The sequence below is a fragment of the Desmodus rotundus genome, chromosome 12, assembly GCF_022682495.2.
Source record: "Desmodus rotundus isolate HL8 chromosome 12, HLdesRot8A.1, whole genome shotgun sequence".
NCBI classification, from domain to species: domain Eukaryota; kingdom Metazoa; phylum Chordata; class Mammalia; order Chiroptera; family Phyllostomidae; genus Desmodus; species Desmodus rotundus.
The window spans coordinates 91,575,436-91,863,793 of NC_071398.1; the positions used below are offsets into that span (position 1 = coordinate 91,575,436).

Sequence of the window (288,358 nt, forward strand, 5' to 3'; positions counted from 1 at the left end):
ATCATTTGAAAAGACCTATATTTGATCATCTTTGATCAACTAACATGGCAATTTCATGATTCAATCTTAGAATCTTCTGATTCTTTCTTCTTGCTCTGATAATTATGAAATTAGGTTTCTCTCTTCCTTTCTATGAACAGACTATTAGCATCAACTCACTTATTGTACTGAAATCTACAATTTAGAATTAGGTCTTCTGTTCAGGCCAGTCAAGCTACCTCTCAAAGGGCATGTGCTGCCTGTCACAATAGCCTCTGACGGACATCGCAGGAGAGAGCCTGAGCAACACAACCACACAGCGTAGACCAGAGACAGTGGTTACTCCATGTCCTAAATTATGTTCCCTTCACCCTGTAGACGAGCTAGTTAGGACATTTTTACAAAAGGCTGTGAAAATCACTGGTTATAAAGTAATTGATAAAGTGTTTTCAGACATTCATCATGGGGCAATTTTTATTTACTGGGTATCTACCACATACAAGGAATTGTGAGGCCATGGCAGGAAGAAAAAAACGTATCAGACACCAGTTCATTCCTCCAGGAACGTACAGTGCTATAGGAAGGCTAAACCATGTCACCTAAATAAATGCAGGGCAATGGCATGTGGCAGCGAGCAGTAAGTGCTGTGAACCAGGTACCAGCTGAGTGCCCAGGGGACAGAGAGCCTGCTCTCCTGTGAGGCAAACCCGGAAATGCTCTAAGGAGGTGACACCTCTTCCACAAAGTTGGGCCCTGATGGCAGCAGCATCTGAATCACGAGAACTGCACTTATTTCCGAGCACGTGCCCTGGGTCAGGTACATGGCTAAGCCTTCGATAATCATGAGTTCCATTTACTCCTCACAGCAACTCTTTGAGGCAGGTTTTTAAATTCCCATTGTAATAGGTGCAGAGAGATGAAGAAAACTGCCCAAGACCATCCTTAGAATCCACACGTGGAGGAGCCAGGAATCACTCTCCGATCTCTCAGACAGCAAGCCCCTCTGCCTTGGACACCCACCTGTATCCTAAGGCAGGGAGGGCACTTCCCCAGCCAAGACTGTTTCAGGCTCCTCACTTCCTCACCATTGCTCTCTCCTGCCCCCTTGTGTCAAGGGTGACTCACTGTCACTGATTTCCCCAGTGTCTGGAGGCTCAGGCTCTAGGCCTTCCTCCAAGTGGCTGTGGGCCCTGACTGGATAATCAGGTCAACAAAGTCCTGATTATTTGTAGGCCCTCCCAAGTAGCCTGATGCCTTAATCCACTCAGAGTGATTATGATTTCTGGGAACTACTCCATGGAATTTCAGGCATGGAAGGAATGAAGAGGAAAAGTGGGCCACGGTATTTTTAGTTAAGAGGACCCTTGGACACTTCGCAAAGGATGCAGTGATGTGAATGGTTCTATGGGCAGCAAGAACTCTTCTAACTACAGGAACTCACTGAGGATCTGAAAGGCTGACATGACATTTTGACTTTTTAGCTACTCTTTTGAGGCCACTCTTTTGGAGGTTGCCAATGTGTCCTTTTGTACAAGTTCTATTCTATTCTATTCTTTTCAGTAGGCACAGTCCAAGCGCTAGGGATGCAGCAACAAACACATCAAAGTCCCAGCCCTCTGGGCTGATGTCTAGAAGGTAGCAATGAAAACTGTGAAGAAAAATAATACAGAGAAAGAGACAGAGTTTGAAGACAGCTAATCTTTTAGATAGAAGGACCAGGAAAGTCCTCTCTGAATTGGTGGCAACTGAGTAGAGATGTGAATGAAGTGAGGGTGTGAGCCAAGGGAGAAGAGCCTTCCAGACAGAACAGCAAGCCCAAGCCCTCGAGGAGGTTGTGCTGGAGGGTAGCAAGGACATCACTATAGGGCCATGTAGAATGTTAGAGAAGAAATAAATGAATGAGCTGTGACAGGTTTTTTTTTTTTTTTTTTTCGGTATTCTCTGTATACAATGATGATCATATATATGCCTCATATTCCCCAGAAAAATTCCAATTTTGTTAATTTTATTCTTTTTAAATGATTCATTGCAGTTGTAACAAAATGTGATTTGATACATATATTCTTGAAAGATTTTCCATAATAAATACAAATGTGCACATCAGAAAGAATGTCCTTCGTCATTTGTCTCAATTTGGGTTTCATAAAGCAAGCATCTTTAACCTAGTCCCCCTCCCTCCAGTTCTTGGCAATCCTCTGGGGTAAGAGGATGGTTGAGGTCAGAGGATTTTAGTAAAGATAGATATTCCAACTAGTCAGAAAAAAATCTACAAATTACTTGAATTTCTCGGATTTAGACAGATTCCATGTCAACCAACAAGAAGAGGGCCTTAGGGGAGTAAAACGTTGTCTTGGAGAAATTTCTACTGCGTGTACCTTGGCAACAGCTCCATGGAAACAGACTAAAGTCTAATAAAGTCTATAGCAAATGCCCATATCTTCTCACGTTAACTCTTTGAACTCAAGGTCATTTCTAAACAGATAATCAGTAAGTGTGTTTTCACACTAGCTCTGTTGTCGATTTAGGGGGCTCGCCCATCATCAGTCTTTACCTATGAAGGACTCTGTCATTTATGAAGCAAACTGATATAACAGATTGATATTGTACATCCATAGAATCAAGATTATCAAGAGACTGACCTTGGTCATTCCACGATTAAACACACAGACCTCACGTGGCCATGCAGGAGAGACCCTATGCATGCCCTAGCTAATTGCACCCACCCACACTGCCAGGCCAGTTTCACACAGGCTGAAATGAAGAACATGATGAGTTGTAAAGCATGAAACATCGTTGTTGTTGTTTTTCACACAAATTCTGCAACTACAGTAAACCACAGTCGCTGATTGGCAGTCATTATCGCTGCCCAAGTTCTCGGTGGCTCACAGTCAGATAACTTCGATTTCTTAGGGACATTACCTTTGAACATAAATTCCTTCAGGAGGCATTTATTAAATGCCTACTGGTCACAAGGTAGTGCCGGGGAAAGAAAGAACAGAAAAATGAAGAGTTCAGTCCCTGGCTTTAAGGAGGGCCTTGAAGGGAAGATTTTTCTAAATGGGAAATTAAAAAGCTGGAAACAGGAGCTAGGGGAGCACTCAGGAAGGAGCAATCCACGCAGGCTACAGAGTCGCTGAGAGCAACACCCCGGGGGTGACACTGGTGTCTTCTTGGCATTTCCTGGAGTCATGCCCCCAAACACTCCCTGCATCTCCACATCTAGAAGCTCCTAGTCCGAGCCAGCATCAGACACATGTATCAAGGAGACCAAATCTTTGTTAATGACCACGGCTCCCTTCCCTGTAGCATTGTCCCTTGGTGCTCAACAATTCTCAGCCGTGGTCCGGGCAGGAAACAGCCTTCGCTTCAGATGAGTCACATGAAGAGACCTTAAAAAGAGACTCTCTGCAGAGGTATGGGCAAGGTTAAGGAAAAAATGAGGGATAATGAGGCCCAGAAGCTGGCAACAGTGGGAAGCCATTACCACGTCTAGGGCTGCAGAGATAAGAGCAGCAAATTGTGTTTCTGAAGCCCAGTGGGAGCTGGAACCATGTGAAGAAGGGGCTATTCAGGGAAACTATTTTGCAGAGGGGCACGGTTACCACCAGAGACATTGCAGAAATAGGGAAAGGAGAAGATGAAATGCCCCAACCTCTTTCCTCCTGGCTCTCAGATCTCTCTCCTTTCAGCATCTCCCATTGGGTGGAGATCAGCCTGCAAGAGAGACTGACTGGTGCAGCCTGCAGAAGTCACCGTCCAGGGCACAAGTGGGGCAGAGAAGGAGGACATCTAGGAGTCCAAAGGAGAACAGCCAGCACAGAGTGACCTTCCCTCCCTTTACAGACGACTGGTTTTATTTCACACCCCACCCATCATCAAAGTGCCAAGCGGCCACAGCCGGAGGCGCTGTGACAGTGTCGAGAAGCCCCGACTGTGGGCCAGAAGACCTATGCAAACTTCAGACTTTTATTATTGTGTTTATCGTGTGAGCTGAGTCAGCCGCTCTGCGCTGGGTTTTCTCTGCCTGCCGTAGGGTGTGGGAGACCATCGCAGGAAGGATTATGTTTAGGGGATACTGTGGTCATATTATTGGAGAGCTCTTTACGGATGAAACGCAGGTACTATATAAGCTGTTGGCCTCCTAGAAATACCACCTTTTCTCCCTCTTTCCATCGTCTGTCTCTGACCCTCTCCCCCCATCTTTCCCATTTCTAACTTAAATGGTGGGATCTTTCTGGATTAAATTTCTGCAGAAACAGGACCTATGTCTGTCTGGTGCGCGGTATCCCTCAAAGTTCCTGGCATGTGGTAGGCCGTCAACCAGCTTCCGCGCAATCAGTACCCAGGTGACGCGAGATTCCCGCCTGCGATCCCGCGCTGGCACCCGCCCCCAGCTGCAGGATCAGCTGCTCCCGACAGCGGAGCCCAGTGCCTGTAGCCCACAGACCCTCCCGAGTGTCGCGGCAGCTGCAGGCCCCTGCGTCCCCAGTGACACGGGGCCCGGGCCAAGGAAAATTCTTCCTGCTCGGCTAACACCCCCCACACCCGGGAACCACAGCCGGAGCCCTGGCTTTATCCGCGCCGCCCCCCCCCCCCCCCCCCCCCCCCCCCCGCCTGCGATCTTCTCCCACGGCGAGAGCTCGCGGTGACGAAGAAACACACTGGAACCTGAACAGCGAACTGCTCCCCTGGGACTCAGGCTGGCAGGGGACCCGGGGCGAAAGAAAGGTTCTGCGCGGGAGCCACCGGACGGGGCTTCGCGGGAGGGAGGCTTCCACCCCAAGTGCGCGGGGGCGCCGCCGAAATCCCGCACTAACCATGCGGCGAGACCGCCACTCAGGCAGGTCCCAGGTTCAACAACCACACTTCTCCGCGGCTCCTTCAACTTTTCACCCCAAGTTTGTGGAAGACCAGCCATTCCGCACAGAAGCTCAGCTCTGGGGTTCGGGGCTGAGAGAGCGCGGGATACTCACGGGTGGCGCTGTGCTTCACTGTAAATACAACTGGGAGGGCTAACAGGAGCACCACCAGCCCTCCTCAAGTCCTTTCTTTCGGGTTCTTTTAAAGAAAACACTGACAGGTCCCTGCGGATCTTTCGAGAATCTAAACTCCGCGGGCTCTTCAGGGATTTAGCAACTGCACGTGGCTCAGGGCTCTCTCCCAGTAAAAACAGGGAACGGACACAGTATCACCAGTTGCTAGGTAGAATATAGAGAGCACTAGGAAGCGCCTTCCGGGGTCATTTTTAACCTTTTGTTGGTTTCAGAGACTGCTTGACCCTTTTGGTGTGCCTGTCTCGACCCTGTTCCCAACCTTTAACTATTATTAATAATAATTATTATTATTAAAATATTTTTCAATTACAGTTTACATACAATATTATATTCATTTCAGGTAGCTCTGTTTCCAGTTTTTAAATATTCATATGCAAGTCACAGGGAACACAAAAATTAATCACTCCGTGTCCCTCAGGGAACACGCCGAAAAAGAAGCCTTTGCTTCTTCTCTGGAGCACAGATTTCGCCGCGGGAGGATGAGAAAGATTCACACAGGTTCCCAGAACCTGGATCTTCCTGCTCTGGCTTCCTACAATGCTATAGCATTCATATGGCTGACACAGCACATATCAGGCTGTCTTATTATTTTAGCAGGTCTATCTTCCCCACTGCTCAAGCACCCAGCGCGATAAACAGCAGCAGCAGCAACAAATGCTTGTTGCATGAAGGAGAGTAAGAAAAATGCCTTTAAAAATAAAAGATTCTGAGGGGCAGCCACTTGGCTTGCTTGATTAGCAATTCCCAGGATTAAGCTGTAACTGCGTTGGCATCAGGAGAACATGACAAGCTGAGAAACAGCAGTTTGAGCTTACCCAAGGAGCTGGGGGACAGGCCCAGGCAGGAAAGAGGAAGTAGAGGTGACTGGGAGAAATAAGGGGAGGCAAGGCCAGGAGGCAGGTTCGCTTGAGCTCTGGTTCAGGGACAAGGGTTTGCATCCCAGCTACTTGACCTTGGGCAGACTCTCAAAATTGAACAGAGGCTCAGTTTCAACTTTAAAAGCAAACCCTGGCATATATTTCAAAAAGTTGTCAAAGTGTTAGAGGAGGTTCTGTTTTTGATGCACCTAGCAGGTAGTAGAACTATACAAATTGAGTTCCTTCTGTGGTAGGTGAATAATGCCCCCCACAGACACACACCTTAAAGATACCCACATCCTAATCTCCAGAACCTGTAACTGTTAGTTTAGGAGGCAAAAGGAATTTATCTTGTATAATTAAATTAAGAATCTTGAGATAGGCAGATTATCCTGGATTATCCGTAGTGATAAGAGGGAGGCAAAATGGTCAGAGAAGATGTGACATAGAAGCAAGGTTGAAGTCAGGCCATTGCTGGAAGGGAGCCATGAGCCAAGGAATGCAGACAACCTCCAGAACTGGTGGAACGGATTCTCCCCTAGAGCCTCCAGAAGGAATAGAACCCTACCCACACTGATTTTTGCCTGTGAGACCCACTTTCAGACTTCTGTAAGAGAATACATTTATTCTGTAAGAGAACACATTTGTGTTGTTTACACCACTAAATTTGTGGTCACTTGTTATAGCTATAGCATCAAGAGGAGACTTATTGGGACTTTAAAGTTACACACACACAATCACCATCAGCCCTCTTGAGCCATTCCAAATAAACCTCTAATTTAAGAAAAGTGGGTTTGCCACATAACCTCCATTGAAACCTCCCAGCCCTGCTATCCAAACTTTTAAGTTACATTCTAAAACCATGCCTTATGTAGAAATTCTGAAGCTACTTCTAGAAATTATGTACATATGTCACTTAGCACAATTTCTGCTACATACTAAGTAAATGTTAGCAATCATTATTGCTATATTATTATTCACTAGTTTAACAAGAGAGATTGTGGCTTTTCCTTTTCCCTGCACCAACAAATTCATAGAGATGGTAAAGTTCATACCTGCCCTCCTACAATGGTTCAAGTTCACTATTTTGTCAAGAAGTTCATTGAATTCTAATAATGTATTTTAACTTTTAATACTCAGTAAAATCCATTCATTCATCCATTCCTATCTCACCTTACATTAAACAACATTCAAAACTGCTGAATTTTGATGTACATTTGCATATGTGGTTACTTGGCTTTCTCACTTCCATTTTTTTTTGTATTTCTAATTATCCAAGTAAACATTTCATAGTGCCAAACTCTACAACATTTTCTTTTGACTATGTATACAATTTTTCTATATATAAAAATGTTTCTATACATAAAAATGAACAAAGTTGAAATCATGTCATATATGTAATTTTTTGTCTTGCTATTATCCATACACGTCATTACATACTTTTAAACAACATTCCAATGACCATCAAATGGATATTCCACAAATTCTTGATCACTTTCTAGTGCTGGATATGTAAGTTGACTAGAATTTCCCCTTGTTGATTTTAAACCAATGTGTAAAGAGCAAGGGTACAGGTGTTGGTAACAACCAAGGAGCAGGAGGGAAGCATAACCAGTGTGTGGTATGTGTGTGGATATTTCTGTGGTTAGGGCTGGGAAATGCAGACAGCTACAGCTGGGCCAGTGAAAGCCAACAGGAGTAAGTGTTTCTTGGAGTGTTCCAGAACTTGCATATACATATCGGGGTTTTTAAAAGATTGGGATAATGATGAAGAGTATAATACCTAACATCTATGTAACACTTTTCTCCCTCACTCAGTGTTGTTTCAAAAAGGATTTAGGATGAATTCAACAACAACCAACCAACCCAATTAAAAAATGAGCAAAAAACTTGAAGAGACATTTCTCCACATTAGATATACAAATGGTTAATAAGCACATGAAAAGATGCTTGCATTTTAATCATAGCTTCCCTTTCCCTGGGGCAGTGGAGGCCAAGGTCATGTGCTTTAAGAGACAATGAAGGAGGGTGATGATATATTAAAGAAGGAACACACCATACCTCCCACACATGCATTTCATATCTCAACCCTCCACTATCTCCATTGTTGGTACTTTTTCCAAACCCCTAATTATGGGAATTTTCCAAGCCTCTGTCCTCTATCTTCTATGTTTCTGCCCCTTCATTTATAGTTCAATTAATAAATTCATGGAATAGATACTAAGAGGCTATGCTAGGCTTTGAGGTGACAATAACATGAGTGCAGCCCCTCTCCCTCCAGGAGTTCACAGTTTAGTGGGGAAAACCAACATGCTACATCTCATCCCCCTCTGTGTTGTCTTTGCTGGTGATTAGAACAAACAAGTAACCACTTCTAACTCCACAACGCTGCAAGCCTTCCTCCTGCTGCTCCCACCAACACCCTGAACCAATCAGTCACCAAGTCCACTGATGCTGCCTCTAAAGTGTTTCTCAAATGTGTCCCTACTCTCCAACCTGTTTGCCATGAGCTTATCTCAGGACACCCTCATCCCTCCTCTGGACCACGACCTACCAACTGACCTCCCAGCCACCACAGTATCTGTCTCAAATGCCAGTCTCACCCTGTCAATTCTGTCAACTTCCATGACCTACAGGAGAGTGTCCACAGTTCTTAACATTAACCTCCAGCCCTAGCTCCTCCTACTACCATCAGCCTTCCACTCTGGCAACACACCCTGCGGAGGCTCCCCACAGGCTGCTGTGCTGTCTTCTGGCTGCCTCTAGTCACTGCTTAGAAACAACCCACCCCCCCGCCACACACACCCCAACTGGTATCTTGTCTCCATGTTTCTATGGTAACTTGTGCCCTGCTCTCATTGTGTGTAACTACCTCTCTCCCTGGTCTGAGAGTTCCTTGAATGCAAGGACCAGGCCTGTTCTTGTCTGTATTCTCAGTGCCTAGCACACAGTAAGAGCACAACACATGCCAGGCACTGTTCTAAGCACTTCTCACACAATTCATTTAACCCTCATGACGCTCTCTGAGGAAGTTGTTCTTATGGTGTCCATTTCCCAGTTGAGGACAATGAGAAATTAATCAGTTGGTCCAATACCCAACAGGAAGTAGCAGAATTGGGATTTGAACTCAGGCAATCTGTTTCCAAGTATGGCTCATAATCACTGTTCTCATCTGCCCCTTAACTTATATGTGTTTGTTGAATGAATAAAAGATGATCCCTTTCCACCTCCCCATTTCCATATGTCCATAAATAAATAGTTCTCTTCCAATAGCGTCTTTTCTGCCCATCTGATCTCCACTGCTCCTCCCAGTCTCGGGGAAGCCTTTAGTCTGTGACTTCCAATACTCTCTTCCTTAACCCCGTTCAATCAATCTGTCATCCTGTCCAGGAGTTTAGTTTCTCCTTGGAAACATCTACCAGATTCATCTCTGTCTCCTCCTCATCCCTTCAGGCCAGATGAGCACAGCAGCTTCCTGGCTGGTTCCCTGACTTCACCACCTCACTCCATTGGGACCTTGGGGTTTACATGCATTTTTATTTAACACTTTGCAACAAAACATGAGCTTTTATAGATGAGAGACTGGATAACAGAACCCAGGTTCAGAGTTTGCCTGGCGCTGGGGACTCTTTCATTTCCAAAAAGACTGGTGACTCTGGGCAAGTCACTTAACCTCCAAGACTCTCAGATTTCTCATTCATAAAATGGGGATAGTAACAGTAATTATTCATTGTAGAGCAACCGGGATAACAGCACAGCACCTGACGCACAGTAATTGCTCAGTGATTACCAGTGACTAAAGCTCACAACGTCCAGAACATATCTACCATATGAGTTGGTTAACTGTTCTGAGCAAAACGTTTTCTGCAAGAATTCTTAAACCATAGTAGAGAGGAAGTTACCATACCTGGCCCCTTCTTTGTCCCTCAAAGGTGCTTTCTCTCTCAGGACGCACCATACCACTGTATGAAAAAATTTATCTTACCAGTTCTTTGCATAATGCCTAACAGAAGGAAATACACCCCAGTCTGGTGGAAAGTGCACAGAATCTGTGACTCTGCCCTGTCCCGGCGGTGACCCCAGTAAATCTTTAAAGCACTCTGACTTTTCTCATGCACAAAATGGGAATAATAACACCCCCCCACAATACTGAGATAAATGATAAATACCTTTTAGTGTATGTCCGGATACAGAGTAAGACCTAAAGAAGTTGTGCGACATTGTATAGTCAGATCATGTATATGATGAGCACGCTTTACTGTAAGTCGAGGACGAGATTTATAAATCACGTTATCAAAGTAGAAGTACATAGAGGAAAAGTAACAGGATTGTGCACATCAGCACTATCGTGAATCCTAAACACCTACCTGTCTTCTTAAGAACAAGCGGCTCCTCCCCCTGAATCCTGAGAGGTGGGTCAAGACTCCCCCAGAGCCCCACCTCCACGGTCGAGTGTTGCGTGCCCAGGCCCCGCCCATGAAGGGCGGCGCAGGCTCTGGTCACGTGGGTGCGGAAGTGGTGGACAGGCAACGCTGGTGGTTGGCCCAGGCCTTGGGTCCCGGGGGCGGGGTCAGGCCTACCAACCCGCCTGGTGGAGCTGGGGGAGGAGGCACCAGCGGGGGCCGGACCGCAGTCAGGGATTCGGTCTGCGGTCCCACCGAGTGCTGGACCAGCGGTGGTCCGATCCCGCTCCCCGGCCCACGCCTGCGCCCGCTGCACTGGGGCTCCCAGGGCCGAAGCTCCAGTGACTGTGGGAGGTGGGTGGAGGGAAGATCGGAGGGTGTGGGCGCCCTGTGCACTGTGCAAGCGGGAGGCTGCCGGGGGCCGGGACGCCATGTCCATGGAGGACCCCTTCTTTGTGGTGAAAGGGTGAGTGTCCCCGAGGGCTCCAATGGATGAGGTGGTGACGTTGCCTGCCCCGCACTTCCCCGCTCTCCGTGCTGGAAGGGGAGGGGAGACAAGTTGAGGCTGGGGAGGGGACAGTGCGGACAGCTTAGCCTTCAGGGCTATGACCAAGTGTCCAGAGATCTGACCTACCTGGACTGTGAAATCCTTGCCCCCAATCAAGCCCTTGGGGAGGGGTCCCCTTTGGCCTGTGCTCTGCTGTGTAACTCGTGTGGGGGTTGAATTCAGCAGCTCTGCAGGTGGGGAGGGAGGACGGGTCCGACCCCAAACTCGGGCTGTAGTAGAGCACGGGCCTTGCTTCGAAGGAGGGAAAACAGCATCTGGCAGGAAAAGGGAAATGGCCCTCCTGAGCTTTGTAGTTGGCTTTGACGGGGTGAGCTCCCATTGTCCATTGAGATCGGAACGCTGGCCCGCAGAGTGGTGGGACCACAACCAGCCCAGAGGCGTCCCAGCACGTTGGCGGGCTGGGAGGCGGGGGCGGTGTGGACCTGGGAAGCTGGGGAGCAGGACTCCGGAAGATAGCTCAGTTCAGTGGGGGAGTTTTTACTGAGTAATGGGACGGGAGGAAAGTAGTCGTTCATGCTCAGTGATGATGTTGGAAGGAAAACAAAATGAAATCAGCCAAACAAAACTTTGGTCGGCTTTCTGTTAGCACCGGGATTTTCCCACAGTGCTAAAGGAAATGAGTGCTTTCTTTTCAACTCCCTGATTTCACCCCGGCTATTTGACAGGTTTGCCCACTTGTTTTTCCTTTGAGCTGACTCCATCTTTGATTGCTGGATTGTTTGGAGATAGAAACTTGAATTGCACTTTGTCACTGTATCAGCTTTGTAGCCATTAAACGAATGCAAGAAAGATGGATTCTGATGTTGGTACAGCTTGTCAGCTTTATGTTTTAAATGTCGAACAAACAAATCTAAGAACTACAAAGTTCCCAGATCAGTACTAATAACCATAGAGTCAGTGTCCCTTTTGCTTTCAACTAGTTGCTTCTAGCTTCCTGTTTCTGTAGTGGTGAAAATTGACCTGGTGACTGGGTGTTTAATTTTTTTAAAGGTTCTTAGAAAATTTAAGTGATGCTTTAGGTGGAATACTTTATTATCCATGATATAGTAAAATATATTTATACACTTCTTAACAGCTCCTTAAAAAGGTTTTTCTTCACCTTACTTTAACTTAGATCAGAAAATGTTAAGTTGTAGGGGTTTTTTGTTTTTTCTAATAAAATGTGGCTCTCTACCTAGAAAATGTGTTATTAGAAGGTTTGATTTAGGGATTAATTTTTAAAGGTTAAAGTTGTGTCTTTTCCCCCTGAATGGAAGTTCTTAGTTGCATAGGTGGCAAAGGTTATCCCTGGCTGTAGAGACCAGAGAAAATCAGACATTTTTTGATTTTTAATGGAATGTATGAAAATGTTAAATCGCTCTGCCATCTTGACATTTTGTTTTTCCCTGAGAGTATCCAATACCGTCTCCCGATGTTTGTTCACCGATTAGATATAACTGCTTTATTGGTACATTGGCCTGGAGTCTTGGGTTGGTTTTGACATCATTTTATTGTCCTTAATGTGTCTCAAGGAAATGAGACTCGCACTATCTTCTGCTGTGCAAAGGTAAAGTTAGCCACACGAGTGTCTCCAGATTGTATATATGACAGAGTATTTGGGAAGCCATGTACCTCGGCTTATTAAAAGTACTGAAAATGCATCACATAGTGTGGAAAAATTAAAGATGCCTAAATTGTGGTCCTTACCCTAGGAGCTAATAGTCTAAGCTGAGCAACACTGACCTCAAAACTTAAGTAGAAATGACAGGTCATGAATGATTATGTGCTGAAGTTAATGCTGCAGAAGGTAAGTGCCCCAGGAGTTCGGAGAAGGGTGACTCATTAGGGATGGTTTTGACTGCAAAAGCTTTCAGAGGTAGTATTAAGTCTTGGATAGGTTTTGAAGATGGGTGGAATTTAGATAATTCAGGCCTGTCTCATCTGGATTTTTATCAAAGAGTTTCTAATTGGTCTTCCTGCCCCCAGCCTCTTTCCTCTTTCATGTGCCATTGGCTGGATTGGATCAGTGCTATCCGAACTATTACACGCTGGGAGCCGCATACACCAGTTTTTATTGCCTAGCAGCCACATTAAAAAGTAAAAACGAACAGGGAAAATTAATTTTACTGTCCTCTTCAACCTAACAGGTTCAAAATATTTCAACCTGTGATTGACCAATAAAGATTATTGAGATATTTTACTTTTTGTACTAAGTCTTCAAAATCTGGTATGTATTTTACACTTATAGCACATCTCAATTTGGATGCTAAATTGTCATCAGAAATACTTCTCTCTTTTTAGAGTTTATTAAATTTAGAGTTGAGAAAGTAGATTTACATATCCAAATTGTTCCAAGCATACTTAAAAAGTTTCCAGTAACTGAATTCTGTATGAGTTTCTCCATTTAAATTAATTGAAATTAAAATTCTAGTTCCTCAGTCACAGTAGTGCATTTCAAGCTTGCGGTGGCCACATGTGGCTTCCGTATTGGGCAGCACAGAGCCCAAGCAAGGATTCCCTACCTAATGCCACTGAGTGGCTGCCTGTGGCCTACAGAATAAAGCCCAGACTTCATGATTTGGTGGTCCAACCTACCTCTTCCCTCCTCTCACTCTGCCTGCCTCCTCTCAGAGTTCCAGCCATACCTGACCCAGTACAGGGACCATGACCACAGCATCGGATGCCCCTGCTCCATGTGGCCCTGCTCTGCACCTGATTCGCCTAGTCGGCTTTCAGGATCCAGTGCCAGCATCCGCACTGTCTCCAGGAAGTGCTTCCCTTGGCACCAGCAGCACATTATTGCTCCTCTTCCTCTGTCTCTCATTATTAGACTATGAGCTCTGGGGGCTGGGACTGTTTATTCTCCCTGTATATCCAGCCCAGTACCTTGGCTGTGTAGCACACATGGTGAATGAGTGCTCTTGGGGGTGGGGGGTGGGTGGGGCTTGCTCCTGATGGGAACACCCTCAGCAGAGGCCCTGAGATGAGCACTGTTTGTTTAGAAGTCATCAAGGCAAACATCCCCGGTGGAGTTGGACATTTTTTCTAGGGGGGAGGTAATAATAGCAATGGCCAGCCTTTAAAGGATGCCACTCCTATGCCAGGTGTTGTGTGCTAAGAAAGACTTTTCACTTCATAAGAGCAGCTCCAAGATGTGAGCATTGGCCACATTTTAGGGATGAAGAGCTGAGGGAGCACAGAAGGGTTAAGCTACTTGCCCAAGGCTACACAGCTAGTAAGTGGTAGACCCAGGATTCAAATTTGAATGGCCTGATTCTCCTCATACTGTTAACACTTCACAGGACAAAGCAGAATAGTGCCAAGGAGAGTCTCATCTTGAGGCCACTGGCGGTTTTTAAAGCAGAGAAATGACATGAAATTAGGGTTTTAGGAACATTGATTTGGTAGCAGTGTTGGAGACATGGGTGTGAGGAAAGACTGAAAAGGAGACCAGTTAGAAAGTTGTCCTAAATATGCAGTGATGAATGCCTGGGTTTGAGGCTCGTTTCTGACACCATGGAAGTCTTGTCCAGAGCAGAGGAAAAAGCCCACAACCGGGGGGTCAGGGGTGCCTCTTGGGGCAGGAGTGGCCCTGGCTGGTGCAGACCTTCACCGTGGTGTACACGCTGTGGTGTAATTCACACTCCACGCCCGACCCTCCTGACTCCCCTGACCACCTGTGGCCGGCCTGTGTCCTCTCAGCCATCCTGTCAGCGCAGCCTCCCGGTTGATCCCCTGTGTGTTCTCCCTGGGTGACCTCACTGTTCCTGTTGCCGCAGCCACTCCCAGTGTGTCTGCGCACACCCCGAACCGTCACTCTGACGCAGCACAGTCCTCCATACCCCCGCTCGGGTTTTCTCCTCTTTTTCTTTTCCTTCCCCTGCCTGTAAACGCCTGACCGGCCCATCCTCCTCATGGCCCTCGGCACTCCTGACTCCGCCCTCTCCTTCAGTCCTGTGTCCACTCAGTCATCGGGTCCTACTGGTGCCACCACTAAGCTGTCTCTAGCACTCTGCTTCTGGTTCTTCTACTCTGGTTCATGTCCATGTCCTGTCCCACCAGTTTCATTTCCAGGACCTCGGCTGCGCACCAGTGCTGAAATACTGGCATGCGTGAGCAGACGAGCAGGACGGCATGTGTCATGTTGTGCTAGCCCCTCAGCAGCTATTGTCTATAAATAGAGCCTTTTCAACCGTGAGCCCCTTGAAGGCAAGCATTGCGCGTCCTGTTCACAGTGCTGAGAAATCTCTGTTTATTGGTATGGTCACTGTGAGAAAAATTAATTCTTGTTCACAGAGGAAGTTTGGTCCAGTACAGCTGAATGTAAGTCAAGTCTCATTTCCTACTTTTTAAAAATCAGAATCAGATGTTTCATTGTAAAAACAACTTTGTAAACATTGGTTATAAATGTATTGGCTCCTGAAATTGTAGTCTCGTTTGGAGAACACTATGCAGAATGCAGAGAGAGTAGGGGAAAGACAATATGCATTGTGTGCAAGATTTTGGAATATAGCTGAGGTGCTGTGGAGTTTGAAAAAAGGAAAGACCCGAGTGGAAATGCTGGTCCAGGACACTTTAGTGACGCAAGTAGGGTCCAATCTGGGCCTTAAAGGAAATGTCTGATTTTCATTTGCAGAGGGGTGAGGACTCCCCAGGGCTGGGGAAATACACACACAAGTCTAGAGCCAGGAATGAGCAAAGGGAGGGAGGGAAGACGGCCTGCCAACTGAAACCGAATTTGTTTTAGTGAAAAATCAGGTTGGATATTAAAGTCGGCCAGTTCAGGGAACAGGAGGCATGGAATACACTGCAGAGGAGTTTAAATTTAATCTCTTTCCTACCATGAATTCTTAATTGGGAGGCAGTGTTCACTAGCAGCCACTCTTCCCTTGCCTACGGTTAAACAACTTTTCAGGGTTCAAACCCAGGTCTCCTGAGTCCACAAAGAAAATCCATTTGGGGCCTAGCAATGATGGAATGGAACAGGTCTCAGTGGTGAGAGGTGCCCGGCACTCAGTCAGCAGAGCTTGAGGCAAGTAGCCAAGAGGGCTGAGCCCCAGTTCTCTTCCTTGCTCAGTGAGTGCAGACTAGTTACCTTGGAAGTTCCTTGCAGATCTAAAATCCAGTGACTGGGCTAAAGTAGAGGTTGTGCAAGGTGAGAAGAGGAAGAGTCAAAGATGACGCTTGTCTAGACAAGTTTTGAATCTTGGAAAACAGTGGCACTGTTTACTAAAATGGGGAAGTTAGAGAAGGAAGCAGATTTTTAACCCGTTTTATCTTTTTGTTTGAATACTTGCCTTTTTTGTAGGGAGGACATGGTTTGTTTGGTCTGAAGCAAATGGAATGATCCTATAGGCAGCTAAAATTTTCGGAGTTAATCCTAGGTGGGTGGTCAGGGGTGGAAACGCAGTTGGGGAGTCATTAGCTTAAAGGGATCTTCTGAACCTGTGAGTGTGGACAACACCTACCTAGAAGCTGTGAAAACACTGCTGAGGAAGAAACACGGGGACCGAGTGGAGGAAGAACAGATAGAAAATCAGTAGCAAGTGGAAGAGAGCAGTGTCACAACACCAAAGGAAGTGAGAGTTTCAAGAAAACGGGTCTGACACTACAGGTACGAAGGCTGTAGTGTCAAGTACACTGAACATGAGGATGCATTCAAGTCACTTGCAACTCTGATCTGCATTCGCCCGCGGCAGTAGTGCCGTCATCCCAGGGCAGCTGTGGCAGCAGCAGGTTGAGGTCAAAATTGTACGGAACTCTAGGTAACTCAGTAAAGACGGCTTTTTTTTGTTTGTTTGTTTTTAACAGACAAGAGTAATTGCAAAAGTACCGTTTACCCACCTAGGGGTGGGATTTGGGGGTCATTTGGTAAGTGTACGCTTAATTTGGAGAAACAGCTGAACTGTTTTCCAAAGTAACTGCACCATTTTGCATGTCCAGTGACACAGGCAAGTTCCAGATTCTCTACCGCCTGGTCAGCACCTGGCATTGTTGGTGCTGGTGTTCGTTTCCTTCTTTAAGCTCTGCTACAATAAGTATGTAGCGGTGTCTCCCGGTGGGTTTGATTTGCATTTTCCTGGTAACTAAAGATTTTGAGCATCTTCATGTGCTTAGTTGTCACCTGTGTCTTCTGTGGTGAAGTGACTGTTCAAATCTTTTGCCCTTTTTAAAATTGAGTTTGTTTTCTTGTTAAGTTTTGAGAGTTTTAAAAGTATATTCTAGGTATGTCATTAATCAGATGTGCGATTTGCAAAGGTTTTGCCCCTGCCCTCATGTACAGTTCTGTGTTCTCTGTGACAAAATGGGAGCACACATGAAGCGCTTTTGCTCTCTTGTGAAATGAGGTGGCTGTGTCCAGGAAAAGCAGAAACATCTAGTTTTTCCCCACACAGAAGCTCATTTTTACCTGAAAGAATGACTGACAAACTGATTATTCAGACTGGCCTTTGTTCTCAAATCTCAAAATTGTCTAAAAATACTTGAGATACTTTCTTTATAACGAATGGGGCAAACCTGTCACTTCAGGGAAAACACATGACAAAATTAGAGCCCCCCCCCCCCCCCCCCCCCCGAATCGAATTTTGGTAAGCTTCTATCAACTACTATCATCTTACAAATTTTCAATATTTAAGTGTTTTTGGTGAGATTGGTGGTGATATTATATGATTTTGGATGTTGTGTAATGAACTGAGCCAGCATTTGAAAGATCTGTGACGCTCAGTAAAGTAGTACTTTCCACATGAGCAGTCCACGGTGTTACACAATCCTGCGTGGGTAAAGGATCTACTCAACATACAAGACACAGCAGTAGGCTGTCATGTACGATAGTCCAAAAAGTCATTGATAAAGTTCCAGGTTCCACATGGCAAAACCTTTGAGAAACTGCCATCTGTTGTGCTTTGGTCCAGTTATCTGCAAAAACTATTAAAAGAGCCCTCCTTCTCCCAACTATGTAACTGTATTAGGCTGGATTTTCATCATATACTCAACCAAAATCTATGTCAACAGACTGAATATAAAAGCAGACATGAGAATCCAACTGTCTTTTGTTAAACCAAATATTAAAGAGATTTGAAAAAATAAAAATATTGAACAGTGCCATTTTTGTCACTAGTTTTTTTAAAAGTTAGTCTTTACAAAAATATGTTAACATGTAAGTTCATTGTAATTGTTAATAATTATTTTTAAATATGTTTGAAGTTCTATATCAATTTAAGTTCTTTGGAGTCTTCAATAATTTTGAAGAGTACAAAGCAGTCTTCAGACCACACCCCCCAAAAAAAGAAGAAAAAAAAAGTATGGATTGCTACTTAAGAAAATCCGATCCCAGCTTTACAGCTGTGTACCAGCGGTGGAGAAAGTAGTGTGCCCTAGCCCGGGCTTCTTAGGTTTGAAGTTCCTGGTTCTCAAAAGGGAATTTATATTTACTTTACAGAATTGATAAATTTTATATTCTTTAAAATGATATATTGTTATAGATCCCTCTTTAACTGCCTTCCATTATCATACATGATGTTCCACATGTACAAATAAACCAAGTGTCTTGTATAATGGGAATATGCGTACCTCTTTCTCCACCACATCAGCCAGAAACCTCGATGAAGGGTAAAGATAGTGGATTTACATCTCACCGCCTTAGACCTTCCCCTCTTTGTCTCAAATAGTTTCTCATCAGCACTGAAGTAAAGGCTGACACGAGAGGAACAAGGAGGGAACTTGCCCAGCATGTAAACTGGACATGAACGTACCTTGTAGATGCACTGTGGACCGTGGAGCTCAGTGATTTGTTCAGCCGTGGCCCCGTAGCCATGTGGAGTCTGTATTTTAAAACTCAGCCTTCTCCCTCTCATCAGTATGCCAGACGAAATATTGTCAGACACTTTGCTTCATTTTTGTTAGTGCTTTCTCTTCTGGTACTTGAAATGTCAGCGGGAAAAGGATGCATACAAATTCTGTTTTAAAGTGACAGACAACAAACACCCTGATTGAATACACAGAACGACTGGTTAAGAAATCACAGAAGAACCAAAACAGATCTCTTTCTTTGGGAGCAGTAGTCATTATCGCTGTACACAAGAGACCATGCAATTATAAAGTGACTCTGTTTTTTGGCTTTATATATGGTAGTGTTAGATGACAACATTTAAATGGTGGATATTGGCCCCATGGGGGTAAGGAGATGTTTTTAAAACCTTGTGACAGTATCTGGTCTAGAAGAATTCTAGACCATATATCTGGTCTAGAAGAATTCTAGACCATAGCACTTACGGCCTAGTCCCTCTCCAACCAAGCAACACACCAATCTGCTCAACAGCATCGCTTAGCCCAGGAGAGTGCGTGTATTTAAAGCCTATAATGTCGGGAAATCATCTCATGAGACTTGGGGTTTTAAAATGTCCCAAATAAAAATACTAACCTCTAAAAAGATTAGCTGAGTAAGAGTAACCCTTCCTCCACCCTTTTTACCTCCCCCACACTCCCCTCCAAGAAAAGAAAAGCTGTATTAGGACTTTTCCATCTAATGTGAATTACTGTCCCACCCAGTGGCAGCATGTGGGAATGTTAATGGCCCTTTAGTTAATTTGTAGGGTTGTTTCTAATACTTCTAGCACAGTCTGTTTGGAGCATAGTTAAATTTTTGTCCTTCTCAAACAAACTTGATTATTATAGCTGCTTAAATAATGGCTATTTTATTCTGGAGCTCAGCTGAGAACATAATACTTAGCCTGTTACTTTAAAGTTTTGAACTTTGATATTTGTCCATGAAGAGCCTTCTATAAAGACTTTAATACACTTTTGGGAATGGCCGTTGTTGCCAAGGGTGGTGTGTGACCATAAATGTTCACTTAAGCCATGCGCAAGCTTGTCCCTGGAGCTTGCGGTCTGTGACTCCTCCCCTTCCCCCACCTTGATTACAGAGAGGTGCAGAAGGCCGTCAACACTGCCCAGGGACTGTTTCAGAGATGGACAGAGCTCCTCCAGGACCCCTCCACGGCCACCAGGGAGGAAATCGACTGGACCACCAACGAGCTGAGAAACAACCTCCGGAGCATCGAGTGGGACCTAGAGGACCTCGACGAAACCATCAATATCCTTGTCAGTGCTGCCTAAGCCATTTGGGGCAAGAGGCAGAGGAGCAAGTTTCCATCCAGCGGTTTTAAGCACATAGCTTAGGCATTTCCTTTCATAATCTATCGATGTTGTTCTCATTTGGACCATGGTACACTTAACATAATTGCCCAGCTGCTAAGGTAGAGTGGACAAATTCTTATATGGTGCAGGGCAAATCCTGCAACACGGAGCAGCTAGCGCAGTAGTTATGCACTCGGACCCTGGAGTCAGATCATGTGTTCAGGTGCCCTGTGCCTCCGTGTCCATTCCAGTAGAAAGTCAGGATAATAACTACCTTGTTCATAGGGTTGTTGCAAGTTTAACAGGTAAATAGCTTAGAATGGTACCCGACACAGTGAGTTCTGTACAAGTGTTAGTAGTCGGCACTACATAAAGGTATACACATATGAGTGTTATATTACAGATGTTGGTGATTAGAAATCAAAAAAATCCTTTTGTAGACCGGCCTTTCCCTGTTCAAGAAGTGATGTGACAGCGCCAGTGTCCATCGGAGAGGTGCCTTTTTTCCGGAAACAGCATTTAGTAAAAGCAGGCCTACTGTATTATTACTAAGTGATGCCGTCGATGGGAAATGAGTCCGCTGACCTGACTGACAGGCCAGAGGACTGTAAAAGCTGAAATGGTGTGGCCTTTTCCACTGGAAACATCCCGTTTAATCAAAACTTTAGATTGAGGACATGCCAGTTGCATGGACTGATGTTCTATTTTATTTTCTAAGTGAGATAAAACATCAAAGAAATCAGATTGTCAGGATCACTCCCTACTCCGCAGGTTCATACACAGTTGATGTGTGAACTGCATCATTTCTATTAATCATAATGACCCCAGCACCTTCTAAATTATTAAAAGACAAGTGTGTTTTCTAAAATGAATGGAACAAAATATGAGGGGGTGGGATCAAAAGCACAGTTATAGGAAGATACGTTTTCCCTCGAGACAGGAGGGAAAAGAAAAAGATTGGGGGAGAGAGAAATTATCAGAGAAAGAGGACACAAGTTGCAATAAATATTGAGTTATTGAGTGTATCACATGCTGCACATTTTGTTAGTTGCTGAGATGGGATTGATAAGCAGAACAGTGTATCAGCCCTTGTGGAACTTAAGAGTGAGCAGTAGGGGGGGACTCGGGGACAGACATTAGTCAGACTGTAGCACAGACATACACTGCAGACTCTGAGAGAACAGTCCAGAGAGCCATGCGATAGTGTCTGCTGTAGGGTGGCAGGACCGGGCTAGGGTGAGGAGATCTGGGGTAGCTTTGCTGGAGAGGCCTCCATCTCTCTAGATTAAGAAGCAGGGTTAACTTCTCCACATTAGCGGAACGGTTTGGAATGGCAAATGCAAAAGGCTTGCAAAAGCCATCATAGGCAAGGTGATCTGGAGTCGAAAAATAGACACAAAGTACTGGCAGGCCCCTGGAAAAGCCCAGCCAGGCACCGGCTCCTAAGCCGGCAGATGTCCATGCCTTTGGGACAAGGGTCCTCCTGCAACAGTGAGCACAGGAAGTTTGAGGCTGATTAGTGTCGAGTTAACTATCTTCAGAAACGTGGGGCCAGACCTTACTGCTTACCTGTGAAAAATTCTGTGGTTTGAAATGATGGGGTTTGTTAGGCTTTTGATGACACGGCTTTACCTTAACTCTGACCCACGCATCGTGGAAGCAAATCCTAGGAAATTCAATCTCGACGCAACGGAGTTGAGCATAAGAAAATCCTTCATCACAAGTACTCGGCAAGTTGTCAGGGTAAGAAGTGTGACCCTGTCGTCCTATCTATGTGAAAGTAGCCGGACTTCGCAGAACGCTTTTCTTAATTGCAAACTAATATATCCACTCTGAAACCACTTTTCCATGTGAATTAAACACCAGTTTCCCACATAGAATTTCTCTTCAAAAAAAAGAAGTCTGTCTTTAGTCTCATGGTCGGGCCTGTTTCTCAGAGCAGAAATGAGAGCCTGCTGCTGGCTTTGGGAAGTTTTACTTCAGTTGTGTCTACTCTTCTATACCTCCCGCTCCACCAAACCCATTTAGTTATCTTTCTCCTCTTTATTTCTCATGGTGCTTTGTTTCTGGGCCAAAGGAAGAATTGCTATTGTAGAAACCATTTGGTTTCTTGATGGATTTGTAATCACTTTGCATTGTGAAGAGTGACTCTTCTGGGTTTGGATGGCAGCCTCTCACCATCTGAGTTTCAGCTTCTGGAACTCTTGCCACCCGTGTTACTGACATTCCCATGTACGAGTGCTTGACAGGCTTTGGGGAGTCATCTAGAGCAAGCGGCACTCTCAGAGTGCAAAAACCAGTGCAAGTGAGCAAATACATAGTCTCAGATTATTTAGAAAACAACCTATTGTTTAAAAGCCCAAGCAGAAGTATCACTTGAATAGAATCTTATATCATTCAGATACGTTTGTATTTTGGAAGTGTACGGCTAAGCCGTCTGATTAGCATAAGTAGATGTAAGACAACCAGCTGTCTTTAACATATGCACTAGATAGCAGCTTCCTTGAATAAAAAAACTTGGGATTGTATCAGTGCTAACATATGGCTTTGTAAGAGTCATCTTAGGCAGGAACCTTGGTATATGTTTGCCAAAGGCTTTATATCACATGATTTCCTTTTGAAATTTTTTCAAATGGTAGGTTATCACCGAACTTTATTCTCATTCCTTGTTTTGCTCATCAGCTGCCTTTCTGTATATAGATATCTAAACTGTATATAAATAAACACTTTAATGGGGCAGTAACATGTTTGGAGCCCCAGGGCCCCCATCTCTGTGATGAGCATTTGGATTAGACATTCCTCATTTCTAGCCAGTTCAGAAAGCTCTTCTGATAAGGAAGCTCCATTGTTCGGTGAGGTATTTTTGGGTAAGGTAAGCAATTCCCCCATTATTTATTTTATAAATCTAGTTTCCTTTTTTATTTTTTTGTAATATATTTCCTGAAGGACACTTCTGTAGATGTTGGTATTTAAAATGGTGCCTTGTAGTGAAGCATATTTTTTTAAGAACTTTTTTTTAAAGGTTTATTTTATTCTCATTAGAGAGAGAGGGGAAGGGAGAGGCAGAGAGAAAGAGAGACACTGATGTGAGAGAGATACATTGATTGGTTGCCTTCTGCACATACGCTGACTAGGGATCAAACCTGCAACCGAGGCACATACCTTGACTGGGAATCGAACCAGTGACCTCGGTTACGGGACAGTGCTCCAACCGAGCCACATCAGCCAGGGTGAAGCATGTATTTCTTGACCTTATTCATTAGAGTTTTTCTTTCTGCAAGGTTGTACTTGTAAATTTTGCAAATTGAAATTCAGAGGTTAATATATTGAATGTTAAGTTAGTTGGTATATTTGGAAGTAGAATCCAAAGTTTGTATTTCTAATATCAGAAACATTGTGTAAAGTGCAATTTTTGAAAGAAGGATTTTAAATCAAATCCATACATCATAATGTTGTAGCTTTTGGAGCTGAAATCTAAACCAACCTCAGCTATATATGATCCCACTGAATACTCTAGGGTTTTAATCATTCTTGTTTCAATTCAAATGAATTCTAACTGAAGTCCTATAGAAGAGGAGGAAGCCACGCGGTTGTTCCTCGGACCCCCCCCCCTCCCCCCGGGAGAAGCAAGCGCAAACACTGCGGCACTGTCCGTCTACCAGTCACTTGCCATGGGTCTTGGAAGGAGTTTCTAAAAGCCTAATACCTCACCATTTGCATCCATAAAACAGTCAACTGGCCAAAAGAAAGTTATAAAGTATTTTGCCAGCCTTTAAGAAAAATTATATTACAGTAATTTTGTATTCAGGTTGAATCATTTTAAAGTATATTGGATTGTAGTTATTATAGATGATAGCAAATTGGGTCCTATTTAACAAAGTGTTTTTTTTCTTCACTCTATGTAATGGGTCCATTTATTTTTCTTTCCATACAAAATCATTTCTGATGCCACTCTGGAAATTCACTCTGGTGTTAGAAATGGTCTATACTTCACATCAATCCAACTCAAATAAAATAAGTGACCTGCTTGTTGCATCACTATTTGAAAGCTTTTGCAGGTGCTTAGTGGTATTACCCTGAAGTGCATGGTTTTTCACATGTATTATACTTGAAGACACTAGCCCTTGAGCACATGTGCCTGAGCTCCCAGGTTGCCATTTTCTGACTATGTGGCCTTGAGAAAGTACCTTGAGCCGTTCTGGAGCTCAGTCTCTTCAACTGTAAACGAGAGATAATAGCTTCCCAGGTGCTTCATGAAAATTCAGTAATAATGTGCATAAGCGTTTAATAGTGCTTCTGGTGTATTCCTTTCCTCTTCTCTCCTAATTAAATTTAGTACCCACACCCTACCAGTGTGGGGTTGGTTGGGTGTCATCCCGCAAAGCAAAGGGTCACCAGTTTGATTCCCAGTCAGGGCACATGTCTGGGTTGAGGGTTTGGTTCTGGTTGGGGCACAAACGAGAGGCAAGCCATCGGTGTTTGTCACATCAATGTTTCTCTTTCTCCTTCCCTTCCCCTCTCTCTAAAAATAAACAAAAAAATCCTCTAGAAAATTATTAATTTAGTACCCAGTTTACCTCTTGTTAAAGGGACATTGTTCTGTTTAGTTCCTTTATTTTTGAAACTAAAATCAATCAAAGAATGCTGTCTTTTTGTTTTAAGAAATGAATAAATTATGTGTATTTTGCTAGTGCACAAAATGTTGACCATGACTTTGTCTCATCTAACGATATTCATTTGTTTTTGGTCTTCTCCTTACCTCATTAGGACATGAAGGACCAGATGTCAGCTTCATCTGTGCAGGCATTAGCTGAAAGGAAAAACAGACAGGTGAGCAAACATCTGAATATACGGTATCAGATCAAAGAAAAAACACGGTTAAATACTGGAATTTTAAAATGCTGACATCTGGGTAACTTGTGATCAAGCAGAAGCCCTGTGCATGCTGAGCCTGGAGGGGAGGCTGGCAGGTTTGGTGAAAGGCCAGTCACCAGCCTGCCCCAGCTCCACTGTCGGCTGTCCCCGACCTGCCCTCCCTCCATCCCTCCCCCCTTTGCTTCTTTCCTCTGGATTTCACATGGCCTGTGCTTACTCTTCTAGTTCTTACCACACAGCCATTTATTCTGCACCTGCTGGGCACATTCCGTGTGCCAGGTTCTGTTAAGGGCTGTAATTGCTTAGTTACTTGTCTTTTTCTCTGCTGGACTCCAGGCTCCTTGATAGTAAAGGAGGGTTTGTATCATGGTTTTTTGGTGGTATTTTTGTTGTTAATTTCTAGCTGTTATTACATGGCCTACCCCATAGAACTCACTAGTTATTTTATGGTTGAAATGTCATGAAATTTAAAATAAAATGAAAGACATTTGAGGAATCTTAAGTGTGTGTGAATTTAATGTGTTAAACGTTTCATCATTTTAAGTATCTTTTTTTGAGGTGAGGTCCAGTTTTTATTAGTTATCACAAATAAATTATGAAACCTAATAAATTTCAGAAACCAAAGCACAGATGTTGACACAGCTAAAATAAAAGCTACAAGAGGGCAGGTCTTGGATTTTAGGTATATTTTTAAAATTAGACACTTTGATAACTGATAGAAATTCCTTTCCAACAGATAAAAAATAAGTCCTTTTTAAACAACATACAACAGTCCCCTAAAATATAGACTTGATTTAAATTTTATTCAGACTACATAAATTTTCCAATAGTCCATTTAGTAGACTCTCAAGAAATCAGCTCACTGTTTTTAACTAACTAGGAATTAGGAATCAGCAGTTTATAATATAAATTCCTGCTTTATACCTGTGGGTGTTTGTTGACCCACTTAATTTTGAAAGTAAATGTAAAAGCTCAAACAATACCGGGGCTCTCCAAATATCACCTCACTCAACTTTCCTGGTTCCTGTTGCTACATTTTATTTTTCAAGTCATTGTTGGTTTTTTTCTTCCTGTCTGCCTGCCTTGTGACAGTGACGTAGCAATACCTGTCCTCTGTTCCTCTTAATCTCTAGATAGTATAATTGAATGAACAAACAAAATGTGCATTTCCAGTCCTTAGTCTCTGTAGCAGAACCAGCAGATGTTTTAAATCCTGACCCAAAATACCAGCAAAATCCCTTGCTCGGCTTGATACCCAAGTTAGTCACCATCCAGCCCAGTCCTAATTAATTAAACTTAAGGCCCCGGTCTGCTGGAAGCTCCCAGACTTCCCGATCCTCCTCCCCATAACCACCTCAGAATTACGCTCCGCATCCTGAGCTCTGGAGCCTAGCCTCTGAGGGGGGCCCTTTGACCGAATTCACCTCTGAAGTCCAATGCAGAGGTCAGTTTCATTGTTGAGGGGCTTTTCAGATAGAGAACCAAGCAATCAGGCTTTTAATAGTTCCAGAGATAAAAAGTAGCTGTAAGAAGATCTGGCAACTCTGTAAGGAAAAAGAATCTAAGTCACCAGCGGGTTCTGGTTCTTTGTGCAGGGCTGGTACGAGCGGTCGCTCTGACCAACTTAGTCAGAAAGGTTCGCAGGGATCCATCACCAGCTGCCTACACTGAGCACTCACCTTCCTGGCTGGCCTCTGCATGCACGAAAGACACTCCCAAATTCATCCTTTTCTGACTACAAACTTTCTTGAATTCCTACTGGGGAAGCTGACGCTGGCATCTTGGGGCCCTGGTGGCGATGCTGAGGTTAAGGCAGGCGCTCGCCCAGGTTACTGGGGTCAGTCAGGCACCCATCCTGGCTGTGCCTGCCTGGTGAAGCTGCCCCCAGTTCCCTGTCTATGAAGCCTATAGCCTCTCAGCTCAGCTGGCAGGCATTGGGATTTATTCATGGGTTAAACTGAACGCACATGGATGGCTCCTTGGCTCTTGTGCCTGCTGTGTGAGACTGTGACTTGCCTTCTTGTCATTCTAAGAACCACCTCACACCCTTCAAAAACCAAAAATCTCTTGGATCATAGGACTCCAGAGTTCTAGAGTCACTTAGACCAGAACCTGTGGGTCTCTGGTGAATTTCCAAGGGTGCTAGGCAGAGCTGGCCTCCTGGAGACTCAGTGCTTTTAGATCTTAAAGCTGTGTATAGATGGGCGTTTGTTGACTTCCAGTTGACATTTATTTGCATTTTAATGGGATAAAGCCCATTTGTGAGTCCCACTGGGCAAGCCTGGGGACAGAGCGCCCTTCTTGGCATTCCTTAATTGGAGGGGAGGCACCAACCTACACCACTATGTATAGGCGGCCCGGGGAAGTAGATGGTGAGCAGTGTGAGGGCTCTCTGTGTCGCTATGTTGGGGCACATGTTCAGAGACCATAACTATTCATCTCCCCTTCCCCCGTGGGCCCCTGCAGGCACTGCTGGGAGACAGTGGTGGCCAGAACTGGAGCACCGGAATGCCAGACAAATACGGGCGCCTGGACCGCGAGCTCCAATTAGCCAACTCCCATTTCATCGAGGAGCAGCAGGCTCAGCAACAGGTACTGGGAAACCACCCGCTGAGGACAGGTGTGGAGACAGGCACCTCCCCGGTTCTGCCAGCCACCTGGCTTTGTTGCTAGTGACAGGCAGTCTGGCCCAGAGCTCACCCTGCAGCCACTTCTGCCCACCTGTGTGATGATGGCACATATAAAGGGTTTCCAAAACCTCCGCTAGATGAGCAGGACTGTTTCCGGAGAGCTGGGTTTGATTAGGTCTCTTAGGAAAAGCAGGCCATGCCTCCAAACAGACAAGGCCCTGACTTAAAAACAAAAGAACCCTCTACCCCAGCCTCTACTCGTTTACTGTTTTTTTGTTCATTTTTAAAAAGGCACACCTTCAGAAAAATTGAGTCCTGGCTTTTTTCATTGAAAATTATTGTTGGTTTCATTACATAGAAAAATGATTGCTTTAGTGGAGGCGAAGGGAAGAAGGAAAGGGAGGTTAGTTATGTCTGTGTTGTTGCTTTTGATGTGTAGTCAGAGTGAAAAAAGGGAAGCTAATAATAATATATCTGAAGATTTGAAGATTATCTACCAACTGAAGCTGTTGGTTCTTAAATATTGTATTTTATGTGTTTTATATAGGTTATGTGTTCTTTTTCCATTAGCATGTTTGCTTAACCAGCTGTCTGCTTAAATTGATGTTAATAAAGTTTTTTTTTTTTTTAAACAAAAAGTGAGGAGGCTACCACACAATTAAGTATTTATCGCGAAGCAGTTGTCCTTGAGGTAACTTACTGCCACAGGGCCTCCTCTGGTTTATCCTTGAGGAGGGAAGAAAGGACTCTGTGTACGGCTCTCCCACGTCCAGAGATTTGCCGGCCTCCCTTGTGTTTTAAAGTCTGTTGTGGACTGAGACCTTGACCTTGGCGGTGGGCTTCCTCTTCCCGGCACCTCTGTGTCTCAGTGGTCACTGCACAGGTGCTTTTGGCCATTGTCTGTTCCCTTGTTGGACTCCAGCCAACCGGAGTAAATCCTTCTTGGTGGTTTCAAGACCCACTGACTGTTCACAAGTTGGAGCAGCAGGAGGTATCAGTAGCTTCACAATTCGGCCTTTTGAGCAGTGTGTTCTTGAAGGCGAAGGCCTGGGCCTTTGGTTTCTGGGCTTTGCTTCTGAATGTGACTTGTCCCAAGTTGGCAAAGCAGCTAGCAGCTGCTCGAGTGCTGGGCTTGGAACCAGGTAGGACGGATTTTAATTGCCTGTTTCCCATTTCTCTGGCACCAGCTGATCGTGGAGCAGCAGGATGAGCAGTTGGAGCTGGTCTCTGGCAGCATCGGGGTGCTGAAGAACATGTCCCAGCGCATCGGGGGGGAGCTGGAGGAGCAGGCAGTGTGAGTCTGAGACACCCCTCTTGGGCCGTGGGACTGAGGGCGAAAGCCATCTACAGGGCCCCTAGCGAGCCTGACAGTTACGAACTAGTAAACCCCGAAACTGTTTTATTTATAGTTATATTTTTATTGTTTTACAGACTAGCCTTTCCAAAAAAGGCAAATTAACAGGGTTTTAGGCAGTTATGATTATTACTATCTTTCAACACTTGCAAAAACAGACACAGACTCCTCTGAGCAGGTGCTTGAGAAGTGCTGAGATGGGTGGGAACATGAGGCAGATATGGCTGTGTGACCCCTGTGGGGACCTGTGTCCCCAGAGGGTAGGACATGAGCTAACTGTCATCCCATGACTGTCCCACTGCATCGAACAGAACTTTTTGCTTTGCATTTTAAATTTCAGCTTTATGAGAAAAACTTAAAAAGTTAACTCCAATTAATAAAAAATCTTCCCCTTCAAAAATTGAAAGTAAAAACACACAGGGAAACACAACTGGGTTTGTTTTTCCTTAAGCACAATCTTTTTAAACTCTGAAGTACGATACCAAAATCAGCATTCTTAAATGCTATACATAATACCTTTACCATTTTATAATTTTTTTTCTGAAAGAAAAAAGATAAGTCCACTAGGATATATCAGAAAGTCTCCTAACCCAATTTTGGGTTCAGTGTTATACATTCATTTACTATTACAAATTCTGACTGGGCGCCTGCTTTGGGAGGCCCTGGGTGTTGGTAGAGGAGCAAACAGAGTATCAGTGTCTCTGCCCGCAGAGTCTACCATTTACTAGGTGGACTGGACATGGTAGAAAGGAATGCAAGTCACCAAGTGGTGACAGAGAAGAGGGGGGGACTGCTGTTGATGGGCAAGTTCCTGGTGCCCGGAGAGCCCTAACTTAGCCCAAGCACACAGTTTTCTCTGCAGACACATTCAGATGTTTGATTGTGGGGGCTGCCCCAGGCCTTGCTGAGGATGTTGGCTAACACATGGCACATAAGATGCACTGCTTTTTTTTAAATTCCAAAAATTCTGAATTCGAAAACCTGTCTGTCCCAAGGACTTCAAGTAATAGGTTTGGGGTTTGAATCCCAGTGGTGCCTGTCTCACATTTGCTAAAACTAAGGCCCAGATCCTAATGTAATTCCGTGACCAGCGCGTCTCCGAGGCTTCAGGTTTACCAGCTGCCTTCTACGTCCGCTTCCCTTTCTAGCATGCTGGATGATTTCTCGCACGAGCTGGAGAGCACTCAGTCTCGGCTGGACAATGTGATGAAGAAACTTGCTAAAGTATCTCACATGACCAGTGGTATGTATGGTGTTTAACACATGAGAATTCTTACTTAACTCTGGAAACAGTCTCGGGGGTTCTGGCATGGTGTGCCCGATCACACCCCTTTCCTGTGCACATTTCTCCACAAGTGGTTGGTGGGTGGTGGCTTTTCTCCCAATGGAGCAACTTTCTTTGCAAGTACAAAATCGTTTTGTATTTTATTTTTTCTCTAATTCCTTGCCAAATTTTTAAAACAATAATTAAGGAGCCAGTTGCTATTTATCCTGCACTGACTTCACTGAAAGAAAAACCCTTACCATTTCAGAACAGGGTGCCCTTGTGGATCGAACTTAAATCCACAGTGAAATATTCCAGCAAACTTGCACAAGGATGGGGATGAAGAGTAACATTTTTCAAATTAGTTACTATATATGAAGGTGTGTCCCAGTGAGTCTGTTTTTTGATTACTATAACCTACCTCCCCTATTACATGAGAAATAACATTTTAAATCAAAGAAAATGCAGTGTTTTTTTTGTTCTTTACTTGGTTGGGGCGGCTTGGCCAAAGGAGGAACTGAGATTCACCTTGAGGTAAATGAGGTGTTTTTGACCTTAGCATCCCTCCCCCATGAGGACGCCCTATTTCTTGACACCTTGTTTTCCCCATCGGGCGCATGTTATAGGAGTCTAATAGCTTACCCGTTTGAGGCAAGATTTAAATACATGTATATTTGCTTTTCAGCAGTTGAACTCATAGTGAAATTACATGAACGGTTCTCTGGGGCTCAGTTTCTTGATTAGAAAAGAGGGTGATGCCTGCTTCTCAAGGTCATGGCAAGAATTCACTGAAATAGTAATAATTAGTGTACAAGTATTTAACAGTATCTCCCATGTACTAGCATTAAGTGTTTTAAAAAAAATTGTAAGACAGGCAGAAGATGGCCCTAAGGGGTGATGACCTGTTATATCCAAAACAAAAGGAAGCTCCTAGCTAGCCCTAGTTATTGCTTTCTTTCCAGGACTAAATATACAAATGCTTCTAGCAGGCTCCTCATTGCCTAACATGGGCACCAGCTTAGTTCACCTTTGACACTTTGAAAGGTTTGCAAAGTCATCTCTCTGACTCCCTCTGTTCTCTCCTCTTCCACCACCCTTCTGTTTAAAAAAAAAAAAAAGGGGCTTTAATGAAGTATTATATAACCATTTTTAACACCAGCTCTCTCTCTAGTGTATGTATTAGTCGCAAAGTCAAGTAGCTACTTCAACACCAGTTTTGTTTCGGGAAGAGCAATTGAACAAAGATGCACTGTGTCTCTGCTTCCCAGTATTCTGGGTAGGAATAATTTAGAAAAGTACTTGCATTGTGATAAGCTGTCCAGTGTGTATAAATAGCACTGAAACTTGTTTATGCTTTATTCTACTTTCTCCTGAAAGGAAAGTTTGGGGAGCAAAGTAAGAACTTTAGTTATATTTGTCTAGGAAAGAGAGCCAGAAAACAGAGCATTTAGCCTGAAAGGCCCTTCAGTTTGGAGAGGTTGCCTGTGGTTTCCATTTTCATCTTCGCTTGCTCCCCCAAGAAAGATTGTTCGGGGCCTCCTGCTTGGTGGTGTCTGCTTCAGTTTGAGAACAAGGCAATCTGTATTTGTCTCTGTCCTCCGTAACTTTTGGGAAAGTTTACACACAGAACACACTGAAGTTTGATTAGGCAGTAACCGAGCAACGGTCCACAGCTCCTGAGATGCGAAACATCGGCTTTCCCACGGCCACCTGCATTGTGGGAAGAAATCCGCCAAGACCCCACACTTACTTTTTTGAATTACCTGAAAGGGACACTATCTCCTCATTCTACCCAAAGCATATCTTTTTGAGTAGATAACAAGGTTTACTTCCCCTCACTTACCAAAAATTCTATTGTTCATCTTTACTTTTTAGGGGAGGAAAATATTTGGGGAGGAGAAAAAACTACCACTGGAGCTCCCTTTGTTCCCCTGCACCCTGAGGCAGGTCTTGAGCTTGCAGGAAGCTGGTTAGGACTTTTGACTGGTCACAACAGCCCTTGTGGTTAGTCCTCACCCCTTCTCCCAGAAGTCAGCTCGGGTAACTGCTCCCTGGGGTTACCTAGTTCATGCTGCATAGAAGCAACTTACCACTTCAAAGGAAAATGGCTTTAAATGAGCATTCCTGGGTTGTGCTAGCTTGCACATGGATGTTCTCCTTGATGAAAACCCTTATTTAATGCAATCACAGAAGAGAAAGTGATGGCAGGTGGGGAGGGGGTTGGTAGAGGCTAACCAAAAGCCAAAAGGTGGAGAGCTGGTTCAGTGTTGGAAATCCGGTTTTGAAAATGGCAGAGTACCTGGGCATGAGGGAGAAGTGCAGGAATTAGGTGTGAGATGGGGGTGGGGTGGCTAGGAAGCAATTATCTGGACTGTTTTGTCCTGGGAGAATATGGACTATTTTCAATGGCAATGGTTTTAGGTTAGTGTAAACATTTTTACATAGGTGAAAGAATGATACTGTAGCTTTCTTGACCACTGAAATGACAGCTAAATGGATTAAAAATAGCACCTGGAGTAGTAGGCTGACCCTGCCTACTTTGGAATAGTTCTCCTTCAGGAAAGGAACATGTAGACTTGGGGTCTTTGCCCTCATCACAGTTAGAAAGTGAGTTTCTAGCATGTCTGACACAGAGCAAGCTGGTTATCACCAAGAAGGTATTTGCTTCACCTACAACATTTAGAGGAAACTGTATTGGCTGCTTTAAGATTCTGCTCTCCAGAACATTCAATTATTTTTTAAAAGTTCACGTTTTGTGGACTTAGTGTTGCCTTGTGGAGAGTTTTATGATCTATTTTCCTAGATTCAGACTTTTTTTTTTTTAATTTATTTTTAGAGAAAGTGGTGGAGAGAGGGAAACATCAGTGTGTGGTTGCCTCTTGCACACCCCCAACTGGGGACCTGGCCTGTAACCCAGACATGTGCCCTGACTTGGAATTGAACCTGCAACCCTTTGGATTGCAGGCTGGCGCTCAATCCACCGAACCACACAAGCCAGAGCCAGACCTTTTTATGATGTGATTCTCAGCAGCCATGTTGTGCTGAAATCTGCAGGCTTTCAAATAAACTTCTGATGAATCAGAATTTGTTTATAGTTCTATTTAAATGGAGCTCTTCTCTCTAGCAGTTGACCTACATTTTCATAGGATAGTGAAAGTTTTTTCTATCAGTTTGACTTGCTGGGGAAAATAGCGGGACTCATCAATGGAAAGACTACCTGCTTTCTACACCTGCCCAAGTTCAGGATCATCCTGAGGAGGGCAGCATCCTGAGCCTAAGAGTGTGTGTGAGGGTATTCTTGTCTGGCTCTGTCTCACAGCAACCCTGGGAGGCAGCTGTTGTGGAGTTAGGGCGGCCACAGTCCAGATTGGGGCTGGCGCTGGGGATTCCCCCAGGGGCCCACTCTGTCCCTCAGGTCCTCCTTGCTGTCAACCATTTAGATGGACTCTAGCCACCTTATTTCCTGTGCCTTCTCCAAATCATTGATAGGGCAGAGTTTCAGAAAAGACAGTTCATTTCACTGATATAAAAGCTGTGGACTTATGAACATGGTCACTGGTTAGTAACCTTACTTCTTTCCTGATTAGGCGTGGTGTGATGAATGCTCAGGATCCCTGGAGCTCGCTTTTTTAGTTCTTTGTTTCCTGAAGTGACCAGCTGTAACTTTCATCCCCTTTCCATCCTCCCATAGTGCTCTGAGAACAGGATTATTGCGGAATGAAATGATTTGACCTCAGTGGGAGATTAAAGCAGATGGGCTTTGATCCATAATGCCAGGGCCAACACCTTTTCTAGGGATGCATAACCACCAGCAGAAAGCTAAGCGCCACAGGTTTTAATTAAAGACCTGTGACAGGCCACACAATCTTATCACAGTGCAGCTTGTGGGGACTGCAAATACAGGTGCAGTGCAGGCCAGGAGCAAAGCAGCCTGGGAGGACCAGGTGCCTGGGCAGGCTCAAGAGCCTCTCTACCCCCATCATTTACACATGCTGTCCTTTTTCTGCTTCAAGGAGTAGCCTTAAGTTTCATGTGACTGGCTCAGGGTAAGCGGAGTCCTGAGAGCTAACCCTTGTGTCCTGCCTCGCAGATCGGCGCCAGTGGTGCGCCATAGCCATCCTCTTTGTGGTCCTGCTGGTTGTGCTGGTCCTCTTCCTAGTGCTGTGACGGCCCAGGAACCTGGGAGGACGACACATGGTCCGCCCTGTGCTGGCTCGCACCATCCTCTCCTGAAAACACAGCCCACACTGACTTTTCTCGTTGCAACCCACCACTGAGGCAGCTCCTCCGTCCCAGCACTGCAGGGACCAGTGGGAAGGGGACATAACAACTGTACACTCCTGGCGCCGCCTCTCCTGTCCCGAGGACAACTTGCCATGGCCTTGCCTCCCTGGACCTTGCTCCCCATGGAGGGCCTCTGAGGAATCCAGAAAAATCTGCAGACTCAGCGAGTGTTTGCCATTGCTCCTTCCATCCATCCTTGGTGGCTTCCTCCTGCTCAGACAGCAGCCACTGTTCCCTCCACTGCCCCTAAGAGCTGGTCATTACGAGGCCACGAGGCCCAGAAGCAGTTTGTGTCAGAAGACACAGTGGTTCTTTCTTCAAGGATAAGTGCAGGGATCAGATTGCTTCCCCAGGCGTATCTTTTTGTGGTGAGAGTAACTGATGGGAAACAGTGAGAAGCACTGCCCTCTGGGAGTGCTAACACCAGGCGTCTTGACTTGGAGGAAGGGCAGCATGACCCTGAGTGTGCACAGCTGGGTGAAGGGTGGACCAGGTCCTGGGAGGTCACAGCCTGGCTGAATTCAGGCGGCTGTCCCAACAGCCTCTCCCCCTCCTCCCAGAGGTGTAATTTTATTTTTAGGGTGACCCTTAATCTATGGCTGCTGAGCGGCCCACTTGAGCAGATTTAGACCCTGTCACATTCTGCCTTGATGAGATGGGGTTGACCCATGTATTACACGTAGTTAGAAATTGTAATGACAGAAAAGGCTAGTTCGGGACCAGGCTGTCCTTGCCTTGTGAGTAACGGCAAAAAGGGTAGATGAACTGTTTTTCTTGCCCCCTAAGATGACAACTCGATTTTTATCTCCATTCAAATCACTGAGCCAATCCAAATTTAAGTAACAGATGCTTCAGTTGCATTTTAGTTGCTGAGACACTAAACTTCGAGCTTCTGGTGACTCTGTAAATGCTTCCACACGCACATGTACATAAGGTATTTTTATAACCCCCCCCCCCCCCACGAATAACCTAATATTGCAGCAGCAGCAGCCCAGCAGCGCCAGAGCCTGGAGGCCACGCTGCATCTTCACCATCGCCCTTTGCATGCGCAAAATGCAGCGACCTCCTGATAGGTCTAGCGTTGGCTTCTCACCTTCTCATCTTTCGGGGTCCATTCCTAGCTTTTCTTAAAACTTTGTATTTCTTGGTTTTCGTTTTGTTTTGGGATTTTTTTCCTCATATTTTTTGTGATTTGCAATGATGTACTTGCCCAGCTAACTTTTAAATTGCACTTTTTAATAAATATTTGTAACAATTTTTAAAGAAGGGTATTTTCTCATGTTTAGGATTGTGGCAAGTGAGGGATTCTACATGCCTATAAAAGCTAAAAGTAGATTTATAAAACTGAAAGGGTGGTTGGCATTGTGTTTACATTCAACACTGTTTGATATATAAATATTTCTTCTCAAATTAGAAAAAAAGGGTGATTATTACAAAGGGCTTCAGATGTAGAATACTAGACGATTTGTTTTACTAAGTTTTGAGACTCTCCTCAAATAGTCGTACGAACTGAGACTGGAGCGGTCCTTGGGTTTGCATCAGAACATACAAGTCTTTGTTACGACTTTGTTAAACGAGGGGCTTGTCTTAGGGCTCCCATCCACACTCCACGCTCCGCCGAGCGCCTGGACTCTGCCCCACACGACCGCCGCGTCTCAAAGCCGTGCCGTCGTCCTGCTCGCACCAGACCTGCCATGCCCTGCAGAACTGCCGTGTGTGTGTGTGTGTGTGTGTGTGTCAGGAGGGCCTGTTGGGAACACACCTGACCCTTAATGAGTAGGTACTCTCCTGACTGACTTCAGGGACCAGGTTTTATGACCCTGAGGCTTATTTACTCAACGTTTGGATATATTTAGAATTGACGTGCCCACTCCATTGATTTCAGGTGTTGGCTAAACAGTGACTGTTGTAGACCAGCCTCATGGGTGGAAGCTGAATAGAGAAATACTCAGAAAGAGAACATTTACTGAAAATACGAGCACTAGACGCAATCCCCCGTAGGACCACTGCGGTCCACATGCAAAGGAACCGTTCTTTGGCAGCCACCTCTTCAGGTATTCTGGCTCTGCCCCAGACAGCACTCCCAGCCCCACTGGCTTGAGCCTGAGTCTGAGCCTATTGTACCCAGACTGGGCTGTCACTACAGACGAGGTCATTTGAAAGGCCTCCACTCAGCGTCCAAATTGGTGACGGAAGAGGACAAGCCAGGGGCTTCAGCTAGGCTTAGGATGCTCAAATCACATCCTGTAGCAGAGCTGGGCTCCTTTCCTCCTTCAGTCTTCACACCTCAGCCCATATCCATCACCTAAAAAACTGCAGAATGAGATGGGTAACAGAGAAAGAACTCCATTTACGTTTACCGGAAGGACACGTCACTAACCAACTGACTTGGAGGTAGAGCGAGCACTGAACCACGGAGTCTGCCAGGGTGGGACCCAACTGCACAAGTCAAACACCCTTGGTTTCCAGTTGAACATCTGACCTGGTCTTTGTGTGAACAGTCCCACTGCCCCGTGTGCCGCTACAGTGTGGCAGTTGTGTTGCAGGATCTTCACGCCTGAGCCCAAGGGGGAGAAACTTGGTGACTTGCCCATCATTCTCTGCTTTTAGCCAGAGTTAAACAGACTGATGGGTTTGGGAGCCAACAACTTGGCAACTTCCCCTCCTTCTCACCTCGTGAGATTAGGGCTGTGAAGAGAAATCCAGTCTAACTCCAAGAGAAATCTGTCTCTTTTGAGGGCTGCACCTTCTGTACGTGAAGGCGGCAGAGCCAGGATTCTGCTCTTGGTAATTTTCCTGGCTGAAAAGTGGGACTGTGAGCTTTCCAGAGAATTCATAGCACTGGAAGATCTAAAACCTGAGTGATAGAAATGAATTGCTTTTCCACTCTGTGGACTTTGGACTGTGTGGCTTTGCCTTGTAAATGGCGGGACGGATTTGTAAACAACAAAATTCAGACTGTCTGGAAAGCTGAAGCTCTAACTATGGGACGTACTTCTTTAATCCTCCCTCCTGTCTTTCTCTTGCTGCCATTTCTTTCCCTCCCAGATATTTTAAGATTTTTTTTTCCCCTTGAAGAGTGCTCTTTGTTCATCATGAGCAGAAGAGATGGTGAAACCAAAAGATTTGCAGGCCGGGGGGGCCCCCTGGCCCCTCTGCGCCTTCCCTTACCAAGGGTGGCTCTCCAGGAGTGCTCCGTCCGAAGGCCCTGTGAGGCCGTAAGAGGCTCCTCCCAAGGCCTCCACTTCCCGGTGAAGGCAGCTGTGTCACCTGCCTGGCATGGTAACAGCAGGTGGTCTTCCGCAATGGCCAGCTGCCCTTACCCAGCCCCCAGACTTCACAAAACATGCTTATGCTCAAAAGGAGGCCCCGTTCTCCAAAGGCCTGGCCTACCTCCACTGTCACTCCCACTGTGCTTACTTGATAATGGTCCCTGGGAAACTGCTGTCTGGGGTCAAGTCCAGAAACCAAGAGAGCAGAGAACAGCCCTGCTGTGGCCCTCCTGGTGCTGGGGCTGACGCTCCAGACCAGCTGACTTCTGGGGTTCATGTCTCTGATAGTAGTAAACTCAGTGAACTTGATCACTTAGTTCAGTCTCGTTGTTTTAAAGACGAAACAGGAGCAGCTCCTCCAACTGACACAGGAGTCATTTGATGCACTGCACCCTGAACTTGGCCCAGGGGCCCTCATATTCTGGGACAAGCTGGCCTCAGCAACATGACTTAAGGGCAGCTGGTAGTAACTTGTCGTGGTCACCCCAGCTGTTTGATGCCTTTTGCTGTTGGACAAACACCAGAGCTCTGAAAGTGAGAGGCACCGTGGTTATGTTGCTGCCATCTACACATATTTGGGAGTTCTCTGCATTACAGTCTCTGTCTTTACTGATTCAGATATTTGGGGAAGTGAGGAAGAAAGAAAAATAACTTGTTTCCCTGTGACATAAGATCTGGCGTTGGTGCGGTTTTCCTTCTGGCCTAACCTTTGCCCTTCCTTGAGGCCGTGCCTGCATTTAGATTGCCAATAACCTACCCTGCTGCTCTGCTTTTGCACAGAGAACAGTTCACGGACTGGGTTTGCCAGCTGCAGCCAAGTCCTTGTGAGGAAGTGTGTTTTACCATTTCTTTTTTAAGGTTATGAGAGTTCAAACCCAGAGCCATTTGGTTATTTCTGAGTCGTCAGACATAAAACCACCCAGCTTTGTTGTTCTCCGACCACAGCTTTCCTGGCCCTGGTGGCAGCCGGTGCTCCTCTCCAGCCAGGCTATCAGCCTCGGGGTGGGACCAAGTTCAAGGTGGTTCTTTCCTGCTCTGCAGAAAGTAGGTTTAGGTGAGACCCACTACTGAATGGCAGTTTCAGCCCTGCAAATAAGGTCTCTTCTGGGAGAGGCAGACGTCCTGGTCATCAGAAAAATAGTGTGCCCTGTCGTCCGTGTGGGGTAAGGAAAGGCCAGCCAGGTGTCCCCAATAAGCCATTGGACCTGCTTGTATGGGAAATGCCATGTTACTACATTCTAACTGGCCCACGCTGGGAGAATGCCCAGTGGGAGGGGCAGCCTGGAAACCAGGGAAGGGCCAAAGAAAGCAAGCTATAAATGATTATGGATTCATTTTTCTTAAGTGGAAATATATTACTGGCTCATTTGTTATTAGAAATTAAGCATAGAATGTGTACTACATGGCAATGCTCAGCGGGACTAAACTGTCATATTTTTCTTCCAAGAATAAATAACCTTATACCATTTCTTTTTAAATAACTAGAAGGTACAAACTAAGTAAGTGAGAACAAGGATTAGAAGTGAAAATGCCTGGGTGATTGCCAGACGGTGCTTCCCTTTGTCCCCCAACCCCCAGCAGATTGCCAGAGCCCTGGTGTCAGAAGTTTACAGCCCTCGCCTGGGGTAGATAGGTCTTGCTTCTCTACACAGTGGGTCTCCAAGTGTAGGACCAGCGGCAGCAGCATCCCCATGGACCTTGTTAGAAATTCAGATTATCAGGCCCACCTGACCTGCAGGCTCCCAGAGGGGGTGGGGCCAGCAGGCTGTGTCTCACAAGCCCCCCAGGAGATTCTGAGCCCACTCCAGTTTGAGAACCACTGCTGCAGATTTGTGGGGTTCAGACTGCAGTGAGCGATCCCTGCAAAATAAAGCGTCTCCCACAGCGTTCATTGTGGTCCTGACATTAAACAAAATTTGATGACACTATAAACTGGAAAAAGGTTTTTAAATACTCATGTGAAATGAAACTTCAGCTAGCTGTCCTTTAAAGTGATATTTTTACACCCAAAGTCTATCAGCAATGTTTTTTTCTTCTGCTCTTGAAATCATGTTACAACTGTATAAAGAATACTCTTCAGTATTAAAGAGAAATGGAGAGACCATGAGCTTTGTCTTAGGTTGTTTTCTTTAAAGTTTGTTGGTTGGTTTCTGTTTTTATTCTCTTCATACCTAAACGTGGCTTCCCCCTGCCTTGCGCCCAGTACTAAGCATGGACATGAGCGTACACCTGGGGCGGGCACGTCTGTGGCTGCTAGAGAGCTGAACACTAAACTGCGCTCTCTCTGACTGAGCTGGTTACGTGGATTAAGTCCCCAAATAACCATACTGTATACTCAGGATATTACACGGCACAGAGTTTCAGCTGGGACTAAGACTCTGGGGGGACAGAGAGACTAGAACACAAAAGGAAGTGAGTCCTTTATTCCCCCCCCCCCCCCACTGAAGTGTCAACAAATGACACTGGCCACTCAAGTCTGTAGCTGGAAGTGTCTGCCCTTAGTCCTGTGCAAGACGATGTTAAGAGGCTACATACGCTCCCTAGGGGCAGGGATCTGCAATCCATTGGCCATGGTCATCCTCACTCATTAATTGGGCACCTTCATTGACATGCCAGGCACTGTTCTAAGTACTTTAGATGAACATGCATAATACTTAAAAATGGCTGTATGAAAGTGTGATGATCTTTCCTCATCAAATCTCATGAGGAGGAAACTGGGACACAAGTAACTAACTCAAGGTCACACAGCTGGTGAGAGGCAGAGCCACTTACTGTGCCGCAGTGCCTGGCACAGAAATTGGCACCTCCGTGCGTCCCAAGTCCTGGGTCTGATTTCCCCTAATGTGGTAATAACCCGCTTGGGAGGGGAAAAGGCAAATCAGCATACTGAAGAGCCTCGCTAAAGGAATGTGTGCTTATTCTGAGGGTCATAGTTCATACTTGAGGAGGAAGAGATTCAGAAGGAGGAAATGGCTATATGCATCCCCTCCTGAAAGCACATCACCGCCCTGCACCCCACAGGGAAGTGTGGACTGTGGTGTGGACATGGGGAGCAACTGAATCTGCAAACACCTTAGCTCCACTCATGGCTCTGCTGTGTGGCTGTCATTCAGAAGGTCCCCACTGGCTGCAAGTCCTACATAAATCTCACAGGAGAAAGGTGAAAAGGCAAGACTGGAGGCAAAGTGGAACACAGGAAAGGGAGACCCGTCCCCGGGGCCACAACATGTTTGCTGCCCCAGTGAAACCAGTAACCCTTGATCCTTGGTCTCCAGGGTCTCAGCTGTCTGGGAGCAGGAGGGCCCCTCCTACCATGGAGCTGACACCCAGAACCTTAGCAGCGGCTCCTGTTTGGGGCAGGCACAGGCAGAGCCTAAGTGAAAAGGGCCCACCAGTGTACCTCTCAGAGTGGGGATGACGAGCCCCGGAAGCCACCTTGGACTTGGCCGTATAGTCCCAAACCTGACCTCCATAGTGGTGTTTCCTCCCTTCCCTCCCTCCCCCCTCTCTATGCACACCATTAAATGCTTTCTGTCTCCACTCACAAAAGTTCGCATTAAGATTGGCCAGCCTTTGGGAGGGGCCTTCAACTCTTCCAGGAGCAAATTTCTCAAATTTTGTATCTCATTACAAAACACCAGTCCTTCTGGCCAACATTTGACCTGATGTGCCAGGCAGGCCTTTCACCAAGGGATTAGGGACCTGATGGGGAGCAAAACTCTGGGTGTAATTCTCACAACCCCATGAGGCCCATTTTACACCTGAAGACAGAGGCATGGAGCAATTAAGAAATATGCCCAAGGGTACAACTAGTAAGTGGTAGAACTGGAACCCAAGTCTGACTGGACCATTACACTGCATCCCTTAACAGAAAAAAAGACACCATTCAGATTTCAGTGGTGGCAAGCAGGTATCTTACTAAGCCGTCTTTCTAACCAGAGAAATGGTGAAGGAAAGCTAAGGAGAGGAAGAGGCATGAGAAGAGCTGTGATACAAGTCCACAGTGGATTAAAGCACCGAACTCCAGCAGTGTCCAAGATGAAGCACAAACACCAGTTGCCACGGACCTAATCACATCTCAAATCCTGTAAGCCCAGAGTGGAGATCAGGATATCTGGTCAAGGACCTCAGGCTGGTCAGTCTTGACAATAAAACACAGGGGTGGGCAAAAGTAGGTTTACAGTTGTTCGTAAGGGAAAAGGATGCAGGTTATGATTGTTACAATAGCTTTATTAACGCAAAAGAATATCACAGTGCAACTGTAACTCTACTTTTGTCCAGCCCTGTATGTTGGAGCTTTTGTTTATGAGGCTGGAGATGTATGCGAAAGTGAGTCAAACTCATTACACACACTCAGAAAGGCCTGGAGACTCGGTCGCAGTTGTGCAGGACGAGTGAAGGTTGCGGCGTCTGCACGCTGCTGTGAGCTCCCAGGCCTCTAACACTCCTTGCCCCTGAGAGAACACCAGAGCAGGATGGAGGCTGCTAAGCCTGTGGCTGGCTCTTCCAGGAAGATTTTCTGCTCACCAGGTGGAGTGGGACCACCTGTCTGGGGCTTCCTCTGCAGCCCTTGGCACACTGGTTTGTCTCTTTCCATAGCTGTAGCTGCCTCCACCTGGGGCTGCTGGCTGCCCAAGGGCAGGACAGGCCTCTCCCCATTGCCTGGCACTGGGCCAGATCCCTAAGGGCAGTTCCACACTGTGAGTTGGGGCCTGAGCCCAGAATGCAGAAGGGTAAGACAAAGGCAGGCCCAGCAGGCAGCCTGGCATCCATGGGAGAGCCCCAGATACCCTCCAGGCCTGGCAGGGCAGCTGTTAAGGTCTGGCTCTATGGGCAGATATCAGAGCCAATCCCAGCAACCCTCTCCTCTGGGCCCAGCACTCCGACCTGGTCAAATCCACAGCCTGAGAGAGCTGGGCACAGCTTCTTGCCAATGAAGGCTGCTGCCATTTCTAAGCAGGTGCTCTGGCTCTGTAAGAAAGACGGAAACTTCACAGAGGATCAGAAGGGGGGTGGTGAGGTGGAGGGGGTGTCTAATGACAGCAGGGCCTTTTGAATAGCTCCAGAACCAGCCTGGGGATTTGGGTGGGAAATGGATTGGGCACCAGGGAGGTCCAGTTGTTGCCAGGTAAGTTTGGTGCAGGATAAAACAACAATTCTATGTTAAAAGAACCACAATAAAGACCCCTTGATACCAGTGTCTATAGGAACTAGAAGGAGCCAAAGTCAGCACGAAGATGTCAGGGCAGGCACCTCTAATATTTTTGAAAGCAGCCAGGGGGCTCATGGGTGGACAAGGGGAAGGCATTCCAGCAAAGGCAACGAATAAGCTAAGCAGATGGATAGGTGATGCCCGGATCAGGGAACCAACAACCCAAGCTCTGGACAATAAATACCCATGTGGGAATCCTACTGCCTGGAGGCCAGTTTGGAGAATCAGGAAGTCCAGTCCTATTGCACTCCACCCTGGCATAGGGGCTTCCCCTTGCTGACAGGGATGTAAGGTCAAGGATGCCTCTTTCCCAGGGGCCAGGCACAGTGACCAGCCACCAGGCCTGGGAAGGTTTTGGTAGCTACCAGCAGGCAGCTCATGACCCACCCCAGGGATGGAGAGACCAGGCTCTCCCCAACCCCCGCTATCCCACCCCTTCCCACTCCACCCTCTTAGCACCCAGGGTGAATTCTTTACTGCCCTCCAGAGCAGGGCCATTAACATCACTAAATTACAACTCAGGACACACACCTGAAAGAAGCATTTCCCAACAAAACCTACTCTTAACTTGTGGGAGGCACTAAATTTTTTTTTTTTAAATGCTGCTCTTGACCCACAAAAGACAGCTCCTGTGACCTACAAGTGGGTTATGCCTACAGTTTAGAAACACTCTGCCCCCTGGCCCTCCCTCCCCATGTGGATCCTGGAGGGCAAAGTCAGGATGTCTTCATCCCAGCCTCTCGAGACATCCCAGCCGAAGTATAGGGTGGGGTGGGGGTGTAAACCTAACCCCCACCCCCAAGAACCCAGGCCCAGAGCGCGCGCTCCCCCTGCACCGCCGTCCTGGCGGACAGAGATCCGGGGGAGGCGAGGGAGGGAGTGGCCAAGCACCTGCATCGGAGCCAAGTCGCCCCTCGAAGTGCGCGGGGGCGGGAGCGGGCGCACAGTAACTGGCCCGGGACTCGCCTCGCCTCCCCGCCCCCGCCCCCGCCCGGCACCTGGAGCAGGACCCGCCTGCCTGTGGAGGAGAGGCCCCTGAAAACAAGTTGAAACAGGTGTTGGCGGGGGCGCGGCCTGCCCAGGACCGCTCGGCTTCTGAACTTGGCGTCACCCTAAGGATATTCACTTGTATGAGGCCAAAGTTAGTGGCACTTAACGTGCCTCCTGTGAATCGAGGTCTGGACACATTAAACTGCGGCGGGGTGGGGGCACGGGTGAGACAGGAAACAGCCACACCTTTGCACGTGACCTTTGCATGTGACGCTCATTTTCCGTGCCTGAACGTCGTCCCTTCTCTTCTCCTTCTCGTGAGCTCCCCCCATTTTACGAAACCCTGCGTGGGCGCACCTCCTCGTAAGCCTCCCGCCCCCAGGCTCCTTACCCCACGCGCGCCAGGTGCCAGCTTCTCTTGCCGCACACACCTGGCCTGGCCGTAGCGGTTCAGCGCCTCTCCTAGGTTCTGGCGGCTTCAGGTAGGGCCGGTCCTTCTCACCAAGCTGAGCTCCTGCCGGGCACGTGGCCGGCCTCCTAGTTCTAAGTGCGGGTTCTGATGGTCCTGTAGGGGATACAGGGCTGGACCCTACGCGGCAGAAACGGGACGGTCAGAAGGCCATCTGGAGGAACCAAAGTCCTTCACACCTATCTAAGACAGCGCCCTGGCATGGCTTTACCCCAAGGAAAGAGCGCCTCTGCCTCACTGAAATGAGAGCAAGGCACGTCTACCTCCCAGGCCAGAACGCCCCCCGCCCATGCCTTCTAACAAGGGTTTTCTGGGACGGGAGGGGGGGCGGGGCTGCAGTCGGAAGAGCGGGCTCTGCATGGGAGGGGCCAGGCCTGAGCGCCCCGTTACTGTTGCTGATCTTGGTTCTCCATCTGCATAAATGAAAACAATAAACAGGACACCCCTGGCAGGACTACTTTAAGGAAAATAAGATGCGTCAAGAGCCTGGCCCCAACCTGGGAGATAATAGATGCAGAATGCTCAGAACTCCTGAGACCTTTCACTGTCTTGCCCCAGACCCAAGGCCCTATTTCCTTCCATTTCTTCCCTGCTGGGGCTGGAAAGGCAAGTTTTCTTTACCTCACAAAGAGCACAGAGGAGCCTTTTACCCTCAGAAGCTTTTTCAGCGTGAAATTTCTCCAACGTTTCATGAACTCTGTCAACAAAAGTTTGCTGCTACTATTCTAAGGCGGACAGGCGCGCAGAAAGAGGAGAAACCTTACATGGAACAGTAAGCAAACGAGGAAAACTAACGCCCCAGTAAAAACCAAAATGGCTCCGCCGAGACACGCTGGAGGCCGCCTTTTATAGAAAGCCCCGCCCTAGTCTCTGAATGGTCCATTTCTATGCAAATAGGGGATCCAAGTTTGCACAGTCTGAGTGGTCCAAATAGCACTGTCCTGATTGGTCAAAATCATGTGTTCCTATTGGTCATTATAGAGCTGCTCTGATTGGTCCATAAAGATGCAAATAGGTTACTGCTCTGCAGTTCTGAGTGGGTGGGTCAGGTCAGCCCATTGGTTGAAATGTGATTCCAGGAACATCGTTATAAGGCGTGGCTCAGAATTCCGGAACACGCTGCAGAAGGCTTGTCTCCTTAGTGTGGCTCGAAGGGTGTGCAGTGTGCCCGAGGGATCTCTGTAAACAATGGCTGCTAGGCTCTGATTGTGAATTTGGGTGCTGTTAACCACAGAGTCCCTTTGGGAAGGTAGACATCCTCTTGAGTCAACATCTCAAGGCAAGGAACTGCGGTACAGGAGTCACCAGGGTTTCCCCATGCCTCAGGTTCCTGCTATGGGTCCATTTCCACACTTCGGAGGTCCTGGGTTGGTCTGTGAGGTATCCCAGTGCCTTCTTCACACCCTGAAGTCCCAAGTATTTGTTCCCTTGGCCCCTCTGCTCACTGCTACAGCCCTCACGTAATCCCCTCATCTCCCAGCCCAGGTGCGCCCAGCCTCCCCATCCTGCCATGCCGTGGGCAGTTTCACTGGCTCTTGTGGATAACACCCTAGAATGGGAGAACACTCGCACCCCACAGGATGGCTGTCCCATCCCCTCACCACCTTTCCCTGAGGCCACGTGCCTCCTTCAGTGACTTTGCTCCCTGAAAGCTGCTTAACTCTCATTTTAACCCAATTCTGCTGAAGGCTGTGCTTGTTTTTAACCATAGCCCACACCCAGCCATGTTCTAAAACAGCCCTGAGCTGCCCACTTCATGCCCCAGTTGCACCGATTCAAGGTCCCGCTTTTTTTAAAGACGTTTTTTAGCTTCATTCCATCTCCTGCTCATAAACACACCTTGCCCAGGGCTCCTCTCCCAGCCCAAGGACTGGCCCTGGAGGCATCTGCATCCACCCTGTCACCCCAACACCGGGTGCCAACCCGCCTTCCCCTCTGGCATGCCCAACACAGCCCACCCCTGTGTCTGTACCTCCCCTCTTTGCTCCCACCCCAGGCCCCTGCCTATGGCTAGTGGAGATCAAGCGAGCAAGCAAGTACCCAGACCAAAATACATGAAACTCAAGATAGAAGCTTCAGATTTGCTTTTTTTTATTTTTTAATTTTTATTGTTATTTTTCCTTTTTCCCCTCCAGATTTGCTTTTTAATAAATTAAAACTGACACATGGCCATCCATTCCCAGAGTCCTAACCCTTTAGGTCTCTGTTCCGACCTACAGAGGGGAAGCGACCAGGTGGGACAGCCCATCCCCGTGGCCTGTTGGCCTAGCCACAGCTGCTGTCAGGGAGTCTGGGCAGAGAGCTGTGGCTGGGGACAGCCTGGCACTAGCTGCATGGAGTGTCCAAGCTCAACAGAAGGATGACAACCTCATGGCCAGGCTCCGGTTGCTGCAGCCTCGATCTGGGTAGGGCAGAGGGCAGGGCAGGGGGACGGAGCTGCTCTGTCTCACTAGCTGTAGCTGCACTTGCCTGAAATTGGTCTCTGTTTCATTTTTTTCCTTCAACCTTATGGATCACAAAAAATTCTTAGTATTCTGGTTACCAGATAACATCTCCCAGATGTTCTCGCACCAGACCACATGTTTCAGTTTTTGGTTTGGAATATGTGGTCAATGGCTGCAAGGTGTTTCCCTGGGACACTTTGCCCATTTCTGGAAAAAGCGCCAAGGTGTGGCATGGGAGCTGGGAGGAACAAGACTGAAAAAGGCAGGTTGCGGGCCAATGTGGCCCAGCACTTTCTTTGGCTCTGTAGTGTGGGAGGCACAGGAACCCTTGCCAAGGAGCAGGATGGGACCTGGAGGTGAGGCGATGCTCAGGGACCCACCGAATGACTCGAGGAAACACTCTCCTCCCCCTGCCAACAAAGGGGCAGGAAGCTACTAACACCACCTGGGGCACAGGCACCCATCTTTTCCTTGTTCTGCATAAATTACATCCTTAAACAAAATATACAAATAGGTTCCTTCCCTCTCCCTCGGTGGTCAATCAGAGAAGCCTGGCCACAGCCGAGGGCATTCCATGTCACCCTCCCCTTCCAAGCAGCTTTGTGCATTCCCAGTCATCCCCCCTGGGGTGGTTCATTGTGAGGACCAAAGCACCTCTGGGTCATCGTGGGACAGGCCTCTGCCTCAGCACACGGAGTGACAAGTTCTCTGCATGGGCCAGGAGCTCCTTAATGTGAGCCAGTCCCAGCCCGGCAACCTTGGCCCCGTTCACCTCGAGGATCTCATCCCCGACCCCCAGCAGCCCCGAGTACAGCTTGGCCGTGCTCGCGTCGGCCATCTCCTGCACGTAGAAGCCTGCAAAGGAAAACAGGAGATTTTAACAAGTGAAATCAGACACATGCAGCTCTGGCATGCTGACCAGGGGGTGCTGTTTGCGGGGAGGCTATTTGTGGGAAGGCAGTGCTCATACAGGGCACTTCTATACACACGTGCACACACACACCCTCATTATCACCACTCAAAACCACAGCTGGCTTTATACATAGATATGGTGTGCCCACCTCCGTGGTATAATTTCATATCTCTATTTCCTGCTTTAAAATGCCCCCAGTGCAAATAACGCTTTCAGCTCTAATTATTCATATATACCCCCAGTGTGAATGAGCTAATCTTAGCTTTTTCTGAGATGAGCTCTGATTGTAGAATAGGGAGGAAAATAATGTTTAAAAATTAAGAAAAAGACCTACAGTGTGCCCGGCACTGTGCTAGGTGGCTCTCACAAACAAGATTCACTGCTGCCTTCAAGTCGCTGGAGTGGGGGGTGGAGGGAAGGCACCACTGAAGTAGCTGAGGTCCCAGCCATGCCTGATTTGCTTCACGGCATTGCCTAGTGCAGGCCCTGGCCTCAGTCTTCCTGACACACGGTTCCTCATTTTGAATTCGGGGTTCTCTGGGCAAAAGCCCAGAAACATAAAAATCTTACCCTCATATTTAAAGCCCTGTGTGTCACTTTCCCCTTCTTCACACACCCCATCTTCCCCCCACCCCCTCATCCACTCACCACCCCTGAGAGGCCCTGCCTGGCCAGTATGACTGTTCAGAGTCTGTGAAGTGAGCCTGGGGAGAACCTGCTTCTCCTCCTTTCCCGGGTCTGACTGGGGCCTCAGGGCTGGCTAGGCTGCGTGTCCCTGGCCTCTCCTGGCGCCGCAGTGTGGGAGAGTATGGTGGAGGGAGCCCCTCTCACAGCAACTTCTGCTCAAAACCTTCCAACCCCCTTCAGCTGCCTCCACCTGAGAGACTGGAGGAGGAGCAGGCTCTTCCGGGGAAGGCTGAGGGAACGCAGGGTGCAGGAGGACTGCAGGGGGCAGCTTGTGTGGCTGACAACACCTGCAGAATTCACAGGGGCAGCTTAGCGCCACCTCAACGCCCTCCCTGCTTCCCAGCCGGCTCAGCTGACTGGCTCCCTCCTTACTGAACGCCGTGCATCACTCCCCACCTCCTCTTCCTAGAATCAGCTTCCTTAGAAGGGACTCACTCAAAAGGGCATCTTGTCCCGTTCCTCAGTCTCTGACTTGAAGCCATTTGACACATCTGGGATCAGTGGGAAGTCATCTCTCTGGTCCACCCAGCCCAGCTTCTGGCCCCAATGGTCAAGCTTTTCAGAGCCCATCCACTGAAATTTGGTTTTCAATGTGCACTGAAATCTCCTCCAAGGCACTTGAAACTTTTTAGCTGTAGGTTTAGCAAATCCAATCTTTTGGCATGTTCCCTGACCCTGGTCGGAGTTGTGGAACTCCCTTTAGGTGCTTCTCAGCCACCCTGAGCCTTTCCTGCATGGGCACCTCCCTCCCGACAAGGGACAGCTGCCATCTCCACTGCACAGGCTTCTCTGGCAGCCCTCACCCTGTCTGTCACCTCTTCTGCCTGTTGTTTGAACTGCTGGCCTGCCTGTCTACATGTTGGAAAAAGGCAGGTAGGGCAGGGAGGGGTGGAGCCTACAGAAATGGCTGCTCTACTGCACGATGTGAGGTGGGGAGTGATGAGAAACCCAAAGAATGCAGCCAGACCAGACCCTGATGTCATGCCAGCCATTTGGGGGAGACTCAGGTGGGTTTCACAACCGAAAGTCATGACAAAAGTGTGACAGTGAGACTGCTTTTGTAGGCATTTACTGTCCGCCGGACACGGCCTTTGGTAAGGGTGTGTGATCTCGATGTTGTAGTAGGGGCTGTCTCATGCTCGTGTTCAGTCGGGTGTGATGGGCAGCACGTTAGCACCAGTGTCCTGACGTTTTAGCGAGGAACGCGAGCCAACCCCAGCTCACAGCCCCTCTGAGGCCCAGGAAAAGGGACTCCTGGCTGCTAGAGGATGGCCTGTGGCAAGGAGGCACCGCACCAGCCTTGTCATGCATGCACAGGGATCTCCGTGACATTCAATAGCCAGCTGCAGGGGCAGGACACCACCTGGGCAGGACAAGGGAGAGCTCTCACCAACCCAGGTGAGGGGAGCTCGGGGGAGCTGGCCAGGGCAGAGCGCAAGGAGCCCTTGGTGATTACAGGCCTCTGCCCATCAGAACTCCATGACGGGTGACGGGGGAGGGGTGCGCACTACCTGCAAAGGGGCCTGAAGGGACTTTCGAGGAGGATGGGGGGCAGAGTACATGCACGGTTGTGTGTGATCTCACACTGATATGATGCGGATCATGTGGGTCCCCGTCTGGAGCTCTGCTCCCCCAATACATTCTCTTTCTGAAGGGGAAAGGGAAAAGCGCCAGGCACTTTTCTCTGTACATTGTTGAATGCTCTTCTCTCCCAGGGTCTGGGAGACAGGGCGCATGTGAACATAACCCTCAGGAGCCAGCCCCCAGGGAGGGACCTGGACGCATAGACAGGCAGACACACACCACGTGCCCAGACACACGCCCAGACACACTCAGCGACTGGAGGAGGGAACCGTTTAAACACCTCAGCCACATCAAAGGGATCTCCTCTCAGAACCTGCAAGCACAAACAATCTCCCTCTGGCTCCCCAGTGAAAAGTTCGCCTTTGAGATTCTGGTTTCAAGAATGCCAGCAGACAGCAGAGGGACAGTGGGGTCAAGCCTGCCAAGAGATACCCCCTCCAGCAGCCCCATTCCTTGACTCTTCAGAAAGAGCCCACGCAGGGAGAACTCCAGTCCTTTTGATAAGAGGCTCCCTGAGTCCAGAGCTCCACTGCTCTGCCAAAGACCAGAAAAAAGCCTCTGATCACAGCCGAAAGGCACATTGCAGTTTGCTAAGGTCCCCAGGCTGTGGAGCCCAGAAAGCACAGGGAGTCTACCTGAGTCCCGGCGCCCGTTCCCAGAGGCCACACAGAAGCCAAAAGTGCCCTCTGGGGAGCGCTGTAGCTGCAGCTGGCTTGTGCCGTCTGGGAACACTTCCACCACGCGGCCCACTGTGCGGGCCAGGCTGGGGGCACTCACATCCTCCACACTGAGAGCACGCCGGGGCGGGGCCTTGGCTAGCCTGCAAGGGGACAGAGACAGAGTGAGGGCAAAGAGTGGGCGGCACTGGGCTCCAGCCCCTTGTTGGTGTAAAGATGGCTGGGGCCTCTCCACAGCACCACTGAAGGCTGGGGCTCCAGCTAAAGAGCTTGCCAGGGCTGAGCCTGGTGTGTTCCCACAGCCACCGGAAGCTGCTCAGAGCCCACTGCTAAACCGGGAGGCCCCCAGGTCAAGAGCATAGTTTTCCATCTTTTCGGGTGCAGAGACTTCTCTGAGACCCTGAAGAAGATACAATTTTATATAAAATTTCCAGGAGTTAACAGGCACCCTGAAGTCCCTCCATGGAGCTCCAGGTAAGAGAGGATTCTCTAATGGAGACCATCAGAGAGGGTGGGGCTTCTCCAGGCAGGGTCACAGGTCAAGTGCCCTTTTTGGGGTCTCTGTCTCTGGGTCTTTAATTTGGTCTTTAGCTCTCTCAACATTCTGTTTTCAAGATGTCATCAGACAGCAGAGGGATGGAGGAATCAAACCATCCTTCCAGCACTGCACACCTTCGCAGAGCTCTATCGCACAGGACATGAGCGATGAAGTGCAGGCTCCGCAACTTCTATGGCACCTGAGGCTCAGAGAGTTGGCCTCCCTTTCTCCTAATGGGATCCCATTCAGGGCCCTGCTGCTGAGACAAGGAGTTCAACTTATGGCATCATCGTCCATTCTGAGTTTGTCCTCCAAAGCACTTGCCCACTTGCTCACTCTTACCTGCCAGATTCACTGTGGTCCCCTGGCTCCCCTATCAGGTACAGGCTGGACCTGTCCACCTTGCCACTCAGCAGAGAATGGAGATTCTGAAAGGAGGCAGCTTTCCGATGTTGGTGAGAGGGTGACACCTAGTGGTAAAGAGCCAATATTGCAGGTCAACCTGGCAAGGAGTTGACAGACTTGACCCCAACCATGAACCCTTTCTCAAAGTAACATAGCAGTTTTTGTCATTATTTCAAAGTGCTCAACAGGAATCACCATAATTTACTCAAGTAATTGGGCTTACACAGGTGATCTGAAGTTTCAAGTTGTGTGGGGGGTTATGCTGAAATAAAAACTTAGTGCTATAACACTAATTATCTCACGTGTTAAGAAAATCTGATTTTCTTGGTAAGAAAAAAGTGAAAGCAAATTATAATTAAGAATAAGAAACACAATTTTAGAGTTAAAATCTTAAATATTGTTTTGTGATTCTTTTGTATCCCTTTTATGATCAGTTACATTTAAAATTTTTTATCTAAGTGTGCACCTTAAACCATTGTGACTAAAAAGATGGAACAGACCAAAGTCCCTTGAGGAGTGTGTATCACCCCCCCCCCCTTGAGAAGCGGGCAGCAGAGAAGTCAGAAGCCTTAAACGCAGTTGTAGGTGCTCTGCTGAAGGCACGGACGATGTGCAGGGAAGCAGAAAGAGACTCCAGGGACACTAGAGGAGCTGAGCCCCGAGTGAGGCTGGAAGCACAAACTCTCCAGATGAAGACAGAAGTAGGGTGCTCCGGGCAGAAGAAACAGCAGGTGCAAAGACATGGAGAGATGAGAGAAAGCAGGGTAGGCGCGGGATCACACTCATGGGCTGGGTGGCTAGGCTGCAGAGGTGATGAGAGATGGGCTGGAGCAAGGGGCCAGCCCTGGAGCGACCTTACATGGCCTGCTGAGGAGCCCCTGAGTGATGTTCACCAGAGGAGTGACAAGATCTGATCTGTGTTCTAGAAACTGACCCAATGAGGAGGCCATTCTGAAGGTGAGGGTGGGAATGGTAGAGACAGAGGCAGAGAGAAGCAGACTTTTAAGCAAATACTACAAAATGTATTATGGACACTTGGAATCCATGCTCTGGAGAAATAAGGCATATTATCCAGAAACAAGTGGCGGGTAGGGGGTGGGTGCTGATTTGTATCAGAGGTTGAGAAGGCTTCCTGGGAGAAGTCATGTTTAACTCAGACCTAAAGGCCAGGGAGGAGTTCCCTGCGGAGGACAGCCTTCCAGATGTAGGTTCAAATGTAAAAAGCCACAGCCAATGGAGGATGTGGGAGCAGCCGGCACAACTGGGTGTGAGAACAGGGCTGCTGCCCACTCAGGAGGGCACAGTGGAAAACAAGCTGCTGCAGCAGCCACCCACCCTCCCACCCCACACACTCAGCGGCACAACAGTCTAACAGGAAGTCATTCACCCTGAGCGAAGTCACAAATATTTTTGGGTGAGACAGATTCTTCTTTTGTCTTCTTTTCCCAGTTCTTTATTTCTACTGCTCAGCCTGCCCCACACTTGCTCCCACCCTTTCTTGCCAGCTCACTTTCTATCCTCACCCACTCGGCTTACGCTTACGTTGCCCACAGCACCTCTACCACACTGGCGTTGTTGTCACTTCCCTTGGGGGCTGGCAGAGACCAGAGCTCTGAGGGCAACACACCAGGCACCCTGGCTCAGACGCGCAGGGGCCAGTGTAACTGTCTGGGGAAAGTAAGCCCGGAGTGCAGTGACTCCAGGCTCCTCTTCCCAACTTGTGGCTGACCTGCTTCTGTTTCTTTGCCTTCCACTCATTCATCCAGCAAATACTTTTTATTAAATCCTCATCTGAGGATATGTTTAATGATGAGAGAGAGAGAGAGAAAGAGAGAAACATCAATCAGTTGCCTCCTGTATGCGCCCCAACCGGGGAGTAAACCTGCAGTCTAGGTATGTGCCCTGATTGAACCCATGACCTTTTGGTAAACAGGATGACACTCCAACCAAGTGAGCCACTTGGTCAGGGGCATCCAGCAAATACTTTTAAGCGCCGACCGCATTCCAGGTAGTGTTCTTGGTATTAGACTGAAATGGAATTTTCATTCAGCCTGAAAAGGAAAGGCTCCAATACCCCGAACCACAATCACTTGCTTCCTTCTGCCCAGGGAAAGGAACAGGGACTAGAAGAACACACATAACACCTGGAAATGCCTGGAATAGTGCAGGGAAACGCCTGGAATAGAAGGTTCTAGAAACCTAGCTGAGCATCAGCAAGCTGCTGTTGGTTCATCCTCCAGCATGTGGGGAGAGAGCTCAGCAGGGCTGCCTGCATCCATGCGCGCACTCATTCACGGTGCATTATGTCTACTGCACTCGCCATTGCGCTAACTATTGGGGATGTAAAGATCAAGTGGTGCTCCCTCAAAAAGGTCACACTGCAGTGGGAGGAGATAAACAAAAGTCAATTAAAATACTACGTGCAAATTCCAGCCAGGAGGGGAGGCCAGGGTGAGTTGGAAACACGGAGCAGAGGGTGCCCACCCCCGACCCCCAACTGCCCGAGCTCAGCCCAAGGAGCGTAGGGAGCGGTTTCCTGGAGGAGGCAATGGCTGAAGTGTCCGCGGATGAGCAGACGTTAGCAGGTAGAGAAGGTGGGAGGCACATGTCACAGGAAAGTTCAAAGTTAGACAGTGTGTGGCCTTCATTACAGAATTTCAAGGTCAAGGACAACTGGAATTGAGCGTTAGAAGGAGAGCGGTGAGAGATGAAAGCAGTCAGATCACAGAAACCCTGCAGCAATGTCCTGAGGGTGATAAGGGACCAATGGCCTCTGTTAAGCAAGGGAATGGCAAGGCCAGATTTGCATGTCAGAAGGACCACTCTGGAAGCCAGTCAGAAGGTCTGGAGGTTATCCAGGTGTGAGGCGATTTGTGCTAGACTAAGAGGCACTGTGGCCATGAAGAAGGTTCTGGAACAACCAGGCAGTAGACTCCAGGTCTTGGCAGAGGTAGCAGAGTTGAGGGAGGGGGAGAGGGAGGAGTCTAGGATGAGCCCAGGCCAGGCAGCTGGGGGGAGGAATGGAAGTGTGGAATGCTGCTACCCCCACTGTGATCAACTGTGGGAGGCCAGGAGCCTCCCCTTTCCCACCTTGGCCTCCTTGGGCTGCCTCCTCAGCACTTCATTTCTCCTTTCACCTTTCATTCCAATGGTGGCTACCCCACCACTGGCCTCACACAGTCTTTGCCTGGGCACTCAGGACTCACCAGACGCAGGGACTGTAACGATGGGGCTCTCTTCACTTTGGGGGTGCTGTGTGAAGCCGGGCCAGGCGCAGGGGGCTGCAGCTGCTCCACACTGTAGCTGCGGGACTTGCCCAACTTGGGCCGTGAGCCCTGGCCCAGGGCCAAGAAGAACTTTTTCAGGCCCAGGGTGGCGATGCTGCTGCTGGTTTTCTTGTTCCTGTCAGAAGGGGCAGCTGAGGGTGGGCCCGGTCCTGCACTGACCCCCGGTAATGCTCTGAAATGCAAGGGTGGACATGAGGTAGGGGGTGAGGGCCAGGGGAGGCAGGGGCAGACTGCACCTCAGGGTCCTGTGGGCCCCAGGTGGACCAGCACCAGCACCTTGTGGAGGAAGAGACAGCCAGGCTGCAGAGAAAAAGGCCGAGTGGGCTTCTGCGGGGTACTCTGCTTGGGGAGCTTTTAGGGAGCACAGCTCACACGAGACCCTCGATGTCACAGTCAACTGCAGGTTTACCCAATCACTCGTTCATTCACTGTCTTAAGAACCTCTCCTAGGCCTCTCCTAGGCACTGGGACATGGGGCAAATGACCTAGGTAAGCAGTAACAGACAGACAAAGTCCTTACTCTCAGGTGCTTAATAAACAGCAGACCAGGAAACACAGGAGAGAAACCAGCAGCGACTGCTGAGCAGGGTGAAGCAGGTAGTGACAGGACGGCCAGGGAAGGCCTCTTGGAGAAGATGATATTTAAGCTGAGAGTTGAAAGGCAAGAAGTCAGTCCCACCGAGCCCAGAGGTGAGAGTTCCAGGGAGGAGAAACACTGGCAACAAAGCTCAAGGGCAGGAAGGGCTCGGTGGGTTGGAGAACAGAGCGGGGCCAGGTGGTTAGGACTGGGACATTGGAACAAGGGGAAAGAGGCACCGGGGGAGGTCAGACAGGCAGGCCGGGGCCAGGTGACGCTGAGCACATAAATCGAGGGAGGAGGCCTGAATTCTATTCCAAGTGAAAGGAAAAACCATGAGGGGTTTCAGGCAGGAGAAATGGCAGCCTTTAATTACAGTTTTCCAAAGCTACCTTTGGTTACTGTGTGGAGAAGGACCTGAAGGGGGAGGGGGCACGAAGGAAGGCGGAGAGCAACAGGGCTATTTGAGTTGCACAGAAAGAAGTAAGGCAGCTTAGATCAGGAGAAACGCAATACAGCTGGAGAGGACCGGCCAGGGGTTTGGAGTCGGAAAGACGGAAGAGGGCGCAGCCAAGAGGACCCCCGGATCTGGGGGCAGCACTGTGGGGCAGGCGGGGGTGTGCTCGCTGGGAGGAGGACCCACGTGGGGGAAGTGGCTTTGGTCGGAGTGGAAGAGAATTGCGCTGGGCTCTCAGACACCCTGGTGGCCATGTCAGGGGGGACTGGATGCACAGGTCTGCGGTTCTGGGAGCACACAGGGCTGGGGATGGAGACCTGGCTTTCTGGGGCATGTGAAGCCTTGGGGCACATGTCACCAGGAATGGTGCACAGCAAGGAAGAGGTCCCGGCTAGAGGATTGGCTCACCAAGGCTTCAAGGCCCCAGAGCAAGAACTCAGACGGTGCGCTACAGAAAGAATGGAAATGTGAACGCTGGGCTGTTTCCTCAGAGCCGGGTTGTCTCCCAGCCCGGAGCCAGGAGCCAGTCTCCTCTCAGACAGACTGACCCATCCTGGGGCCCCTGAGGGTTGGGACTGGCTGGCCAGCTGGGCCCAGCATGGCACCTGGAGCTAAGGCTGTTCGGTGAATGTTCTGTGAATGAATAATGAAGTATGTTGGACTGGAAGTGACGGGGAGGAGCACTGGGGTGCCAGGCTTGGTCGTAAATATGGAGACTTCCAAGGGCCTGGGGGAGTGAAGTGAGTCATGCTACCACTCCAGGGGGCTCTTTCTTCACTTAGCATGCCCAGACCTCCACCTCCTATGGTCAGGGCTCACTCTTGCTCATCACTCACCGGGATGACACATGGCCCTCGGAACTCAACTCTGTCCTCTGCAGGCCTCCTGCTGGCTCCTGGCTGGACTCTGGCTCCTCTAAGGTCAGGGAAAGGGTGACGCCTGTGGAGCTGATGGTGCCAGCACCTGCAGAGGCGAGAAAAGTTCTGGAGCCCTCCTGCAACAGACCCATCCCCACAAGGAGGGGACATTGCCAACCCAGAGGCAGGAGAGCCAGAGGAAGCTGGAGAGATGCCCTGAGAGCAGTGGAGGCTGTGGTGAGATCCCAGAAGAGGGGACAGGGTGCTCCTTACTGCTGTTACTCCAGCACTGCCCCTGGTACACAGATGATTAATTAAATGTTAAATGAAGGGCTGCTTGTGACAAGTCACGTCCCTCCTATCTCATGAGACATAGTTGGGAGCAGGGGAAATTTTTGCATTCCTGGGGCCTTTGTGATATGCTAGGCAATGGATGAAACCCTCCCTGGAGATTTTGTCATGGGTTCCTAGGAGACAGTTTCATCTATTACCCTCGGGTTACAGTGAAGGAGCCCCAGGGCAGAGGGGTAAGTGACAAGCCCAGGACCTCCTGGCTAATGAGAAGAGGAGCCCCACCTGGGCCTCTGCTACAGGCCCCAAAGCGGTGAAGGTCAGGCTGCCCAGAAAGGTCAGCCGCTCTCAGAATAGAAGCCCCACAGGAAGTGGTTAGGGGCAGCCAGCAGCCAGCCTAGAGCCCACCAGGGAAGGAAACCACACCTTAGCACGGGTGGCGGGAGCTGAGGGTGGAGCCTGCTTCCTTGAGGTTCATGTGAGCAAGGGAGAGGGAAAACATGTGTGTGAGCAGTGGAGGGGGCAGTCAGCACATGGGGCAGGCACAGTCTTGGCATCCACATCCTCAGTAAGCTCAGTGTGGCCTGTGGTCCGTCTGCCCTCTCCTCCTCCACTGTTTCCTAGCCCTGGGTCCCTCCAGAGCCAGCCCAGCCCCAGGGCTGCCAGGGACGCGGGCACATTAAAGCAGGCCGTGTGGAGTGGGCCTGTTTCTTCTGCCTAAAAGTGAGTGGCTGAGCTGCTCACCTCAGTTTACCACATCAAGGATCAGAGGTAAGGCTGCTGATGCCTGGGGTTTGCCCACAATATGAGGACCCCATCCAAGGATGGAGGTGAGATCCTATAACCTTTGCCTGCTGAAACACACCATCCTGCCCAGCAGGGCTAGGAGTCCAGGAGGGCTCAGGTGCCAAAGAGCAACCCCAGCACCCCTTGTGAGAGCTTCACCTGCTGGTCACTGTGTCCTCTGGACAGCATGTCTGTGGAGGTGGTGACCTGCAGGCAAAGCTCCTACAAGAAGGTCTCAAGGGCAGGCCTCCTGCTGAATTAATTCACTTGCACATTCACTCCTCACAGGTGTATAGTATGGTGCCTGGCGTGTACCAGGTGCTTAGTCAATACTGAATGAATGAGTGAGTGAGTGAATGACTGAAATAAAGACGTTAAAGGGGCATTTGGGCATTTACTGCTCTAAGGAAATGGTAGATCCTGGAGCTGCTGCTTCTCCCTGCTCTATGTATGGCGAAACTCCCTTGCAGCTCAGGCCTCTGGGAGCCACACAGCTTGGAGCTGCTATACAACCCCCAGGGCTCCCAGAAGTCAGAGGAATCAGCACCACTGCCCCACTCTGCCTCCTCGGGGCAGAGTTGGCTAACCCACCTCCAGGCTGATGTTGAACCCTGTACCCAGCCCCCAAGCCCCACCAGCTTCCTGACACCTGCCCTTGATCTGGGGGGCTCCAAGGGGCTTCTGGGAATGGTGTGTAGCTATGTCTTTTGAAGATGAGTGATAAGAGAAGGGTGTGTGAGGCCACAGACTTGGCCAGGGGCCTCAGTTCTAGGGATGACCTAGACCAGGGCAGTCTCTTACCATCTCTGCAGTTCTCCAGGGCTGCCTCTGGCTCCTGGCTGCCAATGCCCTTCTCCTCCCTGCCTTCCAGGGTGGCACCTCCCCCAAGCTCCTGCAGCCCCCCAGGCTTGCCACTTGTGCAGTTGGTGGTGGAGAGGGCCAGCAGTGAGTGCCTGGCATGGGGGCTGCAGGGCTGGGTCTGCGGGGTGGGGAACTCACAGGTACTGGGAACTACACTTCCCAAAGGGGGCAGCTGGGGCTCCACAGGTGCTCCCCGGTCACCTGGCCTACGGGGTGCTTTCCTGTGAGACCCAGGTGAGGTGGTTTTCCTGGAAGGAGGAGGAGTTGGCACCCAGCCTTCCGGGGAAAGGGAAGCGGTTGGTTGCTGGGACTGGCTTGAGGCCTGGTGTGGGGCCTGGTATGGGGCCAAGGGCTCTGCATGGTTCTGTTGCAGGGAGACAGTTTTCCAAGACTCATCGCTTTCCATCCCCGGCTCTTGTCTGTCTGGCCCCGAGGATGCCAGCTTCACAAAGGAGGCTGTGGCATAAGCAGTCCTGCACAGAGCCCCGGAATCCACAGGGTGAGCCCAGGGATTTCCCAGTTCTGGTCCGGGGTGCCCTAGGGACCCCAGGGAGGCCCTCTCAGGTCCCTGCACAAGAGGCTTGGAGAAAGGGTCTTCTCTGGGGAACAGAGTCCCCTCAGGCGTGTGTCCTCTGACTTCTTTCACTTCATCTGAAACCTCCAGGAGATCAACCCCAGGCTGCGAGTGTGGGGCCTGAGGGCTCCCATGTGCCTCTGTCTCAGCCTTCCGGAAGCACCAGTGGCCTCCTCCAGGCCTGGAGCTGCGCAGCCGGGGGCAGCTGCCGTGGGCCGGGCTGTGGGCCCTGCCTGGCTGAGAGGTGCCAGCGTCCTCGCTGTCGGTCCTGCAGCTGTCCGAGTTGTCGGTGCTGTCCAGGGCGGAGTCCGCCTCCTCGGGGCACGCAGAGCCTCCGATGTGTGTCTCCAGGATCCGTTCTGTGCGGAGGCCTTGTTGAGCGGGGAGGAGCCCGAGGGGGGCGCTCAGGCCCTGAGAGCTAAGGGGCTCTGCCCACAAGCCCTCCAGCCCAGAGGCAGCCTCACGCTCCTGGGGGACCCTGGGGTCTGGGGCTGCCTTCCCCAGGGCAGGGCGTCGGTCCTCAATGCAGCTGCCGCAAGCTCCACACTTCCTCTCACTGCCCCGAGTGGGCGGTGGCGACGGGAAGGCCCTCCGATCCAGGTGGCCCACAAGCCAGTGCAGAGCCTCTTCTCCGGCGTCCCTACGCCGGACGCCCCCGGCGATGTAGTCGGCGAGTTCGGGCTTGGAGCGCAGGGGGCCTTGGTCTGCCATCTGCAGCATGGGGCTCAGCCCCTGGCGCTGGCGCTGCTGCAGCCGGTCCAGGTAGCGGGACTCGGCGTCTCGGGTGGATTCGTCCTCAAAGCGGACGTGGGAGGGGGAGGGGCCCCGTTTCGGCCACTGCCCGCTGCTGGACTCCCCGCTGGAGGAGTCGCTCGTGCTTCCGTTCTGGAGGTTGTCTCTGCAGGCAAAGGGCAGGCTCCGGTCCAGGGCTGGGCTCCTCGCGCCATCCCTGATAGGGAGACGGGAGAGAGGTCACAGGCAGAAGTGAGGAGAAGGTACCCTGGGGTATTCCGTGGTGACTACAACCCCAAAGCTACCCCAAATTAGGTCCCTGGGGAGCCAGGCAAACCAGATTAGCTTCTAGCCCATCCTGATGCTGAACAAAATCAGTGCTAAAACAAAATCAACAGGACCTTCTTCGTTGTGCTTTTCCCTCTGTTTCCAGCTGGGCCTGAGCTAAGATGAAAAATTATTAAACTCAGGATTATACAAAAAGATGACACCAAAGTCCTCACGCGTGTGTGTGCATGACCACGCGTGTGCATGTACAGAAGAGGACATGGGCATTCTGTTGTGGCATCTGGTAGTGACAAATTGTTGCAATACTCTATTTGCTATAAAGGTGTAATGGGAAGCGTGTGCTTTAAGTCTCTGCAGACACCGTGTGGGATTCGAAGGGGGGAGTTCTTGCTCCTGCTCTGGGTTCCTTATTATCTTGCTTAGACCCAGACCCTTAGAGGGCTCAGACACACCGACCCCTCTGCAGGCCCTGGAGGGCAATTGAGACAGTGTGACACGGATGCTCTGGGTGCTGCGTCTTGTCTGTCCCCACACCCCTGCCTTGTACCTGCCCCTCCCCAGCCCCTCAGGCACACCATCATCCTGAAAATCAGGGATGAGAATTACTGTGCTTGGAAAAGGTCTCCACGTTCTGTCATCAGCCTTTGCTCTGGGAGACCCTGGGCCTGACAGTCAAGTCCTGCTCAGCTCAAGAAAACACCCACACACAGATCAACCTGGCCCCTGGAGCCAAGTCACCTGCCTTTCAGGCCACTCTGCAAATGGGCCCAGGCCCATAAGCCATCTTCCATCAGAGGCCATGTGAGTGAGAGCCATACTTCTCCCTCCCTGAGGACTCCACCTGTACCTGAGCCGCTGTGGCCTGTCAGCACCTGAGGAAGGGGCTGTGGGAGAGTCACTCTGGTGGGGTCTCTGTCCACTTGGGGCTCCAGGGAAAAGGAAGGCTTTAGATAGAGTTATGGCATCACCTCATGCCCCGAGAAAGAAGAGGAGCCCACGGAGTAGAGCCCTGCACCACTGCACAGGCAGGAGGCCGGGGCTGCCAGGCCCACCAGGCCCACCCAGTGAGGGAAGGCTGCTGGGAGGTGTGCACCTGGCTCAGACACACCGACCCCTCTGCAGGCCCTGGAGGGCAATGCCCGGCTGTGCTGATGGGATGTGGGCTGTACTTTCTGGGGAGGGAAGAAAAGGCCCAGCTTTAAAAACAGTACATTCCCCACCTAAAAAGGGAGTCCAGGTCCCACCAGTGCCATCACAGACCTTAACTTTTATGTGCAAGGTGGTGAATTGAGCCATCCCGGAATTCATGCCAAGGTAGAAATAACATTTTTTTTTGTTCCAAAAGGAGAACTGAAGGAGAGCTTAATCACATTAGGTACCTTCAGCTCAAGCATTGAAACCCAGAGGCCTCCGCCAGCGGAGCTGGGACAGTGTGTAAAGGTGCAGTGAGGATTCGGGAGGCAAATGCAGAGCAAAGAAGGCACTTTGGGCAAGCAAATACCACCCTGCCAAGCTTCTCAGGATGAGCCACAGCCAGCAGATGCCTCAACATTCATTCACCCATCCTGCAGAGGACTCTGTAAGGCCCAGAGCCTGGGTGGAATGGCCCCCTGGGAAGGAGGGGAAGGCCACTTGCTAGTGCCCACTTTCTACAACAATGCTCTCCTAACCACAGAATCAATGCCACCCACACGAGCTCTACAGTCTTAACACACACACTCTCTGACACAGGACAAGGGCACTTACAATGTCACCTCCTAGGCCCTCCATCTTGCTGACATGTTCTGCCCTCCTGGGATTGGGACTGATGGGGGAACTCAAGAGTCAGAAAATTTTAGTTTTAAGTAATAGTTAACAAGCTTAGTAATGAATGTATGTAAAAAGCTATCATTCTAGGAACTGAAGATATGAACCGCCCTGACTCCAATAGACCACAAGCAGTTCCACCTTTGTGCCCCAGGAGGACTGCAAGCAATCGAGATGGTATCTAAGCCATTGTGTTCCAGAGAGAGACATCCCTCAGCCCAGGACACAGAACACAGATAAAAAACCGCCTGGGACTCTGATGCCCAGGACACAGATAAAGAATCACCAGTCAGCAGATGAAAGGATGCTGGAAAATCACCAGACTGTAGCTTTGATCTGATTAGCCTCTTTCCTGAATTCCAAATCCCCTCCATACACTTTTTTCCCCCAAAATTCCAAATCCCTTACTTACACTTTTTTCCTCCTTATAAAAAGGCTGGCTTGTAAGGAAATGTAAGGCAATGTAAGATGGTCTGTTAGGGTACATAATCTGCCGTCTTCTCAGACCGCTGGCCATAAAGCGCCCATAAAGATTCAATCCCTGTCTCTGCTTATTGGTTCTGGTAGCGACAGGAGGCATGAATGCCAGCTTTTCCAGTTTCAGGACCAAGAACCTAGATGTGCCTGTCCCCAAACGGCAAGAGTGTGTGCTTCCAGGAGCTGCTCCATATCTACAATGATTTGTTTCCAGAAAAATGCAGCTACTGCTACCTCTTCACCTCCTGGAAAAGCCTGTCTGCCTGGGCTTGCCCCAGCTGCCTCCACAAGAACGAGGATTAAGAAGGCCTTCTGGCGATGGCTCTGCCTGCCCCCAGTCCTCCGTCACCACCATTCACCAAACTGCTCTTTGGAAGGAGTGATGCCTTGGGCTGAGGGCTGGGTTGGGGGAGGCTCTTGCATCTAACTGAGGCCCAGGGCCTGTGTGCCATCTCTGTGTTAACTCAGCATGGCTCTCCGGGGTGATTTGACAAGCGTAACCTTTAGAAGCATCTGTAGCAAGCCATCTGGCGTTGATTTTCAGCTCTACTCTCTGAGGATTCACCAAGCGCTGCCAAGTCAAAGTAATTCTTTTCTGGACACAGCAGCTGCTAAAGTGGGTCACCTTGCATTTCTATAGCATTCCGACAGCTGGGCAAAGGGGAGCCTACTTTAAGGTTAGTTATTGGGGTTGTTGTGAGCTGCTGATGTGACTCGGGGAATAGGAAGCACCCAAGAGTACATTTACACAGTCAAGTCTGTTTTGCAGACACACTTGCCTCTTTTGAGGCTACTCAACCCACTCAACCTATATACCTATGGGAAGTGGAACAGGAGGGTTCCATGGAAGTCAAAGGCTCTGGGTCCCATATATGTGCAGAGAAAAAATAGGTTTCTTCAGAGAAGCCATGCCCATTCATAACTACTGCCCTGCAGCCAGAGGAAGACTACGCACATAATATGGAAATAAAAGGGTGGCCTGTTTGGCACCTGCTGCCAGGGAGTGGGGTCTCCTGAGCCTTTCACCTAAGGGTCACACTGACACTGAACAAAGAGGCAGGCCGCAGCCCTCTGCTCGTGCTGGAGCCACCTCAGTGCTGCTGTGAGGGTCCCCAGTCTCTCGTAGCAGGCTCAGCATCCTCCACCAAAGAGCATGTGGTCCAGTTCCACTGAGGATCCTCATTCCCTCTAGTGCCACGTGGTGACGAAAACCAGCAGGCCCCACATGCCCACCATGCCAAGGAAGCCCCAGGCCTTGTCAGCCACACAGAGGGTGCTGTTCGGGCCTGGTGCAATCTGGCGTGGGCCGGCATCTCACCTCAGGTACCACCCACTCGGGGGTGTGAACTCCACGTGGAAGTGGTTCCTTGCGGTGCACTATACGTGGAACAGTCACAGTGATCGTGACGGAGTGTCACTTGGGGGCAGCCACATATGTGAAGTGCTGGTCTAAATAAATGTCCTTGAACTTTTTCCTCTGTCTCCTCGTCACTGATTGCTCATGCTCACCCATAGCTCCAGCATCATGAAAACAGGGTAATGCCCAATATGGATCCCAAAGCCAATGGCCCCGATAAGTGCCTCCAGTGGGTATTCTGTGGACAAACCCCCTCCAAAGCCTGCACCTATGCTTCACCCCTTGGCTAAGGCCCTGCCAAACCTTCAGACACCAAGTCAGAACCCTGGGCTCTGTCCTGGATGCCTCCCTTCTCATACTTCCTACGTCTAGTTAACTACAGTTGTCCCCCTTATCTGTGGATTTGTTTTCTGTGGTTTCAGTTACCTGCAGTCAACAGCGGTCTGAAAATATTAAATGGAAAATTCCAGAAATAAAGACTTCATTAGTTTTAAACTGCATGCCATTCTGAGTTTGTGATGAAATCTCGCACTGTCTCACTCTGTCCCAAGGGGACCGTGAATCATCCCTTTGTCTAGTGTCTCCGTGCTGCGCATGCTCCCCACCCATCAGCCGCTTAGTAGCAGCCCTGCTTATCAGATCGCTTGTGTGGTGTCGCAGTGCTAGCGTTCAAGTGACCCTTATTTTACATAATAAAGCACGAGAGTAGTGACGGTGACAATTCAGACATGACAAAGAGAAGCCCTGATGTGCTTCCTTTAAGAGAAAAGTTATGTATGTACAGGATAAACATAGTATATACAGCAGGGGTGTCAAACTCATTTTCACCGGGGGCCACATTAGCCTCACGGTTGCCTTCAAAGGGCTGAATGTCATTTTAGGACTGTATACATGTAACTACTCCTTAACAAGGGGCACTGCCGCCAGGTAGAAACAAGGTGGAGGGCCGGATTTGGCCCGCGGGCCTTCTGTTTGCCATCTGTGATATACAAAGTTCAGTACTATCTGTGGTTAGGCACCCCCTGGGGATCTTGGAACATAGCCCTGTGGATAAGGGGGACTACTGTAAATAATTACTTTTAAGAGGTAATACTCATAGAGTATTCACCATGTGCCAGGAGCTACTCCAAACACTTTCCATGTATTCGTTAATGCATACAACCCTCACAACAACTCTGTAAGACAGACACTAAATAATCCCCATTTTGCAGATGAGGAAACTGAGGCACCGAGACTTCCCCAAAGGCACACAGCTAATAAGTGGCAGAGCCGGAATCCAACCCAGAGGTCTGGTTCTAGAGTCTCTTAACCACTTCTCTGCTGCCTCACTAAACCTGCTTATTTTTGGCTCTCAGCACTCTCCTGTCTCCAAAGCCCCCAAACCCTCCCCCAGTCACATCGTACCAGGACCAGGTACAGCCCCCAACCTACCCCCAGAACCCCAAATCCAACACACCCTTGCAGCAAGCACAGCTTTCTGAAACACAAATGTGGTCATGCCACCCGCCTGCTTAAAAACCCCTTTGTGGTGCCTCGCTGTTGTGAGAGACACCCTGGGCCTGGAGACCTCTGTGACTGGCTCCCACGACTGGTGGCAGGGAGCTCTCTGGCCCTCATACCATGCATCCAGCATGCCCTCAGGCTCCAGCCTGGCCGAGCTCCTGAGCACCCGGCTTCTGCTCCCCAGACGCTCACCCCTGCCTCCCCCATCTCTCCGATGAATATCTACATCTCCTTCAAGACCCGGTTTAGAAGCCACCTCCTCTCGAGCCTCCCTGTCCTTCGCAGGTGCAGCCACAGATTTTCTGCCCTCCACACACGTCTTTTTTCTCCTACACCACAGTCCACAGAATTGTGCTGATCCGTTTGCCAGCCTTTCTCCCTGGACACAGTGACCTCTGTCTCCCCAGGGAGCTCAGATTGTTTCATTCACCTTCGGATCCTCAATGCCTGACACTCAGTAGACCCTCGATAATGCTATGCTGACCAGCTACATGAATTACAGCAAGCGCCTGACGTGGGGAACACACACACACCGACAGAAGGGACGACTAGCAGAGGCATTTTGGCCAGGCCTCAAGTCTTCCCTCTGGCCTGCCTGGCTGAGGCCCCACTCACCGGCAGCCCTGGTCAGTGGTGGGCACAATATCATGGCTGGCACGGAGGGGCCGGGTCCTGGCCTTCATGCGGGCACGCTGCAGCAGGTGCTTGGCTTCCTCGTGCCTGGGACTCCTCAGCATGGGCTCTGGCTTGGGTCCAAAGGTCCTGCAGAGTGGTGCACAGGCCAGAGTGGGCGGGGGAGGGATTAGAAGAAAATAACACGGATTAGGAGGGCTTTAACAGTGTCAAGCACGGATATGCCAGAAAAAACCGACATGCGTGGTGGCCTTCCTTGTCCAGTCCCGCAGAGGGTACCCAGCCTGGGGCCTGGGGAGTGGCCCTGAGCTACTCTGGATGGGGCTGCTGAGGCTGGCCCAGGTTGGATATCTGCTCAGGGACCAGAGGCAGAGACTCAGGGGAGGGGGGGGGGGCGCTCTAAAAAAGGGTAGGAGAGTCTCCAGATTATCCTATTGTTCCTTCCCTGGGCAGACAGCCGGAGTTATCTGGGGGGAGGGAGAGGAAAGGGCCTGGGTTGTTGGGCTGGGCCTGTGCCCAGCCAGATGGTCTTTACGCGCATCACCTCCCTCTCTCCTTCTGTCTCTGTGCACCCACACGTACCCTCTCAGCCTACCCAGCACCTCCCTGGGCTCCCCCCCTCGCCACCCCCCCGCAGACACAAGGACTCAGGGCTCTGCCCATCTCAGCTTCTGTGCCTTGGGGGAATGACATTTTTATGAGTCCTGGTGCTTTCCTGCCTCACTCCCAACCCAGGTCTATCAGGCATCTGTTGAGGGCTGAGAGAAATTAAGCTGGACCCACACCAAGTCGGCAAATGGCTCGATTTTCATAATAATAAGGGTCCTCACCAGCCCTCACCACCTACACATGTGCTGCCTCCCCTGCCAGTCCAGAGCTGCAGAAAATGACAGCAGCCCTTTTTCAGCGCTGTCTCCCAGACAGTGACACACAGCCAGCACTGGGTCACAGCAGTGACAGCATCCCCACAGCCTCCCACCAATGAGACGCTTCTCGCCACGGAGCTAGTGCTCCCAGGCAGGCTGGCCGAGGGCAGGTGTTCTCTCTATTTGACAGATGAGGGTGTTCAGGAGCAGAGAGGCGAGCTTGGCACATCACCCAAGGTCAAACATCAGTGGAGAGCAGGGCAGACGATGGCCAGCCCCGCTGCCTCCAGCATCCATCCCACATCCTCTGTCCCCTTTCCTGGGTTCCAGGGCAGGCAAGGATGTTTTTGGCTAGAGTCAGACATGCTCTTGGGTGTGACTTCAGCACCCCTTAAGCTGTGCCTGTCCTCACCAGGGGGGGTCCACAGGAAGAAAGCTCAGGCAGGGAGAGAGAGGCCCAGCAGGGTCTAGATCTCAGCCTATCCCATTCTTTCCCACCCCATGTGTAACCTGGAGAAATCGGCCTCATGTTGATAGGGGAAAGGTACCAAGTAGTTTCCTAGATGACAGGTGACAGATATGTGAGTGGTACAACTCTGAGGCCTCCTTGGGACATCCTTAGATAAGCTCTGGGCAGTCTAGGAGTCTTCCTTTCTCTCTCTCTCTCTCTCTCTCTCTCTCTCTCTCTTTCTTTCTCCCTTTCTCTCTTTCCTTTTTTCTCTTATTATTTGTACCTAGCCCTGCTTTGGGGACCAAGGAAAAAAAAAGAACTGCTAGAATAAAGGCGCCATCTGTGCCTCTGATCCCTGGCAGGGCCCAGGCACAGTTCTGGAACAGAAGGGCTGGCTGGAGGGATGTGAGAGTGAGTCTCCAGGCCTGCTGCCCTGGGAAGCCTCCTTTGGCAGGAGAGGCCTCCCTCTGCACAGCTTCCCGAGCAGGAAGCTCCTCCGAGGCACTGCCGAGAGCAGCTCTGCTCCCTGGGGCTCCTGCTCTTGCAGCACAGATAATGAGGTTACCAGCCTGGAGAGCCACCCCTGCAGCTGCGGGCCTCTGGCTGCCAGCCTACACACTCGGAGCCTTCCGGTGACAGCTGTGGTTCCCTGGCTGTCGGAGGGCATTTGTCACAAGACCTGGTGGGCAGGCAGGAGGGCCCCAGGCAGCTGGCCAGATGCTGCCAAGATCGGCCTTGCCCCAGGTTTATAAGCCATTTTCCAGCTTTGCTATTTCCTTTCTCTCCCTCAAATTGGAGCTGTTGATTTTTTTTTTTTCCATCAGCTGCCCTGCTTTGGTTCCTGGCACACAAAGCTGGTTTCTCCACTGATTAGAAAAGCAGGGCTTTGGGGGCGCCTGGAGGCATCCATGCACTAACAAACTGAGCAAGGAGGAGAGTGGCAGTCACCTTCACAGATGGCAGCCAAGGTCAGCAGGACGGGCAACTCCTAGTCATGCCGCACCCTGGAGGGAGCAGGCACTGACTAGCCCTGGGGAGGAAAGGTAGTCGTTCTCCCCGGGTGGGGGCAAGCAGGTGGGATAGTGTGGGATGGAAAGTCTGTCCCAGCCTCACCGCCTATCTCCTATCACCACATTGTACTGGTCCACACCAGGGCCACCACCCCCAGCACACATTGGACTCTCCCATCTGAGGGAGCCTTTCCGGTGTAATCTGAGCCTGGCCTCTGCTGAGGGCACATAGCCCTGGAGCCGAACCCTTCGCATCAGGGACTGTGACCCACTATCCCACTCTCACAATTCCTCAGGAAGGTGTCTGCAAGGGTTGGGGAAGTTGGTTCATGGCTAGGTAAAGGCGGTTCCGCCGAAGAATAGACAGCTTTTGCCACTTTCTTGAAAGCCTGCACATCTGGGACTCATCAGCTCAGCGGGTAGGGCACAGGGATCAAGTGGCTGAGTGCTTTCCTTCCCTGGGCCTCAGTTTTCCCCATCTGTAAACAGCGGGAGTTGAACAGGAGAGAGGACTCGTTAGCCTGTGAGTGTGAGTCTTTGGCCGGGGACCCTGGGGTTCCTGAAGGTGGGGTGGGGGGACTGTGACATTCTCTCCCTGCGGGGTTCACACCACAGATGTTTGTCTCTCAAATTGCTAATTGTTAGGGACAAGTGGAAATCCACATGAGTCTTCTGCCCTTCCCTGCGCCCCTCCAACCACCAGTGTCCTGAGCTGCTTCCTAAGGACAAAGCACAGCAGGTGGCCCCCTCCCCTCTGGTCTGTCCGTCTAAACCAGTTCCTTGGTGGAGGCACGGGCGGGCAGGTGGGTGGAGATCTCAAGTCAGGACAGCCACCCATGCTCTCCTAGCCAGGGATGTCAGCGGGACAAAGCCGCCTCTTTCTACCACCACCATAATCCTGGATTAAAGCAATACGCTCCGGCCAGTCTGGGTTTAACCCTTTTATCCCAGGAACATGATTTAGGTAAACAATTTGCAATGGAAAGCAACCTGACATTTCCCAGTTCACAGGGTACAGCAAGGAAAGGGGAAATATGTAGTGTACAGAACATATACAAACTTGTTGCCTCGCGTTTGCTCCATTTTTGTCTATTATCAAGCCTTTTGATGACCAAGGGCAGGGCTCCCCTGCTGTCACACTGTGTGCAGTTTCCCGAGAGATGGGAAAGGGAAGGAAGGCTCAGAACTTTTCGTTCTAGACCATGTGCTTCATGAGGACGGGGACCTTATCTTGGGCGCCTTCTTCCCAGGGCTGCAGGATGCTGACAGGACAGAACCAAGGGCACGGTTCTGGGGCAGCCTGCTTAGGTCCTCACTGTGGACTGCCACTTCCTAGCTGTGTCACCTTGACAAGTTACTTAGGGCTTCGGCCTCAGTTTCCCCATATGCTAACTAAGGGCTCAGTTGTTAAGTGAGATTGAGTCCCTTAAAACAGGTTAGCACAGAGCTGGGCACTGGGTAAGATTCAATCAATGTTAACATTTATTATGATTATTGCTGTTATTGATATTATTAGCACCACTATTTTGTTAAGTGACTCCCGCCTCTTACTGAGCAAAGGATGAACTGAAATCACCTGTGGAAGACGTGGCCCTGTATCAGTCTGTAACGGAAGTCACGTTTGGAAGTGACAAACCATCGTGAAGCTAGAGAGGGCTTGGTGGTTTTGCTGTAGATGTTCAAAAACCTATGACAGATTTTCACAGAAAATCAATTTCCACAGAATGGGGCACCAGAGGAGGCTGTCTACACAGTAAGCAGGAGCTTACTTCTCCACAGAGAAGGGAGAGAAGGCATCCTTAAGAATGGTGCATTGAATACGCAGCACTTTCAAACACCTTTCAAAGGACCTGGGTGGAGCCATACAGAGCTTTCCTTAGACATCAACTTCTGACTGGGGCAGAACAAATTGTCTCTGTCCTTGCCTTCTGGAAGAAGGCTAATAAATTCCCTACCAGGCTGGCCCTCTGGTGTGTGGGGGCAGGTGTCCAAAACACCCCAGACTGGGGCAACAGCAGCCTGCTCAGCTCTGGTGGCCAGGAAGCAGGGCTTCCTCTTCCTGAACTTCAGCCTGACTCCCCACAGATGACTGGTCTTGGGTAAATCAGCTTTCTTGAGCCACTTTATTTACCAAGTTTGTGGCCCTACTGAGATTTTCACGTGTGAGGTCTGAATGTGCTAATGACATGGCAGGAACATTCCAGGTGGCACTAGGTATGTGGTAGGGCTTCAGATTAGCATCCTTCCGTCCCCATCTAGGATTTAGAACACCAGGGGCTTCGGAGCACAGTGGGTATTTGAACACAGTGGTGAGTAGTTTTTTCTGCCTACTGCTCTTGGTGGGTTTGGGAGTAGTAACAGGGCTTTCCTCTAGTTTTCCTTTGAGTCCGTATCCCCGAGTATTCCCCATCACCTACCTGGTGTGCCCCCTTCCCCACGACATGGGTGGAGGGGCTAGAGCAAACTCTGTGGGATATCACGGTGAGAGTGGAGGCGGTGACATCCTTTATGTGACCCCAGCACACTGCCCTCACTGGGAAACGAACTGCTGCAGTAAATGCTTTGCCTTTGTACACTTTCCCTAAGGGTTTTTACAGTGATTGTCTCATTTTAGACTTGCACAGTCCTTTGCAGTCAACCACACAGATGCTGTCTGTCCCACCTGAGAGATGAAGAGCCAGAGGCCAGGCCGGGGAACCGACTCCCAGAAAGCAAGAGCAGGTCGTTGGCAATGTTCTTGGCACAGCACCTCGTGACCGATGGGTAGTTTTGTTCAAGGAGCCAGCTGGGGGCGTGGGGTGACTGGCACCCCCCACTCTGTCTCAGGGTTGACAATCCATTGGGGCCCACTGTCCCCTGCTCTGCCACACAGGGTTTGCCTGCCCTCATGCTTCCTTGCAGTCTCCTGCTCTCCCGACGGTGGTAAATGGAAGGACGACAGCGAGGAGGTAGGGAGAAAAAAGGCGCACTCTGAGCTCTTACCTGCTCTGGTCCGAGTCCTGCAGGGAGATGCCTGAGTCCCAGTCCGTGTCCCCCGGAGGTCGCTCTGACACCCAGAACAGAAGCAGACGTCAGGGCAGAGCCAGCAACTGGGCTACCTCCATTGCCACTTAATGACTGCCAAGGAGAGATTTCTCCGGAAGCCATTTACTTCCAGATAATCTGCCCCCCTGCCTGTGTCAAGCCTGAGAAGTGGAGATACAGCCTGTCAAGGTGGCTGTGGTGGGCCCTGCCACAGGCTAAGGGGCCTGCGTGGGTCCTCTTGGGAGTGGGTGAGGGATGGGTTTTTGGAAGGGGAAAGGAAGGGACAGAAGGTGTCTTCTCAGGCCTGAACACTTGCACATCCCAGCGGTGCTGCCCTGAGTTCAGCCCACCTGACGAGATGCGCAACCACTCAGTGGGGAGGGTCCCCTGCAGGGCGAGGGCATGTTGTTGGAGGGAGATGCAAAGAGCCCCTCTGGAAAACGCTACATGCCACAGGAAAGAAGCTGTGATAGCGGCCACCCTCAAGTACCACCCTTAAGCACAGGGGGTGGCCTCCCGTTGGCCTGGGGAGTCATGGGGATGTTCAGCAGCGGGGCGGGCTGTGAGGTGGTAAAGAAGCTAAGTCAAAGCCAAGAGGACATCCTGATGATTTTGGTTACAGAAAGCTGTGCTCTCCTGCCTCTCCTATCCCACCCCCTCCACACAACCCCCCTCCTCCTTTCCTTCTAGACTCCTAACTGCTACCCCTGCCACCCAGACCTACAGAGTGGGTCTCACCTTGTCTAGCTCTGTTCCAGGATGGAGTCCGGGCTGGGACTCTCACCTTGGGGGGCGCCGGCCCCCCAACATTTAGCATCTCCTGCAGAAGAAGGCGGTTCCTCTCTACCCGTTCAGACAGGGACAAGGCGCTGCCCCCAGTGCCCAGAGCCCCCAGGTCTCCAGCTCTCCAGAGACCCCCCAGAAGGGCTGGCCTGGGGATAAAGTCCTCCTCAGAGGTCAGAGACAAGCTATCCAGGTCTCCCCCTGTGACTAGATCATCCTGAAGGGGGAAGGACCTCTCTGGCTTCAGGTCAGGAGTGTGGGTGATTTTGTTACAAGGTCTAAGGCCCCTGGGTTGGCCTGGAGTGACTCTGTGGGTGGGGCTGTCTTGCAAAGAGCTGGGTCCCGGCAGCAGACCCCTCTCCTCATGGTCAGGCAGTGTCCGTACTGTTTCTGGAGTCCGTGGGCACCTCCCATTACAGCTCTCCAGCCCAGGAGTGGGTGGCCCAGGAGGTCTGGGGCCCCTATTCCTAGCAGGCTGCTCCTCGTTGACACTGTTGTCCAGCTGTCCTTCAGGTGGGTTCTGAGCATGGAGGACCACCACGGCATCTGGCAAGGGAGTCCTGGCTCCACCCACCTTGACTCGTCGGCATTTGGGTTTCTTGGGGGATGGCTGCTCATGGGCAGAGAGGCAGGGGCTTGCCCCCTGTTTGGCTGCTGTCATATTTTCCTTCAAGGCCCTGACCTTGGACTCCAGCACGGAGGGTTGCTGGAGCTGCATCACCGGTGCCCTGAGAAGCTGGGGGACCACCAGGCTGCGTGTTCTGTCTTCCTGAGGGCAGAGCCAGGCTCTTGGAAGGTGTCCATTACTGGGCAGTGGCTCAATGCCACTTCTTTCCATAGCAGAGGTCACCTCCCTGGAGCTGGCTGTTCTGTTCCCTGTTTTGGGCTCTCTGGAAGAGAAAACAGACAGAGCTCCTTAGACCCAGCACCTGGGTCCCCAAAGTGCCTTCATATTGAGCCCTGTACAGAAGAAAGTAATCTGGGGACAGAGCAGGAGATACACTGTATCAGGGGTGTCCAACCTGTGGCCCACAGGCTGCAGGCAGCCCAGGATGGCTGTGAATGGGGCCCAACACAAAATCATAAATTTACCTAAAACATTATGAGTATTTTTTGTGATCACATGTCGCAATGTATTTAATGTGTGGCCCAAGACAACTCTTCTTCTTCCAATGTGGCCTAGAGGTGCCAAAAGGTTGGGCACCCTTGCTAGATAATGTGAAAAGTACAAATCATTGGATGAAACAAACCAGGTGTTATTGAATTTTTCTTCCAAGTCTCAGTAGCAGTTTTCTATCCCCATTTGACACATTGGGACAAGTGTCAAACGACTATGCCAGATGCGGACCAGTGTAAAGCTGGGTCAGATTCCCCAGTCCCCGGCCTCTTGCTTTCCTGACGGGCGATCTCAGTGAAGCTGTGATATCACACAGGATCTCAGGATCTGACCCCCAGGTGGAAGGTGCCCCCCGCCTCCCCCCACGCACACTCCCAGCCTCCAAACCACAAAACGCTGCATAGCGCTGTGCCCAGGGGGTGGGTGGCTGTGGTCAGCCACTAACTCCGACTAGCATCCGCTCTGTGCCAGGCAGGCCTGCAAGCACTTTCAAACATATACTCTGTCACATCATCCTCACCCAATTCAGCTAGAACAGCAATCGCTATCCTCTTTGTTACAGAGGGTGAAACTGAGGCACAGTGGGGTACAGTGAGATCACATAGGGGCTGGGGGAGGCCGGTTTGGAATGCAAAGCTTCTTGTTTCAAAGCCAGGGTTCTTCCAAAGCACTCCGTGGCCCCTTGGCCCCACTCCCCTTATTCTGTAGAGGAGAATAACCCCGTCTAGAGAGGTCCAGTGACTTGCCAGAATGATAGCTCCTTGGTGGCACGGCTGATGTCAGTGTTCTCACAGGGAGTGAAAGTGCCCACAGGATTTTATCCACCGAGTGGTTCTGTGAACATGTACAGGCCACGGTGTCTTAATATTTATGCTACTCTCTGAGAGAATGCTCCCTCAATATCATACACCTACATATGTCCTGCGTGGAGTAAACTGTGTGTAGAAAATCCACATTTACATATATGACAAATTAGGAAGGAGTGAGTTATTCACTTCATATGTTGACTAAAGATTCATAATAGAATTCTCTTAAACAGTACGGGCCTCCATAGTTGTTTATTACCATTCAGTTTACACAGTGTTTCAGGCACGTGCATATTCCATAAAGGAAAATACACAGGTAGTGCCAAGTGTCACATCTGCTTTAAGCCAGTGAATTTGGGGACTATCTTTAGGAGGCCGAGATCATTCACCCTACCGGTCGGTTAATGTAGAATTTATCGACTTTCTCTTTCCACTCACTGATTCCTCCCTTCTAAGGTTCAATCCAGAGAACAGGGATTGATGTAATGGGAGCGGTTTCAGTTAAATTAAAAGAACTTTCTGCCAGGTGAACTCGGGACCTGTGCTCCAGAGCTGATCCACCTGGGGAGACCTTCGGACGAGACTTTTCCAGTGGGGCACTGCGGGCGCCTGGGGAGACAGATGGGCTGCTTGGAGCCGCCTCATTCTATGGCCCGAGGGCTGCATTTGCTTAAACTAGGAAAGGCTGAAATGAAGACGGACAGGGAGCATGGAGCACCGGCCTCCCCAGACTCTTCCAGCCCCGCGGCCCCGCCACCCGACCAGCCGGCCGCCAGCCTGGCTCCTCGCCTCCCCCGTACTCACTGAGGGCCGCCGCCGGCAGGATTGGCTGCTGCCTCCTCCATCCCCTCCATCCCTGGACCGTCGAGCCCTCCTCTGGCCCCCTCTCCTCCCAAGGCCCCGGGCTCCGCTCCTGGCTTTGCGGGCAGCCCCAGGCCCGAGTGGGGTCCGGCCGCGGCCTCCCTCCCGATCGGAGGAGGGAAGTGGGTCGGGCGGGGAAGGCAGTGGCATCGGCTGCTAGCTCGTGGCCGTGCCCCGAAGAGGAAAGAAGCCAAGCCGGGTACCTTCCAGGGCCTGGACGGGGAGAGCGCAAGCGGAGCGCAGACGGGAGTGGAGCGGAAGGGGCTGGAGCAGCGGGGCCAGCCCCGCCCGGCCTCGCCCCCTCCGCGCCCGCTGCAGCCACGGCTGCTCCGCCGCCGGACGCCCGAGCCCCAGGGAGCGGCTTCTCCGGAGGCGGCCAAGGAGCGAGCGCCTCGCACACGTCAGAGGGGCGGAGGACAGGCGAGGCCCGGGCTGAGTTCGGGAACGACGCCTGGGCCCCGCGGGGGGACGCGGGGACGCGAGGCGCTCGGCGGGACTGACCCCTCGCGGCCGGCGGCGGACGCCGGGCGGCTGCGGGCAGCGGAGCCGTGGGATGGGGCTCAAGGGGAGAAAAGCTAAGGAAACAGCACGTTCTTCCCCAGCTTCGCGGTAATGCGTGTAACCCTACACCCCGGTCTGGGGTTGAGGCTCGACTAACCCGGTGGAAGCTGAGGAATGCCCTTTGTTCAGACAGCCTTTCCAGACGGACGTCCCCATCAGCTTAGGGCACCGCTTCCTGCGAGGTCAAAGTCATTCGTGTCTGCTCTGCAGAGGCGCGGGGGCAGCCAGAGTAGAGGGGGCTTCCCTCATCCCGACCTGCCGAGGGGAGAGCCTGGTGCCTGCTTTGCCAGCCGCCCGGCGTAGGGACCGGTTCTCCGGGTTCTGGGGACTCCTGCAGACACCTCGTCACTTTTTCCAGACCTGGGAGGAAGGAGCAGCAAAGGGCTTCACCTGCAACCGTGGCCCAAGCCACCTGGAGCTTTCTTTGTCTTTCCACCCACCCAGAGAGGTGCGGGAGCCTCGCCTATTTCCAAACCTATTCTTCCACAAAGGATGGGAAACCAGAGAGTGAAAACCCTGGAGATTCCGGAAATCTCTACAGAGGGAAGGTGCTCATTCATCCTCCCGGCAGCCGGGAGGCTTCTCTCCGGAGCACGGGCTGCTCCCCTATTTGCACTGGGGCACTGCGCCAGCACCTAGATGACAGGCACAGGAGCAGTAAGGACCGTGCGATGACAGAAGCGCGGCGCCGGTGGAGGCCTAGGACGAGGTCTCCTGCAGGAGGTGGGGCATCCGGGCAGGGCCAGAGCGCCCAGGCCTGACAGCAGCTGCCTGGGGAGCCGTGGTGGAGTAGCCTCGGGCTCGCCGAGGAACCCGAGAGAGCACCCAGGGCAAACCCTGTGTGTTAGAACAGGCCCGAGGGCCCATAGCCCTCCTGACAGGTGGTCTTCAGAGTCTGGGGCCAGTGCGCTTGCAGTTAATCCCCTCCCCCACCCCATCACCCCCCGCATATTCCCAGACCAAGTGGTTTCTCCAACACCACTGGCTGTTCCTTAGTACTGATCATTCCATAATAGAGTAAGGTGCCATTTAGGAGGCTGTGCTGTGCCCGCACATTGGGCTAAGCACATTGCTTTCCTACCTCATATGGCGCCCCTAAGAGATGGGTACTGTTTACTGTCTCCTTTCTACAGGTGAGGAAACTGAGTTAGGTGATCTGCCCAAGGGCACAGAGCTAGTAAGTGGCCCGCCTTCTGGAGTCCGAGACCCTCACATCAACCACGTTCAACATGGAGTGCTTTAGCTTAAAAACAGCAAGAAAATTCTGAAATGCTGTAATAGTCAAAATATGCAGCCCAGCCACGATGGTCTGGCCCTTTCTTTCTGGGTCCTCTCTGCCTTTCTTATCCCTGCCATTCAAGGTAAAATCATTCCTCTCCTCCTTGTGCAATGCCAAACCTAACAACAACAATGCCATTATTATTATCGGGGACCGCCTATGAACTCAGGTACTCCATATAGGATCTGTCAGATCCCTACAACAACCCTGCAAAGCGCGTACAGGGTCTCCCCACTTTAGGAATAAGGAAATCAGGGTACACAGAGATGACGGGATTTGCTTGGGGCCACAGAACTAGTAGAGTAGAATGTGGACCAATCCCGTCTGGCTCCAAGCCCTTCTACCTTGTTTCCTGGAGGCATCTTGGGACTCAGACTCTTGGAGGTAACTTTTGCAGGACTCCTGCTGCCCCCCCATCCCCAAAGTTAATGATCTGTAAGGCAAGTTTCTGAAAGTTCCAGTAAAGGCTTAATGTTTAAAAGAAACCTGCCCCCCCAACCTTTTGAGAAGCAAATAATCACCTTCAGTTTACTCATTAAATTTATTTTATACTTAATATAGGGGAGCAGAGTGTCACATCTATATAGGACCTTTAAAATGCCACATGTTTAAAAACACCAATAAGCAAATCCTCAGAATGCTGTTAAATTACGAAGACATTCACATGTTTGAGGGCACTTCTTGTTCATCTGGATTCTTTTTGGTTCAGCAAATATCTGTTGAACTCCTACTGTGTGCCAGGCATTGGGGAGGCAAAATGTAGTAACATAGAGCCTGTCCTTGAGAAATTGCTGGGCAAGTGGGGCAGGGGAGGGGCAGGCACAGAAACTTTCTATATATGTGCTCCCCTTGAGGGTAGCACAGGGTGGTGGTGTTGGTCCGTTCACAGAAATAGATTAAGGTAAGATGTGTGTTGGGTGGGAGGGGTTATCAGAGGGAGCTGGGTCTTGTAGAATCAGCAGGAATTAGCCAGACAGAGGGTGGGGGGAGGGGAGGAGAAGGCATTTTAGATGGCAAGATTAGCATAAACCCAGGCATCGAGGTGTGAGACTGCCTGGTTTCAGTGTTACTAAATGTAGAAGTTAAAGGCCCAGGAGGGCTGAGGCTGCAGAGCAAGGTGATGTGGCCTGGTTGAGGATCTCTGGGGCCCAGTGAGGAAATTATACTCCACCCTGTGAAGTGGGAATCCCTAGAAGGTGGTCTATGCTGGGCCTCAGTCCTTTAGCCTGGAATGTTTCTGGACTGGGGAACTACCTTATGTCCTTATGTGTCAGGCTTTTTCATTTCATTACCATCTTTTGGAGACAAATTTAGGAAGAACTCAAATACATGGTAAGTGGCAATCACATAGCCCTCTAGCCCTCTTCCTCCATTTGAACAACTAGGGAAACCCACCATCCCAAGAAGCCTCCTTCCACTCAGACTGGATGAAAACACAAGCCTCACTCCTCCTCCCCACTTCCCCCCAACATGCTCTGAATGCTCAGCCTGAGTAGGAGCCATGTGGGAAGTGGAAATTGGGTTTCGCTTAGGATGAAGGATAAGGCGAGAAAGAGACCTTCAAGGTCATACCGTTAGAGCCAGGTGTGCGCATGGGGAATGGGTTGGGAGGGGCACCTCTGCCATCCCTCTGCTGGACTGCCTGAAGGAGCTGGTCTAGCCGAACACCTGAATTTTCTGGTTGCTCCTGTCTTGGTCATGGTGCACGTGGCCTGTGGAGCACCCGGTGGGGACGCTGCCGTCTGCCCAAGGGCCTTCACTCAGGCCTCCTGATTAGCACTTTTCTAGCACAGGCCCAACAGGAGCATTGGGGCAGTCTCCTGTGCACCTGCCTCTGCTCTGCTTGGAGCCCTCCATGACTTCCCAAGGGCTGGTCCGCCTCGTGCCTGTGCAGATAGACTCTCCTGGGATGCCAGTGAAAGGCTGGCTGATTTTGAGGTCTCATCTGTGGAGATTCTGATTGCTTAGGCTGGAGGAAGGCCCAGGAATCTGCTTTCCAATAAACTGCCCAGGTGGTTCTGAGGCCCAGTCAGTTTTTAGAAGCACAAGTCCTGGGGTTAAAACTCAAACTCCTTTGTACGGTACACGGCCCCTCCTGCCTCAGCTCTCGCCACCCCAACAGCCTATCCTGCATGCTTGCCATACTGAATCGCTTCCAGTTCCCTTGACCGCCACTCTGATTCACTGCTCCTTGCCTTTGCCCAGGCTTTCCCTCAGCCTGGAACACCCTGCTTCACTACACACACACACACACACACACACACACAGCAACGTCTCCTACTCGGGGAGGCCTCCCCCACCACCCTCCACAGTGTTCCCAACCTGGGTTAGCGTGCCCTGGGCTTGCTGCTGCCAGAGCACTTACCGCACTGAGTTGTCAACATCTGACACGTCACAGAGCACTTCCTGATCTGTATCTTTGTCCCTGGACCCTAACATGTGCTGGACACATAAAAGGTATTGACTAAATGCCAGGTGGTTAAATGGAAGAAAAAAAAAATCCCTATCAGGTTAGGATGCCTAAGAAGAGAAGCAGGGGAGGCACTGCTTGCTAAGAGAATCAAGGCCATTTCCAAAGGATTTGGTTCATTCACTCAGTGTGGGGGGTATATGGCCAGTCCTGCCCCAGGGCCTGTGATGAGTCAGTCACTGGCAAGGCCAGGACAGCACCTGGGCTTCGTGACTGACTCCTGTTTACACCTGAGGCACAGGCCTCCTTGCCCCAGCCCCTCTTCCTTCTTCCCCAAATGGTCATTGATCACAGATAGCAGGGGGGGCCTTCACTTCAATTCTAAGTGAGTCTGGAGGTCTGGAGATAAAACAGCTATCAGAAGAAGAAATGGATGGGGGCAGGGAGAGGAGAAGACAATGAGAAAGAAGCAAAAACAGGCTGGGTGAGGACACCAGAGCCAGGCAACATGGCAGCAGGGTACCTCCAGAGCACAGCCACCCTATTTCCTTGTTATGCCTCTCTGTATACCCCAATACACACCCGCACACACATATGCCCACATGTATGCCATGCTCCCCTGTGCCACACCTGCCTGAAATGACCAAGTCGCAAGGGGAACAAAAGTGGGGTTCTCACCTGGCCAGGATCATCTTGCACCACTCCCCCAGGCTAGCAGGCAGGGAGACCACTGGGATGGGACAGGGACCTTCCCTGGAGACATGGGCTCCAGACTTCACTGCCTTTGATGTCCACTCACCCTGCACCTACCCTGACTCTGCTAGGCATCTGTTCCCACGCCTTAGTCCAAACTGCAGCTTTTCAGTTCATAATCCTAATCATAGCAAAACGGCTGAGATTAGGGAGCTATTTTAATGCTGTCCCTCCTATTCCACCATGCTACTCAGTGTGAGGCCGTCATCACCAGGGATGCCTGACTTTGACCTGTCTGTCAATCAATAATCACTGTCATCTTGGCCAAGTCAATTTTCTCATCAACAAAATGAGAACAGACTAGGGAGAAAGATATTGGAGGATGACTGAGACCTAAAGTCATGTCTGCGACAATTTTTGATCTTGAGAAAAAACAGAAAGCGATTGGTACTATATTAATTATATTCTTATGGCATATGAGAAACTATGAAAAAATATATTAGTACAGTCCTCGCACCAATTGTTCAATTAAAAATGACACAACAAAAATACCTTTTCTAAATCCAACATCCAACAGCCAACATAGTATAAAATGGGGAAACCCTACAGTGGTCCTGTCAAAATTAGGGACTGAACAGGTATGTTTTGCATAGCCACTTTCATTTAACAATGGGCTGTAAGCTCTGAAATGTGTGATTATTAAAAAGGAACATAATTCTAATGTATGATTATTTTAAAGAGATATAAAGTCCTTATGCTTTGTAGATGACATGATTGTTTCCTGTGAAAAACCCAAGCATTTAATTTGGTTGAGGGTCAAGTTCAGGCCTGGGTATAAGCTTGATCAAGCGAGACACTGGTAATGAGGACAATGGAGATGCATTTTCCTGTTCAAACTCTTGACGGAGGTTTTCACTCAGGACGGATGCGCTGGATCCTGGGTTGTGAACATCCCTTCCCATAACGCTCCCCTCCCACATCCGCAGGGACGGCAGGTAAACACTGCCATCTGCCTCACACTGTCCTCCTTTCTGTGAAAGGCAGATTCCAGCATGTGTGTTAGAGCAACAGCGCCTGTTCTTTGATAGTCCCCAACAGCCCTCCGCGTCAGATTTTGCCGAGGAAGGAGCTAAGACTCAGGGAGGCCTAAGAATCTGCCCACAGTCACAAGGCTGGGGAGTGACCCAGTCCAGAGCCCCGTGCCAGGTCTGGCAAGCACATTTCTGGCCGAGTTATAGCAGGGACTAGCTTCCCGCACATGGCCCCACCAGTCCATGGCTTTCAGATGGGCACCCCCCAAGAATGCTTCCCTCTCATCAGAGCCTCCCCAACCCCACTAATGCTCAAAGGGAAACAAGGCTTTTGCTGCGGTGGGGGGAGAAAGTGCCACCTCAAGCCTGGAGGACAGCTGCTTACTGTGCCCCCTCCCATACTTCCCGTGGCAGGCAGGGAGGGAGGAAGGTCTGGCAGTATCAGTGGAGGTCTAACCTAGCCAAGCAGAGTGGCTCAGTGTTGGGGGAGGGAGGGTCTCACCAGAGTGTGAGAAGCGGCTTTGGGCAGAGGGGAAAGACAGTACATCTTGGCTGCTGGGAAGGTAGTGCCACTTCCCTGGAAAGCCCTGCGCTTCATTTGTTCTAGCCTTTTTGTATCTGTTTTGTGTCTGAGTCTGCTCTGGAAATCGAGCCCAGTGCCTGCTTATCACGCTGCTGCAGCCCCTTGAACACACTGCCGCCAGGAAATGGGGTGTCAGCGTGGAGCCCAGCAGACCTCCCACTTCTGGCTGGGGATGCTGCTTGACAAGGTCTGAAGAACAGTCCCGTTACCTCTTTCTCCTGGAGACGTCATCCCTGACCGCAGTCGGGGCACACACCTGGGAGCCCTCACCAGCACCCACAGGCTAGATGTCTCCAGCTGGCTCAGGCCAGGAGACTTCGGCTTCCAGGTGCACCGACCAGAGGAGGCCGGCCTTCAAGGGCTCACATGAGCCTTTCACCCATAGCAGGCCTCTCCTGCTACAGACTAGCCCCTCAAAGGGCCTTCGGGAGCAAAGCCCTCTCTAAGCCCCAGGCTGTGCATTGCCTTGTCCTGTGGGGGTTCCTGCCTCCCTGTGCCCACTTGCCCTCGACCAGCCTGGAGGTTTTGCTGAGGACACAAATGAACCTCAGGAGAGGCTTCTCTCTGAGCGGAATGCCCTCTACTTCTGCAAACCACTGGAAAGCTTTTTCCTGGGTTAAATTAAGGCACATGGTAGGTGAAGTATGGAGGGAAAGACCCAAGTTTAAAAGGGCCAGGGTTAGACTCTGGCAGCCTGGATTCAGCTCTGGGTAGGCTCGGTCTACTTGGTCATAGGGACTCACAGGTTTCCTATGAGAAACAGAATTCGGGTTCAGTAAGTTTGGGCAGCTAATGTAGGTCATCTCATCCTCCTGGCAGGTCTAGGCTCAAAAGCATTTCAAAGGCTCACTCCAGTCCTGAAGCGAAAAGAAAACAAAAGAAAACCAGCCCAGTTTACCTTCGTTAACCCTGCCTTTCTCAAAAGTAATGACCCGTTCCCCTCAGAAGAGCAATGAATGCCCTTTGGGAGACACTTTAGTGACAACCTGGTGCTGATGTTCATGCTCAGGTTCACTCTTGCTGGGACTGTCTGGGTTTCTCAGCCCAGGGGGCAGAGCAGGCAGTCTCCCCACTGCAAACCCCAAGACCCCCTAGGAAGGGCCAGTCTGCCTGCAGACAAAGCACACTGGGGGCAAGTGGCAGACCATCCCAGCTTTATTTTATTTTATAAAGTCTAGTGCTAGGAGATCAAGAAGAGGAGACTTCTTAAAAAAAGGAATCTCAATCTCCACCCTGATTCTTTGTCAATTTCATTATGCAAATTCACCTTAAAACTAACAGCCTCAGTTTGCCCATCTGTCAAAAGGGAGAACGGGAAAAACTTGGCTGGCTCTCCCTCAGCATTAGCCCTCAGAAAAGAAGTTTTCCAGCCTGGGGTCCCCAAACACCTCATGAGGAGGGAAGCATAAGCTATTTCCAGTATTTAAAGAAGTCTGGCCCTGGCTGGAGTGCCTCAGTGGACTGAGCGTGGGCTGCAAACAAAAGGGTTGCAGGTTCAATTCCCAGTCAGGGCATATGTCTGGGTTGCGGGTCAGGTCCCCAAGTGGGGGCCACCTGAGAGGCAACCACACAGATATTTCTCTCCCTCTCTTTCTCCTTCTCTTTCCCTCTCTCTAAAAATAAATAAAATCTTAAAAATAAAAAGAAGTCTGATGGATATTATACATTTACCATGAGAAGTGTCTTTGGTTTTGATTGCTATTATATCAACTCAGTTTGACATCAGTTGTCATGGGGACAGGGATTATTATGCAATAAATATGGTTGGTTAGACAAAATCTTTACAAACTTAGAATGCATGTAAGTAATAAAAGGGTCAGCCAGTAATGAAAAGGTAAGGAGCTACTGACTCAAGAGGCTGGGTCCAAATCCAGTTTAAGAGTGTGATGGTGGAGAGCAAAGGGGTGAGTGGGATCCAGGGGAGTTAAGAGTTCCATGGGAAGATGCTGCGCCAGGCAGCCTCTGGGGTACGTCCAGGGTTGTGTGCAGAAATCTGTGTTTAACGGTGAAGTGGCTGTGACACAGTGGCCCTTTTCAGAGCATACTTGGGAAGGGCCTCAGCTGGCTGAGACAGGGTCTAGAGTGCCACCTCTACTGAACTAAGAGCAGTGATCTCAGAGTCCTCAGGCCAAAGTCGACTCTATACAACTTCTTAGAAAACCTTTTGGGAGTACCAGTGCCTGAGGGTTTTCAAGCACTTGAGCTCAGCCACAGCTGGAACGGTGCTGTGTGGTTGATGGCTGTTTGCCCTCTGAGATGCTACTCACTCAGAATCACCTCTCTAGTTTCCTACTCCCTTTCCTCCGCTTGGGCTCTCTCCCAAGGTCAGCCCTACATTGCAGTAGCCTTGGGAGCTGAGCCCAGGAGAGTTGGCTCTGGCACCAGGAGAGAAGTGGTGAAAACCACGGTCGGTAGATCCCTACAGGTCACCAAAAAGGGGGTTAGCTTTTTCTAATTCTTCCATATGAAGCATCTAAGACAAAAAGATCTTTCTCTTGCTAACACTGATACTGCTAATAACATCTCTTGCTAAGAGTTGGGCCACTTAGGACTAATGAGAGAACTGAGGTGGATTCCATCTGCTCCAGGACCTAAACCAGGCTGCTGGCATTAGCGAACTGGCTAAAGCTGAAAAGCGTTTTTCTCTAGGGTATTGAGAACAAAAACATTTCATTGTGTGTTTTTTAAAATTATGTGACCTAATAAATAAATTAGAAGAGTTAGCTGTTAATTAAAATGCAGGGGGAAACGTGGATCAAAAAAGGGATTATTGGGTGTACTGTCTCTACTGCATCCTTCCAGATTATCTGAGTATTTTACAATTCTCTACGTTGTAGAATGACTGTTAGTAATTCCAATGACTTGTCAATTGTATTTGGTGCAATTGCTCCATGAATATTGATCAGTTTTGCTGATTTTGCATTTACTTGTAAATTTTTCTCAGCATTCCAGATATCTTATATATGTGTGTTTAGGATTCTCTTTTAAACAGGTTGTACTTTTACTGATCATCTCATTAATTCATGACAAATCTGACACATGTTCATTTTGCAGCTATATGAGAGGCATTATTATACCCTTTTAAAAATTGTATTTTGATGCACCCACAGAGAAAAGGTCATGTTGAGGACACAGAGAGAAGGCAGCCAGCTGTGAGGCAAGGAGAGAGGCTCCAATCTTCTGGAGCCCATTTTATAAAGGTCACTGGCATGCTAGCCAACCTCTTGCTTATCTGACCCAATCAACATAATGTAATTGATGTAATGGGTCAATGTGATGTCCTATGGCTATCTAGCTTGTCCAGATCTTTTTGGACTTAATATAGCCTTGGGGCAGAACTGCTAATGTATATTGTCATTTCCATGGAAATGTGAATTGTTTCTGATCCTCTGAAATGCCTTCACCAAGTCGATGGCTAAATACCATACACTTGAGGTGGTACTGATCTGATCTAGTGAAGATACCATGTTTGGCATTGTGCCTGAGACCGAAGTTGTACTTGATTGAGCTTACAATGATCTGCAGTGACTCTTCCTAATCCATGCAGTTTCTCCAGGGACTGGATTGGTCAAACGAACAGGGATGGAGAGGAGGAGACAGATAGAATGTGGCAATGATCTCTATTCCCATCTCTCTCCATTTATGCCTAGAGGAAAGGTTAATCTGAGAGATTTTCACTTGGCCTTTCCCAACGTAGCTCTTATTCTGCAGACTAAGGATGCAATGCGGGGGTTTGGCCAACTGCCAAATATGTATTTGAGGTCCGAGTAACTGACCACAGGGTGGGTCTATGGAGATTGTGGACCTTTGTAAACTGGACATTGATCGGGATGACATTTATTATCTGGCTCCCACAGGACTCAAATCTACATGGGAGCCAAGACGATTTGAGTCTTTGGGCATCAATGTCAACTCAAGCCCTATGTCCACAGTCCCCAAAATATCTGGGTATTCCCTTTTCCGGGTTACCTGAGTAAGTAACTTTAAGTCCCTGTGGGGAGGATCTAGGGGGATCATTACTGTGTATACTTGCCCTGATATTGCCGTGCTTTTCCTCCTGCAGACCCAGCCACTGTTCTTGTTAATGGTTCCAGGGCTGCAAACTGGCTCAGGTTTGGAAATTGGGCAAGGGGTTGGGACATTTTATTGGGGCAACTGCCCTCAGCCTCTTGGGTGTCCATCTTTTTTTCCTACTAGTTTGAGCCGAGAGGTACGATTTGGGTCACTGCCATTACCTTTTCCACATGTCTAGGCATCATGTAGTAGCAGCAAGTTTGCTCCAACTCTTGGAATCCTTGGTAGGGAGTTGAATTCCGTATCTTGGAGAGCACTTTCAAGTCAAAAACTCTGCTCTATTCAGCCTTAGATTCTGGTCCCTTCAAGCACCCTCAGGATCTCCTCCAGCTCCTGCCGATACACACCAGTATCTTGTGGCTCCTCTAGTGTGCAGTCCCTATTCTCCTTAGCAGGCCCAGCATGTACCCGGTGGAGTTCTGGAGGATCCTGAGCGGTGCACGTCTTCTTGAACAAGACAGGCCTCTTTAATGTCTCTCAATGGCACAGGGAGCAAAAATCTTTGTGTGTGTGTCAGAGGTGGAGGTGGGGAGAGATCCAACTAGATGTTGCATCTGGAGTCAGGTTTTCCCAGTCAGGCCTCTGACCTTGCCTAACAGATCTGCCTTCATTGGGTGTTTAACTGACTTTGCAATTCTGCTAGTCTAGAGTCCTGGGCTTGGTCCCCACTTTCTCTTCTTTCCCACTGTAGGGGATGAGAGCTTCTTTATACAAAACCAAAGAGGTCCTCTGGTTCCACATGTAGCTTCCCATTGCCTGATACTTATGCTCCGCTGTTTATTATCCTTTTATTGGCATCAATGGCACTGAGCAAAAGCCTAATCTCACTGCTCTATAGCTACTATCTCCTCTTTAAATCTCAAATGCTTAATACATTGCATGTACATGTCTTCCTCAGTATACCATCCCAATTCACCACCAGTGAAGATTTTAACAATTGAAAGGAAGAGAAGGGAGGTGGTTGGCTCAAGAGAGAGGACTCCTGTGAAATGCAGGGAGCTAATTTGTTGCACTATTTAGTTTTTTTAAAAATCCTACCAGCTGTCTTCCCTGGGGACAGAGGACAAGTTCCCAGAAAGCAGCAGTCAGTGGGACCCAGCCTGATGGAGAACCTATGGTTGTGTGTGTGTGTGTATGTGTGTGTGTGTGTGTGTGTGTTAGGAAGGTGTTCTCTAATTTTCTTTAAAAGTTATTACATTCTGATCTTGACCAAGCACAGCTTTTGAAAGCAGTGAACACTACACAACGTACACTGATTTGCCTTGCCTGTGGCAGGCAATGAGGGTGAGCAGACTGCTCTGCCCTGGAGGAACCTGGTCTGTTCTTGGGGGTCAGAGTAGAACGTCCACAGGATGGAAGCACCAGAATGAAGTTTTCACACAGGATCAAAATGAGGAGACTGACCAGATGGCCAGTAAGTGAGCATTCTTAAGAGGCACAGCCTCTGCGCAGTCAATCTAAAAGGCCAACTACCTCCTAACTTTACTCAGCAGCTCATCTACTAATACTACCTAGAAGTTACCTTTTAGTTGAACAAATATTTATTAAGCCCCTACTACTAAAAGTTCAAAACATTTTAGTAAATATGATTTCGTGTGACTTCCTGGTGACAATAAAGCACACATGGAAAACAATGTCTCTTCTTTGCTGACTTGTGTTACTACTAGCGCTCCAGACTAGCCAAGACTGCGGCACCGCCCCACAAGGAAACCAGGGTATGTCTTCATGGGCACGATCACCTGCAGCAGGGCACACACCCTCCCCAGTGAGGCTTTTGACTAGGGCTGCCAGGGAGGGGCTTAAAGTTTTCTAAAGAATCTATGTAAGTTCAGAAAAATATGTCTAAATCCAATAGTTGACAGGAATAATCTTTGGCAAACTGATAGTTGACCTACCTTTAGTACTTCCTCATAGAAGGAACACAAAAGCTCTTGATTAACTGAAATTTTTAATTTTACTGACTAATCTGGTCAGAAGGCAGTGTTTAAGAGCCACAAATAAGCACATTTCTGTTTACTTTGCACAATAAATACTACTTTTCAAATTTAGTAAAGTGGCAAAGGATTGGGGAATTCAAATTAATTAGCTTCTCCTGGATTCTGTTACGTGCCTGTTTCTCTTGGGTTACTTGTTTTTTCCTTACCCTATAAACTTACATTCTACTTCATTTTATTTTAAAAGATTTTTATTTATTTATTTTGAGAGAGGGGGAGGGAGAAACAGAGAGGGAGAGAGAAGCATTGATCAGTTGCTTCTCGTATGTGCCCTGACGGGACCAAACTCGCTACCCAGGAATGGGCCCTGACCGGGAATCAAACCTACGACCCTTTGCTTTGTGGGATGATGTTCCAACCAAGTGAGCCACATCAGTCAGGGAATATTCTACTTTATAACAAAGTAAAATAGCATAGTAAACCTACTGCCCAAGTCATACATGAACGTTGGTTATGCTATTCACTTATGCAGAAAAGGAGCCACGGGGCTGCCCGAGTTGGAGCAAGGGAGAATGCTCTATCACCCTCATTCTCATTCAGCTATGCAGTCAATATAAAAATATATTAATAGTTGGGGGAAAACTTCATTTTATAAAGATAAACACTAGTTGAACTTTGAGGCTAATGTGTTACTTAATTATAACATTTAAGTGTTTCCTAGGTGGGAATTTGTCCCGAGTTGTTAAAAAAGTACATCCATTCAGATAACACATTCCTAGTAAGTAAATTTTAAGTGAATTATAAGAACAGGTTTTTGGCACTATGCAGTTCTGAAGAAATAAGTCTTGACAGATCTGATACTTTTATTTTTAAGAGGATGAATTAAAAACCCCGAGTATCATCTGCCTAGGAAAGGGGTGAAGAGGAATCTCTAACTTGAGGAAACTCAGCTTACCCTGGAGCGGATATCTAGTAACAAGACAGTCTGGCCTTTTTGGCAGTGCTTTCAGATAAGTAGTCTAGAAATAATGTTACCGCCTTTCCCTGCTTGATCCCATAAAACTCTAATGATAGGAACTCAATAAGTACATACTAAATTAATTTTTAAAATTCAAAAACTTATTAATTTTCTTAGGAAGAGGTGGGAAACTAGAAAAAGCAGTAAATCAGAAAGTGTAAAATTGGTCATCATTATTCTCATAAACTTAGAAAAAAGATCTAATCGAAATTGTCCACATAAAGATACAAGTCACTAAACACAGTCTGAAGGTTCTGGACACGTCTGAGACAGGTGAAGAGTGGCCTCTGGAAAATCACCTGGGATTGTACCCTCAGCTGGTCTAGCTCTTTGTCCTTTTATCTACAAATTGAGATAACTGTTAACCCATGTATCTGAGATGCTATATGTTCAAAAAAGTGTAAAATACTATATGCATACAAATGCTGAGTATGTATTATTATCAGATTACAGGAAGGGGTGTTAAGTATCTAGTGATTCATATATACTCACAACTTATCTTGAATTTAATCTGGAAACTCCACACTATCACATTCTGATTTAGCCTACATAGAAATAGAGTAAGAACAGAGCTTGTGGTATTAAAATAAAAATGCTTTTATGCTTTAGCCAATAAAATGATTTTCTTTTTGCATTTTGAATATATTCATCTTAGGGTTAGTTAATTTAAAATTTTTTCCTAGACAGACATACATAAGGAGTGATAACTAATCCAGGAATTCTACAGAAAGTTCTATATTCCCACACAGGGCATGGCTATGTAGTGATAAAAGGCATCCAGCTCCCCAAAATACAATGTAACATATTTCACCTAATACTTGAGATTCTTTGTGTGAGTAAAACAAAATCAAATACAAAAATGACCTGTTGCATCAATCCCATTAGTTTAAAGTCACAATTCATATATTACCTAAAGAAAAAAAAGTCATTTAAGATTATTTTTTAACTTAATAAAAGTTAAACTTTTTCCACTCTTGAAGTCTGTTTGACCTAAACCCTTTTAAAATTTAGTCCTAAGCAGAAGCATGTTCAGGAATTAAAGAAACCCAGAGAGAAAAACACAATCACAAACCATTTGCCAGTGACAAAGGAGTCAGCAAACTGTTGGAAAACAGAGAGAGCTTGTAATAATGAAAAAAAGGACAGAGTTTTAAAACCAATCACTTGTTTTCTTTTAAAAACACATAACCACATTAACTTTTTGCTTTATACAACCATCTAGAAACTATAAAACAGTACCACAGTGTGCATTTAACCTACTTATCAAGAAGGGAACTCCACACTTCATAAGAATTCTACCCATATAAGAAGGAAAAAGGAGACAGCTAATAGCATAGTCACAGATACAACATGAGTCCAAGCAAGCATCAATTCTTTGACGTCACCTTTTCCATTTACCAGAGTAGAGAGAGTAAGAAAGAAAGCAAGAGAGAAAAAAAGAGGGAAAGAAGCACCCACAGAGGACTAATCACATTCCATAGTTACTTTTGACAACTACAGCTCAGGGTTTCATAGAATAGTATCATTTGACCAACACAATGTGGTAGGGGGTGAAAGGAAACATGAGTAGAGGAAGAGGGTTTGAAAAAAACAGATACATTTTACACCCTACTTCCCTCCTAAATACTCTTCATTGATACAAGCTTCTGTGCTAATCTGGAAAATAGCAAGAAATTAATCTTCGCAATGTGATCAAGCTTAAGAGTTCTGCTCTTTTTGAAAACGCTGAGTGGCTCACATTTTATAGTTCAAAACAGTAACAATGTCACGATCAATCACTCTTTTGAAATTCCCCACAATCTTTCTGATTATTCCCACCATGCTGGTGTTGCTATAGGACAGTCAGGGGAGTGTGGATAGGAACTTCAGAGATCATGATAAAGGGCTAGTGAGACGGAATCCTTGCTCTTTCTTAGAAGTCCACATCTTTCTCGTAGTAAGTCTTCCTTCTGATTGGTGGTGGTACAGAGGAAAGGGTGTAGGAAGAACTAAGGTAATATGGTGGAAGTTCAGTCAAGTAACTGGGTTGAAGGTATACAGATGAGACTGTGTAATTAGCAGACACACTGATCAAAGGCAAACAATTGGTTATTTGATTGTCCTTCTTAGGTTGATGGCACCATACAAAAAACTGAAGGTTTTGATTTACTAAAATAAACCAAAGGTCTGCTAAAGGAAACATACATTAGATGAGAATTACTATACTGATCCTCTTCAGGGGAAACTCTCATCTTGTCCCTCTCCCTTCCTCTTCCATGGTAAGCTAATGCATTCTGCAAGGCTATTTTAAGGGGCAACTCAACAGAAGAGTTTTGCCTATTCATACAAGAAAGGCATTATGAGCCATTGGTTCCTCTCCAATCCTAGGCAAACTTCTCAGAGCGCTCAAATTAAGCTCTTCTAAATCTAAGAAGATGCTTTTACTTTTTCATAATTGGAGTGTGGAATGTGGTTTAATGCTAGTTAAGTTATGAGTTTTGTAGCACTGATCAGCACAAATTTCTTATGCTCTAATATAATCAACTCTATCCCCTATTACCACTGTGCTCTGACATTGTATAGATTGAAATTCAATGCAGTAAGTTAGCATTTAAGATTTACTATCACTGATAACTGAAATGCAGAAATGTATGTTCAAGTACTTTATAAAATCTCATACCTTAACTCCCTTTGCTTCAGCTTATCATCACGAGCCAAAAATAAAATTTAGATGCATCATAAACAGGAAATGAACTAAGCTGATAAATTTGATTTGCCCTTCACCTGACTTTTTCTGAAGTTCTACCAGAACTTTTATTGTCTTAACCTAGCGACTATAGATCTTATATGTAATGATATTGGCTTTTTACTTAGGTTAGGGAAAAGCCTGGTGATTTTGTAGTTGAGAAAGCCATAGATCCAACATGATTATTTTTTAAATCTGAGAAGCTATCTTAATTTAAATTATTTAAATGTTATATAGCAAGAAGTACTAACTTTTTAAGAAAGGCAAATTTTATGCAATCTATTAAAGAAAATAACTTGAAATTTGTTTACCAAATAAAGTGCAATAACTTCAGAGAATTCTAAGTTTTTGAATAAAATAATGCCATGGATAGGGTTATTTTCTAAATTATTTTCCTTAGACTAAGAAATTTCTCTAGTCATTACTTAGAAAATTACATTTGGCATAAAGAACTATTTCCTGAATAATGCAAAGTAATGGAAAAAGATGGCAGGGAAATAAAGGCAGGTCTCTACCAGCTACAAAACCACTGAAGGAAGAGACAGCAAGGCATCACCTCTATGCCATGGGGCTCACAGACCTTCCTAACTGCCCTGCATCTGCTTCCAAGTTCTAACATCCTCTCTCTCTTCTCTGCCATCGCCACAATTATTTGATTTCTCTTCAACTAATGCCTGTATGATTCAGTAATAGATTACTTTCTTTGATTCTTAATTTGCATGAATTTACCTGATAAGAAAGGATGAACTGCTTTCTCTAGTTATCATGAATGTACTTCGGTCAAACCATAGTGTATTTTACTTCTAGTAAAATCTCAGTTTCTTAGAACTCTCATGTTGAGAATATTGGGAAGCCATGGATCCTAGGGGCTGGGTCCCATTTTCCTTCTTTAAGAGTCCATATAGGTTACTGCTGAGGTGGCTGGCATCCTCTCACATCACTGCTTCTGAATCGGAAGCACTTTCTTAGGGAGAAAAATGGTAGATGCTGGAAAAGAAAGTTGCACATGGGTTTTCAACTTCTTTCCAATCTTAAAAACAACCTAATTAATAACCTAATTAATCTTTGATTATTTTGTTGTCTCTCTGTATGATAGGAAATCATCAATTATTCCATTTTAATGGTATAGGCAGCCTTAAATATAGGCGCACATTTGTGCATAGAAAATAAGCCACTTTGTGTTCTAGTTTCTCTACACACGTCAATGCTTTCCACACTATCATAAAATGAAAAATGAACTTTACTCTTTTGTTTATACTTCCTTTACATTCCTTTGGGGCGTATCTTAACTATAGGAAATTGTGTAATTCTCAAATACAATACAATTAGATTTTCTAAACCTAAAATTAGATGGGGCTTTACCTTTGGTTAGATCGCTGTTCCTTTCAAGTGACTCTGTGATATTCGTTTCCTAAGAGTCCTATTGAGCGTTTCAGTGCACAGGAGTCTCCAGTAAAATTTTAGGTAGGCCATAGCATTCGCAACTGCTAGGACATAAAACATTTAGGAGAGAAAAATGCATGCTGCCTTTTTTTGGAGGAAGAAAATTAAATGTATGTTCTGGCTCCTAAACTATTTCCTCCTGATGAGGAAAAGCCCTCTTTTCTCTTTACAGCTTTCGAAGGAACATCAAGCTGTGTGTGTGTTTAAATACATATTTAAGTGTCTGTCATGGTAAGCTGAAAGTTACATAAGCCTTATCATTTTTGAATAGACTATGCTAATAGGACAAATACACCAGAAAAGAAATCCATTCTAACATTATATTACCTATGAATAAATAATACTGTTTAGGGCCCAGAATCGTAACAGTTGAAGACAGACCAGATTGGCCATAGGACACACTTAGTTCATATGCCAGAAGTCAACTGTAAGATTTTATGTGTTATTATATAGGTTTACTAATAAAGAATGAAGTTGATCATTCAAATTGCTCTGGATACACATTAGTACCATCAATTTTATTTGTATAAGAAATTACTGGTCCACCAGACTTATTTATATAACTCAGTAATAACTAACTGCTACTTCTTGACAGACCAGTATTATTTCCCCCATAGTTTTAAAGTACAAAAACAATAGTTAGGAAAAAAATCTCAAGTATAAATAATGCAAACCTTTAATCTATAAAGGGCAATAACTTTTTACCACTGATTATTATAAATGATTTGATTTATTTAAACTAAAAAATAAGACTCAGTAATTAAACATTTCCTCTTCAGTTTTGGGACAAGGGACATGCTTGGTGAAATACACACACAAAAAGCAAAGCAATGAAAGCCAAAAAGTTGTATGATTTCTCAGGAAAAAAAAAAAAAAACCCTATTCAGAAACAGAACATTGTGGAAGCTTTTCAGAATAAAGATGGGAGAAATTCCTTAAAAAAAAAAAAACCAAACTATTTGTCCGTTAATTGACAGAATTTTGGTAGTAAGAGTAACTGTACTATAATCTCCTGAATTATGACTGGGATGAGTAGAAACTTGTGATGCGTGGGGGAAGAGCTGATGGTAAAAGGGTGTATTAAGGGGCAGTAACCATTTGTTTTTAAGACTAAGTAAATGATAACAGCTGCCCTTCTACTCTTTTGTTCCTTTGTCTAAAATTAAGCTGAAAATGACAGAAGTAATTTAATTTCACAAATCCACTGATGTCCACTTGAGAATCTTTATCTAGATCTGGGGGAAGGAAAGATTAAAACATATTTTACTTACTTTTCTCGGTATTTATATTAATTTTGTTAAATAGTGAAATGCTAAATTTAATGCCAACCACATTCAAGAAAGTACAATCCCTTAAAGTTTTGAGGCTTATTTGGGTTAGGGTTAGGAACACAGGAAAGAAATTAGACAAAAAAGTGAAAATGGGCATTGTGTACAGACCATGATAGTCTGAAATGTCTCAGAAATAAACTTTTTGTGTATGACCAAGCTTAGACCCTGAAAATTTTAAAAGCAGGTTTTGTATGATAGGACGGCATGAAATCCAATGTTTATCCTTTAAAACTGTGGGGAGAAATAGCTGCCAAGGCCTGTTTTATCAGTGTAATGTGAAAGAGGAAAGCTAGTTTGTTCTATGCTCTCAGAAACATGGTTTCCCCAAGACAGACTTAACTTGATCACATTCTGGCTAAGGGAAGTAAGCCCAGAAGAAAAGCTATCCAATGCGGGTGTAGAGTCTCTGAAATAGCTTTGTCCTCTAATTCAGAATTAGTAAAGGTTATATTTCAATTACTCTACGTACTGAAGCTTAACAAGGCATAACTTTTAGTTGTTATGGTTGGAATACATATGTATTCCACACCTGCCCCTTACAGGAACAAAAGGTATCAGACCTCTTAAAATACATTTCAACTGGCTGTGTGAAAGTATGTGGATGCTTTGTTACTAGAGACAAGCTCAGAATTCTAAAGCAGCAGCAACTTAAGAAATCAGTAATAAAACTTTGGCTTAAAATTAAAAAGAAAGAAAAGAAAAGCTCAAACGGGTGCAAGTTGTCTCATGAAAGAGGTATTGTGGACTAAACCCTCATAAACGCTGTCCAACATCAGTTTCCCCGTCTTCTTTCACTGTTATCACCTTCATTGCACAGGAGTTATAGCATTCTTTTATGGTTAAGTTTCATAAATAATGAGAAAACTATATGTAACAAATACATCGTATTTCCCACCCACCCAGCAACCCGCCCCCAAATAAGAAAAGTTACATCAAATTAAAAAGTAGCTTCATGAATGAAGGTACTGCTCTAAGTTGCACTTTTCCTGCAAGTGCGGCCAATGCTTTTGCACTGGGTATGAAGAAAAGGAAAAAATTCTCCACATACACTGACAAAAAATTTAAAAATCATGTCCGGTTTCAACCAGTCAAAACCGGGCCAAGCAGAAGCCAAAGTATCTCAGTACCGCCCCAGCAGAGGGTCCTTGCAATGCCTGTTCTTCATCCTGATAGGTATCTGTGTCCTTGTGGTTGTAAACGATCCATAAGATACTGTTTTTGTTCCTTAAAGTGTCCTCTGATTGGCAAAATGAAGTAAATATTTGTTTTAAAAATAGAAAATGAAAATTAAACCTAAAGAAAAGAAACACAGTGAGCTTGTTTGGAGTCCATAGGATCCGATCTGGAAGAGCTCGGAAAGTATGTCACGTGTCTGCTCCTGTTTTCGGCTGGAAAGGTGCTGGAGGTTGCGTTGGTCGAGGAAAGAATTGTAGAGTAGGAAAACCAAGGGTGTTAATCTAGACTTCAGAGGATTCAAGTGTTAGCTTCATCATCTGTGTCTTCTATCAATACCTTAGTGTCACGAGTCTTGGATCTAGTGGTAGTAAGGGGAAAAAGAGCAAAATAGAGCACTTAGTCCATTACCAAAATACAAACACATCCACAGCATCAGGTCCATTTCCAATCTTACCAGACAGGGGCTACGTACTGCACCAGATGGACTATTCCTGGAGTTTCAAACTCAATTTAAGGTATTATTAGGAAAACACTAAGAAACTAGATTGCAACCAGAGGAAGGTAGTAAGAACAATAACAGCAAGTCATATGAAACAGAGACAGTAGTGTTTTGGAACAAGGAGATCTGAGTTTGAGTACTGACTTTGATTTTACGACGTATCTATTTAACCTCTCTGAGTGCCAATTTGCATCTCTGTGAAGCAGTAATAACAGTACTTATTACACATAATACTACTCTTACCTCATGGGGATGGTATGAATATCAAGTAAGAAAATGGATGTAAAAGGCATCAGTAAAGCATTCAACACATATAAAGAATTCTGATGAGGAGGGCAGAAATGCCATTCGAGGCACAGTGAAAAACCAGGAGAGTTAGTGAGGCTGTAGAAGATAAGACCTAAGGAGAGGCATGGCAGGTGTCTTCAAACAGGTGACGAGTATGATGTAGAAGAGGGAGGAGACTATTATCTTTTTTTTTTTTAAGACTTTATTTATTTTTAGAGAGCGGGGAAAGGAGGGAGAAAGAGAGGGATAGAAACATCAATGTATGGTTGCCTCTTGCACCTACACAATTGAGGACCTGTCCTGCAACGCAGGCATGTGCCCTGACCCGGAATCAAACCAGTGACCCGGCACTGAATCCACAGAGCCACACCAGCCAGGGCAGAGACTGTTATTTTAAAGAGCCCAACTAGGATCAAATGGTTGAAGTTATAGTGAAACATATCTCAGCCCCACATAAGCTGTCTACCATGGTGACCATCCAACAATAAGATCACATGCCTCATGTACTTATAAGCTTCATTATCACTGATGATTATCAAGCAGCCTAAGATGACCATCTCTTCAGGATGCTGTGGAAGAGATTCCTTCATTTAATAAAAAATGGAATTAGCCCTGGCTGGGCGTGGCTTAGTGGACTGAACACCAGCCTGCAAACCAAGGAGTCGCAGGTTCGATTCCCAGTCAGGGCACATGCCTGGGTTGCAGGCCGGGTCCCCAGTGGGGGCCATGTGAGAGGCAACCACACATTGATGTTACTCTCCTCTTTCTCCCTCCCTTCCCCTCTGTGTAAAAATAAGTAAATCTTTAAAAAGAAAAAGAACAACATTAAAAAAGGGATTAGATAATATTATTAAAATAATCTGTAATTTATGAGCCCCATGAGGTGAAAGTGGAATCTGGTGAAGTAGGTATTATTATTCCTGCTTGACAGGGGTGGAAACTGACATTCAAAAAGGTTAAGGACGTGTTAAAGGTTGTATGAGTCGCAAAATACTCAAATCCAGATCTTATTTTAGATCCCCTGTTCTCTCCTTGCACATAACCTGCTCCACTGTTCTAAACATCTTCCTCTGGTCTCAACTTAGTATTCCAGTGTTTTTCCATGAACACCTGAAATTGAACATAATCTACTGCCAAAGAGCGTCCTTGTTTTGGAAACCAAAGAGTGTGTTTAGGTTGCCCTCTACTGGCAACTAACAAAGATTAGATTTTCAAATTTAGGAGCTCAAGGAGATAACCACCTACAGTATTGTCTTCAGCCCTTTGTGGCATTTATCTGCTGACCCCACCAGTTCTCATACCCTCTCCTGCTTCCTTGCTATAATATCATGCTTTATGTTTTGAAGTTCTTCCTACTAACCTTTGACCATTCCTTTTCTTCCCCTTTATTTTTTTTTTCTTGCTTGTGTTTGTTCCCTAAGGCTTAGTTCCTTGCTCTTTCTTTTTCTACCTTCTTCAGAGAATTTCCAAATTCTATCTGAAACTTGGGAAATTTATACTCTGTTCCTCTCTACGTTATCATTATCACCTCTTATTTTCTACTTCCTTATATTCCTTTTAGTCCTATTGTAAGCATTCTAATCCAAGTCCTTGTTGTCCCATACTTAAAAATACTGAAAAGTATATATTGCAGCACCATTAAATCCTACAAAAATACTACTTTCATTCTTCTATGAAAAGATTCTCTGTGACTCCTTCCTGCCTAAATGATCAAGCTTGTACTTTTCAGCATTTTACAATCATACTTCATCTATTCAGCTACATTTTCTAACTATAGTTCTAGTCACATGGCTTTTCTTTCTGCCCCTCATTTCCACCCTTCTGTCTTTACCGTGCCTCTGGCCTGTTCAAACATCCCCTTATCCTTTAGAAAGCTGCTCATGCTCAACTTTAAGGCTTCTCTTTCATTCCAATCCACTGTGATACATACTATCTCTAAATTTCAAATGTAGCCACATTATATCCTACATTTATTGTTATTTTTAGGAACATATAAAGTCAATGACTGATAAAAAATACTACTGCAAGTATTTAGGAAAAAAATTAAAATAGCTTATACATACTTACTCAGCTCTTTTCTGTGAGGAAACTGGTCTAAATTCACATCACGACAAATTCAATCCACTTAACCACCCTAAGAACAGGGACCATACCAATCCCAATTAACAGCTGGGGGCTAATATACAGAAATTAAGTTCTGTGGTGGAGGTTACATAGATGGCAAGTGGCAGAGCCAAGATTCCTATAGTTTGTAACTTGAAAATTACTTGTATACAAAGTATACTGAAGAGTCAAATAATTATTCTCCAACCAATTTTCCCCATTGTACTTGTAACACTAAGTCAGTGGTCATTAATTAACGTATTAATGTCGTTTTACTCTGTGTGCTCATTAAGACATTCCACAGGTTGGATCACATGAAATTATTGTTACTGCTGGTTTTTGCAGGTGAAAAATGATCGCCAGCCATTTCATTTGGTTCACCCTGACAGCATCTTAGCTCCAGTGCATTAAAACTGGAATGAAATTCATCTCACAGAAGCGGAAGCCGTACATACTGAGAAGTGAGGTGAGGCCGGCGCAGGGATATGCTCTGGCTGTTCTTCCACAGTCGGTTCTTCTGGCGGTTCCGAACTCCGTCCTCCTGGTCCATCATCTGTTCTAGAAGTGTCTGATCATCAGCATTCAGAGGGGCCACAGAGATGTCCCGCACAGCACGGAATTCACCACAGTTATTCAGATGTTCGTTCTCCAAGCGGAAGAAGTTCCACACAAATCGCCTTAGCAAAATGGAATAGAGTAGGCAAGTTACTTATAAAATACGAACGTACTACTGTAACCTGTAAACCTTCCTGTAGATCATGTTTCCACACACAGAAGCAAAAACAAGGAAGTGAGGGCTGGAATATTAAACTAAATTAGGAAAAGATGGCGTGGCAAGGGGGTAGGGGAACAAGAATGAAGTAGGCAAAGGGAAGGGACTCATGGAATGCAGTTTCATCGTAGTCATCCTTTCAGTTTACTGAACGTGTATTTATTGGGTGTCTACAACATGACAGGAAAAGGCACTGAACGAGACAGACCAAGCCTCTGTCCCAATGAGGTATGATTTCTAGTGGCAAAGACATAATAAGCAGTCAGTTAATGGTAAGTGTGCTAAAGAAAACAAAGCAGGGCAAGGGGATAGAGTATGCTTCTCTGAAGAGACATGGCATCTAGCAGAAATTGAATGATGCAAGGAAGCCAGTCATGTAAAATGCTCAAGGATATGTCCTAGGCAGACAGAACAGCGAGTACAAGGCCCCAAGTTGGAAAGGCATTTGGTGTCCTGAAACAACAGGAGGCGGTCAGCAGGGCTGAATAGGGAGGCTAAAATGGCAGGAGATGAAGAGGGCGAGGTAGAAAAGAGCCTGGTCCACGGAGGGCCTTAATGCCATAGTAAAGAGTTTAGATTTTACGTGTAATGGAAAACAAGGTGAGTTCTGAGCAGAAGAATGATGTGATTTGTGTTGAAAAGATCACTCTGTTTGCTGCACTGTGAACAGATGAGAGGGAGGCAAGAACAGCTGAAGGAAGTCTAAGCTGTTGCAGTAGTCCAGGGAAGAGATGGAAAGTTTGACGAAGGCAGTGGTGACAGAGATGATGAGAAATAGGCAGACTAAGGATTTATTTATGAAGATGGAGCCACAGGACTTTCTGGGATGTGAATGGTCTCGGGTTTTGGTCTCAGGATATGGTGACACCATTTACTAAAGATCTGGGTTGTTCCTATTAGGCTAGAACCATTAGATATTCAAGGGGGGGGGGAATTCAGTAGCTGGGTGGACATGAGTCTGCAGTTCAAGGGCGAGTCAGGGCTGGAGACAACAAAAAGGCAGTATTTCAAGTCCTGGGTTTAGGAATAATGTAAGTGGAGGAGAGATGATGGCAGAGGAAGGGGTAGAATCAGTGAGGGAGTAGAGAGGGAATAGTTACTGAGACAGAATTGTGTTTTTTAAAAAATCAAGTGAGGAAAGTGCTTTGCTGTGGGGTAAAACAAGTTGAGAACTTAATGTAGCAAAGTAGAGGGGCCGTATGATCCAGGAGCATAGATTCTGGGAGACCGTCTAGATTCGAATCATGGTTCCACCACTTACTAGGTATAATAACCTCAGATGAGTTCCTTAACCTATGCTCCAGTGTCGCCAATAAAATAGGACAGTAACTACCTACTTCACAAGACTCTTGTAAGCGTTCAGTAAGTTAATACATGTAAAGGGCTTGGAACTGTGCCAGGCACATAGGCAATACATGAGTGTTTGATATTATTATAGATTATTAAAAGTGATTTAGTATTGAGCATTGGGAAAAACACTTGAGTTGAATTAAAGGGAGATGGGGGCAGAGTAAAAGAATGGAAACAAGCAAGCACAGACATCTCTTACTTTGTTGCAAAGGAGAGCAAAACATGGGTGCTAGTTGGAGGAGGAAAGTAGATTCAGGGGAGGTTTTTTGCTTTTGTTTTAAATGGGTGATAGAACATCTGATAGTGTTACGTAAAATTTTTTTTAAAGAAATAACATAATCAAGAATGAAAAAGTAATTGAGATTTTTTTAACTAAAAAACCTTAATCTATAAAGCAGCATACACGAAAGAGAATTAAGTGGGTGGGGAGGGCCTGGTGGTGACGAAGAGTCTGGAAGGAGAAGGGTTGACAAGTGGTTTAGAGGGAGCACAGACAACCACAAATACACCATTTCTAGATTCTATCTTTATCTGTCCGGTTTATTTTTGTTTCTAGGTTCTACCTTATTTTATCAGGTCATCCTGCTAAATGTACCCATCCTGATGCAGAGGAATGTTATATGCCTGGTCTGAAAACATCTTTATTTCACCTCCATTTGTGAAACATATTTTCACTCAGTAGAGTGTTCCAGATGGGCAGCATTTTCTTTCAGCATACCGATAATATCATTTTAATGACTCCTGACTTTCACTGTTGCTGATGAGAAGTCAGCTGTCAACTGAACCACCACTTTTTTTGAGATAACCCTTTCTGTCGGGAGGCTTTGTTTTTAAATAAGTATTTAAGTTCAAGCATAACACACATATTAAAGTGTGCACATAGGAAGTGTGCAGCTTGTTATTATAAAGTGATCACACTGTGTAACTGCCTCTCAGAAGTAAGAAATATAACATTACCTTACACCTAAGCAGCCTAAATTTATAGCCCCCTATGTTATCATTTAGGAAATTCATCAATTTACCTTTCATATTTAGCTCTGCAATGCACCTGAAACTGATTCTGCATACAGTCTGCTGCAGCAGATTCATTTTCTCCCCTACATGGTTGTAGCTGATTCAGTATCGTTATTAAAAGACCTGTTTTTCTTGAGCTACTTAGCTACCTTTGTCATAAGTTAGGTAGTGTCAATGCATGTGTGGATGTTTTGGACTTCCTAGTCTGCTTCAGTGGACACTGTTTTGCTTCACCAATACCAGACACTGTCTTAGTTACTGTAACTATATAATAAATGCTGATGTTTGAGAGTATAAGTCCTTCAACTTTGTTTGTCTCAAGATGGTCTTGGCTTTTTTGATCCTTACTATTTCCATATAAATTATAGAACTGGCTTGTCATTTTTCACACACATACATCTTTCACTAAATTTATTCCTAGGTATTTGACATATTCTGATGTTATTCAAAATGGTATAGTTTTTAAATTTTTCATTTTCTAGTTGTTTGTGACTTTTTTAGAATGCTAATTAACATTGATATCAACCCTGTATTCAGGGACACAGCTACAATAACTTTAATATTGTATTTGTATATTCTTTTCAATTTCTCTATATGCAATCATGTCATTGGTAAGTAATTATAGTTTTGTTTTTTCCTTTTTAACCCTTATACTGCCCCGCCTCACTGCACCTCATTGCAGCTCTACTTACATGTACAATGCTAAATGGTGACAGCAGGCATACTTATCTTACTTCTGATCTCAAGGGAGAGCTTACAATGTTTTGCCGTTAAATACCATCTTGTTTATCTTTTTTGTAGATAACCTTTTTTCATAAATAGGTACTGACTTATTTCAACAGTTTTCTACATATATTGAGGGTTTTCCCCCTTTATTCTATTAATATGGTGAGCTATGCAGACTGATTTTTAAATGTTAAATGATTTTAAATATTCATCTTATGTTCCTGGAATAAAACTAACTTGTTTGTGATATATTATCCCTTTTATAGATTGTTGGATTCATTAGCTCATATTCAGAATTTCTGCATCTCTATACATGAAATGGGTTGGTTTTCTTGAAATGCCCCTGTAGGTTTAGATATCAAAGTCATGCTGGCTTAATAATATGAACTTGGAAGTGCTCCTTTTATTGCCACTCTTCCCTGGAAGAGTTTCTGTAAAACTGATCGTATTTCCTCCTCATCTATTTGGAAGACTTCCCCGGGCCTGTAGTTTTCTTTGTGGGGAAGATTTTAATATGGATCTAATTTCTTTAATAGATATAAGGCTATCTGATTTTCTGTTTCTTCTTTATTGGTTTTGGTAAACTGTGCTTTTTGAGGAAGTTGTCTATTTCATCTTTATTTTTAAACTTACTGGCATAAAATTACTCAATATCATCTTAGTCTTTTAAAAAATCTTTATTATTTTTTACATTTGTAATTTGTGCCTACTTTGCTTTTTCGCTTGATCTGTCCTGTTTAGACATTTTATCAATTTTATTAGTCTTTTTAAAGAACTTTGTATGTTTGTTTTCTATTCCATTAATTTCTGTTCTTTATTTCCTTCCTTCTTCTTCCTTTTGGGTTTGACTTTTAAATTTTTCTAATTTCTTGGGCTGTATACTTTTCTAATATATACATCTAAGGCTACATGCTTCCTTCTAACCATGGCTTTAGCTGCAACCCACATTTTCTTTCATCACATTTTCAATTTCATTCTGTTCAAGGTATTTTTTAATTTCCATTTTAATTTCAACATTGATCCATGGGTTATTTAGACAGGTACTGCTTAATTTCTAAGTGTTTGGGAATTTTCAGGTATATTTTTGTGATTTTTAATCCTCTAAAATTTCCTTTATGGCCCAACATAAGGTTAATTTTGTTAAACGTTCTACATGCATTTGAAAGAACGTGTATTTAGTAGTTGTATGCAGTGCCCTGCATTTGTCAATTCGGTCATGTTGGTTAACTGACTACTGAGAAAAGTATATTAAAATCTTCCTCTAAAATTATAAATTCATCTATTTCTATTTTTTAGCAATGTCATATTTTTAAGCTATGTTTTTAGGTGCATACAAATTTGAACTGGCTATCACAATTGAACTTAAGTCTTTATGGCAAATTTCTTTAGCACAAGATTGGCTTTAGTGCCCTGCTTATGTGGGGTACCTGCTTTCACTGAGATTTTGGGTTATCTTGTCAGATCATTTTTGTTTTTTAGGAAGACTTAAAAACATTATCCAGAGGGTTTTTTTTTATTGTTGTTTCTAGTGAGAAAGTTAGGCTGACAAACTAAGACGACAAATTACAAAAAATGATTCTCAAAAGATTTTAATTTCTGTTCTAAGACTTTTTGCTACCCCAGTTCTACTCATGGTCCTTCTTATGGAGCCCAATTCTGAAAAAGCTTATATGTCATCATTGGTACTTATTTAACTTTGTAAGGCTTAATCTCTTAGTTTTGTAGGATTTTCCAGCTCTGAGGGTAACACTGAGAAAAGTTGTAAAATTTAAGCTTTTCAAGTGTAAGTTTTAATAAATGTCAATTGGGACATCTTCTAGGTAAAAAGCATCTTTGATAACCTTTTCAGTAGTTTGCTTACCGGAAAACCTCAAGGGGAGCAAAGACAGTAGCAATGATGTCCCCAGAATGAGGCAACAAAGTCGTGGAGGTAATTGAGATTTGGACAGTCCAAGCAAAGCGCAGTATCACATCCTCTATGATGGCACAGTAGTAGTAGGCCTGAGGAATAATAAGCAAATTGAGTACCCCTATCACCATGCTTCACACAAATAAGTACACCTATAACAGCAACAAGACTGTTATACACCTTACCAACAAGCTCAGGTTCAGGAAGAAAAGGTTTTATTCTATTTTATATTTTTAAAAGATTTCAAAAATTTAGTTTTATCTTCTTAAAGGGTATAATACTTACTCATTATGAAGCTTAACTGAATTTTAGTAACCATTTAACACATATATTTCATTCCCATATATTTTATATATATATGTATAGTAGGCTCTCTTCTAACCCCAGAAATACAAGCCAGATGAGATCCTCAATCTAATTGAGATAACAGTTCCAACATGTATGTGATATGCTAATGACTCAACAGCTAATATTAGAGAAGATCAACAGATTTATTAACTGTGTTATTTGCTAACTGCTTTACCCTGTATTTGAAGGAGGTTTTGCCTTGCTTTTTGATATCAGTAGATGAAATTAAGCTTGGATTTCACAAACATGGTTGAATTCAAGGAACGTCCATTTTTACATGGGGAAAACCACTCAACTAACCAATTCTTTCAGGCACTGCTATCCAGTATTTAGGAGTCCAGTGTTAGCTATCCAAGCTGTGCATGAACTGCCAATAGAGCAGAACTGTAACTCATGGATTTGTTCATTATTAATTTCAGAATAATCAGCTCTTTAAAGAACGAAAATTCTTCCTGGAATTGGGTGTGGGGCTCAATATTATGCACTGTTAATCCCTAGGAACTGATTTTAAGGCTCTTAGAGCCATGTTCTTAATTTTTAAATGAAGCTCCACTGGACTCCACAAATAGATTTTTCCCTTTTCAAGTGGAATGATTTTTATTCCACTATTTACCTTTTCAAAATTGAAAGGGTTGTGGCTATCCAAAACACCTGCAAATTATGATGTAGAAAAGCATATAATTTATATTCTAAGGTCACGAAAATATGTAATAATAAATAAATGGATCAAAAGATCCTATTCACTAATTTTATTACACAGAAAACAGTAAGTTATAACAACTATTTAAAGGAAGAATGGATTAATATTTACATAAATATACAAACAGTTCATATAAGCAATATGTATAATAAGATATAAATGTGTTCTATTTCTGAGTCAGGTAAGAACCATAGAAGGAGCAAGAAGGCACATACATTTGGTGCGCACCAAAAGGACAATTTTTACCTGAGCTCATGTCTGCTCTCTGACTTCTGCTTACCATTACTGAATTTCTTTTCTTTTTTAAAGATTTTATTGTTTATTTTTAGACAGAGGGGAGGGAGGGAGACAGGGAGAGAAACATCAATGTGTGGTTGCCTTTCATGTGCTCCCCACTGGGGACCTGGCCCACAACCCAGGCATGTGCTGTGACTGAGAATTGAACTCGAGACCCTTTGGTTCTCAGGCCAGTGCTCAATCCACTAAGCCACACCAGCCAGGGCTGAATTTCTTTTCAAATTAGATTTATGGAGGTATGTCTAGCCTCTTGGTCATATATTCTAAGTCTGCATACTGATATTTTTGCTACAGCTTGCACAAGATGGATCACTGTCAACAAATACCCTTTTTCCTGCCTTCATTTGCTTATCTGAAGTTACATATCATCCTTTGTACCCGCTCTACCATTTATCTTCAATCCTCACACTTGCAAACAGCCTTCTGTACTCAGAAACTGAGTATTACACATTCACAAAAGTACCATTTTGAGGTACTGGTGACATTCTGACATAGTATAAAATATTAGGGACCCAACCTATACTCCTCTCCCAATCACGGAATTTTAGAACTGGGAAAGGATCAAGAGATAACCTAGTACAACACCCTGCATTACAGAATAGAAAACACTGTAGTCTGGTTACCTAGTGTTATGTAGCTAGAGTGCGAGCTTGGATTACAATTCACTTATTAAGATCCCCAGTTCATTGTTTGATTTCTTTTCAATATATGATAAAGACACTCTTGTTTTTTTGACTTTTTAATTCATTCTCTCATGTTGTTATTCATATATACATAAATCCTAAAATAATTCCTGAGGAATTATCCATATATTTTCAGATTGAATTGGCACTTTAACCACAGCTGGTTGAAATAAATGAAAGCAGCAGCTTTCTTGATGCACCACGCAACCAGGCACTCCCTTTCCTGTGCCTTCACAGCACTGCTCACTCAGTCAAGTATTTATAGACTCATTCCACAGACACTAAGTCTGCTATACGTCAGGAACTAGGCAGGGCAGTCAGGGGTAGGGACACCTACACAGATAATTATAATACAATGATAACTGCTACAGTGAAGCTTGCACAGGGTACAGTAGGATTAGGATGAATAACTAAATATGCTTAGACTAAAAAAGAAAGGCTTCTTTGAGAAAGTAACACTAAAACTGACTTTTAAAAGAGAGGAAAGAGAATTTGCAAGTCAGACAAAGGGGAGAGAGGGCATTTGAGTGGAAAGAATTGCATATTCAAAGATACATCATAAATTATAGTAAGCTATTTGTTTCTCACATTTAGTCTTTATTACATTGTATTGCAATCTGTTTACTTATCTGTTTATAATATAGTTCATGGCCTCTTTAAGAACTAGAATTTCATTTTGTTTTCATTTTCTACAACGCCCAGCATATAGTAAACACCTGAGATGTTTCTGCTGGCTGAATGAATCAGTATTTTTTTAGTAAAGTTATTCTTTCTAAACATATTAGGTTGCAATTAGGTATATATTGTAATAGGATTTAGCTGGTGATATACTTTGTTTTGGTTGTTTGCTTTGCTTTTTTTAAACAAACACAAACACTGTACATACTTTTTGGGGGTACACAATCTCTTCTCGGAGGAAGGTGTTTTCTCCCGCATTCTTATCAAAGAGACCCCAGTCCATCTTCAGGTCCCAGATGAGGGTGTAGCAGGAACTGATGATACAAAAGACAACCCACAGGTAAAAGAACACCGTGGTGTCTGAGTGACCTCGTTCTGGAGAAAGGGAGGGAAAGGGAAAATTACTAGATTCACATACAATTCTTCATTAAATAAAACTAATTAAAGAACAGAGTCTTCATACAGTTCCATAAGGGAAGTAAGACTCTAAACAAATCTCACTAGTCGGATCATTGTCTCACAAACGTTAAATAAAAATCTGAATCCCCTGAAGTCCCAACTAGTCATCAAACTCATACAATTTGTACGAATGTGCATTTGGGGTTTTGGAGGCTCTTGTTGAATACACCAAAATCCAAATAATTGCAGTGCAGGGTTTTAATATTACAAAAAATGTTATTTTAATTTCTGCCATCAGGTGGCAGCTTAGGGTCAAAGATGAAAAACTTTTCAAACACTCATAAGGAATGTACTGCATTTGCTTCAAAAAATTCTTGGATTGTTTTCACTTTAGAACATTTCCTTCATACACTTATATCTTGTCAATACTTATTGTGATGGTAATCAGATAATTTCCTAGATAAAATACCAGAAATTTATCCTTAAGGACATGAATAAAAGCAAATTTCTCTCAAACCACAAAGTAAAGCATGATATTTTGCTTCTTACAGAGGTTAGTGATGCAAAAGCCCAATGTGACTTTATGTTTGGAACACTATCGAGCAACTTTTGGCTTTTACTGAGAACATAAAGTATGCTTTATCAGAATAATAAAAATAATTTGCAAGTGTACTTATACAATTTAGTCTTTTCTCCCTGCCTTAAGTGCTTCATATGTTCTCTAATGAAGTTCTTCTTTGTTAAGTTCGAGAGTCATCATATTATTCATGTTCTCTAGGTGCAAGATATAGGCATATAACTACTAATATGGTCCTTGATCAGCAGGGAAAAAAAGATACAAAACATCTAATTCAAAGAAAGTTTAAATTTTGGTTAATTTCCCAAAGGCATAGAAAGTAAATGATATATCATGCATTATTCACAACACTTTCTATTAAAATAAACAAGTGTTATTAATCATTTTCAGGTATTAAAGTGTTAAGTACAGTATGATTCAAAGGCACCCTTTGGCCATTTATAATCTTGTAAGTGAAACAACATTTGTTATTGATGATAAATTTGAACTCAAAATGAATTATAAACAAAGGACTATGAGAACATCAAGGAGAACTGGAATGCTTCCAACAGTAGGAAATAAGAGGAAGTAGCATTTGAGTTATTTCTAGAAGGATAAATAAATAGTGCTGCAAAAGTCAAGCAGATGAGTCAAGGCCATTCAAGGTTGAAGGAAGATAATGAAAAGGCATGAGGGTGGGAAAGTGCAAGACGTATTTGAGAAGCTGCAAGTAATCTAAATCTAGCATGGGTGAAATATAGAAGGCGCAAGGGAATGGGTATGAGTTGAAATGAGGTGGAAAAGACATTTTGTGTCTGACAGTGGAATGCCTTCTTGGGCCTTAGGATCAGATCTGTATTTTAGAAAAATAACTGGTTGGCAGGGTGCTTGCATCAGAATTAGTTGGTTAAAAAAAACATCTCAGACCTCCAGTGTTGTGTTAAGTCAGTTTGTACTAGCTCATGAAAGCCAACTGTTAAATTTTCAAAAACGTTGTAAGCTGGTTGTTAAACATGGTCATTATTAAAAATGAAATTACATAAACTTACAATCAATTAAAACAAAGATAATAAAAACTCAAAATTCATCACTTCCTAATTATTTTACTAAATTTTGCTACCATCATTCTTACAGGTTATGTATGTTTATTGTAGCTATATGATGGAAACACTAGACAAATGTTATCCATTTTTCCCCAACATTCAATGTTATCATCTTAATAGTTTGAAACTGGCCCTGGTGGAAGTATTTACACCATGGAAATCTGCAAGCACTGCAAATCAGTCCCTCTCAGCACTCCCACCCAAGAACTGGTGTGTTAAACAGATACCAGCACACCACTGTTCATCTTCTTGTCCTGGAAAGTCAGTGGTAGGGAAGAGAAACAAATATTTTTAAAACAGTCCACAAATGGTTCTAATGAGCAGCAAAGTTTGAATACAAAGACATTTTGAAGTTTAAATTACTTCCACCAAAACTTTTTGATCAAAAGCAAATTGGGTTGGCCCTGGCCAGGTGGCTCAGTTGGTTGGAATGTCATCCCATATACCAAAAGGTTATGGGTTCGATTTCCGTTCAGAGCACATACGTAGGTTGTGTGGGTTTGATCCCCGGGAGGCAACTGATCCATGTTTCTCTCTCACATCAATGTATCTCTCTCTCAAATCAATAAACATATCCTCACGTGAGGATAACAAGAAAACAAGCAAATTGTGTTGAATATTTATAATATAACACTGTGCCATATGAATCAACTTAAAAGGCCTAACAAAACATTTCTTATCTAGGTTTAGTTGGATGTGTTCTGAAATATGTTTACTTCATTCTGATATAGTTCAATTATAAGCATCATGGTTGCATTAGAAAAATCCTATAACTCATCTACTATGGTTTACAAAGAATAAAGCAAATTAGCAACTTAACAAAATACACACTCTTCTCATATTTCCCAAACAAGATCAACACAAAGAGATGAAGACAAGTGACTTAGCTGGAGATTATATATGCAACACTTTATAAATTTAATGCTTAACTTTACACAACAATAAGCCATTATTTTGTTTGCCAGAAAAAACAATGAAATGAGAATATAGTTAAAGATAAATTCAGCAAAAGGTAACAGGTAATATCGAGTCTTATTCCCTAGATAGCTAATTTTTCTTTCCTAATTACTGAAATCATTGAGTTCAAATTATTGTATAAAAGGAGATTCTTTTGGCAGGGGGAGTAAAAAAAAAGAATTAAAAATAAAACTAAAAGCAATGTGCTAATTTTCTTTTATTTGTCTTAGATTTTAAATACAAGTCCTATCCTTAGAGTATAATTCTTAAAATGGTACAATGGGTCAAGTGACTGACTCCCTTCTTTCTAAGGCCATATTATTTCTATAAAATTTCCATGACACATACACAAGGACTTACTGACTTTTAGAAAGCCAAATATTTTAACAGAATATTTTAGAATAAGTAGTGTTTTATCTTATGGACTTCTTCAAACAACGATCAGCATACACCTGATCTACATATGCTACATTTTGGTCTCTTTTTAATTATTACCCTTATTTGATCTTTTCTATCTCCCAAATGAGAAAGTGATTCCCCCTGAAATCATCTGCCTTCATTGGTATGCAGCAGATGTGCTAGAAAAATATTATCACTTTAGGCAAGCAATTATATTTAATTCTCTCTTGGCTAACTCTGGTAGCCTACTTTAATGATGTTCAGAATCACAGAAAATCAAGTCATTGTTATTCTACCCCTAAGCTTCTATTACACACCTGCCATGTTAGAAGCATAATTCACACTGGACATATTTATGGTGATGGCATCTACTGAATATAAAACAAATAAAAATAAGATTCTTGGAGTTTTGTACCCATAACCATCATAGATAGGAAGGATAAAGCAAAACAATATGCCAGGAAAAGTGCTAAGAAAGAAACCAGAAAAATTAACACATAGAAGTCACCCTGAACCATATTTCAGGGAGGACATTTTAAAACTGAAAGAAGTGGCAATGTATGAAGAAAAAGTGAATAGTCTTATCTTCAACCCAAACCTTCCTACTCTGGTCATAATTTGCTAGCTGTAATTTGAAATTACGTAAGAAACCAAACAACAGACTGGACACCGTTTTCAAAGCCCAAAGATATATAGGTAAACAGTATGAATGAGTTTGGTATCTACTAAATCCTAGTTCTATTCCTATTACCTAAAAAAATCAAACCACTGAATTAAGAGATTAATATGGCTTCTGAAAATTAATGGATATAGGTATTTCCCTGACCGTTAGTAGATCTTAGCTAATACGTGAGGTCCCATGTATTAACTCACCTTCTCAGGCGACTACCATGTTCATCCTCAGGGCACGCAAGAGAGATATTATTATTCCTATTTTATAGTTAAGAAAGCTGAAGGTTAGAGAGATAGTAAGGAGAAAAATAACTGGATTTGAACTTAGAAGACCTGGGTTTAAATCCAGAGTCTGTCTCCTTCCAACTTGGTGATTATAGGAAATTCTAACCTTAAAATGATTGAGACAAAAATGGAAATCATTAGACCTGAGGATAAATGAGGAGGCTAGAAACAGGAACTTTTATCCAAGGAATGTTTTTGTTACACAGCATTGTTTCTCTAAGTCCATCTCAACTCTAAAATGAAAAAAAAAAACCCAGTTCCATAAAACTATAAAATAGTAACATTGAAAACACTTCTAAGGCATATAAAAATATAATTTAAAACTATATACATATTATTTCACACTGTGAATAAAATCATGTTTATAGAAAAAGAAGTGATCATCCATCTTGAGAGAAATAAGATTATTAAAGGGAGTTACTTTTAATTTTATGTATTTCTATTTTATTTGAATTTTACTTTTACAGTGGTATATACATATCTATGTTTTACTTATATAATTAAAAAGAAAAAAAATGGGCTAAGAAAAATAGTTGCTATTAGGGTGGTGATATTTAATAGATGATTTAAACAAGCTTTAATGTTGCTATACTGTTTTGTAATAAAAAGAAAAATAGTAAGTAGGAATTCATCTATTCATTCAACAAATATTTACTGATTGCCTACTATAAGCTGTATATATTATATAGTTAAAATATTTAAGATTAACTCCAAAAAATTTTTGTTTACTTCTTGATTAAACAAATATAAGCTGGGGTGGAGGGATGGGGAGAAAAGGCATACAACTGTACTTGAATAACAATAAAAATTAAAAAAACAAAACAAAACAAATATAAGCTGAATGTCCACTGGGTAACCAGGTATGTTTTAGAGAATGGGGATGTACTGAAGAATTATTAAGGACCAAGTGTAAAAGAGGAGAGATAAAAAGTAAATAAAAACAATGTGTAAGTGCAATTGTAGAATTGTGCTTAGAGGAGTGGTCAATAAACCTGGCTTCCAGGGAACAACCAGGGGAGGCTTCCCGTAGGAGGTGCTGCTTGAGCCATGTCTTCAAAGTTAAATCTTTAGTTAAACAGGTTTATGAGGCTGAGAGAGCCACATTGAACAGAGTAGAAACCATTCATTCAGTAAACGAACACCTACTCTATACCAGATATTTCCTGCTCCAATGAAATTTTCTACTTAGATAACTACCACATACACAAATAAACAAGATGATTTCAGACAGTGAAAAGTCCTATGAAGAACACAGAAGATAGTGATATGACAGAAACTGGAAAAATTCCTTTAGATAATGGTCATGTAGAAAAGGTCTCTAAGTTGATACCTGGGTAATAAGGAGCAAGCCACATGAAAAGCTGGGGAAAGATTACATATGTAATATTATATTTTCTAGTAAACATTTTAAATACTAACAGGTAAAATTAATATTTTATTATTCTAAAATGCTACTTTAACATTTATTCAATATAAAATTACTAGTAAGATCTTTACACTCTTTTTTTGTATACTAAGTATTCAAAATCCAGTTGTACTTCACACAGCACACCTCAGTTCAGGCTAGGCACATTTCGAGTGCTCGGTAGTTGCATCTGGTTAGTAAGCTATATTACTGAATAATGCAGTCAGTGGTAGATATTACAGGGGACAAGGAATTTGAAAAGTAAACTCAGGAAGCAGTAGCAATGAGAAGGCTCTTTTAGTAGCCCAATGAGAAATAATGAGGACTAGAATTGAATGGAAGTACAAGGTATAGAGATGTCAGGCAAAATTTGAGAACTATTTGGGAACTCAAATGAGCAGGAACTGAAGTGTAGAGGTGAGAGAAAGGGTAGAGTCAAGGGTAACACCTCATTTTTAACACGGGTAACGGGGTGCAACAGTGTCATAAACTGAGATGGAAAACATTTCAGGGAAAAAAAATTTTCCCTGAAAAAAGCTGAGGGAAAAAAATGAGTTTAGTTTTGAACATGTTGACTTTGAGGTAACTATGAGAAAAAGTAGAAAATGTCTAGAAAGTACCTGAAAATTAAAATAAGCTTGAGACACAGATTTGGGAGTCATGTGTATGTAGACAGTGGTTGAAACCATTTTGAAACCACCAAAATAAGACAAGGCCCTTCAGACCAATATCCCTCATGAATACAGACACCACAGACATAAGAATCCTTAACAAGATACAAATAGAATTCAGCAATATATAAAAATAATTATATACCACGACCAAGTAGTGTTTATTTCAGAGCTGCAAGGCTCGCTTGATATTCAAAAATCAGTAATATAACTTACCATGTTAATGGGCTAAAACTCAGGGAAAAGTCACAGGGTCATATCAAAAGATCTAGAAAAATCATGTGAAAAAAATTCAACACTTATTCATGATATTAAAAAAACTCTCAGAAAAACAGGAATAGAGGAAACTTCCCCAACATGATACGGCTTCCTTAACAAAAAACCCTACAGCATTAGCTGAAGGAATTTTATTTATTATACTTAATAATGAAAAACTGAATGCTTTCCCCTAACACTGAAAATCAGTCCAGGACACTTGCTCTCAAACACAGTACTGGCAGCTTGAGACAGAACAATAAGGTAAAGAAAGAAAATAAAAGGCAAAGAGATTGGAAAGAACTGAAACCGCCCCTACTTATAGATGACATGATTGTCTACGTAGATAATCCCACAAACAAAACAAAAAACTCTTAGAATGAATGAGTTCTGCATGGTCACAGGAGATAAGATTAACATACTAAAATCAATTGTATTTCTATGTACACTAGCAATGAACACACAGGCACCAACATTTACCAATACAATACCCTACTTGACAATCACTCAAAAATATGTAAAATACTTGTACACTGAAAAACACAAAATGTTGATGAGAAAATGAAAGATCTACATATGGGGGGGGGCAAAATACTTGGAATTTATTTATAAAAAAATTGTGTACTTATTCTTTCATGTTTAAACTTTAGTTACCTTCAAAGTACTCTCCATTTGATGCAATATACCTACTGAGACATTTTTCCTACTGAGATCTTTTTGAGCTCAAAAACAGTTTTTGAACCATTGAAGTGCTTCTGCCATTTTTTTTGTTTCACCTCTTCCACATTGGCAAAACATTTCCCTTTGGGGACTTTTTTCATTAGGGGAAACAAAAGAAGGTCGCTTGGGGTGGGATCAGGTGAATACAGAGTGTGGGGCATGGGGAAATGTCTGTTTTGGTCAAAAGCTGCTGAACATTCAGTGCAGTGTGGGCAGGTACGCTTATCAATCACTCATCATGAAATGGGCAAATATGTTGAGTCTTAAAAAAAAATTTCCCTGAAGCCAAACACAGCCTCTCACAACCATACCAGCTGGTACACTGATATAGATGGGTTACTAAAATACTTGCCTAGTTTACTACAAGGGGCCTGCCTTTCACAAGATAGTTCTGTTTTTTCTTTGGGGGGAGGGGTCCTGCATCGTAATGTAGAGAGATAACATATTCATGGATTGGAAAACTCAACACAGTAAAAATGTCAATTCTCCCCAAACTGATATATAGGTTTAACACAATTCTTATTAAAATTGTGGGAAGACATTTTGTAGGTTATAGACAGTATTATTCTAAATGTATATATAAAGGAAAAAAGAACTAGAATAGTCAAAACAATTTTGAAAAAGAGTAATGAAGTTGGAGGAATGAGTCTACCCAATTTCAAGACTTACTATATAGCTACAGTAATCAACATTGTGTGGAATTGGCAAGGTATAGATATACACGTCAATGGAACAGCAGAGAGTCCAGAAATAGACCCACACAAATATGATCTTTGACAAGAGCACAAAAGCATTTTAACAGAGGAAAGGTAGCCCTTTCAACAAAAGGTACTGGAGCAATTGGACATCCATAGGCAAAAATATAAACTTCAACCTGTCTCACACCATATATAAAAATTAACTTAAAACATCACAAATTTAAATGTAAGACATGAAACTATAAAACTCTTAGACAAAAAACCCCCCAGAAAACCTACAAGATCTAGGGCTAGGCAAAGAATTCCTAGATTTGAAACCAAAAAAGGCATGATCCTCAAAAGGAGAAACTGATAAACTTGACTTCACCAAAATTAAAAACTTTTGCTTTGTGAAAGACCATGTGAAAAGGATGAAAAGAAAAGCCACAGACTCAGAGAAAATAGTCACAAATATTATCCAATGACTTGTATCCAAAATACACAAAGGACTCCTAAAACAAATCAAACTAATCAAACAAATAACTCAAATAAAAATTGTCAAGAGATTTGAACAGACAACTTACGAAAGGTGTATAACAGAGAACAAATAACCATATGAAAGATGCTCAATGCCATATGTCATTGGGAATTGCAAATTTAAACAGCAATGAGATACCATTACTCACCTATTGAAGTGGCTAAAATCCAAAAAACTGACAATACCAAAGTATGGAGCAACAGGAACTCTCATTCATTGCTGGTAGCCAACCTGGGAAACAGCTTGGCAGTTCCTTACAAAGCTAAACATAGTCTTACCATAACATCTAACAATAGCACTCCTAGGTTGCATTGAAAAGTCATGACCACACAAAATTAGCACATAGAGATTTACAGCAGATTTATTCATAATCACCCAAAACTGGAAGCAACGAAGATGTCCATCAGCAGGTGAATGGATGAACAGACCAATATACCCATACAATGAAATATTATTCAGCAATAAAAAGAAATGAGCTATCAAGTACAAAAAGACATTGGAGGAACCTTAAATGTCTATTCCTAAGTGAAATAAGACAGTCTGAAAAGGTTACATCCCGTATGGTTCCAACCGCATGACATTCTGGAAAAGGCAACTCTACAGAGATAAAAAGATCAGTGATTGCTCAGGGGGAGGAAAGAGAGGAGTACACAGGTGAAGTACAGGAGGTTTTTAGGATAATAAAACTCTTCTATATGAAACTGTAATGCTGGATACATGGCATTATGTGTTTGTCAAACCCATAGAACTGGACAACACAAAGAGTGGATCTTAATATAAACTAGGGGCTACAGCTAATAATAATCTTCAATATTGGTTATTAAATGTAACAAATGTACCACACTAACGAAAAATGTTGATAACAGGGGAAACTGTGTGCAAAAATGGAGTGGGTAGGAGTGGGGTGGGGCAGGTACATGAAACTTTGTGTACTAGCTGCTCAATTATTCTGTAAATCTAAAACTACTAAAAAATCAAGGCTATTAATCACTTTTAAAAAAAGACTGGGAGAAAAATATTAGTAAACATTATTTAATAAAGGGCTAGTATCTAAAACATATAAGGAACTCTAAAAACTCAATAAAAAACCCAAATGGTCCAATTAGAAAATGGACAAAACACACAAAGATATTTCACTGAAAAGGATATACAGATGGCAAATAAGCATTTGAAAAAATGTTCAACAAAATTAAAACCACAATGAGATATCATTACACACCCATCATGATGACTTAAATAAAAAATAGTAACATCACCCTGTCCGGGTAGTTCAGTAGGTTGGAGTATCACCCCAAACACCAAAAGGTTGCGAATTGGATCCCAGGTCAGGGCACATACCTAGGTTGTGGGTTCCATCCCCGGTTGGGGTGTGTGTGGGATGCAACTTATCGATGTTTCTCTCACATCAATGTTTCCCTCTCTCTCTTTGCCCACTCCCCAACCCCTTTCTCTCTCTCTCTCTCCAGTCAATAAACATATCCTTGGGTGATGATTAAAAAAAAATAGTGATGTCATAAAATGCTGGCAAGAAACTAGATCACTTTATATTCTTATCATTATTGATGAGAATATAAAACGGTACAGCCATTCTGAAAATAGTTTGGTAGTTCTTAAAAAACTAAACATACAGCTAATATATTACCCAGCAATTACACTCTTGGGCATTTATCACAGAGAAGTGACAATTTATGTTCACCAAAACCCTGTACATGAATGTACATAGCAGCTCTATTCACAACAGCTTGAAATTGGGAGCACCACCACTGTCATTCAGTCGGTGAATGGTTAAACTATGATGCACCCACACCATGGAATACTACTCAGCAATAAGAAGGAACAAACTATTAATTCAAGCAAAAAAACCCAGATGAGTCTCCAGAGAATTATGCTGTTAAAAAAACAGCATATCTCCAACAGTTACAGGACTATATGATGCCACTTATATAGCACTCTTGAAATGACAAAATTATTAGATGGAGAACATATTAGTGGTTGCCAGGGGCAAGGGAAAAAGGGAGAGAAAGAGGAGATACAAAGAAAATGTATGTTATTCAAAGTTTTATTTTTAAAGCAATTTAAGGTAAAATATAATTGGATTGTTAGTGTAGTATTTTTTTTTTTAAGATTTTATTTTACTTTGTAGAGCAAGGGGGAAAAGAAGGGAAAGACAGGGAGAGAAACCTCAATGTGTAGTTGCGTCCTGCACACCCCCCACCGGGGACCTGGCCCGCAACCTAGGCATGTGCCCCAACTGGGAATCGAACCAGCGACCCTTTGGTTCGCAGGCCGGTGCTCAATCCACTGAGCCACACCAGCCAGGGATAGTGTAGTATTTTAAATTAGCACAATGCCAAGTAGAGAAAAGTTCCTCAAGAAATACTTCTTAAAGTCAAATTAATGATCAGAAGCAAATGATATCAAACAATTGATTTTATGGCATCCATAAGATTTAAGCTAATATTGATAAATGACAAATTCTAAAATCTATTTCTTGTTGTGATACAATAACCTATTTCCTCTCTGCATTAAGCTAGAGAAATTACAACAGAATATCAAATTTCAAAAGGGTTAAAGATTTAAGCTACTTTTACTAGTAAGCCAAAAATAAAATCATTTATCCAAATGACTTAAATTTTTTGTGTGTGTACGTCTTTAAAAAAAAAGAACAAAAGCTTCCCTGGAGAGTTTTTTAAAAAATTACTGTTTCTATTATAGTACAACAAGACTATAAATTTGGAAACTCAGGCATAGCAGCCTCTTATTCAGGGTAGAAATAGGGTAACAAACTGGCTGCCCCCCGAGAGGAAGAACTTCAGGACTCCGTGTGCTCGCTCACAACAATGAAGCGACTATGTGTACTGAAGGCACTGAGCTACTGCGGAGGAATCCTCATTAGGGGCACAGCGCCCCTTCCAGAATGTTAAACAAGAAGGGACCTAGAAGGGATCTGGGTGGAAAACAACAAACATAAATGAACTCAGCAGAAAATCTCTTTTTTTCCCCAAGTGTCTTTAAAAGTCTAAGAGCAAATAACAATAAAGTTTAAAGTAAAATATGAACATTTTTAAAAGCAGTTTATTTTTCTATATATTCAGAGAACAGCAGAGAGGAAAATACACTAACAATGTGTGAGTATTTTAGACTGTTACAAACTGTAAATGAAAAACAAAAAACCTAATGAAGTGCTTTCTCCCCATCAATGCAGTAGAAGTGCCTACACAATGGCTTTTTCTATTATGGTACCTCCCACAGGCTTTTCCTTGCCAAAGCCAAGAAACCTCAAGGACACACAAAAACCATTTAAAACACTTTCCTGTCTCTTCTAATCCCAATTCTAACAAAAAACCTGTAGGATTAGGCATCAAATTTAAGCTTGTAATGATGTGAATTCTTAAAATATGAAGATGGGCTGCTAACTGCATTCCTTTGTTTCTAAAATCAGTGATAGAAAAGAAAATACACTGAAATGTTTAAAATGTGTTTCCTTCTTACTGCAACAAGTGAGGGCTATCTGCCATATTATCATAGTCCCCCTAAAATGGGCCTAAGCAACTTCCCTAACCTTTAAAAAAATGATTCTAGGTACAGAGTTAACTCCTGCACCTCCATTTTTACAAATTATGTAGGTAACATAAGATACACCTTTGGTAAAAAAAATCTTGAAAATGCCCCCCAATAATGCTGTTACTGTAGTAACTCTTGTTGGCTAGTTCTTGAAAAGACTCAGACGCCTGAGTTTGAGAAAGGTTACTTCTCCATCTTCTACACTTCCCCTCATAAAACTTACCCTTTGCAATAATAGCATATCCACACTCCATAGAAAAAGATCTGCCTCATTTACCACACAGATTCTATTCTTTTGGCCAATGACTATTTCCAAAGTTTATGTTTTCTGATGCCTTTTCTCTCAGAATACTGCCCAAGAAAGCAACAGAAATCAAGTAACACTTTTAATAATCACTCAGTATCTGTCGTCACTCTGAGTTGTCTTCAATTTTTGCCCCATGTTCTAGGCTTTTTTGGTAAAAAAAAAAAAATTAGTGAGATAAATATTTAAAATGCTGCACTACAAAAAGTGTTTTTCTTTAAATTTAGGGATATGATTAAGCTATATACCCAATGGTCTGTCTAAAAAAATGTTTGTTTTAAAAATTTTTTACTGTGCATATGTAAATCAAGTTCAGTGAGTAAACATGTATTACTTGAACAAAAAGCCAAACACATTTCTAGTTGATACTTGCCCCATACAAGACCCTCCCTCCCCGCAAGGTGATCAAAAGGGTTTCTCTTACAAAAACTTTCCACAAAGACACACATATACCAGCTCTATATAGCAGAGAATTATATTTCATTGAATGACAAATTCCAATTACGTAGTTAAGTTAGAGTATATAAGGTGATTTCATGTACATTACCTTTTTTCATCCTTACAAATTGTGAAGTAAACAGAATAGATATTATTATTTATGTTTTAAAGGTGTGGCTTTGGGGACGAAAAAAAACAGCCCTAGGCAGAAGATGGAACAGAACTGGGAAACAGTAACACTTCCATCACTCATAAAATACACGGCCCTGGGCAAAACACCTAATGAGATAACTGGAATCCTCCTTAACTCAACATAGACAGCTTAACCTCTGGGATGTCTCCTCTGGTACTCCCCATACCGAGAAGCCTGGAGGCAGTGTTAGGGACTTGTGCTGTATGTAGACTATTCTAGTACTTTACTTATCTCTTCACCCTTTATTTCAATGTCTTTTTAAAAATTATTATCATGGTAAAAAACACATAAGCATAAAATTTACTATCTTAACCATTTCTAGGTGTACAGTTCAGAAGTTTTAAGTATAGTCAAACTGTTGAATAACCAATTGATCTTTTTTAACTTGACTATTTCACCTAGTAGAGTATAAATTATTAAGGGTAAGAATCATGTTTTATTTGTTGCTCTATTCTTAGTTCTTAGCAGAGCCTGATTCATAGAATATTTTTAGTAATACTTACTGAATGATGCTTGCTCTCTCTCTCTGTACCCACCTGCCCACTTACTTATGCCCCTAACTTAGAATTAAGAAGGAGGTGTTTATATAGGAATGTATCTAAATACGTTAATTTAAATAGAAACTTTTTCTGATATGGTCAACTGGTTTTCTAAGTAGGGCATATGGCAGATATTCTCTGAACTGAATTAGTATAACCCGCAGTTCCAAGACTTTTTTTTTTTTTTTTTCAAAAATGCACTTAAAGGAGGTGATAGGATAAAAGCATTGCATCAAAAAACACTGCACTGGCAAACATTACTGAAATTAACAATATTTTGATTTTCCTAATTGTTTCTCCAGTATGTCTGGCTAAACAAGGAGCCTCTAAAATCAAGTATCATATTGATCTTACTCAAGTTTTTTGGTATACTGTCCAGAAACAGAAAGTGAATGTAGTGACTAGTTAACAAATCCTTTTTGACTCAGTTTATGTTCAAGTCTTTACTTTATTCATTTTATTTTCAACAAAAAATCTTGATAGATCATTAAAAATAATTATTGATGCTAGACTACTATGCAGTGTTTTGGTCACAAAACTCAGGACTTGTCCAAAAAAGTGGAGTGACACTGCAACAACAGAACTTCCATTCTCATCTATTTGGGGGTTTTTTTAGATTTTATTTATTTATTTTTAGAGAAAGGGGAAGGAAGGGAGAAAGAGAAGGAGAGAAACATCAATGTGTGGTTGCCTCTTCTGTGTCCCCAACTGGGAATCTGGCCGGTGCCCAGACTGGATGGAACCTGTGACCCTTTGGTTCACAGGCTGGCGCTCAACCCACTGAGCCACACCAGCCAGGGCCCATTCTCATCTATATAGCAATGTTAAAGTTTCTCAGAGTTAACTTATATAAAAACTGGAAAATATAATATTAACAAGTTACATAAGTTTATTTCATTAAGAGACATGTAGTAATTATTAAAATTTGTAACATATTTATAATATTTTGATCAACTACAGATAATAATCAGGGTAATGATAATTACAAGAGAGAAAGAAAAAATTTAATCTCATAGCACTTTCTAGTAATAGGAAATTAACAATTTAAAATAAAGTTCAGTGGGAAAGATGTAAATTTCATAATTATTAAAGAATTGCTTCATTTAAAAAATAAATCATGGTGAGTATCAAACTTTTATATTTAGATGGAAGCATTTAGTAAAAACATTCAGCAGTTTTGTTTTAAAATGGGAACATTTAAAATATACTGGAAACTACATTTTTGTTACTTAAATTTAGGATGAAAAATTTCAGATGTAAACTTAAAAATGTCCAAGAATTAGTATGTTTTAAATAACAATGGTTTAAAATAGTAAAATTATAGTTTAAAAAATTCTTTGAAGGGATATATGAGCAAAAAAGGTCTGAAGACTACAATACTATCCAAACCACTGCTTCAAGCCTTAGGTTTTTAAATTTGGAGTATTTGCAGATTTGAGGATTTCAGATTTTCAGCTTCTTACTAAATGGTATCAAGTATAGTTGAAGATATGCCCTAAAAATCCAACCAAAAAACAAAGTACTTATTTTTATCCAGAATGGGGGAAAAGTAAAAGGTTCTTGAGCCATACGGTTCCATGGATCAAATCAGTTCCCTCATTCACAAATTCTCTAGTGATACCCTCTAGTAATAACCAAATCATGATGCATGCCCAGACTGAACAACAGCATTCCTCACCAAGAATTAAAATTATGAGAGTTTTGAGGATGTGCTTCCTTCACTTAGGTACTTAGTTAAATGATTATCTAACAAAAGTACCTACTTAGTGGTAAGATTATTGGCTGTGTTATCAATATTACTGTAATCACAGAATCTATTGCAAAAAGTGGAAATGTGTTATCGCAAGCCTTATAAAAAAACCACCTTCCCAATCTTTCATGACCATTAGATATACTTTAGGTAAGTAGCAGTTCTAGAACACTAAGGCTCTTAAAATACAGTATCTCCAAAAAAAATATTACCAAAAACATTTACCAAAGTATTTAAAAAGAATGGTAATAATTTCAATTAGTGGTATTTCTTTATAGCCCACTGATGAGAGTGCAGGCTCTAAGATGTGGGCTGATCCTGATTTAAATAGACAAAGAAGGATGCATTTTAGTAAAAGGAAGCAAAATCTTTGATAGACAGTTCTTCGAAAAAGGTTAAAAATTCAAAAGCCGTGACGGCATGTGGCTCAGAACTAAAAGCTTTTTTCTCCTCCCAACATAAGAGCAATCTCAAGTAATAACTGGTTGCCATGGAGATAAGAAACTAGAGAGATCAGAGAACTCAATTTGCAGTTAAATGGGCTGGAAACACTCCCTACAACTTGGTAAAGGAAAGCGATTAAAAATATACATGATTGCCAGAGGGACTCTTTTTCACCTAGCATTTCCCAACCTCATTAATGAACAAGTCTAAAAAACCAAATGAAAACCCAAGGTGTCCAAAGACTGAACCCATTAAACATAATTCAGGATTTCAAACATTAGCACAAATCCTTCTATTCCAGAAGACTCTGATTCTCCTTAATGGTACCCGTTAGTAAATACTGGAATGAGACTAAAATTGTGTTCAAGAACAAGCTAGTCTAGCTGAGGGGACTGGAATTTCAGTGGAAAAGTATGCAGAGTAAGAAACAGACGTAAAGAGTGAAAATCCAGGTTTTGAAAAATCTCTTCAGAGGCAATCATAGAATACCTTTGTGAGTGCTGTAAAGGGCCGCAAACGTCACCATGAAGAAAGTTGTAGAGTATTTCCCAGCATTAACTAAATGAGGAAAGGCCCTTTTAGTGTCTCGGTATCGGCGCAGGCACTGGATGAAGCGAAGCCAAGCGGGAATGCACTGAACAATGGCCCGCACACCATATGAATATTTGTGGCAAATTTCTGGTTCTGTGAAGATTTCAAAGAAGAAAAATTTACAATTTAAAAAAATAACTTGTTCACATCATTTAGTCATATATTGTAACTACCAGCAAGTCCATAAAATCAAGGGGCCTGGGTTTCAGAATCACTTTCTTCTGTGCAACTATTTTATTCTCAATCTTTTTAGGGGTAAATAAGCCCAGGAGAGAAGGTAAAATACATAGGAAAGACCTAATGGGCAAATCTGCCATCTCAGGTTTCTGACTATCTCTTCTGGAATCATTTCTCTGCAGTGTGCTAAAACCATGATAAAATTAGAAGATGAGTATATTAGTCAAAGAGAAGACAATTAGCCCTGTATCTGAAACATCTGGAAAGCCTACAAGTAAATATCACTGGTGACTCCAGTCAATTTCATGAACTCCAGGCCACTATAATATATCTGCTATAGGTTTTTCATGCATCTATGCTCCTTTTTTTAAAACATGAGGAGCAGTTTGTATTTTTAAATGGAAGAATGAGTTGATAAATCAATTTTTCTTCAAATTCTGGGAATGTATTATAGTGTGATCAACTTACAATACAGTTGTCATCTGCTGGCAATCAATAAAAATGTGTCATCACTGGCCTCACCAACTTTTGTTAGTCGGATGTTATATAAGCTGTCTAAATTTGGTCTTTGTCAGTAAGGCAAAGTTCCTTTATATCCTGAACTTTTGGTACAAAGTAGGAGTGGGGAAAAAAGAGCCAGCAGAAAAACAAGGTTCCCAGTAAGATAAAAAACAGACATATGGCTTTCTTAAAGCACTTGAACTAACTCTAAATAATCCGTATTTTTGTTCATTAAAAAGCAATACTGGGAGGCAACTGTTGTCACTAAAGCATTTGTGATATAACTACCAATGTACCAGAGTTTTTTAGTTTTAGAATTCTTTAAGTGTAAGTTGTAAATCTCTTGGCAAATGAATGGCTAAAATCATGTTATTTAAGAGGCAAATAATATCAGATAGAGATTTCTAAGAGTGCCAAGTACATTCAACTAAGTTTGTAATATTACTGGATGGGTTTTCACCATGCTCTTAAATGTCTCAGTTATCATTCCCAGTATTTCTTGGTTTGCATTGGCAGCTTAGTAGTGTGGATGCACATTCATACCCTACCTGCTGAATTATTTGGCAACAGGCCCCCACTTTCATCCCACTTGAGCTCAAAACTGTAGAAGCAGATCATATATTCCAGGTCCATCAGTATCACTGACAGGCTGTTCAGCTGATCGGCCAGCCAGAAATCAGCAAAGCCTACCTTATGGAAGGGGGCTGTAAATACTCGAAACTGGGAGAAAGAAAGAAAAATTGGAACACAGAGAAACAAGAAAATTTATATTAATTTCTCTAATTCATGTCCAACCGTGCAGCACGATTACTTTAGCTGATAAAATGGAAACCAATGAATCAATCATAAACACAGGGACCTGGCAACAGTGGCTCGGTTGAGAATTAGTAGTAAAGGGAATGAGCTGAATGCATAACTAAGAAAGGAAATAAAGGGGGTGGGGAAAGGCAGAAATAGCTACAGTTAGAAAACAGAAAGCAGAGAGTGTGAAGAGCTGAAGTCTACAGCAGAGAGTGGCAGAAGGTACAAGTATGAGAGGATGTCTAACATTAGGCTCTAAGGTAAACTTTGCTGGAGACCCATGTGTTATGATAATTTCTGAAATATTCTCCCATCTTGGCAGGATGGAAACTTGGCACTCCCTTGCCTACAAAGTATTGACAGTAAGGGAAAGGATGGTTCATCTCATGGTTTGAAGCGTACCTTCTCTAACCAAAATCACTTTCATTTCATTAATGCCATGGTGATGATTTTATTTGTCTTCAAATTATGTCACAAAAATCAGCCCATACCCTACTGTTATGAAAACAATGAATTCAGGTTAAATGTATTGAGCACTAATCCATGCTGTGTATTTTTCTCATAATGCATTTCTCATAATCCACTAACTGTAACAATTCTATGAAATAGGTATTTCTCATATCCCCATTTTATAAAAGACCTACAACAAACTCATCCTGACCTTTTCAGTGGAAACCTGTTAACCACTGCAAAGAGAAATCCACACACTGCAGAGAGAGAGGCATGACTAGATACTAATGTAATCACCAGAAATAACCTCAATTTGTGCAGAATGCCTTGAGAGGACTTGAGTGAAGTGAAGACAGGATAAAGGCAGCTTTAATCTTCACCCTGTCGGACCCTTTCTATCCAGCACAGGTGATAATGGACTCCTAAAACAAGGAATTCTAAGTAGCAAAAATAAATGTGTAGCTCTCCTGCCATTTAGCTATATTCATTTAGTAGACATATTCAGCCTGAGACCTAGCTCTCTCTTCTCAGACTTGACTGTTGTGGGGTTTTTTTCCCTATTGTTTCTCTAAATATTTCCCTTTATTATTTCAGGGAGATAAATGGCTTTATTATGAATCAATCCTGGGTGTCAAATACCTGTGACAGGTACTGCCTTGGAACTTTGGAAGTTAAAACAGCTGTCTGCAGGACAAAATACAGACTTCAAGACATTATGTTCCTGTGCTGATATATTTTGAGTCCATGGCTTGATCTCCTGATCACTCGCTTACTCTTTCAGTAAGCTGTACGGCAAGCCAGGAGACAAGCTATACTGTCTGCAACCATAAGCTCCAGGTACAGCAAACTCTTTTCTTGGGGAGGGGGCACTTTAGGGTTTGAGATATTAGCTATTTATGCACAAAAAGGTTCTGGTACCAGTTTATGTGGTATTTTAAGGAACTCTAGGGTATTGAATAGACTTGAGACAGAAACAAGAGGATAATTTAGAATACACCAAAGGATCAGAAAGTCTAACTCAACTCCTAGTTATTTTGTGAAACTGGTAGCCTAGGACAAATTTTTGATTTCTCACTAACATGAGATATACTCCCATCACTCTCACAATCTGCCAAACCCAGCCTCAAAACCTAACACAGAAAACTTCCATAAGAGCAGAAGAAGAGAATGCATTAAATAAGAAACTAAGAGATAGAGGGATGGGACTGAAAAAGGGAGGGAGTGGCATGCAAATAGAAACTGGGAGGAAAGGACAAAAAAGAAAGGAAGAAAGAAGGGGGTAATAAATGTTGGTTTAATACAACTAATGAAGGACAATATAATTATAGTTATTCATGCATGTAACAAAGACTTATTAAGTATTTACTATACATCAGGCATTGTGGAGATATAGAGATAAATAAAAAAAATAGTCTCTACTCTCAAAGATCTCAAAATGATGACTGGGCAAATCAGTCTAGCCGCGCAAATGAATACCTAAAGAAATACTGCGAGTACTGTGTAGTAAGTGCCATTATAGATATACATACAAAATACCCTGGAAATAAAAAAAAAGGAGCAAGTAGCTCAGTCAGAGATAAGGTTGAGTTGGTGGTAGAAAATGAATAGATCCTACTTAATTCCTTAACATTTATATAGTCAAATTTATCTTAGATTTATCTGAATTTTACCTTTTGAGTGAGAATTTCCCTTCTTCCTTTCTTGTTCTGGCTAAGGTCCTCCAACTTCTACTTTTTGATTTTGATTAAAATTATAACAATTCAATGAGTAATAGTATTAAGAAAGCTAGAGACAGTTCTGGATATTTGATGTTTTACCCACATACACACAGAAAGCCACAAATAAATTAATACAAAGGATATACACTAACATCTTCTAAGTTAATGCAGATAAGTGGTTAAGGAAATGAAGTTTTAATTTTTACTTTTTAGAGGCTTGTGACTAATCTCATTCTTTCTGAATTTGATTTTTATATTTCATTAGTTGATCTTCTCGATCGAAGTTAAACATCGTAGATAAAGTAACTATCAGGTCTAGCTGTTCAGTGGAAGTGTTTAAGAGTACAGACTGCTGGGCTCATACCTATCCTGTTACTTATTGTGTGACCTCATTTAACTGCTTTAAATCTAGGTTTCCTCATTTACAAAATGTGGATTAACAGCAGCTTCAACCTCATGGTTTATTAAAAGGATGTCCAGAACAGTACATTATTAAATAAGAACATGTCTCTCATCTATTCTTATAGTAGAGACGTATAAAACTTTTACTATACAAGTAAAGAAAATGTTGGGAAAAAATGATTCCCAAATTATATAGCAAAGTACTCTAATTTAAAAACGTTTAAGTAGCCTTCTATAAGAATAAGATATTTACGTTGAGAAAATCTGAGTCACCGTTTATGCTTCCTAACTGGATTTCCAATTAAAGCAAACACAGATCTGGAGAGAGGATGTAAGCATGGCTTAACAAATGTAAACAAAACAAAACAAAACTGTACTGAGTTGATATATAACATTAATATCAAAATAAATCTATTTCCTATAAAAATTTTTTATGCTTTTTTGGGGAGGACAAGATCTGGACACGTCATATACTCCATTTTCGGAGGAAAAAAAGGCATGTGTGCTTTTGCCAGAGATGCTGCGCTGTGCGACACCAGGTGCACTGCACTCTGCCTCTGCAGCTGGGCACCACACACACGGATTACAGCCTGAACCATGCCCTCCGGAGCTGCACACCACAGCAGCCTGTGTTTCACCCTGAGGGAAGCCAACACACCATTCGAACAATGATACAGGAATTTCTGGACTTACCAGAAGTTTAAGCAGCCAAAACCGGGATTTATAATAGAAAGTTTTGGTGGGGTTGATAAGAAAGAAAACCATAAATCCATAAAGGACGAGTGGGTACACGTATGTGGGGATGACACTAATTGGAGCAAAGAAGCAAGCCAGAAGGCTCAGGCACCACAATATCCCAAGGAATCCAGCAATCTGATAAAGGGCGGAAAAGAGAAAAAAATTGTTACTTTCATTTTTACCATGACTCAGAATCTCTTTAATAAAAACAGGTAAGGGAATGTTAAGTTATTAAGTCAATAGTCCTCTTCAAGCAGAAGATGGATTTCAGTAGCCACTAAACCAGCTGTATAGCTAATGCAAACCCTATTTGTGGGACTTATGTCTTCCTTTGATTACCTCAAAGAGATGCTGATGAGACAAGTTGCTTCGTGGATTAAGTTCAAAGATGAGCACATGATTAACTCCAGCCTGTCTCCAACCATACGTGTTGATGCCCAGTAGGAAAAGGAATTCAATCAGAAGAAAGCCACCCCGATAGATTCTTATCAAGGGCCATATACTTCTATCTGTTTCAAGTTTAAATATAGCTGAAAGAATATCAATGAATTGGTTAGGTGGAATATTCACAACATCTCCTTTATTGTCTTTTCTCTCAATTCTCAGTAACATAGCCCTGTCACAGGAACTTTTTTTAATAAATAAAACCTAAATCTAGATTATCTCAAGATCCTGTAAACTAGCTTCTAGGTTCTTCCCCATTTTCATTTCACTCTGCAAAATCCCACCAGAATAATTTTCCTAAAATTTGACTATTAGCATGTTAGTTCATTGTCCCATTAGTGTCTAGATGACTGAGAGAATCAAGGTAAAACCGTTTAGAGCCATAACATCAGTGCTGTTGGCTGGGGATTTCTGGCATGACACAACTTCTTTGGCTTTGCTTTGTCCATCATTAGACTGGGTACAGTAATACCTACTTCACAGAGTTGCTGTGAAAATTAAAGAAAATAGTACACATGATGGCAACATGAAAATTAAAGAGTGATATAAAAGATAACAGTTAATACTTAGAATGCTTACCACGTGCTAAGGATTGTTCTCAGTATCTTTACATGTAATACAGTAATTCATCTAATCCTCGCAATGGGTCTGTGAGTTAAAAACTATTATTGCCACTTGACTGCCGAGGGAACTAGAGCACCGACAGGTTAAGTAATTTGCTCAGGGCTAATAAGCTAGTGCACAGCAGAGCCAAGATTTTAACTCAGCTTTGCTTCAGGCCCCCACACACTTACCCACTACTTTCTAGTGCCCATATGCCCATACAAATGTTCAGGGTCACTACTATTCTATAGTTCTCTAATAACATTCAAACACTGTAGACTCCCAATTCAAGTTCTCTAGAACCGCATCTCCAAATCCCTTTTCCCAAACTATCTCATAGCCCCCTTAAACATTTAATTCTTATCTCCTGATGAGCTTTATTATCATTTTAACAAGTTCTCATTTCACATGTGCTTGTGTTATCCCCTACACATAAAAGGGCCTTGCTCTTTCTTTCCAACAATTCAAATTCTACTGATTTAGAGATCCTCATCTGTTCATTAATTCACTGAACCAATACGTTTCATTTTGAGCCTACGATACGCGAAACATTTCAATTTGGCTAACAGTTTCTCAATTTTCCAAAGTAACTATAAAATTATTGTTAGTACCACTCATTTGATATTTAATTATGCATTGTACTACCTTACACACTTACTTCATATAAACAATCACTTATTATTTAACTTGGTATTCTCTATAAAGCATAGCACATTTAATAATATAAAAACACAGGATAGAGAAAGCCTTTGTTTTGGAGTCAAATACAATAAACCAGATTTCAAATCCTAGCTATAGTAGGGCAAATTATTTAATTTTTCTAAGTCTCAGTTTCCTTGTTGGTCAGTGGGGATATTAACTATTCTCAAAAGTTTGTTAAGAAGATGAAATGTGAACAACATATATTAAATGACTAAAACAGTGTTTGGCCAATTATGTGTATTCAGTGTATATCATTTTCCCCCTTTTATTTGAGGACACTTCATTTTTTCACGAATTTGACATTTATCGGTACTTATTACATGTGAGACAAATCTAAGACCTGGGGACTCAGTAATGAACAACAGACAAAACACCCGTCTCAGGAAACTTCTGTTCTGTATAATGTCAGATAGTGATAACATTTTTGAAGAAAAAAAATGTAGGGTAACAAGATAAAGAATGATGTTACATGCCATTTTAGGTAGGATGGTCAAGAAGACCTCTCAGGATATGATATTTGTAGATTGTTTGCATTCCCTTAAAAAATGCAGAATGAATCTTGTGAATATCCGAAGGGAGAGAGCTCCAAGTAAAGGGAAAGTAAATGGGCCCTAAGACAGGTATGAGCCTGGTGTGCTCCAGGACCAGGAAGAAGGCCAAGGTCACTATGACCGGAATAAATGAGAGATAAAGTGGTAAAAAGACAGGCAGGGGCAGGTCAGGTAGGACTTTACAATACTTTGTCAAGACGTACGCTTTTATTCTTATGTATGAAGACAATTAAAGATTTTGTGTATAAGTGACATGACCAGATTAATAATTAGAAGGGGTACTCTACCTCTTATTTGAAGAATAGAATGCTAAGGAACAAGTATATTGTTACTGTATCAAATTAAGGTTATTAGGAATCTATAAGAGAAGTTTAAAAAATCTAAACAGGTAATTTTTCATTTTCATGAAAGTAAATATATGAAATATATATTTAAATTTGAGATAAATTATTAAATTTGAGACAAATCATTAAATTATTAAATCGGAGAAACTACCTTTTGCACACTATTTTTTGACGTGAACGTGTGAAAAAAGAATCATGCATGTATGTGCATTACAACTGCTGTTTCCCTCTCAACACTGTTATCCTTTAAGCACCTGAAGGAGATAAGTAAGAATAGACATCTGGCTTTCACTGTGTGTACCCTGCCCCTCCCTACAGACACCAAGACTGAACAAAGAAGGCGCTGAGGTGAGAGGACACATGCACAATACTCAGTGCACAAGCCACACATTGAAAAGCAACTCCGAGTGTCTCACAAAAGCTTAATCTATATTTATGAAAGAAAACAAAACCTCATCTTGTCTCTGAATTTTAAAAAACTTTTTGATTCATTCACATACAAAGAATGTTTATTTATTCTTATGCCTTATTTAATGATGATGATAATAGCACCATGTTCATCTTGGCAATAAAGGAAAAATTCCACAGACAAATGACTAAGGTTTTCCCCACAGAAAGAACAACTCCCAACACATACACCACATTCAAGGCCCGTCCGGAAAAAGTCCCCCTTGTTAATATAATGAGAACAGTTTGTGCGACATTGATATAACTTTCCAGCCAAGGCGAGTGGACTGGAATGTGCATGCATGAACGACGATGACTTCACTGTACTACTCAATGGGGGCCATAGACACCCTTGAGTGAGCATGTGTACTGTGTGGCCGTCACATTCCAAATGACTGAGCAAGTACAGCAATGAATCTGCATCAAATTTTGCTTTAACCTTGAACATTCCTTCATGGAAACTATTTGGATGATTCTGAAGGCCGCAGCTATGGGCAACTGGTGATTGGCAGCTTTATGACAACAATGTAGCTGCTCTTGCATCTCATCTCCCGCAGAGTTTTTTGGCAAAACATCAAAGCACCAGGTGGCTCAGCCCCCCTAAAGCCCAAATTTGGTGCCCTGTGACTTCTGGCTTTTCCCAAAACTAAAATCACCTTTGAAAGGAAAGAGATTTCAGACTGTTGATGAGATTCAGGAAAATATGACATGGTAGTTGATAGCAATTGAGAGAACTGTGTGAGGTCCCAAGGTGCCTCCTTTGAAGGGAACTGAGGTGTCATCCTATGTACAATGTTTCTTGTATATTCTTCAATAAATGTCTCTATTTTTCATGTTACATGACTGGATACCTTCTGGACACACCTCCTATATTGACGTAGTACTTCCCAACCAAAAACATGTTTTACTTACAGTTCTTAAGCTACAATCTATGAACTGATCTCGAGCTATTGTATCTTTTCATTCTTATCATCTAATAACACTCTCCTATCACTCCTCTCTTTCATAACCCACTCCCTCCTCCTATGCCCCATCTTTTATACCCAACTAAAATTAAAATCTCTGCTCATCTGTCTCTTTCTCCTGAAATGTCTTTTGTTCTATCAGTGTGCAGTATAAATGTCATTTCTTCCATACAGTCTTTCCTGATGCTCTCATTTATAAGTAATCACTGTTTCTTTGACCTGCTTAGAACATTTAACACTTTCTATCTTGTTGTATATTACTATTTTAATATATGTCTTAATCTCTCTGGCACAATGATGAGCTTCATAAGAAAAGGGATTCTCTATCTATCATAAGACTCACGGGTATCAAGCATAATTGTGAGATATATAACATTTGCCTGCTGAATGGAACAACCCTGTAAATTGAGGTTATTAAGCTCATTTAACAAATGAACTGTTTCAGAGAAGTGAAGTGATATCCTTAAAGCCAAAACAATTAACAAACACTGGAGTTGGGACTGAAACCCCGGCAAGGCCTTTTGAAGACCAGTAAGTGTTCTTTTCGCAACAGCTGGCTTGATCATGTAGGGCTAGGTTTTTATTGTAGTATTTCCATGCATTCTACATAACAATTGCATTCATCTGAAGAAACAGAACTAGATTAAAAGATGATTATAAATTATACCACTATTAAATCCTGAGCTTATGTAGACAATAATTATTAGGGTTCATTTTTAGTAATTGAAAGAGAACTAAGAACACAAAAACATATTAATAAGTAAAGTTCATACACTCTTTAAAAGCCATGACAACTTGGGTTAAAATTTGATAATGTGCAACTAACAATCTTAAGAAGGTTTATGAGGAATAATGTGTTCAGTAAAATCATTTCTTAAACATCTGCTATATGTCTGACACTGTGTTAGGAACTTGCCACACAAAAATGAAAAATACATGGTGTTTGCATTAAAAGTCCAAAACAGAGTATACTGAAGATTTATACAGTAATACCTAGTTCTAAGTCATGTATGTTTGCAGGCTTCACTGAGCAGAATTTAATCCTTTATTCATGGTTCATAGTTATCATTCTAAGGATAAATACACAGACTCTTGAGGTATACCAGGATTATTTGCCTTAAAGTAAAAGTCTTTGAGTACAAGAACCTTTGAGATGTGTCTTTTCCCTTTGTATATGTGTGTTTGTTTATCATTTAGTTTGGTCTTGGTCCTTTCTCTTGCATCCATTCACACTTCTACCAATATTTTTAAACCCCTACTATGTCCCTGGCAGTGTTCTAGGTGCTGGGGATACAATGATGAACAGGAGAGAAATGGGCAGGCATCAAAAAAGTTACATTCCAGTGGGAAAACAGATATTGAGAAACATAAATATGAAATATTATGCTATGTAATTACGAGTGCTGTGAAGAAACCTAATGTAGGCTAAAGGGACAGAACAAGCTATTTTAGGGTAGGGTGATCAGAAAAGGCCTTACTGAGAAGGTGGCATTTGAATAGAGATTGTATGAATGAAGTGAGGGGATAAGAGTAGATATCTTAGGGAAGAGCCTCTTAGGCAACTGCAAGGGCTTGTAGATGGGAATGAACTTGGGGTGTTCAAAGAATAGTAAGAATACAAGTATGGTTAAAAACAGGGTAAAACTGAGTGTAGGGAAGGCGACAGGATGTAAAGTCAGAAAGGCCTGTGGGGCGAGCTCCTGTAGGGTCCCACAGGCTGTAGTGAGAAGTTTCAACAATATTGTAAGAGACGCCATTACTGGATTTTGAAGAGGAAATTGATATAATGTAACTTATTTTTTAAAAGAAAGACAGTGGTAGCTATAAGGAGCCAAGAGAGGCTGCAGGGAGACAAGTTCAGAAGGCTGTTGGACTATATTGAGGCTGGCACCGGTGGAGGTGGTCAGATTCAGAACATATTTTGAAGACGGAGCAACAGGATTTGCTGATGGACTGGAGATGAATTATAAGGGAAAAGAAAGGCTAAAGGTTTCTGGCCTGAGAAACTGATGAAGAGTGATGCTATATTAAAGAGAAAGTGTACTTCAGGGTTACAAAAACATTGTCCATGTAAGTTTGAGATGCCTGTTAGTCATCCAAGTAGCCAATTAAGTAGCATTCAGAGGACAGAGTATACACACTCGGGAGTCATGATTACATACATGGTATTTATGTCCATGGGTCTGAATAAGATTGCCTAAGTAGTAAATACATGTAGACAGAGAAGGAGATTTGAGGAGTGAGCCCAGTAGTATTCCCCAACACTTAGATGTCACAAAGAAAAAAAAAAAAAAACAGCTAGAAAAGGAGACTGGGAAAGCACTGCCAGTGAAGTGTAATAGAAAAACCAGCAGAGTGTGGGTTTCCAGCAAAACCAATTGAAGAAAAATTTCAAGGAGTGATAGACAATGCCACATGCTTCTGTTGGCAGGTTTAGAAAGACTGTGCCCCTCTTGCCATTATATAATTTCTTGATGTCAGGAAATTGATGTTAGCAATTCCTCCTACCGCTTTCTAATTTTTAACTCTATAGAATGGGAAATTATATACCAAGGTTCTTAAAATTATATGCAAAGTAATTGTAAATAGGTTCTGGAAGAGATGTGAAAGAGTCTCCAAAAAGCAAAGTAAATAAATCAATACATGATTTTTAGTATCTTATTTACTCTCATCTGTGATCAAGGGACCTAAGGTTCTTGATAAATGAACACTGAAAAAATGTGAACAAATTGTACATAAACACTGGACAATGATGGAGAACAAGAGTAATCAACTGGCAATGTTTTAAAGGATAATATACCGCAAGGGAAAAACAAACGAAAACAAGTGAATTCCCCCACCCCCACTAATTTATAAGAACAAAAACTTAGCCCTAACAGATTTCTCTCTCAATAACTTTGGTAGTTCAGTAGTAGGTTTGACAAAAGGACAGAATATGACATAGGCATATGTGCAAAAATAATTTAACTCAAAATTTAACCTACTTACTTACCGGCAAGCACAAGGGTAACATTCAGTACAATGAATATTCCACAAAATAGGCCAACTCTAAAAGTAGTCCACGCTGGTGCAGGCTATGGACAGAAAAACAGAATTTGGGGTACAGGGCAAAATATTGAGTACATTTAGCATACTGTCATAAATCAGTAGCATGAGCCTCAAAGTTCTACCATGAAATCAACAAAAATATTTTATCTGTATTTTTATAAATCTGAACTATAGAATCATCTTTCATCATTCTATAATACTAGAAATGGTTGCCAGTTATTTTAATTCTTTTACAAAAATATGAGTCACTAAATAAACAATTTATAATTTTAGGCTTCAAATTATATGTACACTAATTTTCTTACAGGAAAGATTTAAGTGCAATTTAGAGGTCTTGAACATCTTTCGTTATACTTATCACTAAATATTTTATGTCTTAGTCATAAATAGCATTATTTTTTTAAATTTTGACTTCCAATTGTTCATGATGGTATATAGAAATATAATTGATTTTTATATATTGATTTTGTATTCAGCAATTTTGCTAAGCTCACTAGTTCTAGTAGCTAGTCTATAAATTCAATGGATTTTCTAGGTCATCATGTCATTGGCAAAAAAATCCCACACATTTTACTTCTTTCTTTTTACTCTGAATGCCTCTTATTTCTCTTTCTTACATGACTGCACGGGCTATAATCTCCAGAACAATGCTGAAGACAAGAGAGTACGTTTTTTTGTTTTTAGGGAGAAAGCATTCAGTATTTCACCATTAAGTACAATATGATATTAGTGGTAGATTTCTTATAAATGCCTTTTATTGGGATGAGATTAAAAAAAGCTCTTTCTGATATTGATTACCATTCTATTGTAGTCAGAGAACATACTTTCTATGATTTAAATCCTTTTTAGTTTATCGAGACTTGTTTTAGGACACAGAGATATCACTTAAATGTTTTCTGGTATAACAAGTATCATTTAATAAATGCTTTTTGTAGGTTTAACTACTGTATTTTGGATGAAGCTATATAATAGCCCAGAATATCTGATACCCCCATCATTAAATACACATCTCATCTTAATCATTTGATGAGAATGAAGTGAGCAGATCAATAAAAATAAACAAATAAGAGATAGGTGGGAAGACATTATAATTCATTATGAAGTGAGATCTGGCATCTAATTTTTTAGTACAAAAATAACAATAGTATTAGCTACTTAAAAACTCTGACTGAAGCATTTTTTAAAGTAATAAAATCAGTATATTTCATCAGCTAAACATATTGTATTGATTATTACATTGGCAAACCCAACCAAACCACTAGAAACAAATACTAACCTGAGCAGCTCCCAAAGGGGGAACACGTAAACGTTTCATAGCTTTTTGTCTGTCACCATCTTCAAGTTCATTGGTCACTACGGCCTAGAAAGACACATCATTAAATTCTGACACAAGTTATACTAAACTTGAGTAATGCATAAATAATTCTGAACCATTTATAAGTGTGGTACTTTGATAACCTCTTGGTGAATGAGTAGTGATTAAAGAATAAAATCATGAGTAAGAATACACAGTCTGGCACAAATAATGCCCCCTTCTTATTACAAAATCATAAGCATGTGATTCTGTAACATAATAATATCACACTCAAACCTGCTGTATGACATTTTAGGTGAAATGTTCAAATTAAAACTATAAATTATTACACCCATATTATTCCCCTACCAACTACACTCAAGCAGGTCTTACTTCTGCCAAACCCTGTATGTGTCTATATTTAAAGGTAGAATCATTTATAATGGAGAACAGAAATGAGGAATTATTTGATTAAAATTAAGATAAGTTATTGAAAATATATGGCATATGAGTCAGATTACTATACCTCAGTTTCAGAGATGAGCTGGTTGATTTTCTTGCATGTATAAAATGGGGCCACTTCTACATGAGCTACTCGCCAATCTGCTCCACGAGATGTTTCCAAGATCTTGTCATGCTTTTTAAGGATTTTTCGAAACCCTGTAAAATTCAGATTCTACAGGAAAAAAATGAGAAACATTACTATAATTTCCACCACCATAAAAGAAGATGAAAGATGATATGCACTATATGTACACAGCGCTTACTGAAGAGTGAGTACTGAAGGAAATGACAATGCTTTCATAAAAGCACTTACTGAAAGGATGAGATTCTTCTTTCGTATTTTATTTATTCATTTCAAGGTAGTATTTTATCAGTAATTGAAGGAAACCCTAAATATAAACCCTATTATTTCAATTTCAAGAAAATTAATAGAAGTCCTAAACTCAAAATATTTTTATTTCTATTTTCCTATGAACAATTGTTCTCAAAATAGCTAATTTATATTTATTCTTTGATCAAAAGAATATTTTCAGGAAATATTTCAGACTTATCACACACTGAATACATTGATAGCGATGAGTTCTCTGCTTTTCGAAGGACTGGCAGAGGTATGCGTTTGCCCCCACTACTATGCAAGCATGTACACACCAGCATGGAAAATAGATGATCTATTTCTCTTCCATTTTGCTTCCATCCATTCTCAGTTTGGGGGTGGGATTGCAAAGAAGAGTCAGTGGAAAAGAAGTGATCATACAGTTTTGCTGATAATGGATAGAAGCTAGTATTTTTCCTCCATTTCTATAATATCAAAATCCTACTTTTCTACATTATCAAATTCTGTTGTTTGATCAACATGCAAAAAAGCAGGAAACCGTGGACGTGCAAGGTTCTGTAAACCAGAGTTCTCCCAAAGTTGTTGACCGCATATCCCCATTAGTAAAACGATGGGCACTCACTCCTAACTAGGCTTTGTTTGCCTGCATAATTTTTTTCTCATACTTTAATGGATCATCTTAAATTCTCCTTGGGGTGCATACACCATAACTTATAGACTGTTTTCCATCAACTTTCTCCTCGTTCTCAAAATAAATGTAGTCTTACTGAAGAGAGGATAGATCAAAACTTACATAACAATTATTTCTCTTTTCCCAAGCAACTTTTTATAATGACCCAAAACAAGTTTCTGTAAAAGTGAAAAAATTTAACAAGGGTATTTCCCTGTAATACACAAGCATATTTAACAAAATATAAAATGTTAATGTTGTATAACAAAGATGAAATACATTTATTCTTTTTAAAAATAAATTATAAAGCTTATGGATAAATTTAAAGGAAAGAAATTTCCTTTAATATATATTTTATATAATTACTTTTCTAGTCTTCTAAAATTACTTTCCAACTGGATGATTATTTCACTGATAAAGTATTAAACCACCAAAGAAGAAAGCAGAATTACAAAAGGGAAAGACAAAAATAAGTACATGGGTTAACAACTTAGATCACTGCAGATATGAGACTACATTGAGTTTTTATATTAAATTTCCAGGATTTACCCCTGATAATACTTTTGTTATATAACCTTCAGTTTTTATACAATACATAACCCTGTGATGATTCTAACCACTGATTACAAATAATAATCACAAGAACAAAATGAAAAAAGAATAGTGCATAAGGTGTTTCTAAAGATTAGAAGGTGCTTTTGCCTAATTTAAAAGTTTATTATTGAACAAATCATGTTTTTCAATAAATTCTTTATAGATTTAACTATATAAACAAATCTATACAGAATTACAAATGAATAAATGTTCTGTAATTCCAAAATATTGCACACATGATGGTTCATTTTTTCAGATTGGATTTTTAAAATACTAAGTGATATAACAGTTTAGATGTTCAGTCTATATAAAACATTTGCTGTGATTAAATTGCTTTATTCGTAAGATTAAAACAATGACTTATGTTGCAGCCTGTGATTAATAAAACTGAAAGGATTCTCAGTGGCAGGCTAAACAGTCATTATCTTTATTTATGAACATTTATTAATAAATATTTATAAATTCATTTCATTTAAATAAATGGTTATTTATTTAAATTTATTTTATTTAAAAGCAGTCAGTAATAAATAAGCCTTACTACTCTATTTGACCGCCTCTGATAACATGGTTTTAGCCAGTAAGAACATCAGAAATCCCAGTAAGAATCTAAAGAATAATGGCATGCTAAGGATTTCCCTTTCTGGACTAGCCCATCAGTACAGCTCAAGGTAACTCCACTTACTATAATTTCTCAGTAACTCTATTTTACAGGGTAAGAATCTAAGTACCTGATAGTTTTGCAGCAGGATAAGACTGAGGTAGAACTCACTGAAGGCCAGTTTAAGGTCTTTAATATTCCTGTGTTGGACACGTTCCTCGTGGGATAGGTGGAAGACTGGCTTTCTGCGCTGTCGCAGCGTAGTGACACCAGTGCTTTCTTTCTGCGCATCCAGTGACGACTGCAGCTCATTCTGAAGTGTAGCAAACCTGCGCTGAGCTTCTGCGAGCTTTTCTATAAGAAATAAAAAACAGAATTGTCAAATTATCACGATAAAAATGGTGGTGAAGGTACTCACTGACTTGTCTGAATTTTTACTAATTATTCTAGTTTGTTTTCCTAAAATTTCTAGGGAAAAAAGTTACATGTAATATTTAGAAATGGATAGGAAAAAAGTGTTGTAATACCTTCCTTTCATTCTATCCCACACTTCCCTCTCTACAAAACCTCAGCTGTACCCTTTCTTTTTACAAATGAAGATACAGAATTTTAAAAGCCACTAAGAGCAATAATGCAAAATGGTACAGCCACATTGTAATCTGGAAAACAGTTTGTTCACTTCTCAAAAGGCTCAACAGTTACCTCATGATCCAGCAATTCCACTCCTATGTACATACCCAAAAGAACTGAAAACATACGTTCACACAAAAACTTGTGCACATTCACAAACTCGTATTCATACAGTTAAGAAGTGGGAATGATCCATATGTCCATTAACTGATGAATGGATACATCAAATAGAGTATGTATGTATGTACAATGGAATGTTACTTAGGCACAAAAAAGGAACGAAGTACTGATTTATGCTACAACATGAATGAATCTTGAAGACATCATGGTAAGTGAAAGAAGGCAGACACAAAATGCCACATATTGCATGATTCCATTTATAAGAAATGTCAGAACAGGCAAATCCATAGAGACAGAAAGTAGATTTGTGGTTACCAGGGTCTGGGGGGGTAGGGGAAACAAGGCAGAGAAAAGAAGGGAAGGAAGAAGGAAGCGAAGAAAATGAAGTTGGTTTCCCATGGCTTGATTTTAATAGAAACCTATTAATCACTTTTTAACAAAATAGAGAATGCATACTGTGGATGGTATATAATTTCAATTTTTATCCGATGCGTTAACCAGAAAGCAAGCCAGGCTGACTGCTTTAACTCACTTTCCCTCTACCCCCCATCTTTTAATAGCTCTTAAGTAGCTGACTCCACCATAATATACTCAAGATTCAAGAGATTCATGATGTAGGAAAAAATGCTAATACAATGGGGATTTTACCCTAATTAATAAAAATATATATAATCCACATTTTAACACACATAAAAGCAAAGAACAAAACTAGCCATTTAAGTCCTAATTTAAAATATGGGTACTAGGTACACATAATCACTTGTAAAAGGAACATTTAGTATTTTAGTGAGATTCTTATGATTCATTATATATACTCACTGGCAAAACAATATACAGTGTCTCAAATTCAGTAAGAATAAAAAAATATATAGCAAGATACTGTGTAATGGGATTATAGGAATAACTGTATAATGGGGATAGTTCTGAGTAACTATCCAATTGCTCTTCTATTTATATAAAGCCTGAAAATATTTAACAGCAAAGAAATAAATCTGTTTCTACTGCCATAATTTTCCGACTTATAAATAACACTACCGCAATCTCCTTTCTTCTCTCCTTCCATCCCTTCTTTTTGGTAAAGAAAGGGAAACACACAACACTGCTGTGAATTCCTAACATAGTAACTGAAGCCAAAAAATTAGGACAGACGAGGAAAAAACCCCCAAAACCCTGAAGTTGTTTATAAACAAAGGAAAAAAAGAAGGATCTATTTAAAACATTCCAACTAATAAAAAGAAGGGTTTTGCCTGTTTTAATCATGGAATATTAAAACAGACCTATATTCTAAGGGGTTTTTTTATGTAAGCACATAAAAATACTGCTGAGAAGCTAAGTTTTTTGAATGAAAAGAGAAAGCAAACTGGTCCAAGAAAAGACAAAGATGTAACATGAAGTGTTTAGGATTACTTGAAAAAGGACATAACGTCACCACGAAGTTTGCAACACTACAGCCTTGATGACTCTAGGTCAGTGATTAGCAACGTTATTACCAAAAAGGATGCCTCCTTTCAAAATTACCCTCTTGTCCCAGGGTCTTCAAATATTCAAAGATGTTATCTATAAATCTAAATAAATGCCCCTATCTTATTAACCAAAGATATGTAATAAAAAATAAAGAGTGATGAGTAACTTACATCAGGTTTTCTGAAACAGTAAAAATAGCTTCTGACTCCTCACATGACCCTAGAAGGCTGGGAATCAATTTGCTCATTTTACAAGAACGTATACATGCAGGCCTAGGAAGATTAAATGGTAAACTTCTTCCACAAAAATAATAAGGTTCAGAAATCCAACATGTAATTGGTAGGTAACAGAATTGGTGTGAAAATAAATATCCACATTTTAGTAGTATTCATTCTATGTTTTGTTTGGCTTGTATAGCATTTGTTTTGGGTACTAAAAGGTTTCAGTCAAGACTATATCTCACTTAAAAATGACCATTTTAGTTGACTATTAAATATTTTTGTGAGATGTAAGTGCGTGGAGGTAGGTGCCTAAGCTGAACTCACCCTGGTATTATTTAGTTTCTCATGTGCCCTAGTGTCTGAGGATTGCAGCTTACAGGACAATCTGCTATGAAAAAATGCAGCTAAAGAGGGCAACGAATGATACCTTGTAAGACAAGTGCCAAATTTTATTTCTGTCAATCACATGTTCATACTACTCATCACTTCCTGACCTGGCAAAAAGTGAGTCTGAAGACTGTGAATTTGTACCTACTCTGTGATGCTATCAAGAGATACACCTGAGTGGCCTTTCCAATACAGAGAGAAAAAGGGAGTCATTAAGTCACAGGTCCCAAGTTTTTAATAGTAGAAAGCCTAAAATTGTTTCTGAAAAGTAACCCAGTCTAAGATCCCATTTTTCAAACTGAGTGTTATATATAATCCAATATGGGGTGACAGAAGCAATTTAGAGGATCATAAATCAGGATTTTAAAAAATCAAATAGAAATAATTAAATATGAAAAATAGTATTGGGTAGTAGTAAGGATAAGTATTGTTTCATTGAAAAATTATTTAAATAAATTACATATACACACATATACAGATGCATACACAAGCATACACAAAACATACATATCTATGTATAACTCAAAATATAAAATTTATATATCTATGAAGAGTAGATATTTATTTTTCTTTGAGAACTAAGATGTATTATCTATTCTTTGTGATCTAAATGAGTTGGACACAGAAATCCTTTCCCAAAAATTTATAATAAAATGCTAATAAACTTTACTTCATTTTTTTCATTTATAGCCTTAGATCATATCCAATGGCCTTTTCTCAGTCTCATTGCTCTTTCCACTGCAAATGCCTTCCTCTTTTAGTCTCCTCTTCCTCAGCCCATAGTACATGGCTATCTACACTGCTGGTTCCTCTTTATCCTCCTGCCTAATTATGGAAATGATCTTTGTCCTTAAAAATTGCCATTCCTTCTGTGCATTTTCCCCTTGCTGAAAATTTATCCATTTCGATGGTTTCAAATATTTCTATTTTGTCTCTGCCTTCCAGGTGCTTGTAACGTACTGAAGAGGACATGCATATATGCCATGTCCTTTAATGGCCTGGTGCCTTTGCATAGACTGTTCCCTCTGCCTAGGAAGAAGTCCAGCCATCAATGAAAGATGAGGAGGAGGACACAGAGTTAAGATATTTGCTTCCCTTTTTGTTTATTTAATTTGAAGGGAGTGCCTTGCTAAGGAGGCTAAACCAGTAAAAAGGGAATTAACAATGCATTTAATTCAATAATTTTTAAAGGAGACAATTTGAGGAGTAAGGTCTCAAGGAACTGAAATTTAATCCGCAGCTATAGAGATCTGGCATGCAATGTCAAGGGACATCTTTTCTACAAAGATTGGAGGGAAATTACTAAGGGTAAGAACGGCCATAGGTATTTGTGGGGAGGAACACGTGGTATTCCTAAGTGTCATACACCAACAGGAGTTGCAGGCCTTTACTTTTATTTGTAAAGTAGGAGGTTAAGGAGCATGATGGGGAAGATGGTGGGATCAGAGAGCTCAAGAGAATGGTAGAGGGTTTAGAAGAGCACTTTGGAGCACGGAAAGGACATTGATTAGGGCCCACAGGTAGCTTTGAGGACACAGTTAAGAATGCAACAATGAATTTATAGTGGTTCAAATCTGTTCTGCTACATGATTGTTTCCCAGCTGTCCTAAGCAGCTCAGGGTACGCATGAAGGAGGTCAATGGCTGGATCAGTCCGGATGGAGTTTCTTGCCAGGCAGACGCATTACAAAGCAAGAAGGGAAAAGGGATGAAAAGTACAAGGGACAAAAGTGGTTAAAATGATTGATGGAGATGGAAGTAATTCTGGGAGGGGCCTGTTCAACTGGAATACAATGATGGATTCAAGGAACCTAAGTTCTGTGAGACAGAAAAAAAAGGTGGGGATGGGTGGGGTAGGGGGGCATGGTGGGGTGAAAATGGAGACAACTAAACTTGAACAACAAAAAATAAAAAAAAAAGTAGGGACGTGAACATATAATACAAAAGAGTAAAATAGAAATAAATAGAAGTTCTAACATTTTCTTCTCAACTTCCATAGCATCTTGTAAATGCCACTGCAAACCATGCTCTACAGAGACAGATGTGAGTGTTTCACAACGCAACAGGAGGGCATAGCTGCTGTAATTAAAAAGTTGAAACTGTGTAATTCAGCTGAGAGAAATAAGTTTCTGACTCTTTAAAGCTTTGGACTGGGCTACAGCGAAGCTCTATCAAGGTACTTCTTCACGATGAGGTCCCAAATCCTTGCAACTACAAGAACACAAAGACTACTACCATAAAAGTCTCAAACACTGAGGTACCAGATGCATTCCCACCTCCACTACAGAAAGTACCCCTTAGGTACAGTAGGACAAGGATGACAAGTCCCAGTTTTAAAACAACGACCAGATGTTTAAACAATGACATGGTAGAGTTTCTCCTTCTTTAGCAGCAGAAATTGTCTCTGGTATGTTGTACCAAAAAAAAACCCCACTCACCTGAATAAAATGTGTTGATTTTGGCAAGTTCCTTTTCACAGGTTTGAAAAAATTTTTCTTCAAACTTGGCAAAATACCTCTTTACTGTGTCCTCATCTGTAACTGAAAGCAAGAAAAACAATATTTAAATTTAATGTCTGAAGGCCATTTAGGAAAACTAGGGAAATAAAATTTAAAGTCACTCTTCTTAGTCTTCAAAATGATAACAATATATGGATTTCTTTGAAAAAAAAATGAACTGTGAACCATATTAAGAAACAACTAATCAAAGGCCTCTTCACAAGAACACAATTATTTTTTAGTTGAACCACACTCTAAACCTCTGCTATAATAAATTTATAGTGGCAGAGAAAATAAGTGTCTTAAGACTAGAAGAATGCACTACTGTGGACAGAGGCGATCAAGGAAGATTCATCAAGGTGTTCGCAGTTGAAATGAGTAGGATTCTGCAGGAGAATAGATAAAGTATTTCAGGAAAAAAAAGAGATGCAAGAGAAAATGAAGGCATGAATATGTCATATGTTTCTGGAAAAAATGACTTGACTGTTCTAACAATACTAAATTGCTATCTACTCATTTTTACTTTGGCTGTATAAGGCATAGAGAAAGACATGTAGACTGATAGTAAGATTATAAATTAGGTATTCCAAACCTTCAGATGCTGGGTAGAAACACAAATGAATTGAGCAAGTGGGTGATTATGCAAATATGGTGATACATGGAAACAGCCGCCTTTAGCATAAGGAGTGGTATGGACTCTGGCAAACTGGAGAGCACATGCCCATCCGGTTAGTTGCTGCCATGTGATGATATGGGGCCCGGGTTGTCAGATCTTCCAAATTTTCAGAAGAAGCCACAAATCTAGATATTTTAAAAAGGCTGTGTGGGCCAATCAGTGTAAGTCTCTGCAGCCTAGATTCACTGTGTGAGTTCTGACATAGCACACTGATTTACTGACTCCTGTAAGTACAAATATATGCAGCTTCAGGAAGCCCCAAACCTAAAAGGGTATGTTTCGTGCCCAAGTGAAGTCCGACTAGACTCCAGATACTAATCACAATATAGAACCACCCTATTACTAGGTATCTGGGGCACTCTAAGCTTGAAATGTCTAGAAAAACTATAGGTGCTTTTGTCTCCCAGATCCCCCAAATCTTAGGGTAATCTCAGAAACCCTTAAATAATCCACCTATCCAGGAGTGAGAAATAATATTTCCCTGAGTAATATGCAACACACACGTATACATACTAATTCATACTACCAGAGTTTTTAAAAAACAAAAGCTTAAAATGAAGTTCTAAAAAGCAAGTCAAATCTATTCACTTAATTCATATAACAAAAAACATAAAGAAATTAGTACTATGTAAAATGTTAACTTTTATATACATCTATTTCTCTATTTCTTATGCTTTAGAGCTGAACAGATAATGCAGGATTCTATTGATTTTGCAGTAAAGAAAGGATGCCACCAAGTTTCTCATGTATGCTCAGCAATTTAGGTACAACAAAGGCTGCAGCTGCCCAAGGCCACTGAGAATTATTTTTTTCAGAGCACAAAGCAGGTCAAACCTTTTTAAAAAGCTGACCTTGAGTTAAAGGTGCTCCACAGTATGATGCTGCTATTATAATAGCACCTGGCTATAGCTGACTTAAAATAATGCCTTATTCTACTTAATTACCTACTATTTCTTTTTCTTTTATTCTATGCTGTATTGTTAGGAAAGAAAGCCCCAAAGCAAAAAATGGGCTTGGTCATATTTACTTTGTTTCCCTGTTAACAGTCAACTTTCATTAACCTAACCTATTTCTTCATTGATAGAAATAAAAAAGTTGTTCAGCAAATTAAATATAACTTCCTTAACAATATTAATGTTTATATAGAGACTGAATATTCAGCAACTTCAACTATTTAAAATATTACTAAGAACCTAGAAATGAAAAATCTAAGCCTCTAAGAAACTAAAGTATATGAAATAAGTTTTATGTTCTAAAGTATGAACATTCTACCCATAAATCAATCTCATGTGAAGTATTCATTTTCTCAATTTGGAGAATGTTTTGCCTAAAATACCACAGTCTATTATCTAGTTTTCTAGTTCACATATAACTTAAGAGCCACAAATCAGAAGAAGGCTGAGTAAGGTTTCTACAACTCTGAGAAGTAACAGCAAACAATAAAGAGGGAAAAAAAGCTAGATTAAAAACAGCAAGAATAGCTATACAAAATAAGTTAAATGAGTGAAAATGTTCTTGTCCTCTCATATTTCAAAAGACATAGTAACTAATTGCAATTAGAAGTACACTATTGGTAAAGAAATTATAAAAACACAATGAAAAGAACAGAAGAGAATGTCCAGAAATAAATCTGTATATATGCAGAAATTTAGGCTAAGATAAAGGTGATTTTAACTCAGAGAGAAAAGAATGTACTAAATAACAAATAGGGCTGAGTTCATTGACCACACATTTAATAAAACTCCAGATGAAGTTAAACAAACAATATTATAGCCCTGGCTGACGTGGCTCAGTGGATTGAGCGCAGGCCTGTGACCTGAAAAGCTGCTGGTTCGTTTCCCAGTCAGGGCATATGCCTGGATTGTGGGCCAGATCCCCAGTTGGGAGTGTGTGAGAGATAGCTGATTGTTTTTAAAAAAGAAAAAAAGAAAAAGAAACACTATTATAAAATGCCAGAAAAAAATTAAATAACTACATGGGGAGAGCCTTCCTAAACACCACACAAAACAGAGGTCATAAAGGGAATGACTGGCATTCTCACAAAATGAAGTATCTCCACTACACAAGATACCGTAAGCTAAATTAAAAGACAAGAAAAGACAGGAAAAACATATCTGCAACATTTAAAATAAATGATTCACATGCAAAATACATTTAAAAAAATTCTTACAAATCAATATTAAAAATACACTTCAAAAGATGAATGGGTAAATTAGAGCAATTCATTAAGAGATACAAATGACCAATGAACAAATAAAAGGATGCTCGATATGCTAGGTATCAGGTAAATCCAACTTTAGTGAAATATAAATTTTCAACCATCATATTGGAAGCAATTTTAAAATACTATATAATTTTGGCAATGGTGAAGGTAAATGAACACTCTCACTCCTGTTGGTAGAAATGTAAATTTGTAAAGCCTTTTTCGAAGACATTCAGTAGTGATCAAAATGTTCAGTGTGTTCAATCTCACATGGAAGTATGTTCTAAAGGGGTCTCTGCACAAATGGATGGACCCGCAAGGATGTTCATGCACCATTATTTTTAACAGTGATAAGGAAAACAAAGTGATGTCCGACCAAAGAATAGCTCAATAAATTACAATAATACTGTGTAACACTATGTAGCCACTTAAAAAATACTACATATACATCCTAATATGTATGAAATTCCCAGGCCACTGTTGAGGAAAAAATCTTAAATAATAGAATATATACAGCATGATCTCATTTATTAAAAATGCATATATGAAGGAATATTCTTACATTCATTCACAGAAATAAGATTGCAAGGATGCATCCCAAACTGTTAACTGTGGTCATCTCCTTTGAAAGAGGAGGGAATATGAGAGATTCTCATATTTTGCTCTCTACACATGTTGTATTGTTTGAATCCATTACAATGAAATTTACTCATGAAAGATAAGTCATTTTGTATAAATAAAGTGTATTATTTACTGAAACAAAAAGAGAAACATGGCACACCAAAATCTTTAAATTATACATAATAAAACCTAACCAGTATAGCTAAATGAAGAGTATCCATATCAGAATTTAGAGGTACATAGAATAATTATGTTTTTTATTTCAGTTTGTGAGAAGTTGGCAGAATGCTGATTTACACAAGACCAATTTTTACAAGACACCTCCTATATCCTATCTGCTGAATAATGTTAGAAGTCACTCTAAACTGAACAGAGAATTTCAGTGTTCCAAAACAAACCGACCCAATTCCCTTGTTTTATAGGTGAGAAAGTATAGGTGTAGAGAACGTAAATAACATGAGGTTTTTTCCCCTCCAGTAAGAATGTTTTACAGAGACTCACTGTATTTTCTTAATACAAAATAAACATTACTGAAGTGACTACTCTGTGTTACATGAATATATGGACTGAATTGTGCCCCCCACCCCCATTTATACGTTGAACTCCTAATCCCCAGTGTGACTTTATTTGGAGCTAGGTCCTTTCAGGAGATAATTAAGGTTAAATGAAGTCATAAGGATGGGGCCTCGTTCCAATAGGAAGGGACATCCCTCTCCCTCCATTCCTTTCCCTCTCTAGATGTGTACACTGACAAAAGGGCATGTAACAAAGAGCAGGAAAGCCCTCTGCAAGCCAGGAAGAGGGGCCTTACCACAGAAACTGACTCAAGCCTCTAGAACTGTGAAAACATCAATTTCTGTTTAAGGCACCAAGTCTATGGTACTTTGTTATGGCAGCCCTAGCAGACTACAAAATGAACTTAACACAAATTCAATAATTAGTCACAGAAGCCTAAGCCTAGTTCAAAGAAAGCTAGCATAGATAAGTGCACATTTTAGCAAGAATATCAATGATTATAAGTTTAGCATTAACAACAACAAAAAAAACAACAAAGGGATAAAACAAATCTAGAATTCATGAAGTATGACTCAGAGAACACTTTCCTCTGAGTTAAATAAATATTAATTTAGTCAGTTACGAGAGAGAGAGAGAGATAATATGAGGCAAAGATTTTTTTTTGTCATTTCTATTTATGGTCTTACTTTACCGCACATTTGCGGATGACAGGCAATTTCTTCCTCACCCACCTCCAAAATTACTAAGTTAACATCAAATAACCTTAAGAGTACTAATCAAGGTAAAATATTCCTACTGCATAGCAACCACCATCAAGTGCTTTTTACAGCAGTTTTCAGGAATACTTTTATTTTTATACCATCAATGTCATCTTACTTCCACATACAATCTCTCAAAAATCAATTCTTTAAAAACACTATTAAGTTATTCAAATATATGTTCCATTCACATTTTTATTGCTGCTTTCAATTTTCTTAATTGGCAGATCTGTGAGATATTGAAGGTAAGGATTATTATCTTTTTTATCTCTATAGATACTATACCCAACATAATGTCTGGTATACACACTATGTGCTTCGTATGTTAGTTTTTTGAATTGTAAATGTTGAAACAAATTTAATAATTTTGTGAAAATTATGATGTTTTATTAACATTTTTTAAAAATAAAGCTCCAACAATTGAATATTCATTCACAAAAAAATGAAGATGCACTCCTACCGTACACCATATATAAAAATTTGTCTAAATGGATCAAAGACCTAAATGTCAAAGCTAAAACTATAAAACTCTCAAAAGAAAACATGCATAAATTTTCACGACCTTAGGGGAGACAATGGTTTCTTAGATATGACACCAAAAGCATTAGTGATAAAAAAAAAGACTGATAAATTAGGCTTCCTCAAAATTAAGAATTTTTGTGTTTAAAAGGCACTACTAAGAAAGTGAAAGGACAACCACAGAATGAAAGAAATATATGCAAACCATGTATCAGATAAGGTGCTAATATCTAGAATACATAAATAACACTTAGAATTCAACAATAAAAAGAAAAATATCTCAGTTAAAAATGGGCAAAAGATCTGAATAGACATTCCTCCAATTTGCCAGTCACAGATGAAACATTTCAACATCATCAGCCATTAGGGAAATGTAAATCGAAACCACAATGCCACTTCATACCCAGCAGGATGTCTATAACAAAGAGTAGAGACAACAACAAGTGTTGGGAAGGACGAGAGACATTGGAACCCTTATACACCACTGGTGGGAATGTAAAATGATGCAGGCACTTTGGAGAACAGTTTGGCAGTTCCTCAAAAAATGAAATATGAAGTTACCATATGATCCAGCAATTTCACTTCTAAGTATATACAGAAGAGAAGTGAAAACATATGTTTACACAAAAATTTATACACAAATGCTCATTGCAGCATTATTTATAGTAGCCAAAAAAGTGGAAACAGTCCGAGAGTCTACCAACTGATGAACGGAAAACAAAACATGGCACATCCATCTAATGGGCTATTATTCAGCCATAAGAAGATATAAAGTACTATTATATGCTACGGCATAGATGAACCTAAAAAAAAAGTCAAAGGGAAAGAAGTCAGACACTAAAGAACACATACTGCAAAATTCCACTTATATGAAAGGTCCAGAACAGGCAAATCCATAAAGACTGAGAAAGTACATTAGTGGTTGTCAGGGGCTGGAGAAGGGGAGAATGGGCAGTAATGAAATGCTCTAGAATTAGATAGTGATGATAGTTGTACAACCTTGTGAATATATGAAAAACCAGTGAATTATACACTTTTAAAGGGTGAATTTTATAGTATCTGAACTATACTTCAATAAAAAAATTTTTACTGTAAGTTTAACTCTGTAACAAAAACACACTGATAAATCAAAGCATATTCATTTATTCAACAAATAATTATTCCACCTATTACATGCCAGGCTTTGTGCTAAATGCTGAGGATGTCAGGATGAACAAGCTCGACGTGGTTCCTGCCCTCACAGAGGTGGCATTCTAAGCGACGGAGACAGGAAGAAATCCACAGAAAGGAATTACAGAATTACAAACTGAAGAGTGCTGCGCAGGCAACAAACAGGGTACTGAGATAGAGAGAGGGAAGTAGTTGGATGGATGACTATCCTTTTTGGCAGATTAAGAGATGGTTAGAAAAGACCTCTCCTTAGGAGATAACATTTAATCTGAGACCTGAACCTAAAGAATAAGAAAGAACAAGGGCAAAATGATTCCCAACAGGAAAGAAGGAAAAGCACGTTAAGAAAGAAACTGGGGTGCCTGAGAGGATCCAAAAGCAGGTCAAAATAAGGTTAGAGGGGTGGACAAAGGCCTTCACACTCAGGAAGGCCATACTAAGGAGTCTGAATTTTATTCTAAGTTCAATGAAAAGCATTCAAGAGTTTTAAGGAGGCATCTGAAAAGGAGGGGAAAATGTAGAATTAGTTTACTTTTACTAAATAATTTATAATAGCATTCCCAGGACATTAGGTATATGGGTAAAGGAGAAAAAGAAGAATTTCAAGAAACTCAAGTAAGTTTGGAAAATATAAGTATAAACAGAGTTAAGCCGATCTCCCTAAGGTACAATAGCAGTTCTTGACTGGAGACAAATTTGCTCCCAGAAATCACCTGGGAATGTCTGGAGGCATTGTTGTTGTCGAACTGGGAGGGTGTTACTGGAGTCTAATCGATAGAGACCTGGGATGCTGCTAAACAGCCTACAACACCCAGGACATCATCTCTCTCTCTCTCCCCAAAAAGGTCAACAGTGCCAAGGTCGAGAAACTGCTTTAAGACAAAAGAAGCTTTATTATGCTGATATACTACAAAAAAGAGACATAGTTTTTCCCAAAGTTACTTACAAGACTACCATCCCTCTTGGTTGGGTGGAGGGGGAATGGCAGGAAGAAGCTGGGGAAAGAGGTGAAGAGTATCTATTAAGATTTCCAGGAACATTATTCTGTGGAACTAGTTTGAGAAGCGAACTTTAATATCACCACCACCTCTTTGGCATTTTTATTATATTCCATGTAGTTTCCATGACTTCTTAGCTTCTCAAAAACTACTCATAAAAGAGAGCTGATAAAAATTAACATGTGACTAGCTTCCATAAAATATAGAAAGAATATTTAGCATTATTGGCTTTATGGCTTTACAGAAAAGAAGGTTCTTTTTTAAAAGTGTGATTTACAAATTAGGAATAAAATTAGGAATAACTTGAAATTCTGTTTTTTCCCCAGGACTTTCACATTTTTCAAGTTATGACAAAAGATTTGAACACTTTTTAAAAAAGTGATTTTATTTATTTATTTTTAGAGAGAGGGGAAGGGAGGGAGAAAGAGGGAGAGAAAGAAATGTCACTGTGTGTTGCCTCTAGTACACCCCCCACTGGGGATCTGGCCTGCAACCCAGGCATGTGCCCTGATTGGGAATCACACTGGTGGCCCTTTGATTAGCAGGCCGGCGTTCAATCCACTGAGCCACACAAGCCAGGGCTGAACACTTTTAAACACTTATAAATAATGAAATTTCTGGTGCATTGTAATTATCTGCATTTTAAAATAACATGACATTGCCCTGGCAGCGTGGCTCAGTTGGTTGGAGTGTCAACCCCAAAAGGATACTGGTTCGTTCCCAGTCAGGGTACACATGTAAGTTGTAGGTTTGATCTCTGGTCAGGACGTGTATGGGAGGCAACCAACTGATGTTTCTCTCTTACATCAATGTATCCCTCTCTTTCTCCCTTCCTCTCTCTCTAAAATCAATAAACATATCATTGGGTGAGGATTAAAAAAAATAAAATAAAGTGACATTGTTTTAAGTGTAGCTAATGGGAATTTAAGTGTCATAATAATATGACAACCAATATCATTCATTATCAAGTACATAAAAATAAGTTCTTTAACAGTTGGAAAATTTATATTATTTCATCTTCTTCTTCAACTTGTATTCCCGTTCTACTAACATTACAGAATTTATTCCAATATATGTTTAGGTTTGAAAGTTATTTATTGATGATCCTATTATACTTCCTAGCCATTAAATATACATAAATTAAAATTTAAATACAAAAACTTTCCTAAATATAAAGCTCTAATATTAAAGTTTCTTTTACATTGAGCTATCCATTACAATTATCAGAACACACTACATCAGCATAACATAAATATGTAATAAACTTCAATAAGTATTACACATCACAATTAAAATTTTATTAGGAATTTGAAAATAAATATATATTTAAATGGATAGTTTTTCTCCCAATTAGCTCATATACCCACTGATAAATATTACATTATTGCTAGAATAATAAATATTACATTATTACTTGAATGATGAATACTACATCATTTGCTAGAATATCATGAATATTGTAGAGTGAAACCATTAACTAGCACTGCTGTTCCTATTTTTCATCTCATAGATGTTAAGTGCTGAGAAAACTTGTTCACATAAATGAGAAAGCAGATCAGAATGAAAGTGTGTTGTAGCAATGTCAATTCTCCAAGTGTTTTCCAAAAACTGCATAGGGATCTATTGTTCAAACTTAGTTTAAATAACACACAAACTGACAATGAAGTCCTCCTTCAGTTTCACTGAAAACCAACAACTAAAAATATAATAATTTGGCTGTAAAAGGATGTTATCCTGTTAATCACTTACTTTCTCAACAGATGCTCCTTAACTTATGATGGAGTTATGTCCCAATAAACCTTCATTAAGTTGAACATACATTTAATACACCTAACTTATCAAACGTCATAGCTTAGCCTAGTCTACCTTAAACACCCTCAGAACACTTCCAGTAGCCTACAGTTAGGCAAAGTCACCCCTCTTCCTACCACTGACTACATCACAACAGAGTACTGTACCACATACTGCTTGTCTGGGAAAAGATCAAAATTCAAAGTACAGTTTCCACTGAGTAGGTATCACTTTTGTACCATCATTTTTTTGTACCATCACTTTTGTATGTGAAGTTGAACCGTCATAAGTTGGGGACTGTCTGTATTCTTTTGTGGGAGGGCCCCAGAGGCATGCATCATAACAAAATTCAGACTTAGTAAGAGACAAGATTTTATTTTATAAAATCAGGGAAAGGCCATTTGAAAGAGGACTCCTTGACTGCTGGCGATTACTCAGGCAAATCAATTTCAGGAGTTAGTATATATGAAAACTCTGCAAATGAATTCCCTGAAAGGACAATTAAAAGGGATTTTTTTTCAGCACTGTTCTTCATTTAACCAACATAACAAAAATACTAATTTGCATACAGACGACTATATCTTCAACAGAATTACCTATTCTTCATTGAAGGTCCTCTATTTGTTAATTCTATTAGCCTAATTAATTATGTCATATAACTGGAAAGAAGCATCCATTATTTAAAGCTACTTTGTTAATCAAATTTATCTAGTTAAACCTACCTTTAGCTGATTATTACTAATCACAATTCTTTTTCACTTCTGCAAAACAACAGATTATATATGTATATAAAATTAAGACTAGAGTTACTATCAACCAAATACAAAATATTTGATGATTACCTAAAATGAACTCAATTTTTAGTCTTTCTTTCTTTCTTTTTTTTTTTTTTAACACAGATGAGCACAAGAATGAACCATAAGTAGTATAAGGACTCCGGTTATTTATTTCAGGAATAAAGCTTTCAAACAACTACAGCTATGTAACTCTTTCTCTTTAAAGTGGCAGGCATGTAACCAAAGACAGAATGCATGTATAATAAACATAACATCAATATTCCAGTCAGATATAAACCAAAGTATACTCCACTCTATGTTAATTCTTAAAGATACACAAACTACATCTTTGTTGAGAATTTTCCCCAATATTCCCAAATTTTATTCTAATTTCATTGCAACATACCAACTAAAATAAAATGTCTTAGCTTAAATTCCCTCAAAACCAGGGTTTTATATGCCTCCCTCCCCCTTTATATTCTGGAACCATTCAAATTAGACCAGAAAAGTAGCCACTGATAAAGAGACTCTTCCAATGACTAACTGAAAATCAAAATACATCCCAGAATCATACTGAGTAAGATGACAGAATAATGGAAAAGTATATAAAACAATGGAATTAAAGAAATAAACAACCAGCTACTAAAATGCAAATTTTGCAAAACCTAAGTGGTTATATATATATATATATATTTAATAAAAGATCTGGACAGGTAGTAGTTTCATTTCTTTGAGTAAAAAAGACCATATTCAATTCAATTAAAAAACCTTAACTAATTTCTGATCCAGAAATCAAAGTTGGGCTCTTAATTACATATAGACAAATTTACCATCTAAGCAACTAAAGCATATTTTATAGCTGTATCATTCTTAAAACAATCATGAATTGTGGTTCCAGTCCAAGATAGTGACATAGGAAGCTCCTAAATTCATCTTCTCCCCTCCCACACACTGAATCTAGAGCTACTCACAGAACTATTTCCTCTGAAAGAAACCCAGAAACTAGCTGAGTGACTCTTTCACACTGGCTGAGTGAGAATGCCCACATCACCCACAATGAGATGGCAAGGAAAGGCTGACAACCCACTTTCACTGTAAACACCACGCCCCAGCAAAGTGCCAGACAACTGAGAGGGAAATCCCAACTTCTCCCAGGAGAGAAGGGGTTGGACTCCATATCTAAGGACGAAATGGAGAGCAATACAATAATGGTAGGGGACTTCAATAATCCAGTTTCAACAATGCACCGATCATCCAGACAAGATATTGTACATAGGGAAACACTGGACTTAAACTGTAAGACCTGATGGACCTAAGGGATGTTTACAGGACATTCCATCCAACAGCAGCAGAACACATATTCTTCTCAAGCACACATAGAACATTTATCAGGACAGATCATATGTTAGGTCACAAAACAAGTCTTAATAAATTTAAGAAGGCTGAACTCATGTCAAGCTTCTTTTCCAACAACTGTATAAAACCATAAACAACTTCTCAACCTCCACAGCTACCCTGAATTATATTCAGTTCCCTGAACCAGCCATACTTTTCTTACCTTCTTACTTCTCGAAAGCTGTTCTATCTGAACGTTTTCTCCCTAGGTACCCCAAATCATCTCTTCCCCTAGCCCCAACATTCATATTCATATTGCCTTCCTTGTTTCCTGACACCCTCTTAAATAACTCTTCTCAGAGACCACAACAACCAACCCTTAGCATACTTAACACATTAATTATTGACTTTAAATAATCTACATCTCTTGGGACAAGGAATATCAGGTAAATTTCAGGCACAGATTAGGAGAAATGGTACTAGGAAATGGCATTGGGGAGCTAGAAAAGGAGAAAAGCTACAATGAATCTGCAGTGTTGCAGTAGGATCAGAGATATCATTAGTATGAACTACTGATTTGTTAATATAAACATATTCTCGTATGTGTAAACATACATAGAAATACACATATGTGTATATGCAAGGATTAATACACACACACACACACTCCTATTTGCTCTCAGAGTGTAGGAGCAATGATACTGTAACAACAATAAGCACTCCTAGCACTCAGATCTTAATTTCTAAACATCATTCTCCAATAAAAGGAGTCAGGATTCTTAGGAAAAGAGATTGATTCTAGAGCTGGAGCAGGGAAAATACAAGAGGAGCCTGGAGTATCCTGTGATACTAGAAAAGAAATGCTCACAAAAGAATGGGGCATGTCAAAATGAGCCAGCCTAAAACGCTCCTAATGGCCAAAGCAATAAAATAAATGATAGTAATGAATTCTAGTCCACAGAATAAAACAAATATCCACAGGTCTATGTTGATATGAATAAATAACTGAAGAAGTAAATAAATGTGGAATAAAGAACAGTTCTCCCTTACAGAAGAATTCTAATTAATAAATTGAGAAGTAATGAGAAAAAAACAAAAATCAGCATTAGGCACCACAGTATTAAATTACTGTAGGCAAGATCTACCGAAAGATGCAAAAGCAGTGGGCAAAAGTTTAAGGAGTAGGAATGTATTTACCAATAAAAGGGGAAAATAACAACTTTACAGTGCAGAAACGTGGTGGACACCACTTTAAGCAAGTAATCAAGATTAACATTACCAATAAAATAAAACCTATCAACATCATGGCCACCCTGAAATGATGCACTGTGAAGGACGTTACATTTCTGTGATAGTCTTGGCAAAAAGGCACAACCTGAACCTGTTAATTTTTTAGAAATTACAAAAATAAACTTAAGAGATGCTGTACAGAATAACTCACCAGTGTCAAAGTCATGACTAAGGAGCGCTCATAGACTGAGGGAGACTAAACAAACAACTCAATGCAAGGTGGGGTCCTGAACAGGTCCCTGGTACCGAAAAGGACCTGAGGAGAAAGTCTGATAAAATTCTAACACGGACTGTATTTTAGGCAATAGCATTGCATCAGCATGTTAACTCTGGTTTTGATAGCTGCACTATGGTTAAGTAAGCTATGAACATTAGGGAAAACTGGATGAAGAATATATGTGAACTCTCTATACTATTCTCGCTAATTTTCTGTAAGTTTAAAAGTATTAAAAAAAAAAAAAAAAGACCAATTCAAGATGTCCAGAGTTTGAAGGCAAACAAATTAAAAAATAAAAAATAATTCAAACCCAGTTGAGAGAATGAGTTAATTGTCATATACCATTCCCCATGCTGCTCAGTTTGTAAAGAGGTCTAATAACAAGTCCTAAATATAAATGTTACATGTTCAACAGCAGATAGTTTTTAAACACCTACTACATGCCAGGCACTGTGCTGCTACTGACCAGAGAAGGACAGTGATCAAGAAGGCTAACTCAGTGTCTGCCCTCCGAGAGAAATCAGATACTACACAAGTAATAGAAGAGCAATGCATGTTAATGAAAAGGGAAGCACAGGAAGCTAGGGAAGCCTGACAATAGCACTAATGGAGTCCCAAAGTGGCCAGAAAGTCTTCCTGAGGAAATGACTTTTCAGTTGAGATATAAAGAAGGAAGTGAGGGATGATGGGTAGGAAGATGCAACAAAATGCCCTAGTTAAGAGCATGGTCAACTGGAGAAAAATACCCAATACTCCTGAACCATACCAAGTGAAAGTAACTAAAAGTGAGGCTGAATAGAGAGGCAGGGGGCAGGTGAAGGGAATATGTTAATACTTGTAAAAGAAGTAGCAAGGGAGTAATATGGTCTGATGCACGTTTTAAAACACTATTTTTCGTTGAGGATGAAGAGACTGAGACTTTTTTTTTATTGATATCATCATTTTGTTTATTTCTTCAGTAATTAACAGACATTAGGTTGTTTCCACTTTTTGGCTCTCATATAAAATGTTGCAGTGAACATAGATTTTCACTTACCTTGGATAAATGCCTAGGAGTCAAATGGATGGTTCATACGGTAATTTTATGTTGAACATTTATTTAAGACCCAGCCAAATTCTTTTATAAAGAGGACATATCCTCTAATATTTCCACCAGTAATGGATGAATTCTTCCAGTTCCAGTTCTTCCAAATCCTTATCCATAATTAGAACTCTCTTTATAGCTATAGCCATTCTGGCTGATGGCTTTATTGCTTTTATAATTATAAGACGGCAGTCTAATAAGTACATAAAATTTGTGTATATATTCCATGGTCAAAAATTTTTTTGAAAAGGCAAGTAATGAACAGAACAATCCAAAATATTTAAAGTGATTGCCTCTGGTTGATGGAGAGACTGAGACTTTCATTTCTGGAAACAAAGCAGACTAGACCCGTTGAAGAAACTTCACAGAACACCTAAAAATACTGGATAAAACTTAAAAATCATCTTCTTAAATGGACAGCTGAAAGAAAGTAAGAGATATTTTCAGAGGCTAAAAACCTAAGAGCAAAGACTAATCCCAGAAGAAGCAGAGCACTGAAGCAAAAGGCGACCTACCCCAAGGACGTCTGCAGAGATATGCTAGCTAATGAAATAATAAACTATCAAAATTAAACAGTATTTACATACAAACATAGTCATAAGCTCAAAACCAAAACAATTATTTAAAGAAAGAATTCTGAATTTAAAAACCAACAGACAATTTGATAGGCATAACCTGAAAGTCAGTCCACGGGCCCTACTGCTTGGAACACCAAAGTTGACCTGGTTTTTTCTTTCCAGTCGACCCAGCTATTTTATTCTTTCCATTCTATGTACGACCATACCATGGTTCAAGAAATCCTCATTTTACTTAGTCATTCAGTTTTAACTGCCTGCAATAAAAGATCTTAACTGATAATCATTTCTACCCTCACATACACAGAAGTGAGCAATTTCTACCTACATTTAGGGTACCTGTCCCCAGGTGAATCATAATAGTGTGTGTTTAGGGGAGATAAACAGTATAAGGTTACCATATCCTTTTAGGCAACTTCATTATAAAATTTAGATCTTAAAACAAATGCCTAAATTCCTTAGTATAAATGCAGTTCTCTTCAGGTGACTTAGTTATTATAAACTCAATTCATCTAAAGATCTTTTAGTTCTCTTGTGTCTCATGCCAAAGTCACCACACTCTGTACTCTCTCTCCCATATTTCTCAGAGGCCTGGTGTTGGCATGTCCTCATTACTCAGTACGTGCTAGGAGAGATCATAATTATTCTAATAAAGACTATGCTTCATTTGAGGGTAAGAGCTATTTAATTCTACCTTTGCTTTGTCAACCTCAAGAACTCGCTCCTTTGCCCAACAGGAGGACATGCTCTGTGTGTGCAGAGCTGTGGTTCCACATCCTCTGTGTTCAACTCTGAACATGCATTGGCACCTCAATGCCTCTTTCGAAAATTAGATCTTTAAAAAAAGCAAATTAAAGAAAGCATGTAGTAAAATATAAATTAATACACTACTTCTAGAAAACAACAGGGTGGGAATTCTCCTTTAGAGAAGGACAAACACTGTTCAAAATGAGTTTCCCAAGATAAGAATAAAGACATAAAAAATCAAAGATGCCCCTATATGGAGTTCCTTCTGAAACTAAAGGTAAAATGTTATAGATCCCAGGAGACATCTCTATTTTCCTTAAAATACTTAGAGTAACAAGACCAACTGCTTCAGAATGCTAAAGTCTCTGACGCAGAGAGAACGGACTACAGCAGCAACCCTTCCCTGTTCCACAGTGCCTGGAATGAATTAGTCCAAGCAGACTGCAGCTGACCGAGCTTACTAAATGTTGGCCAGTGAAAAGCACTTTTTTTTCTGAACCAACTTAAATCCTTAGTCATAGAGTTTTTATTCACATAAAAGGACGTAAAGTTATTTCATCTGGGCAAGACTCTGAGACTCATTATAAACAACAGCAGCTTAGAGTCTTAAGGACTCTGAGAAATGGCTCTAGTTACTAAAGGAAGGAATCTGAAATGTCTGCGGCTGGAATGTACTCAGTGGAATAAGAAGCCTTTGATTCTTGTAGCAAAGTTTATGCGCTCCTCAGACTCCCATTTAATATTTTCTAGTTAAGTTGATTAAAGGGTAGTGTGCATAAATCCTTCAGAGTGAAATACCTGATTAGGACTTCATTATACAAAATCCTCTCCATCTTTTGTGGCTCTCAGAGTCACAAAAGAATTGCATAAATGTAATCTCAGTCACGTCTCCAATCTAAACTCAGGTGGCATTTGCCAAAAGGAAGTTGTAGCAAAATTATGGCTCGTGAGGGTTTCATACGGAAGCATCAATTCTCACCATTTATTTTTGGTACATGAAGTCCAGGAACAGACCTATAAAACTTATATGAATGAAGCAGAGCCCCTTAGAAAGCTATGAACAGGACATAATACATAGTTCCTGGTGTTTACAAAGTACCAAACTAAATAAAACTTCATAGTAAACCTTAGCTTTAGGCCAAACCTCTAATCACTAAGTTTAAATGGAAAAAAATTTCTAATTTTTTATTGTTCAATTAAATGAAAAAATTTTTAAAAGGTTCTTGTTATCTGAGTAATAAGCCTTCATTATAAAAAATTATCAGTACTCCTGCCCATCACATCTCAGCCACTATTCTGGCGTATTTTTTCCTATGAACACATATGGTTGTATATGTGCTGCACAGAATTGGGGTTGCTGTGTACTGTGTATGTGCAGTTTATATCCTTTTACGTAACATTATGTTAGTACTTACCCATATTGTTACATATCCTTTAACATCATGGTTTCAACAGCTTCATAATGTTCTCTCATATGGAGGTTCTAGAGTTTATTTCATTTCCATATTATTTGGAATTTACATTATTTTTTCAAAATTTTGCTACTTTAAGCCATGCTAGAATACACAAACTCACCTTTGCATTTTTTGTTCATAAACCTAATTATTAAGATAAAATCAAAGAGTATGAGAAAATTTATAGTTGTATAAGGGAGCCTTATAAACATGATAGCAATTAAGTGATAAAAATTATTTCTAAATGCATAATGGAGTGTCCAAATTGACAAATTATTCACAGAAAGCTTTTGAAGAATTAATTTTTAAACTTCCTAATCTAACCTCTTACTGGTTCAAATATTCTTAAATAAAACCAACATAGTGTACTTGAAGTAATCAAAACAGTGACTGAGTCCCAACCTCTAAACATTTACTAGATGTATGAGCTTGAAGAAGCCACTTCAATTTCTCTGGACTTCAGTGTTCACCTATTAAATGGAAATAACAGTATCTGCCCTGAAACTTCATGAGAAAGTGGAAGAATCAAATTATACCTAGCAATTATTAAATACTATTTTCTAAGGCAAATTGTGTGGATTACCTCCCTTAACATCTACAGTCACGGGGCAGGTAATATTTTTATCCCCAGTTTTAAATGGGGAAACAAGTCTAAAGAAGTTAGGAAATTTGTCCACAGACACAGGGCTACTAAGAGGCAGAACTAGGACTACAGCCTAGGCCTTGAGCCCACACGTTAACTGCTACAATAACCTGTTGCTCAGGGTTTTCAATGAGTTGATGAATGTGAAAGCACTAAAAAAAAAGTAAGGAATTAACCCAAATAAAATTTTATCATATACAAGACTGCATTTTCTGAAAAAGAGGGGGGGAGGGTATATAATTATGCCAGATACATACCAATTTTTCTAATTCACTGTATCCTATGACTATTTGGAAATTATATTTAAAAAATCACAAAATATTATTTTTTCAAATATATATATATATATATGAGAAACCACAGGCAACTTTTACTGAGTTAATATTCTATAGGAATCCTGAAAAAAGAGAAACGTACTAAGAATCACCAGTTTCCAAAGTTTTAAAACTTCTGCACTATCAAAATAACCGAACAGACCCATCTTTTAACAATCTATTCTCTCTTGAAAACTGCAACTCCTGTCACCATTTTAATGAAAATTTCAATTATTTTTTAACCAGTCTTGCCTATGATATCTAAATTCAATTTCCTATTAAAATGGTTTATTTTGAAGGGAGTGGGTAGGCATTGTTTTCTTCTTATTAAAACTCTTCTGTTTATAATGCTTTTAAATTTGTCAGCAATTCAATTTTTAATGCTGTATTTCAAAGTTTATTACAAAGACATAAAAACGTCTTTCTTATTAAAAAATAACAAAGAGAAATTATCTGTTTGAGCTTAGTCAGTTTTCCCTCTCCCCTCTTCAGTCCAAAGACACGTTTGTGTGCTCTAACAAAAACGTGGTCAAGTGAGGAACACAAGGAGAGGGAAAAGGAGGAAAAGGAGAAAGATTTTTTAGCATTTGCTTCTTCTTTCTTTTGAGTTGGGCATTTGTAGCATCAGCATTAGACACTATACGTACAGCGTCATGACTCTTTGGCCACTGTATATAGGGGCCAAAATTTATTTGCTAACGAATGAAACCTATTAAACAAGGTTATGAAGAAAACTTTTGTTAAAAGAAGTTATGGGACAAAAGTATACAATAAACTTGTAGATTATTTTTCATGGTTTCATTTTTTTTACCCCAAAACAAGATGGTTCAATTTATGTTTTTTCAGTTTTACAATGGTGTAAAAGCAATATGCATTCAGTAGAAGCCATACTTCAAAATTTGCATTTTGATCTGTTCCCAGGCTAGTGATATGCAGTACGATACTCTCTTATGACGCTGGTCAGAGAGCTACCACACCCAGTCGGCCACGTGGTCATGAGAGTAACTGTCCTCCACAGTGTACTGTGTGGCCGGTATTTTGGAGATACTGTGTTCTGAGCTCACTTAAGGTAGGCTAGGCTATGTTAGATGTATTAAATACCATTTTCCTTGCGATATTTTCAACTTACAATGGGTTTACGGGGATGTCCCATTAAGTCAAGGTGCATCTTTAGTGTAGTAATATAAGAAAAAATTGTATGTGGTCTTTGCTCCTGGTTCCTGGCAGAAGCTCATAATACCCAGAGTATCCTAAGTAAAAGACATGTCTTTTGTTATTCAAAACAAATCCGGTTAGGATATTTATAAGTTTATGCGAATGAAGTGACCCATGGTAGGTCCCTAGGTAACTTCAAGGTGAGGGCTGGTCATCAGAAAGACAAAGTCTGCAATTTAGAGGGTTAGATCTGATATAACCTAAGGGCAGGGTGGCCCGTGGGAAACTTCAAAACTGCAGTTGACCGATTAGAAGTCTATGTGCCTGGGGACTCCACTTGTAGCTGGTGTCTATGGTGGGGGCAGTCTTGTGGGACTGACCTTTAAACTTGTGGGATCTGATGCTAATTTCAGGTAGATAGTGTGAGAGTTGAACTGAATTGCTGACACCCAGGTGCAGTCAGAGAATTGGTTCTTGGTATGGAGATACTACACAACAGGGAAAAAAATACGAGTAGAAGAAACCCGAGAGTTATTTATAGAATGTTTCTACAAACAATGCCATTTCCTGCATAACTACAATGTAACCAACAAAATCAGAAAATTAATAATTCATACATACTACCATTTAATCCTCAGGCCCCATTCAAGTCTCTCCAAAAGTTCCAACATTATGCTTTATAGTAAAAAGATCCAGTCCAGAATAACATGTTACATTTAACAGTCATGTCTTTCAAATTTTTTTTTTGTCTGAAACAATTCTTCAGTCTTTCTTGGACTTTTATGACCTTTACACTTTAAGCAGTTATTTTATAAAATGTCCCTTAAAGAACTAAGATGGCGGCATAGGCAGACACACTGCGCCTCCTCGCACAACCAGAAGTGACAGAAAATTGAACGGCAAGGAAGTCCGACACCAAGGAAATAAAAAATAAACATTCATCCAGACCAGTAGGAGGGGCGGAGACGGGCAGCCAGGGCGGAGAGGACTCGAGTTGCCCTCGTGGGACCGAGACTGGCGGAGTGTGGGATGAACGGGGCGGGCAGTCTGACCATTGGCAGACCCTGCGGCCCCACATTCGTACAGATAAACCAAGAGGGCCGGACTCAGAGTGGCGGAGAGCAGGGCAGGCAGAGCGGCCCCACTTTCGCGCACGGATAAACCGGACAAACGGTGGGGAGCGAAGCAGACCGAGCAACCCAGGGCTCCAGCACTGGGAAATAAAGCCTCAAACCTCTGATTAGAAACGCCCGTGGGGGTTGGGGCAGCAGCAGGAGAGACTCCCAGCCTCACAGGAGAGGTCGTTGGGGAGACCCACGGGGGCCTGAGGTGTGCACAAGCCCACCCACTCGGGAACCAGCACCAGAGGGGCCCAGTTTGATTGTGGGTAGCGGAGTGAAAGATTGAGGTGTGGTGGAGAGTGGAGCGGGCGCCATTGCTCCCTCTCGGCTCCTCCCCCACGTACAGCATCACAACACAGCAACCAGCATTACCCCGCCCCGGTGAACACCTAAGGCTCCACCCCTTTAAGTAACAGGCACGCCAAGACAAAAAAAAAAAAAAAAAAAAAAAAATGGCCCAAATGACAGAACACTTCAAAGCTCCAGAAAAAATACAACTAAGCAAGGAAGAGATAGCCAACCTATCGGATGCACAGTTCAAAACACTGGCTATCAAGACGCTCACAGAATTGGTTGAATCTGTTTGAAAACCAGATGAAAAAATGAAGCCTATGCTAAGAGAAACAAAGGAAAATGTACAGGGAACCAATAGTGATGCAAAGGAAACTGGGACTCAAATCAACGGTGTGGACCAGAAGGAAGAAAGAAACATCCAACCAGAAAAGAATGAAGCAACAAGAATTCAGAAAAATGAGGAGAGGCTTAGGAACCTCCAGGACATCTTTAAATGTTCCAATATCCGAATTATAGGGGTGCCAGAAGGAGAAGAGGAAGAACAAAAAATTGAAAACTTATTTGAACAAATAATGAAGGAGAACTTCCCTCATCTGGTAAAGGAAATAGACTTCCAGGAAGTCCAGGAAGCTCAGAGAGTCCCAAAGAAGCTGGACCCAAGGAGGAACACACCAAGGCACATCATAATTACATTACCCAAGATTAAAGATAAAGAGAGAATCTTAGAAGCAGCAAGAGAAAAGGACACAGTTACCTACAAAGGACTTCCCATAAGACTGTCAGCTGATTTCTCCAAAGAGACCTTACAGGCAAGAAGGGGCTGGCAAGAAGTATTCAAAGTCATGAAAGGCAAGAGCCTACATCCAAGATTACTGTATCCAGCAAAGCTATCATTTAGAATGAAAGGGCAGATAAAGTGCTTCTCAGATAAGGTCAAGTTAAAGAAGTTCATCATCACCAAGCCCTTATTATATGAAATGTTAAAGGTAGTTACCTAAGAAAAAGAAGATTAAAAATATGAACAGTAAAAATGACAGCAAACTCACAGTTATTAACAGCCACACCTAAAACAAAAACAAGAGCAAACTAGGCAAACAACTAGAACAGGAACAGAACCATAGAGATGGAGATCACATGGAGGGTTGTCAATAGGGGAGTGGGATGGGGTGGGGGGAAAGGTACAGAGAATAAATAGCATAGATGATAGGTGTAAAATAGACAGGGGGAGGGTAAGAATAGTGTAGGAAATGTAGAAGCCAAAGAACTTATAAATATGACCCATGGACATGAACTATAGGGGGGGAATGTGGGAGGGAGGAGGTGGGCAGGATGGAGTGGAGTGAGGGGGGTGGGAAATGGGACAACTGTAATAGCATAATCAATAAATATATTTTAAAAAATGGCAAAAAAGATGTCCCTTAATTTGGGTCTGATAATTCCTCCCGGTCAGATTCAAATTATGCATCTTTGGCAAGAATCTCCCAGAAGTCATGGTATGTTCTTATTGCATTTGATCAGATGGCACCGAACTTAGATTTGTTCAATTACTAGCAATGTTAACTGTGATTACTTGATTAAGGTGGTGCTTTAAGTGTCAGGCTTCTCTATTGTAACTTAGTTCTTTTTTCCCTTTGTAATTAATATGCATTTTGTGAGGCAGGTACTTTGAGACCATACTAATATCCTAATCAAAATTTAAATTTAATAATTTATTTTCATTTTTCCCCTTTTCAATTTAAGCATTTTGTGGAGAGGGAGTTTGAGACCATGTAATATCCTATTCCTTACCAGAATCAAGTGGACTCATGTTTAAATTTAGATCTGTATGGACTTAGTGGTCTCTATTTGTTACTAACACTATTCGCTTTGATGCCTAAAATGCCCTAAATTTGACCAGTAAAAGTCTCTTTAAGTAGGTTTCTCTGTCCCATTTGACATGTCCTTACTTTCTGACACGGTAAGGTATGCCAGGTTCATCTGGTCCACTCCCTCTGCCAGCCCTGGAATTAGGCACTTCACAGAGTTCTGGTTTGTGTTAGTGAGAAAAGTCCAGTCGGTTCTACGGGCAGACATACATATTCCCCTAAATCACTGTACTATGCAAAGTCATTCAATAAAAACTGCACGGCTTGTGGGCAGAGCGGGATCAAGAGCACACAGCCTTCATGAGGGTACATTAAAAAAGGAACCTAAGAGAAATAGTGTCATATGTGTTAAATGGCTAAGAAACATATAAAATCAGAGAAAATGTATATACCAGATGTGGATGGGTGTGGCACAGAACACAAGGGGGAAATGAGGTAGCTGTTAAATGGTTGAGGTGTGAACATGTGTGCATTTGTACATTTCTACACAGCTTGGTTCAGGTGTGTGTGGTATTCTCAGTTCATCCAGTGTTTCTCAAGGGCAAAACCAAAGATAAATAAATGCAAAATTCACATTGTGTTCCACCTGTCCCCTAATATATTAATTGCCTGGGAACAAACTCATGTTTTCAAAACAAGTGTTGCAGCAGAACTAATTATATTTAGAAACTAACATCTGGATGCTCTGTGTGCACATTCATTCCCAGACCCTCTCAGTTGACAGAGCTAAGGCATGTATGTATACACACCCACATACCATGTCTATCTATACATGTTAAAGACCATGAGTTCATTCTAATTTCTCCAATGCCAACCCAACACCGCAGGGTTCACTCCAGCTTTATCCTTCTCCATAGCTACAATGTCCTTCCGTAAAAATTAGGAACCTGGTTCCTATTACTTTCAACATATATACTTGTCTGCAGTGACCAACTCCCACCCACACAGGTGTCCTATTCATCCCATTCAGGCTCCAATACCATGCGCTGGGCTTTTGGAATAAATTATGGGGGGGGGGCAATGCAGGGAGGGGGCTGAGGGAGTAAGAGAAAACAAAAGCTTTAAAGAAAGGAGACCTGAAAAAACTTGACGGAGGAGAGAAACTCACTCTTACAAAATTATCATTAAATATTTTTCTGTAATATAAATCAGTTTATCCTTTAAGGAGCTTTATGTTGTGGAAAATTTCAAACATATACAAAACTAAAGAGGTCAATATAATGAACTCCTATATATATACCTATCAATTAGCAGGAATACAATAAAGAGATTGGATACAGACAAGGAAACAAAGTCAAAATAAATACTAACTTTTCCATAAGAGTAATTTATGTACTGCAAGACATACCAGGTCCCTGCCCTTAGAACTCTTATTTTATAAGAAGGATAAATGAATTAAGATACTTTCAGATTGCTATCATGGCTATGAAGACAGTGAAATTGGGTCATATGATATAGTGTAACAAGGGCATGAAGAGTGACTTCAGAATGGGTGGTCAAAGAATACCTCTCTGAAGAAGTGTCATTTGAGTTGAGACCCAAATGACAAGAAAAAGCTAGCCTTGCAAAGATGGGAGGACAAAGGAAATAGAAAATACAAAGGCTCTAAAGAAAACGACGTGTTTGTGGACAGACAGGTTTCAGTGGTGGGAAATAGTACTATTAAGATAACTATAGGAACAATATTTGTAAAAGCTGAGGAAATAAAAGTGCAAGTTAAAATACACATTCAACTCTTTGTTAACCACGTATATGAATATATGTTTAGCACTGTATTAGAACTATACTAAAAATAGAAGACATTTCTTTCGCTCAACCAAAATACAATGTTGATTATGTATACATATATCAAGTTGATAACATTATAAGATAATATATAATTAGGTGATGAAATGAATAATATATTACTACAAAAAATTAGTCTTCCTCTTAGCTTATTTCTTAGTAATTCAACTGAAGTGACAGTTCTAACACTTTCAGCACTACCTCTTTAAAGATGATTACATTAACAAATACTTTTTAATTGCTCTACTTTTTTTCAGAAGAGATTAAACCATGATTTGTTGAGTGTCTTACAATATGCTGGGTCCTGCACACAGCATCCTGAATTGTCACAACTCTATACCATTTCATATAGTACAAGGTTGGGCTCAACATAATTTGCCAAGTCAATTAAGTAGCAGGATTCAAATGCTGCTAAGACAATGCTTTTTCTACATAATGTACACCTAAACTACCTTCTGCTTATGTTTTTTAAACCATTAAAAGCAACTTTTAGATACCTGATACTGACTATATGGAAATATTTCTATCAACTTCTAAGGCTTAATGTTTCAATATCAAATTAGAGAATTAAGTTTTACTTCAATGATTCATTCTGCCTATCTAAAATCATTGTCACTAACCTTACCTTTGTATTTTCAGTACTCTTTAAAAGTACATTAATACTGGCTATGATGATCTAGAACAAGCCAGATCTGTGTTGTATTTCTTTTTAAAAAATAACTAAATGTTTAATTGTACTGCACAATCAATACATTTTAGAGGTACAGCCTATGGAAGAGCATTATTCATCTGGGATCTGTTAAATCAAAATAAGTTAATCCTCAGTTAAAATTACAGTTAATCAAGCCTCTTCACTACAATCAAGTCGTTTAACCATGGTGCATGGTTGAGTAATGCGGAAATCCCTAAAAATCTCCAAAGAAAAATGACAGGAATAGCTACAGAAGAAAGAATAAAAATCAGACAAGTTTCAGATGCCAAAAATGAAGCATATAAGACTTTTGGTAAGAAGTTGCTCTTGGTAAAGCCCTCAGAAAAGATAAAGATAAGAATAGGGAGATACCAACATCGTCTAATGTTTTATGGTAAACTTTCATATCCAAATAATTTTAATTACTCAATATCTACAATAAAATGATGCCAAGGAGAACCAACAAATTTCACCATACAGTTCCAAAAAACAGAATAAATATTCCTTTTTAAAATGTAGTCATCTATGCTAACTACTATCCTTTATTTTGCCACATGTCTTCTATTCTTTTTATAACTAAAGTTCCTTTTCCAACCCATTGCATCTTCTGACAGCCATGGTTAGCATTCAAGTCTGCAAGTAAATGTTAATTAGCTTCAATCTTATTTTCACTCATACTCATAGTATCTCCTTTCTCTTTTTTCCATTACTAAGTGTCATAGATGATGCTATCATTACATTGCTTTCTGTATTTATAAGGGTCCAAGCTCATATCCCCAGACTTATGGGCGACATATTTATTCCCCTTAGACACTAACTCTTCCTTTCTCCTTCCTCCCTGATGGAAACAATTTTCAACAGTCTATATGAAAGATGAGCTCACTATTCCTTACACACTTAAAATTATAGACATGCTGGTGAGATTTATTTTAATGATTATTGCCATCTGCACTTTCTATTTCACAGGACAGAGGGTCTGCCATGCAATCTGAACTATTGGTTCACTGAAATTATTCTAACTCTGAAAGTGACCTCTATTTAATTTTCCAGGAAATGTATAAAACAGTAATGCACTGTGATGACAATAATATTACAGAAGAACATATGGAAAATTTTAAAATGCCATCAGCAGCTTTTACCTCCCTTTTATTGCCATTTAACTTATAAAACTAGTGTTAATGCTCACAAAGTTAATCTCCTAACATAACTCTCCTAAATGTTTGAGCAGTAGCAGGTAAAAGATCCAGCTTACAAGCAGCTTAAAATAGATGGCTTCAGTTTTCTATAAAAATTATAAACTTTCATTTTCTAATAAGTTCATTCCAAGTATTATTTATTAGGAACTGATGTGCAACTCAATACTTTGAATGGCTGGCCTTCTTAGAAAAGATATACTAAAGAATTCCTCTATTTACTAATTGTAAGAAAATTGATCATTACGATCGCCAATTAAGAAAGTTGCTAATGATTAGACAAAAGGTACATAAATAAGAAATGCTTTATAGCTAGAGGGTTAACAACTATAAAAAATATAAAGCATATGAATCATAAGTGAAAAAAAATTAAAACTGTTTTAATTCACAGACAACATAATGCGTATGTACCATATCCTCAGAAAACAGTAAAAGTACTGGTAGAACTATTACATGAACTTAACTACATTTCTGATAAGGACAATATACAAAATTCAATTGTATTTCTATATACTAGCAACAAATAATTAGAAAATAAAATCGGAAATCATTATCATCTATGACTGTCATCAAAAATATAAAATACTTAGGGATAAATTTAGCAAAATATGTACAAGATCTGTACCTAAAAATATGGAAAACCAAAACTACATGGAAAAATGTTACAAACACAAAGTAAACAAGACCTAAATAAATGGGGAAATATATGTTTGTGGATTACAATATTTAACATTGTTAATGTCAATTCTCACCAAAATGAGCTACCGATTCAGTGTAACCCCAATCAAAATCCCAGCAGACTTTTTTCTTTTTTTTTGCCAAACTTGAGAAATACCTTCTAAGATTTATTTGGAAATGCAAAAAACCTAGAATAGCCAAATAATTTTGAAAATAAACATTGACACTGTCCAATTTCAAGATTTACTATAAAGCGATAGCAGCGATTTTCAAACTTTTTTCATTTCATGCCACACAATTACTAAAATTTTGCAGCGCATCAAAAAATATATTTTTTGCTGCTCTGCCAGAAAAAAATAGGTTTAATTTTGATTCATTCACACTAGATGACTATTGTTGCATTGGCTGTTATCATTTTTTAAATTTGACTATCTAAGGGAAAATAGGTCAGTACCCTGACTAAATAGGCAGGAATTGCATGTTTTAAAGATTCTTGCAACACACCAGTTAGTAATGAAAACAAGTGTTAGGTTGTGCAATAGAGAGCCCAGAAACAGACCCGCAAATGTATGGTGGTCATTTGGTTTCCTACAAAGATGCCAAAATAATCCAATCATTCCTTTATATATTTTCAAACATTTGTGAGGAGGAAACACTATTAGCCCATGTAATTCTTTCAGAAATAGTGGGGTTAAAACGTGTAAAGGCTTACTTTTCCCTGATTAATAACATTAAATCCACACAAAAAGGTATCTCAATGTTTCATCTTCTCCATGTTCAGCAATTAATTCTTCTCCTATGGGAGTTGGAAAGCAATCAGCTATGCACTACAGGAATACAGCTGCTTTTCTTTTATTTAAACAAGATGAAGATAAATTAGAAGTGAGAAGAGTGACTAACCCCTAATATACCCCCTAAATGTGTAAGGAAATAAAAAAAAGTCAAATAGAAGCTTTAGAAAATGCTTTATTTCAAATTAAAATTGGAAAGAAAAACCATCATAACAATGGAAAAATGTAATGTTGTCAAAGAATCCATAATATAGCTTTGTAGTGACTGAAAATGAAAATCAGCCCATGACTGGGCCCAGTGTTGAAATGCTTTTTATCAAATCATTTCCTTATTTACATTGGAAGGTGGGCAATGGACAAAAAAGAATGAAAATTAAAACCAAAATTTAAATTACCGCCATTTCTAGGAAAATAATTTTCAAGAAAATGTTGATATTGCTATGATTCATAGTTGCTATTCAATATTCAATAAATAATATATTATTTAAGCATCTAGTGTCCCTCTTTGAAATATAATGAAGTATTGGTATTTTTAGGCCTGAAAGCTCCTAGCATATGAAATTCAAAAGAAAACCATACTCCCTCATCCCTTCATTTGTCCTTTTAACTAAGGTCGCTTTTAATACTGGTGAAAATTATAGTATTAGAGGATATAATAGCTTTGAAGCTAAAGCCAGTGTTGAGTTTCTTTCACCAACCACGATAGCATTACGTATGACAGATATTTTGATTCTGTTTGAAAAGGCCAAAGGCGAGAAAAGGATAGGGGAAAGCAGTATTTAATGAATACCTGTTCTGCGCTAGACACAGTGGTGCGCTAATAAATGTTTTAACAATCAGCTCTTGGTATGTATGTGTGCGGATGAAATATGTATGTGTTTATTATAAATTCTGCTGATATAAAGAATGTATAGGACACAATTAAAAATATGTATATTTTATTTACTTATTTATTTTTAGAGAGAGGGTAAGGGAAAGAGGGAGGGAGAGAAACACCAATGTGTAAGAGAAACATCAATCGACTGCCTCATACACACAACCGGGGACCAAACCTACAACCCAGGCATGTGCCCTTGACTGAGAATCAAATAGCAACCCTTCACTTTGCAGGATGATGCTCAAACAACTAAGTCACAACAGTCCGGGCATAATTTTTTAAAAGTATAATAAAATATACAATGCTCTTTATTATAAATTTCAGAGACCAAATTGATTCTCACAGAAGGCTCTTATTGATTTTGCCAAAGTCACAGGAAGCCAACCTAGGGTTGCAACTGATAAATGAGGATAGTTCTAACCTTTATGTTGTTTGTTATTTTCATTGACATTACAAATTAAAAGTGAAACTACAAAGGTGTATGTCATAACCTCACCTGTTCATCAATGACATGAGCAACTTCTTTGCTGAATTAGATAACAGTTTAGAATATTTCCTCCATGTTTTTGTGCTACTCCAAGTAACAGGCAACAGACATAACAAACTTTCAAGTTTAATCTGCTTTACTGGCACTTTCCTAAACCAAGACAATCAACAAAACAATAAATCAAGCTCTGGTTTATCATATTTACCAATTTCCTTGGTGTAAATACTACCACCACAGATTACAAGTTACCAATGAATGCGACAGCACTGAACCCAGAATTGGTAAGAGACATGCAATAGCACATCATTATATAGTATTTCACTATATAGATATAATAGACATAAATACTAGTACAATATAGCAAAATAGGAAGTGATGAGTTTCGGGGTATGACTGACTAAATCTGTGCTCTGTCACATCAAGTTATCAAGGATATAATTTACACAAAACTTTAATATTAAAATTCATATAAGGATATTTTTCTTTGCAAATGTTTTTAAGTGGAAACCTGTTTTTTGTTATATTCTTTTAAATTCGAAGAACAGATACTCTAATCACTTCAAACAAGACAAGTTTTGCCAGACAGACATAAGAGTTTGAGTGAAAAGTTAGGGGCCCATCAACAAAAATCTTGGTGGAGGTGTGCCTCACGGGAATTGGAAAGCCATGGCAACTGAGAGACTATTTGTCTGTGTACGTGTGCTCTGTTTATTCTCTACAGACATTTGCATTATCTCATTTTTTCCTGCCTTGTAGAGTTCAATTAAAAATCAGATTTCTGTAAGGTTCCACATTTAATTAATAATAAAGTCTTCTCTATTAACTTATTTTTTAAAACTTCACTAGTCCAAATTCCAGGTAACTTACTATCTCTTTTCTTTTTTTTTACCCTCACCTGAGGACATGCTTACTGATATTTCAGTAAGAGAGAAACATAGATTGGTTGCCTCTCACGCGCCCCCTACTGGGGACCAAATCCACAACCCAGGTATATGCCCTGACCAAGAATCGAACCTGCGACCTTTCTGTCTATGGGACCACACTCTAACCAACTGAGCCACATGGACTGGGGCTCAATGAGTATATCTTGGGTGCGAAATAACAGGTATTAAAGAAACAATAGTGCCTATATTTAAGAACCTTAAAATCTAACAAGGCAAATTACAAATGAAATAATGCATTCATCTGTGAACTTTTATGAGCTAAAAAGTACAAATAAATAATTTATTACCAAATGAACAGGTAAGAGATTTGAACATAAGTGTCTTAAAATCAGTTTCTATTTTTCCCCCTGTAACTCTTAACATCTTCTGAAATCCAGTGCATATTCTGATAGCCAGTAAAGATACAAACTGAGATAAAAAGCTGTTGATAGGCAACTACAAGAACTCCATAAGGCTAAATTGCTAAGATTGCAGGCATTCTTTTTAAAAGAAAGCATACCAATTTCTAAGTTTTGGATTTGGGCAATGAAATTATATAACATTTAGTTTTCTTGATAAGAAATACTAAATTGATTGTGAAGAAGTTATTGCAAATATTAAATAAGCATGAATTAATTACTAATGATTAAGAATAAAAGACTATTTGTCATAAAAACAATACAATTATTACTTTAATTTGAAATATCAACCATAAAAATCATAAAACTGATTTCAACCATGCTGCATAAACATATATTTTAAAGCTAGTTAGACAGATGGGCATTTTATACACAGAACAACAAACTTTTAATAATTCCTGTACTCATGTCCCTCACCCAAAAAAGATACTCTTTCAGAGGCTTATAAAGATACCCAAGCAAATGTATTAAAGAACAGCTCAGTTCTAGCAAGGGCTTTCTGTTTGTTTACAAAAGGGGACAGTTTTGAAAAATGTCTTAAATCAAGCAATCAAGGTTTTGGTTTTGATTAAGATGTAGTAAGCACACGCCATCTGTCTCTCCCACTGAATTCATCTATAAAAAATGAACAGAATGTATACAGCAGTTATTTGTGGGCTCTCAAAAGTAAACAGGAGTATGCTCTCCTTCCCTGGAGTATGCCTGTGCCTTTCCCCTCCCCTTATTCCTCCCCGCAGGAGTTACCTTTACCTTCCTCTCTCCAAAGTTCCAAGGACCTTTCTTTTGCTTCTGTAACTTGTTTACTAAGCCCTTTTTTTTCTATGGATCACTTCTTCTACCTCTGTGACTTTCTAAATAAACTTTCTCTTATTAAAAAAAAGTAAAAGTAAACAGGAGCACACAGATTGAGAAAAAAAAGATCAGAATTTGAAGTACCAGTTCACCAAAGGACACTAACAGTGAATGAAAAGATGACCTACAGACTGGGAGAAAATATTTTCAAGTCATATTATCAACAAAGGACTTATATCCAGAATATACAAGAAACTCTCAAAACTCCACAGTAAGAATACAGACAACCCAAATACAAAATGGGCAAAAAACTACAAAATAGAGATGACAAATAAACACATGAAAAGATATCCAATACCTTAAGCCGCTAGAGAACAAAGCAAAATTTAAAACCACAGTGATGAAAATGTTCTATACTTAAGATTGTGTTGATGGCTGCACAACGGTGTAAATGTACTAAAAACCTCTAAATTATGTATCCCAAATGAGTAATTTTTATGTAAATTATAATAGAGATGCTAAAAAATAAAACTACTATAAGATACCATTTACACAAACATCTTAGGATAGCTAAAACAAAAAATACTAACAACATCAGGTGTTGGTGAGGATGCAGAATACCTCAAACTCACATTGCTGGTGGGAATGCACAATGGTGTAGCCACTCTGGAAAACAGTTGGCAGTTTCTCATAGAGTAAAACGGACTTACCAAATGACCCAGCAATCCCACTCCTAGGTATCTAGCCAAAAATTTCCATTTCCACAAAAACCTATACACAAATGTTTAAGGCAGCCTTTTTTTACAATATCCAAAAACTGGAAACAACCCAAAATTCCTCTTGTCCTCTAGCAAGTAAATGAAAACAAACTGTATTATATCCATACAATGGAATAGTACTCTGCAATAAAAAGGAATGAATTATTGATCCAAGCAAGCAAGCAACAACTTGTATGAATGTCAAAGAATTATGCTGATGAAAGGATCCAGTATCAAAAAGTTATATACTGTAGCTCTGGCCATCGTGGCTCAGTTGTTTGGGCTTCGTCCTACAAAGCAAAAGTCGCCAGTTTGATTTCCACTCAGGGCACACGCCTGGGTTGTGGGCCTGGTCCCCAGTTGGGGCACATGAGAAAGGAATGAATCGATGTTTTTCTCTCACATAGATGTTTCTCTCCCTCTCTTTCTCCCTACCTTCCCCTCTCTGTAAATAAATAAAATCCTTTTTTAAAAGTTATATACTATATTATGCAATTTATATGACATTCTCAAAAAGACAAAACTATGCGATTGGATTCGTGGTCGACAGGGGTCATGTGCAGGAGGAGGGTGAGACTAAAAGGGATAGATCAAGGAGATTTTGGGGATGACAGGACTGCTCTTGATTGTGGTGGTAATCACATGGATTCACACATGTGTTAAAATTAATAGAACTAAACAACCAAAACAAGTCGACCTTGCTGTATGTCACCTTGAAAAGTACAATTTAAAATGTCAAGCAATCAAATAACTATCAGTTTATATTATCACTATTGCAAAAGGCCATTTCCCAGCAAAGAGGAAAATGAAATAAAGAGGAAGAAAATGGTTTAAGTCAAATCATTTTTTAAAGAAAATTCTGCATTAGGCAATATATAACCTGAATTTTCTCCAGCCTTACCAGCCTGGAAGTATATTAGTGATAAGTCCAATGTTACTGTTTGCTGTGCTTATTTGCATAATGTCTCATATCCTTTTGGTCTCCATTTTCCATGCCAATCCCAGTTATTTACAGAAGGCCACAGAGGTCTCACAGGTGTTCTTATGTTCTTCACATCCTGCCCCTATTTTGTTGATGTCTGATTCTTATAAAATCACTTTTTCAAAATATATTTTATTGATTATGCTATTACATTTGTCCCATTTCCCCCCTTCACTCCACTCCATCCTGCACACCCCCCTCCCTCCCACATTCCCCCCCTATAGTTCACGTCCATGGGTCATGCATATAAGTTCTTTGGCTTCTACATTTCCTATACTACGCTTACCCTCCCCCTGTCTATTTTCTATCTATCATTTATGTTATTTATTCTCTGTACCTTTCCCCCCTCTCTCCCCCTCCCACTCCCCTACTGGTAACCCTCCATGTGATCTCCATGTTCTGTTCCTGTTCTAGTTGTTTGCCTAGTTTGCTTTTGTTTTTGTTTTAGGTGTGGTTGTTAATAACTGTGAGTTTGCTGTCATTTTTACTGTTCATATTTTTTTATCTTCTTTTTCTTAGATAAATCCTTTTAACATTTCATATAATAAGGGCTTGGTGATGATGAACTTCTTTAACTTGACCTTATCTGAGAAGCACTTTATCTGCCCTTCCATTCCAAATGATAGCTTTGCTAGATACAGTAATCTTGGATGTAGGTCCTTGGCTTTCATGACTTTGAATACTTCTTGCCAGCCCCTTCTTGCCTGTGAGGTCTCTTTGGAGAAATCAGCTGACAGTCTTATGGGAAGTCCTTTGTAGGTAACTGTGTCCTTTTCTCTTGCTGCTTCTAAGATTCTCTCCTTCCGTTTCATCTTGGGTAATGTAATTATGATGTGCCTTGGTGTGTTTCTCCTTGGGTCCAGCTTCTTTGGGACTCTCTGAGCTTCCTGGACCTCCTGGTTGTCTATTTCCTTTGCCAGATTAGGAAAGTTCTCCTTCATTATTTGTTCAAATAAGTTTTCGATATTTTGCTCTTCCTCTCCTCCTTCTGGCACCCCTATAATTCAGATGTTGGAATGTTTAAAGATGTCCTGGAGGTTCCTAAGCCTCTCCTCATTTTTCTGAATTCTTGTTGCTTCATTCTTTTCTGGGTGGATGTTTCTTTCTTCCTTCTGGTCCACACCATTGATTTGAGTCACAGTTCCCTTCCCATCACTATTGGTTCCCTGTACATTTTCCTTTGTTTCTCTTAGCATAGCCTTCATTTTTTCATCTAATTTGTGAGCAAATTCAACCAATTCTGTGAGCATCCTGATTACCAGTGTTTTGAACAGTGCATCTGATAGGGTGTCTATCCCATTGTTGCTTAGTTGTATTTTTTCTGGAGCTTTGATCTTTTCTTTCATTTGGGCCTTTTTTGTGTGTGTGTGTCTTGGCCTGCCAGTTACATAAAGGGGAGGAGCCTTAGGTGTTCACTGGGCCAGGGTAATGCTCTGGGCTGCACTGTGACACTGTGTACGTGGGGGAGGGGCCAAGAGGGAACAATGGCACCTGCTCCACTCTCTGCAGGATTTCACTTACTCCCTCTGCTACCCACAATCAAATAGGGCCCCTCTGGTGCTGATTCCCGAGTGGGTGGGCTTGTGCACACTCTAGGCCCCTGTGAGTCTCTCCAATGAACTCCCCTGTGAGGCTGGGAGTTTCTCCCCATGTCACCTCAGCCCCCACAGGTGTTTTCAGTCAGTGGCTTGAGGCTTTATTTCCCCATGCTGGAATTCTGGGTTGCGAGGTCTGTCACCCAGTCCACCAGCTGCTGCCTGGCCACCAGCTGCAGCTTTGCCTACCCTGCTCCACAATCCGCCACCTGGCTGGGTCTGCCAGCCTTGCCGCGAGTCCTCTCTGCCCGGTTGCGCCCCTCCTGCCAGTCTGGGTGAGTGTTTCTTCTTTATTTCCTTGGTTGTCGGACTTCATACAGTTTGATTTTCTGTCAGTTCTGGTTGTTTTTTGTTTTTAAACTGTTGTTGTCCTTCTTTTGGTTGTGCGAGGAGGCGCAGTGTGTCTACCTATGCCTCCATCTTGGCCGAAGTCTGATTCTTATAAAATCACTTAAGGGAAGGACTTCACTACTGCTAATGCTGACCTTCCAAAGCTGTAAATCCTTAAAAGGTTCCTTTAGTCCTCCATATATAAGGGACATGCTAGGTTCCTGCAGAGATGAGGAGAATGCCTTCCCGTAATTATTTCAGGTTCCTCGAAAGTGCCATAATTTCTACTATAGACCTTGGTATTTGTTGATTCAACTTAAAAAACTTTCCCCTCCCTTTTTCCTAACTATGCAACCTCTAAGTATCAGCTAAAACATTAATAACTTAAGGCAACATTCTCTGACCCTCCCAGATTATGTTAAATTTCTTTGTCATATCCTTCTACGACACTATTTCTTCCTCACATTTACTACATATTTCTAATTACTTACTCAAAATCACTGCTAGGTTACAGACTCCATGAAGATAGAGCAAGGCAAGTTTCTATTCTGTTCATTGCCTTCTCATATCCCTTGTGTCTAGTGTATGGTAGACACACACGACTGGTTGTGACAATGAGAGATAATGCTCGCCCTATCACTGGAGGTGTAAAGATAAGGCTGTGTAATCATCGCAGTAATAATGTAAAAGGGATTCATGCAAAGGCTGGGAGCTGAAACTAGAGGAACTTCAAAATCCTCCAAAATATCTTGTTATAATATGAATTACAAAATTTCAAATAATTACAACGGAACATATAATAAAACCTCTGAACATAATTTATTCTTTACTATCTTATTTACAGCTCAATTTTAAAAACAATACAGACTTGGAGTTATTAAGAGTTAAGATAATATAATATTGTTATTATACTGTAGATGGAGGCAAGTTAAAAGAATATCGGCTACCAGCTCTCACCCTTTGATCATTCAATAAAATATTTAACGACTACATACAAATCAAGTACTTCAAATTCTAATGTGACACAGAATTAGTCACTAAATGTACTTAAAAGATGCTTCAAATAAAAATTCTGAACAATACTTAATTTAAAAATTAAAGAATCAAGCTCAATCTTGTCTTCCCCATTGAATTAACAGATGTTGCCTGTTTTTGTTTGGAATACATGTCATTTCATAGAATTAATTATTTAGCTAATATTTTCTTTCTTATGAAATCTGGCGTTAATTGGAAATCAATTTTTCTTAAGTCTAAACAAGTTAAATGTCTAGAGAGAGCCATAATGAGATACCCAAATCTGTTTAAAAACATCTAAAAAGACATTATTTGATCAGAGTTTTCAAATACACTTGGACTATTAAATACCAAACAGACACACTCTGTTTGACAGTATGTATTTCAGAATTTAAATGTGTTTTTGCTTTTCAACAGGCATTATTGAACAAAGCCACAATAAAAATATATTAAAGATCAATTCTCCCTCAAGGGAACTAAATTGCATCTCTGTTATTCCTCACTGGCTCATAGACCAGGATCTCAGATTCCTTAACTAATTACATCTGCAAAGACCCTATTTCTAAGTAAGGTCACATTCTGAGGTTAATCTTTTTCTGCTCCAATGTCCCCTCTAATAAAGAGAGACAGTGCTGATTAAATAAACCTTAACTTTTCCCATAGACACCAAAGACATCCTTGTTGCTGCTAAGGCAACAAGGAGAAAACTCAGGTTAAATATGACCTAACATAGAATTTTCTAAAAAATAATTTGACTTAAAATTATTTTCAGTCCTTATCTTTTGAGGCCCCTCCTCTAATAATGACTCAGTTCATGAGTTGAACTTATAGTTCACCCTGTCCCTCCACCTTGGTTTCCAAGGTACTAATCTCCAACGGTGCATTCTCCCTACTGAAGTCTACCATCTCTATGAGGAGGACACCAAAATTGTCATCTCTGGCCCATATCACTACTTACTGAACTCCAGACTTGCACTATATACTGAACATTTGTCAGAGGCTGTCCCACAAACACCTTAAGCTCAACACATCCAAAACTGAATTTAGCAACTCGGAAGTGTAACGGTTAGGAACAAAGACTTTGGAATCAAGACTAGCCTAACTGTGTTGAAATCCCGGCCCTACCTCTTTCTTATTAAACATCTGACCCTGGAAAAGACAGTCCAATCTTTGACTGTTTCTCTCATCTGTAAAACAGGAATAATAATTTTAACTACCCTACACCTACAGGTTATAGTTTCTAATAGTGACTAAAATTAAGGCCTGAAATGGTCACTATCCGTCACTATCAAGGTTCATTCTATGTCGAAATGTTTCATGGCAATGGATCTGTGGATCCAAAAAAACTACAGCACTTCCTAGAATCAAAGATGTATTTTCCACACCACCATATTTTAACCACATTTCTGTATCAATGATGTATTTTTTTCTGACAAGCTTGATATTAAATTGATGATAACTGGGGAAATACTAAAATAGATATTGCCTCTTAACATGATTAATTCATTGACTAATAATGGAATCTTTATTTGGAACTTAGAATATCAAGTGGTGTTTATTCTAGCTAAGTACTGTTTATTTCTCTAGTCTTCACTGAGCTTCAACTACAGCAGCTTGTGTAAGAGAAACCATATTTATGTAAATTCCTTAAAGTGAATCTGTGGTTTAATGATCAATTTCTTGCTCGAGATTTGGCCCATCACAGTCCCCAACTCCCACAAACCCTTTCTTATCCTTCAACAAGGCAAGCTACAATATGACTTTCATGAGTCCCATGCATTACCTCCATTTTTAAAAATATTGAAAATTATATTTTACAATTACATTAAGATGAATATAATCCAGGTCAGATTTATTATTTATTTATTACTTTATACTCATTTCTCTTCTGATTTAAGAAGAAAATAAAATCAAAACATATTTTGTGGGCTCCTAAGAGAAACACGGGCCTAGGAACTATGCTTACAGGACCTAATGGGTTAAGTTAGCCCTGCTCCCAAAACCTGCTGAAAAGTCAGTTCTTCTAGACACTCTTTGATTTCTTCCCAGACTTGCCTCAAGCAGAATGTTACCTTCTTACTCTCACAACACTTGGTTCTTTTCTTTCTCATACAATATTTATATCATTGAATTAGACCACAGCTTACTCATTTTTTTGACCACCCTCCTCGCCTCTAGGATTTGGTATACGATTCTGGTTTTTTATTAAACTAAGTGTTAACATATTTAGGACAACCCACTCTTCCTCTCCCCACCTTTGTTTGTAGAAGGATGGGTAAATAGGAACTACAAGAACTGGAAAGGCTGGTGAGCACTAATCATCACATACAATATCCAGATTTAAAGAGGTTTCTGATCATGGAACAGCCAAATGTCTCAAGAGGGCAAGCTAACTATTTCTCCTAGTAGTTGAAGCATCTAGATGATTCTACAACAACTTGTCAATTCAATATCATAAAGAACAGAGAAACCTGGAGATGGCTTTGGGTGACCAGTGCTTAATGGATATAGAACAAAAAAGAGGTTACAGGAGGAGATGAAGGAAAAAAAGGAAGAGACTATTCTACTCTCAATATCCTTCTGAAAGGTACTATTTTGTATCATCCAGTCTCTAAGCAGACTGGAGTAAATACTCAAGAGGCAAGGGCTCTCAAAAAGGAATAAAATGAAGGTAATTCCTATAAGGAAGAAGTAAAAGCAGGCCCTTATGTGAGCTTCTCTTTACTAGAGAAGACAGTTATCATATATGTTGACAGAAAGAATTTCATTTGATGCCTTTTATGGCAAAATATCCCTGCTACCAAAAAAGGGGGCTTACATAATATAATAATGATTTTAGAGCTGAAAAATATGTGCATATGCTAAACTTCACAAGTGTCTTCAAGTTGTCAACTTTTTCTTATGCAGTATTGCCCATAGTTACTTTCTGACCTTACCATAATTTTAAAATTATACAATATGGAAAGCTTCAATAATTTATGAATACTTTTGTTACCAGTGAACAATTTGTATGGAGTGCCAGTCTCCCCAGTTGGCCAAGAGAGAAGGAGAGCGAAGTTCTTACACTGAACAGGCAGAAAGCTAGAAATATCAATGGATAGAGACTGAGCACACAGAAAGACAGCAAGATAATTGGACAGGAAAAAGCTCTCCCCCACTTCCAGTACCAGATTGGGGATAGGACCAGGGGAAGGCAGGCACATGTGCCATGAAAGTCAACATGGTACAGGGGGAGGTTCTGGTCCAAAGAGGTCTTTTCATCCGTCTAGCCTGTGGGAAGAAGGGATTGGTTTTGAGATGGACCCACCCAAAGTGTGTAAAACTTTGGGAAGTTGGTCATTTTGAGAAAGTACCTGCTCTGTCCCACATCAAAGCTAATATAATTCCAGGGTGATGAATAAACTTCCCCCCCACTCTGACTCATGACCTGCACTTGCACAGTACACTACATGGGTCACTGTTAAGGGCAGCCATATGGCCCATAGCCTCCAGGAGGAAGCCTCTCTCTCTCTCTCTTGCCCACCTGGTGATGCACTTGCCAGTGCATTCAAGCCCTGTCTCCTTGGAGTATGTGACCTTGCAGCCCTCACAGCCACATGGCCCATGGCAGAGCAGGCTCCAGAAGGGAGTCTGAAATGAACGACAGCTAGGAACAAGCTAAGCTACCTGAATGGGGACTATGACCACTTAACAGCCACCTGTGGGTTCTAAAGGACTGTAGTTTAAAATGGGGCAGGAACTCTGGACACTGGCTTTTGTCTTGCTCTTACTGAGGACAATTGGGCTTTTTCCTTGGCAGAAAGAGGTGATGGACTTTGAGATGGGACTCTGCCATTCTCCCAGATCGCACAGCACCTGAATAAAAACCTCTTTTCTTTCTGTACGAGCATCTGCCTCGAGTTTGGCTTCTGTGGCAACAGGCAGCCTAACCGCCGTTTTTTGTTCGGTTACACTTTAGGTTTATACAGGGTCCAACTCCCAATAAAATTTCTGTTAAATAAAAAGCAGAAACTAGGAATGGAAGGATATGTTTATAATTTCTATGCTCTCTAAGAAGATACAAAAACAGTCTTTAAAATTTTTCAGTGAAAAAGCTATATATGGTTTACCAGTAACTATCATTCCCAAACTGTGGAAAATTCCTAACATATAAAGGACACATTCTGTGTTAAAAAGGAAATGTTCTCCATTAACCCAACATAATTATTTCAGTCTTTTAAATACAAAGAGGGATGATAAAAGAAAGTGTATTCAAATTAAAGGTCTTGTGAAACATTGAGAATTCCACTGATCTGTGTAAACACACCACCTGTCCAAAACACATTAGCCTATAAATAATCATAGCTCTTCCCATCCCCAAAATGGAAACATCATATCAGGAGGAAAGCAAAGCAAGAGAGACAACTGTGTCAAGTTGAAAAACAGTCTGAACTCTATTTTGGGACCTGTGTTCTGATGGTTGAGCATTTAGCTTTCTTAGGCAGGATTTTTCAAAAGATCAGACAAACCTCAGCTTAATAACCATAAATTAACTTACCACTTAAAAACAAAATAAAATCACATTTTTGTTTAACTAAGTTACATTATACATCAGATCATTTTACACCATAGGCCAATTTCTCAACTAATTTCTGTAGTCTCATTTAGTCTTTTCTTAAAATAAGAGTTCTAATTAAAATTAAAATATATAACTGAATGTATAAATTAAAGTAACATTTTAAATGCTTCTAGTTTAAGGTTTAACTCTCTCCTTTAAACATTTGTGTTTAGATGCTCATTATGTATAACAAAAATCTAAACCCTAAAAACTGCGTCTGAGAAAAACACATTTTACCTATATTAGGACAATAACTTTCAAACTATGACCCATATAACCACTGGAAAAGTAGATTCAATTCCTGCTCAAATCCAAGACAGGCACGAATCCTTTCCTCACCTCTATCAGAGACCCATTTTGATACTATTCCAAGTAACATTCCAGACCAATTACTAGCAATCAAACTTAACCCTCCCAGATTCATTAGCTATTAACAAATAGTACCAAATGTTAACAAATAGTAACCAAAAAGAAAAAAAAAAAGGAAAGATAAATATATCTAAAACACTGCACTCTTACAACCTGGGTTTTGCCAGTGTCAGCACAGAATGGAGAACTATCCTTTTAAATGTTAATGACATCTAACCACCACATGCTCTGATTTTAATCTTGTATCAACTCTACCTTTTAAACATTCTAATATGGACAGTTTAACTGACTAAGGCACTCTATAAGGACACAACTCTCGAAGAGAATAACATATATAGAATTTTATTTCCTGGCTGGTGCAAGAAAGGACGGTAAAATTCTAAGTCTGTTTTTATACTTTAGCATGCATCAGAATCCCCTGAAGAGCTTGTTAAAACACAGATGGCTCAGGCCCCATTCCCTGATTTGGTGTGTCTGAGCTGAGTTCAAAAATTTACATTTCTAACAAGTGCATAGGTGGTACTGATGGTTTTGGTCCAGAAACCACACTCCGGAAATCACTGATCTAATGATGTTACACTGTAATAGGCATTTTCATGTCCTACACATAAAATCATACCTTGGATTGCTCTAATTCATCAATTTATAAATGTTACTTTATACCAACAGTTTTCAATTTCCTTTTATTGTACGGCAGATAATTACCATGGCCTATTTCCTCAAGTCTTTTCTAATATACTTTTACCAAGAAAAAAAGCTTCTAAAAGACTAAGGGGCTGTCAAAACACCTACTGCTTTAAGACAATGGAGACTGAAAGTCTTCAGAAATTCTATCCTATGTCCCTATAAATTATATTTGCCATTCCTCATTAACCAGGTTTATTCTCTAAGACAATATGCTTTGGCTTGGTTTAGATCATTTAATAAACTCTATTACCATATTAAAAACCAGCTTCTCTCCTGTCTCTTAGTGCTCTCTCTACTCTTCTGTCACAATCACTTACCTTTTCATAAACCATACTTTGGCTCTATTCATCTCTAAGAAATGAAATGTTAGGAAGATGCTAAAATGTACCAATGTTCATTAAAAACCTAATTCAAACATTTTGATCCACCTGACAAAACCATGGAGAGCCAACTTATCTTTCAGATTCCCTCACACAATCCCTATTCCTCTGCAAGTCTATCTGCAAACTTCCCACTAGATTTCATTCTTCTCAACTGTAAATAAAGCTCTATGCTCTCCTCTTTCAATTAACATCACCATAAAAGGCAGTTTGAACTAGGTATTAATTCTGTTTTCTGTGACAACACTCAATTCACTCCAACCATTTTGGATCTACAAACATATACAAGCATGCCTCAGAGATATTACAGGTTTGGTTCCAGAATACCACAATAAAGCAAATCACAAATTTTTGGTTTCTCGGTGCGCAGAAAAGTTATGTTTACACTATCATAATCTATTAAGTGTGTAATAGTATTATGTCTAAATAAATAAATATTCCTTAATTAAAAAATAAGTTATTGTTAAAAAATGCTAACCATCACCTGAGCTTCTAGCAATTTGTAATCTTTTTGCTGTCGGGAGGGTTTTGCCTCGATGTTGATGGCTGCTGAGTAATCAGGATGGTGTTTGCTGCAGACTGGGGTGGCTGTTCTAATTCCTTAAAATAAGACAGTAATTTTCTTCATTAATTGACTCTTCCTTTTGTGAATGACTTCTCTGTATCATGCAATTGAGTTTGATAGCATTTTACCCACTGTAGAATTTTTCAAACATGGAGTTGATCTTCTCCAATCCTGCCACTTTATTAACTAAGTTTATGAAATATTCTAAATCCTTTGTTGTCACTTTAATAATCTTCACAGCATCTTTGCCTGGAGGATCTTCCATGCAAAAGTGGAGGAACCACTTTCTCTGCTCATCCAGAAGAAGCAGCTCCTCATTGTTCAAGCTTGATCACGAGACTGCAGTAATTCAGTCACAACTTCAGGCTCTACTTCTAATTCTAGTTCTCTGGTTGTTTCCACCACATCTGCAGTTACTTCCTCCACATAAGCCTTGAAGCCCTCGAAGTCACCCATGAGGACTGGAATCAAATTCTTCCGAATTCCTGCTCATGGTGATGTTTTGACCTCTTCCCATGAATCATAAATGTTCTTAATGGCATCTAGAATGATGCACCCTTTCCAGAAGGTTTTCAATATATTTTGCCCAGATCCATCAGAGGAATCACTAGCTATGGCAGCTGTAGCCTTATGAAATGTATTTCTTAAATAAGCCTTGAGCCCTGGCTGGTGTGGATTGAGCACCAGCCTGCGAACCAAAGGGTCACAGGTTTGATTCCCAGTCAGGGCACATGCCTGGGGTGCAGGGCCAGGTCCCCGGTAGGGGTGTGAGAGAGGCAACTACACATTGATGTTTCTCTCCCTCTCTTTCTCCCTCCCTTCCCCTCTGCCTAAAAATAAAAATAAATAAATAAAAAGTTCTTTTAAAAAAGGGAAAAAAAGAACTTTTCCTGTCCATTCACAACTTGGCTAAATGTTTGGCAGAGGAATTCTAGCTTTCAGCCTACCTCAGCTTTCAATATGACTTCCTCACTGAGCTTAATCATTTTTAGCTTTTGATTTTAAGTAAGAGATATGAGAGACTCTTCCTCTCACTTGAGCACTTAGAGGCCACTGCAGGGTTATTAAATGGACTAATTTCAATATTATGTATCTCAGGGAATTAGGGAGGCAGATGGCGGGGAACAGCCAGTCTGTGGAGCATTCAGAACACACAACATTTATCAATCAAGTTCACTGTCTCACAAGGTTGCAGTTTGTGGTGCCCCCAAACTATTAGAACAGTAACATCAAATATCATTGATCACAGATCACCATAACAAATACAATAATAATGAAAAAAATTCGAAATATTGTGAGAATAGCAAAAATGTGACAGACAGACACAAAGTGAGCAAATGCTACTGGGAAAAAAATGGCACCAAGAGACTTGCTGGAGGCGGGGTTGCCACAAACCTTCAACTTGTAAAAAAATGAAGTGTCTGTAAAGTGCAATGAAGCTAAATACAATAAAATGAGGTATGCCTGTATATTGTTTTGTTCCTTTCACAAAGCTTCTTTTTTTTTGTCATTCACTGTGTTTTCTTGTTCCAAAAAATCTGTGATATTTTATTTCTTTTTTTGTAAAGATTCTATTTATTTTCTTTTTAGACAGAGGGGAAGGGAGGGAGAAAGAGAGGGAGAGAAACATCAATGTGTGGTTGCTTCTTGAGCTCCCCGCACTGGGGAACCTGGCCTGCAACCCAGGCATGTGCCCTCACTGGGAATCGAACCTGCAAACCAAAGGGTGTTCAATTCACTGAGCACACCAGCTAGGGCCGTTTTATTTCTCTTGATTCTTTCATTTAAAAAAAACAACATTCCATATGAGATGGCATGCAATAAACATTTACTGAAAACCACCAAGTTTGGCAAATAAATTTGTTAAAAGTACTATTGGCAGATAAAGGAAGACAATTACATTACTTCTAGGAAGAAGACACAGCATAAGAAAAAATCCACTTACTAAAAAAAATGCTGAGTTGTTTTTTTTTAAAGCAGGAAGTAATCTAGTTTACTTCAGAGAAGTATAACTAAAAGTTCATGTGGGGTAAACACACTTGAAAGCAAAGTAAACAAGCATGAGTTTTATCTGATTAGACAATAAAAAGTTTTGAGCAAGAAAGTAGTAAGATTGGTTTTTGGAAGTACAATATGGCAAGTCAGAAAATCCAACTGGGATACTACATTACACTGCCCAGTGATTCTTAAACTTTTTGGTCTCAGGATCCTTTTACACTCTTAGAAACTACTGATGGCCCCAAAGAGCTTTTGTTTATATAGGTTACATCTATGAATATATACCATACTAGAAATTAAAACAGACTTTATAATATTTAGTTATTCACTTAAAGATGGTCATGGATGTTAACTTACTTAATGTAGTAATTATTTCTCTATATGCTTATATATATAAAATTGGTATATTGTATACCTAAAACTACCACAAAGTTTTATGTCAATTACCTCAATTTAAAAAACAAACCCATTACCCTGACCAATGTGGCTCAGTTGGTTGGATGTCATCCCAGAAAGCAAAGGCTGCTGGTTTGATAACCAGTCAGGGCACATGCCTGGGTTACAGTTCCATTCCCAGTCGGGATACGTAGAAGAAGCAATCAACTGATGTTTCTCTCTTGCATCTTGTTTCTCTTTTGCAACCAATTGATGTTTCTCTCTTTCTCCCTCCCTTCCCTCCCTCTCTCTAAAAATAAATAAATAAATAAATAAAATCTTTAAAAAACAAACCAAAAAACCCATTAACATGTAAATCTAAGTTAACATATTTTACGAAAAATAACTATACTTTCCAAATCAAAAGAAGTGAGAACAACAGCATTGTTCTACATATACTTCAAATATAGAAAGTTTTCAAATTCTAATTTTTTCTTAAAAGCTCTAATTTTTTTGCTTGGTAAAATACATTCTCACTTGTTTTTCTTGAAGTGATACTTCATTCATTTTTGAGAAAAATGTCTTCAAAATGTCCACATGCAAATAGCTATAGCCTGCCTGTCAACTGTTCTTGTAAGTAAAAAATTACATATAACTATGTACATGGGGGGGCCCTATCACTGAAAAAAATCTGGTAATTATCAACACACTTTAAATGAGATAGATGGGCATCAAACAAGTATTTGTAAGTTGGACAATCAAAGGCCGTCCCTTTTGGAAAACATAAAAACACTTTTCAAAAAGGATATTTTTAAATTTCCAAACTTTTATTATGGTCATATTAAGCCATTTCCCCCTTGGAGGTGGGGGATGGGGAAGCTGAATGGATAGTGATGATTTCAGTAATTAAGATTTTAGCTAATTCTTTCAGCTACAAGGTGAAGGGATTAGCCAAAGAATATTTATGCATAACCCTTAGACACAGGAAATATCATGGTGATGGACAGAGGGAAGGAGGAACGTGGGCTGGGTGTAGGTGGACAAAGTGGGGGCGGAATAAGGACATCTGTAATTGTGTCAACAATAAAAATAAAGTTAAAAAATTATCATAAAAAAAGATTTTAGAAAATTTAATTGCCTTGGAATTTCTTGGGTGACTGGAACATCTCTTGTCCTAATGAGGCAATGTTTGGTGGGCCCCTGGATGAGGGCTGATCCTCATCTAAGAAAAATAAAGCCATGATTAGAAGCTTGAAACTTTCAGCCCCATTGCCTATCCTCCGGAAAGAAGAGAGACAGAAATTGAGTTAATGACAGATCACGCCTACGGGATGAAGCCTCCATAAAAATCCCAAAGGTGTAAGGTTCAGGGAGCTTCCGGGTTGCTGGAAGAGTGACATGCCCAGAGAAGGCATGGGAGCTCTGTGCCCCTTCCCACAGACCTTGCCCTATGTATCCCTTCTGTCTGGATGTTCATCTGTATCCTTTACTATATATCCTTATATAATAAACTGGTAAACATTAAGGGTCCCTCTGAGTTCTGTGACAATCCTAAGGAGGGGGATCATGGAAACTGATTTATAGACAGTCAATCAGAAGTACAGGTGACAACCTAAGACTTACAATTGGTATCTGAAATGTGTAGGGGGGCCTCGTGGTACTGATCCCTTAATCTGGGGATCTGACACTAACTCCAAGTAGACAGTGTCAGAACTGAACAGAATTATAAGACACCCAGCGGATGAACTGCTTGTTGAGGGAAAAATCCCACACATTCAGTGACCTGAAGTGTCAGAAGTGAAGTGTTCTATCAATATGTGAGCCGTAAAAGGGAGCCACACAAGAGAAGTGTGCTTTTCTTACTCAGAAACTATATTCAGGATTTACACTCAGCTCTAACTTGAAATGTCCCCCACGCTTTTATCAAATCCCCATTATAATCCTGGGCCAAATCATATAGCTCAGTTTGTACCGACTTTTGGAACACAGCTTCAGAATCTACCTGAACCACACCACAATTTGTCCCAGTAATTTTTCATGTTGACCCAGACCAAAAGAAATACCCAATAAGTTTCACTGACTAAGTAGTTAAGTTCAAATAGTAAGTATTTATGTCCTGTGGGGCCCTGCGTAACTTCTCAAACATTGAAATCACATAGGACACCACTATCCTTATTCCCTGATTTCGGTGATTTTCACACAATAATGCATTTTACCTCAAAAAACACTGAAAATCCACCTTTACAAATATATAACATCAAAAGGAAGGTAGTGAGATCTAACATTGAAATTGTGGACTACCTAGCATTAGTAGCTTGAGCGGTTTCCAAAAGATGCCAAGTAATGCTGTATTTCCCTCACATTTAAAATATCCCACTGGTACTCCTGTAGCACCCCAGGGTATCTCTGTGCACAGTCTGGGTATCTCTGTGCACAGTCTGGGCACCTCGAGTACAGCAGAGATCAGCAATGGCTCTATTCTGTGAAAGAAGGAGTAAAAGATTAGTAATGAGACTGACCAAGTAATACGAGGAACAAGAGAGAGAAAGGGACTGAAGGACAACAGGAGGTATGGGAGAGCAAGAGTGATCGACAGGGATCAATAAAGAGAAAGAGACAGAAACAGATGGATAGGGAGAGTCAGGCACAAAGACAGAAAGACAGAGAGAGACAGAATGATAACAGGGAGACAAATGGCAGTCTGGGAGAGAAAGACCGAAGGCTGGGGTGTGGGGAGAAACAGACTGACCAACAATCAAGGACGGGGAGATACTGATGGGAGGAGAGAAAGATAGAAACAGATGGACAAACGGGGGGCAGACACAGGACAGGGGATCAAACAAGAATGAGACAGTATCAGAAAGACAGGGAGAAATAAAGGGAAACAAGAGTGAGTCAGAGAGACAAGGAGACTGTCATGGAGAGAGAGAAAGACAGGCAAGGACAGGCAGGTATCACGACAGAGAAGAGGCAGGAAAAGGGAAAACAACTAAGAAAGAGAGACTGAGACCATGGGCACACAGAGGAGGGGAGGGGAGGGGAGGGGAACTTCCCCTCACACCACCACTACCCAGGGGATGAGAGATTGCATTCATCAATTCATTACTTAAAGGCATGATCCCTACAGTCCACTAGTGCGTGGAAAAGTACCAGGTATTACTAGCACAGCCATTATTAACAACACTGCACTCTGCACACGAGGGGTTTTTCTGAGAGGGGAAACTCTCTCTCTCTGCATATTATTAGCAAATACAATCTATACTTTTTACTTCAGGTATTAATATTCTCACTGACAGGATTCCATAGAGCTTTGTAAGTTTTGAAGGGTGTTTGCTCCAAGCACCCAAAATACTAATTATTTGTTATTCCTAGAAAGACTATAACCACATAAAATTACATAGAAACCAATTTTAAAAGAGGAAAAAAAACTATAATAAATTCTAACACATTATGTTTTCAGGACACACCAGCTATACATTCCCTTTCAATTAATTATGACTAGGATTAGTTTGGGGTTTTTTTATAAACCATTTATTGAAGTTTCAAATTTAAAAAAGCAGAAAGTAGAGAGAATCGTATAAGCCCTACCATGCCCAATGGCCAGCATCAATTATTAACATTTTGCCAATACCATTGTGACATTTTAATCATAATAAACAAAACTCTAAATGTATTCACCACTTTCATAATTTTCATAGTGTTTCCTAATTTGTAAATGCATTTTGATTTAAACATATTGGACTTTAAATCAATTATTTTACTGCTAATCACCATATTACAAAGTTAAAGGTACTGCAAATACAAACAACTACAGACCAATAAGCCTCATGAACACAGGCATAAAAACTCTTCACTAAATTTTAGCAAATCTCATCCAGCAATTATATATTTTAAAAAGTCATGATCAAGTGGTATTTATCCCAAGAATAAAAGGTTGGGTTTAACACTCAAAAATATATGTTTGCTGGTAAGATTTTTCTTGCTTCTGTTTGTTGTGGTAATATTACATAACATAAAATCGATCATTTTAACCATTTTTCAGTGTATGACTCAGTGGCAGTAAGTACAACCACAATGTTGTGCAACCACCAACACTGTTTCCAAACTTTTCCCTTACCTCAAATACACATAGTAGATGATCACTGCTTGTTAAATGAAACAAAAATCAGGAAATTAAAGCTATGTCTTCAGAACCAGTCTTGTAAATCATAGATGATGTGAAGATCAGATGCTACTGTTCACAAAAACAGTAGGCAAAACTATTGCCTAGTGATTAAATCCATCCTATAATTCTGAAATTGTTCACAATTAAGCTGCAGTTTTACTTGATCTAAAAACAGTATCATACTGACTAAAAAATTATGCCTTAAATAGTCTCCTTAGCTTTTCTAAATGAATTTGACCTAATTGTTTTATTCCAGTTTCTCACTAGGGGTTCTAAAACATAAGAAAAGCTCATGGGAAATACCACTGCCATCCTCCTCATGTTACTAAGTTAGCATCAACACACACCACCACCTCCACAGAGAGAACAAGAAACCATGAGAAAAACATTAGTATAGAGACTGAAGATATCCATAAGCAAAATCAGAACCCCAAAAGGGCTCTTCTTACTAAGAAACGGAAGTTAAAATCTTTCCGAAATATCTTGCACAAATGCCCAAAATTTATGTTTACAACCATCAACACTTTGCTTAAACTGGGATGGTCTTTAAAAAATATAGTATTTTGGGGTTTGTTTGGGTTTTTTTGAGAACTGGGGTTAAAAAAAAGAAAAGAAAAAGCTACAGTCAGGAAGCATAGCCTTCAGCCTTCTGGGTCCATAACACACAATCTCTAAGTAAGAACGAGGAGAATGACGTCCTCCTATATCCCATAGCCCCATTCAGGCAGCATTGTGTCGGCACTGTAAAAAGTCATAGTCTCCCAAATCCAAATGCCTCCATGGATAGTTCTAATTTAAAAAAACAATTCTACTATTAAATAAATTAGCCCTGATTGGTGTGTTCATGGGTTGAGTGTCAGCCTGCAAATCAAAGGGTCGCAGGTTCGATTCCCAGTCTAGGGCACATACCTGAGTTGCAGGCCAGGTCCCCAAGAGGGGGCAGGCGAGAGGCAACCACACACTGATGTTTCTTTCCCTCTCTTTCTCCCTCCTTCCCCCTCTCTTAAAAATAAATAAAATCTTAAAGAAAATAAAAATAAAGTAAAAATAAATAAACTACTCCAGTCTTTTCAAAAGTGAACAAAAAAATATCTATAAATCTATTCAGGTTTTCTGACCTTGTTGTTTATTTTCCTGACTACTATAAAAAACAGGAAAACAAGAAAAATTCTATTCTGAGAGTTATTTTTTTGATTTCCCAAAATTATAAATCTTAAATATCAGTGCAAGGAAGGATTAAAATAGGAATATAGTTCTATAAGTGATGTAGGCTGACTGAAAAATCAGCAAGCAAAAACCTATGCCACAGTTACTTTATGGTAATCCTTGTTTTCAGTGTAGGTAAATTCTATTTAAGAATGCTCTGTCTTGATAAAGGTGACAGTCACACAATACAGTGAATGTACTAAATGCCACTGAATTTCAGTTCACTTTAAAATGGCTAATATCATTATGTCAATTTCATCTAAAAAATGCTTCTGTGCATATGGTGGGTTAGGCAGCTAATTCAAAATTATGAATCTGCTTTTTTCAATATTTTTGAAGATAGCACATGAGCCTAATTGCTGCTGGCAGATAGCTGGAGGACACCCAACAGTGGAAGAGGGCTCAACCATAAGAATCATAAAAATAGCAAAACTGGAGGCTTAGATGGTACCATACCTAAGCCCGCACTCCTCTGTTGGGAATGTTGGGGTATACTGGTCTACCAAATAAAGTCCAACTTTTAAAAATAAGTTAGACCCATTGGATATTTGGCCTCATCTTTACAGTCAACTACTCTCCATTAATAACCCTCTGCTTCACTGAAAATGTTCTCCTGCATCACCTGAATGTCTTATCCACTTGTACCCCTTTGGTTTTGTCCTGTTGCTTCTCTGTGTCTAGAAGGCCCTTTCCTATACATATAATTATGCTTTAAGGCCCAATTCAAATCTAACTCCTCAAGAAATCATTCTCTTATAACTTCATTCATAAAGATTCTTTTATGATTATTGTGTATAAAATGCTGTGAAGATATTTACCTAATATATTTTTGTGTTATTCTTGTATTGTTAAAAATTCCTCTCTGCTGTGAATACCCTAATTTATTTACCATGTCATGAGTGAACAGAGTAAGGGCCTGGGTGTAGTCTTGTAGAAAGGTAACTCCCATCATTCTCCTATGATAGAGATCCCATACAGAAAAAATAACAGTATAAAAATAATAAATCTTACATATAAATTACCTTAGTCTGTTCCATCCTTTGTAAAAAGAATGCACAAATTAGCTATTTCATTTTCTCTTCATATGCCCAAAAGATTCCTTTATAAATAGCCTAATAAGAACATACTATTTGGACTTATACAGCAATTGCAAAACAACAGAAACTCTTAAATATATTTAATCACACTAGATTCACAATGCCCTTATTCAAATGATAGCTATTTCAACCTTAAATAAGATGTGCTTTGAGTATATATGCAAAATTAATTACATGTGGTAACAGATCAAAAAAAATTCAATTTCCTTTTCCAATCTCACTGACTACACCTCTTGTAACAAGCGCATAGCTGATCAATTTCTCATCAGGAACCATAAATTGACACTCAGTCTCATAGGTGATGAACTATGTTGCACCTCTCAACCTTCAATGAAAATGAAATTTTAATCAGTACTGGTGGATTCACTACCCTCAACACTCTAATCCCAAAGAGCTATACTTGTGGTTACCACACCTAAGAGTATTATTCAATCCTAAAAAAAATCAGTTCATCTTTCCAGATAGAGCAGAACTTTCAAGTACAAAGTATATGAATAATCTAAGCTTTAAAGAATGAGGTATTTTTATCTTTTAAAAATACACACACACATATTTCAACTGTGTACATGTGCAAGCATGTGTGAATATATGTATGTATTTCTTCCCACTTGAAAAGAAAGCCTAAAACACTGAGTAACTCAGTAATAATGACACTGTGAAAGAAATGTCCAGTACATGGCTTCTAAAGGTATTAAGACTCCTTGGTTATCACTAAAAGAGCCAAGACTCCTTGGCAGAATGGCTGATCCCAGGTCCCAGGCAGAAAATATATGAGTCTGGAAAATTGCATCGTATCAGGTAAAAAAGGAGCTATCAAAGACTACAAGGGTCATTATCAAAAGCAATGAGGAAATCAACTGAAGAGGCTCCCACTAAGGTAAAGATGAAAATCTGATTTTTAATAAGGATAAAAACTACACTGGATCAAAACATACCAAGTATGTTTAAATATATTAATTAATTAAGGCACTTTTAAGAAGTTTCATTGGTCATCTATGGAAATGTTAGAGAACTGACATTACTTTGAAAACTAGGAAATGAAGGGAAAGAATTAGGCAATTATCCTACCTTTCCTACCAGTCTCTCTATAGCTAACAGTAACCAAACATTTAATGAAGGGAAGTTTCTCTCTACAGAATTCTGGTAAAAAATACAGGAGCATTAGAAAAATCACCTTTTTATAAACCTCCTTAATCCATGAATCTAGGGCTAGGCAATCATCATCACCAATAGCTAGTAACACTACAAAAAGAGAAACAATCTGTTATCATCTGTCCCTCCTAAAAGAAGTACATATCAGCACGTATAAAGTGTTCTTGGGAAAAATATATATGTACATAACGTTTAATCTGAATCTCTAAATTTAACTAAAAATTTACAGGAACTATAGGAAACAGAAACCATATTAAGATATACAACACCACAGAAGTACAAGTCAGTAAAATCCAGAATCTGGAAGACCAAAAGTAGTAAACAAGCCAACTTGTTCTACATAATAATAATTATTATTATTATTTTTTAAGGAAAATAAGAAGTGCAAGAAAAATAGAGTTGGAAAGGAAACCTATAGATCAGCTCTGACCAACAGAACTGTCTTCACTGAGAGAAATATTCTGTGCTGTCCAATACAGTCACTCCTAACCTCACATAGCTACTAAGAACTTGATATATAGGCAGTGTGACTGAGTATCGGAATATTTTGTTTTAATTAACTTAAATTTAAATACCTACATGTGGCCAGTGACTATCACAATGGATGGTGCTGCTAAAGATCAATGGAGAAGTAAGAGACTTTTAATCAATCACAATATGTCATATAATGAATGTTATTTGGGTCCCTATTCAAACTGATCTTTTCTTTTTAAGTATAAAATAATAAAATAGTAAGAAAATGTGAACCTGTCAGATATTTAATAATACTGAGAAATTACTATTAATATTTTTATGTGTGATAGGGCAGAGACTATCCTTTAGAAGTATTTACAGATAAAACGATACAACCTCTGAAATTTGCTTCAAAATAATCAGGGGAGATGGAACAAGATTAGGCATTGTATTGATAATGATTAAAGCTGGATGGTGGATAAATGGGATTTTGTACACATTCTCTTTATTTTTGGAGGTCTTTAACATTTTTCCATAATGAAAACCAGGGTTTACAGGGAGGAGACACTTAACCTGTGTGCAAGGAAGGGGCCTGCTTTTTTGTTTCCACTGGGAAGAATACTGGAAATATTAAAGAAATTCTTAATAGGGTTGGTTTGGAATGATTTGCAGGTAACTCTGGTTAAAGACGGATAAACTCTCCTTTCCTATGTATTGTATTATACACTCAAGCATGGCTACCTATTGTCCAGTTTTGTACTTTCTGGGTATTATAACTGAATTTTTCTTTGACACTATTTGACTGCTCCTTTCAAAGTGGGTAGAGAAGAAAGTGAAAGCAATACCTCATTTGGACTTCTAACTCCAGTTTGCAATTTGAAGAGAGAACACTACAATGGATTTTTTTTCAATCAGATTTAGGGATATGGTAGGCCAAAAATAGACTCTCCCAAAAGATATCCATGTCAAATTCCTGGAACATGTAATATTATCTAATTAATGACCCTAAGATGAAATTATCTTGAATGATCTAGGTGGCCTTAAATCCAATGACAAATGTCCTTAGATACATGGAGGAGGGCACACAGATGGAGAAGAAAGCAAAGTGAAAAGGCAGAGATTGGAGTAAAGTGGCCACCAGCCGGCAACCACTACAGGCTGAACAGGCAGATTCTCCCACAAAATTCCAGGACTGTGTCCCTGCCAATACCTTGACTTCAGACTCTATCTAGCCTCCACAACTGTTGAGGGAATAAATTTCTCATACTAAAGCCACTAAATTTGTGGTAAATTGTTATAACAGTGAGAGAAAACTAATAAGGGATTACTCTTTCAATTATTGACTACCTATTCCTTCTTCACTGTCTCAATAATTAGAAGCTATTGAGTATCTAAATGACTTCTAGGGTATCTTTTATATTATGAGGGCAAGAATTTTTGTTTATTTCATTCAATGACATTTACATAATGCCAGAAAACTACTCTCTGATCCAAATTTTTTATGCTTCTTCTTTCTACGTTTCTCACTGACATTCTTCCACTAAACACCTAAGGTGGCCTTAACTAAAGAAAACAAAAAGAGTAAAAGAACTTCCTTTACTTTAAAATTTGCCAACTTTAAGATTTAACAAATATTCAGTTTTCTAAAAGCTGGTTTAAGAAATTCTACCTGAAAATGCCAGATTCATTCATCTGGCATGTTATCTTTTCCTCTACAATGCACAGTATATGATGTAATGTTTTATAATTATCCCTTCTCTACTTTATGACCTTCCCTGAAACTTACCAATAAAAAAAGAAAACAGCACCATGTGACAATCAATACAGTGCCCTTACATATCATTGATTTTTATAAGCAAAGGAAAATTTTAAACAATGAAAATACTTTAAACATTCTACTGTGTCAAAAAGAAAGGATTATAAGCCTGTGTTAGAAACATTTCATTTCTTCTAGCTTCCTACCTGTATGCGACTCAAAGCTATTTATTTTTATCGCATAATTTTACTACATATTTATATTTCCATCTTATGTTCTAGCAATAAGCATTATTCGTCAACTCGAACAGTAATGCTATTTACTACTCAGAAACACATCTTTCCTATTAGTAAACTAGTTTGAGATTAGTGGCACCTATAAAGAATACACAAGTTTATTTTTGAAGGTGATAGTATTTGCTATCTAGAAGTTGAAATTTCCACAATACAAATTACTATGCAATCCTTTTCCAATGTAAACATGAAATAAGCACAGCCTTCAGAAATAACTTTATTACATGGCTCCGAATATCAATAAGGCCTTTTCAACCTTTCTAAAACAACTTAATGGAAGATGAAAAAAAAAACCTCTATCATTCTTAAAGAGATGACAATTATCTTCTTGGCTTGGCTTTTGTCTCAACTTCCACTCTTAGTCATCTGTATTTTTTTTTTTGGCTCTCAAAACAAGGTTGCAGGGGCTACAAATGAATCCAGCATTTCAATTGGGGGGTTAGTCTCTGTTAGTCCCTAGGACATTAACTCACTAAAAGCAGAAGGATTTTTGAAAATCAACAATAAATGAGTAAACAAAACACTAATAGAAAAGTGGAGCTCAGTAACGACAGTCTTCTGCCACTGCTCAGCTAAAAATGTAGAAAATTAGAAAAGAATGTAGCAAATAGCTCTATTATAAATATCAAATGGTTTTATTTCTAGGTCAAAAAAGCCATGTAAATAATTTTTAAAAAATAACAATAGAGGATAACAAAATGGAAAACTGCAGGGAGAGAGGAATCGAGATTATAAATAACATGAGAAAAATAATGTATAAATGCATGGATTTGACAGTAATCCTATACATGTAAAAATTAATTCATGAATTTTAGAAATGTAATTCAGTCTTTCATCTTCTAGAACTAAAAAGCGAGTTCACATCTGTTGTAACAACAAAGACCTGGGACAGAGGTGAGGTGGAAGATGCCTAAAGTGGACTCTGTCCATTCAAGCATATAATCAGAATGAATAATTTACAAGCATACTTTCATCTTCAATGCTACTAAGAGCTGAATTCTAAGGAGCTTAGGGAGACTGTAACACATCTGCTAGCCAAGTTGAATAAGCAGAAGGAACCTAAACAAAAAAAGACCAACGAAACCTGTTCGCAAGACTGGGGAGTGGGCGAGAATACTAAAAAAGAAATGGCAGAAAAGCAGAGGCTAGTGTAGTAGTGGTCACTGACTTATGTCTTTAAATATATCTATTCGTTCCATTTGAGGAAGCCAGAGTTGTATTAGGCTAACTGAATCAGAGAGCTGCATTAGGCTAACATTAGCTATGTATACTTTCCATCAAAAGGAATACTTTATAACAAGAGGCAAAATGTGAAAACTATCAAAGCATCAGTGGGTCTTTCTATTTTAATTCAAATAATCTAAAAATATATTCCACTATTTAGACATGATGAAAAAATTCTCCAACAATTCATGTATGATTTTTCAAAGCTATGCCTATGTCATGTATCTTTGAAAGGAGGCATACCACATGTGCAAAAACATGAAAAGAACTGGTTCACTATCTTAGAAAAACTATACACTCACCCAGTAGCTTATAAAATATGATTTTTCTGCAAAGACAATGTAACTGCACAAAAATACAAAATCTTTGAACTAGGACTTTATAGCATCTGCTTCCCCACTGGTTTTAAAGCAATGCTACACGTGTCACCTCAGACTCTACCTTACGACAACACTAACAAACAATATACTTAGCCATCTACCAAGCAAGTAAAATTTTGCATCTAAAAAAAAGTTAAAAATTAAAAAACAAAAATAAAAACAAAGAAGCAAGCTAGGTTAATTTATTCACTCTTTTCATAAACAGTACTTTGATTTCAAAAGAAAGGATTTATTTTTATTCCAACCCATTGATAGGCTAAGTAAATATGTAAGGTATGTAGCTATTTTAGATATTATGCACAAAAGAGTAAAAAGGACAAAAATCTCTGGTCATAAAAGACTTACATTGGTCTTAACTGAATAAATTGGAAAGTGACAGAGATGTAATATAATGTGACTAAGTAGCTAAATAAATTGGATATTCAGAAGAGCCAATGATTCTCGACAGTGAGCAAGAGCTAAGAATCTATTATAAGAGCAAGCTTGGCCTGATTTAGGGACAGAAAAAGGCAATGTGTCTGAAGCCTAGCAAATTAGAGGGAATATGGCAGAAGGTGAAGTCATGGACATAGGACCAGATCATTTAGGGCCTTTGTAGGTCAGAGTAATAAATTTTTACACTATACCCTTGGATTGTAAGGAACAGCCTTATGGTAAGGAAACTCACCATCAAGCTTTTTGTAAAATTGTTGTTGGGAATATTACTCGCCACACCAAACAAAATACAGTACTCTCCATGAAGGTCCAAAGAAAGAATTTCTCAAATCTCATGTTGAGTAAAAACTGATCTTTTTCTGAGAAATTGATATAAATACACCTTATATGAATTCTGAAATCAATTATGCTCTCCTCTATCCTCTGAACTGGAGAAAATTCAGAGTTGAAATTATAATTAGTGTCTGGCAAAGACATACAAGTCCAGGAAGCACAAAGTGTCCCAAACAAGATGGACCCAAAGAGGCCCATACCAAGATACACCATAATTAAAATGGCAAAGCTTAAAGACAAGGAGAGAATCTTAAAAACTATAAGAGAAAGGCAGTTAGTAAAGGGAGCCTGTCATCTGATTTCTCAACAGAAACATTTCAGGCCAGATGGGATTGGCATGAAATATTCAAAGTGATGAAAAGCAAGGACCTACAGCCAAAGCTACTTTATCCAGCAAGGCTCGCATTTAAAATTAAAGAAGTAAAGAACTTCCCAAACAAGAAAAAGCTAAGAGAGTTTGTTACCACCAAACCAGTATTACAACAAATGTTAAAGGGCTTGCTTGAAGAAGATAGAAGAAAGCAGAAAGGGAAAGGGAGAAGGAGAAGGAGAAGATGAAGAAAAGAAAGAGGAATATAGTTTTAAAATAATATGTCAATAAATATGCATCAATAATCATTTTAAATGTAAATGGCTTAAATGCTCCAATCAAAAGACAGAGGGTAGCTGAATGGATAAGAAAACAAGACCTATATATATTCTGTTTTCAAGAAACCCACCTCAGAACAAAAGATACACACAGACTAAAAGCAAAGGGATGGAAAAAGATATTTCTTTTTTTTCTTTAATTTTTATTGTTATTCAATTACAGTTGTATGCCGTTTCTCCCCATCCCTCCACCCCACCCCAGCTGAACCCACCTCCCTCCCCCACTTTCACCCTCCCCCCCTTGATTTTGTCCATGTGTCCTTTATAGTAGTTCCTGTAATCCCCGAAAGATATTTCATAAAAATGGAAAGGAAAAAATAACAGTGGTAACAATACTTATAAATGATTAAAAAGACTTTAAAACCAAGGTTATAGTAAGAGACAAAGAAGGACAGTACATAATGATAAAGTGATCAATCGAACAAGAGGATATAACCCTAGTAAACATTTTTGCACCCAACATAGGAGCAGCTAAATACATAAAGCAAATCTTGACGGGCATAAAGGAAGAGACTGACAGAAATACAGTCACAGCAGGGGACTTTAACACCCCATCAATATCAACGGAGAGATCATCCACACAGAAAATCAACAAGGAGAAGGCGGCCTTAAATGACATACTATAATTAGTGTCTGGCAACTAATAAAACCTTATGGCATCTATTTTTTTAATAGACTTTTTATTTAAAAACGTTTTCAGCTTTACAGAAAAATCGCAAACACTGCCCTGAGAGTTTCCATATACCTCCTACCCACTCTTCCCTATTATTAACATCTAATGTTTAGTAGAGTGCATTTGTCACAATTAATGAACCAATATTGACTGATACATTATTATTAACGAAAGTCCATAATTTACTCAGATTTCCTTAATTTTTACCTGATGTTGTTTTTCTGTTTCAGGATCTTTAAAGTATTTATTCTCTGTATTAAATTTACTGGAGTTTTAACTCACTATTCTATTGTCATTTTTTCCCTATCTTACCTCTATTACTACTGTTACCCAATATATTTTATCTAATTCTATAAGCCTTTCCCAATACTTCTGGAAACTATGTGGAGTAATAAAAGAATTAGTATAGAAAGATTTATTGAAAGATACAATTAGCTTTTCCCCAACAAAACAAACAGTGCAGTATTATTCAAAGTAACAATTCATAAATCTTTTAAAATACAGGGATGCAAAGAAATGTCCAATTGAAAATTATACTGAAAGATATCATTGGGATAAAATTGCAAAGTCAACATGAAAAAGTCTTTTTATGTTTCAAAACTAGTTTTATCTCTGGAATTCTCCTTTTATTTTCATATTCAGCATTAATAATCCTGATTGTTCTTATGAGCCATGAAAACTTAGCTTGGTCTCAGAGCACACAAATCTAAAATGAGAGAGTCCAAATGATCTTTTAAAGTCCCTTTCAATTAGAAATGCAGATGATCTCTTAATTCTGTGACCTAGGTTTACTGTCAGATAGTCAAATATTTCCATCACAAGAGTGAAAAACATTAATGCTTTTAAACAAAATATATATTTTAAACAGAGAATGGCAAATTAAAGTTGGAAGCTTTACTTGAACTTAGTTCAGAGTAAAAACTAAAAGAGAATAATCATTATAGTGTATACATTACACACAATATATAAATTTGTATATATAGAAATAATATGTATCCAAACTATCTTGGGAAGGAGAAAGTTTCCTCAAAAAAGGTATGACTATTTACCCAATTAGATTAATTCCATAAAATGACTGAGACACCAAATGGGAAAAAAAATATCATAAGAAAAAAAGGTAAAAAGTATATCAACTTATATCTTCCATTGTTCTCTATCACTGAAAATTTGACTATGTCAAATGGGTACTACTATTAGTAGTTTTTTTTTCATATCTAAAATAAACTGTCTTTCCTCAAAACAATCCTGATCATTAAGATGTGATTCACTGTGGGGAACCTCAAGTTTGCAGCTTAATTTTAATCTGCCCCAAATACTCAACTATTAAATACTTCATTGACAACACCTCATTAACAAAAGGAATTATGAAAAAAACAATGTAGTCTAAATGTTTTTAATACCACTTTCCAAAAATTCCTCCAAACATTACTACAAAAAGATTAACTCTAAGGACACTAAGTATATGCCTGCCCCTCTACAATAAAGACAAAAACAAAAAAAGTCTCACAATTCTAGTCACTTTATGATACCTTTATTCTACTGCCATGTATGATGCTCTACAAGTGTTTCTATAAAAAAGATAACAAAATAAACAGTAAAATGTTTCATTATGCCATTATTTAAAAATTGATGTAGTGTATAACATTAACACAGAATTTTAAGTTATCTTCTCAGTCACCTATTTCTAAATGTAAAATGGTTACCAAAATAAGAGATTATACAGAATAGGTAATGATATACATCAAAGGAATTAGATATAAATTAATAAAGAATGCTGGAGAATAAGTTTTTAAACATTCTTTTATATATATCTATTATTTCAAATTATAGGCATTTCCTAGTTATAATCATAAGACATTTATTTCAAATAAAAATCAAGACCTTTTGTTTTAGCACACTTTCACAGAATTCCATTTTTCTGTAACATCTAAAAGTGCATGAACATTACAATGTGACCCAGCATGGAGGGCTGAAGAAAGATCATCATAACTTTCAACGTATCTCAGAGTATCTTTGTTACACACCACAGTGTAATTTTTTTTTAAAAAAAAGAAAGATAAATAGCCCAACCTTGAGAACAGAATGAAAAGAATCACTATTAAAGCAAGTTAAACAGGATGAGGAAATCACTTTCATGTAATTTCATTTTTCTTATACTCTTTAAATATTTTGAGGAGGTACTCTTTAGGACACATCTAATAAGAGATGGTAACCCAAAAAAGATCTAAACATTTTCATAAATCTTAAATATCTTCAGTTAAATATTAGAGAATTAAATGTATTAAATATATTATAAACCAAAATGGAGGGACATATTATAAAACTAATATCTAAGTGCCAATATCCTGATAAAGATTCTGAGATTTCAATATCTCAAAAAAAAAGACATTTTCAATTCAAAATGGTTAAAAATGAAAGATGCACATGTCTATGTCATTAAAGACAACAAAATTTTAAATTACAGATCTATAATTTTATTAAAAAACTTTAGCATCTATGTCATAAAAATAAGCCTGAAAAAGCTTCTTTTTAGATTGATTTCATAAAATTCCAGTTTGGTATTTCATAAAGATATTAAGCTGTATTAATCTTATACAGCTTGTAGGATATTCTTGGCATATACTTTTTCACATTCTGTCCTGAAAAAAAATGTGATGTGAAAATTTGAAAGAATACCCAGCCTCAGAGAGAACACTCCCTCAAGAGATAGTCGTTGAATTAGCTCCTAATTATTTCTGATACAAGAACCCCTACTACTTTAACTTACAACTATCCAAACCTATCAAAGGTTAAACCCATAAATAATGAACTGATAAGCAGAAGCTGAGGTAAAGAAAAAGAAGGATCAATAAGGACAATTAGAGAGAGACCCACTGTCCTTAGGTCAACTGTTTTATGACTACCAAACTGTGCACTTGCATACATATAAATACACATACCACAGTAAATATGCTCTGTTGACCAGTCCCAGTCTAAAGACCTGACAGAAAGAGAAAAAAAAGATGTGTTGCCCAGACAAATTATGGACTAAGGATTCCCTCATGGTGGATGGATAAAGAGAGATATGAAAATGCATTTTGCAGGGGGGAGAGGAAGTAAAAATGACACAGATAAGAACTTTGATTCTAAGCCAGCACCTGTGATTCACAATGCTAAGGTGACTTAAAGACATATAAGAGATCCATTATAGGGAAAAATGTGAACTAAACAAACAAAAATCTGATTGAAATATAATGTAATCATAATACATGTTATAAAAATGAAAAGTGACTTCCAGTCAACATGGCAGTGTAGGCAGACATGGCTCACCTTTTCACACAACCACATCAAAATTACAACTAAAATACAGAACAACCATCATTCAGAACCATCAGAAATTGAGTTGAATGGAAGTCTGGCGAATATGGAATTAAAGAAACCAAATCCATCTACACTGGTAGGAGGGGCGCAGACCCGGAACAGGTTGGTCCCACACCCACGTGTGGTGGGTAAAAATTCGGGAGAGATATCTTGGGAGTGAGGAGTCCCAGCCTCCCACCAGGCCCCAGCCCAGGGTTCCAATGCCGGGAAGGTTAAGTCCCCCAACTTCTGGCTGCAAAACCCAGTGGGAATTTAGTCACTGGAAAAAACTGCCGGAGCCCCAAGCAGTTCCTCTTAAAGAACCCACAGTGGACTCACCTACTCAGAGTCATTCCCTCTGAGCTCCAGCACTGGGGTGGTGGCTTGAAGGGCACCAGTAGCATACTGGGAGAGGCTAAATTGTCTGGCATCAGGGTGAGCAGAGGCCATTGTCCCTTTTCTGAGCCCTCCCCCTGCAGAGCCACAGAGCAGGCTGGTACCATATCTGAGACTCTATCAATCTGGCTAACACTGTAACACTGTTTGATCCAACATGGAGATGCCCAGACTCTGCCTCACCCAAATTATTGGCCCATCCAAGCTGCTTTTTCCATATGAATAGCTGGTCTTGGCTGTACTGTATAACTTTATAAATCCTCTCAAATAAGCAACAGCTGGCTTCAGTGAGACCCAGACCTGGCACTAGCAGCAGCCAGCCTAGATTCACAGCTTGGCTTTGCCTGGGAGTCTCCAAACCTAGCACAAGTAGCAGCCATCTCAGATTGCTTTAGAGCTCAGGCAGGGTGACTCAGGGCAAAACAGGTGGATGCTGACATTGGTCTGCACCCCCTAGCAAACCCCAGGGCCAGAGAACCCAGTGGACAGCTACAGACCATGTCAGAGCACCACCACACCCTGCCCCTGCACAGCTGATCCTCCATGGAGGGAGGAGGTTGGTGGTCAGTGGTCACAGCCAGCCCTTACAGCTGACTGGCCTGGATAAATCCCTCCCATTGATTTGCCAACAGCAACCAAGGCTCAACTACAAGAGGAAGGTATACTCAGCCCACACGAAGGGTGCACCTCGAGTACCCAGCTTGGGTGACAAGGGAGGATGTACCACTGGATTCTAAAGGACACCTGCTACATTAGACCACATTAACAAGACACAGAGTCAAAGCAGCTCTACCTAATACATAGAACAAACAGAGGGAGGCTGCCAAAACCAGGAGACAAAGAAACATGGCCCAAATGAAACAAGAGATCAAAACTCCAGAAAAAGAGCTAAACAAAATAGAGATAAGCAATCTATCAGATGAAGAGTTCAAAACGCTGCTTATGAAGATGCTCAAGGAACTTAATGAGGACCTCAGCAGCATAAAAAAGATCTACTCAGAAACAAAGGATACACTAATTGAAATAAAGAACAATTTAAAGGGAAATAACAGTAGAGTGGATGAAGCTGAGAATCAAATCAATGATTTGGAAATATAAGGAAGAAAAAAAAAACCAATCAGAACAACAAGAAGAAAAAAGAATTAAAAAAAAATGAGGATAGTATAAGCAGTCTCTGGGAAAACTTCAAGAAGTCCCAACATTCACATCATAGGTGTGCTAGAAGGAGAAGAGAAAGAGCAAGAAATTGGAAATCTATTTGGAAAAATAATGAAAGAAACTTCCCTAATTTGGTGAAGTAGACATGCAAGTCCAGGAAGCAGAGTCCCAAACAAGATGATGCAAAGAGGCCCACTCCAAGATACATAATTAAAATGCCAAAGGTTAAAGATAAAGAGAAAATATAAAAAGCAGCCAGAGAAAAGCAATTATTTACCTATAGGAAAGTTCCCATTAAGACTGTTGGCTGATTTCTCAAAAGAAACTTTGCAGGCTACAAGGGATTGGTAACAAATATTCAAAGTCATGAAAAGCAGGGGCCTGCAGCCAAGATTGCTCTACCCAGCAAAGATATCATTTAGAGTCAAAGAGCAGATAAAGAGCTTCCCAGACAAGAAAATATTAAAGGAGTTCATCATCACTAATCCATTATTATATGAAATGTTGAAGGGACTTATTTAAGGAAAAGATCAAATGACGAACAGTAAAATGGCAACAAATACATATCTATCAACAACCTAATCTAAAAAACAAACAAGGCAAACAAGAAGAACAGAGACAGAATCATAGACACGGAGAGCTTTTTGATGGTTGCCAGATGTGACGGGGGTATGGGGAAATGGGTGAAGAGGCGAGGAGATTGAGAAGTGAAAATCAGTAGTTACAGAATAGCCACAGGGTTGTGAAGTACAGTATAGGAAGTGGAGTAGCCAAAGAACTTATACGTGTGACCAATGGACATAAACAATAGTAGGAGTATTGCCTGAGGGAGTGGAGGGTGCTGGATGGGGGAGGGGAAGTGGGAAAAATCAGGATAACTCTAACAGCATAATCAATAAAATATAATTTTAAAAAATGAAAAAAGATCTACATAATAGGACAGGTTCTATTGGTTTTATACTGTACAGTTTAAAATATCTTTCCTTAAAAAGAGATTTTATGTGACTACATATAGAAGTTAATGCATCTTACCTTCCACAGAAGGTGCCTGGTCCTGAGCTGAATACAACATATCCTTGAAAGCCTATGAGGAAGAAATAAAAGGAATATGTGAACTGAGTAATCTTTATACTAAAAGCATTTGAAGTTAAACAGTTACTTATATTACAATATCCACACAATGACTACATGATTCCCTAAATTAAGAATTTAGTGAAATACTTCAATTAACTTTAATAAGCTAAAACAAAAATACTATATCTTCATACCAATCCATTACTGTCTAACCTTTAAAACAAGGGCTACTTTGTACACTTTAAACATTAAGGGGTATTTCAAAAGAGTAAAATATCACCTGAGATACTATAAACTCTCTGATTAGAAGATAATAGTTACAGAAACTGAGAACAATGGTCCTAAAGGAATACAATGGAACACCACATGAGCAAATATGAAACACTTTATACAAAGTTTTTAAATTCTGTTATATACATAATATAAAATTTACCATCTTAACCATTTTCAAGTGTACAGTTCAGTAGTGTAAAGTACATTCACGCTGCTGCGCAGATAATCTCCAGAATTCTTTCCATCTTGGATAGAAATACTTTTCAGTGGAGGTCTAGAAAGTCCTCTATAATGGTGTCCAGGACTATAAAGATAGTAAAGGCTTTATTGTTTTTTTTCCAAACCAGGAAATCAACTAATAACCTTATTAAGGTAATTTGGAAGGTTGCACTTTGGTCTCTTTAAGTAGTTTGGGGACAGGAATGATAAACATTTCTCGCATCTATCAAAATGGTAGAATTAATTAAGTGCATAGGCTCCAGAGCTGAAGAGCTGGACGTCAACTGAGGCGACTGTGTCCAGTACCACAGCTTCAAAGCTTCAAATACCTTCTAACTATTGGTGGTTCCTAAATTGGCCACCAGCTTTCCTCAACCTTGGTACAATTGACATTTGGGACCAGACAATTATTTCTTGTGAGGTGCTACTATAAATCCTGTTATACATAACAGGATTTGTGAAACAGCGTTTTTTAAAATTATATTTTATTGATTATGCTGTTAAGAGTTATCCTGATTTTTCCCCTTCCCCTCCCCCGCCCAGCACCCTCCACTCCCTCAGGCAATACTCCTACCAGGGTTTATGTCCATTGGTATTGTTTATACATAACAGGATTTATAGTAGCCCCTCTGGCATCTAGGGATTCTCTAGGTATCAGCAGCAACCTCCCCACCAAAGTTGTGACAACCAAAAATGTCTCCGGACACTGCCAAATGTCCCCTGGGGAATAAAATCACCCTTCACCAGAGCCACTAGCCTAGAGTCATTCAAGCACATGAAAACAAAACAGAACAAAAATTGGGGTTCGATTCCTGGTCAGTGCACATACCTAGGTTGTGGGTTCAATCCCTAGTCAGGGAGCATAAGGGAGTAGACTGATAAATGTTTCTTTCTCTCATCGATGTTTCTTTCTTTCTCTCTCTCTCTCTCTCCTCCCTCTCCCCCTTCCCTCTCTAAAATCAATAAACATATCCATGGGAGAGGATTAAAATAAATTTTGTAGGAAAATTATGTATAAAAATGTAAATTTCACACATGCTTAAATCCAAAAATACTCAACAAGATTCACTATTTATGTAGAATTTGAGGCAATACAGTAATACAAGTGTTTTATAACAAAAAAGATTTGTTCCTTATTTCAGGTTCCTGACACAAAGCTCTGAACCCTGGAAATTTACTCTTTTGCATACTAATGAGATGGCTTATGGTGGAGGGGTGGTGGGGAAGGCCCCAAACAGCTTCAGATTGAGGGCTGGTCCCTAGACAAATGCACAACCCGATTAAAGGGTTAAAACTCTCAGTCCCACCCCAGACCTCTGAGTAAGGGAGAGTGGCTGAACACTGAGTTCATCACCAATGGCCAAAGATGTAATCAATCATGCCCATGTAATGAAAACCTCCATAAAAACTCTAAAAAACTTCAGAATTCAGAGAGCTTCCAAATTGATGAACACAGTGATATGCTGGGGGAGGGCATGAAAGCTGTGTTCCACCCTGTTCCCATACCTTGTCCTGTGCACCTCTTCCATTTGGCTGTTCCTTTAGTTTTATAATGAATTATAATATGTTTTATAATAAATTAATAGTAAGTTTAGCACTTTTATGAGTCTTGTAAGTCATCCTAGCAAATTATTTAACCTGGGGGGGAGCATTGTGGGAACCCCCAAATTTATAATCAGTCAAGCAGAAGTGTGGGTAGCTTGGGACCCCACTTCAGCTGGCATCTTAAGTAGTCTTGTGGGGCTAAGGCCTTAAGCAATGGGGTCTGTGCTAACTCTGGATAGTTAGTATCAGAATTGAACTGAATTATCAGACACACAGTTGGTGTAGGAGAAATGGCTGTTGATGTCAAAAAAGAAAGAAAAAAAGAACTACATTTGGTGTCAGAAGTGGCGACAGAAACATACCCAAACAGATATCTTTTGGGAAAAAACCTCTATTAGTGGGCCACAGCTTTTCTAAGATTACATATGAGGATCAGCCTCATATATACTGACCCTTAATTTTTACATTTATTTGTGTTACAAAAGCCCTAAATAAATACAATGAAGATACAGGACGTCTTTTAGAAAAAATGTATATACTCACTATTTTCTTTACAATTTCAGATGTCTCAGAGAACACTGACTTCATCTAAAACAAAGAAGTTAGACCAGAAGATCTTACCAAACACCAGAAGTCTTTATTACAGTTTAGAGAATGGAATTTTAAAGTCCCACATGGATGCAGAGTGGTGGTTATCTTACAGTTTCTCCATAGAATACTTAACAACAGTAAATGAATACATTGCTTAGAACAAATAGCTAGAAATAGAAAAATATAAGGACAAATAAATCCAGCCAGAGAATACTTAAAGATATAAATCTATCATGGAAGCAGGTATCAGAGATTCAAATGTCTGAATGAAGTTTTTGTACTTCTGAAGCATACCAGGCATGTGTACAAAAATCAAAAGATGTGATAAGGAACTGAATAAACCATCAATGACCAGCAGAGTGACTTGTACACAGTAGGAGCTCAATAAATAATTTTTTAATTCAAAAGAGTTTCTTCTTTGGAGAAAATTACTTTAAAGATGACTGAAAGAACACACAAAGTAGAACCTCTGACATGTAATGAAAATGAATTAAATTTGCAAAAGGAAAGCTTAACAAATAAAGTTTTTTAAAATGATTAAAATTTTATAAAGAGAAAAATGATAGTCTCATTTTGATTATAAAACTGAATCATAATTTCATTTAAAACAAGACAATCATCAATGAAATCACAGATAACTTTTTACTTCTTACTACTTGAGTTTTCACCCGAATAAAAGGCCTTCTGTGTTTTTTCTAGTAACAGATTCTAGAGAACTCCATAAACAGGATATCATTCTATGCCTGTGACAAAAGAATAGCCACCAGTTGGGAACCAGTGGGGCGGGAAGCCTATAAGTATTGTGCATACTAGTACCGAAGGACTCCCTACGACCCATCCAGGTCACTTGCCTGGGATAGGGGGAATACATCCAAACAAAAAAGCAACAAATTCAAAGAGTTTCCTAGATTCTTGCTGTTTTACTTTAAGGAAATCCAATACTTCATATAAAACTCTGAATTTGTATAATAAACAAAATCAATACATATTCATGTCTGTTACAAAAGATTTCTTTGATTTCCAAAGGATTAAAACAACCCTGTTCATCAGCATCTCTGAGTGTTGTTACTTTTGTTATAATGTTATTGAAACACATGTAAACTAGGAAAAAACTCTTCATGCTTGTAACAACTCATAAAACAGTAAAATCTTACAAATTAAATCCAAATACAACCACCAAACCAATACTATTCAACTAACAACATTAACTTGACAGGAAAATAGATGTCTGCAGAGACAAAATCTCAACTAGTAGTATGAATACCATGCTGACTGCCAATATACCTGTGCTTCTGCATCTGGAACACCTGTATGACTTTGTGTCAGATGTGATGTAATTCCCCTCCTACCTCTCTCTACGTGAGGCAGAGGGCAGCGTGGCTAAGAGCCACAGAGTCAGACAATGTGTATGAAAGCCAACTCTGCCATTTATTAACTTGGGAAGATGAACTGCTCTGCACTTCAGTGCCCTCATCTGTAAAACAGGAATGGTGACTGCACATACCTCACAGGTCTACTGTGAAAATTAAAAACTCTTAAATCACAAATGCGTATATTAATTACGATTCATGATTATATAAGGATACATGAAGAGTACTTAAAACAGTGCTTAGAACATAGAAGATGCTCAAAGAATGTTAGTTAATAGAATGTGAAATACCACAAAACGTATGTCATACAGTGGCTGTGGCATCATTTGGCCCTCTACTGGCCATTCATGCATAGCTATGTTTTCTTATAAATTCTTCACAAAGTACTATAGTCATGAGGAAGAGTTAATACATTTACAGTATTTATGGAAAAAAATCCAGCCCAGGCCAGGTGGCTCCGTTGGTTGGAGTGTTATACTATACAACAAAAGGTCATGGGTTTGATTCCCAGGCAGGGCACATACCTAGATCGCAGGTTTGATCCCCAGTCAGGATGTATACGGGAGCAAACCAATCGATGTTTCTCACATCGATATTTCTCTCTCTCTCCCTCTTCCTCTCTCTCTAAAATCAACATATCCTTGGGTGAGGATTAAAAAAAGAAAAAACAAAAAGGAAAAATCCATGTGTAAGTGGACCTATTCAGCTCAAACCCATGTTGTTCAAGCGTCAACTGTGTTTCTTTATAGACTGGCTCTAGTGCACAGAACAGACACCCAATAATGTCCATTGAATGAATAAAGCTTAGTAACTTCCTTAATAATAATTTTAAAATAATCTAGAAATACTTATGATTCACCTCTTTCATACAAATATAAGCAAGGTGGCTAACCTTAACTTTTATATTTGCCTACCAGGTAGTAAGTAATGTGCTTGTGCAGTCCCCTCCCATACTACCTAGGGCTGATCTGTATCACCTACAGAATACCGCAATAATGACAGAGCACTACTTGCAGGCCTAGGTCATAAGAAACAATGGTTTTCATCCTGCCCTGTCTTGGGATAACACCCTCTGGGGGAAGCCAGTTGAAAAACCTGAAGCAGCCCTATGGAGAGGTCCACGGGGTGCGGAACTGAGGCCTGAAAAAAGCCAGCACAAAGCTGCAGTCCTTTTGAGTGAGCCATCCCAAAACTGAGTCCTCACCCTATAGACGACTGCAACCCCGGCTGTCACCTTGACTGCGACCACACAAAACACCCTGAGCCAGAACCCCCAGTGAAGCTGCTTCCAAACTCTTGACACACAGAAACAATGTAAGATAATAAATGTTTTTACTGTTTTAAGCTGCTAAGTTTTGGGGTAACATTATACAGCAATAGGTAAATAATACATGAAGACCAGATTTGAGAAAGATTTTCATATATCACAGAATGTACATGTTATCAGATCATAACCAACATCTTTGGCTTGTCTTGATCAAAGTAGCTAAAATTTTTATCCCTATAAAGATACAAAATTATGGAAAGGAAAACTATGACAATTTCAAGTAAGTGATTTATTTTAGCAATAAAAAGCAAAACTGCATTCCCATATGTCAGAGCCACCAACACTGTAATTTAACTTACCCTGAATGCCCTTGAGAAGTCATATAGCCACACTTCTGAGCTGAAGCGGGTCTGACAGAAGAATAAATCAGCATCTTCCTTGTCTAAGGAAACTCTTCTGACAATAAAATAAAGCTGATAACAAATGCACACTTCTAACTAATTAAATCTCATTCCTACATTTATTTATTATGGAAACAGCTGTAAATTCTCTGAAGGTAGAGAGCAATCCCACTTCAATTTTTATAGACTGTGGCATCTAGCACAATACAAGTTTAAAATATTTCTGTAAATTCCAGACTTTGTAACACAAAACCTAAATGTCCAAAATAAGCATATCAATTAGTTTTTTGTCAGCTATTGTTATTTTTATTGAATTATTTCATAGCATGTACAGTTTCATGAAATATCAAAATGCAAAGTCCTCTCTTATTTTTCCCCAATTTTCATTACATTTTATTTCTAAACAAAATTCAAACCTCTTTCATTTACTAGTCCCAAGAAACGTTCTCAGTGCTTACTGGCTTCCAGCCCTCCTTAACATATAATAGTTTACACAGGTTGGTAAAACATGTTGGATTCTGCCCAAATGTAAAGTTATTGCAACATAAATTCTCACTTCTCTCAGTAGCAGTTTGCCAATTTATCTGAATGAAAACAAAAAGAAACTCAAATGTTCTGCGATGCTGTTTCCAGTATGCCTCCAGAAAGTGTTTCTAACCCATGGGTCTCAGACCACTTCACCATTCCAATTTCAATACTGCAAAGCCTTAATAAACTATATTCTCTATAGGCTACATAATGTTTCCCGTAAATATACTACTACTTGTCAAAACATAAAAGATATTTGCACTTAACAAAATACTATCATCTTTTGATTTGGTTAATTGTAAGACACACCATTATTTTATGTACCTTAGGGAAGAAAAACATCACCAATTAAACTATGACATCTGTATGATGAGCCCCAAGTTCAAAGTTATTGGAATGTGGAATAGGGGAATGTGCATCTCAGAATCTATAAAATACAGTGATTCATTTTATCAGAATGTAAATTCTCAAGCAATGGATTCTAAAAGTCCAGCTCCTATCGTTTGGTTTCCAAGAAATTTCATGACACTAAAAGAGGGTCTTGTTGTATTAAAGAATGAGTACCAATACACTAAAATAAATGTTTATTTAATAAATGAATAAAAGTTACTCCTCTGGCTTACTTTTAAGAAGATAAAACATAACTGCTATGATTCATTGAAAAGTACCTTCTACAGGTCAGGCCCTTCCTAACGCTTTCATATATTATTATATGTAATTCTTACAATATATTTGAAAGGCCAATAATTTCTTCATTTTACACACAAGAAAACTAAAGTTCAGAGAAATAAGATAACTTTTAAAATTCTCACAGCTCATACGTGAGGGAAATGCAATTAAAGCAAAAATTTATAAAAAATTATTCCTGGCTGGTGTGGCTCATTGGATCGAGCGCCAACCTGGAAACTGAAAGGTCACAGGTTTGATTCCCAATCAGGGCACGTGCCTGGGTTGTGGGCCAGGCCCCCAGTTGGGGCATGTGAGAACCTGATGCTTCTCTCCTCCTCGTTCTCTCCCCCTTCCTCTCCCTAAAAATAAATAAATAAAATCTTTTAAAAAATTTATATAAAATTAAAAAGAAACTTTCTCTACTGCCTTCAAATCTGAATAGATCCCATACCCTCAAAGAATTTCTTCCTTTATTCTACTCATTCCTAAAGGTTCTATCCTATTCCTGTTAATAGCCAAGTTCCTCAAATGAAAAGTACACATGTGTTGCTTCAATGACTAACTTCTTAAAACCAAGAATAAAGTCAGCAAAAGACAATTCATGTTCAAAATTCACCAATGAGGACTGGTCAGGAATTGAGGACTTTTGTTACATCCAAAGTCCTATCCTCAATCCTCATTCTCACTGACCTGTTTACATTGTCACCACTTTCCCTTAGTGAATTAATTCTTTAATTACTATCTCATTTTTAACAGTCTTACATTTGATACAATTTTTTAAACTCCAGGTACTTATCTCTACTTACAGACATCTCACACATGAAATCAGCATACTTAAGATCTTATTTCGAGTTTATTACCCCCAAAAGTAGCTATTCTCTACCAGTTTCCCTAACTGGTAGAGAATTTTAAACCATTACATTGAATTCTTCCCTTCTTCACTCCCTATATCTATACTAGCGTTATACTTACTTACTGTCCTAAGTGCTTTCCACTTATTAATTCATTTCATTTCACATGATCCTCTAAAGTAGGCATTATTATTATCCCCAGTTTAAGGATAAGAAAATTGTGGCACAGAAAGGCTAAATGCCTTGCCCAAGCTCACAGAGTTATTACAATTTCTATTCTAATTTTTCAATCTATCAAGAACTGAATTTTTTTAATGTCCATGATACTAAGCAAACAAATCCTAGAGAAAACTTTTTGCTGTCCTCTTTAGCAAATATCTAATAGCAACATAATTTGAAACACTCATATTGCAAAAGCTTACTCTACTCCAAAAGAAAAGTTTATCAAAATATGTATGAAATCTAAGTGGTGACTCAACCTGATTACCAACAGTTTTATTACCTATTAAAAATATTTGAAAAATGGTAAAGAGTATCTCAATTTCATTATCACATCACACTTCAGTGTGCTAAATAAAACTAAGTAAAAAAGGCTAAATCCACATTCACTGAATATACAAAAATAATAAAGTTCTCTAAATTGATACCAAAGCAATTCATTTCCAGAGCGCTAGCCACACTATGTAGGGGACAGATACGAACTTCTAATTTCCTTCATTCACTGTCTTAAACCATGTTCTTCTGAATCTCTATTTCTCATCCCTTAATGACATCTCCGGCAGAACACATGGCCTTTTGGTCACTTCCTGTAGCTTAAAAAAAAGTTGCTAAATACATGAAACACAGTGCCAGATTCTGTGCGCTGACAGGTATCTACTACTCTGCCTAACACACAGTAGGCATTCAATAAATATTATATACTATTACTATTATATTTCATCATTAAGATGCCACTAATATACTCCATTATTTTATGTGCTTCTAAGAATGAAAAGTCTAACTCATGGGACAGCATTAATTATAAAATGTATACTGAATTTCAGCTGTTAAAATGTAGGAACAGTATATATTAAAATTAATTAAATAAGGTATCAATTCAAGACCTCATTATTTTTGCCTAAACGATTTGGCTTTTCTGTCTTTGGTCTTCTCACCAACGCATCCTCCAAGATCTAAATTACACATCTCACTTTGCACTGTTACTGCCCCCTAGTCTCTTCTTTAAAATTCTTGAGGGTTCACACCCAGGAAACATTTAAACTCCTCAGCAGGGTATTCCAGGCCTTCACCATTTTATCCCTTCCAGGCCACCTTTCCAAACTTACTCCATGAGCTCTCCAACACCCATCTACTAAACCAGGTTTCATTAACGTGCTTAGGACTCTTCCACCTATCTATGCCTTTGTGCAACATTATTCTATCTACCCTAACCCTTTCCCCTCTTTACCATGTGATCAAACCCTATTCAATCTTTACTACCCAGTTCAAATACCACCTCTGTGATACTTTCTGAGATAAATACCTTTGATCTCCAGAGCAAAATCCATTGGCTATCCCTCTGTAACATAATACTATGATTAGCAGGCCACATAAGTTAGGAGCTTCCCTGGCGCAGGGTCTTACTTATCTTTACAACTCCAACCCTGTGCGTGATCCTGACCAATGTACCACATGAAGAATCCAGGCTCTGAAATCAGACACATCTGTGTCTGAATTCTGGTTTGTTTTTTACCACTTACCAGCTATGTGACCACAGGAAACATACGCAATCTAATAATCAATGTTTTCTTAAATAGGAATTACAAAACCTACCTTAGAGGGTAAGGATTACATATAAAATGCCTGGCACACCAGAAACAATTGACATTGGCTGCTGTAATTATCATTATTATTTTATTTTTAGATTTTATTTATTTATTTTTAGACAGATGGGAAGGGAGGGAGAAAGAGAGGGAGCGAAATATCGATGTGTGAGAGATACATCGATTTGGTTGCCTCTCATACACCCCTAACTGAGGACCTGGCCCACAACCCACGTATGTGCCCCTGACGTATGTGTGGGAATCGAACCAGTGATCCTTTGGTTTGCAGGCCAGTGTTCAATCCGTTGAGCCACACCAGTCAGGGCTTGTTTTATTTTTTATAAAATAAAAAAGGAAGGTGGCACTCAAGAATCCTTAATGAATTGGTTTAATAACCTATTCTGATCTTCTCCAGTTACATTGTATATGCCACAACTTTGGCTTCATAATGTGCCACAAGAGATGGGGGTGTATTCTTCACATACAGGTAATGCATAACCTGTGTTAACATTCAAACACAGATCATGTTACAGAGGAATGGCTAAATGATTTTTCAACGTTCCTGAGTCTTGCTCTCTACCTAACCCCTCAAGCCTTACCATAATTCCTCAGTCCAGCTATTACTTCAGCAGGTGCTGGAGAACAGATCAGACCACACCTAAGTGTATGGAATTAAGAGCAGGAACTCTTACAATCTCACCTCTGCTACCCACAATTAGCAGTATCAACATAATTACTTAATGGCTCTAAGAATCAGTTTTCCCAGTCTATCAAAGCCAACAACTAGCTAAACATCATGCTATAAAGAGAAAATGATTTCAAAGTACTTACCACAGTGCCCAACACAGTAAGCACCCAAAAGATAACAGTTGTTATTGCCACTGATACCACCAGTGTTGTCATTTATAATTCCCATATGAAAGCAGGAGCGCCAAAGTACGACAGGATTGATTTCAAATACTGGCTCTATTACTAACTAGGTATGTAGCCATACTCTAAGCCTAGGTTTCCTCATCAGTAAAATACAAATAAAAAATCATTTATCTTGCAAAACTGTTGTGAAGCAGCTGATACCTGCTTCATAACTGCCCAAGAAACGTTACCTCCTTTCTCCTTAATGACAAACTGACCACATTTCCACTAATTAAATTCAAAAGAAAGAGAATGGAATCCCAGGGAGCCAACTGTCCTGGGGAGGCAGGGGAGGGTGTGGAGAACCACAGAATCCTCACCTGTGGGTTTCCCTTATTCTAGTAGATGCTCCCTAAGACCAGAGAGCTTTTTCTCAGGCCCTCTCCTTACTTTCTGTTAGGAGTCTTGTACTCCAAAGCAGCAACTCTCAGGAACTTTTAGGGGAATCCAAAAGGTCAGAACTAGTATTTTCATAATAATAGTACAACTTCACTAGATTTCTTCTCTCTCACTCTTTCAAGAGCACACAGTGGAGTTTTCCAGAGGCTACAAGAGGTGAATGCCATGTCTCTGATGGCTAGTAGGTATATTTGTATATTTTGTATTTTAAATATTTGTTTTAATTTCTAATACAGCATTTATCAGTAGACAGTGGAATCTTCAATAATTAGGAGTTGCAAGTGGGCCCGAGACCAAAAAATTTATGAACACTGCTTTGAGGTACAGAAAAAGCCCACGAAGCATATGGAGTCCTCTGTGAATTACAACTTTACCAATTCAGCCTAAATAATTCACACAATAATCTAAAAACTTCTCACTTTCCTGTCTGATTACATTTCAGCCCTTCAATCTTCAAAAAAAATCACTTGTTTGCCCTGACTGGTATGGCTCGGTGTCCTCCCACAAACCAAAAAGTGGCTAGTTTGATTCCCAGTCAGGGCACATGCCTGGGTTCCCGGCCAGGTTGAGGGTATGCGAGAGGCAACCGATGGATGTTTTCCTCATACATGGACATTTCTCTCCCTCTCTCTCCCTCTCTCTAAAAGTAAATAAATGTAAATAAGTAAAGTATTTTTTAAAAATCACTTGTTCATTAATTATGTATGAATAGTCAGTGACAGAACTGGGTCTATGGACTTCTAACTCCTTATTCCTGGTGTATATAGTCTTTCTAAATACTGCAGGTCATCCTCAATAAATAAGAGATGACTATGTTTTCTTTATCAATGCATTGTCCCTCTTGTTACAGAGATAACGAAATTGTTAAGTTACACTTACAAGCAGGTTAATTATACTTTCCTCTGACCTCTAATAAATAAATAACTGTTTAAGAATTTTTTCATCAGTCCCTACAGATAACCACCTGCTTGGTAATGGGAATAAATAGGTCATTTTTCCTCCCATAAATAAGTTACATTTCAAGGTAAATAACATAAAGAGTTTGAAAACTAAGGAAAAAAATCTGCCATATCATTTACACAAGTGATCCAAATTTATAACAATATTCCAAGATCTCAATCTACAATCTTCCCTTTCTCTACCATTTTTAATTTTTAAAACAGTATGTTGACTGAAATATAAAACCAAAAACAAAAATTACTGTTTTTTGTTTTTTCTATGTTTAAGATAATGAAAGATCTGGAATCTGATAACAAATCTATCAGCCTGTAGCAAGCAGCAGAACTCCCATAAATATTGGTTGAATTAATGAATAATTTTAAAGTATTTATGTTCATGAGCTTTGTCTACCTGGCTTATTTTAACATTTACTAGGTAAGGGAAAGACCTGAAAAGGCAAGAACACTAGTGAATTCTGACATTCTTTCAATCCTAAAAGCCAGTTAAATACCAGGCAACCCACAAATCAGCTTTGGTTGAGCTATACAACTTGAGCAGTCTTCCAAACTTTTTTTATGTCAAATCCCTATGAAAAAAAAAGAGAGAGATGTACGATACACTTCTCATATATATTTATAAATTATATCCTAAAATTGTGTTCATTATAAAACATACAATTTTTTAAATAGAAGTTATTAAAAGATGAGACAGCTCTGGCTGATGTGGCTCAGTGGATTGAGTGCCGGCCTGCATACTGAAGGATTGCTGGTTCGATTCCCAGTCAAGGCACATGCTTGGGTTGCAGGCCAGGTCCCCATTAAGGGGCGCGCGAGAGGCAACCACAGATTGATGTTTCGCTCCCTCTCTTTCTCCTTCCCTTCCTCTCTCTCTAAAAATAAATAAAATCTTTTTTAAAAAAGATGAGACAATGATAAAATAATTTTACCTTTCATTTATGAATACTATAAAAATATTTTTAATCTAAGAAATTATCATCAATAACAATACTTTTAGAGAACAACATAACTGAAAAGTTTCATTATTTTTAAAAAGCTTAACTTTTTGTGATATAGTATTCTGGTTCAACCTTCAGGATTCACTTGATTTTGAATCTTGATTATGACTATCAACTGAAAAAGTCCCTCAGAATAACTCCTAAACAAGATCACCACATCATCCACTTATTAAATATTAGTAAAATTTTATTTCTTCCTTGCCTTATGTATAAAAATGACTATAACTAATAGTTCTAATACTATCTTCTCTTACTCTGTTGGAATTTGGGGTACTCTCCTTTGGGGATCTATGGAACCCCTAGCCAGCACAACTCAGTCAGTCTCTCAAACTCTTTCCAGATTAGAACTAGATCTGAAGCCAGGACTAATTTTCCATGGTCATTCCATGGTCACCCCAGGACAAATAAGATTCTTAGGTTCTTATGATCTGGGCCTTCACCCAAAGGCTGTTTCAAAACCAACCTGCAGGGAGGGATGGATGGACAAGTATAATCTTTCCAGGATACTTACCCTAACACATTTCATTACACAAAAATAATAACGAACAGTAATACCTTCCTGTCTTATACATTCATTTTCTCATTTAAGAAACATTTGTAAGTGCTAGGCATCTTACTGACACAATCACTTACAAGTATTATCTTAAATATGCTATTCTGTACTTTCATTTGCAGAAGCACTAAGAAAAAGTGTGGTTTGTGCCCCATCGGGTGGCCAAACTGGAAATTTCAAACAAGTCCCAGCAAGGCAAGTTAACCCTGACTAATCAACACAATACCTTTGGGAAACTGAAGCCTGTAACACAAGTGTCCTCATGGGAGAGTTCCATAAATGAAAACCACAACAATGTTCGGGCAGTGTTTCCCTATACTTAAAAATAAGGGGTGTGCAGTTATGCAGAATCTCTCCCAAATCCTCCAACAAAAAATTAATCCATTGCCATCACAGTTTATTTAAGTTAAACAAAAGAGTTTCTTTAGGTCAGCTTTCTATTCACAGATTAAAATCTCCTCAAAAAATTTTAAAAGGGCACTATTAATATAAAAGGATGTTGTTAATAATAGTCCTTCAAATTCTTTCTTCTTCATATATCAAACATAATTAAACCGTAAAAACATACAGAAATTTACAGACAGATAGGTCCTTAGGAAAGATAGGGCTGTGACTTAGAAACCATCAAATCCAGTTGGCTCCCATTATAGATAAAGAACCTAAAGCCTAGAAAGGGAAAGTGATTTAATCAGGGTCACACAGCTAGGCTAGAGGACTGACTCCCAAAGCTTAAACATCTGTGCTGGAGAGACTAGCTGTCTATATGTGACCTGGACAAGTGACTTAACCTCTCTTGACCTTAGTTTCCTTGCCTGAAAAAAACAAGGAGATAGTCTCTGAATTTCCTTTAATCTCTAAAATCCTGAAATTTAGATACCTCATTAATTTAGTATCTTACAAAACTACAGTATACACTAAAAAAAAAAATTCTGAAGCACATGGCCCTAGGGAAGAAAACACAAGTCAGCAGGCTAAGGGACCAAATATATTTGCTTCTTTTGCTAGTATTCTGTAAAATATTAACATGGTCATACTAATCTATTAGGTTGAAACTGGTCTTAGTTAAGTTTGATTAATCAATTACAGTACTCTAAAATATATAATCTGATCCTAAATTTCTTTTTAAAAGTATCCTTACAAAAATTTATTAATGTTCTGTTTTATATGCCAAGATTTACACTCAAATAGATTACGGGAAGCAGGAATAGTCTATGCTCATTTGCCTTTATTCTTTATAAAAACTATTTAGAAATGGATCAAATAGATTTTCTTTATAGGTTCTCCATATTGTCCTAGTATTTTATGCTTTATTATTGTGCCTATGAAGACCTAGTCTAAGAACTCCACAATATATTTTTAAATTAGAAACTCCAAAAATTTTCAGGACAGTGATCGGTAACTAACACAAATAATTTTAACAATTCAAGGAAGAAAAACCATCAGAAGTTAAATAAAAAACCTATGAACTACAATGAACCTTGAAAAGCTCTGGCCCTATATTCTTACTTTATAGAGGAGGAAAGAGCCCTGGAAAGGCAAAAAAAACTGTCCCCAGGGTCTCATGGCTAACATATACAAGAACTAGCACTTACTGTATGACTGTATATACACAATAATACATATAATTATAGGTATAAAACAAAACTGTCAGCTTCTACGTAACACTCCGCTTATTTCAAGTAAAATTTAATATAGCAAAATAACATAAAAACCAAAGATAAAGCAAAGGGGTTCACTGAACTAGAAACCACCCTAGGCTAGAAATCAGGGGTAATACACCAAAATTTCACCACCCATGCCTGAATAACAAATTCAGGTGTCTGTTCTACTAAGAGTGTTTCAGGAACATCATCTTCATACATGAGAGACTACATGTTATTGCTTTATAAGAGGGTTCTTTTCTCTAGCAAAGGCTCACATTTTTTATGATGCTCTTTTTTCCCCCTAAATTTTTAAGCTGCCAACATTTCTGGACTCTAAATATTCTTATTTATGCTTCTTTAAGTATGTTTAAAGGACAGCACCAAGCTCTTAAGAAACAATATACAACTCATAGATCCTAGCCCTATTTTTTTAAAAAAAGTCTTTAATGGCTCCAATTCACAAAGAAAAGTGCCCCTTATTTAATTCTGTCTACCAAACAAAGAGCTTATCCAGGACAGGAGTCACATAGTAGGGACTCTCCGCAGAATAAAATTTCAATTATACACAGTAAATGAAATTATTTATAATTGGCCGGGGAAAAATAATGCAATCACACACATGCTCAGGAATTTTGTCCCTCTATGACCGATCCGGAGTAATCATTTAAGACTAGTATCCAAATGGAATATGTGAATGAGGAGTCCCAGAATTACTGTGGCTATTCCAGCCACAAAGCTGACATTACAAATCAAGAGGTAATTGCATTTTCAAACTGAACCGTTTGCTTCCACTTCTAGCCCAGATATACCAAATTAATACAATTCTATGAAACAGTTAAGTGCTGTGCTACTTAAAATGAGTAACAGCATACAGCCACTATTACTTCTGCCCCAATCAAGCAAGCCATACTATACAGCAAGTGCAAGACGATGCCTCAGCATGCTGTGTCCTACGCCTCTTTGAAGAACTGGCAGTGGTGCTGAAAATTACTAGAAACATGAAAGACCAATACCCTCCTCTCTATAAAAACCATCATCTGGACTCTAGCCAAGGTTTTAAAACTGACCAAATGTTATTAGGAGCAATAAATCAAAAACTCTCCAGGCTGACTTATTTCATTCTTATAAATGTAGCCACAAAACACTATAAGAAAATTAAGTGACAAGAAAAGCATTAATAATTTTAGGCCTTTCGTTTCTGGCAATAATCAAATATTGTATGTTATTACAAGCTGACTTTACTTTATTATCGTCCCAGGTTCTGTTTAACCTACCTACATCCTCTTCTCTGTCTTCTCCAATTATTACAACTGCTATGTGAATTAATGTGCTATTGCCTAAACATCCCATCACTGAACTTAAATAGAAATTAAACAGAGAACTAAAATATTTTATTTCATAAAATCTAGCTAGCACATTTGCGTTCACATTGATTTTATACTCTTTGTTCTTGCACATAACACAGATGTGACTTCCTGGAGCTTATAGATAAGTCCTTTCTCTACCCAGGAGCTGAACTGCCAGCTACTGAGAAAAACCTATTGCAATGCTCTTCGGGTGTCTCACCTTCGGAATCTGTAAGTGGGTTCATCATCTTCACTTTCCCCTGAATTAATGTTAAGGTTCCTTATCACTATCTATTAAATACCCTCCAGGAGCTGTCAGCACAGGAGTTGGGGGGCGGGGGGCACGATTTCTGTAACACAAGTATGGTTTCAAGTCCATTTGTTTACAATATGGTACTTTTCTCCCTAGTTCACAAAAATTTTAGGGGGGAAAACCTGAAAATGTTAATAATTCTCTTCTCTCCTCTTTCCTCTTCCCCCTTCAACTCCCTTCCAAAACAACAGAAGAGCCAAAGCCAGAGATGTGATTACTTTGTATACTTCATGCAATCAGTGAAAAAACGAGTCTCATTATCGAAACAGAATAGTTGATTATACAATACGTTTGCCTTCTGTAACCACTGCCTGTGTGACAACACATTTAAGTCAAGTTTCAACCCTGTTCCTAAGCCTTTGTCAACAGCGGGCAAGTGGGGGGAAGCCGAGGGGCTCCGTGGGACCACGGAAATCCCTGCAGGGGCTGGTCGCGGAAGAGGAGGGTTCCTGGGAGAGAGGTGAGGAGAGAGAACCCAGAACTAACCTTGCCCAGGGGGTGCTCGCCCCAGGGTGGGGACGAGAGGTCGGGGTGACGGAGATGCGGAGATTAGCGCGGAAGCGCCGCGACCCGGGCTGCCCTCACACCCCACTCCCCCACCTGCGGGTCGCCCTCCCACCACCGCGCCCCAGCCCCGGCGGGGCAGAGCCTCCCTCCCGGCCCGCCGCCTTCATATCCGTTACCCCGGCGGCAGCGGGGCGGCGGGGGAGGGGAAGGTCAGCGGGCCCCGGAGGGGCCGGCGCGGCGGGGATGCCGCAGTGGCTCCCCGCGGCGCCGTGTCAAAGTCCGCCCCGGCGCGGGGAGGCAGCAAGAGCGGAAGGCGGCCGTAGAGGTCGGACTGGCAACACGGTGGACCCTCCGAGTCCTCCCACACCCCGGCCGCCGCCGGTACCTCATACTGGATGTATTGCTTCCTCCACTCCGGAGTGATGTGCGCGGAGAGGTGCTCAGCGAACTTCATCCTGACGTTTCCCCCTCACTCCCGCTCGGGTCCAGCAGTTACAGGCGGCGGCGGCAACAGCGATTCCGACTCCTCCCCACATGGGCCCTGGCGCGGCGCGGCGCTGAGCTTCTCTCCTCCTCCGCCGCCGCCGAGGTCTCCTCAGTGCCGCCCTCCCGCCATCTTCCTCCTCCTCTCCATGGCCCCGCCCCGCCCGCCCCGCCCACTATACGTCATCGCCATGGTAACCGCCTACGCCGCGCCGACGAAAGGGGCTGAGTAAGGGGTGGGATTTGGGTACATTCCTTAAGGCCCCGCCTTTTCTGGGCCGGTCTTGCTGGAGGCACCTCCCCTGACCTCTTCCGTCTGGCTCCTTTCCGCCTTACAGCTGCTCTCTATCGCCTGCCTGGGAAGTTGCAGTGTTGTTATTACAATTAATATTAATACTGTAGAAACAATCATCCATACAAGACATTTATATTTGCAGAGTTATGCAAATATTTTCCATTTTAATATTTATTCTTAGTAAAACCCTTGAGGATGGATCTGAATTAACCCAAACTGAGTAACTAAAACAAACTAAATAGTTAAGAGCCAAAAGCATTCAGAGGAACCAGATTTTACATGTTCTAGGTGCTCAATAAATGATTGTTGAAGGTAACTGAACACATCAGTGCCAAAAATTGTGTGCTGCTTCTGAATTTGAATTAATTATGCAGTCCCAGGTCTATCAGAAAGGCCAGTAACAACACCTGGTCTCAGACCAGGATGGAGTGGGGGTTGGGTGGACCAACTGGACTTGGGAGTGAGCTTTTTGAGAATTAGGGGTAGGGTTGGAAGGGAAACCAATGTTGGGAGGAAAGAGAATCCCCTGGAGGTAGGGTAGCAACCTCACCCCCCAGGGAGACCAAAAATGGGACCAATATGCAGACTAAACTGTCCCTCCAGGAGCACGGGAAACAATAGATCCTTCACACAGCTTGGCCCTACTTTGAGTCTAAGAGTAATTGTCCTGGAAGACCTGCTTTGGGACAGAAACCCAGGTCCTTCCCCCAGTGAAGGAGCCCTAGATAATAATAGCCAACATTTATTAAACACTGTCTGTGTACTGAGCACTATTCTAAATTCCTTACATGTACTTTAATTTTTAATTCTCACAATTTTGATGAGACCCAGAAACTAGGGGACTACTGTGACTGCGACAGTATTCTGAGATACCAGTCTCTGCTTTTGGCTTCCCCCCCCCCCTGTATTTTTCCCCTTTCCCTTCCTTTTAATTCATGCCAGTGGGCGTTCTGCAATCATTTTCTCAGGAGAGGGATCAGGCATAATGGAAAATAGGCATAGGCTATGAGTCTTTTTGACTTTTGTTATACAAAAGCTTCAGTCTCTGCTGGAAAGGTAGTTAAGGTCAAAAAAAAGAAGAGAAGGAGGAATGAGGACTCCTCTCAACTCAACACCGTACCCTCTGCTTACCATAACAATTCCCCCCTACAGGAGATAAATTGTTGCCAGGAGAAAGAGATAGGTGAAACAGAGGGCTGTGTTCCCAGGAAGAGGGCACAACCACAGAGAGGAAATAGCTGCACGGTTAAGAAGACAGAACCAGGAGCAGCTGCAAATGAGTTTGCTGGGCCGTTAGCCAGAATGGACTAGACTGGTAGATTCTTGGCAGCAACTCCTGTAGACTATGGCATCCTGCTCCCAACAGCACCATATCTTGGTGCTTTACTGTGCACAAGATTCTGGGACCATGGCCCAACCCAGAGAAGAAAAGAAATCCTCAATACTAGCTCTATAACCAACAATTCTTAATTTTTCTCATTCCTGATCCCAAGTCCTGATACTCAGTTGGACATGAAAATCCTAATTTATGTATAGAAGTAGATTCAATAATAAGTTTCCTTACTTCTAGCATTATCGGATATTTCAGTGACAGAACCATCCACTACTTAGCATTTATTAAAAGTAGGTACTTTCTGTAGAGCACTGGGCAATGCACTATGAAGGATACTCTCAATAGTTTTACTCTGAATCAGAACGGTCTTCAGCGCTACACTTTTTTCTGTAAATAGACAAAAAACTCCTCATTTAACAAAACTATGTTGAGCACTATAATATGGCAATCATTCCACTTGGAGAATGAAGGACAGTTAAAAAATAAATAAGACTATATTTTTCTTGGAAAACATCACAATCCAGTCAGAAAGACAGGCAGAGAGACCGCATAAACATATCAACAGCTAACCCATGGTGTGATATGTGTTGTAATTGAAGTATGCACCAGGAAACACAATCCAATGGGATGGCGACCCAGAGAAGGTGATTTTGAAACACAGTCTTAAACAACAATCTGACCGGGAGAAAGACACCCAACAATCTCAAAGGCAAAAAGCAAGAAGTCAGGATCATTAAAGACTGGCAAGAAGTTGTCTGACTAGAATATCCTTTAAGACAACTAAACGTTTCCTCCTCAAAGAAACTCTCCTTCTCCCCTCCTCTCCCTGCCCCAGTCTGGGCCTCACGTCCACCTGGTGCACACCCTTCATTGTATCGTCAGAAGTAATTTGTGCCAGACTGTGCGCTCCTTGAAAACAAGTTGCTCGTCTCTCTTGTTTTCTCCAGTTTAGCATGGTGCCTGGCTAGCATTCAAGCATTCAATAAGTGTCGAAGGGACAAAAGGAAAAAAGAATGGCAGAGGGAAGGAGGATGGGAAGGGCAGTCCACATAGAGGGAAGTTGCAGGGAATAAAGTTAAGTGAGAGCAAGATGGTGATGCCAGCACAGGCAGTGTGGGGTCTTTAAAGAAGCTTAAACAGTAAGCGCCTCGCTCAGCCTTGGGAAAGTGCTATAGTATAACTTCCTGGTTTTGAACACCAGCTCAGGGAATACACAGACCTGAGTTAAAATCTGAACTCTGGCATTTATAATCTGTGTGACCTTGATTAAAGCACATTAGCTCTTAGGGCCTCAGTTTCTTTATCTCTCAAATCAGGATATTAACACCTCCCTAACAGGTTGTTATGAATATTAAATGAGATTCTACATATATAGCATTTAGCCCAATGACTGGCTGGCTTAGCACAATTTTCGTTGACCACTCAAAAATGAGCAGCCCCTCAAAAACCTCTGTTAGCCATGTGAAGGGTGGGCTAGAGCAGGGGCAAACCGGAGACCAATTAATTAAGAAGCACTTATGTAGCACTTACTCTGTGCCAGATGCTGTTTTAAGTACTTTACAAATACAACCTTATTTAATTCTCACAAGGACCCTAGGAGGTAGCTGCTATTATTATCCTCATTTTAGAGATGAGTACACTAAGAACAGTTAAGAATCTTGCTCGAGGTCGCCCATGTAGAAGTGGGAGAGCTAAGTTTGAACACTGGCACTCCAGCTCCAGTCCTTGCTCTTGACCACTACATTATGCTGACTGTTGAATACACAACCCATGCCCATCACAGTGATGGAGAGAAGGAGATGTGACGTGTGACTCTAACTCCAGTGACTGGGTTGATGATGCTGCCAGGAACTGAGGTAAGGAATGGAAGTGGAGGACAGGTTTGGAGTGTTATTGGATGTGTTAAATAGTTAGCGATCCATGAGACATACGGCACTAGAGCTTGGGAAAGAGATGGTATTGTTGAAGACGGAGGGGCCATTCACATGTAGGTGAAAATTATGTCCTGGTAAGTCTTCCCAGAAAGAGAACACACACTGAAATGGAAAAAAGTCCAAGGGAACATCCTGGTGTGAGTCCGAGAATGAAGATGGGGCAAGGAAAGAGGCTGGTGCATGGCCAGAGTACTCAGCAAGACACTTAAGAGAGAGTAGTGTCATGGAGGCCATAAAAAGATGGAATTTTCATAAAGAAGGCAGTGATCCAAAAATGCCAGATTCTACAGAGAAGTTGAGAAGGGTGACTTCTAGGCCGTTGGGTTGAGCAATTAAAGAGTCATTAGTAACCTCAGAGAAAGTGGTTCCGATAGCATGAAGGTTACAGAAGGCTGAACAGTGAACTGCGTTTTGTTTTAGTGTATCCTAAGTTCTGTTTACTCTGTGTACATGCTCTGGGATCACCAGGAGTGAAAATGTAGGAGCATACTCAGCTATTTATCTAGAAATTCATATGTGCCGAGTCCAAACATTTTATATTTATCACATGTAATTCTAAGTTTGGGAACAGTTATACTTACCACAGAGTAATTGTTCTAAAACTTAGAATTATGCATGATAAATATAAATATTGCTCTGTTGCTTGAGCAAATGAGGCTAGTGATCATGCTGAAGGGTGAGGAACTGACCTGCAGAAGGATCAAATATTATGCTGTACCTCCCACTGAAGCTGAATAAGAAGAATGTTCGGAATGATTATCTCTGGCTTAGAGATTTCAAGTGATTTTTTTACTCCTTGTATTGTTCTGTGCTGCTCTCCAGGTTTACAAAGTGCATGTATCAAATCTGCAAAAACGATAGTGTGAATTATTGAAATAACCCCAGAACAAGGTGATGCCCTCTGAGTGTGAAAGATGTCTCTGCAGTATTAGACACTGCGAGCAACAGAGACGAAAGCAGGGGTCTAGGAAAAACAGAAAATCGAGGGAACAGAAGCTCAAGCAAGAGTGCAGGAAAGGCCGAAGAGTACAGACCAAAGGAGGGATTAGCGTTTGTCACCGTTTGAGGAGTGTCTTGGCATTGGCTGAGATTTAGGGATGACGGTGATAGTAGTGATTGGGGCAGACATACGTTAGAGGGGAGGGATTTTAGGGGAGTTACATGTAAACTCCCAGTTTCCTCTCTGTAGGAGACAAGCTCATCCCTCTGCTTGTGGAAATGGGAGCAGAATTGGGGAAGAGGTATGCAAGTAGTACTTTGCATTTGGAAACTATTCAATTTAAGGAAATAAATGGATGGCTTTATCAATTTTGCTAGCAGTACACAGCAATCTAAGAGCAGGAGATGAGGGGGGAAAATAGTGGAATTGCTCCAGGATCAGGAATTGCAGAAATTGCCTCAGGACAAGGAGATAAAGACATTGAGGCACTAATGGAAATAAAATAATAACAATTTTTTTTGTATTTCACATGCATTTTTCAACTTAATCTTTATAGCATTTTTAATTTAATCTTTATAACAATGGATAAGGATTAAAAAGATGTTAGGATAAAATACTATAGCAAAGGATAAAGATTATAAATGGATATTATAATATCCACTCTACAGATGAGAAAACTGAGGCTTAGAGGATATGGTGAGCACTTACCTGGTTTAGGAGCTGCCTTCCCAGATAGCAGGGTCCCCCACCCGTTAGGTCTTGATGAGAGGTAAGACCCCAGCTCCCACTAGGCCAAAGTGGGCAGATACCCCTAGCTCACTTTTTTGGCAGGAAGCACGTGGCTCAGATTTGGCCAAACAGATGCTCCTGCCACGGATCTTGCCTCATGTGGAAGCACTCAAAGACTCAGCGGTGAGTGGAGCATATTGTCAGGGGCTGCAGCAGACTTGAGAGTCCAGCAGTGAAAATGGCAGCGAGCGTCCTCGCCTGATTGTTTCTCTGATGTGACCTCTGCTCTGTTCTCGGCTGGAGACACAGATTTTCTTGGCTTCTGTTTTTTTCTTAGATTTGTCTACTGGTCTTTACATTGATTCTCTGAGCAACCCAAAGCCATCCAATAAAATCTGTTTCTGTTTAAGTTAACCAGAGTCCTATTTTCTTGTTTGTAGCCAAGAGCGCTGGGTGGGTCACAGGGATTAACAACTTTGTCCATAGCTGTTGCTGAGGGGGTACTCAGTAATCAGATGAGCATAATGATTACCTATGAATGTCAACCAGCCTTTCTCTCTAGCCACCCTGGGACGTGGTCAGTGGGCTCATGGATCAAATGGTCATAGTGGCAGGGGATGAAGGATATACTGGACCTCAAAAACATTGCCTTTCCCTCCCCTAGGTTGATCTGTCAACTGCTGATTGTTCAGCCTGCCAGCAGAGACTAATGCTGAGTCCCTAGTACAATACCCTATTTGGGGGCAGGTAGACCAGTCAGATATCTGGTGGCAGGTTTATTCCATTGATCTCTTTTCACCATGGGAGTTGGGGAGAAGGCAGTAACTTATCCTCACTGGAACAGATAGTATTCTACATATGCATTTGCCTTCTCTACCAGCAATATCTATGTCTGTGTTTACTATCACAGTGTCCCATTCAATCAATATTGTTGCTACCAAAGAAGTCAGAGAAAGCAAACATATCTATGGATTTCATCGATCTCACCATGTATCCCATCACCTACAAACACATGCTATCACAGAATGATATGACAACTTATTGAAGACTCAGTTACGGTAACAGCCGGGAGACATCACTCGGAGTGGTTGGAATGCTGTGCTATAGAACGAGAGGATGCTCTCACCAGCAGCCAGTCCATGGCGATGCTTCTTCCAGTCAGACTACAAGAGTCTAGAAACGAAGGAATAGAAGAATCATTATTACATATAAGGACCTAATCACTAAGTTTTTAAATCCGTTTTCATGATGCTTGGCTCTCTGCTGGTTTAGAAGGCTTAAAACCCAGAGAGAAATCACATCCACCTAAAGACTCAACAATGGCTCCATTAAAGGGGGAGTTGAGACAGCCATTTGGCCAGTGCGGGCTCTTCCTGATGTTAAAGCAACAAGTAAAAGGGGCCTCCTGTATTGCTGGAGGGATTGGTCTTGATTTGCAAGGGGAAACAGTTTCCACTGCAAATGAAATAATGGGTATGAGTGCTTTTTGAAACTAAGAAGAATCTCTAGGGCACCCCATTATGCTGCTCTGTCCAGTGGTAGAAGTTAGAGATAGGCCAACCCTATATAGGCCAGATCACCGAGGGTTCAGACCCCTTAGAATGAAAGCTTGAGTTACCCCATCAGATAAGGTATCATGATGAGCTGAGGTGCTGGCTGAAGGTACTAAAAGGAATATGAGATGGTAATGGAAGAAAGTTATAAATACCAACTATGGGCTTGGGATCTGTTACAGAAGTAAGGTCTGTATTAACTACCCCGTTTTCTTCCTTGCTTTGTTATATATACAGTAACAAATTTCCTTGGCTTGCCCTTCCCTTTTTCTCTAGTATTTTATACTACTGTGTTGGATGTGGTGGACTTTATAAGTTAGACCTCAGGTTATAGTATATGAAGGTGGTACTGCAACCAAACTAGAGAGGAATGGACATTCCCTGGGGGCCAGGAGTTCCTGGAGGTCTTTCTGGTTTCTCAGGCAGCAACCCGCCCCTCCAGCCCACCCTTCCAGCCCTTCCAACGACTTTGTAGGCACCCAGTTCCCCGTATTCAGCCTTTCCTGCTTCCAATTGCAACAGTGGTTTTCCGTATCTGTTCCTAAGCCCTGACCAAAAAGAAAAACAAACAAAACAATGCTGCAAATAATGAGAAAGTATAAGACATGTTTATTTTGTTACTGAATCCAAATGCTTATGGGATAGTGGTTTAGATTATTTGTTTTGGTTACTGTGAAGAGTTTTTGCTTTCTATTCAGGCTCTAAAAATTGCTGTAGGCCATTATGTAGCTCACTTTGACATGCTTTTGTCTTTTATGAGTCTCACAGATGTTTTGATCAAAGAAGAAGAATCACTGTTTTCTGCCAACACTTAGGTCTTTAAAGTTGGAGACGTAACCTTTCCCAAACTGTAGCTAGGTCCTTAGGGACAGGGACCTTTCTTATTCACTCTTAACAGCACTTAACACAGTAGACTCCACATAGCAATATAAATAGATCCTTTAATATACGTTCGCTCCCTGCCCCGAGGAGTGATAATCAAGACAATTTTTGAATCTATGCAGATCCATTTTTATTATAAAAACATGTCATCAGACTCTGGACTTTCCCCCACCACCTGGGATGGCCAGACACTAAGGCTAGAGTGAGAGACCTCTGTGCAAGGGAAAGACGGACCATCCAGGAAAGGGAGAAGTCTGAAGCATTCAGGCAGTGGGGGTTTTGTCATCAAATATGTTAAAAGTCCTACTGGGATGCATAAGCTTTTTGATATTCTGTTCCGTTGCTAGTACATCCAATCAAAAAAATTTCTAATCTCAGGGTGGTTTGATTTTTTTTTTTAAGATTTTATTTATTTATTTTTAGACAGAAGGGAAGGGAAGGAGAAAGAGAGGGAGAGAAACATCAATGTGTGGTTGCCTCTCGAATGCCTCCCACTGGGGACCTGGCCTGAAACCCAGGCATGTGCCCTGACTGGGAATTGAACCAGCGGCCCTTTGGTTCACAGATCTGTGCTCAATCCACTGAGCCACACCAGCCAGGGTCGGGAGGTTTGATTTTAATTTTAGGTTTTTTCTTAACCATCAAATTAAAACAAACTAATTGTAGAGAATTTAAAAACCACAGAAAAGTGTAAAGAAACAGAAAAAATAGACCCCCATGTTATCACCCACGAGGAACTACCATCAACTTTGGGCCTGTTCGTTCTGTCTTTTTAAGTTAACATAGTCCAGATGTTAAAGTGAGGGGATGGAGCAGAAATGTATCCCTTTCTTGTAAGTCTTGAGTGTTCCTGACATCAGGGTGTAAGTCTCTGAGGCAAAGCTCCCCCTCCCTTTCACAAGATGTCTCCACAAGCTACCCAAAACCTCTGACTCGGCCATTAAAACAAAGACATGTTTTGTCTTGAATCCAAGGGAAGGAGTTCCCCTTCTTTGCGTGACAGATTAATAATAAGGAAAACCAGTTAGGGAAGCCCAGCATGCCCTCCCCACCAGTTTACGGTGCCACCCCATCTCAGTCTTTGCAATGGCTTCTGAGAGCCAGCATCTGGGTAGAGGAGGGGGAGAGAGGGCAAAGAGAAGAGTCAGTTAGATGTGGGGAGATGGGGAAGGGTGTGTGTGTAGAAAGTAGAATACGTCAGTGTGCCCGGGAGTGTGTCAGGAGTGTAGATCGGGCAGGTGTAATTTGAAGATAACTCCCACAGACTCTTGCTTTTTGTATGTCAAGACAGAAGCAAAAGATGGGGGAGGAGACACGGAATAAGAGAGTGTCTACTTAATTAAGAAAAACAGTCATCACTTCCTGCTCCTGCTCCTGCTCTCTCTACATCCTTAAAAACTGTTTTCTGATGACAGCCAAAAAAACAAAAAACAAAAAAACCACAGCTTTTATTTGTTCACTTCCTGAAATCTTGAAGCGATCTGCGCAGCCCCAGGCAAAGCATGCACTGCAATGAAAGTTGGTTTTTCTCTCTGCATGTGAACTGGAGGGTTGGGTCTTGCTCAGTGTTGTATCACCTGAAACAAACTGGGACGGATTCTCAGTGGTGACTTCAGTGCTGAGCAGGTGATTAACTTCCAGATTATTGGGATTAGATACTAGATACTTCAGTAATATATTGGTTAATGCTTTCTTTTTATACTCCTCTGAAAAGAAACTTGTTGACTCTCCAAAATAGCTCTTGAATCTGTTCACTTCTTTCTGTCTCTATATTCTCTCCCTTGACCCTAATAACAGTCGGTGTTTCCCTCCTGGCCCCACTCCATTGTCCACCTATCAGTAAGAGCATCTTTTAAAACAGAAATCCCATCATGCCTTTCTCCTGTTTACAATCCTGCAGTGCTTCCCATGGCACACAGGCTGGAACCCAGAATCCTTTTGTGGCCGTTTGGGACCAAGTCCTCACCCTCCCTCTCCTTCACCTAGTCTCACCTTCCTCCTCATTCACTATGCTCCAGCTTCTCTAGTCTTTTTTCAGTTTCTCTGAGGCATTGTGCTCTTTTGCTTTTCAGAGACTTTCCATATGCTATTCTTCTGTATAAGATATTCTTCTCCTCCCTCCTTACTCACCCTTTGAACTTCAGCTTAAATATCATTGGCCATCCACGCGCAACCTCACTTAGGGTCTCTCCCTTATTCATAGCACTCCGAACACTTCTGTTACCATTTTTATTAACATTGATTAAAATATATTTATTTGTAAGATTGTTAAGGTCCAGGTCTCCCAACAGATGGTAGCTTCTAAGAAGATAGAGACTATTTCTGTTTTGCTTCTGCTGTATCTCTCGTGCCTGGCACAGTACCTGACACATAGTACACACTCAGGACTTCTTGAATGGATGATGTAAATGATCAAAGTTTGAAAAGTTTAATATAATAATTACAAAAAATGTAATTATTTTCTCTGTTTTCTACTAATGCAGATACATAAAAAAACACTCATTCAATACTGTTGTTTGATTAACTTTAGACTGATATTTTAGGTGGGAATAAAGGTATTACACCTGGAGGCAGGTTAGGATCAAAGACACCCAGGAATATCATGTCAACTATACTTTAATTTAAAAAAAAGAAATAAAAAACACACACCACCCAGGTATAATTACAGTCAACCCTTTTCTTACTGTGGTGAAAGTGAAACTGTCATAGTGAGGATTAGGTACAAACATTTATAATTACTGTAATGATAGGGCCTCTTACAAGAAGAAGAAATCAAGATGTACTACAGCTGAATATTATTGGGCATGTTTGTGTTATGTGCGGTGAGAGGCTATGATTGGCTGGATGGGGCTGTGGACTGAAATCAAGTATCTCACTGGATTCAGTAGGCTTGGGAAGAGGAGAAGAGTAAATGTGAGATATATGGAAAAAGCCATATTTAATAGGGCAGAAGATATTGCAAATCTTGAGCAGTTGATTCAGTAGGTAGCCCAACCTAACAGTACCAATGATTGGTATCATGCTGTGAATTAATTTTTGTATACAATTATATCACAGGAAGCCATAGTCTCGACTTGAGAAGCTAGGCTGCCTTCATTCCAGTACTCCTGTTGATATTTCTAGGCATGTCTGGGATTAGCAGAGGTTTAATTTGTACTGAAGGGCATCATAACAGCCATCAGACTGGGGAAAAGAGAGGCAAGGCTCACAAGACTGGTTCGAAGACTCTGGCTCAAGGTCAGTGTCAGTGGGAGGGATGATTAGCAGATCTGTCCTTGTGATTGTCTTCCAGCCCAGCTGAGCTTAGGGAACAGGACCTGCAGATGAGTGGACAAAAACAAAGCATAATGTCGATCTATCTACAAACCGTGTAGGAAGGCATAGGTAGGGGGTCAGGGCACAATGTGGAACATTTAAGGACTCAAAATGGACACAGTAGACCAACCTATAGCTGGATCAGTGAAGGCATGGAAGAGAACAGCAGGTTGTAGTGGGACTGAGGAGAGGAGAAAAGCATGTGGAAGCGAAAAGTACTAGTTCATGACCACCCAGGACTTTCAGAGCTACTTGGAAGGAATTTACTGTGGGTTGAGTTATGTCCCCCAGAAAGGTATGTTGGAGCGCTAACTCCCAGTACATCGGAATGTGACCTTATTGGAAACAGGGTCATTGCTGATGTGATCAAGTAAAGATTATGGTGGGCTCGAATCCAAATGAAGGTGTGCTTAATGAGAAGGGGAAACACCATGTGAAAACGGAGACACACCCAGAGAAGGCCGAGTGACACAGCTGTGAGCCGAGAAATGCCAAGGATTGAGGACCAACCTCCACAGAAGCTGGAAAGAGGCAAGGAAAGAGGGAGCATGGCCCTACTGACACCTCATTTGGGTTGTTCTGTTGTTTTAAGCCGCTCAGTTTAGGGTACTTTGTTACAGCTGCCCTAGGAATCTAATAGAGAATTTGAGGCAAGGAGTTTTTCAGAGGGAGTAGGACAGAGCCAAAGAGACATTTCGATACTGTTATTTTGACCCTAATTTTTCCCATAGATTTGTGAGGCTAGATAAATATGCTTTGTATATAATAATCATACAAATAATGTGCCAAACTGCTAAGCTTTTATTTGCTGACTTGAATTTAGTTAGTAAATGTGCCACTATCTGGTACATTTCACGCACCTTTAAGACCTGCCTGTGTCAATGAGAGAGTGTATGGGAAGCTCTCAAAACAGCACCTGCCACCTGGTAAGCCAGCAAACTTATAAATGTTAGAATCATAATTATCATCATCTCATTATCCTGACTCTATAGCTCTCAGCAGGTCATGGCTCTACTGCATCTGAGAGCTGCCGGGAGCTGCTGAGAAAACCTCACACCTAGGCAGTCAGGTGCCACTGAAAATGAAATATCACCAGTCTCACCAGAGTCCTCCGCCTGGGGTTCCCTAACGAATGCTCTCTCCCACTTTCCCCAACCAACATTTCAAGTCATGCCCCTTCAAACCTCCACCCCCTCCCCTTTTCTCAATTACTCTGAGCAGGTGAGCTCGATTCCTAGCACCGAGAAAAAGAGGAGCCCTTGGTGGGGGGAGGGGGATGCCAAGTCTTCTCACCAAAACTACCAACCCAGATGTACCTACAGCTACCCTGGACTTCTCCCTGTTATTTGGACATTTGAGGTGCCCTGGCTTCTTCGAGTCTAGGGAGCCGTTCTTCATTCTTCCCTCTTCCTCATTCATACTTTCACTCCATAACCAAGGGTTGTTCATTCTGCCTCCTAGATATCTTGCCAATCCACACACTTTGGTTTATCTCTATGGCCACCAGCGTGGCTCATACAAACCTGATTGTGTCACTATCCTGCTCAAATCGCCTCAGTGACTTCCTACTATACTACAGCTACAGATTCAGAAGGTCCTTCACACGTTTACAAGGCCTCCCCCTGCCCCAGCCCCCATAAGCCAAGCTCTGTCAGTTTTTCTAACCTCACTTCTTTCTCTGTGCTGTCTATACGTATACTCTGAGTTAGAGAGTAACTCAGACTACCTCCACTTCCTTGTCAAAATAACTAACACTTAAACAATGCATATTACCTACTGGCACATAGCAACTCGCTTATTAGGACAGCAACCTATCAGCTTAGTACTGTGACCGTCCCTGTTTAAAGGTAAGGAAATAGAGGCACAGAAGTTAAGCAACTTGCTCAAAGTTATAAAGAAAGTCAGTGGTAAGCCAGGATTTCGTCCAGGAATGCTGGCTGTGCAGTGCACACCAACGGGCCACTCTCTGGCTTTGTTTTAAGGCCAGGTCAGCAGGCATGCTCATCCTCTTTACTTGGCTGATTCCTATGGCTCCTTCATGCCTCAGGGTAAACACCCCTTCCTCGGGTTCAGACCTCATTGCTTAATGTCCTTATGCCTTCCTATCTCTCTCTTCATGTTACTTAACATCACCTGTGCCAGACTGGAAGCTCAATCTGCTTTGTGCACAGTCATACTCTCACTTCTTAGCACATTCCTGACACATAGTAGGTGCTCATGAAGTATTTCTTGATTGAATAAAAGAATGGACCATTACTGACTACCTTGAAGAGCTTCTTGTATATAGAACAAATAACACAGTACCTGGCACATAGCACTGACTTGATAAACATTTATTTGATAGTATGTTCAGGAAATGGCCAGAAAGCCAGTTTGACTAGTGTCAGGGTGTGAAGAGAGGTTTTGGCAAATGGTTCAAGTCTTTTTAATGAGCCAAGGGAGGTGAGAATTGCATGATGGAAGGGGTTATCAGCAGTGTGTAATCTTGCAAAGGCAAATATTAGCATTTCAAAATCCCTCCTACCCAGCCCAAGATGGCTTGGGATTTTTCTTTTAACCACATCACCCAATGTTCTGAGAGCAGACTTCAGCAAAGTGTAATTGGTGTGCCCAGGGACACTGGCATGGTCAGAAGCATGCACTAATGACCCAGGTGAAAACAAAGGTCTACTGTGGATGTGTTCTGCGTAACACAAAGAGCCACCTCCTCTAAAACTTGAATCTCTCTGGGCACAAGTGACGATTTCCTATTCCTTTCTCCTTTGGAAAACGTAAATAATTTATTATCCTCCAAAGGCTCCCTGGAACACTTGGCTAATCCCTTCAAAAGCATTCATTTGGACACCCTAACTTCATTACAATTCTAGACTTGAATGCTACCAGGTATGTTTTTTTCTGCCCTAAACTGAGTGGTGCCAGGGAGTCTAGAGACAGCAGTCAGCAAGGCAGGTTCAAATCATTGTCTCTTTGAGTCTGTGTGTTGGCAGCCAAAGCAACAGCAGGCTCAGCCTTCAAGGAGCAGTAAACGTCTTGTCACCCTGAGTGACCCGCAGTGGGAAAACTGGAAGGAGAAGGGGGTGACTTCCAGGGAAAACAGCTGATCCACCACCTGTACAAACATGCACCTAACTGGCCTGACATGAGTGTCCTTGGGGAAGGGCTCCGGGAAACCGGAGGCATCGCCAATGCGAGGAGTCAGCCGCGGTGCTCCGCACATGCCAGCTCCACAAAGATTGCGCTGTCAGAAACCACCAGCGTCACAAAGCTGCTTTATTCCAAGCCATTTTGTTAAATCAAAGCCCCACCAACTACAGGGTGGTGATTGTACAGGACTCCTGTCACAGGATCAGCATCTTTGGCCCTATTTTCACACCACAGGAGACACCTATTCTTTTCCAACATTCTGGTCTATGGCTAACTCTTAATTATATTTGCCGCCAAGACCCAGTTAATGAAGGGATATTTCATGGCCTTTGGCAGAAACCTCAGACTCAGCAACCAAGGAACTGAAAGCCCTGACCTCAAGGCAATCTCCACACCAGCCTCCTGCCTGATGCATATTTCAAAGGTTTCCAGGTTTTAAAGCATGGATTGCTTTTGCAAATGAAAAATTGAACAAGCAAAAGCATTTAGTGGTGTGTTATTACAGTTCGAATGATTTTGAAAAGGCTGCTTGGTTTAACCAGAGGCATAATTTCAAATGAACATAGAAACAAATATCCATTTTTTTTTCATTATTTTCTGTTTACTCTGCCAGGATTTAAAATGGAGTATATATTGATCCCCACCTAAGGTTTATTACCATTATAACATACATATATCAACCCACTGAAAAATATACATATTAATAAAATATTTAATAGTTTCAGAGGCATTCAATATCCAGCCACCCCAAAATAGGTTGTTTGCTTTATCTAAATAAGATCTTGTTTGGTGATGATATTTTAAACTCCAGTCAAAAAGTAGTGTTTTCTTGTTTCAAATCTTCCAAATCTTTTATTTATGAGGAAAATAATTAAAGCAGAAAGTAAAAGAAATCAGTGGCTTCATTTAGTTGTTGCTTGCCGGGTGTGTGGCATTTTATCAGATGCTATCCATCTAAATACATTCCTTGTACACCTACTATGTGCCAGGCACTTTCTGAAATGAAAAGATTATAAACACACAGGCTCTGCCCTCAGACAGTTCAAATCTAGAAAGAGAAACAGAAAATTACAATATAATGTGGTAAGTATTGTGGGAGAACAATATGTGTTAGCTGTACTAGACGTATAGATGTATAAATGAAGGAATGAAGGACAGACTGAATTAGCATGGATATTTACAGAGTATAATAAATTCATCATAGATGACAGGCAATAAATATAGAGTATTCAGCAAAAATGGAGCATGGGATATTTCTAAGTGGAGAAAGTTTCAAGGGGACCCTAAAGATTACTGATTTTAGCTGTAGGGTCACAAGAGAAATGTTACACATTCAATTTACATACAATGCATTGGTAAGACCAGACTTAAATACGAAACACGTATGATAGTGAAGAACCAAACTGCATAACATAGGGAAAGAACTAAGAGAGCTAGGAATCAGACCGTTACATAACAGTATTGTTACTCAGGTTCTGATTTTGGATTTATGAGTGTTCCTGTCCAATTATCATGACATACCTACTTTAATTTCTCCATTATTACTGCAATTAACCGCAGTATAATTTACCCCAAGTAGAAGGTGCTGGAAAGGGGTGTAAGATAAAATCGAGCCAATTTTTCCCCTTTGGGCCTTCAAAACACAACATAATACCCAACAAAGAGAACAAACCCCTCCTTTGTCACTCCCTGAGAAGTAAGATAAAAATTTTATACATCAGACAAAAACTTATCAAGGACTTCTGTGGGCTCAAACTCAGTCCCAGGAAAAAGAAAGAAAATGAAGGTAAGTGAGCATGGTCGGTCCAAAAAGTGTCCAGCCATGTACTGTGAAAATAGAGACATTTATTGAAGAAGATACAAGAAACATTGTACATAGGACCATGACACCTCAGTCCCCTTCAAGTAGGCAGCTTGGGACCTCACACAGTTCTACAGCATCTCTTCCACCGTTCAAAACACTGCAAAGTCCTTTGTTGGAATCCCATTAGCTGCCCCATGGTATTTTCCTGACTCTCATCAAGGACCTGAAATCTGTTCCCTTTCAAAGGTGATTCTTATTTTGGAAAAAGCCAAGTCTTGGCTATAGGGGGGCTGATTTGATGTTTTGCCAAAAAACTCTGCATGAGACGTGATGCACGAGGGGGTGCATTGTCTTGATGAAGCTGCCAATCACCACTTGCCCATGGCTGTGGCAGTTTTCGTGGTATTGTATCTCTTGGACACAGTAGTTTTTGGAATCCCCAAACCAGCTTCTAGTTCTCACACTGTCAGTCACTGATCTTTGTTGATTGCATCCTGAACATGTTCAGCATTCTCAGGTGTTCTGCCTGTTGCAGGCCTTCCAGAATGTGAATCACTTTCAACAGATTCTCGACCATCTTTGAAGCATTTGTGCTTCACTTTGATTTGTGCTGCACTCATTGCATCATCTGCGAAGCCTTCTGAATCATCTGAATAGTTTCCGCAGAGGAATGTTCAAGCTTAACACAAAATTTGATGCAGATTTGTTGCTGTTCTTACTCAGTCATTTTGAATGAGATGGCCACACAGTACACATGCTTACTCAACAGCATCTACAGCCCCCACTGACTAGTACAGTGAAGTCATCACTGTTCACACATGCACATTCCAGTTCACTTTCCTTGGCTGCCAGGTTACATCAATGTCATGCAGAGCATTCTTGTTATATTAACAATGACTGAACTTTTTTCTGGACAGGCTTCATATGTCCAAAAACATGGTAAGTTTTTGGTCTAAAGAGGCGATATATTGTAACAGATTTGGTGTTGAGGAAGTGGGTTCCAACTTTATCATTATTTTGTTATATGACCTTGGTCATCATTGCCTCATTAACTAAACAGGGATAAGAATGCATTCTTCTTAAATAAAGCAACAGGTGAAATTTTTGGACACATTGTGAAATATAAAATTCCCTTATTAGATTTGTTGTACATTTGAATGACAGGGTTGTGTTAAGATGGTGTTTTTCATCTCTAAAGGATGAAATACTTTATTACAGGATAAAAGCATATTAGAATGTATGAAGTCTCCTCTAATAATCTATACAATAATAGGATGGAGTAATAGAAATACTATTGCAAGTGCACCTATTTCTAGTTCCAGGACAGTTTCTTTGTTTTCCTTCCTTCCTTCCCCCCTTCCTTCCTTCCTTCCTCTTTCCCTTGCTAACCTTTTCATCATACCTTCATAAAATTTTATGTGGCTATTTCTTGGCTTTTCTTTAAAATATTAGTTTGATTATTAAATCTTTATTGAAAACATGAAGAAAAACGATCGTAAACCTGCTCTTCCCCTAGCAGAGTCTAGCCTTGGTTCTGCCAAGAACATCCAGAAGTTGATAAAAATAGCACATTTCTTTATTTGGACTCAATTGACTTATACTTCTACGGACCTGTCCAAATGTTAAATTATAAATTGCTACTTCTGAACAGATTCTTCCTTGCTCAAGATGCAGTAAAAAAAAACGTGTTTGAGATGAGTCATTTCACTGGAATAATTTCCCTTTGGATCACTCGAGTCATTAGGGGGAAAAAATATAAAGCCATGTGAGTAATTTTCCATGTACCTAGGGTTTAATATCTGAGATGTCTCATAGGCCTTCTGCATCACAAGACGGTTGACTTAAAAACACAGGCACATCCTCTTCTCTGCTGCTCTATGTCCCTTCCACTTGAGCAGCGGAAGGCAGGCTCATCAGAGCTGAACAGCGTGGGCCAGTAGCCCTTGTGCTCACGTGCCGTCATTCTGAACTAGGAAAGAGCGCGTCTGAAAGAGCCAGGCAGAGAGCCTTTCCTCCTCCTTGCCATTATCACCCTGTCCTTTTAACAACAATGACACTGAACAAAGTTATTAACCATCAAAACCACACGGGCACAATGCAAAGGTACAACTTCCGCAGCTATATCGAGCTACAGCCACATTGCCACCCACGCGTTTGCTGTTACTGGGGAAAAAAAGGAAATAACGCTTTGGCTCAGAGAAGGGGGAGGAAGAGGTGGAGGCAAAGGAGAGGAGGAGGCAGAACTCTGTCTTTGACGAGAGCGTTCCAACTGAGAAAATCATTTCTCGCCCTCTATCAGGAACAGGTGAAGCACAGACACAGGAGAGTGTGTTATTCATGACCCCAGCCAGAAATTGCAAGGAGATTAGGACGCTCGTCAGGAGATATGGTGCCCTGCATGGTGATGTCAAGCTTTGATTTTTTAGTTAAAAGAGACATTTCAAATAATTGTAGAGCCAACATTCCTACATTAGCCTGTCTTGCTATTGTATATTGCATGGGTGCTCTGCTAGGGAAATTTGATCAATATATTAGATTCCTGGCAGAAAGATGCTATCAGACAATGCATGTATGCCTTGACATAGCTCAATTTCAATTTATCCAAGAAGGTATTGATTTTTCTGTCACAGAAGTGCACACACACATACTAAGAGAGCTTGCAGAGGATGGGTATTGGGCAGGCATTTATTTAAGAACAGACAGCTCTGCCATTCCCCAGATGCATTCAAAATACCCTCTGGCTTGGTGACTTAATATTTGGATGATCTACACAAACTCCTCACATCAGGATTAAATCTATGGCTAATGAGAAAAAAAATACAACCCAGTTTTTGTATGCTCACTCTGAATACTAAGAACTCTATCAACTTCTTCAGAAAGCATAGCCCTTTTACAATCCTATTCTAGGCTCACTTTGTATGAAAAGCTTCCTGAATCCACATTTTCCTAATTCAACTGGAATTAGTTCTGTAGTATTTGATCACAGTCTTCTTGCCCACTACCTGGAGGCATATTAGCACTACCTTTATCTCTCTGTGGTTCTTCCCTTGTTTCTGGTGGTCGCTTTTTGACTTAGAAGATCATGGCAATTATTCAAGATTGTGTTATATTCCCTGGTCCGTCTGAAGTTAGGTGGGCGTGTGTGACCAGTTCTGACCAATAAGTTATGAGTAGAAGTAGTCTGTGTCACTCCCTCATTGAGTTTTTAATTGTCTATGGGACAGCTTCCAGAGAAAAATATTGATATATTAGACTTCATAAAAATTAAGAACTTCAATATGACAAAAGATACCATTAACAAAATTAAAAGGCAAGAGCCAAATTGAGAGAAAATATTTTCAAAATATATAACAAAAGGTTACAAATTATTAGAAATGTGTGCCTCAAACATAAACAGGCATTTTGCTGGAGAAATATAAATAGGATAAACATATTAAAAGACACTTAATCTCAGTTGTAATTAGGGCAATGCAAATTATAGGGACAATAGGCCATTCTTGCCTATTAGATAGAGAAAATTAAAACTAAAAACTAAAAACACTTAATAATTTCCAGAATTGGCAAGAGTGTGGGGAAAGAGGCATTCTCATTCCTGCTGGTATAACCTTATTGGAGGGCAATGAGCAATATGTTTCAAAGTTATACAAAAAAAAGAATATTTTTACCCCCAAACTTTATTTCTAAGAACCTAACCTATAGAAATATTTGCATAAATATTCACATTTCTCGAACACATACCAGTGTCAAGCCCCACCTGCTTTATTTATATTAATCATTTCCCCTTAAGTTCTATTCTTATCGCATTTTACAAACGAGGAAACAGAGAGAGGCTGAGCAACTTGCTTAAGTTAACGCAACTATTAAGTGCAGAGATTCAGACAGAGCACTTCCTCCGTGTGACACAGCAGACGCTATGCTGTCTTTCTCAAAGAAATATGCATAGAGATATTTATTGCACCATTACTTGCCATTTTAAAAAGGTGAATAAAATATAAATGGCCATCAATAGGAGAAATAGTTATGTGATAAATTGAAACTATAGAATATTATGCACGAATTCCAAAGAACGAGCCTAAGAGAACTGAAAACATTTAGTCACACAAAAACATGTAGAATGTTCATAGTAGCAATTATTCATGATAGCCAAAGAGTGGGAACAGCTCAAATAACCATCAGCTGTTTAATGCATAAACCAAATGTGGTCTACCGTGCAATGAAATATTATTCAGACATAAAAAGGAATCAAGTACTGACACCTATTACAACGTGGATGAACCTTGAAAACATTCTGCTAAGTAAAAGAAGCCAGGCACAAAAGGCTACATATTGTATGATTCCTTTTACATGAAATGTTCAGAATAGGCAAATCTAGGGAGACAAAATAGATTAGCAGGTGCCAGGAAATTGAGGGGACAGGGCAATTGGGACTAAGGTACAGGGCTTCTTTTTGGGTGATGGGAATGCTCTGGAGTTGGATAGTGGTCATGGCTGCAAAATGTGGTGAATCTACTAAAAAGCTTTGACTGGTATCCTTCTAGATGATGGAAATTTATGTTATGTGAATTTTATCTCAATTTGAAAAAAGAATAAAGTAAGTGTCTTTGCAGTAATACAGAAAAATGTTAAATGAAAAAAAGCAAACCTCAGAACAATATGAATAGTATGTTTTCATTTATGAAAGAGAAAATACATGTGTTTGTAAATACATAGAAAAATGAAGAAGAAAACATACTAGTCCATTAACAGAGGTGTTCTCTAGAGAGAAAATGTATTTGGGAGAGAGAAGTAAAAGAAAGACACACTTTTCCTCTACGTACTCCTGTTTTGAATTTCTTCACAATAAGCATATATTACTTTTATGATTTTAAAAATAACAAAAATGAAAATAAAAGAATTTAAACATAATTAAGCAAGTAAACAAAAATAACCTCCAGAAATAAACGATAGACAAAATACTGGGATGTAATGGGAAAGCCCCGGGGCTGGTATCCTTAATGACCTGGGTAACTTGACAAAGTTCATCTAGCATCTCTGAGCCTCAGTTTCCTCCTCTGTCAAAGAAGGCATCTGGACTAGATGGCCACCATGAATCTTGCACCCCTAGACAGAAACTTTCGATTCCACAATAAGCCAGCTTCCCTTCTTGCTCTGTTACCAAGGTTACTTGCAGCTCCCACTTTTCAGATCATGTTTTAGACAAACCATCAAACACACTCATGAATTTACATATATTCCAAGATCATGACCTTATGGAAAAAGGATCATCAACCCCATTGCTCGGCTTCTGCTTAGTTATGACCCTTTTTGTTTTATCTGATAGCACTTAGTTACACAGACTTATGGCTGAATTGTGTAATAAAATAATTCTTGGACAAACAAGATAATTGGCTGAACGGTTCATTTTTTTGTGTATAATCCATTGAAATCTCATTTCAGAAAGCGTGCTGCTCTAAAATAACTTATTTTCCTTTCATCATGTACTGTTGATTTTGCTGGCGCTGGACAGACAAAGAAGAGGTTAAAAGAAAGAGGCACAATTGCCCTGGGAAACTCAGGGGTGCAAAGGAGGAGGGCTCAATTAAATACTGTACATGAGCCCTGGTCGGTGTGGCTCAGTTGGTTGGGCATCATCCTGCAAACCAAAGAGTCACAGGTTCAATTTCTGGTCAAGGCACATGCCTGGGTTGTGTGTTCAGTCCCCAGTCAGGGCACATGGAGGAGGCAACCAATAGATATTTCTCACACTGATGTTTTTCTCCCTCTCTTCCTCCTTCCCTTCCTCTCTCTCTAGAATCAATAAAGAAAAAAATGTTTAGTACTGTACATGAATGAACAAACAAATATATGAGAAAATGAGAGACATTTCTGTTCTCTTCTCTTCCGGCATACCAGCTCCTTTGCCTGGTGTACAGGCCGCTGCAGTGAATAGTGGGGATGATGTACGTACCCGAAAGGCCTGGAAGGGAATCTTCAGAGGCTGAAGCCTATTCTCAAGGAGTTGGATCAACTCCATCAAGCACAGTGCAGGCACAAGTAGATGCTCCCCAAGGTACCAGAATTCTACCCTCTCTCATTTTCCATGGGAGACACTCAATTACAGTACAAAGAGTCAGACTTTGGAGCCTGTAAAACCAGGGCTCACATCTTGTCTCTATCACTGTCGTTCTCTGTGACCTTGGACAACTGTAAAAACTACAGGATTGTGAGGAAGGTTAAACAAGATAACATATGTAAAATGCCTACCATGCTGCTGGGCACACACTAGGCAATTATTGAAAACATAATTGTCTTTCAACTTTCAATTTCTAAAGGACCCACACCTTGAGTTTTGCCCAAAGTAGGCCTGAAGGCCTAATTCAATAGGTTTTCTTTCTGAGAGCAAGGGGACAGCCCAATTTAAATCCATTCTTGTGGGTTTTGAATGGACAGTTTTGACATTAACTTCCAAATCTAGAATTCTGGTCCCTGTATCTCCCCTGGCCATCAGACCCACAGTTGAACTGTTTGGTTCTGGAGTCCCTCTAATGTTACTCGTGTTGGTATTGCTGGTCAGAACCGTCGTGTGGCAAATGGAAAAGTGGAATGGGCTGCAGGTTAAGGAAGAAAAAATATTGAGTGGCTTCTACAAACAAGCTGTCAGATCAAGTTATTTATAAAAGAACAGATTTTAGCCCTGGCCAATGTGACTCAGTTGGTTGGAGTGTCATCCATAGACACATCCCAAAAGGTCATGGGTTCGATTCCCAGTCAAGGCACATACCCAGGTTGTGGGTTCGAACCCTGGTTGGGGCATTTATGGGAGGCAGCTGATCAATGTTTTTCTCTCACATTGAGGTTTCCCCTTCCTCTCTCTCTAAAAGCAATGAAAAATGTCCTTAGGTAAAGATTTAAATAAATTAAAAGAACAGGGATTTTAAACTTCTCTCTGAGGTGCTTATGCTCTCCCACAATGCCTGTGTAGGATAAATAAGGTAAAATATCCCTGGGAATATGCCTGCCTTCACCTCTTTCCAAACTGGGTCCAAGAGTAGACTTTGGTCCTAGTACTGTCCCTTGGGGCACTTTTCATTAAGGAGACTCACACTGTAAGTGGGCTGCTTCTTCTCTTCAGCTAGTAAATTCTTTTGTTTGAGTCTATTAGTTTTAACTCCTCTGAATGAGAATCTCCTTGGCACAGCTAATCTTGTCATGCCAGGCCCTCACTGGCAGGGAGCCTCTCCCTCTGCCTAGGAAATAATAAACACTGTGACAGTGGAGACAGCCTTGAATGGTGGCAGGTGCTATGTGTAATGTGTGTGTGTGGCAGTTGTAGAATTTTGCAGAATTATTCTAAATCTAGGGCTTTCGTGCAAATATTGCTTACTTTCTGCTTTTCTAAATCATAACAATCACTAACGGTCTAGAGAAACTCCACACCTAAAGGAACTGGAGTTCCTCTGTCTCTCATTTTGATGTGGACACTTAAGAAAGCCTAGAATAATATTTTCTCATTCATTCACTCATTCGTCACTACCAAATAACATCTGACATACTCTAACTGAACATTTGCCTAAGATGAAAATTCAGATCATGTACCCAAAATGAATACTCTTATATAATCATTCTGTGAGTTTCAAAAAAACTTCTCTAAGCAGGTTAAAAAAACAATAATGCCTGTAGAAAATTCTGTCTCTCAGGCATTCTCTGACCTGAGAAGCATATATATTTCTTAATTAATAATAATGCGGTTGTCTTGTACATGAAATGTTCATTCCCCGCTGCTGAACTCCTTATATTTGCTTTTTGCTCAGCCCAGTTTATTGTAGGACTAAGAAATCAGTTCAATTCTTCTGATTAACTTTATTTTTGCATCCAATCTTTAGGACTGAAAAAGCGACAGACGCTTTCTGTAGAAAAAGCAAATCATACAGATGCCTTAGGAAGTAAGAAGCCCTGTCAATCCTCCTCCCAGACATAACAGCCATTAACAATGTGGTACATAGACTTTCAAATTTCCTCCATTCCTATACCAACACATATGATATTTATACATATTTTTACATAAATGGGATCTGCCATACGTCGTACTGTTTGGCGATTTTTGTTTCTTTTTGACAAATATTTTAGCTCTCTTTGTCAGGATCTGTAGCTTGATTTCAGCTTTCAGGTAGCTTTTGACAAAGGAAAACATCTGTTTTACAGGAACAGAGTGGATTTCAAATGTTTCGCCAATGCACACCTTAATCAAAACAAATTCTAGGTGAGAAGATGAAGATACTGCTATATGTTGAAAAAAAATCAAAGTAGGTTAGTAGTTGCTCCTACTAAATAGCATGTTGTTGTAAGTAACTCAGACTTTAAAAAAAGATTGGACCATTACATCTACTTTGGAATTAGCAGCCAAGGGACGAGAGGTGGAATGAGGAATGTTTTGGAAAATACCCTCTCATGGCATTGCCTTCAGGTAGTGAATTGTAGGCGCTGAGGCATTTTCAACAGCTTGCCATTAGCTAGAAACACACTTCCCAACACCTCAGCGCAGATCTGTTAAAGCCTCTCATTTAGTGAGAAACACAAGACACAGATGATTCAGTGTGCTGGGCAATTCATTAACCCATCAAGGGCTTTCTTCCTGAGCCTGCGATAACAGGCAGAAAAAGAAATATAATCCTTAATGAATAACAAAGAGCGCTGTTGGAGGGATGGGAACCTAAACAGACAAGACATGTGATGAGCTCTCTTTTTTTATCTGGAGCAACCAGTTGTCTCCTGAACTCACATAGATTTTCACCATAGATTGATCCTGCCTGGGAGCGAGATGCGTTTTTTCCCCCAGCTGTCTTAGAAATGGGAAGGGACACGTGCTATAGATCACACTCACAGAAGGCCGTATGTCTAGTATCCCAGGCTGTGGACTGTCCAAAAAACAATCAAAGAAGTGGGCAGAGCCCTGCCAACATTTTACAGGACATCAAAGAGAATGTATGTTCTCAGGCTGAGCTGTAGAAGTTGATGTTAGCCCAGGGATTACCTGAAATTTGGGCTTCAGGAACCCAAGTCATTGTCTTCAGAAAACTGAATATGCTCTGCTCTTTTTCATGTTTTTACATAACATTTGGGGATGCTGAGGCTGGATTTACAGGAAGCAAACATTTTGTGATGATGTTTTATTGATATTTTTGTTGAAACACTTTCTTCTTCTCTCCATGTCATTTCTTTCTTCTGTGAGATATTTTGATATCCAACTATGATTCTTGGTTTTGGAATCTTCCTATTTCTAATGAAAAATTTACAAGTGCGAAATATTTAGAGGGTAATCCTTCCTTCTTTTCCCTAAATCTTTGGTTTGCTATCATTAAGACAAGACCCAACAAGTAGGTCCCTGGAAAATTTGTGCACTTTCTCAATGTAATACTGGCAGTATTAAAGTAGTAAGAAAATAGGTTTGGGAAGGATAAAGGGAAAATAAGAAAGTAGGTTTGGGAAGGATAAAAGGAGGATAATTGAAATTTCTTAAGCTATTTGCAGAGCTGTCTTAAACTTTTAGCAATATTATTCTTATTAATAATGTTTATGTTAATAATTGTTTGGGTGATCCAATATTTCAGTTTGCCCAGGAGAGGCCTGGATTGTGCCTGTGGTCTCAGTATAATAATTAATGGCACCTGCTTTCTCTTTCAAACATGTTCTGGATTGGGCACAAAATTGTATGATCAAGCTATTAATTATGTAAGACAGTTTCTGCCACCATGATGGAAATAGGGACAGTACATTGAACTGTATATTAAACAATGACAGCTTTCTGTCAAAACTGTAAGCGCACATATCCTCACCATAGAAGTTTTTCTTCTATAGAAATTCTCATGTCATGAGCGGAGTATATATACACATGCAGGTGCTCACACACAAGAATGCTTAGCGAAAACTGGAAGAAGTCTAAATGCTTATCAACAACCTAGTTAGAGGAGATAGAATCCTGTGTAACTATTATAAAAGAAGGTGGTATATCTCTATGTGTTGATGATATGGTGAAATGTTCAAGACAAGTTTTTAAATTAAAAATGCAAATCATGGAAGTATATAGATGACAGTGCTTGTTATGGCTGGACCTGACAAGCCTTTATGTTCTCCCATAATCTCCCCCAGCTCCCACCCCCACAAACCACCACCAATCAACATCAACCTAAATACTAACTGGTTACTATGCAAATGAAACTTCCTGTCTAATTAGATCGCCCCTCCCAAGCCTCTCCAATGTAGAGATTTTTGAAGATGCCATAACCTACGATATAATCCTGTTGTAATAGGTATATTGGAAGAACATTCTCAAAACTATTAGCTGATTACTTCTGGGGAGTGACTGTTATTCCCTTCTGTACTTTCATTTTAACCCATAATCATATATTGCTTATAATTTTAAAAATTAGTTTAAAAGAAATACATGTCAAGTCAGTTTACCATATGAGAGCAGCTATTTTAACTGTATCTAGAGCTTCTGGGAATCCTTGGTTTATAGAGAAAGATTAGAGAGCCAGATCTTTGGTGTTTTTCCTACAAATATACTTTGGAGTGGATGTGGCATATTCTAGAGTTATCTCCCAATTATCAGTGTAATTGAGGAAATAAAATTGAAATGTAGCTTTTTGTCTCCAACTTTTTCACCATCATTTTAACTGGATCTGTTAAACAAATAACATTAGCTGCTTCCTCTGAATCTCTTTGGACATAGATTCTAAAATATAAACCAACTATTTAAAAACGATGGACTTTCACTTTTTTTCTTTTTCCCTTTCATTTCTCTGCTCTGTCTTCTAGGACAAGTGTGACTCCAAAGGTTCACAGAAGAGGAATGAAGATTTGAAGAAGCTTTACTGTGAAATTAACAGATCAAATTGTGCCATTTCAATTTTCAAGGGTTACAAAATGTTCCCACTTAGCTTTAATTTTAGAGTGAAACAAGAAACAAAAGAAAAACAAGCTGATAGAAATATCTAGAGTTGGAAATCTCTTTCATAGATAAACATGCTCTAATTTTCATCTCTCCCTCCTCACTTGCACCTCCCTATCCACTTGGTTAGCAATTGTCCTTGGAGTGAAGATTTCACTCCAGGCTTGGTTCGTCCATGCCTTCAGCTCCCCTCCCACCCTCTGACCCCTCCCCACCTCCTCCTTCCTGGCAGAAGGACTTTTAAATTAAACACTTCCTCCTCTCTGTTCTACTGCATTCTCTTATAAGGCTTCATTTATTTTCTTTATGTTTCTTTCATCATTTGCTCCAATCTCCTCTGCCACCCCCCATCTAGATTGTGGCTTCCTTCAGAGCAGAGACTGATCGATACTATTTGAAACATCAGTGCCTGATACAATACTTGGCACAGAGTAGGTACTTAAAAATGTTTCCTAATGAATGAAACCTTGGCCTTAAAAAAAACCCCATAAAACATTCCCACCTCTACTCTACAGAAAGAAGTCACAGAAAACACTTTAAACCATTTCAAGGTGCCCAAGGAAAGGATTCTCTTGCACAAGGTGCAGCCTCATTTTCAGTTGGCTCCCTGGCTGGAGTTCAGAAGCTTGGCTGCATTGCTTCCTCTGGTGGGTATTGGTTTGAAATGCTTTTGGTAACTGCTGCATTTTGCAGTTTCCCTAACCTTTTTTTTTTCCCCTGGGTAACTCCTGGGAGTTTGAGCCTTGGAACTAACTGGGTGGGACGACACACATTCTGCATACACCTGTTATCATTGGTTGCCTTAGCCATGCACAACACTGGATGAGCTGGCTCAGGAGACAGTGACTCATGTCATTTTCCCTATAATCAGGGGTGACCTGGAGCACTTTGGGCCAGGAAGAAATTAGTTTCTCGCACTGTAGCTCTGCCTTTAGATGAGTCTGGGCACCATCTCGACATCCATCAACGTGACCAAATTAGTTGCTGCTCTAGCTGATAGTAATGGCGATGGCGCCTGGCCACAGAAGACCTTCCCTGCTTGGCTAAAAGAGGTTGTGACCTGCTTGCACAGGAATATAATGGGAGTGTGAAAATCTGCATTTGACTGAAGCTTCAGATTAGAGACACAGTAGCATTAACTGGGCAACTAACCTCTTTTAAAACTCAGTGACTACGAAGCTATTAGCTATTCAAATGATGTCAATCAGTTTATGATTTATTGACTATTTCTATGTACCAGGGAAGTAGGCGCTTGGATGGAGGGTGGGGAGTGGAAGAATACAGGAAATGCCAGGCAGAAAAGTGATCTGGGAGCACAGACTTTGGTTACTCAAGACCACAGCCGACTCTGGCACTGCAGAGAAGATTAGGGTCGGGGGACCCCAGCGGCTGTCCTGAGCACTCGGAGAATGGGGGGAGTATTACAGAAGGGTTTAGAAAGGAATTCTGAAAGGGAGAAACAGAAGGCTCCTAAACATTGTGTGTAAAGTAGTCGCTCCTTGCATTTGTTATCTCCTGGTCCAGTAAGATAAAGACTAGGAGGTTCATCTGAAGCAGAACCAGGAGGAATCTCTAGTACTGATAAGAACAGGCAAGACAGATGAATTGTGAGGGCCTAATGATTTTTAGTTGTTTTGTTAATTTTCAGCAGTATCATTCATAGATGCAGGAAACTGGGAAGACATTAAAAAAGTACAAAAGACCCAGCAAACAAACCAAAAACCCAGAGTTCATTTCACCCCTCAGAGACACCCTACCATTTCTGCATACATACCTCTGTTTGATCCCTTATCTGCGCCCAAACTCACTCCCACGCATATCTCTCTCACACTGTAAACTACACCTTACCACACACACTGTTCTACAGTTGGGGCCTCGTATATCTTGAAACGTGTGAGGCAAGTGTCTGTGGGGGATTTTTCTCTTTCCGTGGCTCTGCACACTCCATCCTTCCCGCCCCGCCTCGCTGCCCTGTGGTAGGGAGGCTGATTGCAGTAGGCGGACCTGCTCACCCAGAAGCCTCTTTGTTCGCTGAAGGGTACAACGGCTCTGCTGAAAAAGATGATGAGGCTGTGCTGATTCGTACAGTACTTTGCATGTATTTTCTTCCTAAGTATAAGAGGCTTTGAAGTGAGCATGTAAGATAAAACAAAATAGATTGATTAATGTAATCTCCAGCCTACCATTCAGGGCTTTCCACTTGTGGAACTAAACCGTGTCATCACAGCCTGGGGTCAGGAGGCTGATTCCGCACACAGAGGGAAAAGGTGGGATCTGCCAAAGGAGACACACCTTCACAGTATGCAGCATACTGCCCTACACCTTCTTCTCCCGTCTCTTAGGCTGCGGACTCTTGACGCTGGCCAGCGGGGCAGAGTGCTGAGCCTGAGTATTTCCCATTTAGACCCAGTCTCTCCTCCCCACTACTACTGCCTCAATTTAATGCTTTTTTCATATGTGGATTACTGCAAAAGCTTTATACATTGCCTTCCCATCCCCTAATCTTGCCCCCTTCTACTACATCCTTAGCATTTGTAGATAAATAAACTTTCTAATAAGAATATTTGCCTGTTTCTGTTGTCTATTACTATAGAACAAGGCATGCCCAAACTTAGTGGCAAAAGACAACTGCCGTTCTATTATGCTCACAGATTCTGTGGATCAGGAATTCAGACAGAGAGTAGCAGGGCTGGTGTCTCTCTGCACTGAGGGATCTAGAGCTGGGGTGGCTTGACAGGCTGGGATCGGAATGGCTACAGTTGGAAGATGGTCCCTTAAGATGTTTCTTTCCCTGCCTGACCGGAGCCGGGCTGCAATGCTGAAGGAAGGGTTCGGCTGGGGCTGTCGACCAGAGGACCCATGGGCGGCCTCCTCAATATCATGGCCTCGGGTGGTCAGACTTCTTCCGTGGTGGCCCAATGCTTCCAGTGCTGGTGTCTCCAGGGGGCAAGGTGAAGCTTCATGGCCCTTTGCAACCGAGCCTCAGAAGACACATAGCTAGTATTTCCACTGTACTCCATCAGGCGAAACAATTACAAGCCTGCCTTGCTTCAAGCGAAGGGAACATAAATTCCACCCCTAGGTGGGAACCATGTCAAAATTTTGGGAGCTATGTTTTAAGTCATCTATTTCCTAGATTTGCATAAGCATAAAAGGTGATTTTTAAAATTACACAGCAACTGTTAAAGATTAAAGGAGGGAAGGAGACTTTCACTCTTCATTCTCTGCACTTCCAAAGGAGGAAAAACTAGTGGGATTACCGATGATTTTTATTTTGTACAGAAAATTGCTTCCCTCTCAAGGCTGCAAAGGACACTAGGATTGGCCCTAAGGGAACACATTCTAAAGAAAGTGCCAGGCAAGCTAGCTATGCAGGGCATGCAAAGGCCTGGTGCAACAGCTCCGCCGTTGTCCGCGTGTTACCCACCTTGCAGCTGTGGAAGAAAAGCTAGAAACATCCTCTGGGAGGTTAAGAGGCCGGATCAAGGGCTTCGCAGAAAGTGATCCTGGTGCTATGTTCCATATCACATCTCATCCCCACTCTGCCATTGGAAATACCCCCTCACCTTAAACCACATGAGCAGGCTTCACAAAAACCATTTGGAGATCTTCACCTGTATCTTGTGGAGCTTGAGGGTCACAAGGTCCAGAGATTGACTTTCATCAGAAGAAGCCTAGAGGTGAAAGGCTAGCTGGGAAGGCCTGCTTTGCAGCAGAATGAAGAAAGAGGACTCATTGGCAGGGAGCTTCACTTTCACTGATGGGTGGGCCCTGGAATGGAGGAGACCCATCCATGGGCCACTGTGAATGGCATGAAGGATGCCACCCAAGAGAAGGTGAAGAGACCTGGCAGAAGTGCACTATAGCCAGGGGTCCTTCATAGGTGGATCTCCAAAGTGCAGATGACACACCAGGTGACAACTGTATCAGTCACACAGTCTGGGCCATTTGCCTCTAATGCCTCCTCCAGGGCCTAAGGAAAGAGCAACTAGTGGTTAAGGCTTCCAACCTGTGGGTCTTTCTTCAGAACCCTGTTTCCTGTGGGACCTTTTGGGTGAGAGTTAAAGACCTAGAAGTCCTGTGCAGAGAAAGTTGGATCATACAGAGTTCAGATAACTGCTAATTTTGCTTCAGAACTTGATGCCACACTCCTATCACATTCTGTTTGCACTTCAACCTAATAAAACACATTTGTTGTCTTTGTTTTGTTTTCTTTTGTTTTACAGCAAACTGTATTTTCTTATTCAATAAGTGGTTGTTACCTTTCCAGAACCAGTCACTGAAGTTGCAGACTTCATTTCCAACCTGGTTGAGAACTGCCTGCTTCTTGGTACTCGCCATTGTACGTATTCATAGGCAGCCATGAAGTTCTCAGATTCTTAGATCAGAGGGACTACAATCCTTCATATTTATGCAAAGTTTAAAGGTTTGCAGATACACTGGAATTTTAAAATCCATCATATCATCTGAATTTCACGAAAACCTACGAAAGAAGTGCTATCATCATGGTAAAGATTTTATAGATGAAGAAAGTGAGATGCAACAAGCTCAGGTGACTTGTCTGAGATCACAGAGGTAGTTTGTGACGGAGCCAGGCCCCTCCTGACTCCAGACTGAGTGTTCTGTCCTGCCGTGAGCACCATGGCTTTTATCTTACTTCGTACGTGGCCCTGTGTCAAAGTGATAAGGCCATTAATAACAGACGTTACAGCCTCTTGTGGTTGAGAGTTCAGAACAAAGTCGACAATGGCCATGTCTCCTGGAGGACTGTTTCAAAATCCTTCCAGGAGGCAGCTAAGCCAGATGAAGCATCTAAGAAAGTAAGAATTATATCAAGAATTCACTTCACGTGTTGATTTTGTTGAAGCCAGCAGAGTTTTTGGTTTGAGCCATTCTGATAATGAAGTCAGAAACATGTCCTGTGTCTTTAATAATGGCCCCACCCCCTTCTTTTTCCCTCGGCAGTGGCACTTGGCCAATGGCAGACTGGAAAGAGAGTTATGTCTCCTTAGAGAGCATGTAGCTTGTCCCCCGGGATAAATTTGCAGGACAAGTCAGGCATGATTTTCATTATGGAAAATTTGCCATTATTTCATTTACTCTAGTTGTGCATTCTTGTTTTTATGTATTTAAAGAGTAAATAGTCTTCGTCAGAATAAATGGAACAACAAGTATGGCTTGTTAAATATGACAGACGGGATTCAAGTCTCTGCTCTGTCAGTTACTAGCAGTGAGCTTGGGCAGGTTGCTTAAACCTTCCAGCCTCAGTTTCCTCATCTGTTATACAGGAATGACCCCCTCCCATGAGTCCAGATCATGGATGAGCATGTGACCCCATCTCATTAGAGTGCATCTCAGCACTCAGGAGGAAGCTATTTCCTACTGGGAACAGAGACACTGGAAGGCTGTCTGACTGGAGCAGGTCCAGCCCCCAGGCCCCAGAATGGGACCTGAGAGCAAAGCCAAAACACACAAAGGAAGGCGGAGCCATTCCAGGAGATGGAGGGAGACGAGGCTCTGATAGCACTGTGTGAGTCCAGTCATGTCCGAAGCCAGCCCTATAGCTGGGCTTCCCAGCCAGGCGAGCCCAGGAAAACCCTGTGTATTCATACCTATTTGGTTCAGGTAAATCAAGAGGATCCTAAATTATATTCTACATAAATTTAGGGGAAAAATAATATAAAGTGCTTAGCAAAATACCTGGCACACAGTAAGTGCTCAATAAAAGTTAGCTTGATAATGCTTCTTCTGGAGTTTAGTACAGAAAAGAGAAGACTTTGTAAGTTTTGAATACTGAGCAACTTTTGCCAGGAGAGGCCAAATCCCACGAGGTATGATATCACAGATACCAAGAAGCCTTTCCTACCATCTAAAACGCCACTTTTTCCTTGCTACTAGTAGCCCTAGATGTCAAAAATGGTCATTCCGCCCTCAGTTTGAAGACCTTACCAGAGAGGTTTCTCATTCAGCCATAGCACTTATGTCAATGACTTCCTTAACTCCATTCCGAGGGCAGGTTTTGACAGTGGCCCATAGAGGTAGTGGAGGCCACAGGGCACCCCGAGGGAGCAAGGGGACCCTGGCTACACCCAAAGCAAACTTCAGGACTGAAAGCCCAGCTATCTCCCTGTGCAGTTTTGCTCTGGCTGTCCTTGCTGAGCACACTCAAGAAGTTCGCATCTGGGATTTCTGAACTGAAAGAAGAACATTGGGATGAAATGGGCAAAAAGACTTCATTAAACAGAAAGCATCGAATGCAACACAGCCCTCCTCTTCCACCTGCCTAGCCTCCAGGCCTGAGCCCTCAGCTGCGGACGTTACAAAGGAAGCCAGGACCACAGAAGACGAGGCCGATGAAAGACAGTGGAAGCAGCCCAAGCTGGCGGGGCCAAGGAACAGCTGTGTGACCAGAGAACGAAAACCTTGCTCCTGTCACGTATGCACGAGGCAGGTATCTTGATCATCTGTGATTCTAGCCTGTGAGGGAGATGGTTGGATGCGAAAACGGATCGGGTATAGAGTAAACAGTTTAAAGTTCTGTTAGAACAGGAACAGACATGCCCCGAGGGAAGGACCTGAGTCAGAGTCATAGTTCAAAGAAATTAGGCAAAGATTCCTGGAAGCAACAATCTAAACAACTTTAGACATCTTATTTAACTCTAAAAGCTTCAGTTGCCTTCTTCTTCCCTCCTTCCTTTTTCCTTCCTTCCTTTCTTGTTTTTTATGCTTTCTTTATTCCATCTCTCATTTTTTCTTACATTCTTTAACCTAGAGCCCTTGTTTTCTTTCTGCTTTGGAGGATCGGGAATGGTTTTACAAAGCTGGTAACATCTCAGTTGAATTTTCTGAGAAGAATAAGAATTCGTAAGATTATCAAGGGGAGAAAGATATTCCAGGCAGGGAGAACAGCATGTGCAAAGTCACAGAGGACTGTTCTGGGAAGTGTCAGTGGTTCCATGGGGCTAGAGTGAGAGGCACAATAACGGAGAATGGCAGAAGACAAGGCTAACGGGGTGGGTGGAGGCTAGTTCACAAGGGCTTTACCAGCTGGGGCGCACACTGGAAGTTCCCATCCCACGAACCATTCTTCTTCCTTACTAGCAGAATTTTGATTTTGTTCAGGAGGTAAAATGCCCAGGGTCAGACCATAAATCACCATTGCCCTAATCCAAGTGTAGCTATCCCCTTTACCTTTGATGATAGTGCTTGGACCAGGGCTGACTATGGCCCTCATTTCTGGCCAGAAAAATAGAAGAAATTTGGTGGAAAGCATTGAGGGAAAGACTTTGAGCCCTGATTTTTAAAAAGAAAGAAAACTCATGCATCTGTGTCTATCTGTGACGTTAGTGACAATGTGATATCTATCTGTGACGTTAGTGAGAAGCCCGGGGGCGAGGGGGAACCACACACCTAGGATAGAAGAGAAAGGACAGAGAGTCGGAAAGTGGACAAACCAATTGTAAGACTGCCTGCCTTGTTAGGACTTTTAGCTAAGGGAACAACAAATATCCTGGGGTTAAAGCTAGTCGTAATTGTGCTTGCAGTCAAATTTGTCGCAACTGCTGCCATGCCAAGGATGACATTTGTAGTAGGTATGGCTAAGGAGTATGGACCTTATCAGGAAGACGAAGGGGAGCTACAGCAATCCGGTTTAGGCAGGGGGATGAGTTGTTGGATCTGTGCTTGTAAACCAGGGCTCTGGCTGAGGTGTGCAGAATGGGCTGCAAAGGGGGAAACCAGGCAGAGAGGCTGGTTACGGGGCTGCTGCCATTGTGCAAGAGATTTGGGAGAACCAAAGCAAAAGAAGTAACAATGATTACGGGGGGTGGGGGGGGGATAAGTCTGAGAGCTATTTTTAAGTCAAAATAACGTAACTTAGTGACTCAGTGGATGTGAGAGGTGGGGAAGGCAGGAGAAACAAAGACAGCTCGTGGTTTCTGACTCAATTAACTTGAGAGACTGGTTGAAAGATCCCGGGCTAGTTTCCGCATTTCAAGGAGGTCAGACTGAAAGTATGAAAACAGATAGGTCTCACCTCTCCTGGCAGCTCCGACTCCCAGGGGCACATTTTGCTGAGAGGACTAGAAGGGACTAGGAGGACCATCTTGGGGAAGGAAAAACCCCTCTTTTCCTGGTGTGTCCTCCGGTTTATTTGTGCAGAGCTCCGCAGTGGGCGGCTTTGATCTCCTGCCTGCCTTTTAGATCTAGACTGAAGACAATGTGCAAAGTGAGGCGCAGGGCTCGGTGAAGCATGAGTGATGCCCAAGCATTAAATTAAAACCAGCAAAAACATCATTTCTCACACATGCCCTAGACTTATCCTTTATTGAAGTTTTCATAAAAGCCTTGTCCACATCCCCTGGCATTCACTCCTGGTCATGACGCCTTTCCCTACCACAGTTTATCAGCCAGGCCTGCCAGGTGCAAGGGGAAGCTATTTGCTTGAGACAAAAGTTATACCTTTTTTCCTGATGCCCCCCCCAAAACACCCAAAAAACAAAAAACAATGAAACAGGCAACAGAGATGTCTTCACCCCAGAGGGGAATGATGCAAACCAGGCGTAAAGCCCAGAGACTGTTGCCAGGATACATGGCTGCCAGGTGGCAGAGGTCACGGAACCAAGGAAAGGGTTTTACAAATCACTAATTGGTTGTGTTTTATTTCTCCTTATAGAAGGATTGCCTTGGTCTCACCAAGACTTACTACAGTTCAAATATTTAATCTCTCTCACTCCTGTACCACATTTTATATTAGTTTCATGCATTACCTCATTCGATAGGGGGGAAAGGTTGAGGAACATAAGGGTCCAGATTCTTCCCTGTATTCAGGGCAATTCTGAAGGGTTATCGCAGCTCCAGACTTCCCATGGGATCAGCCAAGGCCTCTGTGGCAAGGGCATCATAATTCACAGTCTCCCTCTGCCTGTTTCACTCCCACCCTTAGAGGTGTTGTTCCTGGTAGCACCTGCCCCCCCCCCAACAAAACCCCTGTATGTATCAAAGCAAAACCAGAGCTGGACAGTAGTTAAAGGGGCAGAAACATTTTATTCAGGACTATTGCAATCAGGGGAAAGAGACCGCATAAAACTGGGCTCAACTCTGAATACAAGGACAAGTGGGGGTTTTATAGACAAAGAGCAAGAGTGAGGGGACAGTGGGTGGAAAACTACTAATAGGAAACATCAGGGGTCAGAGGGGATTCTGACTAAATTGACCTAACAGAATTCTTGCTGAAGGCTGGCCAGGGGGGTCACACATCATGTGGGGGATGCTGGGGGGTAAAGAATTTGATCAGCTATGGTGGGGATCAGGTATCAAGGGTGGGAGATTCTCTCTAAAGTGACTTAACAGTCTTCTCACTGAAACTGAGTGATGCCAACCGGACAAGGACAGATGCCGAAGTTAAAGTTCAACCCCTAGGTGAGGAGTGGCTTTGGAGGAGACTGAGAAGATTTGGTCAAGGAGAGAATCTGTCACATGCAAATTTCTCTCTGTTTCCTAGGGAACCTGACCTATGACACCAACATAAAATCATCAATCAACTCTATTTTTCTAGGCACACACACACACACACTCACACTTCTATATGTTCTTATTGTCACCATTTGATTATTTGTAAAAAGCTCTAAAGCTATTTTAATTCCAACAAAGAAGCATAATCTCAGAATAAATGTAAAATTCTTTGAGTTGAATAGGTTTAGTTTAAATAAAAACTAAAACCACTGGTTGACAAAGACTTCTTAGAAAGGACACAAAAAGCATAAGCCATAATAGAAACATTTGGTAGATTAAACCTTATCAAAATTTAAAAGTCTGCCTTTTAAATGTCACTAAAAGACAGGCACAGATTAGGAGAAACTATTTGCCAAAAACATGTTTGATAAAGGGTGTGTTTCCCGAATATATAAAGTACTCTCACAAAGAAATTACAATATAAACAATTCAATTTTTAAATGAGCAAAAGATCTCTTAATATATAGATGGCAAATAAGCCAGCAAAAAGATGCTCAGCATCGTTAGTTATTAGGGACATGCAAATTAAAACCACAATGAAATATCTACAGACCTATCAGAAGGGCAGCAAGCAAGCAAGCAAGCAACCAACCAAGAACCCACCCACCCCCGATAAGACCAAGTGCTGACAAGAATGCAGAGAAACTTGAACTCTCATACATGATGTAGGGATGCAAAATGGTGCAGCCATTCTGAAAAACAGATTTTTAGAAAGTTAAGCATACATTTAGCAAATAATGCAGGAATCCCACTCCTAGATATTTACTCAAGAGAAATAAAAACATATGTTCACACAAAGACCTTTACACAAATGTTTATAGCATCTTATTTATAATTGTGAAGAATGGAAAACAATCTAAATGCCCACCAACTGGTGAGCAGATGAACAAGTCGCGGCACCACCACACAATGGAATTTTACTCTGCAGTTAAAAGAAGGAACTAATGGCAGCAACATGTACTCAAGAGAAATGAAAACATATTTCCACATGAAAATGTCTATAGCTGCATTATTTATAATAGCCAAAAAGTGGAAAACCCCCCGAATACCTACCAACTGATTAATGGATAAACAAAATGTGATGTATCCATACAATGGAATATTATCCAGTAATGAAAAAGAATGAGGTGCTGATTTGTGCTACAACATGGATAAACTTTAAAAAGAGTAGTCTAAAACCCTGGCTGGTGTGGCTTGATTGGTTGGAGTGCCATGCCATAACTGGAAGGTTGAGGGTTCAATTCCTGGTAGGGGCATATAACTAGGTTGCAGGTTTGATCCCTGGTCTGAGCACATACAGGAGGCAACCAATCAATGTTTCTTTCTTACATTGATGTTTTTCTCTCTCTCTTCTTCTGTTTCTTAAAAAAAATGTCCTTGGGTGAGGAAAACAAAAGAGAGAGAGAGGGAAAGAGGAAAGGAAGGAAGGAAGGAAGGAAGGAAGGAAGGAAGGAAGGAAGGAAGGAAGGAAGGGAGGGAGGAAGGGAGGAAGGGAAGAAGGGAGGAGAGGAAGGAAGGAAAGAAGGAAGGAAGGAAGACAGGAAGCTGGAAAGAGAAAGAAGCCAGACACCAAAGACCACACATTGTGTGTTTCATTTACATGAAATGCCCACGAGACAGTTTGGTAGTTGTCTAGGGCTGGGGTTTGGAGAGAATGGGAACTGACTGCTTGTGGGTTTCTTTTTGAAGTGATAAAAATGTTCTAAAATTGATCGTGGTGATGGTTGCACAACTCTGTAAATTTATAAAAAAAAAAAAAACCCAACCCAACATTGAACTGTACACTTTAAATGGGAGAATTATATGGTATGTAGTTATCTTTCAAAAAGGAATAAATGGGGAAGTGATTTAAGCTTAGGAAGTATGTACAATGATAGTATGATAACTATACATGGTGCCTGTCGGAGTGTTGGAAATATCGAGGGCAATGCTACGTGACGCGTGTAATTGTCTGACCACCGCACCCAAAACCAGAACATAGAAAGAAAGAAAAAAGAGAGACTATTCTATTATTCACCAGCATATACAGTTAAAAATTAAAAATTACAGGTAAAAAAAAAGAATGGACTAATGAAAGACACAATAACTTGAATGAATCTCAAAATAATAATACTAAGTAAAAGAAACCAAACATAAAAGACTAGTTACAGTATGAGTGCATTTATAGGACATTCTGAAAAAGAGACCTGTGGGGAGGGAAGTTAGATCAGCATTTGCCAGGCCCTGGGTGAGAGGTTTCCTTTAAAGGGGCCACAGGACATTTGGGGGATGCTGAAAATACACAATCTCTAGATTACGGTAGTGGTTTTGGAATTGGGTTACATTGCTCAATGCTCATATGTAAAAAGGGCCAATTTCATCGTGTTCAATTCTACCTCAGGAAACCAAACTTAAAACCAACCTCACTGCATTGTGCTGTGTTTTAGTTTTGCCACAGACTAGTGACAACGTTGTCACCTACCAAGCCTGGCTCGTGGATGTGCAGGGAAGCAGGGAGAGCAGGAGGTGGCTCCGGCATCCAAAGAGAGTGTTCCTAGACAGGTAGAGTCTGCAGCGCGTGTATAGGCTGAGGAAAGGAATTTGTTGTGAAGGGAGAGATCAAAGTTACTGGGGGCAGGGGGTGGGGAGCTGATTGATGGAGAAAGAAGACTACTTAAATCAGAATTCTTGATAGTAAAGCACAGAAACCCGATTCAAACAACCTGAAGCAAAAAGGAAAATAGTTGGCTCACATAACTGAAAAATCCAACAATTTAAAAGCAATGTTGTCGGTGCTTGTCTTCGCTCAGGCTGTTATAACAAAACAGCCTAGTCTGGGTGGCTTAAACAACAGACATCGCTTTCTCTCTATTCTGGAGGCTGGGAAGTCTGCAGTCAGGATGCCAGCCTGGTCAGGCTCCGGTGAGAGCCCTCTTCCTAATGAGCAGGTGTCTACCTGCTTACTACATCTTCAGGTGGTAGAGGGGGCGGGACTCTGGGATATTCCTCTTCTGATAAAGGGCAGTAAACAAATGATGAAGACACTATCCTCACGGCTTCTTTTAAACGTAATTGCCTTCCAAAGGCCCCACCTCCAAACACCATCACTTTGCGGGGGTGGGGGGTGGGGGTGGGGCTTCAATGCATGCATTTTGAGGGGACACAAACATTCATCATACAGTACTCTAGCTGTCTGTAATTCCTGGCATCTTCAGTCTCTCCTCAGCCTGGCTGTTAGTCAGGTTCCCTCCATAGGAAACAGGCAGGCTCACACTGGTCTTATAGCCGGCAATTCCAGAGAAAAAAATTCAACCACCTGTCCTCCCCTGCCGCTATCCATCCTTGAAACAAACGCTAATTGGTCTTATTTGAGTCGTGCCTCACCTTGCACTAGGGAAAGCAGGGTCACACTACTGACAGCCCAGGTCACGCACACGTGGGGAGGGGAGTTAAAAAGGAAGGAGTGCCGGGCAGACAGGAAACAAAAAATATTGTAGATATTTCTCACAGACCCACGGGCTTGGGTGGGGATAGAATTCAAAGGACAAAGTCACTTTGTTCGGGCATTCCTTCCTTTGACCTGATGGGAATAAGACGAGCATGGATGAAACATAGAAAGGGTGGGTGGTTTTTGTTAGAGAGCGAAGAATATGGGCAGGAAATGGAAGTCATTTGCATGTATCAGCTCCTCTTTTTCTTTATGAAGTAAGAAGTAAGGTCATTTGCTGGAAGCGAAAGAGTGGGTGTGGGGAAGCGGGGTGTGTGGGAGTAGAGGTAGAGGCCTTCACAGAGTGGTGGAAGGTTTCGAAGCACTGGTGGGGAGATTTGGAGAGGGAGCATATAAGGACAGATAAAAGGATTGCCAAATGGCGCTGAGGTTGGAAATAAAAAACACTACCCATCCCTCAGGGCTCAATTAAAATACATTCTTGACGCAATTGCACCCCTGTTGGAAGATAGCTCCCACTTCTCCTCGCTGCCTGCCGTCGGGGCCACCCTTACAGCCCTTATCATGCCTCCACCGTGCCACGGAGCCTGCCAGCCACAGCGATCGGTTTCCCGGCTTTGGGGACTTGACATTTTGGGTAATGAGTTTAAATACCATTTACCTGAGGTTCTTCAGTTTTGGAGAGTGAGTAGTAAAAGTTTGGGAAGAGATGAGTTTATTTTAGAATGTATCTGAATCTGTTCATTTCCTGAGTTTGGTTAGCAAAAGTTCTGATAAAGAGTTTGACTAGTGAGGATAATACAGGTGTGTGCATATGTGTGTGCGTGTGTGCACGAGGGTGTGTGCACGTGTGTGTGCACACGCCTGTTAATTTGCCTGCTATATTGTACTCTCTTGAAGGCAAAACGCTTGTGTGACCAATTTCCATGTTTCCACAGGGCCTCATATGTGGTGAGGGCTGAACATTTATTTGTTAAATGAGTAAGTAAAAGCCAGCTTCCCTCTCCCTGCTTTTCTTTGTTCCTACTACACCTTACTGCTCCATTAACACAATTGAAGGTGAAACTTTAAAGAACTGCTCTTGTAATTGGGACTGCTTCCAACTGCAATTACAAGCACGTGCTTTTCTTTTCCTTTACCCCCCCTCCACCCCATCGGGCAAAACGTGAATTAATTCCAGGGGATGAATTTTGATGCCTGTGTAAAATGTGCTGGCTTCTAGTCAAATGGACATTGCAGGAGTGTATAAAAATGGCTTTGTTCTCCACACGAATGAATTCATTTAAACAGGACACAGTTTCGATTTTTTATTACCTTTTAGGAGGGTAGAGCATTAAGGAATTTAAAGGTATCTTTATTATATAAAAACTGCTGAATAAGGAAGACCTAAGTGGTAAACAACTCTCTGAACTGCCCGAGTAAATCTGAGATAAGGGAGCACATTCTTTATTGTGCTTGCAACCTGTTTCCTATGCAAGAATGGTCCCTGCCTTGCTTTTGGAAGAACAATAACATGTAACCTTGAACATACAATACAGCTCTCTATTGCTTGTTCTTCATTTGTAACTGTATCCCTTAGACAAGGCTGAATCTCTGACTCCAACAGAAAGATTAAGAGATTCTGGTAACGGCTGAAACGTCTTTGTTTCTGGGTGTTCGTGTGTGTGTGAGAACAAGGCTAACATTAACATACAGTTGATGTTGAATAAATAGTCCCTGGAAGAGTAGATAAAGAAGTGGACTCCCTCCCCTGCTAGAGACCCAAGCTTAATAAAGGCATTTTCCCAGGAGGAGGCAAAGAAACTGAGTCCCTAGTCTCTGTGTTTAGTAAGTACCCTAGAAGTGTGTTTGGGGACTCAGGAATTTGGGAAAAGAGAAGAAATACATATTTCTGACCATGCACTCAGGACGGAGGTTAACCCACCTCAAAGCGAGGGCTTCCATGCTTCAGTTCAGAACAGCCACAAAGGTGATTTGTCTAAATAAAAACACAGGAAGGCAAGGCATCAGACTTAATCTCCATTTGCGCTTCTAACTAGTTCCGTGGCCTTTGCCATTTATGCAATTCTCCTGAGTCTCCGTTTCCCATTTGTAAAATGAATACATCTCCTAGGGGCTTTATGAGAATTAGATACTTCATGTAAACATGTGTAAGATTGAGCCTGGCATATTTGTTCACTCAACAAATACTTCTGTGACAGGCAGTAGGGATATAAAGGCAAAAGAGATAAGATTTCATCCCTTGAAGAGCTTATACTCTAGTGGGAAAGCCATACCAATAAATGAATATGAAGATAATTAGAGATGGTGCATTATGGGAGCAAGAGGAAGAAAGTCTAAATCAGATTGAGGAACCTAGGAACACTTCCTGGGAATGGCAATGCTCAGCTGCGTTTTGAAGAAGTAGGAGTGAAATAGACCAAAATGGGAAGGTCATTCCAGACAAAGTGGACCGTATGTGCAAAGTCAGGGTGGTGTGAAACAGCTGACTGTTTAGGGAACAACAGAAAGTTCAGTAAGACTGGAGCAGAGGTACATGTGTGGGGGAGGTAGCTGACGGGGCGAGGCAGGCAGAGGCCAGATGGGGAACAACCTTGGGCGACCTGCTTAAAGAAAGTGAACTTTACCTCCAAAGGTATGGACAGTGGGAGGGTGAGGCAAACCAGGTTTACACTCAGAAAGAATACTTGGGGTGCAAGGTGGGGGAAGGATTGTAGGGGTGCAGGTTGAAGGCATGGGGTTCAATCTGAGAACCCTATAGTAATCCAGATGGGGAAAAAATGCAGGCCCAATGAAAGTAGTGGGAACGGGGAGGAGGAGATGGATACAAGAGCCATTTAGGAGGTAGAGCTTGCAGGGCAGGAATACAGGGAAGGCGGTGAAGGAAGGGAACGTGTCTAAGATGATGCACATCCAACTAGGTGGATGACATTGCCATTCACTGAGAGGGAGATCGCAGGAGAAGCAGCAGGTCTGAGATGGGAGTGGAGTGGGTGAACACAGCGTTTTCCATTTGTTCAGTTTTATTGTCTATGAGTCATCTGGGTAGAAATATCCAAGAGATAATCGGTTATATGGACCTGAATTAAAACTGTGAACTGGAAAGAATGACCAAGACTGCTGGCTGTTCCAGTGGTTATTTATTGCTTCTTATTCCTCTGTACTAAAATTTCTCCCTTTTCTTCCTCCCTCCCTCCTTCCCTTCCTTCCTGTTGTTGTTGCTGATTACATGGCCACTTAGAATAAAAACTACATTTCCCAGTGTCTTTTGCAACTGGGTGAGGTCATATGACAAAGAGCTATCCAATGAAATGCACGTGAAGTTTCATGTTAGAGGTTCTAAAGACCTTACTTTAGATTCAGCCCATGGGTACCCTGTGCCCTCCTTTTGCACCTGTCCCTTCCTCCATTCTCCTGCCTGGAAGATGGTAGCTGCTGCAATCCTGGACAATAAGGTTGAGACCCCTTAAAAGAGAAAACAAGAAGGATCCAGGGCAGGGCCATCGCTTCACCCTCCACCGCAGGGATCATTAATGCTGCATGTGTGCACAATGATTCCTGTGAGGCCATCAGTGGGGCTCAGAACCTGGGTCTCTGCTATCAGGAGCTTCCTAACAGCTCTGGACTATTTACTCAGACATTGATATGAGAAAGGAAAGAAATCCAAACTTCTCTTTTGTTTAAGCTTTTAAACTAGCCATATTTGAGTTTTCTCCTGCTTGCTGCAGCATCTAACTCTAAACCACTCAAAGAATCAGCAACCTGTGGGAGAGAGTTGAAGCCACAGACGCGCATCCAGTCACCCAGGGGCTGTGCACAGGGGGAGAGCAGCAAAGGATGAGGACAGAGCCCAGGAGGCAGGGCGCTTGAGGGGTCCCGCGTCTCTGTCCAATCAGAAAGGTTCCTTTGCTGTATGTTCTTCTTTCCTGCCTCTGGGAGGAGAGTCAGCCTTCTCTACTCCTCCAGGTATTAACCCATCGCCACTGTCACGGACGTGACCACGGAGTCACGGTTGGGTGTGGGGTGAGGAAAGGAGCAGCAGTGATTTTACAGCTTTATTGAGACAGACTTCACCTATCATGTAATTCAGCCATTCGAAGTGCGCAGTTCACTGTTTCTCGTGATTGTCACAGGCTTGGTCAACCATCGCCACAATCTAATTTTATGACATTTTTACCCTGCAAAAAGAAATGGGATCTGGTGCCCCTTAGCAGTGAATTTTAACTGTGCACTTGGTTGTGCTTTCCAAAGCGGAAGTAAACCCACTAGTGATGCCAATGCCTTAGGCACAGAGAGGGAGAGAAGGACAAGCTGAGGACACTGAGGTTCACAGGTGACGTGAGAGTGGCAGGGCCAGGTCTCCTGCCTTCCCCTCCAATGCCCTTGCACTTCTGTGACTCATGCTGTGGGCAGAAAGACTCTTTGAATGGAAGTGATAAGGTACCATGAAAGAAGAATGACCCTTTTTGCTTTAGAAATAATTTCAAACTTGCAAAAATGTTGCAAGAACATTATAGGGAACTCTTATATGCCCTTCACCCAGATTCCCCAGTTGTTAACATTTTACCACATTTGTCTTTCATTCTCTCTGAATATTTATATACTTTATTTTTTATTTTTCCTGAAAATTTGAGAGGAAGTTAAAGACATAATGCCACAGGATAACTTAATACTTTAGTATGGATTTTCTAAAAACAAGGACATTTCCGGCATAACTATAGTACAAACATTGATACAGTGTTACCATCTAATCCACAAACAATATTCAAATTTTGCCATCTGTCCCAGCGATATTCTTTATGGGTCTAGAAACCCATCCAGGATTATGCATTGCATTTGTCTCTTTAGTCTCCTCTAATTTGGAACATTTTCTCAGCCTTTCTTTGACCTGAGTATCTTTGATATTTGCAGGGAGTACAGCCAGTTATTATGTAGAAAATTACCCAATTTGGATATGTCTGATATTTCTTCATGACTAGGTTTGCCATCATGCATTTTTGGCCGGGGGGCTACAGAGTAATGCTTTGTTCTTCGCAGTGCACCACGTCAGGGCACGTGATGTCCCTTTGTCCCGGTAGTGGTGCCATTAAGTTTGGTCACTAACTTAAGCTGGCATTAGCCAATTTCTCTACAGTAAACTTAATGAAGAAGCATTCTGTATTTACTAATAAGGAATCCATCAATATTTTATTGGGAGATACTATGAGATACTGTAAATATTCTGTCTCTCATTAAATTTTCATCCGCTAGTTTCATCTTCCAGTGTCGATTCTTGCCTAAATCGAGTTTTGTTGTGATGGTTGCCAAATGATTTTCTAATTCCATTATTCTCCCTGTATTTATTAGTTGGCATGATACTCTGAGGTAGAGCTTTTTTCTTATTTATTGATATCATTTCATGTGGACTCCTATCTTATTCATAGTGGGTTGTAATCATTAGTCTAGCCATTTATTTTTATTCTTAATTTTCATTTATTTTGATCCTTAATTGCCCTCAATTTGGCCAATGGGGTGTCCTTCTAGTTGGGTCCTTTTGATATGTCCTCATCGTTCCTGAGCATTATCTCACTCCGTGGCCCAACAAGATGTTCTGGGTTCATTCACTCTCCCAGCCTCATACAATAGTTTCTGTGGATGCTGTAACTAACTGTCACTGGCTTTGTGGCTTAATACAACAAAAATGTATTCTTTGACAAGTTTGGAAGCCAGAAGTCTGAAATTAGTGTCATTGGGCTGAAATCTAGATGCCAGCAAGACCACACTCCCCCTGGAGGCCCTAGAGAGAATCTACTCCTTGTTTGTTCCAATTTCTGACTGCCGTCAGCATTCCTTGGCTGATGGCCTCATCACTTCAGTCTCTGCCTCTGTGGTCACCTTGTCTCTCCCTGAAATCTCTTTCTGCCTCTGTTACAAGGATGCTTGTGATAGCATTTAGGGCCCACCCAGATAACCCAGGATAATCTTCTCATCTTGAGGAGAAATTTAGGCATATCTTTAAAGATCCTTTTTCCAAAAAAAGGTAACATTTGCAGGTTCCAGAGATTAGGATGTGCATATCAATTGCTGAACCCTTTTTTTAGCCTACGTACTCTGGAATCAGTCATTTCTTGAAAGACTACAGGCCTCTTTTAATGAATGCTACTTAGTAACCAGGATGTGGATGCTAGGTATGCTCGTTACTACTTGAGTGGCTTTATTCCCAGGAACTCTGTGCACCTACAGCTAAGAAATTACACAGACAGACAGAAAAACAGATAGAAAGATGGATAGATCGATAGGTAGATAGATAGATGATAGATTTATATATGTATGCCTATGTAAGTACATGTGTATCCATTTACATACACATAAATACACATAAATCTAATTAACCTATGTACATAACACCTAGGAGGTCACGCAGGTACCTTCGATTCTAACCCAGCACCACAGAGTTTATCGTAGCCTTCTTCCCTTCTGTGTCTGTAATTCAAACATAGACCTGTCGAACAGTGAGAGGCCTGGTTCCCATTATTCTCAATATGCTACTTATTTGCTCAGTTCCCTTGTAAGCCATCTCCTGACTATGCCAGCTAACCCCATATATCCCTGCCAACCACACCGGCTATAGGGGATGAATCCCATCTGCTTAGGGAAGGGGAAAGGTGGGTAGTATCGTCTAGTGAAGAGGCACGATATGATTTCATCGGAGAAGTAGAATTATCTGTGTTAAGGATAAATCTTTCATTAGTCCAGAGCACCTTCAATTGTGATCTCGCATTTGTTATGCTCAGAGAGAGGTCCTCAAGTCCCAGAAACGAGAGAATGAATTTTATTATCCAACATCCTCAAGAGCCTCCCTCCTAAGGATTTCTGGATGAGTGAAGGGTTCAGAAGCAACCTCACACAGCGTACATATTCACATTTAGGGCTGCATTTTCTCAAATGCACACTGCATCTTAAATCGCTTATCGACATACATTTTTTTTCAGTCTAATGAACACCTTCCTATTTAAAAACCCTAGAAGACCTTGGGGGAAGCAATTTGAAAACCCACTCAGGAGACACTAACCACTGATTCTGCCCCTCACTAACTCACCTCCTGATGTTGTTAACGGGAGGAAGGGTGGAGTTCTACAGTGCCATTTAAACTCTGGACAAACACTGGATTTATAGTTCTATTGTGTAACATCATTGTCTAACACCTAAAATGGTTTTCCTATCGGGAAGCAGAGACTGGGGGGTGGTGGGAGGCAAGCAGAGGGAAATACAAAGATTAGAATGCATTTGGGTGATTCTTCCAGGCAAAGTTCTTCACACGAAAATTTGCTCTTTGCTCTCTGGATTTAAAAAAAGAAAAAGCGAGTGGGGGAGGGGAGAAGCTCTCTTAGCTGTCGCAATTCCTGGACTGCTTACACATCAATAATGTTCCAAAAATGCAACAGATTTTGTTTCTGCTGCTATCGCGTATGCCAGGCATCTGGGGCGAGATGAGGGAAATAGAAACCTGAAAGCTCCTGAAACTGTGGCCCGATGACAGTAGCTTTTGATAGCAGGGACTGAGTGTGAGATCCCTTTTCAGTTACGGAGGTTCAAAAATTAAAGGGAGTACATTAGAAAAGGGGAAAAAGATTGGTTACTACACACCCCAGTTTTCAAAAGGAAGAACACACGTCGGGATCTGGAGGAAATGACGGCATGTTTGCAACAATAATTCAGCCCTCTTTTTTTACAGGGCCCTGCCATGCGGTGTGACTTTATTGAAACATTCAAAGGAGTTGTTTCCACTTCAAAGTGGCCACCCGGGGAGCCCATGCACAACTCGGAGATGCGTGTGGTCTTTCAGAGGATTCTGGAAGCATGTTTTGGCGTTAACTTCAGAGTAATTTAATAAGCCACATAAAATTTTAGGCTAGTGACTGTAGCAATGACTATTTTTTTCCCCCACCAAAACTAGAGTTTCCTGCCATGTATTATTCACTTTTATTCCACTATTTTAACTTTAAAAACTTAGAATTTCCCTCCCAGGTCACACTCAAAGTTCTTTTAATGAAATTCAAAAGCCCTTGTCATTTGTGGTGATAATGATATTAATACTTATTGGGCTACCTAGAATGGGCAAACACTTTACAGACATTTCCTTCTTGTTCTTTTCCTCATTTTACCAATGAGCAAGCTGAGGCTCAGAGAGAGGTTAAGCAACTAGGTACCACAGTTAAAAAGTGGCAGAACTTGATTTGCGGCCCAGTCACCTGCCTCCAAAGTACATATTTTTGCCCTGTGCTATGCCTAAATGAGCATGCCACAATTTTTTTAACCACACCTGAGGATATGTTGATTGGTTTTTAGAGAGAGAGGAAGGGGGTGGGGGAGACAGAAAGAGAAACATCATTTGATTACCTCCTGTACGTGCTCCAAACTGGGGATCGAACCCACAACCTAACTAATGCCCTGACTGGGAATTGAACCTGCAACCTTTTGGTGTATGGAATGCCACTCTAACCAACTAAACCACCAGGCCACAGCAATGCTACAATTTTTTTTCTTTTTTTTTTTTTTTTAAGCAATGACATGAGCTCTAGAAACAGGTATTGACCCACAACGTGGCCATTTCAGAAGCACAATACTCATTTGCTTGTATACATTCTTACTTGTTATGTGTTTAAAGCCTGTCACATTGTGTTATTGGTCACATCTCATCTTCTATGTTGCAGAGAAAAGGTTTACAACTAAAAATGCTAATGGGATGTTACCCACAAATGAAGATGGTAAATGTTAACATCACCACTTAGAACAATGATCCTCAGGAACTGGAGGCAGAGGGAGGGAGTTCAGACTCCCACGGTGCTCCCACCAGCATCCAGCAGCTCGAGGGGGCCGGGGTAGGGGCCTGGTTGGGAAACAAAGCAGTGATTTGTTCTAGCACATTTGTCCCCGCCCCCCTGAAATTTATGATTAATTTCAGAAAATGAAAGGAGAGCATGCAGTGTTTTCAAGTTTATCACAGGAGTTTTAAAACACAAGGCTTTTAAGTCAGTTTGGAAACTAGTCTGAGAAGGAAGGCATAATGTCTCAGTGTTCCAGAAATCTTTGCCTCCACACAAGAAAACGCTGACTGGTGAAAGCTGGAGGTAAGGAGGTCAAAGAAAACATATCTTCAGTGCCCATTGTTTAATAATTCAATGCAAGCCCTCCTTCTTGTGCCTCTAAAAATCATTACTGTTCTGAGAGGGGAGCCGAGCAGCAGCCTCTGGGCACAGATGAAGCCTGCGCTGAACGTGTGAAGTTCCAGAAGCTGCAGACATTCAAACCCGCTCCCTCCTCTTGACTGAAACCCTGGGGGTGAGAGACAAATGCTCTTGAGCATCTGTTCCATAGACAGTTGTGAATGGCAGGGGTTCTTTGCGAACAGATTTGTAGCCTCCGTGTAAACAGTTGGGTTTAAGGAATAGCTCTGTTTGCACTAGCTTATTGTTCCATTAGAGAATTTGAGTGTGCGGCCTTGTGCCTCTGAAAAAGCCAAGGTGGTCGATTGTTTGCTGGGTGAAACGCTACATTTCAAAAGCACTGTGTGTTCAGGGCGCTTCATTTCCACCCTCATTCTGCTCCAGGGTTTCCATCCCAGTTTTCCTCTTTATTCATCCTATTTTCAATTTATTTGTGACTACATAATAAGATTCATAGACTCCAGGGACTGTATCTGTTTTATTCACCTGTGTATACTCAGCATTTAGCACATGGTAGGAATTCAGTGAATAAGTAATCCAAAAGTCTTGCTGTATCTGCTTGGGACTCTGAGCTGGTCATCACCCAAAGCTCCTCTGAGTTCACAGGGTCAAATTCCAGAGTGAGCGGGAGAGCCCATTTTCAGTGATGACAGGCACTGTGCTGCTGCCAGGCCCTCCTTGCTGCCCTTTGGAAAACACCCTGCCAATCCTGCCGGCTTGATGGAAGGAAACTGGGGCTTTGAGGGGCCCACCAATTCCTGTTCTAGAAATACAAAATCTGGATTTTCTCTATGGCTCAATCTGCAACTTGGCCCCCTTAAGGCAGAAGGAAGGGTGGGGTGGCACCCTGGACAGCAGCCAGGGGTCTGCAAGGAGAGTTCTCCAGAGGGGCTCCCTGGTCCAAGCCAAAGAGGCCAGCCCTCGGGTGGGCCTGAGAAGAGGAGACCAGCTGCAAAGTGGGAAGTGCTGTGCTGTGAGCAGAGAGCATGAGACTGGATGCCAAAGCTAAAGAGAAACAGGAGCAGGCGGGAGGCCTGGACAGAGCCAGGAGTCAGCCCAAGACACGTCCCGCATGGACAAAGAACCCTTCCAGGGAGTCTCATCTATGCCCCCATTCTGACACAGAACATGCGTTCTAGTCATGTTTTCTGGGCCACAAAAGAGCTGGTACTACAGGGAGGGCATTCAGAAAAGAAATCAAATAAGCAGAGCAGAGGCCACTGGGATCAGAGTGAGGGCATAGGACAATGGTTCTCACCAGGACATTAAAATCACCTGGGGAGCTTTTGCAGTCTAAGGATGCTGGACCCTGGCCCTAGAGATTCTCATTTAATTGGTTGGAAGTGGGGCCCAAGCGTCAGTGGGTCTTAAAAGCTCCCAAGGTGATTCTAATGTACACTAGTCTAGATGGAGCAGAAGGAAACAGGAAGCAGGAAGAATATGCTCACCCACTTAACTTCTTGTCCAACGGCCGGGCACTCTCACCCCCAGCACCGTGACCTGGTTCCAGCCTATCCCTAGTCCAGAGATTGAAGGAAGCTGATTTCAGTAGCTCAAGTGACTGGGTTAATTAGGATGGTCCCCTCCACTTCCTCTCTTTGGCAACAAGACGATGTCCTAAGTCAGCTGAAGACTAAAAAGCCTTACATCATAATCAGTGTGATGGAATTAGCATCTAATAAGGTGGTTTGACTTTAGACTCATGTTGGCAATAGCAAATAAAAATATAGACCACTCAATTTAGTTTTAATTTCAAATAAACAAAGAATAATTTTAGTGTAAGTATGCACTATGCAATATTTGGGACATATTTATACTGAAAATTATTTGTTTATCTAAAATTCAAATTTAGCCCGGTATCTGGTATTTTATCAGGCAATCCTACTTTAAATTCAAATGTTATATTTGAATCTAAGAGCACGACTAGCTTTTTATAATACAATTGAAAGGACTGGGTTACCATGCACACATTGGGTCGTCAAAGGTCTTAATTTGCCAAAGATGTCCAACGTAAGTAATAGGCCCCCTTCTGCCCTCGAACGTGTCTAATTTAAATGACAAATTACGTGGTCATCTGTGCATGGTGGCCCAGGCTTAGATGCCAGGCTCTACACAACAATAAGACAAGGATTCTACTTGGTTAGTCCTACAAAGGAGATAAGCTCTGCTTTTCTTCCTGGAAGGCTGGGGTCACAGGACATGAACCCATCTGGGCTGCTCCTGTTAAGCCCCTTGTACCTTGTGGTCTCACTGCTGCCCTTCTCTGACTGGGGGAGGCGGGCACTTGTCTCACTTGCTGAGCAGACCCAGAGACTGAGGGAGGTAGCAGTAAGGCTGCTTTTGTAGTTAACCTTTAACTTGTGTCTTTATCTGCCTGGCCAGGACCACTGATGTAGAAGAAAAAGAACACATTTTCAAGTTCATCTTTAGAATTAGGAAATTAATCTTTAACCAGAGGAAAACCCTCAGTACTAAACTGACTGCTGTTTGTCCCATTCTGCTCCCCATCTGTGTCCCTCTAACCATAGTGGACTAACCATCCATCATACCTTTGACCCCTCAGAAGAATCAACCCAGGCCATGGCCCCGATATAGATATTGTCAGCCTGCCTCCCTCTGCTCACCCCATCCATCATGGGATGGCCTGAGTTCCCAGAATGCCTCAGCTTCAGACTCAGTGTCCAATATTAACCTCATGTTTGCCTCTTACCTGGATCACCAGACTTTCTTCTCTGGTTTATCAGATTTGCTCCTCCCTCCACCTGTCCCTTTGCTTGGCTTAGGCCCTAGGAGGTGTCCAAACTTTTGGTGTCTCTGGGCCACACTGGAAGAAGAAGGGTCATCTTGGGCCACACATTAAATACTTTGAGACATGTAATCACAAAAAATCTCATAATGTTTTAAGTAAATTTATGATTTTGCATTGGGCCACATTCATAGCCATCCTGGGCTGCATGTAGCCTGAGGGGTGTGGTTGGACACCCCTGGTAGGGCTTTCTAGATCCCTGAGTTACAACATTCTTAAAGCTATAAGGTGCACAAGAGATACACCCTCTTTTATCTTTGGTCTCATAGGACCCCTCAGGACATCATCCCTAAGATGCTGGATTACCTATTGCCTACCTGTCACCTAATTGAAAGCAACACTCTGTCCAGGTGACAGCGTTCACAGCACAGCCACATTACTCAATGTCCCAGACCTCACCAGCCTGGGAGGACCCTACACAGTCGTATTTCTGCTCAGTCATAATTGCAGCCAGTTCATTCTTGTGTCTACTTTCTCTACCTCTCTCCAAATATTGCCAAGAATGGCTGGGTTCCTCATCTCATCCACACATCAACCTCTTTATAGCTGCCTCCTGAAAAGAAATAAGAACCCCAAGGGGTCCTTGCAGACCACTCTCCACGTCTGCTGATCTCTAGCCTGCCCTGGAAGCCTCGAGGCCATGACTGACGTGGATGGCTGGTCTTCCTGCAGGCACCTAGACAGGCTAAGAAGGTCAAAGAGAAAAAACAACTTTAATTTGCAAAATCACTTTAATTATATGACTATACCAAGTTACCGATCTTGGATTTGCTGAACCAAGTTGTTTGGGTGTCATCCTCCCAAAGAGCCACTGGGGCACCCACAGCTTCTCGCATCTCAGAATGGACAATGACAGGTCCTCCAGACACGCTCCAGCCAGGCTGAGTACCCAGCTACTTCACACGGCTGTCCCGTGCAAAACACCTGCTCAGAGCTGCCAGGCAGCCCGATGCTGAGAGCTATCTACATATGTGGATCTCCATGGACCCCCAGTTCTCTAAGTCCTTGCTGTGTACTCCACCCACCCCCTGCAACACCACCTGTTAGTTACTGTGGCCGGATTGTCCCAACAGCGAATAGCGGGTTCTTGTGCCCGTCTCAAGGGATTCACAGAGATTCCCTTGGCCCCGCTTCTTGCCATACATGTAGGTTGGCTGTCACTATGCATCTGGTCACCACTGTAGTTTAGATTTGGCCTTTCCAATAACCCTCAGCTGAATGCCTTCTGAGCTTCCATTCCAACGGCATGGTGGGGTGGGGGAGGCAGATGGAAAGAGGAGAGTGTTTATGCAAGAGCAACCACGGAGAGGTGCCAGGAGAGAGCAGAGCAAATATACCAGACAACCCTGCTTGCCGACAACTTTTTTGTTTCCTTTCCTCTCATTGCTAATTCATCGGACCTGGGACATGGTGACTCAAATCCCATGTGGAACTGAAAATAGAAAGGCCAGTACAGACTTTTCCCACCCTAAGATGACTGATAGTATGGAACCTTAAAAAACTTAAGCGTGTTATTGATATTCCTAAAGAACTAAAAAGCGGGATTAAGCAGCTATTCAAAACATAATTTAATTTCCCCAAAACTTGAATTTATACACTTATTTTTTTTCCTTGATTCATTCCTTTTATTTACCCCTTTTCAAAATAATGCATTGATTTTATTTTCCAACTACAGTTTACATTCATTATTATTTTGTATTAGTTTCAAGAATATAATGTATACACTTTTTAAAAAAGAGTTTTACTGCCATGTAAGGCTAGATACTAACCTAACTTGTTGGAGGGCAAAGTTACAAGATTTTAGAAAATAAGTAAATGCCACTGGACACTAGGGACCTGAGTGTTCCCTATGTTCACTTAGCCAGCAAAGGCATAGGTTATACGAAGTCACTTCTGATGTATATTGATCGACCATGGAGAACTACAAAATAACAGCTGCTGTAGTCATTAGGCTGGAGAAGAAACACTTCTTTATTTCTTTGGAATCTGAGGTGTAGCCCCAAACCTGAATGCCAAGTATCTCTAAATGTAACTTCTAGGGGGGGTTTTGTTGAGATACCCTAGAAGGCCATAGTTATTATTTGTCTCATTTACCTAAGTATTACTAAAAGTAATTTATTGTATAAAGGAGTGAAGTGTTTAAAGTGATCTCTTCTGTGCATCGAATGTAATTGGGCATCAGATGAGTTGATGATGTGGAAGCTCAATGATGGGTATGGGTTTATTACACTCTCTCCTTTCTCCATCTCTTTCCATCTCTGTCTCTATCTCTACATTTATATAAAACGTTCCATAATAAAAAGATTTAAAAAACTGTAGAGACCAAATGTGAGATATCAAGGGCCTGAATCTGGAGGGATTAGAGGGTCGGGATTATAGCAGCCAGCAGTGGAATCAAACAGTAAACAGAGATTGGACTGGAATAAGTTCCTGACACCTTTTCATATTCCTACTTAGTGTAGTGAGTGGGACGGTACTACATCCAAAGGTTTGGAGATGGAGCAGACTCAGGGAAATAATTGTCAGTACAACTTTGAGAAAATGACAAAAGTAGCTCTCAGGTGTTTATTACTACTGCACACACCTCTGGGGATTCTGGAGACTCCGGGATGAAAGAATCTACAATAGACAACTTTCCTCTGTAGACTATACCCAAGAAGCTAATGAAGGTAAAAGGAATAGCAGTAACTGAGTCCCACCAATAACATCAGGAACTAAAGAGTTCTGGAGCCTGCTTCAATTAACATGATCCTTTCTGCTGTAAAATTCTTGGATCCCTGAAATGAAGAACAATGGACCCAGAGTGAAGGCCAGTCCGGGCAGGGGTGATGATTTCTTCTTCCTCTCTTCCTCTCCAAGCAGTCATGTCACATGTAGTAATTTCCAAGAACTTGCATTTGCAGGGCTGTTGGCTAAATTCAGCGTTTCCCACTGAGATCTACAGAACTGCAGTTGTTTTGTTTTGTTGAGAAAACTATAAACTATTGGTAAATAGATTTCAATGTAAGGCTTCCTTAGAAGCAACTGTTTAATGTTATCTTTTTTGGCTTCTTGGTAATCTTTCCTCCACATTGCCCTCAGTGGAAAGCTGTTGGGTAGCACTTTTACCAAAAGTTAGGGTGATGCAGGAGAGAAGTCAAATTACACCATAGCCTGGCCAACTCCTTAGAACTGAACAGTAGCTATTTTGGTTCTCATGGTCGTTCGTTAGCTCTTTGGTTAAGGATCTCACTTTGGCCGCCTTTCCTCTGTGGGGCACTGGCTGTCCACCCTGCTTAGACCTTTCCTTGTATCTCTTTAGCTCTTCCATCTCTTTCCCATATTTACCACCAGTTAACACTCTTGTATGGAATCATAGAACTTTAGAGGCTAAAAGGGCGCTACAGCTAATTTGATCCAACCCTCTGATTTAACACATGAGGAAACAGAACTCCTATAAGGTAAGGTAATGGACCTGCGACATATCCACCAGACCAAGGCTGAGCTGGGCCTGAAAATGAGGTTTGCCTCCCCAGTGAGGACTCTTGCTCCGAACTCTGCTGTTGCCATGGCTCTGAAGCTAGCAAGTCAGACTGATTCGAGGTGCTTACAGATGGATGAATGCACAGCATCAAACAATAGCTCTCTCTGGCTGAAAAGAAAACCTGGCTGGTAATTGAGACCTCTGAACCACAAGTGTAGATGAAGGAAAAGGCTCTGCAGGCTGCTGCCCTGCCTGGGGGGGTGGGGGGTGGGGGCAGGTGGGTGCCAGAGATGTGGAGAGTGGGTGGATGGAGACTTGGGTGAGGCCCTGGCTCCACTGTGTCCCAGGTGAATCATGTGGGACACCCTTCGGCTGCATGACACTGTTGTAGGCGCCCTGTGGATTTTACATCACCCAAGGCTATAAATGGCTTTGCATTAAAAAAAAAAATTACAGGTCTCCCACAGCCCACAAAAATATGCTCCACCCGAAAAGAAGCCCATAATTTGGCTGCATCCAGCTGGGTTAAACAAAATCGGAGCCAAGGTTGCCCTGCATTGTCCTGGAAGGTGGCCTAACATTAGCAGGATGAAAGAAATGTGAAATTACTCACAATGGGCTAGATTTTCTCCATAGGGAAAGCGCTCGGAGTTACGCAGCGAGACCTTGGCATCAGCCAGGTAAGGTCTTACCAGCTGCATGAAAATCACTCCCAAGCTATTATTTATAATTGTATAGCATCTCACATTTGCAAATTGCCTAGCAATGAATTGAAGCAATTTCTTGTAACAATTCTGAGTGGGAGGTTGAGAATTTTAACCCTTCTTTTACCAAAGCACAAAGATACTGAGACAAATACGCATCAACCATAAAAAAAAAATACCTGGACAGTCTATTTATTTTGGCCACGGCCTGTGGTCTGTGAGTTGGCCTCTGTTAGGATGACCAAATGTTCCCGTTTTTCCAGGATGGAGGGGGTTTCCTGGGACGTGGGACTTTTAGAGCTAAAACTGGGACAGTCCCAGGCAAACCAAGACAGTCAGTCACCCTCTATCCACCCTGAGTGATGTGGCCTGTGCCTGGTGCTGCTTCCCGGCCATTTCTGTCTGCATTTCCTAAGTGAATATGGCTCTATTTGTTTTTACCCTAATCTGTTTCATCTTTCTGTGTCTCAGAAGGCAGAACCTGAAATTGAAGTTTTGTTACCTTCTCCTGGTAGAATCCTTTAACAAAGGAGATTCACCCCTGTTTTTACTACCTGATTGTTCACTAGTGTTCATTTAGGGAGTTCACTGGCCCGCCATTGCCCTTGGACATGCTTTTGGTATTATATGTCCTAAAAATGGCTTCAAGCAAAATGCACATAAGAGAATTTGATTTTATTTTTATATTAAGTAATCGGATTTGAACACCATTCTCTATCTCCCTAGACACAAAGGTCACACTTTCTAGCTGGGATATTTTCTTTGACAGGAGAACATTTAAAGTTATAAAATTCAGATGGCCACCAGGATAGATGTAAAGAAATCATTTACCTCTGGCTAAGAAATCCTCGAGTCAAACTCAGCTCCTGTGAGAGTCACAGACTATTTTATCACCATTCAAGAGGCAAGCAAAGGGCCATGCATGCCACATTGTTAAGAGTAGGACATCATAAACTGGATTAAGTTTTTGTCAGCATCACGGCGTTAAAAATCCAGAAAGGTCTAAGCGAGACGATATAACCGCTGGCAGGACCTACTGATGTGAAGCCTCAGGAGGCAGGTCGGTGGGAGAGGGGGCCCCAAACGCTTTGTGAGTTCCAGGGATGACTACAGATTAGCCTTTATCGGCAGAGCTCTGTGATTAATCCATTCCATTGCCTTCAATGGGAGATAGGATGACCACTTTATAAACGGTCAGGGAAGTATAAAGGTACAAAAAAAGGAATCACAGATACAGAACTGGATTGAGGGACAGGTCGTACAGACAGCTGACTGAGGCATCAATTTCTAATGCATACTTTCAATAATAAAGTGGAAACAGGACACCAGGTAAGTTCGGCACCAGATTTCACATACAACTGGTATAATGTCAAAGTGGCCTTATCCCAGTGAAATAGACCACGTCCTCCAGGGAAAATAAAACACCCCTTTCCCGCCATGTCACCCCCCCACCAGCACTAAGTCATTTTGAAAGGCACTAAATTCTCACCCCCCCTGGGCCCCCTGCCTTTCTTCGTCTGTCATATAGAAAAGCCCACAGTATTGTTCATGCCAAGCACCCACATGCTGGGCTAAGGAAGCCCCTGTTTCAGCCTCTGGGTACCAGGTTGTCTCTGGGGAACTACTCTCCTGAGCGTTCAGGTGTAATGGTAGGAATTGACACCGTGGGCCTCGAGAAAGGTCCTTCAATGTTATAACAGCCCACCCTCTGTCCAGAGGAGACTTCAGATCGCCTTGAAGCGTGTTTGTTCTGTCTTGCCTGGCCCCTGTAATTGTGTGCGGGCATCTGTTGACCTGGGGCAAGGACAACGTAGATCTCTTTGTGATCTCCAAGAGCCCATCGAGATACTACTTTATCTTTTTTTTAAGAGTTTTATTTATCTATTTATTTTTAGAGAGAGCAGAAGGGAGGGAGAATGACAGGGAGAAGAACATCGATGTGAGAGAGAAACATGGAACCAAACCCACAACCTAGGCATGTGTCCTGACCAGGAATCATACTGACGACCTTTCATTTTGTGGGACAATGTTCAGCCCACTGAGCCACACCGGTCAGGGCGACACTACTTTTTCTTAAGGGTATTTAGGTCCTGGCTCAGAGCCCAGGCCATCAGCCCCAAATCCTCCTTTTGTCCTGGTGAGTTTCCCTTTTAGGGCATTCTGTCCTCTGGTGTGTTGGTTCATCAAGCCACCTCAGCAGGTCCAAATGTATTGCCTGAGGCCTGGCTTTGACGACCACAGGAGCCTCCTTTGCCCTGGAACCTTGACTATGCTCTGGTCAGCATATGGCCTACCGAGGAAGGCCCTCTGGATGTAGCTGCCCTGGCCAGGCACCAAGGGTGTGAACTTACCACTGAGCCAGGGGTCCATTGCACCAAACCAGCAAGGCCCTCAGTGCAGAGCAGACAAGTTCCGTTGAATGGTGCAGTGCCATCCTTGGACAATCCCTACTGGCCTGCGCAGGCCATGTGTCTGCCTCTAAATTAATGGCAGTGGTTGGAATGGTGATATCCTTGGATTGGTCAACTTGGATCACCTAGTCCCCAACACAACTAGGACAGGGATGGAGCACTGTGCTTGTGCAATTGACAGACTCAGCAGGACCTGAGGGGGTGGGGCGGGACAAGACCCCAAAGAAATGAAGGGGCGTGTTGTCCAAACAAAAGGGGGACCATGTCTGGGTGAACTAGCCTGTCAGTGCTCTCTCAGCACACTCTAGGTGTTTTTATAAGACCCCCCCACTTCATGTAGAAGCAAAAGATTGACGACAAGATGATGTATTTCCCTTTGCACCATGTAAAAGATTAACGTGGTTTAATGCAACCTACTTGGAACATTAGTCTATTGACCTCCTAGCGGGAACACAGTCTAGCTTTTCTTTAAAAATATAGTCCAGTCGGAAAATAATATAGTGGAAACCAAATTCCTTTATACTTCTCAACATCAGGTGATTCATGGAAAGGACATTCGAAGAAAATAAGCAAAGAAAATGGCACAATTTCCACTACACATAGAAGTATCTTTTACCAGGAGGCCACCTACAATCACTATTTTATTAATTTTTTATAAAACCCCAGAGTGGGAAAAGGTAAATATAGAAGTGTGGTATTCATTCTCTCTCCCCCCACCTCCCCACTTCAAACACTCAAGAAAAGCGACAAGCCACAGTGGCACACGAGGAGTGTCCTTGGTTACGATGTGTATTCCGCCATCCCAGCGGTTCAGACGACTGTCAGTTGGAAGAGGAAGAGTGTGAGGTAGAATGGCTCCTTGAAGTCAGTCCAACTTCAAAAACAAGGTTTTAGCATGAGACCTGCAGGTCAGCCAGGCTGTCAGAGAGCTCCCTGTGTCCCCACCTCGTCTGGTCCCACAGCAATAACAACAACAACAACAGCAAGCATGCTGAACATGAGAACATCCCGTGGATTAGCGTGCTGGCGAGAGAGAAGGACCGTGAAATCATTTATAGCAAGGCCCAAACAGAACACCTCATGGCCCAGCAGGAGGGATGGGAGTCCTTCGGAGCATCTCAGGAATCACTGGAATAGAATGAAATGGAACACCGAGCCCCAGCTCCAAAGAAGAGCTCAACATTGCATCGTCACAATGGGTGAGAAATGTGATTTCTTGATTTGAATAAATAAAGCATACCAACAAAGAAGTTAGCCTTTGGAATTAGAAGTTGTAAGAGTAAACACATTGAATTGGAAGTAAAAAAAATTTTTTTTTCTGAGCAGGGCTTGGGAGAGAAGAGGCACACTGATGCCTGAGTCACTCACAAAATATATGTCCTCTCAGCCAGCCCCCTATAGCCTTCATCAGTGTTTTCCATTTGTCCAGTGGTTTTAGGTAAACAGCATGCTGCAATGTTGTAAAGCAGGTAATTTAAGTCTGTCTTTACCCTCCCGGTGTCCAGGGCACCACCAGCCTGGGAGGGAAGAGTGTGACCTTGGTCCTTTCACATGAGGGTGAGTGGGCTGCAGTCATAACCTAAGAATGTCAACACTGTCACCTTAACTCTAAATAGTAAATGAAAGACCTTGACCCTATAAAATAGAATTCTAGGTAAAGAGGAGTGGACACAGCCCTTTCCAAGCCTCCCAGAATCACATCCTACCTGTTCCTAAAAGTGTTGTTAAGAGAATCTTGTCATTTTTAGGGCATGTAGACTCCGGGGAAAGAACTAATTCCTATTTTTTACTGCCAACAAGTTTCCTCTGTTTTCGGATGAAAGGACAGCCGAGGACTAGGCTATAGAAAGAGGGTGGCTCATTTGAAGGAGAGGCTGGGGGCAAAATGGCCCGGATGCTACCCCAGAAGCAGAGGTGGTCTCCCGGTAGTCACTCTCTGAGTTGGGTTTTTCTGCTCTTCCTCAATCCCTGCCATGGCGCTGGTCTCAGTTTCCTGTGCTTCTCTCCTTCGGGCTGCAAGAATCCAGAATTGACTCTCACCCAAACCTCTTAACACCCCGACGCCAGTGCTGCCCCCTCCAGTCCAGGCTCCAACCACCGTCTGTGTCCACCACTGTCATCTGATTACTTAGCTGGTCGTAGCCTCACAACCTGTCTCCAGCGTTGAAAACTTCAATCTAAAGATTATTAATCAGCAACTTTTTTGCATAAGGTCCCATTCAGTCAAGTAGACAAAATAACATAAGAAACCACTATATTCCCGTCACCCATATTCAATAATTATCAAAGGTTTGCCATATTTACTTGATGTATCCCCCCATTTTTAAAAAAGTTTTTTATTTGCTGAAGTCCCTTAAAGCACATCCCAGACATCATTTTCTTTCACCTCTGAGTCTCTCCAAACAGTGACTTTTGAAAACATAACCACAACGCCATCATCACACCCACCCAAATTAACAACAGTACTTAGTTAGGTCTCACAAATACCCAGTCTGTAATTAACTTTCCCTTATCGTCTCTACAGTTTCTTTTTACAGCTGGTTTGTTTGAATCGGGACCCAAACAATATCCCCACATTGCGTGTGGTTATCATTTACACATTTAAAATTAATTTTCCTGTCCCTGAGTGGTTTCGCTTTGATCTCATTTTTAAAAAGTAACCCAAATAGCACGCCTTGGTGTACATGATTATAATGCTTAGGGCTGCTGTTTCAGTTTCTGTTACTGTTGTTTGTTTTTTTCATTGAGATGACACCTGGTGGGGTGTGTGTGTGTGTGTGTGTGTGTGTGTGTGGTGGGGTGGAGGGGGGTGTTAAGATATTGGCATCTGAGGAAGCAAATGGCACTGGATTGTCTGCAGATGAGAGACAAAAATAATAATTATAGCTAGCAAGTATTCAATGCCTAGTATGTGCCAGCCATTGTTCTAAATGCTTCACATGTAATTATCTCATCTTTTTAAAGGTAGCTGCGTTGGGAGATTTTAGGATGGTGCTGGAACAGGAAGAAAGTGCTGCCTTTTTTGGTTGGGTGAAGATTACCTAAATGGGTCACAGAGCCTGTGCGTGTGTCAGGTGAACGAGCATGGGTGGATGCAAAATACTCTGAAGACTGGCTAAATTATCTTCTCCACTCCCAAATATAAAATAATATAAAGGGAGTGTTTTCACTGCCAAAAACTATTCTTGGGAGATGGGAGGGAGGAGTAGATTCCTGGTGGCCCTTTCATCCTTTGTTCTGGACAGGTGTCCTTCTTTCTCTCCCCCAGTTCCATCTTGTGTCTGAAGTCATATGTGCTACCATCTCCATCAGTGATTGGTCACTGGTGGTGGTGACAGAAGGCTGGCTGGAATTACTTAGTCCGTGAGTAAGTGGGACTGTTGTTCAACAATATAGTAATTTTGGTTTCTAAGCCCTTCAGTGGGATCACTGGCAATACTGCAAAACTTGGACTTATTAAATAGTTTTCTACACTTAAGGTGCTCTTGAGTCTGACCTTGAAAAGTGAGGGTACATGTAGCTGAAGGTGGTGCTGAGGACTCCAGGTGGAAGCACCATGGGAGATGGGCCTAAGCACAGGGAAACTTCTGGGCTTGAGGTGAGTCAGGGGCAGGGATTCCCAGGGGACCTGACTATTGGGGCATCGTGAGGATAAAGTCAGGGACGGGCGTTTGGTGCTCAGGAAAGCTGGGGCTGGACACTGGAATCTAGTCTATGATACCAATGTACAGTTCAGGCAGCCCAAGGTCAAGTGCCTGCTTAAATTAGAATCCCAGGCATATAATCCCAAAACTAAGCTAGCAGAAGAGGTTAAGATGAGGCATAAAACCAAGGTGACCTCAATCAACATAGAACAGTCCCTCTGGGTAAATCTGTCTTCCTTTGGGCCT

General features: G+C 41.6%; 3 protein-coding genes and 1 long non-coding RNA gene across 10 annotated transcripts; 2 read left to right on the forward strand and 2 right to left on the reverse strand.

Annotated features, from left to right (window-relative positions):
* Positions 1-10,469: 10,469 nt before the first annotated feature.
* On the forward strand, positions 10,470-41,958 carry STX6 (syntaxin 6). 6 transcript variants are annotated; one of them, XM_053915355.1, is made up of 8 exons: positions 10,470-10,647; positions 19,762-19,931; positions 21,624-21,718; positions 24,743-24,805; positions 27,317-27,442; positions 28,668-28,774; positions 29,983-30,077; positions 34,189-34,375. In XM_053915355.1, the coding sequence occupies exons 4-8, from the start codon at positions 24,746-24,748 to the stop codon at positions 34,263-34,265; spliced, it is 465 nt and encodes a 154-aa protein (XP_053771330.1). In that variant the 5' UTR covers positions 10,470-10,647; positions 19,762-19,931; positions 21,624-21,718; positions 24,743-24,745; the 3' UTR covers positions 34,266-34,375. The 6 variants fall into 6 exon arrangements, with proteins under 6 accessions (XP_053771330.1, XP_045044996.1, XP_045045002.1 ...); XM_045189061.3 differs by lacking the exon at positions 34,189-34,375 and adding an exon at positions 41,594-41,958 and having other exon boundaries at positions 10,505-10,759; XM_045189067.2 differs by lacking the exon at positions 34,189-34,375 and adding an exon at positions 36,268-39,758 and having other exon boundaries at positions 10,505-10,759.
* Positions 41,959-46,414: 4,456 nt separating this feature from the next.
* KIAA1614 (KIAA1614 ortholog) lies at positions 46,415-75,574 on the reverse strand. Its single transcript, XM_045189073.3, has 10 exons — positions 74,921-75,574; positions 72,149-73,083; positions 71,369-71,432; positions 66,042-66,188; positions 58,630-60,212; positions 56,731-56,857; positions 54,780-55,032; positions 51,511-51,638; positions 50,589-50,773; positions 46,415-47,624 (listed from the first exon to the last, which is right to left on the reverse strand). Exons 1-10 carry the CDS (start codon positions 74,968-74,970, stop codon positions 47,431-47,433), a joined length of 3,666 nt encoding a protein of 1,221 aa, XP_045045008.2. The 5' UTR covers positions 74,971-75,574; the 3' UTR covers positions 46,415-47,430.
* Positions 75,575-90,288: 14,714 nt separating this feature from the next.
* On the reverse strand, positions 90,289-226,250 carry XPR1 (xenotropic and polytropic retrovirus receptor 1). Of its 2 annotated transcripts, XR_011650689.1 has the most exons (16): positions 225,985-226,250; positions 208,415-208,466; positions 144,207-144,308; positions 139,078-139,301; positions 136,774-136,923; positions 136,230-136,313; positions 134,898-134,979; positions 128,189-128,379; positions 127,805-127,984; positions 124,289-124,460; positions 122,961-123,155; positions 106,811-106,977; positions 103,849-103,988; positions 98,581-98,802; positions 92,648-95,593; positions 90,289-92,272 (listed from the first exon to the last, which is right to left on the reverse strand). XR_011650689.1 is itself a non-coding variant. In XM_024552933.4 (15 exons), exons 1-15 carry the CDS (start codon positions 226,051-226,053, stop codon positions 95,533-95,535), a joined length of 2,091 nt encoding a protein of 696 aa, XP_024408701.1. In that variant the 5' UTR covers positions 226,054-226,250; the 3' UTR covers positions 90,289-95,532. The 2 variants fall into 2 exon arrangements, 1 of the variants encoding a protein (XP_024408701.1); XM_024552933.4 differs by having other exon boundaries at positions 90,289-95,593.
* Positions 226,251-266,433: 40,183 nt separating this feature from the next.
* LOC123478298 (uncharacterized) lies at positions 266,434-274,324 on the forward strand. The gene is made up of 3 exons (XR_006653465.3): positions 266,434-266,515; positions 266,817-266,859; positions 273,593-274,324. It is a non-coding gene; the product is annotated as an uncharacterized lncRNA (long non-coding RNA).
* The last annotated feature ends 14,034 nt before the right edge of the window (positions 274,325-288,358 follow it).

Bases quoted from the DNA above. Each gene is read 5' to 3' on its own strand.
- STX6 (XM_045189060.2), top strand. From the start codon at position 10,725: ATGTCCATGGAGGACCCCTTCTTTGTGGTGAAAGG. The intron at 27,443-28,667 runs GTACTGGGAAAC...CTCTGGCACCAG, and splicing joins AGCAGCAGGCTCAGCAACAG to CTGATCGTGGAGCAGCAGGA. The intron at 30,078-32,934 runs GTATGTATGGTG...ATTTATTTTTAG, and splicing joins AGTATCTCACATGACCAGTG to AGAAAGTGGTGGAGAGAGGG.
- KIAA1614 (XM_045189073.3), bottom strand. From the start codon at position 74,970: ATGGAGGGGATGGAGGAGGCAGCAGCCAATCCTGCCGGCGGCGGCCCT. The intron at 66,189-71,368 runs GTAAGAGCTCAG...ACCACTCTGCAG, and splicing joins CAGGACTCGGACCAGAGCAG to GACCTTTGGACCCAAGCCAG. The intron at 55,033-56,730 runs GTGAGTGATGAG...CTTGCATTTCAG, and splicing joins GAGGGCCATGTGTCATCCCG to AGCATTACCGGGGGTCAGTG.
- XPR1 (XM_024552933.4), bottom strand. From the start codon at position 226,053: ATGAAGTTCGCTGAGCACCTCTCCGCGCACATCACTCCGGAGTGGAGG. The intron at 136,924-139,077 runs GTACTTAGATTC...TTTTTCCTGTAG, and splicing joins TCCTGCTGCAAAACTATCAG to AATCTGAATTTTACAGGGTT. The intron at 123,156-124,288 runs GTAGGGTATGAA...AAATCTTCACAG, and splicing joins GTTGCCAAATAATTCAGCAG to AACCAGAAATTTGCCACAAA.